The sequence below is a fragment of the Hylobates moloch genome, unplaced genomic scaffold, assembly GCF_009828535.3.
Source record: "Hylobates moloch isolate HMO894 unplaced genomic scaffold, HMol_V3 SCAFFOLD_12, whole genome shotgun sequence".
Lineage (NCBI taxonomy): Eukaryota > Metazoa > Chordata > Mammalia > Primates > Hylobatidae > Hylobates > Hylobates moloch.
Window position 1 is genome coordinate 79,749,817 of NW_026652287.1, and position 288,358 is coordinate 80,038,174.

Consider the following 288,358-nt stretch of genomic DNA (forward strand, 5'->3'; position numbering starts at 1 on the left):
GTAACAGCTTAAAAATGCTCAGCAGAGGCCAAGCGCAGTGGCTTATGTTTGTAATCCCAGCACTTTGGGAGGTTTAGGTGGGTGGATCACCTGAGGTCAGAAGTTCAAGATCAGCCTGGCCAACATGGTGCAACCCTGTCTCTACTACAAATACAAAAAATCAGAAGGGTGTGGTGGCACATGCCTGTAATCCCACCTACTTGGGAGGCTGAGGCAAGAGAATCGCTTGAACCCAGGAGGCAGAGGTTGCATTGAGCTGAGATCATGCCATTGCACTCCAGCCTGGGTGACAAGAGTGAGACTCTGTCTCAAAAACAAACAAAAATGCTGAGCAGAGATTTCAGTTGTTGCTCACCATAAGAGAGATAGATTTTGGAGTTTGAAGGCTACAAAGTCAAAAAGGGGCTTAGTAAACACCTCAAGCTTTCAATAGAAACTTGAGAGGAGCCGCACCTTGGAGTAAAGACTTTCCTAGGACAAAGGATTTATTCTAAAACTAAGGATAAAATTGAAATAGATATATCTTAAAATTATAAAAACCAAGCTTACACAAGTTCAAAGTCATTAGCCAAAAACTTGGCTGCCTGCTAGAATGAAAATCAGCATTCTTCAGAGGAAGATAATGTTTTATCCACAATATCTAGTATAAAAAAATTAAATGTAATGAAACAGAAAAATGAGACTCAAGATCAAGAGAAAGAGTAGTCAACACAAATAAATCCTGACATGACCTACATTAGCAAGAATTTTAAAGCAGTTATAAATCTTTTCAAAGACTTAAAGGAAAATGTAGCCATAGTGAGTGAACAGGTGAAGGAATCTCAGGAGATACATTATACTATTAAAAAAAGAACTAAAATGAAGTTCTAGAACTGAAAAGTATAATATCTGAAATTTAAAAAAATCTCTGCATGGGTCTACCACCAGAGTGAAGGTGGCAAAAGGGTCAGTGAATGTGAAATCAACAGAAAATGTCTAATCTGAAGAACAGAAAAGAACAGGATGAAGAAAAAATGAACAAAGCTTTAGTGAGCATTTGGGCAATATTAAGTGTTCGAATTAGATGCGCATGCAGTTGAAGTCTAAGGAGAGGAGAGAAATAATGTAATGGAGAAGAAGGAAAATTTGAAAAAAGTAATGACTGAGATTTTCTCAAATTTGGTGAAAATGTCAACTGAAAATCCAAAAATCTCAGCTTTTGCCTAGCAGCAAAAAGACAAAGAAAACCACACTATGTGCTACCAAAAATAAAGAGATGGTCTTAAAACAATGAAAGGAAAAAATTACATATAGGAAAACAATTAATTATAACTGAATTCTCATCAAAAACAATGGAGACCAGAAGACAGTGGTATGACAAGTTTAAAAGGCCGAATACAAAAAGGGATACAAAAAGATGTCGAAGGCAAATGACATGGTATGACAATTTGGATCTACAGGAGCAAAAGGTAAATAGAAAAGACCATCTATATTAGTTTCTTGTTGCTGCTGCAACAAATTACTACAAAGTTAGTGGCTTAAAACAAGACAAATTCATCCTATGACTCTGGAGGTCAGAATTCTGAAATGGGTCTTACTTGGGCTAAAATTAAGGGGTTAGCAGAGCAGTGTTACTTCTGGAGGCTTTAGGGTGAAATAAATGTCCTTGCTTTTTCCAACTTTTAGAGGCCACCTGCATTCCTTGCTCATAGTTCCATTTCTCTATCTTCAAAGCCACCAATGGCTTTGAAGTCAAGCCCTTTTCATGTTACCATTTCTATTGGTCCTCTGCTGCATCCTTCTTTTCATTTTAAGGATCCTTATGATTACATTGAGACCTTCTGGGTAATTCAGAATGTCCTCCCTATCCTAACAGCAGTTGATTAGCAAGTGTAATTCTATCTGCTACCTTAATTTCCCTTTACCATAGGACCTAACATATTGAGAAATTCTAGAGATTAGGACCCGGACTTCTTATTGCATGGGGAGGGCATAATTCTGCCTACTACACCAACTTTTTTTCCTCTTAATTTCTTAAGTATAACTGTTATTGCACAAATCATAACATAGTATTTTGGCATTAATAAATAAGTATATATAAAATGTATGATAGCAATAACACAAGGGGTGAAGGGTGGTAAATAGGATAAACTGCTGTAAGTTTACATGAAGTGGTATCATACTAACTTGTAGTAGACTATATTAGGGATGCATACTATCATCCCTAGAGCAAAGTTTCTTAAATAGAGTTCTATGGAATCTAGGTTTCTGCAAGATGTTGCTAGTTTTGAATTACCACTTGAATTACCTTCTCTAATCTTCTATTTCATGCCACACACTGACTTACATTAGTGAACAAGCTCTGTCAGTGAAATAGCAAATAGGAAGTTTTCCTTCTAAAAAAGGAATTTTATTTGATAAGATTTACTTGCACCCTGGCCACTCCACTGTTGTTATAAATGTTGAAAACATAAATTATGTAGGCTAGAAGTAAATTGCATTGTGAAAATTTTGGCATTTTTTTGTGATTTACACACTTAGTTATCATACCCTTTTGTTATGTATTTTATTAGAGTTTATGCTTTATAAAAATGCCTGATGATCTAGTATGGTGACTTTTGAAGAAGAGGTGTGATAAGGATGAGAAATATTTTAGGCCAACACTTATTTAAAATTCTAATATGTTAGTAATGAATAATTATAATCTTCAGAGTCATTTCATTACACAAGTGCAACAAAGGACATAAAGTCTGTCTTTACAATAATGTTCTTTATCAGTAGGTTTTACATGAACTAGGAATCCAAGTTTTCCTATTCCATTGTGTATCACTGGCATTCGCCAATTTCTAAATGTAACAGTAGTTCCACCAAAAATGAAAAGACACTTAAAAATTACTACCATTTGACGACCAGAGATGCTGATTACTTTATATGGCAAGTTCAACCTCAAAACATAATGAAACTTTTACTTTTTAAAAAAAGTCACATTCTATGAAAAGTCTCAGCAAGTTATTTAATAAGAGAACTTATTGCTCAGAAAAGGAAAAGTCACACATTTGGTGAGAACATAATAATGCATCATTCAAAACTGTAGTGAGTTAAATGCTAGAACAAGATGCAGCATAAGAAATTGAAAAGTTCCATTCTCAAATAGTACAATAAGTTGACATATTGATAACATGTCTCATGATGGTAAAGAAATGTTCTATAATAAATTGAAAATTAATAACTTCTCTATCAAGGTTTATGAGGCAACAGATGTCATTAATATATGTCATACTGTACCATTTGTAAGATTTGTAATTAATGGTAAAATATTAAACTTTTTTTTCTGCTGCAAAGAGCTGCCTGCAATAAGCAAAGCCCAAGATACATTTAATGTTTTGTCCTCATAACTGGAAACAAATGGCCAGTCTTAAAGAAACTATTGGTATCTGTACTAATGATGCCCCATCAGTGGTTGGCTGTAGCCTCTTGTTAAAACAAAACAAAAAACAAAAAACACACACACACAAAAAGGAAAGAAAATCCTGTTTTTGATGTCACAGTACTCTGTTTTCTTCACAGATAGATGCTAGTGTCAAAAACTCTTAGAGATGAACGCGGTGGCTCATGCCTGTAATCCCAGCACATTGGGAGGCTGAGGCAGGCAGATCACGAGGTCAGGAGATCAAGACCATCCTGGACAACATGATGAAACCCCGTCTCTACTAAAAATACAAAAATTAGCCAGCTGTAGTGGTGCGTGCCTGCAGTTTCAGCTACTTGGGAGCTGAGGCAGGAGAATTGTTTGAATCTGGGAGGCGGAGGTTGCAGTGGGCCGAGCTCGCACCGCTGCACTCCAGCCTGGCGACAGAGCAAGACTCCATCTCAAAAAAAAAAAAAAAAAAAGAAATTTGAAAATTCAGATGATGCTACCAAAAAATGGTTAACTGTGTTAAACAAAGATCAAGTCACTCAAGAATGTTTTTTAAAACTGCATGAAAATCTGGAAAATCAGTGAGTAAATCACTTGCTACATACAGAAATCTAGGGGCTTAGTAGAGGAAGAGTTCTCAATAGAGTGCTTGAACTTAAAACCTTGCAGGAGGTTTTTTTGTTTGTTTGTTTTTGAGGCAGGGTCTCACTCTGTCACCCAGTCTGGCATGAAGTGGCACAATCTCAGCTCACTGCAACCTCCACTTCCCAGGCTTAAGCATTCCTCCAGCCTCAGCCTCCTGAATAGCTGGGACTACACGCATGAGCCACCAAGCCCAGCAAATTTTTTTTTTTTTTTTTTTTTTTAGAGATGGGGTTTAGTCATGTTGCCCAGGCAGGTCTTGAACTCCTGAGCTCAAAGGGATCAGCCTGACTCAGCCTCCCAAAGTACTGGGATTACAGACATGAGCCACTGTACCCGGCCGCAGAAGTACTTTTAAGAAAATAAAGTGCCAGAGTTTGCTCAGTGCTTTGAAATGCAGAATAGCTGCAGAAATGAACCTGCTTAGCAAACATCTTTTATCGCATGAAACAGTTGACCAAATCTCTACAAGACCTTGTAGAAAAGGTTTTTATTTCAATTGACAAAATTCTTAGACTTTCAAGGGAATTGAATCTTTGGGAAAATCATGTTGGAGAAGGAAATTTTGAAATGTTTCCACTACTGCTTGATTATGTAAGTGAGGTGAGATATCACTAAGTAGGCTTTTTATTGAAACCACCTGGAAGAACTTCAGTATACAGCTAAACAGTATTCTCCCTCCCTTCTAATACAGGAGGAGGGTCCCTTTAAGATCTGCTCAGGTTGAGAACTTTGAGCTGCAGTCTGATTGTACACTTAAGATGAGAGCTACTGATATGCCTCTAGACAACTTCTGGCTTTCTATTTAAAAGAGAGAGAGAGAGAGAGAGAGAATGTCCTGTCATTCATACAAAAATAATGAATATCTGGCCAGGCGCAGTGGCTTGCACCTGTAATCACAGCACTTTAGGAGGCTGAGGTGGGTGGATCACCTGAGGTCAGGAGTTCAAGACCAGCCTGAGCAACATGGTGAAACCCCATCTCTACTAAAAATACAAAAAAATTAGCCAGGCATGGTGACATGTGCCTGTAGTCCCGGCTACTTAGGAGGCTGAGACAGGACAATCGTTTGAACCCAGGAGGCAGAGGTTGCAGTGAGCCGAGATTGCACCACTGCACTCTAGCCTGGGCGACAGTGTGAGACTCCGTCTCAAAAAACAGAAAGAAAAATAATGAATATCTTGCTAGAGTTTTCATTTCCTTGTATGTGTGAATAGGCTTTTTTACTTCAGGTGAAAATGAAGTCTGTGTACTTACCCTAACCTATACCCAGAATTGAGCACCCATTAAAGCACATTATAACCAATATAGGCATAGTCTAACAATGATATGCTTTCAATTCTTCCCTTCAATCTTCTGTGCTATTGTTGTTATACAGTTACATTTAAATATGTTATACTCTCAGTATACTGTTCCTGTTTTTTATTTAGCCATTTATTTTAAGAGCTATTAAGTATGCAAAAAGTCCTTTATATTTACCTATATCTTAAGCATTTCCACAAAGCTTCTCTTCTTTGCATAGTTTCAAATTAGTTTGATCTCCTATTCCTTCTGCCTAACTTCTTTTAACATTTTTTTGTAGCATAAATCTGCTGCTATTGAATTTCCCATTTTTCTCTTAAAAAACATTTGTCATTCATTTTTCAAAAATACTTTCCTGGCTGGGCACGGTGGCTCATGCCTGTAATCCCAGCACTTTGGGAGGCCGAGGCGGGTGGATCACCTGAGGTCAGGAATTCGAGACCAGCCTGGCCAACATGGCTAAACCCCATCTCTACTAAAAATACAAAAATTAGCCAGGTGTGGTGATGGGTGCCTGTAATCCCAGCTACTCAGGAGGCTGAGGCAGGAGAATCACTTGAACCTGGGAGGCGGAGGTTGCAGTGAGCTGAGAACGTGCCACTGCACTCCAGCCTGGGTGACGGGGCGGGACTCTGTCTCAAAAAAAAAAAAATTTTTGCTGTGTATATTATTCAGAGCCAATAGTTCTTTTTTCTTTAAAGATGCCATCCCACAGTTCTTTGGCTTGCATAGTTTCTGAAGAGGAGTCTGCTATATTCTTACCATCTTTTTCTGTATGTAATGTCTTCTTTTTTTTCTCCACTGATTATCTACAAGATTTTATCTGTATCTTTGGTTTTCAGCAGTTTGAACATGGTGAATCTAGTTTTTTGTTTTTAAATTCTTCTTGGCATTTTCTGAGCTTTTTGAAACTCTTTCATCATTTTTGAAAAATTCTCAACAATTGTCTCTTTCTAGGATTAAAATTACACATTAGACCATATGATATTGTTCAACAGCTCTTGAATCCTATGTTTTCTTTTGCTTTTGCCACTTATTTTTCTTTTTGATCATTTCATTGACCTATCTTTAACTTCACTGTTTCTTTCCTTGATTGTGTCAAATGATGCATGGATGTGTCTGTATAAGTCACTTTTTATATCTGTTACCATGATTTTAAATTCTACCACTTGACTATCTTTTACCTTCTATCTCTCTGCCGATTTTCCTTATCTGTCCATGCATGTTCTCCCTCTGTTCCATTAAAGGCTAACAATTTAATCATAATTATTTAAAATTTCATATCTGATAGTTCCAACATCAATGTCATCTCCAAATCTGGTTCTGTTGATTGCTTTGTCTCTTGAAAATGGGTTTAAACTTTTTTTGTTTTTTTTTTTGTATCTTGTACTTTTAAATTTCTTGCTGCACAGAGTAGGTAGAACAGTAGAAATTGAGATAAATAGTAGTAAATACTATTTATTACTGGAAATGACATTTCTCCTGTTGGCTTCTAGAGGGTTGAGTCAGTATAGTCAGGAATTGAGCTGGGTTTATCTTTTGCTGTTGCTATGTTTATGTTCCATGTACCACCAGTTTTAGATTTCACTAGATATACCTTGTGCATAGGGTGGGATTTGGTTCCCAGAGGCTTTTTCCTCAATGTCCTGCTTCTTCCTTAACTTTATACCTTCTCTATAAATGTGTGCCTCAGAGTTCTCCATGTTCTTGCCTCTTCCCCAAAAGCAGACTTCAGTTGCTTGTTACCTGGTGCTTGTTAGTTGGCACTTGCTAGAGGGTAGGATGGGGAGAGAGAGGGCAGGATAACTTTCTGTGGTCCTTCTCCAGCCTCAGTCTTAGTCAGACCCTATATCTCTGGGTCTAGGAGTGGAGTTTTCTCAGTGATTGTATCCCTCACCCAAAGGCAGGAAACCTCTCTTGGACTGGATCCAGAATAGTTTCTTTCCCCTCCTCCAGAGTTGCAGGGTTTTGTTCTTGGTATTTCTCCCAGATAAAATGGTATGTCACCTGTGCTCTGGGGGAGATAAGTTTACTGCCCTTACCCTAACAACATAAGTATTTTGTTTCTTAGGGGAGAAGGGTCTGGGTGGAGCTTTGTGTGTTTACCACAGAACTGGCCCTTCTCCTCTCCAGGCCTATACTACAAAAGGAGGCTTCTTATGAAATCCCACCCTGACTCCTGTCTTTCTCATCTGTATCCAGTGAAGTTGGTGAAAACAAACCAGCAAAAAGATGCAAACCATCTTTGGGTCTATGGCTCTCAAGGGTTCCATGATTTCATGCTAGAACAAACTCAGCCTTTAGCAATTTGTTAAATATTTTAGCTTCTTACCTGCTTGTATGGTGGGCTTGCCTTCCTCTTATGCTCTGCCACAGGTAAATCAATGCTTTCATCTTCTCTCCTCTTGAAGGTGCCTATTTTTCCTTAGAATGTCAGGCTATTTTGGTGCCTTACCTCAGTTCTTGAGTGGGGGTGGTTCAAGACAAATTATGATTTTGTACATTATTTTTTCTTGTTGTTAGCAAAATTAAAAATTATTTCCAGCTTTCTAGATCTTAGGCAGAAGCTATAAGCATTCCTAAGGATTTGAAATGTCATGTTTATCATATTCTAAATTCTCATATGTATTTGGATTCATTTCTCAACTTTTTATTCTATTTCATTAATCTGTCAATCTATGCATGTACCAGTTACATGAATTGTAGCTTTATTGTAAACAATGATGAGGGACATTTCATCCATCCTCATTATTGTTATTTTTCAAAAATTTCTTAGATATTCTTGCTAAGTTAATTTTTAAATATAAAATGTAACATAATTTTCACTTTAGAGCACTGAACTTAAAATAGCCTATGATTAGGACAGCACTCTACAGCTATAGCTCTAAAAGAGACCCTATTTCTAATTCTTTTAACAATTTAATAATGTTTTTCTCTTATTAAATCAAACTTATTCACTATAACAAAATAAAAAATAATAGATAGTTAAATAAAAAGAGTAAAATTACCTGCAACTCCACCATCCAACTATACCACTGTAGCTTTGGACTACAAAGTTCTTGTAACCTTGTTACAGAACTTTTACTACATAAGCAGACACATGTTAACACCTATTACGTATAAATGGTTTCACACAGCATTATAATCTGCTTTTAAACTTAAAATTAAAAAAATTTAAATATTATTAAAATTATATATTAGTATATTATCAAAATATTTAATATTAAATATTCTTATTAACAATATTTTACAAATAGATACCCTTCTAGAACAGTGATTTTCAAATGTGCTGCTGGGAACTCTTAAGGATTTAGAGCTCTAGATTTCTAGAACTGTAGAAAACTTTTCATGGGCTATTCTGTATGAGGTTGGAGAATAGAGATTGCCAAGCTGAACTTAACTCTGGCCCACTATTCTCTCTTCTAGTAGAACATTTACTTGTCTCTTTTAGTTCTTAGGATTCTACATAAGTTTTAATTTTAAAAAGGGCTCTGAAAAGAAAAACAAGTTTAAAAATCGCCATTTTGCACCATCAATTTACTATGAACTACTTCAGGCATACAAAAAATAGAGTATAATATAAAACTTGAACATATATCACTAACCTCAAGAAATGGACATAATATTATTGAAGCTTTCTGGATGCCTCTTTTTCATTCTTCAGAAGCAAGCAATCACTATCCTTTGTTTTATCGTTCTCCTACAAGTTCTTTTATGTTTTTGCTACGTATGTTTCTATAAGTAAAATATGATATTATTTTGGGCCAGGAGTGGTGGCTCATGCCTGTAATCCCAGCACTTTGGGAGGCCCAGGCAGGCGGATTACCCAAGGTCAGGAGTTCGAGACCAGCCTGGCCAACAGGGTGAAACCCCGTGTCTACTAAAAACATACAAAAAATTAGCCAGGCATGGTGGCAGGCACATGTAATCCCAGCTACTCAGGAGGCTGAGGCAGGAAAATCACTTGAACCCAGGAGGCAGAGGTTGCAGTGAGCCGAGATCCTGCCACTGCACTCCAGCCTGGGCAACAGAGCAAGACTCCATCTCAAAAAAAAAAAAAAAAAAAAAAAAAAAACCCCAACAACAAAAAAACCCAGATTCCTTTCCAAAGAAGCGGGGGCAGTTTATATGCACATTAAGAATATATGAAGCCAGGCGCGGTGGCTCACACCTGTAATCCCAACACTTGGAGTGGCCGAGGCAGGTGGATCATGAGGTCAGGAGATCGAGACCATCCTGGCTAACACAGTGAAACCCCGTCTCTATTAAAAATACAAAAAAATAGCCAGGCATGGTGGCGGGCGCCTGTGGTCCCAGCTACTTGGGGGGCTGAGGCAGGAGAATGTCGTGAACCCGGGAGGCAGAGCTTGCAGTGAGCCGAGGTCGCACCACTGCACTCCAGCCTGGGCGACAGAGTGAAACTCCATCTCCTAAAAAAAAAAAAAAAAAGAATATATGAAAGTTCCAGTTGCTTCACAGCCTCACAGTTATATCCTTTTTGGAAATTCCGTTTTTTTTAAATTATACTTTAAGTTCTAGGTTGCATGTGCACAACGTGCAGGTTTGTTACATATGTATATATGTGCTATGTTGGTGTGCTGCACCCATTAACTCGTCATTTACATTAAGTATATCTCCTAATGCTATCCCTCCCCACTCTCCCCACCCCACAACAGGCCCCAGTATGTGATGTTCCCCACCCTGTGTCCAAGTGTTCTCATTGTTCAATTCCCACCTATGAGTGAGAACATGCGGTGTTTGGTTTTCTGTCCTTGTGATAGTTTGCTCAGAATGATGGTTTCCAGCTTCATCCTTGTCCCTAAAAAGGACATGAACTCATCCTTTTTATGGCTGCATAGTATTCCATTGTGTATATGTGCCACATTTTCTTAATCCAGTCTATCACTGATGGAGATTTGGTTTGGTTCCAAGTCTTTGCTATTGTGAGTAGTGCCACAATAAACATACGTGTGCATGTGTCTTTATCGCAGCATGATTTATAGTCCTTTGGGTATATACCCAGTAATGGGATGGCTGGGACAAATGGTATTTCTAGTTCTATATCCTTGAGGAATCGCCACACTGACTTCCACAATGGTTGAACTAGTTTACAGTCCCACCAACAGTGTAAAAGTGTTCCTATTTGTCCACATCCTCTCCAGCACCTGTTGTTTCCTGACTTTTTAATAATCGCCATTCTAACTGGTGTGAGATGGTATCTCATTGTGGTTTTGATTTGCATTTCTCTGACAGCCAGTGATGAAGAGTATTTTTTCACGTGTCTGTTGGCTGCATAAATGTCTTCTTCTGAGAAGTGTCTGTTCATATCCTTTGCCCACTTTTTGATGGAGTTGTTTGATTTTTTCTTGTAAATTTAAGTTCTTTGTAGATTCTGGATATTAGCCTTTTATCAGATGGGTAGATTGCAAAAATTTTCTCCCATTCTGTAGGTTGCCTGTTCACTCTGATGGTAGTTTCTTTTGCTGTGCAGAAGCTCTTTAGTTTAATTAGATGCCATTTGTCAATTTTGGCTTTTGTTGCCATTGCTTTTGGTGTTTTAGACATGAAGTCCTTGCCCATGCCTATGTCCTGAATGGTATTGCCTAGGTTTTTTTCTAGGGTTTTTATGGTTTTAGGTCTAACATTTAAGTCTTTAATCCATCTTGAATTAATTTTTGTATAAGGTGTAAGGAAGGGATCCAGTTTCAGCTTTCTACATATGGCTAGCCAGTTTTCCCAGCACCATTTATTAAATAGGGAATCCTTTCCCCATTTCTTGTTTTTGTCAGGTTTGTCAAAGATCAGATGGTTGTGGATGTGTGGTATTATTTCTGAGGGCTCCGTTCTGTTTTTTTGTTGTTGTTTTTGTTGTTGTTGAGATGGAGTTTCACTCTTGTCGCCGAGGCTGGAGTGCAGTGGGGTAATCTTGGCTCACTGTAACCTCCGCCTCCCAGGTTCAAGCGATTCTCCTGTCTCAGCCTCCCAAAGTAGCTGGGATTACAGGCATGTGCCACCATGCCTAGCTAATTTTTGTATTTTTAGTAGAGATGGTGTTTCACCATGTTGGCCAAGCTGGTCATGAACTCATGACCTCAGGTGATCCACCCATCTCGGCCTCCCAGAGTGCTGGGATTACAGACATGAGCCACCGTGCTCAGCCAATATTAGCATATTTATAGCTCATATTTTAGGACTAATCTTGGAACTAATCAGTACTATGTATTTCAAATATCTTCTCCCATTATGTGACTTGTTTCATTTTTGTGTATGTTTCTTATGCAGAAAATTTTTAAAGTTGAATATAATATACTGTATCAGTATTTTCCTTTATGGCCATCTTTGTGTTTTACTTAAATTTTTTTTACCTTACCATTAGATCAAAAAGATAGCCTCCCACATTCTATTAAAATGTTAAGGTTTTGCTTTTATTTGGGCTTGTAATTTGCCTGAAATTTATGTTGTGTGTGGTGAGATAGAGATCCAATTTGTTATTTTATTTAGATAACCAACCGTTCCAACCATTCTTTCTCTAATCATTTATGTTACATCTGCTACTTATTAAGTTCTCATAAGTCTGAGTCTATTTTGGAGTTCTGTATGTATTGTTTATTTTTCTGTTATTGAGTTCAACATTGTTTAAAATACTATGATTTTATAATGTCTTTATAGTTTTTAGGGTAAAACTTCACTTTATCCTTAGTCGTCAAAATTGTCTTGGCTATTTTTGGCACTTAGCTCACTCATATAAACTCAAATTCTTCATTTCTAAGCAATAATGTTGTCCCTAAATCATTTAATTTTCCATTTTTGTAAGTATATAGAAATGCAATTGATTTTTGAAATTGACCTGAGACCTTGATGAATTCAGTCTTAGTTCTAGTAGTTGTTTTGTGGATTCCTTAGGGTTTTTTGTGCAAACGATATGTCATCTGAAAATACAGTTATACTTTTTCCTTTCAGATATTTATTTTTTGTTTTTCTTAATACACTAGCTAGGACTGCCAATACCATGCTGAATGGAATGAGTAAGGGACTAAGAGGGGACCATCCATTACTTGTTTCTGATCTCAGGAAGAAAGCAATTAATATTTCACCATTATGTTGGGTGTAGGTTTTTAATGGAGGACCATTATCAGATTGAGAAAGTTTTTTATATTTCTAGTTTGCTGAGAGTTTTACATTACAAATGGGTATTATATCTGTTAAATGCTTTTTCTGGGCCTATTGAAATGCTCATATTTTATTTCCTTTACTATGTTAATATGAATTACATTGATTATCAAATGTTAAATCAACCTCTCAATTCTAGTATAAACCACATTTAATTATGGTGATTTATCCTTTTTATATATTGGTTAATAGTGTTGAAGACTTTTGCATTTATGTTATTGAGGGATATTGGTTTGTAATTTTCTTGTAATGTCTCCATTAGGTCTTGGTATCAGGCTAATGCTGACCTTACAAAATGAACTGGAAAGTTCTGCCTCCTCCTTAATTTTTTGAAGAGTTTGCATGTAAAATGTTTTATTTCTTCCTTAATTTTGGGTAGAATTCAATATAGAAACCATCTGGACCTTTAGTTTTCTGTGAATCACAGCTATTTTAAAGTTTGTTTCTGATAAAACAGTTGTACTGTCAACTTGGACAAGCTGCAACTACATTTCTTTTTTTTTTTTTTTTTTTTTTTTTGAGACGCAATCTCGCTCTGTCACCCAGGCTGGAGTACAGTGGCATGATCTCAGCTCACTGCAAGCTCCACCTCCCGGGTTCACACCATTCTCCTGCCTCAGCCTCCTGAGTAGCTGGGACTACAGGCGCCCGCCACCACACCCGGCTAATTTTTTGTATTTTTTTTTTTTTAAGTAGAGACGGGGTTTCACCATGTTAGCCAGGATGGTCTTGATCTCCTGACCTCGTGATCCACCCACCTTGGCCTCCCAATTTGCTGGGATTACAGGCTTGAGCCACCGCACCTGGGCCAAGCTGCAACTATATTTCAAAGAATCTCATTCCCTGTTTAGTTTTGGATTAGTTGGCCAAAATCAAAATATGCATGAGATTTGGAAGGTAGAGTGAAATAGTAGCTAATATACTCTGATGGTCTTTGTGGTGAGAAGTGGTGAGATACAACTGCAGAGGTGCTGGTGGGTTCCAATTTGTCCTTGTTCTTCCCTGCTCCATGTCCAACTTTTATTTCTAACTGCAGACCCTGTTGACCAATTATGACCCAAGACTCACTACCAAATGAAGTGACAATATCTTTAAACAACTCATCCAGCTTTCTTTTGCAGGCTCACTTCAGCAACTGGATATGCCTGGCTTCTCAATTTCCCTGACAAGCTCCAATTTGGCCAGCTATACCTGTGCTTCAGAAGGGCTGGTTCATGACTTTTCTCTTATCCACCAACTCACCCTTTCAGATCCTTACTTCTTCAGTTTCTTCCACAATTGTGTCAAATCTTGTTGCTATAAATTCCTTATTTCATAATACTCACACTGGTTCTGCTTCCCTGATTGAACTTTAATAGAGATAACTTAAAAATTAAAATTTTCTATGGGTCTGTTTTAATTATCCTTTTTCCTGTTTTTACAGTTAGTTGGTTTTATCTCCTTGAATGCCTTGTCATTTTTTGATTGAATGCTGGACACTGTGTATCAAAATTATAATAATTTTAGGCCCTGGATGATGTTATCTTCTTCCAAAATGATGGACTTTAACATCCGACAGTGAGTTAGGGTAAGAACACATCATCTTAATCTTGTTCAGGATTGAGCAATTTCAGACTTTGTGATGGCTTATTTTGGGTTTATGCTTTTCTTTTAGGGAATAGCCCTTCAAGGATCCCCACTTAAAAAAAAAAGCTGGTATTTAATGCAGTTCCTCCCATTTGGCAGGCAGGCCATGAACTAAATATTTTGAATCCCCTACCCTGTGTGAGTGATAATATAGCTGCTCAGTTTTTCAGTCTCTTGGCCACTAGTTATAAATTGTCTTTGGGGAAAAGTGGTGCTGAATGTGTGGTTCACTTTTTTTGTGCTCCTCTTCTTTTTAGGATCCTGGTCCCGCAAGGCCTTGCTGCAAAACATTGGAAAAAATTATCTACATTAAACCCAGTTATTTCCCTCTCATTCTCATCTAAACAGGATTTCACCCCATCACTGTAGTTAAATTGCTTATATCGCAATATCCAGTTGACAGTTCTCAGTGCTTATCTGGTAACAGCAATCATTGCTTCCTAGAAACATTTTCTTCACTCTCTAGGGCCTCAGTCTCCTTATTTTATTCCTATTTCATTGGCTAACCTTCATTATTTTTTGTTGGGTTCCTCTCTTCCTGATCTCTTAACATTAGACGACCCAGGCCCCAATCCTGGGACTTTTTTTTTTTTTTTTTTGAGATGGGGTCTCACTCTGTCGCCAGGCTGGAGTGCAGTGGCGCGATCTCGGCTCACTGCAACCTCCACCTCCCAGGTTCAAGCGATTCTCCTGCCTCAGCCTTAGCTGGGACTACAGGTGCGCACCACCACACCCAGCTAATTTTTGTATTTTTAGTAAAGACAGGGTTTCACCATGTTGGCCAGGATGGTCTCGATCTCTTGACCCCGTGATCCACCCACCTTGGCCTCCCAAAGTGCTGGGATTACAGGCGTGAGCCACCGTGCCCAGCCCTTTACTCTCATTCAGTCTCATGAATTTCCCTATCATGCATATGCTCAGGCTCCAGATTTCTATCTCCGGCTTCTCTCTTCTGAACTCAACATCTTGACTTGGATGTTTAACAAATATGCACACCGATAAGCATCTCAAACTTAACATGTCCAAAACATAACTTCACACTTTCTACCACAAACTTGTTCTACTGTCTTCTAAGCTAATTGCAATTCCATTCTAGTTACCAGGGCTATACTCCTGAACTCTCCTACTTCAAATCCAATCGTGTGGGCTCTACCTGCAAAATAGATTTAGAATGCTACCACTTCTCAGCACCTTTACTGTTATCTCCCTGGGCCAAGACACTATTATCTCCCATATGGATTACAGTAATAGTCTCCTAAGTAGTCTAAGGGAGATTCCTTAAAAACCTAAGTCAGATTATATTATTTTCTCAAATCCTTCAAATGGCTTCCAGTCTCAGATTAAAAACTTCAAGTACTTACGATGGTTTATAAGACCATACATAATCTTGCCTCCAAGTATTCCTCTGGCCTCATCTCTCATACACTTGTCCTTGTTTACTTGGCTTCAGCTACATTGGCTTTCTTGCTATTTCTTAAAAATGCTTCTGCCCCCTGCCTTTGGGCGTGCTGTTCCAAACAGACATACTTGGAATGCTTTTTCCCAGAAATCTTGATGGATCACACTACCATTTCCTTCAGTCATATCAGTGATGCTTTCCTTAACCTATTTAAAACCAAAACCCTCCTCCCTAATATGCCTTTCCCCAACATTCTTTAGGCTTTTTCTTATCCCTCCTTTTTCTCCAAGGACTTGTAATTCTATAATTATTTTGTTTTTCTGCCTACATCCAATAGCATATAAGCTTCATTATGGTGGAGTTTTGTCAATTTTGTTCACTGCTTTATCCCTTGCACCTAGAATAGCACCTGACACATAGTAGCACTCAATATTTGAATAACTCATCAATTTTCAATGGATTCTGATTAAATTTACAAGTCAATTCTAAACAAGTGGTGACACTTCAAGGTTTAAACTTCAGTGATCAGGTTCCTCTTAGGTGCTATTCCTGTCATTGATTTTTTGCTTGCTTTTTGTCCTTCTTCTGGTTATAGCCCCCTTCTTTTTTGGGGGGGACTGTACATCCTTTATATCTTCTGGTAATGCTGCTAACCATAAAACTTTACTTCTCCCTTGCTTAGAGTGGTAAATAGAGATCCAGGACTGATCAATCAGTACTCCATCTCCATGGAAAAACAGATTAGTTCAAGGGATGAAAATGGCTCATTTCCTGGGATTTCATATATTAGGTGTTGGGGTAAGAAATTACTTCTTTCCTCTGCAGTTGTTAGTCATTCATAATCATAAGTTTTCTCCATTTTAGTAGGACAGATGAGGTCACTGCACAGAAGAGAGGTGACACCCAATGGATTCTGTCTTGTCTAAGGACAGCTAGACCTCTGAACTTCCTGGTAACTTGAGCCAATATATTTTATCTATCCTCCCACCCCTAAATTTCTAGGCAATTTGAGTTTCTTCACTTGTAACGTGATAAGCACTGAATAATATACTCCTCATTTTAATAGTATAACCTTATCTCCCCCCCAAACAAAAATCTCTTGTTCGGTTTCTTCTGCAGGGATTCCCTAAAAAAGATTTTTGAAGTGAATCTGCTCAACTTAAAATGAATTCATCTGATTAGGAACTTCTCCAATCCAGTTTTAGAGATTAAGGTCTTCCCTAGCATTTTTCAGATGGTGGGAGTGGTATCAGCAGTACATTCCAATATAGCTAGAGATTTTTTACCCCACTGATAATTCTTTTCACTCCTCATTAAAAGCCTTGAGAATTTTTTTTTTTTCAACCCTTAGTTCTACTTCAGCCCAGGTGATCTAGATTTGAAACCTATAGGCAAGTAGTTCTCAAACTTTAGCTTGCATCATAATCCCTTGGCAAGGTTGCTGAAAAAGACTGTTGGGGCCAGGTACAGAGGCTTATGCCTGTAATCCCAGCACTTTGGGAGGGAGTCCTCAAGCAAGAGGACTGCTTGAGCCCAGGAGTTCGAGACCAGTCTAGGCAACATAGGGAGACCCTGTCTCTACAAAAAATAAAAAATTAGCTGGGTGTGATGATGTACGCCTGGTAGTCCCAGCTACTCGGGAGGTTGAGACCTGGGTGGAGGATCCCTTGAGCCCAGGAGGCCAAGGCTGCAGTGAGCCATGTTCACACCATTGCACACTACTTCAGCCTGGTAGAGGAAGACTCCATCTCAAAAACAAACAAACAAACAAAAAACAGTTGTGCTTCATCCTCAGTTTTTGATTCTGTAGGTTTGGGGTGTGGTCTGATAATTTGTATTTCTAACAAATTCCCAGATGATGCTGATACTATTGGTCCCAAGATGACATTTTGAGAATTACTGATAGATTCATATGTTAATAATAAAGTAGTTATTTTCCTTTAATCCAAGTACTCAAGTAACTAGCAGTCCTGGCATATTTAGCTGCATAAGTCATGCAGAAAATGGATGCATATTTTAGAAGTAGTAGAGGGGCTACATCATGCTGTGCCATGGTAATGATGCATTTTATAGAATGCAGAAAGCTTGGGCCTCAAAGATAAGCAGCAGATGTATTGGTTTTCCTAAGAATTTAACCTTGCAAGAGAGCTAGATTGTAGGACGTTTGCCTCCCCACTTGGAATTTTTGGCTTTCTCTCTCTCTAAAAGCAGAGAAGAGATGTAGGAGATTGGCTACTCTTCTGATCAAATGTTAAGGGACTATCATTCAGCTACTTGTCTCATATGAAAAAATCTTTTTCTAATTTGATTTCCCAATACACTAGATTAGATTTGTTTGGAGGTGTATTTTTCCTCTGCCAGGGAATATGTAGTATGATTGAACACATGATCTTTTATTTTTTAACTATTACTCGTGTTACCCAAGGTTTGATATCTATATGATCTCTTTTTTAACTACTAACATAGAATATCTACATTTTAAGTTCTCACAAGTGATTTTACTAATGAACTGTATTTCCATTCAGAAAAAAAGACAATTGATAGTGCAGGTTTCTAAATACAGTTTCTGGACCAACAATATCAACATCATCAGAGAACTTGGTGGAAATGCAAATTCATGGGCCCCACTCCAGACACTCAATACTGACTTAGAAACAGGAGCAACCAAAATTGTGTCTGAACACGCTTGCCAGCTGATTGAAGTTTGAAAACCACTGTTGTAGAGGAATAATTAAGCTAAACACTCCTAGGACAAGAAAGATGGTGAATATTACACACTGGGATGATATTACTATGATCCCTGTTGGAACGATAGCACATTTATGGAAGCACACCTCAATATTCTAGCTGAGACAATGCAGAGACAAATGAGAACAGTGTACGTTAAGTGTACAGACCAATAGTAAAATCCATGAGAAAAATCATTTTCTGAGAACTGCTCTAAAAATGTTTATTTTGCCCAATGAGCTGATATGATTTTTTAATATAACAATGACATTTATAATGATCAATTTTCCTATTCCTAGCTTGGTTGCTTGGAGACTTTGAAAATGTTTTATATTTAAATGAATGTTTCCTCTAGGTGATTTAGCTTAGTCTTCTAGTATAATTATCCTTATTAACAACTTATATAATTCTTTTATTAAAAAAATTTACAGTTATACAGTATTTGTGGGTTTAAGAATTACAAATTCTTCTTGGGAAAAGGATATATAGATTAAGGTTTTTGAGGGAGCAAGTCTAGCATATGGTCAATAAATATCTAAATGAAGTCCTGAATTGAGCTCTCCTGTTGCCTCTCTGACCTTCTCTCCTATTACTCTACTTCTTGCTCACTCCAATATAACCATATTAACCTTGCTGTTTCTCTAACATATGAGAATATCTGCACCTCAAGGCCTTTGCTTTTGTTCCTCTGCATGGAAATGCTGGTCTCCTAGACATCTGCGTAATTTTTGCCCAACGTTTCTTGCAGTTTTGGCTCAGATACTACATTCTCAGTGAGGCCTTCTCTAATTAGTTCTCCCTTCACTCCTGAATTCTTTTCCTGGCCTAGTTTTGGCGCGATCTCAGCTCACTGCAACCTCTGCCTCCCGGGTTCAAGCGATTCTCCTGCCTCAGCCTCTTGAGTAGCTGGGACTACAAGCACGCACCACCACGCCCAGCTAATTTTTGTATTTTTAGTAGAGACAGGGTTTCACCATGTTGGCCAGATGGTCTCGATCTCTTGACCTCGTGATCCGCCCGCTGGCCTCCCAAAGTGCTGAGATTACAGGCATGAGCCACCGCGCCCAGCCCGTTTTTCTCTAGTTAGCTATTATCTTGTAAGGTAACATGTAATGGATTATTTTCAATCTTTCTGCTATTTGAAAGTAGCCTCCACAAGGCAAGGATTTTATTTTTGCCTGTTTTGCTTTTGGATGTATGCCCATCACCTACAGCAGTGCTTGGCATTTAAGTGCTAACAGGAGCTTGTGAGTGACTGAGACAAAGTATGCAAGAATCTGAATGTTTATATTTAATAGCTTTAAAAAGCTTTTTTAAAAATCAAGATGCTAGCCTAGATTTTTTCTTCCACAACATGTACCACAACTATTCAGATTTACTCTTTCCTCCAAAACATTTAGTAAACACCTACTACGTGCCAGGCTCTGTGCTAAGTGTTGAGAACAAAGATGAATGAGATTCTGATGTTTCCTGGGGCTCATAGTAAAATAAAGGAAATGACTTTAAAAAAAAAACCACAAATACAAGATATGTGTATGCGTTTGTACCAGAAAATACTAAAATTTAGGTCCTTTCCCCTCTGGCTTTTCTACTACTAGTCTCAGTAAAGCAAATACTAGACACTAGAGGGACAGTAAAGCACAAAGAATGAGATACGCAGGACTAAAGCTTCAGACAAAAGAACAAATCACAGATTATAACATTCTTAGGCAGAATAGCATTATGTAACAAGGTTAGTCTGACCTGAAGACTGACAAATGGCCCAGATGACCTCAGGATATTTTGAGAAGCATAACGTAAACTTTAAGTATCCACAATTAGTGATAATCCTGACATTCCAACAAATAAAATTATAATTATTTTCTTAACAATTATTAGCTATTATCAAGTATTGATTAAAACATTTTCTAGCCCACACCACCTGTCTTTTCTATGGCAAACACATTTTGCATATGACACCTATAAACATCCTGCCACTTTTCCCTAGCTTTCCTTCTCTGGTAACAGCAACTAGGGTTCATAAAGCAGATTCATGAGTAGCAGGTCAGTGTCCATGCAGTCCTTTAGGACAGATGTGGCGGCATAGTTACAGAGGTTTACTTTGTTCTTTCCAATGGTACAAGGAAGTCCTCTGAAATCCACCTCTTAAACCTTTCTCCCTTACTGGTCTGAGTAAAAAATTAGGTGTTTATGGTAACCAAGTAAATTATTCCAAAATTTTGCTATAAGGTATTTTAAGAAGAAACAATAACATTACGTTTTTAAAAACAAGATGCTTTGGATATATGTAATTGACTTTTATCAAATGAAGCTGAGATTTATTATCTAGATGTGATTGATCCAAAGGACCATGTCAAAGGTTTACAGATCACTGTCCCCGTAGGGTTTGCAAAGGTATTTGATGGATTTTACCAAATTTAAATTCAAATTTTGCTAAAATGCTTTTTTAGAAATCATAAAAATAATGTTTAGATATAGGCAAAATTTGGGCAATATTGAATACTAATGCACTAACTTGTACTGCGAGGTTATCTTTGTGTGGGGCTTCTACTCGGTACCTGTATTTGTTTTTTCACTGTTGAGGAAATTAATAGCACACTCACTCACATAAACTAGTATACTACTAGAGCATGTGTATAGTATATATATATTATAAAAGTTTAAGTCAGATGCATCTGCTCAGCAATGCTGTGGTCACAATCTAAGAATTGTGCAGTAACAAGTGAAGGAGTCAAGCTGCTGTCATAAAACTGTTTTATAGAGGCCCATTTTGGCTACTGTTTTGGGAGGTGGGGAAGTTCGTATCTATGAGTTTATATAAATAACGATTTTTATGTTTTACATATTTGGTATGTAACTGGAAAAGTCTGTTAAAACTGTAGCACTAATAACGTTGCTTATCTTACTAGGGAATAAAAAAAGGAATTAAACTCTGAGCACCAATTTTTTAAAAATCTATTTTTGAAGAATGCAAAGGAAATTTTTCATGCAGGCATGTTAAATCTTTTATAAACTTATAATGGACTACTGGCCATTATTAGAATTTGCACCAGAAAATCAACTAACTGCTTGAGCATTATAGCATTCCTCTGTCTAAAACAAAAACAAAAACCAATTATAGGGCAAAGTGGTATTAACTAAGAAGCCCTAAGAAAGGAAGAATTTAGCAGGTGTGGGGGTGAGGATGTGAGATTAGAGAATGAGGAGAAAACAAAAAAAATCAAGAGCCCAGGCACGGTGGCTCATGCCTGTAATCCCAACACTTTGGGAGGCCCAGGCGGGCGGATCACAAGGTCAGGAAATCGAGACCATCCTGGCTAACACGGTGAAACCCCGTCTTTACTAAAAATACAAAAAATTAGCTGGATGTGGTGGTGGGCACCTGTAGTCCCAGCTACTCGGGAGGCTGAGGCAGGAGAATGGCGTGAACCTGGGAGGTGGAGCTTGCAGTGAGCCAAGATCACTGGACTCCAGCCTGGGCGACAGAGTGAGACTCTGTCTCAAAAAAGAAAAAAAAAAAAAAAATCAAGAAATGCCATCCTCAAAGATAATCAAATATTTCAAGCCTAAATATATAGACTCAAGAAACTTATACAATTACATGAAAATAAACTATGCAACTAACTGGTATATGAAACAGAAGTCCTGGATTCAGAGTTGGGAAAAACCACCACCACAAAGTATCAGTTAAGAGTTTTGTGTTGCACCAGGCTTTGGATGCTGAACCAATAAAGAATCCATAAACCTCAGCTTTCTCACCTGTAAAATGGAGCACTTTAAGGATCAAATGAGATATCCAATTGAAACAGACCTGTAAGAAAAACTGAGAGTGAGAAAGGGGGGAGAAAACAAATCTCTTCTTTTCCACTATCACTCTTCCAGACCTACAACCATCAAGTACATGTTCTATTAGTTATATATTGTTGAGGACAGAATCTGCTAATATCCTTCATTTCTTCAAACTTTTCCCCTTTTCCTTCAGCTTTTTAAAAATGAAAATGCAGTTGGTTTATGAGACCCAGACATTTACTGGAATTTAAGCAGGGACGTGTTGGGATAGCTTGGCTCAAAAGATCTTATTTCTAATAACCTTTAGACAACTTTTAATAATAAAACTTTGAAGTTACAGTAATAAGGCAGAATCCACTATTTGTTACCTTATTATAGAAATAAATCTCACACTTCTGACTCCTGTATTTTTATTTTAAATTTAGTACTTTTGTAATCTGGTTATTTTATAGGCAAGGAACAGCAATATAATATTCTCCACATCACTTACCTAAGAGAAGGAACACTCGTTTGTATGACAATTAACGCCAGAGAACCTTTCCAAAATCAAAGTCAAGAAATGGATTTAGTTAAAGAGATTAATAAAATATGAAAATAATCAATATTTCACTCTAAACCCAATACTTTGAGAGTTCTCATGTACATTATCCCTGCTGAACATCATATTCAGATACAGAGACCACACACATACAGTGTAAACATGGAACATCAAAGCAGACTTCATCAGCCAGCTTTCATCTTTGCAAACAAAGGTTATCATTAGCAAGATAGAGCTAATGAATAGTTAATAATTTTTAGTGGAGTTTGCTCTGTGTTCTGCTTATAATGTCAAAGTGAAGGACAATCTACAAAGCCATTTATCATGGCCTATGGGAAATGTGTTGGGATTGGGAGTCATGACTGTCTCAGATTAGCCAGGGAAGATTAAATAGTAATATATTTTTAAGCAAAAGAATAAAGTTAGCCTAATGGATTAGAAAATATCTACTTTACTTTTTTATATGAATACTCCTCTAGAGTTCTATAGTAGCTTTTATTTGGCTTTCAAGTATTTGCATGTAAAATGCTTGTTTTTTTTTTTTTTTTATGGAGGACAAATAACAGTAAAACCTACCATTCTGAGCATGAGTAGGTGAAGTACTGGAAATAGAAATAATAGAATTCAATCCTTGTTATATTAGTCAATATTAATTTAGTCAATTGTATTAATTTAGGCGTACTACCAGTCCTCTATCAAAGTTCCAAAATCAAAAGTGCCTTTTTTGTTTTTGTTTTTTTGAGACGGAGTCTCACTCTGTAGCCCAGGCTAAAGTGCAGTGGCACGATCTTGGCTCACTGCAACCTCTGCCTCCCTGGTTCAAGTGATTCTCCTGTCTCAGCCTCCTGAGTAGCTGGGACTACAGGCGAGTGCCATCATACCTGGCTAATTTTTTATTTTTAGTAGAAACGGGGTTTTGCCATGTTGGCCAGGCTGGTCTCAAACTCCTGACCTCAGGTGATCCTCCTGCCTGGGCCTCCCAACCATGCCTGGCTAAAAGTGCCTCTTATTTATAGATGTGTTAGCAGGTTGAACCTTGGACAAATCTAAATTGGAAAATGACCTAATACTAAAGTAAATTGTATGTTTCAATGGAATATTACCTTTATATGTATCACTAAACCTATGTTTGCAGATAAGAAAAAGCACAGGTTTACTTTAAAAAAAAAAAAAAAGTGTTTATGGAAGCAAAATCTTGTGCTACAAAGCAACTACCCTGAAACTCACTGTTATTATTTTTTACCCACTTATTATCATAAAAAAACTAGTTCTCAGATTCTGCATACAGACAGCTTTATGTAAAATATATAAACATTTGTCCAAATTGGTACACAGATTGCATAAATACGGCAATTAAGATTGCATTTACAGATGTGCATGTACAATGCTGTGCAAATTATCACAATATTACAATTTCAGAAATTATTCAAATTGGTATCCAAGTAAAGCAATTAGTGAAAAAATACCCATGCAGAATTTAAATATCTCAGAACAAAATTTAAAATGTCTTCATTAAAAGTTCACACATTTAAAATAGTTTTATTCATTTTATTTGTATATGTCAAAATACATTTTTATTTCCAAAATAGTGGGTTTTGCAACTAGTTTCATGCAGAAACAAGGTCTGCTCAATACTACCAATAAAATCAATATAGCACAGTAGCTGTTCAGTTTTAGATACAAAGAATAAATAACCTAAATACAAAACACTAAAATATTAGAAACATGTATTTAATCATTCTTCACAGGCATCCAAACTTCACAAATATAAACCATAGCATGCCTAACTGTTGTGCAACCAGAACATGTTGCAGTCACTCAAACTGATCAGTTATCTGTATATTTTACCTCCACATAAGACCATGGAAATTCTCAATATTCAGACCTACCATTCATACAGTTCAAATATAACCAAAAATAAAACTCCCACAACTATCCTTGTACCTTTAAAATCAAGAATCCTGAGCTTGGTAGTAAGAGCATAACCTTATATCTTCATAAAACCAATCAAGAGAGAGAGAGGACTTAAAATCCTGCTTACCAAAACACCCTTCCCCAACCCCAAAGTAATCTAAAATAGGCAGTAGAACACAATGACCTTTTAAAATGATGGGGTACAAATTCACATTTAATATAGTATACAATACAATCAATAATACAATCAGCTACTATAAGCTTTACAATGTACAATTTATTCAAATGGCTGAACTGTTCAGTGGTTAAGGAGACAGTTATGTGCCAGAAAGATGTAGTATTTTTTGCATGGTTTAATGAAAATATAAAAGCTATTTGTCCAAATAAAAGCCATCTTCACTATGTACTTGGTTTTGCGCTTTTTTTTTTCCTTAAAAAAAAGGCCACTGAAATGTATAAAATGGTCTGAACATGATGGTGGTATCAAAGTCGATGCCTCTTCACATGGCAATAACAGTGCATTTAACATTAACTCACGTTAATTCTGCAAATGATTTCATAGCATTACTTTGGCTAGCACAACAGTTTTAGACAGCACTCAGATAAATATAGGTATATGAAATGTAAAGCAATGATCTTATGCAACTTTAATTATGGTTGAGTACTATCAAATGAAAACTGAAAATAAAAGCACTTTACAGTAGGAAACTTTTGTAAAGATAGGGCTCCACATAATGTGTAACTTTTAAAGTCTTTATATCACATTGTTAGCAAATTTTGTTTTTTAACACTATCATGGAGTAGCCTACTCTGCATTAGCAGACATTTGAAATAAGAAATAGTCAAGCATGCCATGTGGTGGTCTAAAAATCAAAACAATACACTTATTTGTATATACAGCATCACTCAGTACCTGCTAAAATGAATGTGAAGATTACAGAATCTAACATCTTATACTACAATAAAAAAAAGTGACCAATGAAGCAGAAAATAGGAATTAAAAGATCTAATCTCAAATGACTTTAAAGCATTCATATAAGAAATAAATGCATATTGCACAAACAGTGAAAGCATATGTTCCACCAAGCAATTCAGTTCCAGGTGGGAGACAACACGGCATTAGCCTAATACATGACAATAATCACAGAAGAGCACGTGTTCTTTTCTGTAATGAAAAAGCTGTGAAAACATAGAAGACTCTGCCACATGAAGAGTTTAGAAGGAAAAAATACAAACCCAAACTTAGATGAAAAGCCAAAAAATTTAAATATCGAAAAACTGGAAACTGTGGCACATCAAAAAATGTTGAGTAACTGTCTTCTGTGAGAGCTGAAAGTTTTTGTTGACACAAAAGTATTTATGTACAACTAAGGCTTACTGGTTAAATATCTGAGGCATATCTGGCCTTGAACACTTTCCTTATATGCTGGAGCTGTAAACAAGTTTTCTCAGTCATTAAAAAAAAATCTTCTCAGCAGCTGCATTAACATGAAACAATGGTCTTGATTAAAAAAAAAAAAAAAAACCAACAACAAAAACACCCCAGAAAATTAAACAAAATGAAACAAAAATTCTAGATAAGAGGGCATTTGGCAGGATATCCGAAAATGACAGTCTCCAAGGATTCTTCCCAGACTTCCAGCGACTGCCAATTCTGGTCCACTGGGTTACTAATATGTGCAATTCCATTACTTGCTGCTTTTTTTTTTTTCTTTTTTTTATTTGGAAAGTTTGCTTATAACTCTGATCAAGGCCCCATTTTCATCCTTTAGCCTCTGGTTGTCTGCTTTTAGGTCTGGTAACATCTATAAAGAGAAAAATTGAAGATCAAGTTTTACCTTCAACAGAAAGATAAAACATTATTCTTAATGTTATATTTTCACCACAAAACACATGATCATCAAGCTTTGTCAGTTATATATATTTCTAGTATCTAAAACATGTATCAGGAAGAAGGGAAAAAACCACACCTGGATTTGTAAAGCTAATTAATTTCATAAATGCTGGAATGAAAGGTTTATTCTCTCCAAATTTTCCATTGAAATTTACTAAAGGATTTTATGACTCACAAGCACACCACATTCCAGCAGCCAAGACAATGAAGCCTGTTTTTGTTAGGATAGGCTCTTAAAAGAGGTTCCTGTCAGCACCTAAACCAAAGACTTTTGCTTTATGTATGTCAGACCTAAAATCGTAATACTTAATGTTGTTCCACAAGAAAGCCAAACTACCTAGGAAAACATTGAGGAAGTTAGACTTGTTCTAAATTATTAAAATTCCTTAAAGGATTCACCTATAATACCTCAGTTTAAGATGCCTAAACAGTGTCCGATCCCAGATAGATGCTTATTAAATGGTAACAAGCAATTACTATTATTAGAATAGTGTATCATGTTTAAGCTAAAGTAGCAAGTCTGTATCTATGATCCAACTATTACAAAAATAACCAATTTTGATGCAAATAGCCTCATATCTTCAAACAATGCATCTCAATTTTCTGTTGATTTACAGACAAATTGATGAAGGGGGTGAAAATATTACAAGTTAACCGAATATTCTACTAAGGATGATTAGAACTGTATGTTCTTTGCCAGTTTCACTAGGAAATGAAATAGCTCATATTTTTGGTCCTTAAACCATACTTTCCAAAATAGTCCTCTTTCCTCAGTTTTCAAAATGTATTAGATTATCTAACTTGATAAAAGTAAAACTTCTATTTGCAAAACTACCTTAAGCAAAATCTTTAGGAAGATTTAATTTTACGTGGAACCAATATATTCTTATCTGTGTTCAGAATCTTTAAGATATAAAAAAAATAGTAATCTTAAGTTTATTCATTTGAACATTTGTAATAGAAAACTGAATGATTATAAACTAATGTGGTTCTGACTTCAAATGACATTATTTTGAAAAACAGATAATGTATGCTTAATCTTCGGCTTCAAAATATATGTAAAATGTTATATACTGTTTGTTTTCTCTCTAGTATAGAACTGTAAATAACAGTCATATTTTAAGTCCTAAAATATCTGTATAGCTAAAAAATGTGCAAAAGCTTTACAAAAGTACAGATAGGTCTTTAACTTAAATTCCAAAATCATCCCTAATTTTACTGTAGCTCATCAATTGCCATATACAATTAGTGACAATTTCTAACATTCTAAGAAGCCATGCATAATTAGTTATATGATATGCTCCAGACACAATGGCATTAATTTGTAAAAGTGAGCTCTTACAAAACACGCCTACTAATATAAAAACACCTGCCTGGCTCTACCAAGAAGAAATGATGAAACTAAAAATTATAGGTTCACAGACTGCAGTTGCCTATAGAACCCTGAGCGCTTGGCTACCACTCTTGTCAAGGCCCTATTCTCAGTCAGCAGTCGCTCATTTAACTCCCTCAGAGATTGAATTTGCTTTATTTGGTGCAGGTTCTGCAGGAATCAGAACATAAAGAAATAAGAATAAAAAATAAGAAAATGGAAAAGAGTATAATAAGAATATAGAGAATCACAGGTAATAATTTTTTAAAAATATTACGTCTTAAAAGAATAAGATTCAGAAAGGTAAACACTGTATTCCTAAAATTCTATTTCAAACTAAATAATACATAAGCAAACAAAATACAAAAGATTTGTCTCCAATCTTCAAAGCCATTCAATAATAATGGTCTAATAATAAACCAAACAATTTAATAATGAAACATCTAAATCTTGAACTTCTAATTCTATGGGTACAATATACTATGCATTGGTTCATTAATTCACAATGTGATAAAGATTTTATGAAGGACAGTGTGGTAAGAGGTAATCAATTAACTATGCTACTTTTCTTGTGAAGGCATTCAAAACATAATTATTTCTATAGGTAGTATGGAGTTTGATAAAATACAGCTCTGCCTGTTCACTCCCCTAATGTCCTTTACTTTCAAAGGAGAACATTTTATAGTAACCCCCTCTACTACTACTTACTTGCCAAAAAACATGAAAGTATACAGAAACATAAAGAATAAATAATAAATCCTACATCCTATTATTATTGTCTAACTTCTTCTATACCTGAACAGCAAAAGTGCTACACAAATTGATTATCAAAATAATTCGGGTTTTATTTTTTATTTTATTTTTGCTCCTTCTTTTCATAGGTGTTAAGATTTGGGTTTTAGACCCTCTTCTTGCTCACTGAAACCTGGATTCAGGAAGAAGAGAAGCACCAGATATAGACGGTTCACAAATTGGGTAATCAGCTTTGAGAACAATTAATGTAAACCATATCTATAATAGTATTTTAAACATTAATACATAAACAGCACTCTCTCTCATAAATAACATAGTTTACTTACTTTGAGCTCTTCTTCCATTTCAGATATTCTTCTTTCTAGAGCTCTTCGTTCCTAGATCGATTTAAGGTACCAACGTTATATAATTATTATATTCTTAAGTCTTCTTCTATACTGTGAAATAGTGATACTTCAGAATTAAAGGTCCAATCAGGAGCAGTGTAGAAAAGATGTGATGCCAGTGATATGTAAAGAGCTTTCCAAAATTTGACAAAAATAAAGATCTTTATCCTTAAGAGTACAAGCTCTTAATTTAAAGCTTTGACTTTCTGGGAAGATGCTATATAACATGTTCAAACTACTTTTTCAGTTCATGTAAAACTTAGAGTTAATCAATACTCAAGACTGAAGACTGTACAGAAAAGAAAAACAAAACTCACACAAAGATGCAATCATATTATAGTGACAGAAGCAGAAAAGCAAGAAGCAAACATGCCTAAAACGTGTACTTTGCAATTTCAGAGGAATGTAAGAGAAGCTCATTTCCTCCACTCACAATGTGTACTAGCTATTGTTTATCCAACTGACTTTATAGCTTTGTATTTAGGTTGACATTATGTGTAGCATTAATGCGGTGAATGTAACAGAGAAGCAACTGCAGCATTTATTTTAAACTTGTTTCAAAGAGTGACAGGCAAAGCCAACACACAACACATTATTGCAGTGTACTGTTTTATTCTCCCTTAAATGATAAGCATTCTGGGGTGTTATGCAAAAAGCAAGCAGCAGTAATTGATGAGCTGTAAAACTGGTTAGGTCATACCGCCCAGAAGATACTGACTCTTGCCGGTCACCTTTCAGATACAAACCATTTAAATTTAGTTTAATCACACTGAAACTATTTCCAAGACATTCTTTCCCAGATTAATAACAAATGCTGGTATTTAGTCAAGCAGTACATTTACTGTAAATGTTAATGTTTTTAGGGTATGTGATTTTAAAAAGTAGACAGAATCCTACTGATCGTCTTTTAAGTACCATGTTATTCTAACATCGGCATGCCTAAACATTATTGTATAGACAAAAACATTATTTTCAATCATAGATCTTCTACTAAATAATACAGTCATGACAAACTCATACAAATCATCACACTTCTCAAAATACTAGCACATGAAGTGTCATATTTGATCTTTACCACTTTGCAAAATATCAGAAATAGAATATTTCTTCTGAGAGGTAATCTCCCTATGAGCCTCAATTTTATTAGGTGTCTTCAAGATTTTAACTTAGTGGTAAAGTAAGACAAGAAAACTACACCCAACTGCCTGATTCTATTAGCTCAATGAAATTGACATCTGTAAAATGGTATGAAATTTCCTCTGTTTGACAAACATATTAACATTAAAAAATAATTGGCCAGGCACAATGGCTCAAGCCTGTAATCCCAGCACTTTGGGAGGCCTAGGTGGAAGGATGGCATACACCTAAGAGTTCAAGACCGGCCTGGGCAACAAAGTGAGACCTTGTCTCCAAAAAGAAATTTAAAAAATAGCTAGGTGTGGAGGCATGCACCTGTAGTGCCAGCTATTCTGGAGGCTGATGTGGGAGGATTGCTTGAACCCAGGAATTGGAGGATGCAGTGATCCGTGATTGTGCCACTGTACTCCAGCCTGGGTGACAGGGCAATATCCTGTCTCTTTAAAAAAACAAACAGACAAACAAAAAAAAACACAAGGAAAAAAATATGGTTGAGAGAAAATGCATGTAAAGTGTTTAATTTTGTGCCTGCTTGATATACAGAGAATGATGAATAAATGTTAGCAGTTACTATTAATACCATGATTATAGAGAGTGGATTAGCTACTTTGTAATTTATCTGCATTTGACAAGCAGAAAAAGGAGGTCAGGTGAGCTTGTCAGAGTATGAATGTGTCTGCACCATGTGTATGTTAGCTGATATTTTGATACTTATTTTTTTTTCTATCTCTGCATGACAGATTACAGATAATTTAATATTTTCTTCTTTTGCTGAAGTTTCTGTAATAAACATGTATTACTTTCATAAGAAAAATTAAATATTTAAAATTGTGATTGTATTTGCAAAATAAATATTACTTTAAGTACAGTTTGTTATCCATGCCTTTCATCTCAACCGTTAGTGTAACAGAGAACTGATTTTATTATTTCTGCCTATCCTGGAGATAAAATTCAGTAACGGTTAAATATTCTAACAGGATATAATAACATTAAATTTATTAAAACAATATTTTAGCAATTATTATGTCCATTTTGAAAACATGACTCAGAACACTAATTTTTAAAACTTGCAGAAAGCATAATAAAATGGTAGCTATTGCAAGGTGCAACTAGCAAATGACCCAGACATTAAAAGACTTTTTATATTCTTTTTTTTTCAACCATTTCTTTTTTTGGTGAAAAAGGCAAATTGGTTATTTTAAAATAGAATGGAAGAAAAATGTTTTTATATCAATAGCTCCTAAGTATTTACTCTTTGATCATAGCTACCAGCATGTCATTTCTTCTCTGGTCGAAACCCTACCAAGTCTAGCTACTGCTCAGCTACACTGCAAACAATCTTTGGGCACTTTTCCTTTAACTTCTGGATCATTTATACATTCTCAACTGATCAGGCTAAACTTGTACAGTTATTCCTATGACTACTCCTAGACCTTTGAGCAACAATAAGTGAAGAGAAATACAAGTGAATGTATTAATCAATAAAAACTTGCAGAAAGACATCAAGTGGCATAAGGATTTTCTTGTAATCATTTTTTTTGTTTAAAATATCCTACTTAAGTTAAATATTTAAACTCAAAATTTTAAAAAATTATTAAATTAACTTTAAAAAGAATTTGAAAATTTGATGTTCCAGATTTAAAAACTTAAGTAATTTTAGGTTTATAAAGAATTAAAATAAATGTATTTATGATTAAAACGTTTTAGGTACAGACCATAAGAGATAAACGGCATTTCAAAAATATCAAATTCACTATCAAAATGTGTATAGTACATTTCAGAATCAAGGCAAGATAGTTTTTTTAAATTCATTAAAAGAATTATGTGGTAAGTTAAATTTTATTTAACAAGGTCATTTCATACCTAGAGAAACCCCATAGAATTCTATAAAGAAGTTGCTGTAAAATACATTGACTCAATAAATATTTAAACTAATTAAAACTGTCATCCATAATAACAAAACAAAAACGAAAAACCTACCACTGTTTACCTAAAACAAGAAAGAAAAAAAATTATTTAATAAGTGGGACACTTACCCTTTTTTCCATTTCCAACAGTGACCTATCAGCAAATCTTTCTTGTCTCTGCAACAAAGTAAGAAATTATAAGAGATAAGTGCAAAAAACATTGAGGGGCGACCACAGTAATTCTCTTTTAATGGGTATTAAATCACAATATTCAAGTGGAGTAAAACACAGGTTCGTGAGTAAAGCAAAGAGAAAACAGGATTTGTATTAAAATAATAAAGAGTGAAATGAATGTTTAGAAATAGAATGGTAACCAGAGCTCTCATTTTATGTCCTCTATCACTTTTCCCCAGGAACTTTCGTAGTTTAGTTGGGCGTGAGGGTGAGTGAGTGAGTATGTAGAAGAAAAACAAAACTGTAGCTTTCCTTCTGAAGCCGAAATTCTTTCCTTTCCTACACCATCAGGAGTGGCTAATCAGAATGGTCAGATTCCAGGACCTTGATTGAAATATATTCATTAGCAGGTTGAATGACTCTGTATCCATGCGGCCAGACCAGTAAACTGGCCTTTTTATCTTCTCCCACAGCTATCTTGGTCTTGGCTCACACTGTAGGTTTCTTTTCCAATCATCCATGCTCCACAATTGGTTCACATCCACTTTCACTTATAAGAAATTCTAGCTGTACAGCTTTCTTCTGCTGGTGAGCTCAGGCCTTTCATTTTTTCCACTTCCTTTACTATCTGACCAGCTCAAAGTTGATAAAATCCTGAGATTTAAGCTTGGCTTTAAGGGATGGAAAAGCACCTTGGGTTTTAGCCACATGTTGTATCCTGTACTGGAGAGCTCTGGACATTGAGCACTGGCACAGTTTAAGAACAAAAAGAAAAAGAAAAAAACAGTGGCATCTTAGATTTTATTTACATTGATCGCTGTGCAAACATCTCCCTTGGAATTCCTGGTCAATTTGGAAAATGAATTCCTCAAAAGCCAACTTGCTGAATAACCAATTTTACTAATTTACCAAAAATGGTTTTTGACCACTTTAACAAAAATGCTTTATGAGTACTAACCACAAAATATGCTTTAAAAACATATTGATTAAACACAATTTCACTGTTCAATGTGGTAATTTTAAAAATATTTCTTTACATAATTTTCTTTTATGCCAACCCTTTCAGTATTCATGTTTTAGTATCTCTAGGACTTGTAACCAAGTCACTTTTTGATCCCTCTTTCACAATTTTTACAGTTATGGTGTATAACATTTAAAGAACTAATCATGGCTAGGTTTTCTTTCTTCTTCTCTTATTTTAAATGGCTTCAAGCTTTTGTGCTTACTCTTTCTGGAAACATAAAAGTCAATATTCCAGTTGGTTCTTGTGAGAAATTCAGTTCAGAGTTTCAAATATGAGGCTGGGTGTAGTGGCTCACACCTGTAATTCTAACACTTTGTGAGGCTGAGATGGGCGGATCACTTGAGCCCAGGAGTTCAAGACCAGCCTGGGCAACACGGTGAAACTCCATCTCTACAAAAAAAAAAAAAAAAGAAAGAAAAAAGAAAAAAAGAAAAAAAAGAAAAATTAAACAGGTGTGGTGGCACTGCCTGTAGTCCTAACTATCTGGGAGGCTAAGGTGAGATGATTGCTTGAGCCAGGGATATTGAGGCTGCAGTGAGCCCTGATGCACCACTGCACTCCAGCCTGAGTTACACAGTGAGATGCTGTATCCATTAAAAAAAATAATAATTCAAATATGAGACTGTTTAGTTAATTCTCATTTATTTTTGGTTTTGAATTTAAACATTTAATTGCTAGAAATATAAAACAAAGGCTGATACACCACTTGAGGATTTAAAAATAAATCATAGAAACTCTTTACAAGACCAAAAAAATTTTAAGTAACATTCAAAAGCACCTGAAAAAAATCAAATAGCCAAAATAATAACAACACATGTAAACTAACAAAACTTAGGAAAATAGCATTTCATTGGAGATTTTTTCACATGGGAACATTTTAGCAATTATATGTGGTTTGCCAATTTCATTGATTAGAAAACATCAACATCAGTTTAGATAGTATTTTTACTTAGTTAACTTTCTTGTTAAACAATCCAGTTAAAGCTGTTAAACTCACAATGACTAAATCTGGTGAAAATGGTCATTTGGCAAAATGGTATTCAGCAAACTGGTTCTGGTAAGTTGGCATATTTTTTCCCTTCATTGGAGATATGGGAAGGAGGGTACCTGGGCTAGGGCAAGAGTCAAGGATTCCAGAGTCTCTTGGCTAAATACTATCAAACAGACCTAAACTTCAAGATTAATTTCATGCAACTATCAAAACTGCCACTGCTATTTGTGGCAAATATCTGATGCAAATATTTGTATATTTGTGAACAGTTATGAAGTCAATGCCCCCCCCCCCAAAAAAAAGGTGCAAAAGTTCACAGTAGATTCGGGATAAATACCTGAAAGTTGAACCCCAAAAGTTACTTTAATGCTTATCGGTTTTACTTTTATGAATTATACTTCTCATTATTAACTCAGCATACTGGACGCGATACTCAAGAGTACCTGCCAAGGCAGAAGCTGTGATATTTTTTAATCCTACTTCTCTTGCCAGGTAACAGAAATTGGTACCCGACCCACAGGCAACTTTCTGTCCAGTGACCTATGAAATGGTCACTAACAAAACAGGCTGTTCCTGGGTAGTAACAGGCTAATTCTATCAATTCCCCTCTCTTGCAGGGTTTCACAGAGAGACATACAGGAAGAATTACATGACAATGAAGTAGGCAGCAAAGCAGAACACAGAGAAGGCATTAAGTAGTGGAGACACATATGAGGTGAGTCACCATGACAGAACACTATAGTAGGGAGCGGTGGATATTTATTTATCTATTTATTTGAGATGGAGTCTTGCTCTGTCACCCAGGCTGGAGTGCAGTGGCATGATCTTGGCTCACTGCAACCTCCACCTCCCGGGTTCAAGCAATTCTCCTGCCTCAGCCTCCTGAGTAGCTGGGACTACAGGCGCCCACCACCACACCCAGCTATTTTTTCTGTATTTTTAGTAGAGATGAGGTTTCACTATGTTGGCCAGGCTGGTCTCAAGCTCCTGACCTCAGGTGATCTGCCCAACTTGGACTCCCAAAGTGCTGGAATTACAGGCGTGAGCCACCGCGCCCGGCTGCAGTGGACATCTTTACTTAGAACATTATAATGAAATCCCTAGATCTGAAGCTATGCTCAGAGAACTCATTATATTTTTATGTATGCAGGCTCACTAAGCTACTAATACAACCTGAAGGATGATGACAAGTTCACTGATTAAAAAACATCAACTTCAGTTTAGGTATTTTTACTTAGTTAACTTTTCTGCTGAACATTCCAGTTTACCATGAAGCCTAAATATAAGTCAGTAGTTTTAATGTGTATGACACTGTTAAGTTTTTATGACATCTCACTATGAAACGTATTCATGTTCTGTTTCACTTTTCTGTTTATCTTTACAAAAACCTCCACTAACATGAAGGAATCTGAGGAGTGGTGAGGTTAGGCTGAACCCTGGAAGTTTGGCACAGTATCTACTGTGTACAGACAATCGCTTTACAACACAACAATGGTTAAAAAAAGGATCTGCTAACAAGTTTAAGTTCAACAAACAGAATGAACTTTTTTGGTTTTTGTTTTGTTGGTTTTTTTTAGAATTAATTTTTAAAAATTAAGAAAAAGATGAGTGTAAAGACTGACCAAAAAAAGTACGTAGTCCCATTCACAGATCTGGATATGCTGTTTTTAGATCCATGCTTTCAGCTGGATTCTAAGAGTTGTGCTGCAGAAATATGTTTATGCTAGAAAGTCCCAGGTTAAAATTGAACACATTTGTTTTCTTAAAAATTACAGGATGCCTTAGAGCCTTTAGCATATAAATAGACCCTGTAAAGTCTCTAACATGTAAAATATGTAGTATTTCCCTAGTTTCTTTGATCACAAAGCTTTTTTTGTTTTTTGAAAGGAGGGAAATGAGGAGAGGATGTACCTATTCCTGTCTCCCAGAACTAATGTTCCATGGAAATGGAAAAGTGGCTTGTGAAACAATTGCTAGATCATATGTACAAGGTTGTGAGTTTTGCTTGGCTATCCCAATTTTATTGTCAAAATTTATCTTCTCTAGACTGCTGCATAGAAGGAACTTACAAAAGGAGTTATGATTAAAATTATCTTCTTCCAGCACTCTAATATAAAATAACCTTTACTTGAATAAACAGAAAATATTTGTAATAAACTAAACAGAAAATATTTGTAATAAATAAAAACTATTATAAAAATTTTTATATGACTATAAGATGATTCTGTATAGATGCTTTTAATGTTTTAATGACTTGCTACATTTGGTATTCTGGAAATAAACATTTAAAACCTTGACATATCACAACATTGGTATTAAAAGGCTTTTTATATGTTGACTTTTGACTATAAGACTATTTTTTAAATTTACTCCAGAAAAAGTAAATAATCCATAAACAGCATTATCTTCTATTATCAATTATCAAACTTCTATTTAGAGTATTAGAAAAAATTTTAATACCATTTTTAGATGGGATAAATCACAACCATTACCTTGAGAGTAACAAAAAGAAAAGGGTACAAACCTGGGTGGCCTTTTCCAACTGTAATTTAAGATCTGTTAGTTCCATATTTGTATCATGTAGCTGTGCCTTCAGCTTTTCATTTTCAGCTAGAATTTGTTCATAAAGCTATAAAAATTAGGGTAAAAGAACAAATTACTTTTTCTGCTCTCCTATTACTTTAAAATTTCTCATTGATTACTCTGCAATTTAAAACAGCTTAATGTAGCATATGAGCTATAAAGGATACATTTAAAAAATCCTTCATGGTTGCAAAGCACAGACTGTTGGTTATGCAAGTGTGTTTGTCCCATATAAAGTCTTAAAATTAGTTCCAGCATTCAAAAATCAAGACTTGACAGAAAAATCAGACTTTTCAGGTTACCTTAAAAAAGATTCAGTTATCTGATAAAGAGGGACCACATACCTGCACAGCAACTGCAGCTAGGGCTAAGGAGTCACTGTGATCTTTATTTGGAGTCCATGAGATTTTCTGCCCATCACTCTCTCTTGAATTCCCAAAAATGAGATGGAGTACCAGCTGTATTTATCATTATACTTCTACATTGCTTATAGTAAAGTTAAAAGGCAAATGACGTATTTCCTGAAATATTTCAAATCCAGGATAAAATCCAAGACCTTCCCCTTTTCTAATGCTTTTCGTCTTTCTTAACACTGCTTCTTCCTTACACCTGCTTTACTACTTCCACCATAATTTTGGCTATGATCATCTCTTACCTAAACTATTCTAATTCCCTGATCGCCCTCCAATCTGTTTTATATATAGGAGCTAAAATTAACTTTTCAAAATGAAAATCTCGTAATTTTCATAGGCCAACCATTCCATTTCCACCCACAAATTAAAAACTCTTGAATGGCTTCCCAATGTTCTTAGCATACGAAAAATCTTACAATGGCCTATAAGGCACTGCATGATCTGGTCTCAGCCTACACAACTTCTGCCTCAAATGAATATTTCTTCCACTCTACTAGCCATAATTAAAATTTAATTATTCCAATGCATCATGTATTCTCCCCCCACCAGGTCTATGTGCTTGTAGTTCCACTCTATTTGGAGTAATTTTCTCACCCATTTTTGCCCGTTAACCATTAGTAATCCTTCCGTTTTTGGCTGAAACCACACTTCCTTTGGAAATCAATCCACTTTCTTTTTTTTTGAGGCAGTTTTCCTCTTGTTGCCCAGGCTGGAGTGCAATGGCATGATCTCAGTTCACTGCAACTTCTGCCTCCTGGGTTCAAGTGATTCTCCTGCCTCAGCCTCCCGAGTAGCTGGGGTTATAGGCATGCGCCACCACACCTGGGGTAATTTTGTGTTTTTAGTAGAGACAGGGTTTTTCATGTTGGTCAGGCTGGTCTCAAACTCCTGACCTCAGGTGATGGCCTGCCGCAGCCTCCCAAAGTGCTGAGATTACAGGCGTGAGCCACTGCGCCCAGCCAAGGAAATCAATCTACTTTCTTGTTATATACTTTTATAAAATTGCTTTACTACTTAAGGTTAACTGTCTCCATTATTTATTATACAGTCATTAGTATGACTGTGTAATAAGGTCTCTCTCCCCCACTCCATGGAAGATGCCCACGAGAGCAAGATAGTATCTTCATCTCCATTTGCCCATGAGTAGAATCTCTCTACTTAGCATAGTTCAGTTCTTTATTGAATAAATGATGAATCTTATTCATAATGTAAAGTGATTCTTTCCCTCAGCCGTTCCCCTAACTTGGCTTTTAAAGAAGTGTGTAATTCAAATAGCTGCCAGATAACTGGGGACATGTACAAATGCCATAAGCTTTCTCCTTCTCCAACAGACTTTATGTTTACCATAAGCACAAAATAAGAAGATACAGTTTCCGGGATTTATTTATTAATTACTTCAATCCTTAATAGCACTTGAGCTGCCCCAAGTTTTTCAGTTACCTATGAAAAACTATCAATATATTCTCTTAGGAAAAGCCATCTTCTCTGTTTGGCTGCTTCCTAGTAACAAAGAAACAAAGTGTATATACATTTGTGTGCACCCATTTACTGAATGCTCCTTTCCAGCTCAGTCATAGCAATGACTTGAGATACTTCAATGTAAAATCATCTTGGATGATTTTCTCTTCCCTTTAATAAACAAACAGCTATTTACATTCTATTTAACCATCACTTGCTGAAAACTGAAAATGAAAATAAGTTATTTCAAAATACTCATTTCATCATGAGTTTTTAAAATATTTGAATGAGTATCTCAACATAAAAGATAACTTATTTTTTATTAAATATAACTGAATAACCCAAGTACCTTTTTAAAGTCAGTTGAGTCGTCCTTTTCTAGCCTGCTGCTGTAAGGTTTTCTTTCTTCTAAGTAACTGTATGATCCAGAGCGACCCAGCAAGGAATCGTATCGATCACCAGCTGATGTAGAACTGGTTTCATATCTTCAAAAGATTAATTTAAATAAAAAACCTTGTTATAGGCTTTTACAATTATAATAACATACATCCTAGTACACATATAACTTGACAGTTCAAAAGAGTAGGTCACAGTCTCCCTCTATTATCTGATTAATTTTTGTGATATATAATAAGTAGGAAGTTATTTTATTTTTTGAGATAGGGTCTCACTCTGCTGCCCAGGTTGGAGTGCAGTGGCATGATCTCAGCTCACTGCAGACTTGACTTCTCGGGCTCAAGTGATTCTTCTACCTCAGCCTCCTGGGTTGCTGGGACTACAGGCATATGCCACCATGCCTAATTCTGTACTTTTGGTAGGGATGGGGTTTCACCATGTTGCCCAGGCTGGTCTTGAACTCCTGGGCTCAAGCAGTTCACATGCCGCAGCCTCCCAAAGTGCTGGGAGACTACAGGAATGAGCCACTGCACCTAGCCTATTTTTTAATACTACTAATTTCCATTAATTGAGGAAGAGAGTCAAAATTTCCATGTTTAAAAGCCAAAACTGGTTTCACATAATGATTAATATTTTAAATTGTACATCTCCTCCCACATTTTAGTATTTCCAAAACCAGAAAACAGCTTACAATTGATGATGCATTATAGTTTAATTGGTAGCACCTTTCCTTTTTTTCAGTAGTAGGCAACACAATGGTGTTTTAAAATGAGTAATGTCTTAGATTTGATGAAATAAAGTATATCCAAAGTGACAGGTAATGGGTTTGTCCTAAGCAGGAAAAACATATCTTATTGGTAAAGGAGAATTCTGTTATTATCTGGTTCTGAAATTCAGGTTACCTTTTCTGATAGATGCCATTGGCTCTGCATTTCAATTCAATAGAATCATCAGTAGACAGAAATTTATTATTGGTCTTACAGGGCTGTGGTTAACAATGATAAGAGAAATGGAATGGAGATCAAAATCAAGGATATAGTGGAGGTTCTCTGAAAAGATGGATAATTTTGAATTAGGTGACACTTTCTTTTTTTTAAAGACACAGGGTCTCACTGTGTCCAGTGAGGAGTGCAGGCTGGAGTGCAGTGGCACAACCATAGCTCACTATAACCTTGAACTCCTGGGAGCTCAAGTGATCCTTCTGACTCAGCCTCCCCAGCAGCTAGGAATAGAGGAGCATGCAGTCATGCCTGGATAATTAAGAAAATTTTTTTTTTGGGTAGAGATGGAGTCTTGATGTTGTCCATGCTGGTCTTCAACTCCTGGACTCAAGTGATGCTCCTGCCTCAGCCTCCCCAAGTGCTAGGATTACAGGGTTGAGCTAGATGACACTTTTTTTAAAGTGTCTTCATTGGTTCTCTTTTGTCTAAAGCAGGGCTACAAAAGAAGATTCTGAATACTTAATCAAATACATTTCTGGCCAAGTGTGGGTTTTATCAGTCCCTGATGTTAATAATGAGATAGTTGAACTAACTTAAGAAACTTTGGAATACCTTTGTTGTAGAGATTTCGGAAAAAAATCTTACTTGCTCTGACTAGTGATCTTGAAGTAAAGCCTTTAACAAAGAAAGCTAGTAACAATGATAAGGCCATCAAAATTTCTGTTATTTTTTTATTATCAAATAATTCTATAAACTTACAAAATCCATAAATTCCTAGCAACACATTTTTAACAAAGATAAAAATAAGAAAAAATGTCAGTTAAAAAATAAATAAAACATACCTAGAAATGGAATCCGTCTGTAAAGAAAGAGAAAAACATAGGCATACTAAATTTTTATGCTTTCATTGAACTATTAACCTATGATTATAAGTAAATTTAATGTAGTATCAATAGCATTTTCACACTATTAAACTAACATCTATTTTCTACATATGCTTTAATTTTACTGAGGTTTTTATGAAGAGGTTCTAGAATACAGAGTCACTGTATATTTTCACAGGCATATCATCATGCAATTACATGTGGCAATTTATGGATATCTCCTCTGACTTCCTACAATAACTACTTACAATATTTTTAATTAAAATAAAAAAAGACTAAGAAACATATCTATTACATATACCCACTGAGCAGGAGGAGGTAATATATTTACATTAAGAAATGTCAAGTTTACTATAATATCTCAAAGCAGTCATTTTACTCATTTTTGTTTCTGAGGCAACAAGAAGCAAATGAATGAACACCTAAGGTTCTTTATGCATAACAGTATATACATATTTTGTTTAAAATTTACTTTCTCGAAATCTAGCTATATACCTTTAAGATCAGCAATTAGGTGATAGGAAATTTAATTTTCTCAAGCAAGTGGTATGCTACACTGAAGTTCCAGAAAGTCTTATCTAAATCATGAAATGATTAGTAAGATAAAACAGTCTTACTGGGGGCCAAAGTAGTCTTTTTCAGTAGTCAAATTTAGCCTTTTCTTTTTCTATTGAAATACTCACTGATTCTATAATTTATTCAGAACGGTTTGTTAAACTTCTTAATTTAAATATTAGTGATTTCCCATTATATTTATCTTTGGAGATACTGTAAAATTACTAGGTCACTTTTGGGATTGTTTAAAGTCTATTTTGGACTAAAAATGTTTTACTAAAGTCTATGTAAATGTCCTCTGCAAAACCAATTTTAACTTTGCTCCTTACATTGTTTTTTAAGGTAATGTTTTATTTTATTGATTTATTCTTTGGTTTAACAACCACTAACCAACAATTTTAAAGAATAAATTTCAATTTTCAAGATAATCGAATTCAGTAAAATGGCCATTCATGAACTAAAATGTCTACATATCAAACAAAAATAATACATCTCACCTTATAGTCTGCACTTATATTCACTGATTTAAATTTTAAAAATAAAAAGTCTAGTCACAGAAATCACTCAAATTCCGTTTGTCTTTAAAAATCATGGTGTTATCACTGATTACTATTACTGTTTTTGAGACGAGGTGTCGCTCTGTTTCCCAGGCTGGAGTGCAGTGATATGATCACAGCTCACTACAGCCTCGACCTCCTGGCCCAAGTGATCCTTCTGCCTCAGCCTCCTAGTTAGCTGGCACTACAGGCATGCACCATCAAATCTGACTAATTTCTTAAATTTACTGTGGAGACAGTGTCTCCCTATGTTGCCCAGGTTGGTCTTGAACTCCTGGGCTTAAGCAGTCCTCCCACCTCAGCCTCCCAGAGTGTTGGGATTATAGGTGTGAGCCACCATGCCTGGCCTAGCATTATTTAAAAACTTTTAAGAATTGTGGTAAAAACCACATAATATAAAATTTACCATGGAAACCATTTTTTAGAGTACATAGTTCAGTATTTTTAACTATATTCATATTGTTGTGCAAAAGATCTCTAGAACTTTTTCATCTTGCAAAAATAAAACTCTATATACACTGAACAAATTCCTTTGTCCTCCTCTTCCTAGCTCTGGCAACAAAGGTTCTACTTTCTGTTTCTATGATACCCAAATAAAATAAGTGGAATCACAGTTCTTGTTTTTTTGTAACTTGCTTATTTCATTTAGCATAATGCCCTTGTTCCGCAAATTTTAAGATTAATTTTCCAAAGTAAAAATATCTTTTTAAAGATAAAAAAGATTAAAACATATAGAAAGATATTCAGAAATATCTTTCTGGCTATGGTATTGAAAAGTTCATATAATGGTATACAAAGTTCCTGTGTAATTCCTCATATCTCCATTCTCTAGATAACCACTGTTACCTAACCAACCTTTTCTGGACACATAATATCTATGTGAATACAGAAAATATTGATCTATGCACATAACATTGCACCTTATTTATCTACATCCATTCATTCTTCCTTTTTCTCATGGTGTAGCAGTTACTAGGTTTAGGTGAGATGACACATGGCCCATGTTGGTAGCAAAATGGCTGCAACAGTTCAGTGATAGGCCCTGTCTATCTTAAGCCAACTATAATCCCATCCCTATGAGGTACATCAGCCTGAGGATGAAGCTGACACAAAGGACTGCAGAATATAACTGGAGTACAATACATTCTCTTTGTTTAATCCAGTTTGACTTAGGTTTCATATTGTTATTTGTATTTGTTATATTTATTTATATGTTCATTACTTATAACTAAAAGAACTCTAAACAATCTGAAGTAAAAACTACTTACATCGAAAATAAAAAAACTTTTCTTAGAAACAATGTTCCTCTTCATCTTAATGTATCTCATATATAATTTTAACAGTAAAACTTAAAATACAATATACATCAATATGCTTCAAAATTACAATTTTAAAAGCCAGACAATCTCCCTTCCACTCCAGCCTGGTGGGGGTTGGAGTCTGCATGATAAGGCAATGAGAGGTGTCAGATGGGGATGGTTTACTAATTTCCTCCCCTCTTGTTTAATAAAGAAGGGACATAGGTAAATTGGAGAGTTCTGATAACTGATAAGCAAAATATTTAGGTAACAGTTAAAGCTTTAGGCCTGCAAATAATTTAACCTCAGAACCAATGCACTCCTCAATGTCTGGCCACCTAAAGATAAAATAAAATTTTGGGGTCAAAATAGGCAAACTTGGCCCTAAAATAATGTTCACAGTCACCTAGCACAGGTAGCCAACTTTTGTTCACTTCACATTGCTGTAGATCCTTGCTGATTAAAAAGAAATGTAATAGCTCTATTAAGGAACTTCAACTCAAAATGAAGAAAATAATATTAATATGACCAGAATGCTATTTCAGGCTAGACAGTGCCAGGTTGAGACTCGTGTTGTTCAGCTCTATCCTCATATGAACAGAAATATTTTAAATATTTTTTAGCTTTCTACACAGCCAAACAATCAGGAAGGGGGTGGGGAGAACTTTCAACCCTTGCTGGCTATGCAGCCTTGTCATTCAAACTTGCTTTAGGTCCTTCATCAGTACTGAGAGGAAAAAAATGTCTTTTAGATTCTCAACATAAAAATCTGTTGGAGACTCTAAATTTCTAAATATATGTAAAAGAAAGTTAAAAGATGCCTATCTTCTCTAGAACATAACTTGAAATAAAATCTACAGAAATAAAATCTGAGCCTACTACTTCTGGATTTCCACTACTTCTGATTATCCTTTAGATATTTTCCCTTGGCCAAGGGTACTATTTCTTTTTTTGCTTTTTCTTTTAACTCTGAAGGTTAAATGACATACAATAAATTACATCCACTTAGAGTGTACAATTTGGTGAGTTTTGGCAGTTCTGTATATCCATAAAACCACAGCTAGGATCAAGACCCAGAACATTTTCATCACCTTCAAAACATTATTTTGTGACCCTTCCCAGTCCTTTTAATCCTGATCCCCAGGCAAACACTGATAATGCATACCCAGCATGTAGGGAGAGTATGCAATAACTGCTTTGCATGAATAAATATAATAAAACACAATTTAAAAGTAATTACTAAAAAATATGAATACTCTTCAATACAAAAAGTAATGGTATTTACCTGAGTTTCTTTCTTATTGGATCCCTCTTCTGCATCTGATTGTTGTTCTTGTTCATTTTCATCACTCTAAAAATAGATTGCCAATTTATATTTTAGGAAATTTTACTAATAATTTCAAAAATTATTTTTTAAAATTATTTTTGGGAGTTCTTCTCTCTCAGAATATACATTGAGACATTTGTAGATAAAATGAGATGTCTCGGATTTTCTTCTAAATAATATGGGAGTTGGGGTATGGGGTGGGAATTTAGCTGAAAAAATGAATACTTGGGGTAGGGCTCATTATACAATTATGTTACTTCTATAAAGTATATGTTTAACTTTTCTATATTAAAAATCAAAAGAAAAATAGAAAACCATTTTCGATTTCCCCATCTGTTCTTCCCTTCTTTGTCATTTATGTATGATTTTCCCTTTTTAAACTTTTTAAAATAGACATATGCACTCTTGATTCATCAAGTTGAATATATATTTTGTCCACAGCATGGACAATGCAAAGATATTAAAACTCTTCAACTCCATTTAATACTTTCCCATATTTTTGTGCTATTGTTTTCATATGCCTTAGCTCTTTATATATTTTAAACTGCATATGACGTTGTTTCATGTAATTAGGTAATTAGTAATTACGTAAAATTAAAATGGACTAAAACACTGCAATTAAAAAAAAGTTCAGAAAAAGTTGACCTGAATATGTTGTTTATTTAAAAAAACACAAATAAATTGAAAATAACAGAAAAGATATATTATGCAAAGATAATCAAAAGAAAGCTTTTCAAAAAAGCAGAATTTAAGGTCAGATATAATATTAGAGATAAAGAGGAACATATAGTGAGAGATGGGTCAGTTTAACAGGAAGACATGATTCCATGTTCTTTCAGTGAAAGAACAGATAGAAATTTTCTTTAAAACAATATTTTTAGGGCTGAGCGCGGTGGCTCACGCTTGTAATCCCAGCACTTTGGGAGGCCGAGGCGGGCGGATCACGAGGTCAGGAGATCAAGACCACGGTGAAACCCCGTCTCTACTAAAAATACAAAAAATTAGCTGGGCATGGTGGCGGGCGCCTGTAGTCCCAGCTACTCGGAGAGGCTGAGGCAGGAGAATGGCGTGAACCCGGGAGGCGGAGCTTGCAGTGAGCCGAGATTGCGCCACTGCACTCCAGCCTGGGCGACAGAGCAAGACTCCGTCTCAAAAAAATATATATATATTTTTATAACAATAGAAGTAAATGTACTGCTACATACAATAACATAGATATATCTTATAAACATAACACTGAGTTATAAAATTTATAGTTCTAGTCATATGCTCTTCAAAAACAGGTATAGTTAACTACGGTGTTAGAAATCAGGATACTAGCTGACTTTGAAAATGAAGATGATAGGGATTGAGAGGGAGAACATGGCCGCAATCTACACTGCTGTTTTTATTCATGATTCTGAGTAGTGATTACATAGATATGCTACTATTGTGCTAATCCATTAAGCTATATATGTATGAATTATGTTTCTAAACATGCCATACTTCAATAAAAGGTTTATTTTTTAGAAAATGGAAACAAAATCAATGAATAGCAATGTCAGGCCTACAATCAAGGACCAGGAAAACACTAATTTTTACAAGACTGTTGTAATTTGATAAGCAAAGCACTGTCTCTATTTAGCATGCCTTGAGATGGAAGTAATCTGTAATGTAGATCTTATAATGATATTTATGAAAATGAAATTAAATAGGCTCCTTAGAAATTCTTAAAAGATGTTTTTATAAGTACAGAAGCAGTTTACCTATTATAAAATAATCAATATATGCACTCTTGAGCTTCAGACACTATTATTTCTATTCCGTAATTAGGTCAGAACCACTCCTTTTAAGTAGTACCAACAATCTAAGTAGTTAACTATCCTTAAAAATAATTTTTCTTATTTAACAACTCAACTCAGAAAACAGTGATAATTTAAGGTATATAAAATCTAAGGCATATAAGAAATTATTAGTATGTATTTTTGGACACATTAAGAATACTATCAAGAATACTATCAAATAATGTATTTTAATAGGTTCTCACATCTTGTGTCCAAAATGAAACTCCTGTAGATCTTCTTTTCTCTCTTGGTCGTCGTCGTTCTCTGATTGATTTAGGTTGTGATTTATCTTCTCCTTCTTTCTCCTCTTCTCTTTTTTCTCCCTCTGTTAAGGATTGCAGTGAATGACAATATAGCAATATATCTTGACAATATTTTGCAAGGTAATTATAAAAACAATGGGTAAAATGGGCCAGGGGACTATCTACGGGGATGGAAGGTAGGCATCTGCTACAACTTAGCTCCAGCCAATTATTGGTATGTGAGAATTCAGATCCAGTGTTGCCAGATCTGCCAACTTTTCAAGAAATGGCAAAAATCTGAAGTTTGAAGTGAGTATCTCTAATTTTAAATGTTGGTTCAACATTTTTACAAACACGATGCAGGCCTCACACATAGCAGTTTAAAGAACTGAAATATCTCAATGATCAACATGAGAAAATATATAGCTGGAAATTGGGAAGAAACTTTATTTTCTGGTGTTTATTCTACATTACTACTGATATTATCATGACTAATACCGTAAGATTCAGTCTTTAAAACATGAAATGCCTATATTTAGTACTTATATCTGATTTAAAGTAGGAATTACTCAGAATTTAAATAGAAAGCTTATATAAAATAGGAAATGGTAATAATGAGTATCAATATGCCAATATATAGTTGAGAAAGAAATGTATTTTTTAATAAGCATAAAAATGTGTTTTAGTGAGAGCATTACATGTATTTAGTAATTTTAGTTTACAACAATTTCACAAAAAACATTTAAATGATATGATCTACACAGTAGGCAAGAAATAGCTTTAAAGCATCTGAGAAGTGCTACACTAGTCAACTGCTTCTAGAAATAGTCACCCACCAGTTCAATATTAACTTTTCTTTGTAGGTGGACATGAAGATTTTTGTGAAGTATTAGGTTATAAAAATATTAGTATCAACTGCAGGCCATATTATTTTCTATTTCTGTTTTCTACTTTTCTCATTCTCAACCTTCATATTCTTTCTGTTTAGGTTCAGTGAATCACAAGTTAGGATGCTGTTCCTTTTCTGTTGAATTATTATTTAGGAAACCCTAATCCAAAGGATTATATGAAGAAAGCAAAGTGTTTTCAAAATTTGGTATTCTTACCTCTTTCATTTTCTTTTGTTATTCCTCTGGAGTAAGCAGAAGTTATGCCTACAAGACTATTTGGCCTATTTAGTTGACTTGAAGCATAGAGTGAACCGCTCATAGTAGAAAGTGAAGAGGATGGAGTGGTTGAACTTGAAGTTGATACTGGCCTATAACGCTGGTAAGTCTGTGAAACATTAAGATCAAAACCCATTTGAAACATTAAACACAATTAAAAACATATAAAATACTTAAAAATTCATTTCAGAGAAAAGGTAGTGTACTAATCACACCAAAGTAACTCAAATTTCCAGCTAAAATCCTTTACAGTATTTTGTATATGGTTTGTTGGTTTATAAATCTCTTGTATGTTCAGGATCATAAAGACCATTCATACCATTTGACTTAAATGTGTTTTTGATATATTGTTACCTCATCATATGTTCTGGAGTACTTTTGTTTATATTCGTCTTCTCTAGATGTTTCTGACTCCTTCTTTTCTTCTTGTTTCTCTTTATCTTGTTTTTCTTTTTCCTCTTTTTCTTTTTCTTCATTTTCTTGTTCTCTGGTTCGGGTAGAACGACTTCTTCCTATTGTTTTCTCAGCTTCTTGAAGATCAGTTAATGTCACTCCCTGCACACACAAAAAGATCAATATAATTATGAGATGCATTAAAGCTTGTTTCAAGGAATATTTTAGAAATAGATATATTACATACAAATGCATTAAAAGTCAAATATGCATGTTTAAAATTGGTTTGCAAATGGAAACAGCAAGTTACATTCATTCTATGAAGAATCATCATTAGCAAGCACGATAGGTACTGGATACTCTATGCATATAAATGTTCCCCACAAGTTCAAAGTAGAGAAGAATAGCCAATATATGTACTGTTTGTATATTATAAATATTTATGTTTATACATATGTCTGTGTGTGTATATATATATGTGTATATGTATCTATATACACATGCATGATGATTGTTAAGGCTTAAAAGAGATTTTGATAAATTTTTCAAGATTTGGCCTTGAAGAACAGGTTAGATTTCAAGAAGTGAAAAGTATAAAGACAGAAAAAGTATATTAAGGCCCTAGCAAATAGTTCAGCTTGAAAGCTAAGTAATGGTAAGGACAGACAGCTGAATCTGGACTGTGGAGCTTCTTAACTGTGGAAAAGCAGAAAGACACAAAAGTATACATCATATACAGCATAATTAGAATGACAAAACAGAGATAAGGAGATCACCAGCCTGAATGACATTTTTTTCATACTTGCACATTAGTTGTTTATACCTAATATAAGAGCCTATTCTCTGCCCCCCACTTCCAAATATTCATAGAACTTTTAAATAGTTATTAGACATCATATATGATTAATTTATTCTAACCAAATACTCTGTGCCAGACACTGTATTAGGAATAAGGATTTTAAAAATACTCAAAAAGACACAAAGGCATATGTTAATTAGATGAAATACAATAGTAACAGTGTAACCATACAAAAGGCTATAAGCAACCTTTACCTTTTAAGGATTTACTCACACTAGAATTACTAGAATAACTACAGCAACTTTTATCTTTTAAGGATTTACTCACACTATATACTGACATCAATATTTTCACAACAAAATGAAAAAGAGAAAGGTAACTTGTTTTATGTCTGTGTGTATATTTTATATGCTACTTATGTAAGTTTTATATATTAATTACATTAACTATACCTGTGTTGATCTTCTAGATTGTCTTGCTTGTCTAGATCTTGCTTTTCTTTGGGATTCAGACTCTTCATCCCTAACAGGAGTGAGGTATGATCTACAGTAGTAAATTGAAAAATCGTTAGTTGTAAATGCAATATCTGTTAATGTAAATATCTATCAATGTATATGAATAAAACATACAGGTTTAATATCTTAGTAAGTTTTAAGGAAAAGTCTTCAGAAAATGGTCTTTGAAATTCAATAATGCAATCTGATAATTTCTTTTCAGATTGGAACTAGTTATATTTTAACAATTATATTTTCACATCACATTTTAACTTCCTAACTACATTTTTAAAAATAATGTAATTTAATTTTAAGATGGAACCACATTTTTAAAAAGGATTTAGAGAACTGAAGATTAAAAATTTTAGCTCTATTGAAAAAAATAGAAGGATTTCATTTAGCCCAATTAGGGAGAATGGATAAGGAGTAAATTTTTTGTTTGTCTGTTTTTAACTGAGGAAGGTCCTCTTCTCCAGCCTGAAAACATCCCCCAACAGTGATAATGTAAGCATCTTATTAAATGACCTACTAAAAGGGGCTTTAAATTCTTCTCTACCTACAGTATTTTCAAATATTGGAAGACAGGTATCAAATTCCTTTCTAAATCTTTTTTTTTTTTTTTTTTTGAGACAAAGTCTCGCTCTGTAGCCCAGGCTGGAGTGCAGTGGTGTGATCTCAGCTCACCATAACCTCTGCCTCCCAGGTTCAAGTGATTCTCTCACCTCAGCCTCCTGAGTAGCTGGGACTACCTGCGCATACCACCATGCCCGACTAATTTTTTTATTTTTAGTGGAGACGGGGTTTCAACCATGTTGGCCAGGTTGGTCTCGAACCCTGACCTTAAGTGATCTGCCTGCCTCGGCCTCACAGAGTGTTGGGATAAAAGGCGTGGGCCACCGCACCCGGTCTCCCTGCATTCTTGTCAGTGTGCTTTTACTAATGACACGTCAGACAACATATTATTGTTCATACTTTTGAGTGCTCTAAAAAATTCCAGTGTTTTTTTATATATAAACAGCTTCTAAATCAGCATGTTACTCCTGAGTAACTGATTTTCTGATATAAAGAACAGGACTTGGCATTTATCTTCACTAAATTTCTTCTTATAAATTTAAGCCTATGTTTCCTCTTGTCACGAGGTATGCACCTTTTCAATAGCATGTAATCTGTGTCAAAAGTTAAGTAAGGCTCGGTGTGGTGGGTCATGCCTGTAATTCCAGCACATTGGAAGGCTGAAGCAGGCTGACTGCTTGAGCCCAGGAATTCGAGCCCAGCCTGGGAAACACGAGGAAACCTGTCGCTACAAAAAAATAGAAAAATTAGCCAGGCATGTGGTACATTGCCTGTAGTTACTCAGGAGGCTGAGATGAGAGGATCACCTGAGCCTAGAGATCAAGGCTGCAGTGAGCTGAGATTGTACCACCCCGCAGCCTGGGTGACAGAGTTAAGACTCAAAAAAAAAAAAGGTAAATAATTAAAGAGTAAAACAAGCAAAGATATGACAGAGCCTTGCAACACAACATAAAGACTTTCCTCTGATAATCAATATTTCTTGGGAAGTTCAATCATTAACGCTTCATTGAATTACACCACCTAGCTCACATTTCTCAGAGAACACTTACAGAAGTAGAGTACAGTTGACTGCTGAACAACACAAGTTTGAACTGTGCAGGTCCACTTATATGAAAGTTACACCAAGTGTGCCTCTGCCTCCTTCCACCTCCACCACCTCTGAGATAGTAAGACCAATCCCTCCTCTTCCTCTTCAATGTGAGGACAAAGAGAATTCTGATCTTAATGATGACCCACTTCCACTTAATGAGTAGTAAATATATTTTTCTTCCTTATGATTATCTTAATAACATTCTTTTCTCTAGCTAGCTTTATAGTAAGAATACAGTATATAATATATGTAACACACAATATATGTGCTAAACAACTGCTTATGTTATTGGTAAGGCTTGCAGTCAATGGTAGGCTATTAATTTAGACTTGGGGAACTCAAAAGTTATACGCAAATTTTTGACTAAACAGGGAGTTAGCACCCCTAACCCTTGCATTGTTCAAGGGTCAACTGCATCTCTATCTTCTATGCTGTTTAAATTTATTAAGTTTATTCCATGTATCCCCCTCTCAAAACCCCAGGCAATGATCTAGTGAGTTTTCTTTTTTCAAATGCTATTTTTTTTTTTTTTTTGAGACGGAGTCTCGCTCTGTCGCCTAGGCTAGAGTGCAGTGGCGCGATCTCGGCTCACTGCAAGCTCTGCCTCCTGGGTTCACGCCATTCTCCTGCCTCAGCCTCCCGAGTAGTTGGGACTACAGGTGCCTGCCACCACACCTGGCTAATTTTTTGTATTTTTAGTAGAGACGGGGTTTCACCCTGTTAGCCAGGATGGTCTCGATCTCCTGACCTCGTGATCCGCCCACCTCAGCCTCCCAAAGTGCTGGGATTACAGGCATGAGCCACCGCGCCCGGCTCAAATGCTACTTTTAAAAAAGGCTCTTTCTTGGCTGGGCACGGTGGCTCATGCCTGTAATCTCAGTAGTTTGGGAGGCCGAGGCAGGTGGATCACCTGAGGTCAGGAGTTTGAGACCAGCCTGACCAACATGGAGAAACCCCATCTCTCTTAAAAATACAAAATTAGCCGGGCGTGGTGGCGCATGCCTGTAATCCTAGCTACTCAGGAGGCTGAGGCAGGAGAACTGCTTGAACCCGGGAGGTGGAGGTTGCAGTGAGCTGAGATTGCGCCATTGCACTCCAGCCTGGGCAACTAGAGCAAAACTCTGTCTCAAAAAAAAAAAAAAAGGCTCTTTCTTTTGTTAGCTTTAACATTCTTCTCAATTTGTAATTCATTTTTTTAGCCTAACACTATTCATACAATCATAACAAACCTCTGAATTTACTGTGAGTTTTATGCCTTTTCTCTGTGTCCTTTAAAGCTCTCAGTTCAGCGGGTATAGCACATCTTCAAACATCCTTAGAATCATCTACCATTTTTTCAAAACTGTTTTAAGAGAGCCCTCATTCCTTTTATATATATAAGGAAATCATATTTCTTTCTACAACCCTGAAGTTTTTGGAATCTGTTTCTCTAAAACTAGAATATATGACACTATTGTCAGCATTCACCTCCTTAGATAATTAACCCTAAGATGACCAGGTAATTTCTCACGCAAGATCTTAGTTGCCTCAATTTCATCAATTAACTCTTACTTATTGCTTAAAATTAGTTCAGAAAACTGGTTCTTCTTGCTGTTTCTACATAATTACATTTGTAGCTAAGTCAAGAAATTCACAAGAGGGAGTTTTACTTGAATGGGACATCCAACATACTTATATTAAGATGAAAATTCCATCACTATTATACTTTGACTTTAATTTTATTTAGATATAACAAATACTATGTTTTTATAACTATTATAGTGAGTTTCCTGGGACAAGTAATTCAAAAGGAATAAGAGAATAACTAATAATCTTATTAAAATTTAAGAAACATTAATTCTGGGATAAAAGAGGGGCTTGTTATAGAAAATGATTGCATAAATGAGGGAAATGCTACACATTCTAACCTTCTCTAGGAAAATCACAACAACATATTGAAAGGTCTGTGATACAATGAGAGATGTAACCTGTATTAACTTGGCTTAACTCAGTACTTCCTAAGACCATTTAAATAGAGAATCCTCCACCCCTGACCCATTTTGTGGCATATCCAGTAAATACAGAAAAGTGCTCCTAAGAATATCAGCCTGGAAAATGTCCAATGGCTATTTTTTCCATTCATTCATTTAATTTATGTACCTACTGGCTCTATGCAAGTTATTACTTTTTGGACTTCTACCAAAGGAAGAGAAGAAAAAATAAAAGGAGATGAAACCTAAATGTGATAGTTAATCTGGTTAAAGCTTATAGCAGGCTGGGAACAGTAGCTCATGCCTGTATTCCAGCACGTTGGGAGGTCAAGGTGGGAGGATTGCTTGAGGCCAGGAGTTTGAGACCAGCCTAGGCAACATGGCAAGACTCCATCTCTACAAAAATTTAAAAAATTAGCTGGGTGTCATGGCACACCTGTAGTCCCAGCTACTCAGGAGGCTGAGGTGAGAGGATCACTTGAGCCCAGGAGGTCATGGCTGCAGAAGCTATCATCACACCACCACATTATAGCCTGGGTGACAGAGATCCTGTCTTGGAAAAAAGAAGTTCATGGCAAGACAGATAGGGTGCATGCCATCACTTTAGCATTTCATGAGCTGCTCTGAAACTAAATATGAACGTGAACTACTGTCAAATTTGACTACAGTCAAATGTTTCATATTTAGTGTCTAACAGAGAAACTTGCATTGACACTTGGCTCTTTTTTAGTACCATGGCAAATAGTACTATCAACCGTTACACTCTCTCCCAATGAGCCCGGATTCCTTTTCAACAGTTTCAAATTGCCACGGAAGTCAATAAATCTATCATATCTGGTTTCACATATGAAGGTTAGGGGGATAAAAGTTACTAACTAAAAGACATAAAATCTGCACCTGCAGATAATTTTAATTTTCCATATGACATTCATCCCAAATTAGCATAAAAATAAAGCTTATCAATTTGTAATATAAACACATTTCCTTTATTTGATAATTACCATCTAATATTCAGTTCCTTTCTCCTCCTTTGGGGTACCTATCTAGAGCAGACCTCTAAGAATACGATGTAGAGAAGAAAAATAATTTGTATTATTTTATGTACTTTTAATTGCAAAGAGCTGATCATTAAAAGATGGTAGAATATACCCACCTAACCCCATTGTTGCCTTTATCATTGCTGTATCACACTGACCTACTGCATCTCTTTCTTAGAACTATACAGGGTATATAATTTTATTCCTTAGATGCTTACCATTTTCTGAGCAACCCAAAGGGTATACCTGTGTTGACTTTTTTTGTTTTAGCCACAGTATATTCTCAAATCACCATTTATACATTTTTTAGGCAAATTTTAAATCATACACATTTCAGAACCATTGACAAAATTTAAATAAAAGACAAAGAGAAGAGGCCAACAATGTATTCAAGATTGCAAACAATTATTTCACATGAACAAAACACAAACATTAATATCACTGCAAACATCATTGAAACAAGGTAAGACAAACAAAAAACCTCTATAATATAGACCAGAAAAAATGTCGCCAGACACATTTTTTTCTTATGCAATTAGAATCTGTTGTGTTTAAAAATATATCCAAGCATTTAATTTTCAATCTTCAGTGTCTTCCATTAAAACTAATTAGGACTAATTCTAAAAGTCAAAACTCAGTTCTCTTTAACAGAATAAACAATCTGTGGGTTAAGAATCATAATTTGTTCTGAAACAACTGATGATTCTGGGGAGACATTTATTAGGTTTTGTCACTGGAGAAATTTTCAAAAGCACTGAATCTCTATGCTAGAGATAGAAAAGATTCTAGAAGTTAAAAATAATATAAATCAAACACCTGATTTAACAGGAGAGTTTCTGACTCAAAGATAATTCTAACCTTAAGAATCAAGGCAGAGTAAGGAGTAAGAAACCAAGAACTTCTGATCCTTCTTCCTTTCAATAATCCCTCTCAACCCCACCACCAAAAAAAGCAAAACCCTCAAACTTATTTAAGTTTGATTAAATGATGGATACTAATTTCTGTTGGCTCTGTGGTCTTACTGAGAAGCACTACAACAACCTAAAACTGACTCAAGTTTATAGGAAAAAAGGGAAGATAATTAAAATATAGTATGACCTATACTGGTACTCAAATCACAAAACACTAACCACTTGCAGTGGCATTATAAAAGTACCACTAAATTTCACCATAGAAATAGAAACAAAACCTAAATATAGGCAAAAACTAAAGATGCAATAATAGAAGAAAAAGTTAACACTAACTTACTACTTTTCATATATTCAAACACAAATATTACTGTGAGGCCATTACTACTACAGGCCAGGCACTTCACTAGGCAACAGAGAAAAAGAACTCTGTATGTAACTACTACGTGACAGAAATAAAACAAAGTTAATCTGGTCAGTATTTTAGTAAAAAAAAAAAAATTAGTTACATAGTTAATTTAATTTTGCAAGAATAAAATATAAAAATAAAGCTGACATTTGGTTTCCTAAGGTTTTATTTTTTTTTAAGAGGGAAAAAAAAAGCTAGGGATTATGCATAATATAGCAGAAAGAACTGAACTTCTTTTCCTGCAATCTTGGGGCTAGCCTCAGCCCTCACACCAATAAACCATACAAAAGTAAAATAGTCACATATTATCTCTGGGTCTCAGTTTCCTTCGGTAAAGCAAGGAAATCCCAAAAGATAGTTAGTAAGCTCCTTTGTACATCTATGATTCCATGCCAATAGGCGGCAACAGAAAGAAGTGAGCAATCTTTTAAAAATATTTAAGCACACAAAATAGATTCAGACTCTTTGAAAAAATCTAAATAATAAGTGCTTTCTATGTATCAGAGATAAAACTAAATGAATGTATTCAACATACTCAAAATTATTTGGCTAACACTTATGCATAGAAGTCTTTCCTTACCAAGAGAAGAAATTCTCCAAATCAACAGGAACAAAACAGTTCAACATCCTTCAAATTTCTTAATAATGGGAGGAAACAATGAGAAGAATGATAAAACCTGTTTTGTCATGTTTCATCTAATTTTCCCTAAGTGTGTGGTGTTTTCAGTTCTTCATCAAAAAAAATTCTTTGAAATAAAACCACCTTAGAAACTAAAATGTTTAAGAAAACAACTGTCTTGGTCACTGACTTTAAACAAAAAAACATTAATTCTGTCACAGGTGAGTCACAAAGCCTAAATATAAATAATTGCTAGTTATATCAATTTACATAGTTCTGAGCTGACAGGGTATTTCATTTATTAGTCTACTGGAGAGATGGGCATCAACCTCACAAGAGCTTTTTTAAAACAAAAAACAACTTTGATCACTGGGCAAGATATATCAGCAGTACTGTTATGACCTTTACACACCTGCGTCTCTCCCTGACCTCTGTTGTGGAGGAGACAGTGCCAGCAGTAGTTGTAGTCAGGGTTGTGGTAGAAGCTGCAGCATTTACAACAGTTGGAGCAACAGGAATGGTCACTGCCGTAGGAATACTGTCCTTTTCTTTTTCAGTACTATCCTCAGCCCACAAACGATTTGAGGTACTATAGCATCATAAGCAGCAACACAAAAAAGAGAAAAGGAAAACAGCTAAACAATGAAAGCACTTTCTAGCAGCTGAAAACACATGACTACAGGGATGGATTTTTTTAAAACGCAAGGTGAGACATCCTTAAATTATGAACCAAAAAGCTCACCCAGAGTTGTCAAAGAGAGAAATTTACATTTTAAGCAGTCTAATTCAAGGAAAGTTCATAGTTCAGGAACTTAAAATTTCCCCCAGACATGCATAATTGCCTCATTTTGGAACCAATTTTTGTCTGCAAATAAATTTAACAAGATAAATGAAAAAATCCAGAGCCCCACAATCTTCTAAACAAAAACGCATGCACATACGTAAGCACACAGTAGACCTGAGCACAAAATGTATCTGTGACTTACCTGCTTTGTGTGCCTGCTGAGGAAGAACCCGTTGTAATCTTTGTAGTAGTGCTTGTGCTGGAAAGCAGGCTTTTCTGAAGCCCAGCTGCAGAGGTAACTGTTGGTGTTGATGTGGTGCTTGGAACACTAGAACTAATCAAATCATCTTGTCTTCTACCAAAGGAGCAACTAAACAAAAGAGTCATATCTATATAGGATGTGTTTGTATGTGTATTCTATAGTTAATGTCTATACATTATACAAATTACAAGGCTAGAAAAAAAATTTAAAAACTGTGTTCCTAAATACACCACCAGCTCCAGCACCAAGAGTTGCATCTACAACTTGCTAGAGTTTAGACGATTTCACTAATTCGGTAGTGTATCATTTTAGTGCCTCCTCCCAACTTTCTCAACAAGACAAAGATGATCTGATATTTCACATTTTTGAAACTATTCCACACCATATGGTCATGCCAGGCTGAGCCTGAAAAACACACTTTGGTTTTGTATTACCCAGGGAAAACAAGACATTGACATTTTTTTGAAGAAAATTATTTCAGCAATGGGTCAGATACCTCGGAAGTAACCAATGCCTACATGATACTTGTTCACATCTTATTCTTCTTTTTGGTTGCTTTTAGTAAAGAAATTGTTTATAGGGCTTTTTTTCCTCTTCAATATGATATTACCAACATTCCAATTGAAGGCATTTCCATAGCTCTGAGTTGCAGGGCAAGGCAAATCTTTCCAGATCAACAATGACAACTAGATCCATTAAGACACCGGCCTGTTTAAGTTGTTCTAGTCAAGGAGTTCCTTCTAAAGGAGTTCCTTTTAAATATGTAACGATCTAAAAAAATTTCATAATATTTGAAGCTTAATTATATAATAGGCATAAGAACAAATTATCACCTATCTTTAAATATATATCCTGTGTTTAGAGTAAGTTTTAAACAACAAAAACTCATATGTAATAAAAACATATTTGTTTAAAATGATGTTAAACTGAGGGCTCCAAACAAATTGCCTCATATTTTTATAAATGAATACACAGAAACCACTTAAGAATAATATTATTACCTTTTATGATAAGTTGATCCTTCATTAATTGAGCTATTTTTTTTAAGATCATCTTCCCATTTTCTCCTTGTATATGAACTACTTGTTCGCAAACTTGAAGAATCTCTGTTAAAAGAACACCCTTCAGATTCTGGTAGATAATTTTAAAATAGGATTAAGAAAGCTGTACATTAGTAAATATTAGTATAAGCTGAAACTAGAAAGAACCTTTGGGAGGACACTTGGGAATACTTATCAAGAAGATAAAGTAATTTCAGTACTAAGATTATACCCTAAGGTGTAATTTTTCCCCTAAGTATGGGGGAAAATTCAGATATTTATAGAAATATGCTTTTGGATCACAAAATATAAAGTAGGGGAGACGCTTAACCGCAGAAGATCTACTTTATAGTATGTTATGTGCCGATAAAAAAACAATGCTTATTAAAAATATATATTAACATATAAGACTGCTTATGAGATCTTAGGGGAAAAAAATAAAAAATTAGATATTATAACATGATTACAAGTATATTAAAAAGTTATTGGCCGGGCGCAGTGGCTCACACCTGTAACCCAGCACTTTGAGATGCTGAGGCGGGTGGGTCACGAGGTCAGAAGTTCAAGACCAGCCTGGCCAAGATGGTGAAACCCCGTCTCTACTAAAAATAAAAAAATTAGCCGGGCATGGTGGCAGGTGCCTGTAATCCCAGCTACTCGAGAGGCTGAGGCAGAGAACTACTTGAACCCAAGAGGTGGGGGTTGCAGTGAGCCGAGATTGCGCCACTGCACTCCAGCATGGGTGACAGAGCGAGACGCTGTCTCAAAAAAAAAAAAAATCAAATTCTATAAGCTGAAAAACAGGAAGAAACAAACGAAAATATTTAAACAATATTTAAACAAAAATATTTAAAACAAACTAAAATGATTAAGTAAGGGCTTTCCTTCCCTTCTTCTTTCCCCTTTCCTAAATGTTCCAAATATTTAGAGAACTCGTAGTAGTTCGTGACCTTATCTCCTCCCACTTTCCCCTTACTCTGTTCCAGCCACATATTCTTTGCTATTATTTCATGAACGTACCAAGCCTGCACCTCCTCAGGACTATGTACCTGGTATTTACTCCTTCAGGAATATCCTCCATCTCTTCTCACAATACATATCCGCACATAATTACAATGCTCATGTATTAACTCTAATGCTAGATAATAAAGATTTTATAGTGAATGCATAAAGCAAATCAAAATAAACTCACCTGTTTTCTTTCTCTTCAATGTCAGATGTACTGGCTAGTCGTCTTGGTATTGTAGGTGCAACATATGCAAGCCTAGTTCCTTTACTATCCTTCTCCTACACAACAGGGAAAAAAATAAGTAAAAATTAATTTGTGTACTAACTATAGGCAATGCTAAAAGTATTAAGAAAAGGTTATTCAATAATGTATAATTACATAGCTATCATAGTTTACAGTATTTCAACAATTCCTAGCTAAACTCTAAAATTAATGTCAATCAATAATCAGCCTGTTGAAATTAGTTTTTTTCCCCTTTTAGCCCAGAATCAGATAATATTTTCCTAAGAAAGGAAAAAAATTTCTCCAGATTTTAATGACTTTTTCTAAAACTTCCATAACAGATTAAAGTAATACTGTGTCATAAGCTGAAATATCTTTATTTCTTCCAGAGAAATAAACTTTCAAATACGGTTCACTGAGAGGTCTCAAGCATTTATATTATACAAGCTATTTAGAACCTTGATAATCAATGCTCTCAAATACATCAAAATAGTCAAAACAAATATTATTTAAATTATATTTATCCAAATATGGCTAACAGTGTGTAGTGACAATGACACTCTGATACATTCCTAGTAAGCTGGCATAAAATACCTGGAAACCAACTGCACAATAAATTGATAAAAAAGCAAAAATATTAGAATTACTTGATGAGAAATTTCATCTGAATTTCTGATACAAGGAAACATTTCTAAGTAGAGAAAGAAAACTGTATAGGCAAAAAACAGTCCAAGCACTGAATATGCTGTAGAAATACTGGTATTGAATAAACGTGGTACATCCTATATAATGCAGTATTAATACCACCTCTCAAAATAGAGTTATTAAATTTACTCATTAAGACAAAGTTGCTTGTAATATGGTAGATGAAAAATCTGGCATTTTTTTTCAGATACTGAATAAATGTAACTTATGATTATACTAACATTCTAGAATAAATGTGTTCCTATGTTTTTTAAACTTCAGAAAGCTTCTTGAATCATAATAAACAAAATAAGCCTGCTCCTTAATACAGTTCTATTATAAATTCTCAAGTAAGATAATAGATTCCTTTAACGGAGTATAGTCCCATAATTTATGTTTTAGGCAAATACATCTGATCTTTCCAGTATTTATAATTCTGTATAAATTACATTTGTCTTACATAATTCATTAAGGTTAATTAACTTGATACCTAGATCTAAAGATAACTAGCAGAAAATCTACCAGATTTAATGTTCCTGGAAAAGAAACCATAAGAGTTTTCATAGAAACCAGACTGTGAAATAGATTACCTTTTCTTTATTATCCAAAGAGGAGGAAAGTCTGGGACTTGAAGCTGAACGTGTAACACCTGCAGTATCTTTTTCTTTCTGACCCTCTTTAGATGCTGTGATTTCAGCAAGTGCACCATAGCTGCCCGTCTTTCTAAGTCCTAACCTCCAAGTTGCAGGAGACTCATCTTTCCTCTCTTCTTCTTTGGGAGAAATTTTTGTAGCTGTGGTTGGAAACTGTGTTTATTTTGTTTTTTAGGAAAAGAAAAAAGAATTTTTAAAGCTGATCAGTCAAATTGGAAACAATAATGTTACAGATAATATATTTAAAATTATGGTTTACAGTTTCAGGATAAAACACTTACTAAATAGGTTAATGTCTTAGTAAAAAATGTAAATATCTAAAAATTTTAAAGAAATAGACTACCTTCCTAGGGGTTAGACTTGAGAAAACACACTACACACTTTATATCACACAGAAAAATTATGATGCAAATACAGAAAACAGAAATGAGCACACCATAAGGACTTAAAACCATGCATCTTTGGAACCAATTTATATTAAACTTGTTATGTTGTAACCTAATATAAATTCTTGCACATAGAAATGCCTCACCATAGATTTTTCACCCTTACTGGGCACAAGAACAATGCCAGTTTTGCGCAAGCCCTGCCTCCATGATGCAGGATCTACTGATTCCACCACAGGCATGATAGGAGCAATGAAATCATACTAAAGCCAATTAAAATAAGACAGGTAAAGAGATAAAGATTGAAAGCATGAAAACAGAAAAGGGAAGTTATGAACAAAAAATATTTTCTTCATTTTAAAATAATTTTATAATAAATTAAACCCCAGTAATTGGGTAATGATCCAATCTTTAAAAGTCACTGGGAACAAGTTCTAGTTTTAGCATGAGATAATCTGAAAAAAATCTAATAAACTTCTAAAGCAATTAAAGGCATATAGATAATATAGCATGTGACTGAACAAACTACTGCACATGAATTTTGTTTTTAATCCATGTATACACTCTGGTTAAAAAATTTTATGTCCAATATAATCAACAAACACTAGTAACTGATATTTTTCCAATTATAATACTTTTTTTAACATCACAGCCTTAAATTTACTGATTTCCCCACCAAACATTAACTATTTCAACTATAATAAAAACTAATTTTACGTACAAATATTTATGCTGTTTTAAGGGCTTTCCAACAACCCTAAAAATGCAACCTCTGTTATCTTTAGATTACTTCATCAACTTCACTTCTAGAATTTCTATACTCAACCACAGTTAACTATATAGATTGGTGAATATAGCAACTAACTAGTTGCCACAAGCATAGGGTATTAATAATTTTTTAAAAATAATTTCTTTCATATCTATTGCCAACATTTGCTATAATAAGCAGGTTAACAGGGCTTGTTAAAGCTCCCATGATGATGCTTGAGGGCCACTTCATGGACAAAACTGTTATAAAGATATACCTCTGGTACTTCCAGTAATGAATTGCTATCAATAGGGTCTAAGCATTCCTCAGTTCCTAAAATGTGCACCAAAGTGCTCCAGAGTGTCACAACAAAATCACGGGGTCTCTGTAGAATATTTTAGTTTTGAGAGAAGCACAGTGACATCTCACAGACACTGCACAAACTGCCATTTTGATCACACTTGCATCGAACTACTTAATGAGACAAACAGGCAATTCCTTTCGCCAGTGGCACTGTGAAAAAAACCTACCAAACACTAGGGGTTCCAATGACCAAGAAAGTTTGCGAACTCTAATATTCTGTGCAATATGATAGGTACTGAGACAGCTGCTTATTGATTGGTGAGTTTATAGGGCTACACTGTAAATGCTAGGCTTTGTGGAACACAGATAATATTAATACGCAAATGATTGAGTGTGGCTGTAACCAATAAAACTTTAGGGACAATGACTTTTTTTAAATTTTTTTCTCCAACCAGTTTGCTATACAAAAACAGGTAATAGGCCAGGTTTGCCTCACCAACCATAGTTTGCCAACGCCCACATTAGGTCTCCCACCTCCTCAAAAAACAGAAACAAAAACAAACAAAAAACCTGGAAACAAACGTTTTTCCCCCATTATAAAACAGCCAGAGATCAGATAACATTTATTGTTATAACTGAAGCTAACATTTAACAAATATTTACTAGTGTGTGACCCTCAGCTAAGTGCTTCACATGGGTTATCCTGTTTCAACCTTATAATTACCCAATGAAATACTACTATTACTGTTATTTTAGAGTTGAGAAAAATGAGGCAGTACTATCAATTTTGAAATGGGCATTTGTTACACTGTAATGGCTGATATACCTCCACTCTGCCCAACATGAATTTGGATTTAAGTACTGCTTTATATGTCTAAAGGCAACTTTAAATTTTACTTGATACATAAATAAACCCTTCCTGAAATACTTAACTATACCTCCTCCTCCATTAAACTCTCTTCTTTGGCTTTTTTTAACTGGACGCTATCTTGACCTTTGTCTTTTTACTCTGACCATTCCTTTTCTTGACTGACTGACTGTGTGTGTGTGTGTGTGTGTGTGTGTGTGTGTACAACTTTCCTTGTGCTAGCCCTTCCAGAGCCTGCTCTTGGATCTCTCATATTCTCTTTCTACTTTCTTCTCCTGGGGGATTAGGAGGAGGGTCTTTACTTCCTCAGGCTAAATATTAATTGTGGTCGGCTTATTCTCAAATGTGTTATTCTCCAGTCCAGTCTCCTAAATTTCCAGTCCTAATTTTACTTGTAGAGTGGACAATCTAGAACTATAACTGAAAACTTGAAACTCAGTATGTTTAAAATAAAACACCTTTACTTCCAAACCATCTCTTCTTCAGTTCCCTAATTCTGTTAATGGCACTAAGGTTATCTCTTCAATCTCCTATGTTTCAAACTTCACAATTATGTTAGACCTTCTCTGTCATTTTCCTCCATCCATAAATTAGAGGTCAAGTCTCTAAATCTCCTCTCCTTTATAAGCCCAGAGTCACTTCTCTAGTTCATATTCTTAACATTGTGGGCAACTTCAATGACTTTCTAATAAACCTTTTCTCAATAAGCCTCTCATCTTCAAATCTGTACAGTGCTGTCAGAATAATATTCTATAAAGAATAATTCTCTCATGGCATTGTTCAAACATCTTCCATGACTCTCTACTACTTATCAAATAAATTATAAAAGTGTTACCCTACAGTTGAAGACATCCTGCAATATGCCTCTACTTTTCCTGTTTACTTTGTATATATGCACCCTATAAATCAATCAAATGGAACAATTCATTTTTCCTGCAAAAGTATTCTATATTATCCCCACTTGCTCATATTGTTTTTCTTCTCTCCCTTTCAACAAGTTTTATAAGCCCTTCTTCTCTCAGGTGGAGTACTGCCTACTTTAAGATTTATCTAAAATGTCCTGATTCTATTACCTTAAGTCAATTATAATTTCTTCTCCTTTTAAATCATGCTACATCTGTACATTTCGATTGGAATACTTTATATACCCACAGCACATAGCAGTCTTTTGTTAAATTATTAGCTATTACATTGAATTCAATTAACCAGAACACTTAATTCCATAAAAATTCTGAATTTTTACCATCAAGTAAAGAAAATGCCATTTACATTTTATTGGAATGTACACCCATATAGAAGAATAGACAATCTGCTTTAGAGATTCCCAACAATATTTATTTTGACTAGAGAGGCTTATATAAACTTATTGTTAGTTAACAATTTTAAGCACAAAATCAAACTGATGGTTTTATAGATAACATCTCCACAAATCATCAGCTTGATATTGCTAAAGAAACAGTTCTTTAATTTCAGTGGAAGGGTTAAGGAATTAAGGAAAGATCATTTAAAGTAAACACATCTATCTTTCACCATAGTTGCCCCAAGTTATTAAAAGAAATTAAGTGTGTAAAACTGTTTCGTGTGCTTCCATTTTTGTGATCTATCTTGCCATGAACACAAGTGCACACACACATAGTGTAGGAAGCTGGAGAACTTGATAACTTTGTCTAAATATTAGAAGTGGAGTCATGACTGGGAACCTAAAAACAGATAATTGCAAAACCTTTTAAGATGCAATTAGAAATTGATCTGTTTAAGGGAATTTGTATGTTAGGTCACTAAAGTTACAGATAAACTTGAAAAAAATTTTTAAAATACTAATATGCTAAATTAAAGTAGATACAGGAGTATAAGAATCACTGAATATAACAGGTTTTAAAAGTCATACAATATTGATAAGAAGACTCCCTCTTCGGCTGGGCACGGTGGCTCACACATGTAATCCCAGCACCTTGGGAGGCCGAGGCAGGTGGATCACAAGGTCAGGAGATCGAGACCATCCTGGCTAACACAGTGAAACCCCATCTCTACTAAAAATATAAAAAATTAGCCAGGCGTGGTGGTGGGTGCCTGTAGTCCCAGCTACTCGGGAGGCTGAGGCAGGAGAATGGTGTGAACTCGGGAGGCGGAGCTTGCAGTGAGCCGAGATGGTGCTACTGCACTCCAGCCTGGGCAACAGAGCAAGACTCCATCTCAAAAAAAAAAAAAAAAAAGACGACTCCCTCATCATTAAAAAAAAATATTTCAGGCCAGGCACGGTGGCTCATGCCTGTAATCCTAGCACTTTGGGAGGCCGAGACGGGTGAATCACCTGAGGTCAGGAGTTTGAGACCAACCTGGCCAACATGATGAAACCCCGTCTCTATTGAAAATACAAAAATTAGCTAGGTGTGGTGGCAGGTGTCTGTAATTCAGCTACTCAGGAGGCTGGGGCAGGAGAATCGCTTGAATCCGGGAGGTGGAGGAGTGAGCCGAGATTGCGCCACTGCACTCCAACCTGGGTGACAAGAGTGAAACTGTCTCCAAAAAAAAAAAAAAAAAAAAATGCAAAATTTTTACACATGATTATTTTGAATAAAATTTGGTTACAAAACTTTAAGAACAAAGAAACGATATAATCTTCAAAGTAAGTTATGGTGCTTGAAACTGAGAATAAAATAGTTTCTAAATATACAAATTTAGAAGATGTTATTATATTAGCTTAATTACAGAATCAAGAGTGATTTTGAATAAGAACTTTTACAGCAAAGAGATTACTGGCCCACTATACTAACAGAGGTTATAAAGTATTTCTTTTCAGTTAGGGCATTAGGTATAAATTGAGAACTAAATTGCCATAAATGTTGGCTATATGTGAGAAAAAGAAAATTGAACACAGGAAGTTTACCGTAATCATTTGACTATAGTAGGAAAGGGATTACTTAGCCAAATACCCACAACATAGAGCCAGTGCTGGGTGCAGTGGCTCATGCCTGTAACCCCAGTACTTTGGGTGGGCGGATCACAAGATCAGGAGTTCGAGAATACCCTGGCTAACATGGTGAAAACCAATCTCTACTAAAAATATAATTAGCCAGGTGTGGTGGAGGTGCCTGTGATCCCTGCTACTCAGTAGGCTGAGACAGGAGACTCGCTTAAACCTGGGAGGCAGATGTTGCAATGAGCCAAGATTGTGCCATTGCACTGCAGCCTGGGTGACAGAGCAAGATTCTGTCTCAAAAAGAAAAAAAAAAGATAGCCAGTTTCTTGCCTAGGTATTCCAGGGAGATGGAATTTCTGATAACCTTATAGTCTAAACAGATCAAAAGATGCAGGCATGAATTTAGTATTCACTGAAGAAGTACATGGGGGTTGTTCTAGAAGTAAAATATACTTTAAAGCAGTTTATAGTGACGCTAGTTATAGGATGATTAACAGTCTTCAAAATTTTGCAGACATACTGCTTTTAGAGAATTTCTTATTAAAGCATACATAATTATTATATGAACATGAGTTCTAACTGAATTCAAGAAGCCCTCAGTTTTGGAATATATAAGGTAAGATAAGTCATTCATACAGTTTCTCAATATTCAAACTATGTACCAATGAAACCAACACATTTCTACCACTAATAATTTACATTACTGCCTTGCTTGGGAAGTTTGACAGAAGGATTATTACTAAACAGCAGGGATTTTTTTTTTTTATTCTGTAGTTTATGATTTCAGAAAGATCTATATTTTGACCACCTAAAGCCAAATCCAAATATTGGCAAGACTAACAACACAACAGAAATGCTGTGAGGATTTAAAAACCAATCAGTTCTTAAACTCATGCAAATAATGTCAAACGAGCAACAAAATAAGTTCAAAGGCAACTAAACACAATTTACAATCCAAGTGGACCCCTGATTTTAAAAAACAAACAGACTCAAAGGACAAATGGGAAAATCTGGGTATGTATATTAGTTATTAGTGACATAAATAATAGTATTATACCAAAGTTAAATTTCCTAAGTGTGATTATTTTGAGAATGAAGGATAATAGCCTTGTACTAGGAGATACATACTGACATATTTAGGCATGAAGTGTTATGATTACTGCAATCAATTTTTCAAGGGTTTGGTTAAAAAAAAAAAGATGTGTGGACAGAGAGGGAAATGATTTTAAAAAGATTAAAAAAAGGATGGGTGAAGAGAAATTTTTGAAAAGAGACTAGTAGGTAAAACATAAACAAACAAAAACTCTTAATCGTTAATTTGGGTTAAAAGAAAGATAGGTTCCAGAGAAGCAGGAAAATGTGAAGTCTTAAAAAGATCAACACACTAACTGGGAAACACTGCTTTGGTGGAGAGAAGAGACAAGAGGGATGGAGAACAGAAAGAGACAAGAGAAAGAAATGAAACTAACATTTTGAAAACACATTCAGTTTACTGGCCAGGCTATCTCAACCAATCCTTACAATATTAACTGTATTTCTCTTTATTTTATTTTGTTATACAAAAGGAAGATAGTAAGTAACTTGCTGAAGGTCATAACAACTAATAAGGTAGAGTCAGGAGCTCATCTCTGGTTTATCTGACCTCAGAGATCATGCTCCTACTGGCATACCGAAGTTGCCTGCCTAGTGCTTTGTACTATGAGTTTAAAAAATTTAGATTCTAGTTCTCTCATTGACTTGTGGTAGTAGGTTTTGCAACTTACCCTGTGTGAAGTTATCAACATGCACACCTCTACTTAATAGAGATAAAGGATATAAAACCTGAGCTTCTCAAAATAAAAGTTCAATAGAAAAAAAAACTAATACAATCATTGATTTTAATTACAAAAATTTTTATCTTTCTGCCATTTATTAACTATCAACTGTATGTAATATTTGTTAACTACCAACTATAATATCAACAGTAATATCAATTGCAAAAAGGATAAAAAAACATGATTCAGAAGAAATCTCATTCAACTTAGAAACATAAATACATATTTATATTCTGAAATCTTACATATTTTTGGAAGAGACTATAAAAATTTAGAATTACTTTAATGAGTTAGTCCAAGTGGTATATAAATAGAATACACGTATTTTGAGCAAATACAATTTTGGCTTACCTTTTTAACAGGTGATGTAGGTGTTGCTTGACCTGATGACACAGAAGGTGTTGTAACAGCTACAGGAGCTGCTTGTGTACTAGAAGTGTTGGCATTAGTTACAGAAGCCAGGGGTTTTGTCTTATCTATTAAAGACAAACAATTAAGAGTCAAGATTCCATATAAATTTGTTCTCAATGGCTGGGAAAAAATCATTTTATATTCCATTTTTGTTTAAGGTTTTGTTAACTAAAAGTCTTTCCCCACTGTGATTCCTTTATGCAAGTCAGTTTTTCAGGGAGCTTCTAGATTTGTCTCTATATATATGCTGAAATAAATAGTTAAGATAATAAAGATATACAACAAAACTTCTGACAATAAAACGCACAAATAGAATCTGACTTCTGTACTTTTAAACAAGGAAATCTAGAAGTGCTTTTGTCAATAATTACCTTACATTCCTGTCAAACAGTACAGTTAAATGTCCCAAAGAGCATGTCTTTCCACTCCTAAAAAGTCTAAAGTTAAATGGGCACAATATCATCTTCTTGGAAAATAATCCACCTAACTGTATAGAGAATCAATCAACAAATAGTAAGTGTCCCCATTCTTCAAGTAGTGCCCTAGGTACTAGGGATATATCAGCCAATGAAAAGACAAAATACCTTCACTTACAGTCTAGTAGGAGATATAAATAATAAATAAGATAAACCCCATGTACCACCATCCAACTTATTTATTTACTTTGAGACAGGGTCTTGTTCTGTTGCCCAGGTTGGGGTACAGTGGCATGATCTTGGCTCACTGAAGCCTGTTACCTAGGCTCAAGCGATCTTCCCACCTCAGCCTCTTGAGTAGCTGGGAACTATAGGTGTGCGCTACCACACCTACTAATTTTTGTATTTTTTGTAAAGACAGGGCTTCCTCATGTTGCCCAGACTGGTCCTGAACTCGTGAGCTTAAGCAATCCTCCAGACTTGGACTCCCAAACTGCTGAGATTACTAGCATGATCCACAGCACCCAGCCCCACCATCCAACTTATTTTATAAATGTTATTAATATTGCTATAGTCTTTCTATCCATTTGATTTCAACAAAGAACAAAAAAATCCTAGAAGAAAGAACCCTAAAAGCAAAAAAATGGACTTCTCTTTCTCATTTTCTCAACTACCTTTCACATTTGTAAATTGTTTGAAAGGTAACTAAAACTTATGGTTGCACCTCATTTTTATCTGCTTTATGAGAAGAGAAAGAACACTGAAGAAAAACTGTTTTGGCAAATAATTTATTTTACAAAATCCAGCAAAATAGTTATTTTACGTCAAATAGTTTCCCAAGGAAATAACCTTACAAAAAGTAGAAAGAACAAATGGTTTACAAATTGTCAAATTAAGCTGTAGCTCTACCGGGAAATGGCTGCTTTCTCAAGCTTTCCAAATAAAGTATGATAAAGCCTAGCTGATATTAAAAGAGTGAGAGGAAAGGAACCACACAGCGTTTACATGGATTAATTCTTGAGACAGTCAAATTTTCCTGGCACAACTGACCACTAGCAACAGGAAGAACAAAATTATCATAGTACAATGCTTCAGAGGAACATTTAAGGTTAGCTCAGTGAGAAACTGAGAGCAATTAGTACGTTTCAGTTCCAAACTGGGAACAAATACAATGCAATTTGATGGTAATTAGTTATATTTAATAGAATACTAGAGTTTTAAGAACGATCCAGGTCATATAGCCCTATTTTTCTCATTTTATAGTCAAGGAAATTCAACCAAAAGATAGCAGAAGATTTGCTGGTTAGTGGTAAAACTGGCCTAAGGTCTCTTGTTTGTTTTAAATACTTCCTTGGTGTCTAACATTGAACAGTGACTTGTATACAAACAAGGGCTAATGAAGAAAAAATTTAGTGAACAAAAACCTAGAAATCTTTGAAAGAGATGCCTGGACTTCTAGTTCTTGAATTATACTACATAAGTAGTAAAGACTTAAAATACAAGTTAGGAGGTCTGGGTGCAAGTCTTGACGCTCTTGTGCACAAAGTTTAATTTGTAATGATATACTTGACTACAGACTGAGAGCTAAGTAATGTCTCCCAGGGAGATTAACTGCATAAAAATAACTTTAGGCTATAGGTTGAGCACAGTGGCTCATGCCTGTAATCCCAGCACTTTGGGAGGCTGAGGTGGGAGAACTGCTTGAGGACAGGAGTTCAAGACTAGCCTCAGCAAAATAGTTAACCCTACAAAAAACAAAAATAAAATTAGGTGTGCATGGTGACATGTGCCTGTTGTCCCAGCTACTGGAGAAGCTGAGGAGAATCACTTGAACCCAGGAGTTTGAGAATAAGGTAAATGTTCATCAGAATGGAAACAGACATATTTAATATAACATATAAAATAGCTAAAAAAAAATGCAGATAAAGTTATAGAAATAGATTTATGGACAAATATAAAAAACAACTTTTGAGTGAAAAAAAACAAGATGTATAATAATTCCTACCATATTAAAAAAAACAAAACAATATTATAACTGTTATATGTTACATATGAATACACATATGTAAGAGTATAAAAATGAACTAGAAGATTACAGGAAAAAACTCATGATAGTGATTGCCTTTGAAGGAAGGAAAGGGAAGCAGACTAGGGTGGGTGACTAAAAAAGACATCTATAATGTTTTAACTTTATTTTAAAAATTGAAGTAAATATGATTAAATGTCACAGTAGTTAAAGTCTTAAGTCTAGGTTGTTGGAATATGAATGTTTGTTTATTATATTATACTTTTCTGTATCTTTAAAATTTCTCAAAACAAAGCAAACTCCCCCACACCCTCACAGGAAAGAGTTTTTTACTCCATTCCTACTTTACTATTTCTTAGGGAAAATTTGGGATGCTGTTGGGACCGGCATCCTGGACGTTTGGACCTCAGAAGGAACAGGAGCATTTCTGAATTGCTGAGAACCCACTCACAACCTATCTGTACCTAAGGAGTCTTAGAAGCCTCTGCAACTTCTTTAAATATAGGTCCGCAAAATGCAGAGGTGAACAACAGCCTCCAGATAATTAAATAATAATAAATTCACAACTATATGTAAGTTCTAGCATTCACTGAAAGATAATTTAGTAGCGTGGCAGGTATCTAAACAAGTAGCAAATCAGTCTGAAAAATTTAAAAATTACGTCTGATCTTGTCTTATTTTACACTCCCACAAAATTCAACGAAAATGCATTTATCTTTTAACTTTACCTGTTTCAGCTTCTGATTCCGAGTCATCTTCCTCATCTTCTTCACTAGAGCAGCTAGACTCATCCTTCTTTCCTTCTTCTTCTTCATCGACCTTTTCTTGTTCCAGAGATTCAATACGGGATGCGTTTTTCTCTGGTTCAATAATCAACGTCTCTTTGCTGTTAAAGGAAAACAGTGTTCAAATGATTAGAAACACAAAAGGTTAAAATATATTCATTCTTCCCAGATCCACAATAATCATGCCTGTGGCCACTATGCCAGCTCATTCACAAAAGTAACAAATGTACTTCAATATTTTACTCACTTTTTAAAGGTCTTCTGTGACTGATTATTGTCCATATTTGCTGTTGATTCAATTAGTGGAGATTTCTTGTCCCGTTTTTCACTATGGAGCTTTATACAAAGTTATGCAAAGGAAAATAAGAAAACTATTAAAATACTATTACTAAGATGCAGAGTTTAAAATAATAACAAAGTAGTTTTTCAGACATTAAATAAGACAAAACAAAGAAATAAATAAATTAAGTTTTACCTGAAAAGGAAAGAGCTTGAATAAAGAATGAAATAGACTAGACAATTAAAAAGCTCCATGCAGGACTAAGATGGATTTTTTACATCCCTCCAACTTTACTGAAAAAGTTGAGATAACCACTTAGGCTGGCTGAGGATATTTTACTTAAAAAACTGTTTCTGGCTGGGCACAGTGGCTCACGCCTGTAATCCTAGCACTTTGGGAGGCCGAGGCGGGAGGATTGCGTGAGCTCAGGAGTTCAAGACCAGCCTGGGCAACACGGTGAAACCCCATCTCTACTAAAACACAAAAAATTAGCCGGGCATGGTGGCGTGTACCTGTAGTCCGAGCTATTCAGGAGGCTGAGGCAGGAGAATTGCTCAGACCCAGGAGGTGGAGGTTGCAGTGAGTTGAGGTCACGCCACTGTACTCTACCCTGGGACAGAGTGAGACTCCATCTCCAAAAAAAAAACAAAACAAACAAAAAAAAAACCAACAAAAAAAACTGTTTTCTAGTGACATAACTCCTTGCTTATCTAGGATCTGCTATTGGATATATGAGATTTTATAGATTCCATCTTTTAAGTAAAACCCTCTAATGAAATTATAAAAACATGTTATTCTTGAGGACATATGTAAGGATGCATTTTGAGAAGGGGAGGAAATAAAAATGGGGATAAGCAACACAAAAGGCTAAATATCACCACCCTTTATTCTCTTTCACTATCATTTAGTGAAACTTAAGGATAACTTAAAACCAAAAAGTACAAAACATCACAAGAATACTTTTGTAATTGTCTCAAATTCAAAGTTATTGAGATAAGTAATATAGGCAATTATTAGACAGTCATCAAACATACCAGATTTTGTTTCTTTTGCAACTCTTCTAAATATCCTAAAATGTCTTCATCTGCTACATCAAAGGCTGTTTGGCCCTACGTAGGAAACAAGGGGGGATGGATGGTGATGGTCAAAAGTCAATAAATCATAAAATGCCTTCAGTAATTCTGTATAATTTTATATAAAGAAGTTGGATAACATTTTTTACAGTGGTTATAAATGATACAATAACTACGGTAAAAACATACAACTCTAAGGCAATGTATGTGAAATTTATGTGAGACAGAAGCTGAGAATATTTCCCCTTATTTTTTTGGTAACAGCTTTATTGAGATATAATTCATATATCATACAAATAACTCATTTAAAGTGTACAATTCAGTGGTTTTATGGATATTCAGAGTTGTACAACTATCAAAATAATCAATTTCAAATGTTTTTATCACCCTAAGAAGTAGGAACATACCCTTTAGTAGTCACTGTCTGCATCCAGCCCAAGGCAACCACTAATCTACTTTCTGTCTCTATAAATCTGCCTATGCTAGACATTTCATATAAATGGAATCATACAATATATGGTTCTTTGTGACTGGCTTTCACTCTACATGTTTTCAAGGTTCATCTATGTTATAGCATGTATCACTTCATTTCTTTTGATGAATAATATTCCATTGCATGATATATACAGTTTGCTAATCTAGTCATCAGGTGGACATCTGCATTTTTTTTTTTTTTTTTTTTTTTGCCGATGATGAATAATGCTATGAGCATTCATATACAACTTTTTGTGCGGACACCTGTTTTCATTTTCTTCAACATACAGTTAAGGGCGAAATTACTGGGTAATTTAACCTTTTGAGGCCTTTTTCTTTTTGATGACTTCCTAAAACTAAATTAAATTCTTGGTAGAGTAATAAAATTAAAAATATATATATATTTAAGCTGTTTAACATTCAGCCAGCCACAGGTATGGCTTAATTTTTAAAATTAGTCCAGATGAACATGTGTCAATCCATTTTAATTCACTATGAAAGAGAAAATTTCAAAGAGCTGTTGACTAAACATAGTAAGAATGTTTCCTGCTGCCTGCATTAGTCCTTATAATAGCCCTACTGTACAAGTTTCCAGGATGCTCACAAGTTCATTATTTAGAATATAGTCTTCTTTGTATGTTATCTAGTATATAATCCTTTCACAGAAAAAAAATGTTTCTAGCAACAAAAAATATAATTCTGAAAGAAAGTTAAAATTTCTTAATAGTATTCCTATATCCACAACAAGATCAGAATGGATAAGAAATAATAGCTTCTAAAATCACATTAATTTTTCCGTTTAGAAACAACAACCCTCGTTTCTATACCAATATCAGGATGTAAACATCTATTCAGAAAGGAGCTAATTTCCAAACACTATAAAACAAACTATAAGCTAGCCAATATCTGAGCTAGTTTTCCCATTGTCTGTTAATAAAATAAAAAGCCATTGTCTATGAAAGACACCGTTTTTTTTTTTTTTTTTTTTTAGATAGGATCTCGCTCTGTCACCAAGGTTGGAGTGCACCGGCATGATCGTGGCTCACTGCAGCCTCAACCTCCTGGGGCTCAGGTGATCCTCCCACTTCAGCCTCCTGAGTAGCTGGGACTACAGGTGCACACCTCCATGCCTGACTAGTTTTTGTATTTTTCTGTAGAGATGGAGTTTCACCATGTTGCCCAGGCTGGTTTTGAACTCCAGGGCTCAGGCCCACCTCCACCTCCCAAAGTGCTGGGATTATAGGTATGAGCCACTGTGCCCAGCCCTATGAAGTATATATCTTCAAAGTATATAAAATACTGCTTTTTCAAAATAGGTGAGTATGTATATAAATTTACAAGATTCAAAAATACTTATCATACTTGCCTTTTCTTGCTAGAAAGTCTTTCCAGTAGGAATTTAAGAGACAATCTATCCTTTCCCACTCAGTCCAAGATAAAAAGTTTTAGTTTTAATAAACTTTCCTCCCATTTCAATCTTGGGAAATAGAAGCCAAGATTTAAATTCCTGAAGAATAAATAGTTCTGAAATCAAATAACTGGCTCAAAACTTAAGGTGCCCTTTAAATTAGAAATACATATTAATTCTAGTTTTGCTATATCATATGCTTTATATAACTGATGTTATAAAATGATAATAATGCTATACATTTAACGTAAAGTGTGTTTAAGATTGTTATGTGGAAATAATTCAGTGACTTCTTTTTAAATATCATTTTAAGCATTATCAACCCTTCTCATGAATGAACTACTCCACCTTGAAAATGTTTGAACTGTAATTAAATTTTTGTAGCAGTTAAATGCAATGGAGTCACTTTAATAATCAAGGAACTCTCCCCTTTAAGCATAAGAAATTGGATCACCCTACTAACCTATATTTTCACTTTCTCCCTTGATAAATGAATCTACTTTGCAAACAGCAGCTGATACAGAATCAAACTAGAGTAAAATATGGGCTATTAGAATTTCTAATTTCAAAAAAAGCACACTCATCAATTTAACTCAGCAACTTAAACATGCTCTTTAAACAATCTGCAGCACAATTATAAAGCTAACGGTCGTGAAGTTATAAACATTATTTGGTTCTTAACTACTATAAGGCTACTATGCTTCACTGATAAAACACATTATAGTATATAAGCAGTGTCACTTAAAGCAACCAGGCAACAAATGAGGACACAATGCTGAGGTATGAGAACATAAGAACTCTATCAAGAGAACTATCTTAAAAATAACTGCTTAAAAGAAAAATCAGTCCAATACATCTACTGAGTCACAAACACACTAGAGACATTATAAGTCTAACTTCATAGCTTCTTCATTTTTCTTTATTCACTTATTCTAACCAAATTTTTTTTTAGGTACAACCTCTTCATCTTCACAACAACGAATAATGTAGCTGGGACAAGTATTAGAATGATTCTCACTGTACAGATGAAGAAACTCAGTCTGAGTGCATGGTATTTGCCCAAGGTCATACAGGTCATTAAGAGAAAGTGGGAATACAATTTACGTCTCTACTAGTGTGTCATTCTGTCTTTATCAAAAATAAAAATAAATTCAGATGGCATTAGGGTAAAAAAAATTCTTGTGTCCATTAATAGCAGAAATAGCTTTGTTATTCATTTAAATCTTTATAATGACAGTTATATTAATCTAAAAACTTGTCTGCTAACCACTGTATTAATTCGGTAACAGAAATTCCAACCAGAAAAGCATTCTAGTCAATATTTAAAGAAGAACAATATTTAGATACATTCTAGTAAAGCGATTATTTTAATAAAGAAAGCAAATAAAAACCTTTATATTTAAGGTCTGTATCACATAATTTATAATAATGAATTAAAATGACAGTAAATATGTATTACAGTTTGCAAATAAAGAAATGAGACTGAAATCTCAAAATATTTTTAGACCATTTCTCCCACTTCCATGTAGAGTTTCAGATTTTCCATATATTTGTTACACTTACTATATTATACATTATTTTCCCAAATCATGTTTTCTATTACTAAATAATTCATCTAAACTCTGGTAGTACCTTAAGTGCACATCTTTAATATCATTTTTAAAACAATTTAGTAATAATCTTCAATCTGTAAGTACTAAGGAAGGTATCAAATGACAATGTCAATTCACATAGGCAGGCTTACATAATTAAAGTAATTTATTTTGATTGAACATGATGTATGACATTTTTAAATGTAGACAATAAAAAGTCTAATTCATACATGCAGTTATGAAATTAAAATTTTAAAAATCAAGGTCTTAAAATAGAACTTCTCAAATGAAAAAAGGGCTTGTATTTGGATATATTTATGACACAAAGTCCTTTAGAATGCTGTAGACATTATGTAGCTCCTCACTATAAAAAGCAGTCTTTAAAATCTTGATTTTTTAAAAAAAATAATATTTTGATTAAAATTTATATTTTTATAGCTTAATAGTATCTTGAAAAATAAAAGATGAAGAAACTAAAACGAAAAGAAGTTATAGAGGAACTTAGCAGAATAAAAAGAAAAAACAATTATCAGGGCTTTAGGAAAATATACTTGACTTCTCTGATCATGTTCCTGAACCCAAAAAACTTAATTTCACAGGGTCGTTAAAAGAATTGCATTAGGTAATATGTGTAAAAAAGGTTGAAAACCTTTAAATTCTATGTAAATATGCGGCACAACTGTTTCGGTTTTTTTTTTTTTTTTTGAGCAGGGTCTCCTTCTGTTGCCCACTGCTGTGCAGTGGCACATCCATGACTCACTGCAGCCTTGAACTCCTGGACTCAAGCGATCCTTCTACCTCAGCCTCCCACGTAGCTGGGATTACAGGCACACACCACAAGGCCTGGCTCACAATTCTTTTAAGATCACATAACGATCTACTGAAATATCGAATGACAGATAAGAGAATAAATAAAATTTAGAGTGACATGAGGAGCTGCTACTATAGTAATGTTTTAAAAAAGGATATAAGGCAAAATAATTTTACATGCACTCCTTCTCTGATAGCAAAATTATGATAAATTGTATGGCACAGGAATTAGACAACTGTTGGCCAGATGCAAATAAAATAATTTTTCTCATACATACTATATATTGTGTATGTTTCACTAGAATACTGATTCAGTAGGGGAAACACACCATGTTTAAACTTGTAAGTGAAATAATCCTTTTTGGAAACCATTTCAATTAATAAGCTTCTCTCACCTAGTTCTTATCTGGAGGCTACTGCTACTAAATGAACCAATTATCTGCACTGCCCATATGAATGGACACGTGGTAAAAGGCTCTCCCACTGTTTGAGAGAGAAGAATGCAGACCAGAGTTCAGAGGCTAATAGATATCCGCTAATCTTTTCAGAAAAAAATTTCTGAAGGGGAATTTCTACATTGAAAGAGAGGTAACACGACTTGTGAAGCTAAAATTAGCTGGCTTTTACTTAAATAGTATCAAAATTTATTTGTCTTCTAATGCTGATTACAAAACAACTATTATGATGAAAAACAACAGAGAAAGTAAATTATTGAAAGTTTTAACTAAAAATTCAACCCAAAAAGATTTTTGTATTTGTATATAAGTGCAAACCAATCATTCCCCCAAATTTTTTCTTTCCTTAAGACTTTTACCAATTCCTATGATTTTCATGCCTGCACATTTCTTATATAAAATATATTTTTAAATCAGTTAATGAAAATAAGATATTTAGAACTCTACTCCAAAAACAGCAAAAGAATTAGATAGCCCTATTTCGAATAAAGATGAGATTTTATGAATCTCTGCTACATAACCTATGATATTATCCTATAAAATGCAATATACAAGGAACATTCTATGGAAAGGTAATTAAACTCACTAGCAGAGACATGTTTTGAGTTCTCCATGATATTTATTATCTACCAACACAGAGCAGGAAGAGACTAGCAGGAATACTGGTGACTGGCTATTGACTGATAGTGTATCTAAAAAGGAGTAGAAGAGAGAAGTCTAGTTTAACAAGAAACTTGATAACTTGAATCTTTTCATGATTTTGTGAAAAACGCTTGTATGACATTTTCTCCCTCCCTCCTTCTACATAATTGTGGTATTAAGTATATCATTTACCTCACTCAACTGAACTATTTTCTCATCTACAAAACTAGAAGACTAGATGATGTTGCATCTCAATGATCCCCTTTGGCATAAAACTTTATAGTTATATTCACTGTCATCACCTGCTGTAAGACCTCATTATTCATGTCACTTAAAGAATTCTATAAGCAAACTAAAAGACCATCAGCTAAACAATTAGAAACACACTTCTACATGTGTTCCAACTCAAAGGGGTGGCAGAAAACATTCACATAGGAATTCAACATTTTCTTAGCTTCTGAATTCCTAAGAACATAGTATCAATGCAAGTATCCAAATCTACTCTACATGTATGGCAATCTGATTACTGAAAGAGTAATACTTCTTTCTTTGCAGTACAAGGCCAGAACTACCTCATACAGTAGCTGAAAAGACTTAAACCATTAATTATTAAGTCAGTTGGCTGAAAAAATGTTTTACACAGTTGATAAAAATACAATTATATAATGTAATCCTTATAACCTTTTGAGACTATATTTCTAAATATACTTTCTAAAACTATTATTTCTAAAAGTTAAAGTATTAAAATACATTTAAAAGGCCTACCACTTTGTTGACCATCTCCATATCACACAGATTGTCCACTAAAATTCGACATGCTTCTTCTTTACCCCAATGAGCTGCAGCATGAAGAGGTGTCCAGCCATCATAGTCTTTAATATTAACATCATAGCCTGCCTGTATTAAAAGTCTAAAGAAATTGCAGTGAATTAGATAATCATTAAAATCTAGAAATAAACGATCATGATCAAAAGCTATCTACCATGCAATTTAACTACAATTTTCAATTAATTTATTTTCAGAATTCACATCCTTCCCCCTCAATGAATTAACTGTGGCAAATACAAAGTAGTTCTCAGAAAAAACTCGGAAAAAGAGGATCTTGAGTCATTGCCATAATAATGCAGTTTTAATTAATTCCTAATGACTCTAAGTCTTATGGTTTGGTGTGACACTGATTAATTCTTGTTAATATGACTTGTAAGTGAAATTTTCACAGAACAGCCCATAATTTTTCAATGTAAAATCGAAAAGTGATGAATCACTTTGTATGTAAAACTGATTTATTGCGGGAACTATCATCTTCAGGTTTCCATATAATATACAATCTCGGGCTAAATGTGTTCTAAGAATATACTGGAATCAAAGAAACTTGTTTTGTAATGTTTCTGTTGCCTTGAAATTAAGGAGTTGAAAATTTTCAAAGGAAAATGACAATCTTTAAGAACAAAACAAAGTAAAAAACATATTCTAAGGAGTTGGATCTATTTTTCTGAGCAGTAGAAAGCAGATACTCCAATCATCAACAAACTAAAACAGAAACACATTTTAATACAATGCAAAGGGTTGCATAAATTATGTTAGTATGCCCTTCTAACTACACATTGACAACAACCTTTATTTTATTTAGACATTAAGCTCACAGAGAGCAAGGATGGGTCTATAAATTGCACATAGCATAGCCCCACACAAACAGGTGAACGAACACTAAATACAACTCATGAAATCTAGTTAACCTTTACCTTACTTTCCAAGATGTTGAGCTTGAGAAGGACCTTCTTTTTACCTACAGGAGGTGGTAGTGACAGCTAATGTATAATCCCCCTTTATTTATTTCAGAACAAATCTGGTGTTTCCTAACAATAATACAGCTGTTTCTAATCCCGCCTCCATAACGGAACCATCTGAAGGGCTTGTTTTTTAAAAATAGATTCCCCAGCTCACCCCAGTACTACTCAATCAGCATATGGGGAGATGGGCCCTGCTGATCTATATTCTTAATAAGTCCCCCACCCATATGATTTTCATATCATTGCCTGTCACCTGCCTGCAGACCAACATTTAAGAGCCATTATCTAAAGAAAAGCTGAAAGATATAAGTCCAAAGAAATATCTCCACTGACATATATTATCAGAAACCTTATTAATAGAGGCAGAAACAATACTGGAATATAAGAGAAAAATGCTGTTCCCCATTAGGAAATATGAACTATAATAATGTTAAATATGCTGAGCAACATTTTTAAGTACTTAGAAGTCTGTGTGGAGAGAAAAAAGAGGTAAATTTTTTCAACATAAAGACAGTATTTATATTCAAGGAGCTTTTACTGGAAGTGAAACAACAACCAACTCTCAAGGATAGGTTCTGTGAATAGACATGCAATGGGAGTACAAAACTGAAAAGCATCAAAATCAAATTGAAAGGAGTTGTGTGTGTTTGGGAGGGAGAGAAAATGTGAAGAAGGTTACATTTGAAACAGATCTTTTCTACTGATTTTTATTTCATATATGTTTTAATTAACTTTCATAAGTAATATGTTCACAAAGTTAAAAAAAAAAAAAGAATGAAAGGATACATAGGGACATCACTCTCTCACTGCTGACCTTTAGCCAACTAGTTTGCCCTTCCTCAAAATAACCATACTATTAATTTTTATTGGATCCTTACACAACGATTTCATGCATATATAAGCAAATACAATTTTAATTTTTTTTACAATAAATACAAATGATACATACTTGGATCCTTGACTTTGACATTTCATAATATATCCTAGTGTTCTTTCTATAACAGTATGTAAGGAGATTTCTCATTCTTGTTTTAATTGTTGCAGAATATGCCAGTGAAAGCGTATACCGTAATTTATTAAACCATTCTCTTATTCCTATTATAAACAATGCTGCTAGCATGTATCTTACTTCCTATGTGAGTGGGAGTATCTGTAAAAAACCAAATTCCTAGAGGTAGAATCAGGGAACTAAAGAATAACTGTTACTTTGATTGAATTTGCTCAATTGTCATTTCTACTAATAAGAGTGCCTTTTCCTACACCCTGCCAACAGGACGTCAAATGTTTTGATCTTTGCCACTTGACAGATGTAAAAGTGTAACTCATTGTAGCTTTATTTGCACTTAATTATGAATGAAGTTGAGCATTTTTTTTTCACATGCTTAAGGGCCTTTAACTGATTCAAAGGATTGAGCAGAATTTGCCTCAAAGTTGAAGAGATGGTGCATAAAAGCATCTAGACAGAAACAAGGGAAGGCATTAAGACATCATGACAGAACTTCAATAGATATATATAACTGGCACAATTCATGCTTTAGGGGCAATGGTGGTAGCTTAGCTTAAAAGGGAAGACAGTGGCCAGATAATGAAGAATCTATGTGCTAAGTTGAGGAGTTTAAAATTTATCCTGATCCCCACTAAGAACTAATAAAGGATTTTGGGAGCTTGGATAACCTAATTACAAAGATCATTTGGAAGCCATCCAGAAACCTATTTTGCAATATAACCCAGTACTCATATACATGTTTACAGAAACAAGTGCTTTAAGAAACAATTCTTACCTTTATGTAATACTCTTTAATACCTTCTATTCTCAAAAAAAAAAAAAAAATGCTGTTTGCAACTCACAAAAGTTTTGGATTAGAGAGAAACAGGTGGACAAGCAAACTAATAAAAAGGCAACACTGCCATATTATTCTTAGGAAAAAGGTCTAAATTATTGAGGTTGAATAGAGATTGAAAAGAGGAGGCTGGGCGGTGATGGCTCACGTCTATAATCCCAACACTTTGGGAGGCTGAGGCAGGCAGATCACTTGAGCCCAGGAGTTCAAGACCAGCCTGGGAAACATGGTAGAACCCTGTCTCTACAAAAAATATGAAAATTAAGTGGGCGTAGTGGCACATGCTTGTAGTCCCAGCTACTAGAGAGGCTGAGGTGGGAGGACTGCCTGAGCCCCTGTCACCCAAGAGGAGGAAACTTGGGAAAGGTGACTCATATATTCTTTACTGCTTTTACTAATGAGTGGGAATAAGAAAGATTGATATTAGAAGCTCAAGTGAATTAGAAGCAATATATTAATAAAAGGTGCAGTAGATTTTGCTAACTGCTGGTCTTCCTTTCACATACATACAAGAATAATTTTATATATTGAATAATACACAGAATAATTTTCTTCATATAGTTGCCAACGTTTGCATTGCAGAAGTAAAAATATTATTGCAACATAAAGAAGCTTTGTTCCAAGCAAATTTGCTAAACAATATACAGCCCTGTAGAGTCAAAGTTGCTTATGGCTTAATATTTTATAGTGTGCTAATAGTACTAAGTTCCAGTGTTCATGTAGTAAAAAACAAAATTGTATTTAAGATAAGTTACATGTAAATAAATATTCTGCAGGAATCAAGCTCTCAAAATTGATAGTATGTTCACAGGACATTGTTCTTAGACTCACGAACCAGTTATCAATCTGGAACCTCAAAATGACTCTCTGTAGTGATTTATTAGGCCAAAAGGTAACAGAGAATAGGTAACTGACACTTAAATTCAACTTACTGGAAAATCACAACTGATTAAAAAATAGTAATAATTAGAGAGTTGAAAGAATTTTAGAACAAAAGCAATCATATTCAAAGTAGTTTTTCTTCCTGAAAACAGGCATTAAAGAACTCTTTTATGTTGCTTCAAAATAACGTTTGCAGGTATTTTAAGAAAAGGAACAATGAATAAAGAAGACAAACTAAAATAGAAAAACAACTCTATAAAAAACAATACTTACTTTAAAACTTCCGTATAGCCTTTCGCAGCTGCAACGTGAAGTGCTGTACCTCCAGATTTTGCATGCCGGACATCATTTATATGACCACTATTTAGCCACTGCCTGGCATCTCTAAGCATGATCCGTTCTTCTTCCTTTCGAGCTGCTTCTATATCAACCCCTGATAAAATAAAAATAATTGTTTTTATTTTTGCTTAAAAATTGTTCTATGTTGGGAAATAAAATTATCCAAAACATGTCAAGTCTAAATAAAATTAAAAATGAAAGTATGTCTTTTTAAAATGGGCTGCTTATAACAAGTTGGTTAAACTAAAAAATGTGGGGATAATGTAGACATTGTATTAACTTTCTCTACTTATTACTTGGTTTTTGCTCCACAATACTATTTTGATCTTATTTTTCCTTTCTGATTATTCTTCTTGTTTTTTAAAAATTTGAACATTTCCTAAGGTATAAGCACCCTTTGGGCTAAATTTTTTTTTAACAATTATAATGAATAAGTCTCAAATTTCTATCTACTGTTTTGATCTGTTCTATGAAATCTAGCCTAGCAGGTACAAATGTTTACTGAACGCTTCACCTTGGAGGTCCTGTCTTCATCTAAAATATATCATACCTTAAAATAGATTATTTCTCTAGCAAACTCCCTTCATTTCCTTTTCCATCATAGTACATTCTTCATACCATTAAAGTTATTTTCACAATTTTAGTAAGTTCTATAAATGTTCATTCATTTAAAAGCACTTACTCTAAGCACTACCCTAGGTTGAGGTGATAAAAGTGGAAAGAGGCCAGGAGAGGTGGCTCACACCTATAATCCCAGCTACTTGGGAGGCTGACGTGGAAGGATCACTTGATCCAGGAGGTCAAGGCTGCAGCGAGCCATGATCATGCCACTGCATTCCAGCCTGGGTGAGAGCAAAACCCTGTCTCAAAAAACAAACAAAAAAAGGGAAGAATACAAAAATGAACAGGATCCTCTAATTCCTACCTTCAAAGAGCTCAACACCTTGGAAAAAAAATTAAAGAAAGATACTCTTGAAATTCCGGAATGATTTCATGTGGTCTTATGGCTTTGACTACTTGCTATTTAATAAACAGCACACACCACAATGCATTTACAATCTGCCTTACTCCACAAGTCTATGAGCCTTTTTATCTTTTATCCCCACTGTCTGGTAGAACACCTGATACAAAGCAAAGGGAGATCAGAGCCAGGTGCGTTGGCTCACACTTGTAATCCCAGCACTCTGAGAGGGTGAGATGGGCAGATCATTTGAGGTCAGCAGTTCAAGACCAGCCTGGCCAACATGGTGAAACCCCGTCTCTACTAAAAATACAAAAAAAAAAAAAAAATTAGCCGGGCATAGTGGCAGGTGCCTGTAGTCTCAGCTACTTGGGAGGCTGAGTCAGGAGAACTACTTAAGTCCAGGAGATGGAGGATGCAGTGAGCCAAGATCACGCCACTGCACTCCAGCCTGGGCAACGGAGTGAGACTTTGCCTCAAAGAAAAGGGAAAAAAAAAAAAAAGCGAAGTACAGGAAGATCAGTAAATGTTCACTAAATGAACAATGAATGAACAAATATAAAACAAGAACACACACACACACACACACACACACACATACTTCCTCAGCTAAGATTCTCCTATAATCCATATCCATGTATACAACTGTTTGGTCAAGATTTTTCATTCATCCATCCATACATTTAATATATACTGAGCACCTACTATTTTGCCAGGTATATCATTAGATGCTACAGGTATAGATGTGAACTTATTATATGGCAGAAGATGATTCATTTGTGAAGAAAAAGCAAGGAAAGGAAACAGAAAGGGTAATGAGAAGGGGTGTTATTTTATATAGGTTGGTAAAAAATAGTTTCTTTGATGACATTACAACAAGAAATAAAGTGAGTGATAGCCATACTACTGGGAGAACATTCCAGGCAGAGGGAAGTACCAGTAGGCTCTAAAGTGGGAGCCTGCTAGGAATGTTCTGTTTAGAAGGACAGGGTCTCTACAGAGTAGTAAGGACAATGAGCGTGGTGACACGATCTGACTTAAGAGGATCACTTAGGATGAAAAATTGAGTAGATATTGAGATACCCACTTGGAGGCTACTGCAATAATCTAGGCAAGCAATTATGGTAACTTGAACAAGGGTGGTAGCAGTGAAGACAGTAAAGTGGTTGAATTCTGGGTTTTTCAAGGCTTACCAAGAGAATTTGCTGTTAGTTTAGATACAGAAGAAAAAGAGAGGTCGAGAATCAATCAGAGGTTTTCAGTCTGAGCAACTGAAAAAATTAAAGCTTCAATTTCGGAAATGTGAAGTTTAAGATGCCTAACAAATATCTACTCAGAGATATCAAGTAATCAGTTGGATATCTAAGCCTGTAGGAGAGAGAACTAGGGAAATAATAAAATAATATGCCATGGGCATCTCAAACTCAATGCTAAAATCTTAACCAAATTTTTCCCCAACCATTCTATTTGCTGCCTGTTTTGTTTTCCTACACTAAGTGCCCTCACTTACCTAGCAACCTGAAAGTCATCTGAATTTCTCCCTTTACCTTACTCTTACCCCATCTGTGATTGTTAATTGTGTCAACTTAACTAGACTGAGAGATGCCTAGATGGCTGGTGAAGCACTGTCTCTGGGTGCAGTTGAGGATGTTTCCAGAGGAGACTGACACGGGAGTCAGTGGCCTGGGAGAGGAAGACCCATCCTCAATGTACACAGGCAAAATCCAATCACCTGGGAGAAACGGGCTGAAAAAGGAGGATTTGCTCTTTCTGCTTGCTCTCTCCCTTCAGGAGGAGGATACCTTTTTTCCTCCTGCTTTTGGATATCAGACTACAGGTTCTTCAACTTTTGGACTCTGGGACTTGCACCAGTGGCTCCTTGAGGGGCTGTCAGGCCTGACAGGGACTGCGGTGTCAGTTTCCCAGCTTCTAGGGCTTTGAACTTGGACAGAGACACGCTACTGGCTTTCAGCCAGCCAGATAACCAGCTTCTCTGGTTCTTCATTTTGCAGGTGACCTATTGTGGGACTTTGCAGTGATTCTGTGTCAGTTGCTCCTAATAAATCCCCTTCCATATATCCTACAGGTTCTGTCTCTATGGAGAAGCCTGACTAATACACCATCCTATTAGTTACCAGATTTGGAGTTGCCACTTCTAGACTGTCTTCTAAATGGCCCCTATCACTATCCTAGTTCATAGCTTATGTCTCACACTTTGACTACTACTACCAGCCCTTAACTCATTCAGTCTTTAGTCCCTTCTAATTCATCCCTCAATCGACTGCTGGACTCGAAAAAATAAAATGTGATGTCATTTCTTTATATAAAATTTGTCAATGACTGCTTCTGTAAGACAAAGCTCAAGCTCTTTAGTATACAAGACAAAGCCTTTTATGACTTGGTCTCAGTGCATTTTTAACTTCATCTATAGTCTTTCTCTCTTACCATCATCTAGTGTTCTAACCATCTAGACCTCCACATAGGTCCCCAAGTACATCATGGTCTGTGCTGTCGTGCCAGCTACTATCTTCTACCTGAACTGTGTCTTTATTTTGCCTGCTTATTAGCACATTATCATTTTTTCCAAGACAACTAAACTGCTCATTACTCAACTGAAGCTCAGCTTTTAAAAAGCAGGCAATAATTCAGAAATATTTTTAAAACTCCAAGATTACACATGTATAGAAAAAGTCATCTTCAAACTAGAGATTATAATATCCCATTACTGCATTTGAAGGAAACTTGCAATAAGATTTTCCAAATAGAACTTATGAAAACAATAAATTGTATAAACTATATATGTAATGAACACAAACTATAATTTGTATAAAAATCAAATGCCACCATTTCTACAGTAAATCAGTTTTACATGTATCAAAAATTTCCTACCAAAAGATAATCAGCCCATTTTATTTAAGATATGCCTAACGTTAATAACCTTTCTATTAAGTGATTTATCTTAGATTTGCTTTTTTAATGTTATTCTCTTACTGTCTTTTAAAACAGGTAGATTTTCATTATTTTTATCCCTCCTTTCATTACAATCTTAAACATTCTGATTTTTATTGCCTTTTACTATTGTTTCCTTTGAACTTCAAGTTAAAAAAAAAACCTACTTCTTTTGTATTTATCTAATTTCATGCTATCTTTATCTAATGACAAAGCAATTACCCTCTTTAGCTTCCAAATCGTGCTCACATCTGATTCATATATAAAAACAATCCAAGTGTAAAGTTAACGTGAAGGGCAATTCCTTATGCTTAAGAAAATTAAATTAGAAAAGAAAAACCTTTCTTTTGTTCTTAAATTTTAAAAATACTACCGATTAGAGTATGTAGACCGTGCTTAGCTCATCGAAAACTTGAGGAAAAAAAGTCTAATTGTACTATGTATTAGGAGACTTGCTTTCTAATTTCAGTGCTTTGACTAACTACCAGTGATCCTGAGAAAGCCATAGCTTCTTTGGATATTAGTAAGATAGGTTAAGAAAACAGATACCGAACCGAGACTGGCTGGATTTGAATCTCTGATCCACCACTTACTAGCTGTACTACCTCAGGGTAGACAATCTATGCTATGCTCTGGTTTCATTTGTAAGATGGGAGTGATGACAGTATCTATCCTATATGGTTGTTCTGAAAACTAAATTAATTAATACATATAAAGTGTTTAGATCAGGGATAAACACTAAGGTGTTAATTATCACTATCAGTTTGAAAAGTCTATGATTCTGCTTCTCTTTTCTTGATTTCTGTTTTAAATGAAAAAAAATCTAATAATGCATTTAACTGGTCCTTAACCCACCTACTATACCTGCAAGGTTTTTAAACAATGAAAATAGTACATAATAAAACTAAATTGGATATAATAAAGTGATTAGACTAACATCTGTCACTATGATTTAAGAGCAGTAAATATTAGATTAAAATATAACCAAATCTCTTAGATTAAAATAAATAAAATTAGATTGGAATTTAGTCAGCAACAGATTCAAAAATTAATTTGTCCCTAGATAAAGAAAATAATTACAGCTACTGTTCAATTATTACTACTTTCAAAGGCAATTTACTTAAGCATAACTAGTTACTGATCAAATGTACTAGAATAAGAAAAGCCAAAAGAATGATTAAAAAACTTAAAAATATTAAACAATAATTTTCATACCTAGATAATTTGAGAAATGTTACCACTACTAATGATATGGTTTGGCTGTGTTCTCACCCAAATCTCATCTTGAATTGTAGTTCCCATAATCCCTACATGTGGTGGGAAGGACCCAGTGGGAGGCAACTAAATCATGGGGACAGTTACCCCCATGCTACTGTTCTTGTGATAGTGACTGAGTTCTCACAAGATCTTATGGTTTAGGGGCTTTTTCCTCTTTGTTCGGCACGTCTCTCTCCAGCCGCCATGTGAAGAAGGACGTGTTTGCTTCTCCTTCCACTATGATTGTGCTTCCCCTTCCACTACGATTGTAAGTTTCCTGAGGACCCCCAGCCATGTGGAACTGTGAGTCAAACCTCTTTCCTTTATAAATTACCCACTCTCAGGTACTTTTTCATAGCAGCATGAGAATGGACTAATACAGTAATTTGGTATCGGGTAGTGGGGCGCAGTTGTAAAGACACCCAAAAAATGTGGAAGCAATTTTGAAACTGGGTAACAGGCAGAGACTGGAACAATTTAGAGGGCTCAGAGGAAGATAGGAAGATGTAGGAAAGTTTCGAACTTCCTAGAGACTTATTGAATGGCTTTGACCAAAATGCTGATAGTGATATGGACAATGAAGTCCAGGCTGAGTTGGTCTCAGATGGAGATGAGAAACTTGTTGGGAACTGAAGCAAAGGTCACTCTTGTTATGCTTTGGCAAAGAGACTAGGGGCATTCTGCCCCCTGCCCTAGAGATCTGTGGAACTCTGAACTTGAGGGAGGTAATTTAGGGTATCTGATGAAAGAAATTTAAGAAGCAAAGTGTTCAAAAGGAAGCAGAGCATAAAAGTATGAAAAATTTGCAGCCTGATAATGTGAAAGAAAACCCAATTTTCTGGGGAGAAATTCAAGCTGGCTGCAGAAATCTGCATAAGTAACGAGTAACCAAATGTTAATCGCCAAGACAAAGGGGAAAAGGTCCCCAGGGCATGTCAAAACTTTCAAGGCAGCCCTTCCCATCACAGGCCTGGAGGCCTGGGAGGGAAAAATGGTTTCATGGGCCGGGTCCAGGGCCCCCTTGCTGTGTGCAGCCTTGGGACTTGGTGCTCTGTGTCCCAGCTACTCCAGCCCTGGCTAAAGGGGGTCAAAGTACAGCTCAGGCCATCGCTTCAGAGGATGCAAGCCCCAAGCCTTTGTGGCTTCCATGTGGTGTTGGGACTGTGGGTGTGCAGAAGTCAAGAACTGAGGTTTGGGAACCTCTGCCTAGATTTCAGAGGATGTATGGAAAGGCCTGGATGTCCAGACAGAAGTCTGCTGCAGAGGTGGAGCCCTCATGGAGAACTTCAGCTAGGGCAGTGTGGAAGGGAAATGTGAGGTCAGAGACTCCACACAGAGTCCCCACTGGGGTACTGCCTAGTGCAGCCATGAGAAGAGGGCCACCATCTTCCAGAGCCCAGAATGATAGATCCACTGACAGCTTGCACTGTGTGCCTAGAAAAGCCAGAGACACTCAACACTGGCCCATGAAAGAAGCCAGGAGTGAGGCTGTACCCTGCAAAGCTGTCCTGCAAAGGGGCGGAGCTGTCCAAGGCTGTGGGAGCCCACCTCTTGCATCAGCATGACCTGGATGTGAGAAATGAAGTCAAAGAAGATCATTTTGGAACTTTAATATTTAATAACAGCCCTATTGGATTTCAGACTTGCATGGGGCTTATAGCCTCTTTGTTTTGGCCAATTTCTCCCATCTGGAACAGGTATATTTACCCAATGCCTGTACCCCCACTGTGTCTAGGAAGTAATTAACTTGCTTTCGATTTTACAGCTCACAGGCAGAAGGGACTTACCTTGTCTCAGATGAGACTTTGGACTTGGACTTTTGGGTTAATGTTGGAATGAGTTAAGACTCTGGGGGACTGTTGGGAAGGTATGATTGTGTTTTGAAATGTGAGGATGTGAGATTTGGAAGGGGCCAGGAGTGGGATGATATGACTTGGCTGTGTTCCCACCCAAATCTCCTCGTGAATTGTAGTTCCCACAATCCCCACAAGTCGTGGGAGGGACTCCGTGTGAGGTAACTGAATCATGGGGGCAGTTACCCCCAGTGCTGCTGTTCTTGTGATAGTGAGTTCCCACGAGATCTGATGGTTTTAAAAGGGACTTTGCTTGGCACTTCTCTCTCCTGCCACCGTGTGAAGGATGTGTTTGCTTTCCCATCTGTCATGACTGCATGATTGTAAGTTTCCTGATGTGTTTGCTTTCTCTTCTGTCATGACTGAGGCCTCCCCAGCCCTATGGAACTATAAGTCAATTAAACCTCTTTCCTTTACAAATTACCCAGTCTTGGGTATTTCTTCATAGCATCATGAGAATGGACTAATACAACTAGAGATATATTTAGGGTGCTTTTTTATAATTATTAAAATCTGTTAGAGATGCCCCTATACTTTTGTTTCTTTGGAATTAAGATATGCTGTATAAATTTATGCATTCCCATTATATGTATCAAATGAACATCATGAAGTATTTTCTAGGAGACATTTTAAATAAAATGCAGTATGGTACAGTGGTACAGAATGTGAGCTCAAGATATCTGTCATACTGTTTAGGACAGACCTATAGCACTACCACTTCCTACCTGTACTATCTTGGGTAAATCACTAAGCCTCAATTTTCTCATCTGGAAATGGGGCAACAGTAGTATAAACCTCACAGAATTGCTATGAGGATGAAATGAAGAAATGCATGTGAAGCTCCTGGCTCAACGCCTGGCATATAATAAGCATTTAATAACAGTTAGCTATTGTCATTACTACTATTATCAGTGTTAGCACTTAGCTTTTCATCTCCAGGGTCATCTCATCTACTAGTTCCCAGAATTCCCCCTCCTTATGGTTCTCCTAGATTTACTTTTCACATCTTTACATATCCTAAGTTCTAACAATGCACCAACCACTGTCATCTAGATGTCCTTTAGTACTACAAACCCAATATATACTCATGTAGTCCCTCAGTCTGTTTCTGTCTCATTTCACACTTTCCTACATGAACTCATCTAATCATCACTTCTTCAACTGGAAACTTTAGTGAGTTAGCCTTAATTCTTCCTTCATATCTGCATTCAATTCTTTACCAAACTGTTCTAATTTTACTTCAACATTTCCTCAAGACAGCCTTGTTCTTCATTTCAAATGCAACAGGTTTTGGCTCTTATCATCTTTCACCTGGACTAATTTGAGAATCTTCTTCAAAGAATGCGTGTCACCATATATCCTACATTCTATTTCATCCTCCAAGTTGCCATCAGCTTTATACTAAAAACCAAATCCAATCAAATTAATTTATTGCTTGGAGATATTTGTTGCATCTATCCAATGCCTACAAAAATAGATATCCTTCACTATCTGGCTCTGACCTATCTTTTCGGGCCTCATCTCCTACAAATCCCGCCCTGACTTTGCATCTCAATTCCAGTCCAAAGGAATGTGTCTGTCTTCCAGTCCACATATGCTATGTATGTCTCCAAATCCTTTTTTTTTTAAGTGATTTTAAAAAAAAAGAGAGAGAGAGAGACAAGGTCTCACTCTGTTGTCCAGGCTGGAGTGCAGTGATGCAATCGTAGCTCACAGTAAACTTGTACTCCTGGCCTCAAGCAAGCCTCTCATCTCAGCCCCCCAAAGCAATGGAATTATAGGCATGAGCCACTGTGCTTGGCCTTCCAACAACTTCTTTTCTTTGCACGTTTTGATACCCCACCTTTTCTGTCCACCAGTTCCCTTCTTTGCCAAGCCAACTCCCTCTAAATGTCATCACTCTGAAACCTTTCCTCACCACAGCTTTTTCTATTCTCACAACATTCTGTTCCTATATATTTTAATACATAGCACACTGTATTGTGAAGCTCTCTTCGTTTGACACTTCTGCTAGACTGTGAAATCCTTAAGAAGGATTGTCTTGCTTTTTTTATTGTTAACACCCAGCACATAGAACATTTGCTGGCACATTAATCAGTACTAAATGAATCATTAAAACTAAAATCAGCCCTGCTTATAGTTATGCTAACAATTTCCCTTATACAGAAGGAAACAAAACGCAAGAAATTTTCAGTACAACTCCATGCCTTTTCTAGTTTATAACAATTGCTAATATCAGATAAAAAATAGGAGCCTTAAACTTTTACTTTAAAGAGTTACCATTGTTTGACAGGAAACTGTTATCTGAGCTATCTGAGCACTCATCACAGCAAAATGGGCAGGGAAGTTCTTCTTGCTAGGTTGTGATGCTTTATACCTAATTCTTTAGTTTACTCAACTCTAGAAGATCCCATGACTCTAAAACACTTGTCTAGAACATGGCTGTTGAAAGCTCTTCTATGTGCTTATTCAGGCTCCAGTTTATAACCACTTTTATACTGCATTTCTTGTTTTTCTTAGGCTCTAGTTATCTTCAATCACTTTTTATAACACCTCAATTCTATTTTAGGTATTTATTTTCTCAGTTTTCATGCTTAAGATAGTTTTTTTTAAAACAAACCCACAGTTGGCTAGATGCGGTCGCTCATGCCTGTAATATCAGAACTTTGGGAGACCAAGATAGGTGGACCGCTTGAGTTCAGGAGTTCAAGATCAGCCTGACCAACACAGTAAAACCCCATCTCTACTTAAATACAAAAATTAGCCAGGTGAGGTGGCATGCGCCTACAGTCCCAGCTCCTCAAGAGGCTAAGGTGGGAGGATCACTTGGGTCTGGGAGGTTGAGGCTGTAGTGAGCCATGATTGTGTCACTGCACTCCAGTCTGTCTCAAAACAAACAAAAACAAAACAAAACAAACCCGCAGTCATTAGGAGTTTTCCTAATCCCAAGGAATAAAAATCTCCTTTCATGGAATTTATTTACCTTCTATTCCTTTCTAATCCTTAGTTTCTATTTTCTGATGAAGCACATTTCAGCAGGAGTCAGCCCTCTACATCAATATTTTATACCATTCCTCTATCATTTGACCTCAGTAAAACACAGCTCTAATAATACCTGTTTGGTCACTGCCTAATGGACTATAACAAAAATCACATGTGGCATTTTGTGTGTGTGTGTGTGTGTGTGTGTGTGTGTGTGTGTGTGTGAGTCCTGCCCAAAGGTACTGCAGAAGTAATCCACATATATACATTAATTTTTAATTGTAGTAAAATAAACATAAAAATAAAATTTACCATCTTAACTTTTTTTTGTTTTCAGAAAGGGTCTCACTCTGTCATGCAGGCTGGAGCACAGTGATGTCATCAGATCACTGCAGCCTGGAACACCCAGGCTAAAGCGATCCTCCCCCCTTAGCTGGGATTACAGGTCTTAACTATTTTTAAGTGTATAGTTCTTAAGTACATTCACATTGTTGTGTAACACATCTACAGAGCTTTTTTCATCTTGCAAAAGAAAAACTCTGCCATTAAACAACTCCCTTTTCTCTCCTCCTTCCAGACCCTGGCAGCCATCATTCTATTTTCTCTATGAATTTGACTATTCTAGGTACCTCATATATGTAGAATCATTTGTTTTTGGTTTTTTTTTTAATCACTGGCTTATGTCACTTACCATAAAGTCCTCCATGCTGTAGCATATGTTTGATTTCCTTCCTTAAGGCTGAATAATATTTCACTGTATATATATTCCACATTTTGTTTATTTATTCATCTATCAATGCACACTTGGTTTGCTTTCATCTTTTGCCTAACATGAATAATCTGTACACCCATGTTTGTACAAATTATTCAATTTCAAAGAGTTGAGTCGTTTTAAATTCTTTTGGGTAGGCTGGGAGTGCTGGCTCATGCCTGTAATCCCAGCACTTTGGGAGGCCCAGGCAGGGGGATCACCTGAGGTCAGGAGGTGGAGACCAGCCTGGCCAACACGGTGAAACCCCATCTCTACTAAAAATGGTGGCAGGCCTGTAATCCTAGTATCGGAGGTGAGGCAAGAGAATCGTTGAACCGAGGCAGAGTTCAGTGAACCATTCCATGATCCGCCTGGTGACAGGCAAGATCTGTCTCAAAAAAAAAAAAAAAAAAAAAAAATATATATATATATATAATGATATTACTCTAGGAGATTGTGGACAGAGTCTCACTCTGTTGCCAAGGCTGGAGTGCAGTGGTGCAATCTCGGCTTACTGCGACCTCCGCCTCTTGGGTTCAAGCAATTCTCCTGCCTCAGCCTCCTGAGTAGCTGGGTTACAGGTGCCCGACACCACGCCCGGCTAATTTTTGTATTTTTAGTAGAGACAGGGTTTCACCATGTTGGTCAGGCTGGTCTCAAACTCCTGACCTTGTGATCCGCCCGCCTTGGCCTCCCAAAGTGCTGGGATTACAGGCATGAGCCACCGTGCCCAGCCTGGATCATATTTTATATATACACACATGTATATACGGGCACACAGCCTTATTAAGATATAATTCACAGCATTTACATAGCATTTAAAGTGTAGAATTCAATGGTTTTTTTAGTAAATGTGAGGAGTGGTGTAACCATCATCACAATCAACTTTAGAATACTCATCACTCTTGAGTAATGAAACTCTGTGCCCATTAGCAATCACTCTTATCTATAAATGAACACCTTCCAAATTTACATATCCATTTTGTAACTGCAGACTCGCATATTCAACAGTTTGGATATCTAACATGCAAAACAAATTTAACATGCCTGAAAAAGCCCTAATATTTCCCTATAAAACCTACTCTTCTTACAATCTTCACATCTCAAACAGGAACTTCATCTATACATTTGTTCAAACCAAAAACCTTAGAATCTTCTTTTTTTCACACCTTCTAGCTAATGAATGACTCAATAATCCTCTTGGCCAAACCTTCAAAATATATCCATAATCCAATCTCTTCTCATCACTTCATCTACTACCAGTCAAAAATAAATCACTTTATTTTGTCTGGATTATGGCAATTATTTCCTAACCCTTCTCCTACTTCTGTCCTTGTCTTCCTACAATCTATTTTCAACACAAGAGCCAGAGAGATCCTTTCTAAAAGTATATCAAATCATGTCAATCCTCTGCCTCAATCCCTCCATTGGCTTCCTATTTCACTCAGGTTAAAAGCCAAAGTCTTCCCAATGGCTCACAAGGCCTTGTGTGATATGACCTCCTGCTACTTCTGTGACCTCATCTCCTTTCTGCCTCTTCCTCTGCTCTGCCTCTCGCTGCTTCTCTGCATATACAGGACACCCTCCCATTCTTGTATTCATTGCTCCCCTTGTCTGGAATGCTCTTTCCCCAGATCAACATGACTCATTCCCTCATTGTATTCACATCTCAGCTTAAATGACCCCCTATCAGTGAGCCTTCTTGACCACACTATTTAACTTTGCAATGTGCCACTTACCCTGTGCACTTTCTATCCCCTTTGCCTGCTTTATTTTGCTCCAAAACTTTTACTTACACATAATTTTATGCCTGATCCTGCTGCTTCTAACATTTCTTTTAACTTTAAAAATACTTACAGAGTGGAGAATATTTTAGAAAACAGAATCATACTGTACTATTGTTTTGCAAGCTGAATTCATTTTTTTCATTAAATTATGATTGTCCTTCGATGTCAACAAATATTTTTGCTGGAAAAGTATCATATTCTTTCTAAAACATTTTTTCCATTTAGGTTGCTTTTTATTTTACCTTGCCGATTAACTTCATTTTGAAGTAGCTCTTCCATTGCCTCCTCCTCCGCAATATCTAAAGGTGTATCTCCTTCACTGTTGACAGCCCCTACATGTGCCCCTTGACCAATCAAAAACCTGTAAAACCAAAGGGAAAATAGTTAAGCAAAAGCTATTATCATCGAAATAAAACTAAATGCATAACCAATGAAGAAAGTTCTTATATAAAGCAGAAATAAAGGACAGTATACACATTATTTAAATTTTAAAAAACTATCAGGCCAGGTGCAGTGGCTCATGCCTGTAATCCCAGCACTTTGGGAGGCCAAGGCGGGCAGATCACGAGGTCAGATCAAGACCATCCTAACAAGGTGAAACCCTGTCTCTACTAAAAATACAAAAAATTAGCCAGGCGTGGTGGTGGGCGCCTGTAGTCCCAGCTACTCAGGAGGCTGAGGCAGGAGAATGGTGAGAACCCGGGAGGTGGAGCTTGCAGTGAGTTGAGATCAAGCCAAAAAAAAAAAAAAAAAAACAAAGAACAAAACTATCTAGAGCATGTTTCTTTTTTAAATTTATATTTCCTAATTTTTCTATAATGTACACGTTGCTTTACCAATACAAAAATTTTAATTTTTAATAATTAGAAAGTATTTCATAAAAATGCTAATTTTTAATAATAATTAGAAAGTCTCATAGGATCCACCTCCACTGAGACTTCTCATTATCTCCATATGGACTGGTTTCCTTACTGGTCTCTGTGCTCCCAATCTCATCCCACAAGCAAGAGTTCTTAAGCTGGGGTTCATGGGTAAAATTCAGAAGGTTCATAAAAAATTCAATTGACACAGATACATTAAATTATTGCTTATCATTATTTTAAAATTAGAGTAGTTATTAAACCCACCACTAGGTCTTTTTATTTAATATTTTACTAAAGAAGCAGACAGATAATTATACTACAAATATATTTTTTAAATATTTTGATAAGTGCATTCCAATATAAGTGGCTTCTGTGTACTCTGTATTTATTTTAAGCATCCAAAACACAATTCTAAGAAAGTATCTATAGGCTTCATCAAACCTGCCAAAGGTATTCAGATACAAAACGGTTATTCATCTCTTTAATCATGTCAACAGCACATCTCCCAGAGTCATCTACTGAACGATGTAACTAACCATCTATTACCCAAGTCAATTTCTTTTTTCTCTCTTTTTGTTTTTTTTGAGACAGTGTCACTTTGTCACCCAGGCTAGAGTGCAGTGGCGTGATCTCTGCTCACTGCAAGCTCCGCCTCCCAGGTTCATGCCATTCTCCCGCCTCAGCCTCCTGAGTAGCTGGGACTACAGGCGCCCGCCACTGCGCCTGGCTTTTTTTTTTTTTTTTTTTTTTATTCTTAGTAGAGACGAGGTTTCACCGTGGTCTCAATCTCCTGACCTCGTGATCCGCCTGCCTCGGCCTCCCAAAGTGCTGGGATTACAGGAGTGAGCCACCACGCCCGGCCTACCCAAGTCAATTTCTAACTTAAAAAATGTTTGGATGGCTCTACCATGCTAGGAGAAAAGATAACGTACAGCCCTCGGTGATCTGGCCTTGTCTTCTTTTTCAGCCTCCTTCTTCTTCTGGCATCACACTTTAGGTGCCAACAATTTAGAACTACTTGTAGTTCTAGATTAAACCATTTTCTTTGGGTATCCCTGGTTTTATTTTTCCATATATAAAGAATGGGTCTTTTTCTTTATGTTCCTAACCAATTTAGCTCCTTCATATTTAGACTACATAAAAATATTCTAATTATAAAATAATTTTTTTTTAAAAGTACACGTTCACAGAGGGAAAAAAGAACTTCTTTATTCCTCTCCTACTATTATGTTCCCTCCCCCCAGAGATAAAAATACCATCAACAGTAGGGCAAAAATCTTTCCAGTACCTCTGCCATAAATTTATATGTGTGTAAACATATATACACCATCACTTTTGGGGTTCTTTTTGTAAAGCACAAATTAATGAGATTATTCTAAATGAAGTATAATGTAACTCTTCCCTTCTAACACCTGAAAAATATTCCGTAGTATGTCTGGTTCATACCTTCATTTAATACTATTCTCTTAATAGATGTGCACTTAAATAGACAGTTGAAATTAACAATTTTTTAAAAATTTTCCCAACATCATGAAGATAAAATATGTTGTCATTGCTTTAATTTATATTTCCTGATTACACATGAGACTGAAAATATTTAGATATATTTACTGGCATTTGTATTTCTCCTTTTGTGAACTGCCTATGTACATTCTTTGCTGGTATTTCAAACGTATTCATTAATTCAACCAATATTTATGGAGTGTCTAGTATGCATCTGGCACTATATTACATACCAGGAATACAAAGGTAAACAAAAAGAAACACAGAACTTCCCTTCAAAAAGTTTATAGTCTAGTAAGACAGTCAGATTAAATGTAAAGCTGTGGTAGGTCCTGAAACAGAATTAGGTGGTGTCTAGGATTAATAGGAAAAATGGATTTAGTGAAGTCAGAAAAGGATTCTCTGATGATTATGTAGGTGCTAACAGAAGAGAACAGAAGGGCAATGTGCTGTAGGTGAGAAAGAACAAAATAAAGTCCTGTGATAGGAAGTATGTATAGCTAGATGGAGGCCCAGTTCATTTTCCTTAGAATAAACGAAATAATTGATCAATCTCTATATCTTTTACACACACACACACCCCCTCCCTCTAACAGTGGTTACCTCTAAGAGATAGAGGAAGAGAGATTTGTATTGGTTGTTTTGTGTGTTAACCAAGTTTTCTGTCATAAGTTTGTTCTGGACATGTGTATCTCATCATAAAAATGGCTACTGTATCATTTTGTAGTTTCATGTTTTATATTTAAAAATATGTTGTAAAAGTTTTATCATCTTTATGAAAATTCTACAAACAGAAGTTAGACTTGAGGTAATTTTTTCTGTTTTCTTAGTTTTGAAAATGTATATAAAACTAAAAAAAATTTCCTCATATACTACAAATAAATAAATGAGTCTAAAGCAGAAAGGTAAGATATAGTGGAGTCTTGCTGTGCTATGCTCTGAGAGAGTATATAATTATTCTCCTAGGCAAAATTCCAAACAATTAGGAATATTTACATAAAAATACATCTATTCTGCTTGGGTATCACAAATCATTCAAAGGACACAAAGATTGAGAATAAAAGGAATATCTCAGACTAGCTGCAGCTTGAAGTACAGGAAGCAGAGTTTCAAGGAAATACCAGGTCAAAGCCAAATACAGACAATACAGAATTTATATAAACAGGAAGGATGTTAAGAGAAACTAACAGAGTAAAGTACCAAAACTGCTGGCAGGAAGCAGGGCCCAAAGCAATCCTTGAGCCAAAAGATTAGGTATGTGTGTATGTACGTATGTATGTATGTATTTATGCATGCAAACACACAATTCACAAACTTCTCCTGCACTCTAGAACTATTACTTGCAAATGTAAATGTTACAAAGGCACATTTGAAAAAACAATAATAAATAATAATAAACAAAATCTCACGGATTGATTAATCCTATGGTGGATTAATTCTTAGCTACCATAAATAGTCTCCAAAAGCAATTCAAAGGTTGGATGGGTGAAAAAAGCAGAAACTTTTATGCTCTGCAGACTTCGGGTTCAGTTCCCACCTCTGCCTGTTGACACCTGTATGACATTCAAAGATATAGTTGAGTATAATACATTGTAGTTATATATTATTTAGTTATAAGTTATATATATATATATATATAACTTAAACAACTAAAATCTAATTTATAAAATTTTACAGGGCAATGTGGTTTAAATGAGCTAAAAATAAAGTACTATCTGTTGTCATATGCAAAATTATCACATTTAGAAAGCAATGTTTCACTCTGGTAGGCCAAGGTGGGCAGATCACCTGAGGTCAGAAGTTCGAGACCAGCCTGGCCAGCATAGCAAAACCCCAACTCTACCAAAAAAATACAAAAAAATTAGCTGGGTGTGGTGGTGCATGCCTGTAATCCCAGCTACTTGGAGGCTAAGACAGGAGAATCACTTGAACCCAGAAGGTAGAAGTTGTAGTGAGCTGAGATTGTGCCATTGCATTCCAGCCTGGGTGACAGGGCTAGACTCCATTTCAAAGGTGGGGAAAAAAAAAGAAAGAAAGCAATGTTTAAGATAATGTGAAACAAACTACAGGCTATCTGGAATGAGAATTTCACTTTGAAAGACCCTGGAGATACTGAAAACAGACATCTAGATTTCCTTCAGAACAAAAGCTGGGGTATTAGAAGCTACTTGTGTGGCTGTTAATTAGGAAAAATATGCCATACTTATTCTAAGATTCCTTGGAAGAAAAAAAAAAAAAAAAACAGATTTTTCACATAGGCGTTCCAAACTGAAAGTTAGAAGATTGGGCTACTTTTCAAATGCACAACCCTATTGAGTGCTTCAGGGTAAAGAAAATCAGGCCTATATTTTCTTAACAATAGTTAACAATTTCCTTAAGCAATTCAAAGGTAGTCAACATAAGAGATGCCACCTAGTACAGGATGAAATTCTTTTTTTATCTTTATTTTTGAAGAGACAGTCTCATTCTGTTGCCCAGGCTGGAGTGCAGTAGTGCAATCATAGTTCATTGTAACCTTGAACTCTTAGGCTCAAGCCATCCTAACTGCCTCAGCCTCCCTAGTTGCTAGGAATACAGGAACATACTACGACACCCAGCTAAATTAAAAAAAAAAAAATTTAGGGATGGGGTCTCCCTATGTTGCCCAGGCTGTTCCCAAACTCCTGGCATTATGCAATCCTCCTACCTTGGCCTCTCAAAGTGCTGGGATTACAGGTGTGGGCCACCGGGCCCAGCCATGAAATTCTTAACAGATTGTAGAAACGAACAACAGTAATCTGACAGATTTAATTGAGATTTATAATACTCTAGAAACTCTGATTTGATAATTTTAGATAGATAAATGAGTAAGCTTCCAAATCAAGACATGATCCAAAAGGATTTTTACAAAATTATTTATGTGCTAACTGGAAAATCTAACAAAAGGTGTAAAGTTAACAAAGCTATTGGTTGCAATGTGAATACGGTATATTAGATAAACGGTAAGATTCTGGGTTAACTGACTTTGGAAGACAAATTTTGATAGTCTCCACTATCTTCTGAGTTTTGTCAAAAACCAAACCACAGAAGCAAATATTTAAGAAAAGGAAACAGCTCATTTAAAAATTTTGATCTTTTAAGAAAAAATTTAAGGAAAACTTTGTCTTTAAATTAGAAGCTAATGAGAACTTAGTGAAGAGAGACAAAGAAAGCAATTATCAGCAAGAGATAAATATATTTAGTGTCCAAATTTAATGTATATTTTCTTATTCAGTTGATATGGTTTGGCTCTATGTCCCCACCCAAATCTGATACTGAATTGCAATTCTCAGTGTCGCAGGTGGGGCCTGGTGGGAGGTGATTGGATCATGAGGGTGGTTTCTAATGGTTTAGCACCATCCTCTTAGTGCTGTCTTTGTGCTGATAGAGTTCTCACGAGATATGGCTGTTTGAAGTGTGTAGCACCTCCCTCTTTGCTGTCTTTCTCTCTTCTTGCTGGCCATATGAAGATGTGCACACTTCCCCTTTGCCTTCTGCCATAATTCTAAGTTTCCTGAGGCTTCCCCTGCCATGCTTCCTGTACAGCCTGTGGAACTGTGAGTCAATTATATCTCTTTTCTTCATAAATTACCCAGTCTCAGGTAGTTCTTCATAGCAGTGTGAGACTGGACTAATACATTATTGTAGAAAAAGTAGTATCAAAAAGTTATTTTAACCAATATACAAAGTTTTAAAAATCAGAAGGTCAACAAAATAGCACTGTAATAGTTATGCTTCTTGAAAATCTGAATAAATTACTCAAAGCCATCCTAGGAGAAATTATGAAAACTAAACTATCTAAACTATTCAAAGATTAAGCAGAACATTATACTATTCAGAAATAAATGCTATTTTCATTAGCAAGTCTCTGAGCAACAAAATGCAAAATAGTAAATAATCTTATGATTATTTCTCATTAGTAGAAATGCACCTTCCCATTTTCTTTTGAAAGTTCTATATCCCAATGAAAGATACTATGTAACATTATGAATACAAACAAAAGTTCTGACCTCAGACCTTTGAAAGTTTTCTTAAAAATAACAGTTCTTTTCTATCAGTACTTAACAAATGTGACATGTGGTCTCCATGATTTCTGATGAGAAATCTGCTGTCATTCAAACTATTTATCCCCCCTCTGGTATAGTTTCTAATTTCTTTCAAGATTTTTTAATCTTCAATTTTCAAAAGTCTGCATATGGCATATCTTGGTGTGGACTGCTTTGGTTTACCCTGTTAGGAGTTTGCTAGGTTTCTTAAGCCTGCAGGTTTATGTCTTTTGCCAAATTTGGGAAAAGTTTTCAATGATCATTTCTTTTAATACTTTTCCAGCCATGCCCTCTTTCTCCACTTCTTCCGAGAGATCTGATGGCATAGATGTTTGCTCTTTAGTTACAGTCCCTGAGGCTCTGTTCATTTTTAGCCTATTTTCTCTCTGCTGTTCAGATTTGGCAGTTTCTATTGTTCTATCAGTTTACTGATTCATTCTTCTATTTCCTCCATTCTGCTAGTGAGCCTATCATCCATTGAAGTTTTTAATTTAGTTACTGGATTTTTCAGCTCTAAAATTTCTATTTGGTTCCTCTATTTATTTCTTTGCTAAGACTTTCTATTTTTTCATTTGTTTCAGGCATGCTCATTCATAATTGCTTGTTGAGGCATTTTAAGATAGCTGGCTTTATAATCTTTGTCAGATAATTTTAATATCTGTTATCCTGGTGTTCACCTCTATGAATTGTCTTTTTTCACTCAATTTGAGGTCTTCTGGGTTCCTAGTATGACAATTTTTTTGTTTGTTTGTTTGAGACAGGGTCTCACTCTGTTGCCCAGGTTGGAGTGCAGTGGCATGATCACAGCTCACTACAGCCATGACCTCCCCAGCTCAAGTGATCCTCCCACCTAAGCCTTCCGAGTAGCTGGCATTACAGGTATGTGCCATCACGCCTGCCTAATTTTTTTTTTTTTTTTTTTGGTAGAGATGAGGCTTTGCCATGTTGCGCAGGCTGGTCTCAAACTCCTAGACTCAGGCGATCCACGCACCTTGGCCTCCCAAAGTGCTAGGATTATAGTTGTGAGCCACCACACTCAGCCAGACAATTTTAATTAAAATCTGCACACTTTGGGTATTATAAGACTCTAGATCTTACTTAAATTTTCCGTGTTAGTTGGCTTTGTTTGATCTTGCTCCAGCAGATGAAGATGGGGAGGTGCCATCTCATTTCAGCAAGTTGGGGGTAGATGTTCAGGTTCCCCACTTGTCCTCCATTTACACTACAGATGGGGCAGCTTCTTGATTCCCCTGGGCTGGGTGGGAATCCTGACTCTCCACTCTGCCTCCACTGACATGTCTCTGGCTGAGAAGCTACTGCTCCCATGTAGCCTCTACTAATACCCCTGGGTGCTGGGGGTTGGGGTGCGTAGGTAGAGAAAGGCTTTTTTAGTGCTTAGAAGTGGTGGAAGTATTCATTCTCCAATAGGACTCCTCTGATGCCACTTAGCAGGGAAGGATAGAAGCTCCTCTTTACTCCCAAATAATCGTAGAAGTTTTGGCTTCCCACATGGTCTCCAGTAACACTACAAGTTGAGGAAAGGCTAGTTAACCATTCTACGGGAATTAAAGTCCCAACTCTGTACCTGGCCTAATCTGACACAATTCTAGTGGAGGAGGTGTTAGGGTGCCTCATAACAGCTTGGTGAGGATGGAAATCTAGGATCCCTACTTGGCCTTTGCAGGTATGAGTGTGACCAAGGTTTTTTTCCGTGGTGTTTGGTTGAAGTAGAATGGTTATTCTCAAAAAGTTTTCTGTCTTGCTAGGGTGTCCCTCTACTAGTATTTAAAAGATTGGGCTTTTGCTGGTGCTTTCTTTGTCTGTGGCCATCGCACTTCTGGGTTATCAGCTTCTTCAGCTCTAATTATGGAATATATAAGGCTAAAAGAAAAGGCAGGGAACTACTGCTGTGTCATTATTTGGGTCCTGAGATCCCTAGCTCCTCTGCCTTATTCTCTCCACCTTGCAGTGTCTTCTTGTGTTTTACATATAATATTCAGAGTTTTTAGTTGTACTCAGCATACAGTATAATTAATTTTACCAGTAACAAAGACCAGGCTAACACTTATGAGAGAAATTAATCTATTTGTGATACGTAGCACCCAGATTGTCATTTATAAAAGACAAATTCACAATTAGGGGAAGTATTTACATTTTCTTCATAAAGTAACTCTTAAACATAGGAAACGCTCAAGACAGAATCTTTCTCTTAGTTTTTCCCTAGAGAATTGATTCTAAACCTTTTCAATCATGTATTAACCTTGAAAACCACGTATTTATTAAAAACACTTACATGCCTTAGCATCTTACTTTATTACTGCAACTTCCAATTCTCAGAGGCAAAAGTACTACTTATTGTTTAACAATTCTAAGATGCACATTTCCTACACATTTTAATGTCACTGAAATCTTCTACAATCAATGAATCTTAAAATCAATGACGTTGTATAATTGATGTTGGCCAGGTGGCAGACATGACTGGGTTGTCATTATCATCCACATGTGACACCAGTCACAGCTATTTATATTGTTTTCACTTCAGTTGAGTTATGTGTGTTGTTGGAATCGTATTTGTTGACCTTAACTATTATACAAAATTTCTTCTGGATGTTGTCTGAAAACTTTATGTTGATACTTTATGGTAAGATCAATAAAGTGCCAAAATCAAAGCTTGCAGAATGCCTATCAGTGATGCAGAAGAAAATCCCAAGCAAGCAATGTTATATACTCTAAGCAGCACAGAGAATGACACTGTGTGTGTGTGGCTGGCGGGGGGGGGGCGGGGGAAACTTATGGGATAAAAATAAATACTGCACCATAATTTTATTTAATTTTTAAAATCGGTATTTATGATGTTACAACGATGGCACCTTAGATCTGCTGAAATCCAATATGTGCATTATAAATATATTCAAAATATTTCTGGCTTCCTACTGTACTTTTTCCATTGATAGCTCAAATTAGACCAATCTAAATTAATATTCTACTACACTGTCTCCCTCTTCTTCAGCTTCCCCTAATTCTGCTCTTTAGATCCCTTAATAAGTTTAATGGTATAATTTTCCCAATGACAAAGGCTAGAAAGAGAGGCAGAATAGTGTAGTGTCTAAAATGCACAATTGAAAAGTTAAGACTGTGTAGGTTCAAACCCTAGCTCTGACACATATTTTGTGTGATTTCTCTCTATGACTCAGTCTCTTCATCTATAATTTTATTTTATTTATTTTTTTTATTTTAGAGATGGGGTCTCATTCTGTAGCTCAGGCTAAAGTGAACAGGTGCAATCATAGTTTACTGCAGCCTCAAACTCCTGGGCTCAAACGATCCTCCCACCTCAGCCTCCCAAGTAAGTAGGCCTACTGGCATGCACCCCCAGGCCCAGCTGATTTTTTTGTTGTTGTTGGTAGAGATGGGGTAGTTATGTTGCTGAAGCTGGTCTACAACTCTTGGCCTCAAGCAATCCTCCCACCTAGGCCTCTCAAGGTGTTGGGATTATAGGTGTTGGCCATTGTGCCCAGCCAAATAACAATTATTATTATTATTATTATTATTTTGAGATGGACTCTTGCTCTGTCGCCCAGGCTAGAGTGCAGTGGCGCAATCTCTGCTCACTGTAAGCTCCGCCTCCCGGGTTCACGCCATTCTCCTGCTTCAGCCTCCCGAGTAGCTGGGACTATAGGCACCCACCACCACGCCCGGCTAATTTTTTGTATTTTTAGTAGAGACGGGGTTTCACCGTGTTAGCCAGGATGGCCTCGATCTCCTGACCTCTTGATCCACCAGCCTCGGCCTCCCAAAGTGCTGGGATTACATGTGTGAGCCACCGCGCCTGGCCCCCAAATAACAATTATTAATACAGGTCTATTATCTCTCGCCTAAACCCAAATTTCAAAATTGTTCATATTTTTTTTCACTCTAAGAGGTCTGAGAAAAACAAACAGAAAGAAAATTCCATGTCTTTGTTACTGTGAATAGTGCTGCGATGAACATATATGTGCATGTATCTTTATGGTACAAATTTATTTTCCTTTGGGTATATAACCAATAATGGGATTGCTGGGTCAAATGGTAATTGTTTTAAGGTTTTGAGAAATCACCAAATTGCTTTCCACAATGGCTGATCTAACTTACATTTCCACCAGCAGAAGAAAAGTAAAAGTTTTTCATATTTTAGAAAGATAATATTATGGATTATGTAACACTCCCACCAGGTCTGGGGCAGCACTCCATAACCAAACACAAAAATATTTCTGGAAAAAAAAAACAAAAAAAAAAAACGCATTTACAGTTAAGTGAGATAAAGACTACAAATAGCCTCCCATCAGTGCAGGTCATGATCTGTTGCCAAGTGTGCCTATAACAAACTTAAAATTTATGTTTTCATTTTTTGCAGTTTTGGAGGTTTATGCATAAGGACCTGTGGGTAGTAGTACATTTTTATGTGACTGTTAGGATGACTGAAATTATGTTATTTAAAGGACTTAGAACGGTAAAAAAAAAAAAAAAAACAAAAAAACACACAGTAAGCACTTGGTAAATGTTAGCTATTTATCATCATTAGCACCACCTTTGATTTTTCTTCCTACCTCAGTACTTAGATCCAGTAAATCACACCAAGACTTATCAATTCTATTCTCCAAATTTCTTTCAGATCTGCTATACTTCCAATCTCACTGCCACTGCCCTAGTTTTCTTGCCCAACCTCTCTAATTTGTCAAGAATCTTCCAAAGAAAACAGTCTGAAGGGTCATCACTTCCCTAAAACTGCATCACCATCAAAGGACAAACTCAGCCTGGCATACAAATCCTTTACGTTGTAACCCCAGCTCACTTTCCCAGTCTTATCTGCTACCCTCTCCATATTCCACTAATGCCTTCTCTCCAAGAAATTATGGCTCCAATAAGGCCCTTTTGTTTAATGCAATCAGAACCAGTATTTGCTTGGTTAACCAAAAAGGCTGACTGAAATAGGTAATCATAAAATATAACACATACGCATAAATAATGCATTTATTTAATCATACAAGACATAAAAGCATATTTATTTATCCATCCTTTAGTGAAGACTAGTCTATTTCTATGTCTTCATGACTATAAATCCATGCTGTCTTTCTTGCATAAATGATATCCGTGATGTGTTATCTAAGACTTCAAACTGTCTTTAGAGTGAACCAAAAACTTGAAGTCAACAACAAAGCAATTTGAGTACACAATCCTTTTAGTTTTTTTTTTTTCTTTCAGTCTTTGAGTTGTCTCACCCCCATCTAATTAAACAGCAACCATCCTTTTAGGGCCATTGAGTCTTTCCAAAGTATTCAACTTTGTTATCTTAGCAACAATATTTCTGGTTTTGCATATGACAGGCATTAATAGGTAGAAAACACATACAAATAACTTTCGATAGGTCTGCAATTCAACGCTGGAAACAGAACTGTGAGCTTGGTAGAAGTGGCCTATTAGCTGCAATGTTTAGGCATATGGATATCAGTCAATAAGTTTTAACAAAGAAATGGTAAGTATAAATACAGTGGTAGCCAGTTAAAAGAACTTTATCGTATATTATTTCTCATTCGTGAATGACATGACTTTCCTCAGGCAGCTCAACTCGCAGAAGCAAAACTTATGCTCATCATTTAAAATAAACGAATGTTACCTCCTCCAGAATCTTTCTTTAATTGGCCTAGACAGAATTAAGCACTTCTTCCTCAGAGTTCCTTATATACTGGTCCATTTAGTCTACCAAGTACTGTATACGTGAAGTATACAAGTGACTTCATGTGTATCGATCTATAAGCCTGAAGATGAGAATCTATGTTGCAGTCATTTTCAAATCTCACAGTGCCCAATGCTACTATCAGTTATGATATAAAGGAAAAAATATCATCAGAATTTAAGTCTCAAGAATGAGAGTTCAGTTCTGACTGTGAAATAGGAGTAACAGTGAACATTCCCATAAATTTCCATGAAAAACCGAGTAAGAATGTATATGGGAACATCTATAGCTTTTAGCAAATGTATCTCATTATCATTATACAAGGATATAAATACCCCAAATAAAATTTTAGTATTTTCCTAAGATCTTAATTTCTCCAAGACTTCTAATCAAAATACATGATATGCTTTGTAATAATAAAGTATTCTTGACAAGAAATATATAATAAAATTGAAATTCACGGATTTGCCAACTTTCCTATGGCCCACATAACAACATATGAATGAAAATATGGCAAATTACTACTTCATTCTCCTCTGCTCCTCTTCTAGATAAGTTTGCCCTAAAACCAAGAGACAAAATGATAGTTTCCTTTGTTAAATAATCCAGGAAACCCAAGAGCTTACCTGTTTTTCACTGAAAAGTGGTAACCAAAAATTGTATTATAAACAATAACAAATAATTCAGCTAATATTTACTGAATAGAAATACTTGCCACATATTGTGTCAAGTGTCTTATACACATGATCTCACTTAATCTTCACAATCTTACGAATTACGTACAAGTATTAATATTTCCATTTTATGGATGAAGAAATGGAGGCTTAGGGAAGCTGGTAATTCATTCAAAGTTGATGAGAATTACTTAACAGAATTAAGATTTAAACAGAGTTGCCTAACTCCTGAGCCTGAGCTCTTAACTCCTATACTATAATATTTCTTGCTGTGGGGAGGTAACGTTTATTTTCTTAGATTTGGCAAGAATTTCTGAAATTCCTGAAATTTCTGTTTTCAAAGCACCAAAAATAACAGCATTATTGAATTCCAGACAGAGGAACCAGCAAATAGATGGAAAGGCCGTGAGGCAAGATGCCTAGTCTGTTTAAAGGCTCAACCAAGGGACAGTGTAGGTTTAGCACAAAGCCTAGAAAAGAGTGGAGGATGGAGTCAGAGAGGTGACAAGTCACCAAAACATACTTCTGTAGGCCACCAGAACTCTGGCTTCTACCCTGAATGCAGCATAAACCCACCGATAGGCTTTCAATAAAACTGTCATGTTACCCAACGCAAAATAATTTAAAACGATCATTACAGCTACTGTGAAAAAAATAGATGTGGGAAAGATGACAGTTATGCCTACAAGGAGGCAACTGCAATAATTCCAGTGAAAAACAACAGTGGGAGGCCAAGGCGGGCAGATCACAAGGTCAGGAGATTGAGACCATCCTGGCTAACACGGTGAAATCCTGCCTCAACTAAAAATACAAAAAACATCAGCTGGGCATGATGGCACATGCCTGTAGTCCCAGCTACTTGGGAGGCAGAGGCAGGAGAATGGCATGAACCCGGCAGGTGGAGCCTGCGGTGAGCCGAGATCGTGCCACTGCACTCCAGCCTGGGCGACAGGGTGAGATTCTGTCTTGAAAAAAAAAGAAAAAGAAAAAAAGAAAAACAACAGTGCTCAGGATCAAAGAGAGATGGAGAAAGGTAATGAGAAATAGATATTGGATATATTTTAAAGCTGAGCCAACAGAAATCTTAGGATTCTGTTGGATGTTTATAAAATAAAGGCTATAATGCAGAAGAAAAGCCAAGCCATAAGTAAGTCGCCACACATATTTCAAAGTTACATCCTTAAATAGCTAATTATTTAATGATCAAGTGACAAAGCTAATGAATTTTTTTCCATGCTGAAAACGTCACTGGGCCAGGCCTCATGGTTGATTCCTATAATCCCAACACTCAAGGAGGCCAAAGCAGAAGGATTACTTGAGGTCAGGAGTTTGAGACCACCCTGGAAAACACAGCGAGACTCTGTCTCTACAAAAATAAAAAATAAAAATAAAAAAATTAGCTAGAAGCAGTGGTGCAAGTCTACAGTCCTAGCTACCCCTGCTGAGGCAGGAGGATTGCTTAAGCCCAGGAAGTCCAGGCTGCAGTACGTTATGATCACCCCACTGCACTCCAGCCTGGGCGACGGAGCAAGATGCTGTCTCAAACAAACCAACAAAATTCTATGAGTATTTTATAATAAGATATGAAATCTCCAACAGCAAGGTCTTTAAAATTACTCTAAACAAGAAGAAAAATGTGTTAAGTGCACCAATTAGTAGTCTACTCCATGAACTGTGAAGCCATATAATGCTAGGCTAATATAGGGCTAATTTCCCTCTTACACTGGAAAACTGAACACTAAAGCTATTCAAGATAAAAGTGTGCCTTAAGTATTTGTAGTGGAAGCCTAAAAAACAAATGTGGTGACAAAATTAAATAACAGAAAAGATTATATCCAAATAATTACACCAGAAACCAAAATGTTAATTAATCATTAGATTTTCTTATTCATATACAAAATATTTTACAGATAAACATAAAATTCCTATAACTTACAAGAATACAAAAAAAGGGACAACTCCAAGACTAAAATTACAGTCATTCAATTAACCAACATTCATTGGTCAATTAAGAGGGACACACCAAATAAATGATAAACTATAATGAATACTACACAGTGGAGTACTACAACTGAAAAGAACAATGACGAGTATCTCCATACTCCACTAGATAGTGATCTCCAGAATAGACTGTTAAGTCAAAAAAGCAAAGTGGAGAAATACGTGTGTGATATTCTATCATTTATTACAAAAGATGGGGGGGTTTAATACTTTAATAAAAATAATAATTTTATTAGCAAACTAGAAGATAGTTTTTTAAACTTTTTTTATAGGGTATGGGATGAAATAGGGTGGTAGAGCAGGTATTGCCATTGGAACTAGTATTTTACATAAATTATAAAACAAAATTAAAATTTTTAAAAGTAAACTCAAGTGAATTCAACACATAGTAACCTGATGGTATATCCCAAGTTGAATATATTAAGGACAAAAAGATATGCCAATAAAACAAAACCCTCAAAAACAAAACTTTGAATGATTTCAGTAATCATACTGGTGGTGGTGGTGGTGGCATTATTATACTCAGTGTAATGTATGTGTAATACATGATGAGGCAAATTAGTAATTATGCGTTACTTTAATCCTGTGCTTCCCAGCAATGTATGAGAGGAAAATCAGTGACACGGGTTAGAAGTTAAAGAAAAAAACACTTTGGTGCTGATTTCGACCTGGAAACAATGATCAACCCAATAGCAATGAGCACTCTCAGTAGCCATCCTAAGGAACAGGGTTTCTTGGAGAAATGAGGACTCCAGGCCTTGGGCAGGAATATAAAAGATTAGTCTGGAAAATCTTGCAATACCAGAGAGTAAGGAAACTTTTAAAGACCACTTTATTTGGTCATGTCCCAAGGTCTTAGGAAGCCAACTTCAAGAGCCTCTCAATGATCAAAGATGGTTCAATTTGCCAACTGATAAGGATAATAGCTACAATGGACTGAAACACATCAATATGTTCAAATGGGAGTCACTTCCAAGATGTCCAAATAGGAACAGTTCCAGTCTGCAGCTCCCAGCAAGATCGACGCAGAAGACGGGTGATTTCTGCATTTCCAACTGAGGTACCTGCTTCATCTCACTGGGACTGGTTGGACAGTGGGTGCAGCCCACAGACAGCGAGCTGAAGCAGGGCGGGGTGTCTCCTCACCCAGGAAGCACAAGGGGTCGTGGGATTTCCCTTTCCTAGCCAAGGGAAGCCGTGAGTGACCGTACCTGGAGGAGCAGTATACTCCTGCCCAAATACTGCACTTTTCCCATGGTTTTTGCAACCGGCAGACCAAAAGATCCCCCCACCGTGCTTGGCTCGGCAGGTCTCATGCCCTTGCTCGCTGCTAGCACAGCAGTCTGAGATCAATCTGCAATGCGGGAGCTTGGCGGGGGGAATGGGCATCTGCCATTGCTGAGGCTTGAGTAGGTGGTTCTAGGCTCACAATGTAAACAAAGCGGCACGGAAGCTAGAACTGGGCAGAGCTCAGCAAGGCCTACTGACTCTCTAGAATCCATTCTGGGGGCAGGGCATATTGGAACAAAAGGCAGCAGACAGCTTCTCCAGACTTAAACGTCCCTGCCTAACAGCTCTGAAGAGAGCAGTGGTTCTCCCAGCATAGCATTCAATCTCCGATAATGGACAGACTGCCTCCTCAACAGGGTCCCTGACCCCTGTGTAGCCTGGCTGGGAGACACCTCCCAGTAGAAGTCAACAGACACCTCATACAGGGGGGTGCCCTTCTGGGACAAAGCTTCCAGAGGAAGGATCAGGCAGCAATATTTGCTGTTCTGCAGCCTCCACTGGTGGATGCCCAGGCAAACAAGGTCTGGAGTGGACCTCCAGCAAACTCCAACAGACCTGCATCTGAGGGGCCTGTTAGAAGGAAAACTAACAAACAAAAAGGAATAGCATCAACATCAACAAAAAGGACATCCACACCAAAACCCCATCTATAGGTCACCAACGTTAAAGACCAAAGGTAGATAAAACCACAAAGATGGGGGAAAACCAGAGCAGAAAGGCTGAAAATTCCAAAAACCACAGCACCTCTACTCCTCCAAAGGAACACAACTCACCAGCAAGGGAACAAAACTGGGCAGAGAATGAGTTCGACAAGTTGACGGAAGTCGGCTTCAGAAGCTCGGTAATAACAAACTTCTCCGAGCTAAAAGAGCATGTTCTAACCCATAGCAAGAAAGCTAAAAACCTTGAAGAAAGGTTAGACAAATGACTAGCTAGAATAACCAGTGTAGAGAAGAGCTAAATAACCTGATGGAGCTGAAAACCACAGTACGAGAACTTCGTGAAGCATGCACAAGCTTTAATAGCCAATTCGATCAAGCAGAAGAAAGGATATCAGTGATGGAAGATCAAATTAATGAAATAAAGGAAGAAGAGAAGTTTAGAGAAAAAACAGTAAAAAGAAACGAATAAAGCCTCCAAGAAATATGGGACTATGTGAAAAAACAAAATCAACGTTTGATTGGTATACCTGAAAGTGACGGGGAGAATGGAACCAAGTTGGAAAACACTCTTCAGGATATTATCCAGGAGAACTTCCCCAATCTAGCAAGGCAGGCCAACATTCAAATTCAGGAAATACAGAAAACACCACAAAGATACTCCTCGAGAAGAGCAACTCCAAGACACACAATTGTCAGATTCACCAAGGTTGAAGTGAAGGAAAAAATGTTAAGGGCAGCCAGAGAGAAAGGCTGGATTACCCACAAAGGGAGGCCCATCAGACTAACAGCAGATCTCTTGGCAGAAACCCTACAAGCCAGAAGAGAGTGGGGGCCAATATTCAACATTCTTAAAGAAAAGAATTTTCAACCCAGAATTTCATATCCAGCCAAACTAAGCTTCATAAGTGAAGGAGAAACAAAATCCTTTACAGACAAGCAAATGCTGAGAGATTTTGTCACCACCAGGCCTGCCTTACAAGAGCTCCTGAAGGAAGCACTAAACATGGAAAGGAACAACTGGTAGCAGCCACTGCAAAAACATGCCAAACCGTAAAGACCATCAACACTATGAAGAAACTGCATCAATTAATGGGCAAAATAACCAGCTGGCATCATGACAGGATTGAACTAACACCTAACAATATTAACCTTAAATGTAAATGGGCTAAATGCCCCAATTAAAGGACACAGACTGGCAAATTGGATAAAGACTCAAGACCTATCAGTGTGCTGTATTCAGGAGACCCATCTCACATGCAAAGACACACATAGGCTCAAAATAGAGGGATGGAGGAAGATCTACCAAGCAAATTGAAAGCAAAAAAAAAAAAAAAGAGCAGGGGTTGCAATCCTGGTCTCTGATAAAACAGACTTTAAACCAACAAAGATCAAAAGAGACAAAGAAGGTGATTACATAATGGTAAGGGGATCAGTTCAACAAGAAGAGCTAACTATCTTAAATATATATGCACCCAATACTGGAGCACCCAGATACATAAAGCAAGTTCTTAGAGACCAACAAAGAGACTTAGACTTCCACATAATAATGGTGGGAGACTTTAACACTCCACTGTCAATATTAAATGGATCAACGAGACAGAAAATTAACAAGGATATCCAGGACTTGAACTCAGCTCTGGACCAAGAAGACCTAATAGACATCTACAGAACTCTCCACCCCAAATCAACAGAATATACATTCTTCTCAGCACCACACGGCCCTTATTCTAAAACTGACCACATAACTGGAAGTAAAACACTTCTCAGCAAATGTAAAAGAACAGAAATCACAACAAACTGTCTCTCTGATCACAGTGCAATCAAATTAGAACTCAGGATTAAGAAACTCACTCAAAACCACACAACTACACGGAAACTGAACAACCTGCTCCTGAGTAACTACTGGGTAAATAACGAAATGAAGGCAGAAATAAAGATGTTCTTTGAAACCAATGAGAACAAAGACACAACATACCAGAATCTCTAGGACACATTTAAAGCAGTGTATAGAGGGAAATTTATAGCACTAAATGCCCACAAGAGAAAGCAGGAGTGATCTAAAACTGACACCCTAACATCACAATTAAAAGAACTAGAGAAACAAGAGCAAACAAATTCAAAAGCTAGCAGAAGACAAGAAATAACTAAGACCAGAGCAGAACTGAAGAAGACAGAGACAGAAAAAAAACCCTTCAAAAAAATCAATGGCTTTTCGAAAAGATCAACAAAATAGACAGCTAGCAAGACTAATAAAGTAAAGAGAGAAGAATCCAATAGACACAATAAAAAAATGATGAAGTGGTCATCACCACCAATCCCATAGAAATACAAACTACCATCAGAGAATACTATAAACACTTGTATGCAAATAAACTAGAAAATCTAGAAGAAATAGATAAATTCCTCGACACATACACCCTCCCAAGATTAAACTGGGAAGAAGTTCAATCTCTGAACAGGACAATCACAGGTTCTGAAATTGAGGCAATAATAGCCTACCAACCAAAAAAAGTCCAGGAACAGATAGATTCACAGCCGAATTCTACCACAGGTACAAAGAGGAGCTGGTACCATTCCTTCTGAAACTATTCTGATCAACACAAAAAGAGGCAATCCTCCCTAACTCATTTTATGAGGCCAGCATCATCCTGATACCAAAGCCTGGCAGAGACACAACAAAAAAAGAGAATTTCAGGCCAACATTCCTAATGAACATCGATGTGAAAATCCTCAATAAAATCCTGGCAAACCGAATCCAGTAGCACATCAAAAAGCTTATCCAACACGATCAAGTCGGCTTCAGCCCTGGGACGCAAGGCTGGTTCAACATACGCAAATCAATAAACGTAATCCATCACATAAACAGAACGACAAAAACCACATGATTATCTCAATAGATGCAGAAAAGGCCTTCGATAAAATTCAACAGCCTTTCATGCCAAAAACTCTCAATAAACTAGGTATCGATGGGATGTATCTCAAAATAATAAAAGCTATTTATGACAAATCCACAGCCAATATCATATTGAATGGGCAAAAACTGGAAGCATTCCATTTGAAAACCGGCACAAGACAAGGATCCCCTCTCTCATCACTCCTTTTCAACATAGTATTGGAAGTTCTGGCCAGGGCAATCAGGCAAGAGAAAGCAATAAAACGTATTCAAATAGGAAGAGAGGAAGTCAAATTGTCACTGTTTACAGATAATAAGATTGTATATCTACAAAACCCCAACGTCTCAGCCCAGAATCTCCTTAACTTGATAAGCAACTTCAGCAAATTCTCAGGATACAAAATCAATGTACAAAAATCACAAGCATCCCTATACACCAAAACAGACAAACAGGAGCCAGATCATGAGTGAACTCCCATTCACAGTTGCTACTAAGAGAATAAAATACCTAGGAATACAACTTATAAGGGATGTGAAGGACCTCTTCAAGGAGAACTACAAACCACTGCTCAAGGAAATAAGAGAGGACACAAACAAATGGAAAAACATTCCATGCTCACGGACAGAAAGAATCAATATCGTGAAAATGGCCTTACTACCCAAAGTAATTTATAGATTCAATGCTATCCCCATCAAGCTACCACTGACTTTCTTCACAGAATTGGAAAAAATTACTTTAAACTTCATATGGAACCAAAAAAGAGCCAGCATAGCCAAGACAATCCTGGGCAAGAAGAACAAAGCTGGAAGCATCACACTACCTGACTTCAAACTTTACTAGAAGGCTACAGTAACCAAAACAGCATGGTACTGGTACCAAAACAGATATACAGACCAGTGGAACAGAACAGAGGCCTCAGAAATAACACCACACATCCGTCAACATCTGATCTTTGACAAACCTGACACACACAAGCAATGGGGAAAAAGATTCCCTATTTAATAAATGGTGTTGGGAAAACTGGCTAGCCTTATGCAGAAAACTGAAACTAGACCCCTTCTTTACAACTTATACAAAAATCAACTCAAGATGGATCAAAGACTTAAACTAAGACCTAAAACCATTAAAATTCTAGAAGAAAACCTGGGTAATACCATTCAGGACATAGGCATGGGCAAAGACTTCATGACTAAAACACCAAAAGCAATGGCAACAAAAGCCAAAATTGACAAATGGGAACTAATTAAACTAAAGATATTCTGCACAGCAAAAGAAATTATCATCAGAGTAAACAGACAACCTACAGAATCAGAGAAAATTTTTGCAATCTATCCATCTGACAAAGGGCTAATACCCAGAATCTACAAAGAACTTAAACAAATTTAAACAAAAAAGTAAACAACCCCATCAAAAAATGGGCAAAGGATATGAACAGACACTTCTCAAAAGAAGACATTTATGCAGCCAACAGACCTATGAAAAAATGCTCATCATCACTGGTCATTAGAGAAATGCAAATCAAAACCACAATGAGACACCATCTCACGCCAGTTAGAATGGCGATCACTAAAAAGTTAGGAAACAACAGATGCTGGAGAGGTTGTGGAAAAATAGGAATGCTTTTACACTGTTGGTGAGAGTATAAATTAGTTCAACCATTATGGAAGACAGTGTGGCGATTCCTCAAGGATCTGGAACCAGAAATATCATTAGACCCAGCAATCTCATTACTGGGTAGATACCCAAAGGATTATAAATCATCCTGCAATAAAGACACAGGTACACATGTTTATTGCAGCACTATTCACAATAGAAAAGACTTGCAACCAACCAAAATGCCCATCAATGATAGACTGGATTAAGAAAATGTGGCACATATACACCATGGAATATTGTGCAGCCATAAAAAAGGATGAGTTCACGTCCTTTCAGGGACATGGATGAAGCTGGAAACCATCATTCTCGGCAAACTATCGCAAGATGAAAAAACCAAACACCGCGTGTTCTCACTCATAAGTGGGAGTTGAACAATAAGAACACATGGACACAGGGATGGGAACATCACACACCAGGGCCTGTGGGGGGTGGGGTGTCAGGGGAAGGGTAACACTAGGAGAAATACCTAATGTAGGTGACTGGTTGATGGGTGCGGCACACCATCATGGCATCTGTATTCCTATGTAACAAAACTGTACGTTCTGCACATGTAACCCAGAACTTAAAGTATAATACAAATAAAATAAAATAGAAAATATATTCAAATGCATGAGCTTCTAGTATTATTTAAACTAGAAAAAAAAAATTAGTCCTTACTGAAGGTAGATAGCAAGGAAATTCATTATTTAAAAAGCCAGTACATAAGGAGAAATAATAAAGAATATATTCGGTCTCCCCTATAAAAATTGTACTGAGGTAATATGGTTTGGCTGTGTCCTTACCCAAATCTCATCTTGAATTGTAGTTTCCATAATCCCCACGTGTTGTAGGAGGAACCCAGAGGGAGGTAACTGAATCATGGGGGTGGTTACCCCTATGCTTCTGTTCTTGTGACAGTGAGTGAGTTCTCATGAGAGTTGATGATTTTATAAGGGGCCTTTCCCCCTTTGCTTGGCACTTCTTCCTGCCGCCATGTGAAGAAGAATGTGTTTGCTTCCCCTTCCACCATGACTGTAAGTTTCCTGAGGCCTCCCCAGCCCTGTGGAACTGTGAGTCAATTAAACCTTGTTCCTTTATAAATTACCCAGTCTTGGGCAGTTTTTTACAACAGCGTGAGAATGGACTAATACAAAGGGTAACCAAATAGTAGACATGAGAAAGTTTCTTTTACAAAAATATTCCAACTAATAAATAAAAAAGAATGACAATTAAAATGTTACCATTGTATAGTTCCTATGTGTTCATCTAATTATTTCTTCAGTCAGAGAACTTGGTTATCAATGCTTTGCACATAGTAATTCAATTATAATTTATGCCACAGATGTATAACGAATTGATAATTCAAGATTGGAACAATAAATTGCATACATGGGTTCTTGGGCTCTAAAATCGTTTGCCTTTTCTAGTATGTCCAAAGTTATACTGTTCCATTTTATTTTTGATCCATAGCCAATGACATTAACACTGTAATTTTTAAGGAAGAGTATGCCTTGATGTGATAGTGGAAAGTTTATACTGCTTATATTAGTTTGCTAGGACTACCATAATAAAATGCCACATACTGGGCGGCTTAAACAATAGAAATATTATTTTCTCACAGTTCTGGTGCCTAGAAGTCCAAGATCAATGTGTTAGCAGCTTTGGTTTCTTCATAGGCCTCTCTCCTTGGTTGGTAGATGGCTGTCTTCTTGTTTCTTCACATGGTTTCTTTCCTCTCTATGAGAGGGGCCCTGGTGTCTGTCTTCTTGTTTCTTCACATGGTTTCTTTCCTGTCTATGAGAGGGGCCCTGGTGTCTCTTTTTGTGTCCAAATGTCTTCCTCTTATAAGAAAACCAGCCAGACTGGATGAGAAACAACTCCATCAGCCTCATTTTAACTTAATCATCCCTTTAAAGGCCCCTTCTCCAAATAGAGTCACATTCTGAAGTACTGGAGGTTAGGGTTTCAACTAAGAATTTTGGGTGACACTATTCTGCCCATAATACTGATTCAGCATCCCAAAGGAAAAGAATGATGTTAATGCATACATTTTAGTATCTGACCTGATATATACAGTAGGGGCTTAAATACTAACTACATAATTTTTAAAACATGTTAATCAAAGTAATAATATTCTTAAGAATTAAAAACTCAAGGCAGTGAGTATTTATTAAAACAATGCATATGCTGAGCATAAAATCAGGCTCCACAAACTTACCTCATTTATTTGTCCTCCATTGCATTCTGGAGAAAGGACATTACTAAACAATCTCTATTTTTAGTTTACCCTAGGACTTCTACCTTGTTAAGAATAAGCAAAGGTTGAGGGTAATTATTTTGGTGAAAAGGTGAGATAATTGAGCCAGTGTATGAAGAGCCATCATTCATCTACCTATTCACTTGGCTTCTATTACGCTACAGACCAAATGCAAAATTGTTAAATGCCTAGAAATGAAACTGTAATCTGACATTCTTTGTTCTACTATTTCCAAAAGAGGTTAAAAATTTAGAACTCAATGTATCCTAATCATCCTCAAATCCTCAGAGTAAACTAATCTAGTCTTCACTGTACATATCAATAGGCATGAATTACTACTATTCTGTGCATAAATGCAGTTAGTAAAGAAGCATATAAACAAACAACTGATGTGTTAGAGATGATGATGAATTTGCCAAGAACATCAGAAACACTTCCTGGAAGAAATGACCCTTATACAAACTGCATCTTGAGAGTTTGGTAGAAGCTGTTCAAGTAATGCAACAGCAGGCAAATAAATTATTATGAAGACAGACACACTGATGTAAACCAGTAGGGAATGTTGGGGAACTAAAAGTAGTCCAGTATTGACAGAGTGAAAAATGTGAAGTGGAATGCAATATGAGAAAAAAGACATAGGAAGAAACTAGATCTTTCCAATTTTATAAATAATCTTAAGTTACTGAGACTAAGTAGATTGGTCAAGCACGCAAAGCTAGTGAATGGCAGAACTAGGATTTGCAACAAATTTAACTCCAAAATACTTCAGTTACCACAGTGACCATATGCCCCAGTTTCCTATCCCCTGGTTTATAACTATTGTGTCCATTATTATTAAGTGCTTTCTTTCATGCCTATAAAACATTGATCTGTGGACTATCTTCACCCTATCAATTAGGCCACCAGACTATTATTTTTCTATACCCAAGAAAACTAGGGTTTCATTAATTTCACTTAATCATTAGTGAAATTAACCGCTGAAAGAGGTGTTTTTAATGTACTTCTTTTTTTTTATTATTATTATACTTTAGGTTTTAGGGTACATGTGCACAATGTGCAGGTTTGTTACATATGTATCCATGTGCCATGTTGGTTTGCTGCACCCATTAACTTGTCATTTAGCATTAGGTATATCTCCTAATGCTGTCCCTCCCCCCTCCCCACACCCCACAACAGTCCCCGGAGCGTGATGTTCCCCTTCCTGTGTCCATGAGTTCTCACTGTTCAGTTCCTACCTATGAGTGAGAACATGCGGTGTTTGGTTTTTTGTCCTTGCGATAGTTTACTGAGAATGATGGTTTCCAGTTTCATCCATGTCCCTACAAAGGACATGAACTCATCATTTTTTATGGCTGCATAGTATTCCATGGTGTATATGTGCCACATTTTCTTAATCCAGTCTATCGTTGTTGGACATTTGGGTTGGTTCCAACTCTTTGCTATTGTGAATAGTGCCGCAATAAACATATGTGTGCATGTGTCTTTATAGCAGCATGATTTATAGTCCTTTGGGTATATACCCAGTAATGGGACGGCTGGGTCAAATGGTATTTCTAGTTCTAGATCCCTGAGGAATCGCCACACTGACTTCCACAATGGTTGAACTAGTTTACAGTCCCACCAACAGTGTAAAAGTGTTCCTATTTCTCCACATCCTCTCCAGCACCTGTTGTTTCCTGACTTTTTAATGATGGCCATTCTAACTGGTGTGAGATGGTATCTCACTGTGGTTTTGATTTGCATTTCTCTGATGGCCAGTGATGATGAGCATTTTTTCGTATGTTTTTTGGCTGCATAAATGTCTTCTTTTGAGAAGTGTCTGTTCATGTCCTTCACCCACTTTTTGATGGGGTTGTTTTTTTCTTGTAAATTTGTTTGAGTTCATTGTAGATTCTGGGTATTAGCCCTTTGTCAGATGAGTAGGTTGCAAAAATTTTCTCCCATTCTGTAGGTTGTATTTTTTTCTTTTTTTGAAACAGGGTTTCACTCGTCACCCAGGCTTAAGTGCAATGGTGCTATCTCAGCTCACTGCAACCTCTGCCTCCCAGGCTCAAGCAATTCTCTTGCCTTAGCCTCCAGAGTAGTTGGGACACATCATTGTGCCTGGCTAATTTTTTTGTATGTTTTGCAGATATAGGGTTTTGTCATGTTGCCCAGGCTGGTCTCGAACTCCTGAGCTCAAGTGAGGCCTCCCAAAGTGCTGGGATTACAGGCATGAGCCACCATGCCCAACCTGCTAAAAGAGATTATGCTGAGTAACTGGGCATTTGGAAGGATTTTGGGCTATCATCACCTTAACAAATTATCCAGTACATGCTAGAGTTAAACTGCCTTTTATAAAAACAGTCATTATTTTAAAAAAGAATCTTGTGGCAGAAAGAATAAAAAGGAAAACTTATTCTTCTAATTTTAATCTGGTTCAAGGAAACTCCATAGTTTATAGCACAGTCATAAATTCAAACTAAAGTAATTAGATTAGCAACTATAGTCAACCTTGGCCAAAAAAGGTCACTTTTGTTTGCACAAGTCCTGTAAAGCATATATTCCATATCCCACCCTCCAAAAACTGAAGTCACCCTACTGATAACACTAGCAACTGCAACAAACAGCTTACCTCATACTTCTTATATACCAGCATGTAAAAGCTGAATATGCCAAGATATTTACTTTTCCTAGCTACAACATGGACAAATGACCAGGACCAGGCCAAAAGAAGTCCCACTGTAGGATATCTTCAGCAACTGGAGGGCTCTCTGGGAAAGGTTTTCCTCTTTGATGTACACAGAATACAGAGAGGATATTTTCTACTTGCAATCCATTTTTTTAATTTGCTTTTGGATGTGGATATGTAAAACACAATTCTAGAGTTGTGGCAATCATCTTGTAACCAAGAGGGGAGAAGGCTAAGAATAAAGTCCATTTTTGGGAAATTCAGAAGAAAAAACTGAAAGATCCCAGGTCCTTGCTGACATCACTGAGTGGCTTAATAAACCTAAATGTCCTTCCTCTAAATGATATTTTATCCTGTATAACAAGTACCATTATTCTTTGGGTCATTTTAAATTGGGTTTTCTATTACTTGCAGCTAAAAGCATTCCAACTGACACAATAGGTCTGTGACCTAATCAAGTCTATGCAAAGAAATTATTCAAGACAATTAATATTGTCTTTTCAAACTCAGAAACATGAATACAAAAAGGAAACATAAGAATTAAACATCTGAAGAAAGAGGTTGAGTTTTCATTTTCCCAGTGTAGACACAAAAGGTAATGGTCAAAAGTTAATATGTACTACTTCCTATGAGCCAGGTCCTACGTTTGATGAATTACTGCAGTTAATCCTCACAACAAACCTAGGAAATACTACTTTATAGAGGAGAAAACCAAAGCCTAGAAAAGTTAAACAACTTGTCAAGGTTATACTCCTTGATAGTGATTGAGGCAGCATTCATATTCTATATCAATTAACTCCAGAGCCTAATCATTAAGTATAGTTAAAGATAAATGCACAATTATCTGTTTTTTTTTTCCTATGAAGAGATCTAAGTCTTCCGTTGAGCAGGAAAAGTCCAAAAAGGAAGTAAAGAACTTGAGCATCATGATTGTTAGGTTTGAACAACCACTGCTGTTTTGCAACGGGAAAAAGACTTCCTCAGTTTATATACAAAGAAATCATGGCAAAGAAAGAGGAAAAACATTATGGAAAGATGTCATATAATTAGTGGCAGAGTCAGTAATAAAATTCAGGTAATTCAGACCTTATTGTTCCCAGGCCGGAGCACTTTCCATCTCACCATACAGTTTCTGCCTTGAAATTGAGATATTGTATCTCCAGCACAAGTGGGGAAAAAAAGCAAAATGTATAGAGATAAAACTATGAAGGCTTACTAAGATATTTACAGAGTAGAATTCCCATATTCAATATTTATTCATTGATAAGCTTTCATATATAAGCAGAGAGACAACAAAACCGTTTACTGTGTGGATAGATAGTAGTAAGAAAAATAATTTAATGAAAAAATTATTTTTCAAGATATCTATACTTCCATTGTTAAATACTTTAAAAAAATCAGAGGTTCTTAGTATGTATCCACACATTAAAGGTAGTAGAGAATACAATGACTATTTCTCATTGAATTTTCTAAAAAATGTATTTTTTAAAAAAGACAATCTTCAGAAAAACTAAGTAAACAGGCTCACTGAAGAACTATGTATCATATTCTCCCTATAGCAATGTAAGCCAGTTGCCAAATTTATGATTATAAAGGAATGAGTTAGACTGCTAAGTATTGACCCTCAATCATTTGACAATGCTCTAGCTCTAGCTGTACTCAAAAGAAAAAACATGGAGACAGAGAATGTGTACAATTACTAATGTTAATACAAAGTACCAAAGGCCAAAGAGGGCGGGGAGACAGAAAGAAGATCTGATTCTGAAAATATATGGATTCCCAATAACCACTTATTTTCTTTCTTGGAAAGAATAACTTTCATGAATTAAAGTAATATAAGAGTTCACTCATTTATCTTTATCATTTCAATAAACACTCAGGTCTGTCAAACAGTATCAGAATAAAATTAAAACACAGAACTGGCTTACTCTGCAATATCAAGATATCCACAGGAAGCTGCTGCATGTAGTGGTATCCAGCCTTCATTATCAGGTTGATTAATATTTGCTCCATTTTCTACCAGAAACTTCACCATATCAACATTGTCATCAATGCAAGCCTAAAAACAAAACAGAAAGCCAGATTGGAAAAAATACGAATTAACACTCCAAATAATACATCGATAGAATAAAATTCCTACTTTGTAGCTTTTATAATATAAATATTCTCTGTAAATAAATCTGCTGCTATCTTGACTATAATCCATCAAACACACTAATGACACTAAATTGTAAGGGTCCTTGCTTAGGTACACATATAACAGTAGTGTATGTGCCTAGACTCTTTATGGCAACCCAATTTGAATAACAAGTACCTATTGAAATGAAGACATTATAACTAAGTACTAATAATAATCTCTACAGCAGTGGTTCCCAAAAATGTTGTCTGCTGGGGGAAGGGGGAGTAGATTCTTTCAGGGAGTTGATTAGGGTAAAACTGTTTTCAAGATAAAACTAAGATGTCATTTCCCTTTTTTACTTTGTTGACATGTACACTTGACGGTATAAAAGTACCAGCTGTAAAACTGCATGCGCTTTAGCACAAATAACGGCAGTGGCCAAAAAAAAACCCGCCTCTATTAACAGTCACTGTTTTGACCACTTTGTACTCATAATTAAAAAAAAAAAAAATTGCCAAGCACAGTGGCTCATGCTTGTAATCCCATCTACTTGGGAGGCTGAGGCAGGAGGATCCCTTGAGCTTCAGTTCAAGGCTGCAATGAGCTATGATCACACCACTGCACTCCAACCTGGGCAACAGAGTGAGACCCTATCTCCAAAAAAAGTGGTGGTTGGGGGGCAGCAATTTTTACTCATACATGTCTTTGACAAAGCAGTACGCATTAAATCTTGGCCCTTGTATACAGGTCTTTTTTATATTCTCTGGAACAAGATGGGAAGTGTATGTTAAAGCACCTCTTCCAAGTATGATGGTTGTCTTGATGAAAAGCACTTGTGACATTGAGATGCAAGCTGACTTAGCCACTTTCCCATGCAACATTATGTCTACTTAAATGACAAACTACAGTTAGTCTAACTTTGATTTGTGGTAGATCTTTTCTTGCAAATGAACAAAATGAGCCTGTCACTTCAAGAAAAGCAATTAACGCCACGCGCGGTGGCTCACGCCTGTAATCCCAGCACTTTGGGAGGCCGAGGCGGGCAGATCACCTGAGGTCAGGAGTTCAAGACCATCCTGGCCAACATGGTGAAACCCCATCTCTACTAAAAGTACAAAAATTAGCCAGGTGTGGTGGAGCACGCCTAGTCCCAGCTACTTGGGAGGCCGAGGCAGGAGAACTGCCTGAACCCAGGAGGTAGAGGTTGCAGTGAGCCAAGATCATGCCATTGCCCTCCAGCATGGGCAACAGAGCAAGACTCCGTCTCCCAAAAAAAAAAAAAAAAGAAAAGCAATTAACAGTATATTTGTTGCCAATGATAAACTTTCAAGAAAAAATGAATTAGTTATTTTAATTTAAAAATGTCATTTGGTAACAGGGGTAAATCATTGTTATTTTTAAATGAATTAATAGCATTTTAAATTCCTGGTTTTAAACTCTTAAGACTACAAATATTAATACATATAACCTACAGAAACAAAAGCTCATGGAATCTTCAATAATTCTTAAGAGTATCAAGAAAATAAAAAAAGTGTATCAATAAAATAAAAAAAAAGTTGAGAACTATAGTCCTAAAATAAATAAGAAGGAACTTTTATCAAATGCTTGCTTTGTGCCAGGTAGTATGAGAGGTGATTTACATACATTATTCTCACAAAAACCCACTCCAAGGTACTCATTGTTCCCCACAACTGTTCCTAAAATCACTGTGTTCCAGCCACAATAGGGACCTTACTATTCCTTGACCAGGTACCTCAGAGCCTTTGTTCTTGCAGTTCTCACTGTCAGGAATGCTCTGCCCCCAGATCTAAGCATGCTGATTCCTTCTCATCAAACAAATCTCAATGCAGATGTTTCTTCTTCAGGAAGGCCCTCCTGGACATCCTTTTAAAGTAATTCCTAGTACTCTATCACATTATCAATAATATCAATAGCCACAATTTTCTTATTTATACCTATGTTCTACCCCTACTAGAATGTAAACTCCATAATTTTCAGATTAGGGATATATCTGTACATGAATATAAGTACTTTATACCTGTCCTATGAGACAGGCGGTATTCATAAACACACTCCATTTACCCTGGGGAGGCTTTCTGGAATTGGCACTATTCATAATCATCATCATATTGTCCCTCCTGCGATGCAATCCCCATGTATTACCAGGACCCCTGCCCAAGAATGTAAAGTCTGTGCCATGTTCTTGACTTGGGGGATTGGGAAGGTGGGATGAAATCCACTCAAGGAGCCTTTAACTTGGTGAAAGGTTTTTTCCCTCCTAATTCACACAAAGCCATTATTTGCCCAGAGGGCAAGTGACCTTTTTTTTCTAATGTGGGTAAAACTCAGTAAATGAACTAATTAGCTCCTATTTCCTATCTATGATAAACAACTAATACACAACTAGGAGTATGTGGGCTGATGACTATTATCTCTGTACTCTAAAAGTGTTTCTAATAAACTGATCAGTAGACATATTAATTTACACTGTCATCTTTGGTTTATTGCCAAAAGATCTTTGTTGGAAAATTCATGTGCTACTCATTTAAATGTATAAAAATCCCAAGTTTATTAAGAATCCGGAAGGATATTTTAAGTAGCTGTTGAAAGTAATAAATATTGATGTGTCATTTAAAAAGTGGTTCTAATACATTTTGCTATACATAGACCATTACCTTTATCTACCCATCCCCTTAAAAGAGGCTTAAACACCAAGACAGTACTTAACCACCAAAGGAAGTTCCTGTTTGTTCATATTTGGGGAAAAAAACTATTTTTCAGGACTGAAAACACATCAACAACAACAAAAAAGGATATTAATGTCAAACTATAACTCATGGAGAAAACGAAAGAGCTTCTTAAATGCCACTTCAACCTAAGAAAGAGCAGTTTGGGGCTGGCTGATGAGATATAATGGATCAGCATTATACATAAGCAATGAATAAATAAGGTATGACTGTATCCACATTTCATAAATGAAGTCTTTGCTCAACTCTCACCTTTTTGGTATCGCCTTTCTTGGACAGCATACTAAAATTACAACCCCTTCCCTACCATTTTATATCCTGGGTATCTACTTTATTTTTCTCCATACCATTTATTATAACATACTATATATACTTTGCTTATTTACCATCTCTTTACCCCACTCCCAGCATAAGCGTTTACTGAGAGCAGGAATTCTGCTGCATCCTCAATACCATGCACAGTTCTTGACATGCAGAATTTGGCTGCTTCCACAATACCTTAGTTCTTGGGCTCAATAAATGAATTAATGAATGTAGGAGGAAGCTAAGATTCAAAGAGATTAAGTAGCTTGAATAAGTCACACAGACAGGAAATGATAGGGCTGGGAATCTCACAGAGATGCTCAGGTTCCAGAAACTAAGCTTTTTCCACACTTAACACACTGCTTTCCACAGATGTTCCTAGTTTATCAACACATTTCTCACCTGCAACAGGATATCACGCATTCTAAGGGCTAAGTATTACTTGTATAAATGAAATAAATTTTCCTTAACTACCACAGAAACAAAAGAAATGCTTTTAGCAGCATTTCCCTAAGGAAGAAAATGACAAAGTTTCTATCAAGAAAAGCACTATACAGTGTACCTAAAAAGTTTTAAAGCGGGAGGCTGAGGCAGGTGAATCATGAGATCAGGAGATCAAGACCATCCTGAGAAACACGGTGAAACCCTGTCTCTACTAAAAATACAAAAAACTAGTCAGGCATGGTAGCACACACCTGTAGTCCCAGCTACTCGGGAGACTGAGACAGGAGAACCGCTTGACCCCGGGAGGTGGAGGCTGCAGTGAGCCAAGATCGTGCCACTGCACTTCAGCCTGGGCGACATAGCAAGACTTCATCTCAGAAAAAAAAAAAGTGTAAAAGCATTGAGAGGGAATCACAGCTTTTGGTTTTAGGTTCTAGTTCTGGCTCTGCCACAAATTTTGTGGCTGTGAACAAGTAATTTAATCTTTTTGGACGTTGGTGTCTTCATATTTCAAGTGGAGGGAAGAAGTGTGAGGGGGTATTTATCTTAAAAATTCCCTATCATATTTAAAATTATTATGTATCTTCCCTCTAGAACAAGTTATAAGCAAGCTGACAGCAGTTTTCCAAAGTGCCTAGAACATATCTTACATATAAGAGATGATACAAGAATACATAGGCAATGTTGATATAGATATTGCTCAAGAAAAGAACTATTTTTCATAGAGCAGTGGTTAAAAGAGGTTTGAGAATCACAGCTATTTAATGACGAAGAAACATAAAAAGTGGATTGTATTAGAAAGTAGTTTATAGAATGCTGAGATAAGAGACTGACTTACTGTGACTTGCATAATCATTCACTTTCCTTGAGAAATCATACTGATTAAATTCTTTCTTTTCAGACAGAGTCTTGCTCTGTTGCCCAGGCTGGAGTGCAGTAGCGCGATCTCGGCTCAATGCAACCTCCGCCTTCCGGGTTCCACCGATCCTCTTGCATCAGCCTCCTGGGTAGCTGGAACTACAGGTGTGTGCCACCATGCCCAGCTAATTCTTGTATTTTTAGTAGAAATGGGGTTTCAACATGCTGACCTGGCTGGTCTCAAACTCCTGACCGCAAGTGATCCACTCAACTTGGCTTCCCAAAGTGCTGGGATCACAGGTGTGAGCCACCACACCTAGCTGATACTCATTAAATTCTATTCACCTTTCTTCCTCAATCTCTTTTAAATCCCATAGGCTCCAAAACTGTATCCTGATTTTTATCCTCAGTATAAAAATATAAAACCCTACTTGATAATTATATGTAATACAAATATGATTATTCTTTTAAACTGAAAAATATCAACAAGTAAATAAGAAATGATTCTTTATAAAAGAATATGGGGAAATGCCCAAAATATATTAAGAGGGTTTTTTTTTTTTTTTTTTTTTAAGCCTACAACACTACAAAATTACACATCTTTGTTGGGGTGTTTTTTACAAATGGATATACATATGTGAAACTTCACCAAATTGTATACTTAAGAGTCATATACTTTACCAATGTAAATTATGCCTCAAGTTAAAAAGTTAAAAAAAAAAAGGCTACCATTTGAGACTACTATGTATCACTTAAAATATGTATTCCTTTAACTTCTATGCCTTGCCTCCTCAAGCTCCACATACCAAATGCAGCTGGTATTCCTAGTAGTCTCCCATCCAAGTACTAACCAGATCCAACCCTGCTTAGCTTCCTAGATGAGACGAGACCAGGTGTTTTCAAGGTGGTATAGCAAGTTAAAAAGGATGCAAATATGGAAATGGAAAAGGATAAAAGAATATAGGAGAAAACACACAATGTATTTTTTTAATGCCTAATATGATTTAAAGTTTTATATTAGTCCATTCTTATGCTGCTAATAAAGACATACCAGAGACTGAGTAATTTATAGAGGAAAGAGGTTTAATTGACACAGTTCCACACAGCTGGGGTGGCCTCACGAAACTTACCATCATGGTGGAAGGAGAAGCAAACACCTCCTCCTTCACATGGCAGCGGCAAGGAGAAGCGCCGAGCAAAACAGGAAAAGTCCCTTATAAAACCATCAGATCTTGTGAGAACTCACTCACTATCATGAGAACAGCAGCATGGGGGTAACTGCCCCCATGATTCATTCAATTACCTCCCACTGGGTCCCTCCCATAATACATGGGGATTATGGGAACTACAATTCAAGATGAGAGTTGGGTGGGAACACAGCCAAAACATACCAACTTTACTAAAAAAAAAATTCACTCAAGACTAAAAGAATACATCCTGAAGGTTAAAAATAATGGTTGTGAGACCCACTTTTATTTTCTTCCTTAATTTTTCCTTTCTTTTCAAAATGTCTACAATGAATAGACAGTGTTTCAAGAAAAAAATTCAAGAAGTTATTTCTTAAATAAAAAGCATTAAATGGTAATGTGGAAAAACAACCAAGGCTGGGTGTGGCAGCTCATGCCTATAACCCCAACACTTTGGGAGGCTGAGGTAGGAGGATCACTTGAGGTCAGGAGTTCAAGACCAGCCTGGCCAACATGGCAAAACCCTGTCTCTACTAAAAATACAAAAATTAGCCAGGCACGGTGGCACATGCTACTTGAGAGGCTGAAGCATGAGAATTGCTTGAACCTGGGAGGCGGAGGTTGCAGTGAGCCAAGATCACGCTACTGAGCTCCAAGCCTGAGCAACAGAGCAAGACTGTCTCAAAAAAAAGAAAACAACCGAATTGCTGGTGAAAGTATGAAATTCACACAACCACTTCAGAAAACTATCTAATAGCACCTACTAAAGTTATGTGGAATGGATAAATATACAGGGTGGGGTGAGGTGTAGGAAGGGAGATCCTATTCACATAACAGAATCCTATAAATTGAAAAAAAAAAAAAAGAACATTGAACAAAAAGAACAAAATACTGCTATCTTCAACAACATGAATGAAATACATAAATGAGTAAAGAAGGCAGGTACAAAAGGATACATACTGCAGGTTTCCTGATAAAATAAGATCTGGTGATAAGACTCAGAACCAGGGTTAAATCTGTGGGAGAATGACAGGAGGGGCATAAGGGGGCTTTCTGGACAGTTGGAAATGTCCCTATCTTTGTTGAGGTGATTTTTACATAGAGATATACATATGTGAAATTTCACTGAATTGTCTACTTAAGAGTTGTATACTTTACCACTGTAAATTATACTTCAAGTTAAAAAGTTAAAAAAAAAAAAAAGCAGGCTACCATTTGAGACTACTATGTATCACTTAAAATACGTATTCCTTTAACTTCTATGTCTTGCCTCCTCAAGCTCCACATACCAAATGCAATCCGTCTTTTAACTGATAACCTCTAAATACTCTGAAAACATTTCTTCCCCAAGAATTCTAGCATATTCTCTGTTTATGGCTAAATATCACTAATTCCTTTAGCTACTCTTCATATTATATATACTAAAAAGTATATATGCCAAGATCGTATGAAAAAGATCACATTAAAATATACTTGGATAGTCCATAAATAACAATGATCACATAAGGGCCATAATAGCAGTGGGTAGAAAGTACTAAAATATCACTGAGAACATAAAGAGATCTTTTTGTGACTAAGAGGGTCCATATGGGTCCCTACATATTTGAGAATAGTTTTGAAGATTCTGTAAGAGTTCAAGTACCAAATCAACTGGCAGGAACCTCACTGAGCAAAGACACTGCTGATTTTAAAAGTTCATGGAATAAACAAAAAGTAAGTCAACCAGTGGTAGACAGTATCTGTAAGTTATAAAACAGGATAAGGCTAAGTGGTAAAAGATCTGAATATAATGCAAAGACTGTAGTTGTACTGCAGATGATTTTCAACCTCTTTTTACTTCAACACACGAACAGAATCTGCTATGTTCCCATCAGTAATGGTGGCTCAAGTAAGCAGCAGGAGAAACTAGAAAAAAACACTTTAGAATTTCAAGATGATGCTTGAAAAAGCTATTTAGAGTTTTTAGGAAGAGGGGTGACATGATCAGATCAGTATTTCAGAAAGATCATAGAAGCAATAAGAAGAGGAAAGAGCCTGAACTAAACAACAGCAGATATCGGCATACCTAGTTTTACTGTGCCTCGTGGATACTGCATTTTTTTGTTTGTTTGTTTACAATTTGAAGGTGTGTGGCAACCCCGTGTCAGGCAAGTGTATTGGTGCTACTTTTCTAAACACGTGCTTACTTCATGTCTGTGTCACATTTTGGTAATTCTCACAATATTTTAAATTTTTTCATTATTACTAGATCTGTTATGGTGATTCATGATCAGTGATCTCTGATGTTACTATTGTTTTGGGGCGCCATGAACCATATTCATAGAAGACGGTGAACTTAATTGATAAATGTTATATATGTGCTTTGACCACTCCACAAACCGGCAGTTCCCATCTCTCTCCCTTTCCTGAGGCCTCCCTATTTCCTTAGAAATAACAATATTAAAATTAGACCAATGAATAACCCTACAATCACCTCTAAGTACTCAAGTGAAAGGAAGAGTCATGTGTCTCTCATTTTAAATCAAAAGCTAGAAATGATTAAGCTTGGTGAGAAAGGTACGCTGAAAGCCAAGGTAAGCCAAAAGCTAGGCCTCTCGTGCCAAACAGCCAAGTTGTTAATGCAAAGGAAAAGTTCTTGAAGGAAATTAAAAGTGCTACTCTGGTGAACACACAAATGGTAAGAAAGCAAAGCAGCCTTACTGCGGACATGGAGAAAGTGTTAGTAACCTGGACAGGTCAAACTAGCTGCAACATTCCCTTAAGTCAAAGCCTAATCCAGAGTAAGGCCCCAACTCTCCTGAATTCTACGAAGCCCAAGAGAGGTGAGGAAGCTGGAGAAGAAAAGTCTGAAGCTAACAGGAAGTTGATTCATGAGGTTTAAGGTAAGAAGCCATCTCCATATCATACAAGTGCAAGGGGAAGCAGCAAGTGCTAATGGAGAAACTGCATCTGGAAGATGCAGCTAAAATCACTGATGAAGGTGGCTACAACTAAACAATAGCGTTTCACTGCAGACAAGGCAGCCTTCTACTGGAAGAAGATGACATGTAGCACTTTTATAGCTTGAAAGGAGAAATCAATGCCTGGCTTCAAAGTTTCCACGGACAGGTTGAATCTCTTTTCAGGGGCTAATGCAGCTGGTGACCTTAAGTTTGAAGCCAGTGCTCATTACCCATTCCAAAAATCCTAGGTCCCTTAAGAATTAGACTAAATCTACTCTGCCAGTGCTCTATAAATGGAACAACAAAGCCTGGATGGCAGCACATCTGTTTATAGCATGGTTTACTAAGTATTTTAAGCTCACTATTGAGACCTATTACTCAGAAAAAAAAGATTCCTTTCAAAATATTGCTGCTAACAACAATGAACCTGGTCACCCAAGGGGTCTGATGGGAGATGTACAGGATTAATGTTGTTTTCATGCCTGCTAATAAAACATCCATTCTGCAGCTCAAGGAGTAATCTCCACTTTTATGTCTTATTTAAAAAATACATTTTGTAATGCTATAGTTGCCACAGATAGTGATTCCTCTGATGGATCTGGGCAAAGTAAATTGAAACTTTTTGGAAAGAATTCACTATTCTACATGCTATTAAGAACATTGGTGATTCAGGGAAGGAGGTCAAAATATCAACATCAATGGGAGTCTGAAAGTTGATTCCAACCCTCATGGATGACTTTGAGGGATTCAAGACTTCAGTGAAGGAAGTAACTGCAGATGTGGTATAAACGGCAAGAGAACAAGAATTAGAAGTGGAGCCTGAGGATGTGACTGAATTGCTGCAATCTCATGATAAAACTTGAATAGATAAGGAGTTATTTCTCAATGACAAGCAAAGCAAGTGGTTTCTTGAGAGGGAATCTACTCCTGGTGAAGACGCTGTGAACATTGTTGAAATAGCAATAAAAGGTTTAGAAAATGACATAAACTTGGTTGATACAGTGGCAGGGTCTGAGAGGATCGACTCCAATTCTGAAAGAAGTTCTACTGGGGGTAAAATGCTATCAAATAGCATTACATACTACAGAGAGATCTTTCATGAGAGGAAGAGTCAGTTGATGAGGCAAACTTGTCTTATTTTATGAAATTGTCACAGCTACTCCAACCTTCAGCAACCACCGCCCTGATTAATCAGCAGCCAACATCAAGTCAAGACCCTCCACCAGGCCAGGTGCGGTGGCTCACGCCTGTAATCCTGGCACTTTGAGAGGCCAAGGCGGGCGGATCATGAGGTCAGGAGTATGGGACCAGCCTGACCAACATGGTGAAACCCTGTCTCTACTAAAAATACAAAAATTAGTTGAGTATGGTGGCACGCACCTATAATCCCAGCTACTCGGGAGGTGGAGGCAGGAGAACTGCTTGAATCTGGGAGGTGGAGTTTATAGTGAGCCGAGATTGTGCCACGGCACTCCAGTCTCGGTGACAGAGCAAGACTCCATCAAAACAAAAACAAAAACAAACAAAAAAAAACCCTCCACCAGCAAAAAGACTATGACTGGCTGAAGGCTCATATAATCACTAGCATTTGTTTTTAGCAATAAAGCATTTTTAAATTAAGGTACGTACTACAGCATTATGACTTTTAAAAGATATAATGCTACATTATATTTAATAGACTGGTGTAGCATAAACACAACTTTTATATGCACTGAGAAACCAAAAAAATTTGTGTGACTCGCTTTTTTGTGGTAGTCTGGAACCAAACCCACAATATCTCCAAGGTATGCCTGTACTCATGAAACTGTATAAAGGAAGCTTAGGAGGAAATATGCAAGGTTTAATGAAAGACACGAAGAGTGAAGATGCAGGAAGAAGCCATTCATGAAGATAAACACCACAGATTCAAGGAGCAGATTGGGAATAGAAAGATGACGATTTTATTTGTTTTGGATATGCTGAATTTATAGGTGTCTGTACATCTATCTAACCATATAGATTTGGAGCTGTGAAAATAAATGTGGGAAGAAAATGTCAATTTGGGAATTATCTGCATTGAGGTAATAAAACAATGGGACTTGAAATCATTCAGGGAAAGAGTGTAGAGAAGTGATTTTGAAAACAGTAAGGAAAGGGGTAAGATTAAATTATGATTAGGATATTCTGCTTGGAAAACAAACATCTGTGATACCTTAGTCAGTAGACAGCTAGAAATAGAAAGTTCAAGACACCATCTAGTACAGAAGACAAATACAAAAATAGATGATTATATCAAAAGGAATATGGTAAGACAATTTCAGATTATGTCCATTGGTTTTTATGAGAGCTGAGAAAAGGAGAATTAGGAAGGAATGGTGGTCGTCAGGGAATATTTCCTGGAGGTGACTCATATACTTGAGTTTAACGTAAGAACAAGTGAAAAACAGGTCTGGTATATAAAGATGCAAAGCCAAATACGGTGAGGTAAGCAAGATCCAGAATAGGGTCTTATCTGCCATCTGTTGAGCAATCCTTTGACACTTAAGGTAAAAGACTTTCATGACAAATTGGTAATTTTTAAAGTTTCTCCATTTGAAGAAGGTGATTACACTGGCTCTTTGAAAGACATTAACACACAGAAATAGCTGTTCTCCAATAAATGAAACACTGCTAATTTTGATTTTAAATGTATATACTTTTAAGTCGACATAAGAAACACCAACAAAATATCAATACCAAAAGCAATTAATGTTAAATCTGCTTGTTCTTTTGTTTATAAATGTTTTTGAAATATTTTAATATAAATTAAATGCTAAAAGCATTGCCACAAAATATACATCATGTATCAATCTCAAGTTAGTGGTGTAAATTGTTCAAACTGTTGTCCTCAACATTTATAAAGTACATACAAGAAACTGGCAAAGCATGCCCATAAACATATTGTTGCTAAGAGAATCAAAAGCTAACACATGTAGCACATTAAGAAAAGCAAGACTTGCTGACTTAAATTTCTGACTAAATTTGGTCAGTTTATTGAACCATGTAAGGAAAGAAGCAGAACGGCTCAAATACACTTTCAAAATCTTATCTGACATGGTTTACCTTCAAGTTTTTCTTGAATGTGAATGCAGAAAAATTACCAATAATAAATGGCTGTGTGAAGACACTTTTGTCATTTAATTCTAGGTACAGGCAGCTTCATCAACTTGAGTTGTAAACTAATTCAAGTACATAAAACTTTTGTTTTTATTGTTCCACACATGTTCATAAGGAAAAAATTGAGAAGCCTGCTAACAAAGAGTTAACAAGGTGTTTATACAATGCTCAAAGCAGACAGAGTCCATGACTTCAAGACAGATCTTCAGACATGTGTAGCTTGAAAAAACATTAAATTTCATTCCTAAAATAGAACAACTATGTTTAAACAAACATAATTAAACTGAGTAAACTTGCCATCACAAAACAAGTAGCATTTGAAATAAATTCTAACATTGTTATATTCCTTTTCTTGAAAGTATTTTTGTTAAAAGTACAAACTCTAGAGTCGGACTGTCTGAAATTAATCCAGTTCTGCCATTTACTGGTTGGGTGTTCTTGGGTAAACTCCCATCTTGTGTGCCACAGTCTCCTCCTGAAAATGAGGATAATAATAGAACCCACTGCCTCAAAAGTTTACTATGAAAAATACATAAATATATACGGCGCATAAAGTAGTACCTGTCAAAAAGTTAAACACTATTGTTTATATAGTCCATGCTAATTCTTCCCCATTTAAATTATTTTCTCCTTTTTATATTATTATTCTAGAATGCATTTTTATCCCACTATGAATTATGAAACAGTTAAATGGCAAAGAATTGTCAAATATTCCTTTTAGTGCCACTTTTGGTAAGAGTCCTACCTGCCAAAAGTTTCTAAGAGGATGGTTAAGTTTTAAAAGATGCCCTAAGAAAATCTTAGGGATTACAAACATCCTTCAAACAAACTTTTCTGCAAACTCATTCATGAGTTTATATACGATTCAGAAGAGCAAAGCAAAAGAAAAGAGTTGCATAAATGTAATTATAACAATTTAGGTGAAAATGAAATTACAGTCAATAACCCGAAATGCTTGCAATTTGTGCCTAATCATTAGGAACAGCTAATTATTGATAGGTAATAGGCAAATTAGTTTGAATTACTTTGAATACAGAAGTTCTCTTAGCCAATTTCCTCTTCACAGAAACAATTCCTTTTTGTTTGTTTGTTTGTTTGTTTTTTGTTAGAGATAGTGTCTCACTATGTTGCCCAGGCTGGTCTAGAACTCCTGGCCTCAAGCAATCCTCTTGCTTTGGCCTCCCAAAGTGCTGGCATTACAGGTGTGAGCCACCACATTCAGCCAAACAGAAACAATTCTTTATGACTCTTAGGACAAGCTCAACTGGTACAAGCAGAAATTTGTGTATATACTAGAAAATATTTCATGCCCCAAGCATTCAGGGCGACATAAACGTCAGTATGTTTAAAGAGGAACTGAACTGGATACTGTCCAAGCAATGTTTTTGTTCTATTTTAAAGAAAACTGAAGCGAGACATTCCAAAGGAGGAATTATGGGTGTGGTTTACACAAGAAAGACAAAGAAAAACTCCAAGCAGTACTCCTATACTAAATAATAAAAAAGAAAATCCTAGCTCTTGCATTAAAATACTGGCAAATGAAAAGCAAGTACAATTTTAGGAGGCCATCCATATTTAGTTATGAAAACAAAGAGTCCAGCATTGCATTTAAATTGACCTTTTCTCACCTTTCTACTATCTCAGGTGTGAAAATCTAGATGTAAAAACAGAAATCTATCCACATAATAATTAAATATTCAAATGAGATTCAAATGACAAGATGACTAGAACAAGAAATCCAAAACATACACAATGGCTAGACCATAGGGAACTCTTCATTTGGAAAAACAAAAGTTGAGGCTTATATATAGTATCTTAGAGTAATTATAGAAGAACAGTGTCTGACAAAGAGAGATCACAATATATATTTGTTGACTGAATGAACTAGACATAGCAAATACAGGATATAAAAAATCTGACAAAAACAATTCAAGACAAAAACCCACAAAAGTTTCTGAAGAAAAAGTAATTTAATTACTGTATAAATATTCATTCAACAAATACTATATATTTGAATGAGAATGCCAAAAACTAGAACCACAAATATCCAAAGATTAAAATATGCTCTTTATCTATTCTTGTTACATAACTCTGTTATTTCCTTCACTGACAAAAATCTATAAAGTAGTACATTGAACCTAGATTTTTAGAAGCCAACACTTTCATTTGGGGACTTAGTAAGGGAACAGCATTTCTTCTGGAGTTTAGTCATTAGGGATACAAAATAAATTGAACTTCAGGGTCATTCTTTCATGAATAATTTTTACTGATTGCCTACCACATACAACGTAATGCAGTAAGTCATGCATTTTGGTAGATACAAAGACCAACACTAGAGGGCATATTTTCCTTGCTTCCTTTGTGCACAATGCCTAGCATACAGCAAATACATAATACATACATAGTGAACCAAAATACTAACTTCTTAATAAGGAGTAGGCATTTATGACCTACTGTGTGTATGTATACATAAAACTGTATTAAGTACTGTGTAAGGCATGCTGACTTTATTAGTATTTTATGTATTTCTACTCTTCTCCTGGCTAGATTATAGTTCCTTAAGAATAGAAACTGCCTTACATATTCCATAATTCCTAACAGTGCTATTTCAATAAATTTTTGTTGATGAACTAAAATAAACAATCTTGTCCACAGGATGCCCAATTAAGAAAAAAAGATAAGCAAGGAAGTAGAAAAATGCTACGAAATTTAACAGTGATACAGCAAAATAAAGGAAAACTCAGTATGTGAATGGAAATAAGTTAAAGAAAACTTTTTGGAGAAAATAAATGTTATGCAGGTCTCATTACTGTCCGAGCTCTGGAGATAGGGTGGAAGGCAGATACAGAGAAAGGTTTCCTTGCTGAATTCTATCGTTTATCAGATGCGGTTCACAAACTGAGCTAGAGGGGTTTAATCAATAAATACACTCAATAAATATACTAATGTGAAAATTTTAGTTTCAGGGAAACAAAAGCTTCTACTTACTATTTACTTAAAAAACAAGTTACAAAAGAATACTCATAAAATGACACAATTCTTGCTGTTGCAATGTCTAATGAAAAGTGTGGAAGAATACACACCAAAGCGTTAATTAACACTTTAAGTCATTAACATCTTAAAGTCACTGAGTTATTTCCCAAAAACATCTCTATAGTAAGGATATAAAATTGTTAGTCTTCCAAAACAAAACATTAACATAGTTAATACACATAGTTGTTAACTAACTGTTTCTTGATGAAACAGTGTTCAGCAAAACAACTGGGCCATAAAGAGAACAGATTAATAATTCAACAATTATTTACTGAGTGTCTGCTACAGCTAGACACTATGCTGGCTGGTAGGAATACAATGTTGAAGTATACAGACCAGATATCTGAATTCACACAGCTTAGAGTCCAGCACAAGACAGGTAACTAAACACACAAGAACAAAAAGAGCTATGATAAACACTATGAATTTAACTACTTAACCAGTATTTGGGGGAGAGGGGAAATCAAAATCTCTGAAGGTGGTGCCCAGAAATTTCCTCTTTAAAGAAGTTGCCCATCTAACTTGTAAAATACATTAGATTGTGAACCACTGATACTCACAGTAACCAAAGCTAGAGGAATAAATAACAAGGCACAAGCAGCATGTGTAAAAAGTGATCAGAGAAAGCTGTGTCAGAACCCAGAGGGCATGAGTATTTAAGAAAGGGGAAACAACAGAGGGTTGAGAAGCAGTAACTTGAAGAGGCAGGAGGGAAAGAAATAAAGTGCAGTTACATAGAAGCAAGGGGAAAATGGAAAATAGAATTATAAGGAGTTAAGTTCTTCCTAGTAAAAATGGCAGAGTGAAGCCACATTTTACAGAATCCATGTCCTAAATAAACACTAACCCTTACTTACATAGCACTTTTATACGTGCCAGGGAACTGTTCCAGGTAGTTTACCTATACTAATTCATTTAATCTTCACAACAACCCAGTATGTAAGAACTATTACTACCATTTAACAGATAATAACTGGCAAAATTCAAGATTTTAACCCAGCAGTCTGGCTTCAGCATCTGTACCCCTAACCAACAGGCTACACAACTAAACAGCAGCAGCAAAAGGTAAAATAACACCCCAAAACAATTTGGTCCTATCAAAATTTCAAAGGCACATATCCCTTGATACTGCAATTTCATTCTAGGAATTTATTCTGCAGATACAATCACACATGTGCAAAATGACATGTACAGAATTGTTTGCTAAGTTCTGGTAAGTGTAAAACTGGAAACAATTTAAATGTCCATCAATAAAGAACTAACTTATGGACGAATATGAAACAAATTCCTGGATATTTTGCAAAGTGAAAAGAACAAATGTAAAACATGAGTAGTCTCTGACCAATGTGTTATATTTTGTGTGTGTATTTGTTCACATATGGATTATCTCTAAAAAGATACAGAATAAACACTATGGCAATTGTGACAGAACATGTCCAGTTCAACTGAAGGCCCTGTAAGGTAGTAGGAAATAGAGCCCTAGTAAATGAATGTCACAGCAAGGAATGGCCTACATAGTAACATGCAGAAGAGGAAGCTGATGGGCTCTCCCTTTGCTTCTTTCTCCACCAACCTAGTGATAGAAAAGACAACAAAATCTAGGCTCTGAGCTGCTCCCCACTGGGTTCCTCACGCCAAGTGAGCCACAATGACCACCAACACATGAGGTAGGAAGACACTGACTGGGAAATAATATCTCCCATATCCCTGTATCTTTATCTGGTTTACAACATTTGTACTGTTCACTTGCTATTTCGATACAATTCTGTACTGGGTCTAAACTTTTCTTGCCAATCCCTGAATACAAATCAGCCCTCTGTAGTCTAAACTAACTCAGCAACTATGAACAACACATACTACAGGAAGAAAAAATAAAAAAGAAATGATGGGGGGGGGGGGTTAATGTGCCTTGGTCTGTTTGAGCTGCTACTATTTTTAAAATATCATAAACTGGGGGACTCATAAGCAGCAAACATTTATTTCATAATTTTGGAGTCAGAAGTCCAAGATCAAGGCACTGGCAGATTCCACGTCCAGTGAAGGTCTGCTTCCTGACTCATATATGTATCCTCACATGGTGGAAGGGCAAGTAGCTCCCTTGGGCCTCTTTTATAAGAGCACTAATTTCAATTTAAAAGGATTCTGCCCTCATGACCTAACCACCTCCCAAAGGTCCCATCTTCTAATACCATCACCTTGGGGTAAGGAATCCAAGATACGAATTTTTAGGCATGACAGAAATATTCAAACCATAGCAGTACATAAGCATGTAAAACTTCAGATAGAGACAGCAGTGTGGATGAGGACATAACTTGAAAAACCAAAGGAAATGCCCTACATTTTGAGGCTGCTTAATAACATTGAATAAAATAAGAGATCAAAGGTGGATGATAAATCTTATTTAACAATAAAATCCAGTCAAAAGAACAAAATAAACTCAGAATTCAAAACAGGATGGTTGAAAAACTCATACAAAGTCAATTAGAAAGGATTTAAACATCATACACTCTAATAAGGTAGAAATAGTAACATGGCTAACAAAATGAGATGAAGATTAAAATGGATGAGTGCTGACTTCCTCATCTTCCCCAGTAAGCAACCAATTGAGTACGTCTAAAATTGAAATGTAGTTAAAAATTATCCTACGCAAAAATATCCACTGAAATGTTTTCAGGCTTATCTTCTAAATCTTAAAGAAATCCTTAAGAAAATACTCTCTCTAGTTGTAAAGGAAAATTTACCCAAATTTGAATCGTTACTTCAGTCTTCTAACATTTTTTAATTAAAATAAGCATATGTAATATGCATCCTTTGTTAAAAAACAAAAGTGTATCAAAGGATTTGTATAAAGAGATTCTGAAAAGATGCTTTCTAATTAAACAATGGTTTGTTATGGACAATCAACATTCATTGAACAACTTACTTTTTAACATAAAGCACGGAGGCCTAGCTCAAAACCTTTTTAAAAGAGAGCCAAACCTTGCCTGCAATAAACTCATAGGCCATCAGACATAAGCATACACATAGATAAATTTCTAATATTAACTCTCTAATCTCAAATTCTCCTTACTCCAGTATACATGGGTAACTTCAGAAACCTCAAGAATACACACACACACACACACACACACTCTGTCTCTCTCTCTCTCTTTCTCTCTCTCTCTGAGAAAAAGGGGAAAGGTTTTGGAAGGGGAATTTTTTTTGTCATGCCATGACATGGAAAGAAAAAAAAAGTTGGAGGGTGGGGGGGGGGGGGGAACTATATTCCTGAATCCTATTCAGAAAGAAAGAGCAAAGATATGTCTAAGAGAGACTGAGAACCTAGTAATTGTTCAGCTATATTCAGATATGTTTTTAAAAAAATAAATAATGAAGTTAAGAATATATAATTCTAGGTCCTGGGGATGATGAAGGATTGAAAAAATCTTATATGGTTATCTTAACTAAATAATATTTTCCATTTTAGACAACCAAGTTACTCGCATTTCTGGGATCACTGATAAGGGGAGTTGAGGAAACAGGAGTTAATACTTCGAAGTCACAAAATAAGAGGGGCACTGAACATTTAGATGGAGGGCAGAGGGGAAAGAAGCAAAGATAAAATTGATTCAAGTATCTTGTTGAATAGTGAGAAACGGAGATAACAAGCAGCTCTTAAGGCATAATAAATAGGAACCAACTGCTAAGTACATGGCAATATAAATTGAAGAATGTAAAATACCACAAATATTATATTAGTTTGCTTATAGTAGGTAGCCTCTAAGGTGGCAATGATCACTACCTCATGGTAGTCACACACTTGTGTAATTGCTTCCCCTAGACTGGGTGACTTGTTTCTTACAAACTTAATGAGACAGAAGTAATAAGATGTCACTTCTGAGATTACGTTATAAAAAGACCATGGCTTCCATCTTGGCATGCACCCTCCTCTCTTGCTCTCTCCTGGATCACTCACAACCTGGGATAAGCCAAATGTCATGCTGGAAGGCAGCCATGTTGAGAGACACATGTGGCAAGGAAGCAAGGCCTGCTAATAACTTAAGTGAACTTGGAAGCAGATCCCCACCCTACCCTACCCAAGCCTTCAGAGGAGATGGCAGTCCCAGCCAATAGCTCGAGGAAAATATCATGAGAAACCTTTAGTCAGAAGCACCCAGCTAAGTCATATCCATTCCTGACCCACAGAAAGTGTGAGCTAATGTTTGGTATTTTAAGTTTGGGGGTAATCTACTATGTAGTGATAACTAATGGCCATACTATTGGATTTTGATGAAGGTATAAAGTATTCTTACCAGTCTTCACTGCTTAAGCTTATGTGTATCCAAACATTATGTTCCCTTCTGCAACTTAAAATATCTGTCTTTTCTCCTGTATTTTCACCCTTCTTAAATGTCATCAAGTAAGAATTACCTAAACTTAGTCCTCTCTCTCCACTTCCACAAATTCAAAGCTCTAATAACACTAGACCACCCTCCATTTCCTAAACATGTCCAATCTGAAATTATAACTTAAGAACCAATAAATAATAATTGTCTGATGTGGCAGTACTCATGATTAACAAGTAAAAACTGTACAAAACAACAGTCTAACCAGAGTTATTCTAATAAATAATAAAAATTATTATTCCTTTAATATTTACTTTTGAGGAGACAGGGCAAATAGCAATAATTTTTTTAAAAAAGAAATGTCAACTTTTATACATTTGCATTGAGGGAAATATAAATTTTCTATTGCATAATTCATTCATTCAATCGTTTTCTTCAATGCTAGTACTTTTATATTTAAAATTTTAACACCTCTTCAAAGCAGATCACTATCCTGTCAAAAGGGGAAGTAATAGGGCAGAAATAAGAACACCTAAATTTTTAATCTGCCTCCTGAAACAACTGTCAGTATGGAGCCCTTCTGAGAGTAAAGTTATTTTTAAAAAAAATTATCACAGTATTTCCCAAACTGTTTCCATGAAACTACTGAACGAAAAATGTTAATAAATGCTCTTTGAGGTCAGGCGCGGTGGCTCATCCCTATAATCCCAGTACTTTGGAAGGCCAAGGCGGGCGGATCACTTGAGGTTAAGAGTTCGAGACCAGCCTGACCAACGTGGTGAAACCCCGTCTCTACTAAAAATACAAAAATTAGCTAGGAGTGGTGGCGAGTGCCTGTAATTCCAGCTATTCAGGAGGCTGAAGAAGGAGAACTGCTTGAACCTGGGAGGTGGGGTTGCCACGAGCCAAGATTGCGCCACTGTACTCCCAGCCTGGGCGACAAGGGCAAGATTCCGTCTCAAAAAAAAAAAAAAAAAAAAGTAATTAACTACAATAATTTAGGACTTTTGACTTCTCTGAAGGAAAATAAGGGGTGCCCTGAGTAATGGATGACACACTGTTAGACCCTACAGATTTCTCCTCAATGTAGTCTTTTACACCTTAAGCGTTTATTTCTAATGTCTTCTCCAGCCTATGTTAATGTAGCTAAGGTTAAATAACTGCCTCCCACCATTTTCTGTGATATTATAACATACCTGTCCTAACATACTTTAAAAATTGTATAATTATCTACTCATATGTACTATCTTTACATTCATCCCTTTTCTCCCCCTTCTGCCTCCACTATACTATGGGCTCTCAAAAGCAAGAACCCATCTTAGTTGTTACTGTATGTACAGTATCTAGAACACATTAGACAGTAATCAAATGCTGAAGGAAAGAAACCTTGTCTACAAGGATGATTTAGCTTCATTAGTAGGACTAGGAAATAGTTTGCCAGTACTTTGTCACCTGTAAATCACTGTGATCAAAGAAATTTTTCTGTATCATAGCTGACTTACTACAGAATGGATACATTATAAAAACCTTTTCCAATTTTCTTTTGTTAAACAGGCAAATAACACTTTCCTTTTTCCTACATGAAAAATGTGTAATTGATACTAAAAATTTTCTACAAACTATTAAACCATCTTGGAGTTAAATGTATAAATAAGGGATACTCATGACCACTCAGAAAAATCATATCCTTCAAGGCAAAAAGATAACTGTACTTAGAGCTAAATAAGAACATACCAGAGTAGAAGTAAGTTATCCTAGCATCGCTTTGTCACTTATCATTGCTGCTCCTGAATGTTCACCTCATTATCATCTGTGCCCTCTATTCAGATAGCAGGAGTTCCATGGCAGAAAGAGGCCAAGGAAGTAATAATTTTGCTTTCACCTTCCCTAGTATCTACCATCAATGAAACCTACACTTCCTAGTTACACCACATGAAGATCTAACCCCTCTCTACCCTTATAGTGACATAAAATAATGAGACTGCTTTTAAGTTTCCTTTAAAAAATTACATAACCAATAGCATATAATGTTCTGTTAAAATAACAGCACTGTAGCATAAAACTACTGCCACAAAAGGAATTCCTCCCTCTAGTAAGACAGACTACCAATGCACAGAAGGTTCTTAGTAATTTAACTACTGTGGTAATAAAGGCAGGCAAAAAGACAGAACTGAAGACAGAGTAAAAGCCAGCTAGTTAGTTTTTTTTCATTTCTTTCTTTTTTGGAGTGGTGCCTTGCATTTCACTAGAAATCTAAAAGCTAAGTCTTGACCATATAAGGCTTTGGGATTCCCATGGATGGAAAGATGAAGGAAAAAGTCAAATCTAATAATCTTACAATACACACACACAGGTACTAAGCTGTCACCCGAGAATTCATATTTTTAAATTCTAGTTTCACTTAAACATACTGTCATAGATCCCAAAAATGTTTCTATAAAATATTATGATCAAATTCACAAAAGGGAGTATGCATAAATCGTTGACACTGCCTTAAAAAAAGTCTTTTATTGGAAATCTTCCTAAAATCTATCACACACTCCTTTGTCATTTTAAACAAATACAAAAATGTAATTTAACTTTTTTCTATTAACTCATTATTGCATCAGTTATTACACTCTGCTGTTACACAACAATGTCCTTATAACCAATAGTTTTATGCAGCTAAAATACCTAATACGCTGTTTGGGAATTATGTTTGCTTTTAACAAGTTGTCTGCCTTTTGTCTTGCTTTCAGCTGTCTCCTCTTAAAACTATCTGACAACTTTTTATCTTCCATACTAATTTGCAGCTCTTAATTTGCCAAGATTTTTTTTAAAGAGCCTAAAATAAGAGTACAAAAAAATCATGTGAGGACTTCTCCTTAGTAAAATAAAAGTCCTTATGCTTACGTGTGTGGATTCTACAACTTCTGTGTCAGTTCTATGAGTAATGATTATTTCCCAGATATTTTTAAGTCATAAAGTTTCCAATACGGGGGGAAAAGTTTATTAGAGAAATTATGCCCTGTAAAATGTAGAGGACTAGCCCATAAGCCAGTAATGTCGAAACTGACTACTGCTGAGAAAAAGAAAGCTAACATTATTGGCAATGTTTTCTTCACGTGGAGATAATTAAAAAGAGCAATCACATGAAGCAACTCCTGCAGATAATTTCAGGGCTCCTGGGAAAAAAAACAGGAGCAACTCTAAGAAAATGTAGAAAGATTATATGCTAATACTTTATCTTTGTATTATTTACATTTTATTTACAACTCTGCCTACTCATGACTTCAAAATTAAAATATACTAGTAAATCAGTGTATGATGTAATTTTTAAGTACTACAGAACCAAAAAAGGGGAGGGAAATAGAAGCAGCTCAGCTTACAAAATAGCAATGTATAAAGCTCAATGGAATAGTTATGTCTGATCCAAATGGAACACTATTTTCTGATACAGCTATTTCATGTTAAGAGAACAGACTGTATACATAAGACATAAAGGTATACCCCAAGCCTCTATTTTATTATAATAATAAACTTCCTCTTCCAGGGAATAGCTTTCAGAAAACCACAGTTTGACTTCAATGCCCTTCACCAGCACTGCTACACTGTTCAGATTTTGTCAACAATTACTATCATCTGTAAGGTACTATATGCTGGGAATACAAAAAAAAGAATCATGACGAATACCGAGCCTTATTAAATATATGATTTTAACAGACTCAATGTGAAAACAAAATAATACAGCAAACGCTGTATTTTGTAGGAGCTCAGAGATTAGGGAGTAGCCTAAGTAGGAGCAAGGCTTCTAGGAGAAACCTGATCTATGTCATTAAGGATAAAGAAATGGTGAAGGTTAAAACAATTTTTTTTTTTTTAAAAGAGGAGTAGTATATCAGATGGAGAACATTTAATATTGCTGAAGGGTCATAAAGTACAAGAAAGAATGGTAGGTGATTAGAGAGAATTAAGGAGAGAGAAGAAGAAGGGGTTGTGACTGGCCTTACAAACCACACTAGGAGGACCTAAATTTATTCTGGTACAACAGAGTTTTTCAAATATGAGTAACACAAGACCTTTCTAAAACGACATCCCTAATATTGACTAGAATTATTTTTGTTACAAAGTTACTTAAATAGCTAATAACATAAACCTAGGCCTTTATATATGTTTCAAGTGCATATCTAAACCAAAATAAATTTAATTAATTAATTTATTTATTTTTGAGACAGGGTCTCACTTTTGTCACCCAGGCTGGAGTGCAGTGGCTCGAACATAGCTCACTGCAGCCTCAACTTCCCAGGCTCAGGTGATTCTTCCACATCAGCCTCCCAAGCAGCTGCGACCACAGACGTGCCACCTTTCCCAGCTGATTTTTGTATTTTTTTGTAGAGACAGGTGTTTGCCACATTGCCCAGGCTGGTCTCAAACTCCTGGGCTTAAGTGATGCTCTTGTCTCAGCCTCCCAAAGTGCTGGGATTAAGGCGTAAGCCACTGAGGCCAGCGCAAAATATATTTAGACATTTTCTTGCCATTTTCTCTTTAGTTCGTAAAGGGGTGAGTGATGCCATTTCACTGGGAATTGGCCCCCACTTATTGCAAAGATGATTTAAATCCATCTTGATCTTTCCTCATTTGTGTATGACAATAAACCTATTCTATCTGGCACCAACTCACAGCATAAATGCAATTGTATGCAACTGAAATTAAGAAGGAGTGTATCAGTTCTAAAACAGTAATTTATCTTGTTCATCTATCTAGCTATCCATGCTTATATAGTTTAGATTATCCTCACAGCAAAAATTCAAAAATTAAAACAATCTTGTTGAGGTGGAGATGAAGAGAATAAGTTTCAAGAAGGCTTTCTAAAGACTTTCCAAGAACGATCCAGCAATCCCATTGCTGGGTCTATACCCCAAAGAAAACAAATTGTTCTACCAAAAAGACACAAGTACTTGCATGTCCATTGCTGCGCTATGTGCAACAGCAAAAACATGGAATCAACCTAGGTGCCCATTAATGATGGACTGGATGAAGAAAATGTGGTATGAAACATACACACCATGGAATTTTAGAGAGCCATAAAAAAATAACGAAATCATGTCTTCTGCAAGAACATGGATGCAAGATGCAGGTGAAGGCCATTATCCTAATTGAATTAACGCAGGAACAGAAAACCAAATACCGTATGTTCTAACTTGTAAGCGTGAGCTAAATATTGGGCACTGTATTCATGGACATAAAGATGGTAACAACAGTGGGGAGTGGGGGAGGCAACAAGGGAGAGTGGGAAGAGTTGAAAAACTGTTGGGTACTTTGCTCAGTACCTGGGTAATAGATATATCACATAATATACCCAGGTAACAAACCTGCACATGTACCCTCTAAATCTAAAATAAAAGTTGAAAAAGAGAAAAAATAAAATCAGGTTACCAAAAAGCAAAACAAAGCAAAAGAAAAAAAACAACAAGCCTCCTAAGTTCTAGGTTTATGTGATCAAGTGGAGGATGATGCCAATACTTCCAAATGTTTCACTGTGAAGACCTTAGAACACTGAAATTCAGCAGAGAAGAACGTGGTACCATATTCTGCATCTCCTCCACCCTTTTTAAACTGAATCTTCTTTTGTCCTCACTGTGAATTCCTGACTCTTGACTCATTTCAACTCTTCCAGTCTACCACCATTCACAGGCTTTACTTGCCTCCTCTTTACTTCAACTACACATTCACTGCACCTCAGGATTCTTGGTAACCCTTGCCAATCTCTAGGACTGGGTAATACCATTAATTTGCTCTGTTCTCCCACACAGATGCTGTCAAACAATGCTAGGAGAATTTAGAAACTATGTGGATTTGGTCCTCAATGACTTCACACTAAACTCAGTGTAATACTCTACCAGCAGATATTTTTTAAATGTCTACTGCCAGAATTCCTAACACATTCTATTTATCACCTCAAATCTCTGACAGTTGCCTTAAGATCTCATTGGTATCAAATCCCACTGATCCACAATCCCACTTATAATAAATATCCAGTAGCTGGCCAGGCACAGTGGCTCACACCTGTAATCCTAGCACTTTGGGAGGCAGAGGTGGGCAGACTGCCCGAGCTCAGGAGTTCGAGACCAGCCTGGGCAACATGGTGAAACCCTGTCTCTACTAAAATACAGAAAGAAAAAATTAGCCAGGTGTGGCGGTGTACACCTGTAGTCCCAGCTACTTGGGAGGCTGAGGCAGGAGAACTGCTTGAACCCGGGACGCAGAGGTTGCAGTGAGCCGAGATGGTGCCACGGCACTCCAGCCTGATGACAGAGTGAGACTCCACCTCAAAAAACAAATATCCACTAGCTATACCCTTACACTACCAAGAAAATTGAAATGGTCAATGGCTATTATCTAAAGATTTCATTCTTTCCACATAAGTTTTTACAGTTTCACACTCCTCATCTTCCTTCCCCTTTGGTGCAAAGGAAGAAATAGTCTACCACTCACAAAATGAATTTCTAATGATTTCTTACACAAATGCCTTCTACTTTTCCATCTTCATGTTGCAGTATTTTGCCCTGTACTTTAGCCAAACAAAACTAATCACTAGTCCAATTCTTAACCTGGTATTTCTCCTATTGCTACTCCCTCCTCCTATAATGCCTTTCCGACATCTCTCCCTATACCAACTCACACCCTCCCTCAACCAAAACAAATCTCTTCCATCCCTCTACATCCTAAGATCTACTTAAATAAAAACATTTTTAAAATTTCCTTATGCTACCTTCCATATATATATACTATTATATACTATTCCTCTTTTTCTTCACATTTGATTGTATGAAAATGTTCAAACATACAGCAAAGTTGAAAGAATTTTACAGTGAACACCTATATCATCACCATCTAGATTCTACTATTAACATGCTACTACTTGCTCAGCACACTTATCTATCCACAGTCATTTATTTACACATTAATACAGCTACTTTGAAAGTACCAAAAAAGTAAAACTGTAGAGTACATGTCTCCCTAAATAATTCAGCATGTTTGTCATTAAGTAGAGTTCAATATATTTCATTTTCTTTTGATGCAAAATTTAGATACAATGAAATGCAGAGATCTTAAATATATATATATATACACACACACACACACACACACACACACACACATATTCACTGTGTCTTACCAATGCATAAACCAGTACACACAACCTAACCTGTATCAAGATTCAGAACATACCATTACTACAGAAAGTTTTCCCATGTCCCTTTCTGGTCTATCTCTCCCATTCAGAGTCAACTACTGTTCTGGGTTTTTTTTTCCATCACAATAAATAAGACGAGTGGCCATTCTAAAACTTCATGTAAATGGAATCTTAGAACATATCTTTATTCTGTGAAAGGCTTCTTTTAGCAAAATGTTTATGAGATTCATTCATGTTGTGGTTATCAAGTAGTTCATTCCCTTTTATTGCTGCATAAATATTCCCTTATATATCTATACCATACATCATCCACTCCACCACTGATAAATACCTAGGCTATTTCTATTTTTTGACTACTAAGAATGAGTTGCTAAGTTGCTATGAATAAGACTTCTTAGAATATATGTTTTCTTTTTCTCTTGGGTAAACATAAGGAGTGGAATTTCTCAGCAGGTATATGCTGACTTTTATAAGAAAATATCAAACATCTTTACAAAGCAATTGTACCAATTTACATCACCAACAATGAGAGTTCCAATTGTGCCACATCATCGCAGGCATTTCATGATGCTCACATGAAAGTTTTCATTTTGGCCTTTCTGATTAGTGTAACATCTCCCCTTTTCGAATACAATAGGCATTGTGTTGTACCATTCATGTTATTTTGCATATTATTCATGTATTTGTCTTGTCTCTATTAAACTATATGCTTCCTGAAGTTATGAACTGTGTATTAGCCATCCTTTCCACCCTGCAATATTTACAGCAGAATGCTCTGCACCTGCTAGAACAATAAATACAACTTTCATTCAATTGTTTAATAAAACTTCTTTGCCTTTCCTGTTTGGATAAGCCAGGGCAAAAAAATTCAAAACGCAGATCTGTGAAATAAGATAATGAAGAGTTAGTAATGGCCCTCCAATTTTATCCTAGTCCTCCACTAAAATACAAAACATCCTTAAAACAATTTATTATGCTGCCTGTCCTATAAGGATGTCACATCTACACGCGCGCATATAGAAACATACAGAGGCAGCAAATAAGCTCCATGTAAACCCTACCAGTGCAAGGATTTTTGTCTGCTTTGTGAATTCATTGATGGATTCTAGGGTTCACCACATAATAGGCACACAAATATTTGCTGAATAAATACACAGAAAATACACATTTCCATAAATGTGCCTTTGAAACAAATGGCAGGGAACTTAAATCATGAATAAACTTTTCAAGGCTATAACTTTAACATCCTTAAACCTAATACCCATGAACATATATCCTTCGGATATACATTTCAGTTTCTGTCCAGGATTTTAAAGTATTTCCCAAGGTGTATCTTCACACCATCAGAATGGTAATTCTCTGTAATTACATGACTTTGGGGTGTATACACAATGAATTTTAAGAGAAGGAGAAGGCTCCTAAATAGTCACCCCAGATGTACCAAAATCAATGCAGCAATCAATGACATCATAAACCATAGTATAGAAGGATTGTCCATCTATTAAAAATCTCAGTTTAACTATTCATCTGGGTATCTATGCACCAAATAAATCAGGAGGAGAATTTCCAAGTGTCCATTCTCTTCAAGGCCCGAAGATGAAGTCCTTGAAACAGGTTACTGTGAAGAGAATCCTTCATACCATTAAACATTTCCTGAATATCTAGCAATCAATGTTCTACGTACTATGTTAGGTGAGAAGGCTATAAAGACAAAATCAAGAAACTTCTATTTTGGGTGGAAGGAACAGTTAAGTAAATAAACAATTACAGAACCGTTACAGAAATATGTAAGAATGTAAGAACACACAATAGAGAGCTCTAACCAATTAGGATAAGCTTTTTGGCAGAAGTAACTGTTTGAGATGCCTGATTACATGAGCCAGCAAAGTAAGGATCAATTCCAAAGGAAAATTTTAGTAGTAATCACGCTCAAACACCAGCTTTCTCCAGACCAGCTGATCCCTTTCAGGAGGGCTCCTTTGATTACTGAAGGGCAGCTGAAGGACATTTGGGTTGTTGACATGACAGCTGAAGGGCATCTGAGTTGTTTTTGGTTCTTGGTTATTATAAATAAAGCCACTATAAAAATGTACATACAACTTTTTGTGTGAACATGTTTTCATTTCTCTGGAGGTAAAAAAGTAAGCTTACTGCAACTTAACTTGGTCCTTGTTTGTGAATGGTGTCATTACACACAAAAAAAGTATGTAACATGTGCGCAGCTTCCTTAAAGGTAAACATTACCATGCAATAATCATAACCGTTATTAACTGAATATGCACCCCAAAAAGATAATGAAGGAAGCAAAAGCAAAGCAAAAATTAGATTAAGATCCAAAGAGAAGTTACTCAATATTTTAACTTAATTGCTCAACAATTATTTACTGAGAACTCACTATGCGCCAGGCACTAGGATAATGCTTGGGTTCACTGCTAGACAAATAAACAAACAAATAAATACATAATTACACCCTACGAGAAGAGGCAATGAAAGAACAGGGTCCTAATAGGAAAAGACAGGTTTCTGGAGAATAAGACATGGAGTCAGGGAAAACTTTCCCTGTTTCCCTGTTACAAAACTTAAAGAACGAATAGGAGTTAAGAGAAGGTGAGGATAAGGGATGGAAAGACTGTTCCAGGCAAAGGGAAAATATAAGAGCTGGAGATATGAATGGGCTCAGGATATTTAAGGGTCTGAAGGGAAGTGTAGCTAGAATACAGATGAACAAGAGAAGAGACTACAAAAGTTAGCAGATCCTGATAAGTCTTGTTAAAGATACGAGATCTTATTCCCTAACAGCTTGGTTCAACTTAGAGTGTCAACTACTTCATATATCTCCAATTATTTTGAGAGATGTAGAATTCCAAAGCAGATTTCAGTATCAAATCTATAATAAGTGTTTCTAACAAACAACACCATTTCCTCTAAGCCTCAAGTGTTACTAATAATATCAGTACCGATGCTTAACCTGAAAATATGACATTTCTTCTTAAGCCCTTTCATTAGTACTGCATTTTATATATTATTTTATACATACAGTATTTCATCTAATCCCCACAATAAATTGGTCCAATTTTTCTAGCAATTTTATGCTAGAGTCTTGAAATCTTTCACACCTCAAATTGAAAAAAAGTGATATTTTTATTTTAAAATTAAATGAGATTCAGTTCAACAAACATTTACCTGATAGACAAGTTACCAGTTTTCAAAGAGATTTTTTAAATGGATATTGGCCTTTCAAACTTCAAAAAATTTTTTTTCATTTTAATTTTTACAGGAACCTAGATGTATATATTAAACTCACTCCTTTTTAAAAGAAATTTCCTACTTCCATGCTGTTTACCTCATAAAGTCATTTTTAACTAATTCTACCAAAAATAACAATCAAGGAGAAACCTACATTTTTATATTACAGGTTGAGCATCACTAATCTAAATCCCCAAAATACTCCCAAATCCAAAAATTTTTGAGCACCAACATGATGCCACAAGCGGAAAATTCCACACCTGACCTTATGTGACAGATCAAAGTTAAAATGTAGGTATACAACTTATAATTTATACAGGATCCCCCTTTCTTTAGATGCAATTATCATTCCCGTGCATGCCCCAATTCCCCCATGCAGGCATACCCACAAAAGGTTAAAAAAAAAAAAAAATCAACTACACACTGTCCACATGAGTGACTGAAATAGCGACATCTTTGCTTTCTGATGGTTCAAGGTACACAAACTTTGTTTCATGCACAAAATTATTAAAAACATCATATAGGCCGGGCATGGTGGCTCATGCCTGTAATCCCAACATTTTGGGAGGCCAAGGCGGGTGGATCACAAAGTCAAGAGTTCGAGCCCAGTCTGGCCAACATTGTGAAACCCCATCTCTACTAAAAATACAAAAATTAGCCAGGTGTGGTGGCGTGTGCCTGTAATCCCAGCTACTCGGGAGGCTGAGGCAGGAGAATTGCTTGAACCTGGGAGGCAGAGGTTGCAGTGAGCTGAGATCACGCCACTGCACTCCAGCCTAGACGACAGAGCAAGACTCCATCTCAAAAAAAAAAAAAAAATCATATAAAATTACCTTCAGGCTATGTGTATAAGGTACACACGAAGCATAAATTAATTTCTTATTTAGACCTGGGACCCATCCCCAAGATACCTCATTAAATACATGCAAATATTCCAAAATTAGAAAAAAGGTGAAATCTGAAACTCTTCTGGTCCCAAGTATCTTGGATGAGGGAAACTCAATCTGTATTCTATATAGCACAATCTGGATCTTGATACTGTAAGTCCATGTCTTGCTTTCTAGTTTCATGCACAAATGCTATCTTTTATCTATTTTGCTTATTACTATTAATTCTTTGAGAAAATAAAGGTAAATATAAATACAATCATGAATTCACAGCTCTTCAAAAAAAGAAATAAATGTAAAACCACATTATACAACTATTACTGTCTAGCTGACCCATTTTTCCCCCTACTCAATAACTCTACCTCTCCCTCCCAACACATTAGATATTTTCCTTGAAAATCTGCCTGTTGACATCATCTACAATCAAGAAAGTTTACTTTTATGTAAGAGTGTATCCCTTTTTCACCTGAGGTCAGGAGTTCGAGACCAGCCTGGCCAACATGGTGAAATCTCGTTTCTACTAAAAATACAAAAATTAGCCAGGCATGGTGATGTGCACCTGTAATCCCAGCTACTTGGGAGGCTGAAGCAGGAGAATCGCTTGAACCCAGGAGGTGGAGGTTGTGGTGAGCCAAGATTGCACCACTGCACTCCAGCCTGGGCAACAGAGTAAGACTCAGTCTCCAAAAAAAAAAAAAAAAAAAAGGAGTGTACCCCTTTTTTCTCCCAATTCTGCTTGACCGGAATAAAATGATGGCACTTATATGTGGTGCTTAATTAAACAGAAAAAAATGTTCTAAATGACTAGTCATTTCAGATCCATTCATTTTGTATCCCCGAACAGACTGGAAACTCAAAGGCAGATATTTTCTGTATGTGCCGCACTACCTAACAAAAAATTTTGAATGGAGTGGTTACTCAAATATTACCTCCCTTTTCCCTATAGTGGGAAAGGCTATGCTAGGTACTTTCACATATCCCTCTCATTTCATCCTCATGACGAAAACCTTGCTGCAGAATATTATTATCATTTAACAAGCTCTGAAGAGGAAAAGACTCTTACATAAAGAGTAGAAAGTAGCTCATTACAGTGGTACAAGTTCCCTCTGCATTTTTTACTTGCTCTCTATTTCTTTGATACCTATAACACCCTACAATATAATGTTTTAGTAAGCAATTGGCTGCTTAATATACGTGAAAGTATCTGCAGATTTCACTTGCTCCATATTCAACTCTGAAAGGCAACAGCAATAGGTGACTGCTTACAAGGGCCAAAAGGTGATCTATTCTCAGTGAAGGTGTGTGTGGTGTAGAAGTAAAGTGGAGACCAAGAGGGGAAAAGAACTGTTGTTCAATTATTCAAAACACACTAAAGCATGTTCAACTCGGAAGAGAATACCAAAACCACACAAAGGTAAATTTAAATATAAATACAAAAACATTTCTAAAACCTAAAATAGTGAAATTCATGTCTGAAAATCTATTTTAACACGTTATATTGTAATTCAATTCACGCATGGCTTGGTTAATCTTTCTTCCAGCTGCTATGTTACTAAAATACCTTTCTTCACTAATTCTATTCATGTTTTACTATAGCTATTATTTTCCTTCTTAGTATACCTAACAGCCTTCAAACAACTTTGTAAAGTCTATTCTGCAAAATTCTGTGTAAACATTCTAACAAAATAAAATTGAAACGCCCATTAAACGTAAAAATAGCACTACTAGAGCTTAACAACAAATTAATTAAATTAAATCTAATAAAATCAGAGCATGAACCACATAAAGAAAAGTTGTTCAAATATCCTATTCTAGAATGTTTTGTTTTGCCCCCCCCACCCCCTTTTTTGAAGGAGAGGCATCCAAATCTGTTTCCCTGTCATTTCTGGCAATCATTTTACACTCTTATGCCATTCACATTTCACAAAAGAGTAAACAAACTCAAAGGGGTTAATAAAAACAGCAAACTAGTAAGTGGCACAGAAGGATTTAAACCTAAGACATAGAACCAGTGTTCTTTTCAGTTGCCTTCCTGCTGAAGGCAGGATGCTGCAGATACTTTCTAATTTAAGGCTACTTATATATATAGCCTTAAATTTGAGTCATTTATTTGGTATCATAACTATCTTTCCAATTAGGCATATTTTTATTTGTACATTTGATAGTCTTTGCTTCACTCTTAACCCATGTATGTATTTTTAATTATGATTTTGAATCAAGCATCTCCTGTAGAAGAAATCATTGAACTGTGGAACAAACTGACACGTATTTTTAAATTTTAATTTTAAAATTAAAATTTATATAATCCACCTGTAATACATTAAATGTGGAAAACTGTCCATATCTGTAATAAACTGAAAGCAGTAAATGATTGTGTACAGTGCAGGTGAGGACAGAGTAAAACAGACTCACATTCTTAGTGGTCAAACTGGTGTGAAACTTTGAAAACAATTTGGTAATGCTTATAATGAGTGGATTAATACATTCCTTCATTTTCACCCGAAGAGTCAGTTTGGAGATGCTCAGCTAAGGAAATCATCCTACTTTCACTGAAAAAAATCTTATGCATCAAAATATTCATCAAAATATTAGCACCAAAGCAAGCATACAATAAATATTTACTATTTGAATGAATAAACAAATGAATGAATGAGTGAACTGCAAATAATAAAAACCTAGAAACAGAATTGGAATGGTTAATAAAATTATAAACATCCAAATTAATATTAATGATAAAAACTTTAGAAATCAGCTATATGATAAGTGGGATTAAAAAAACTGTATAGTACAATCACAAGAATGTTTTTAACCCACAAATATACAAAATACATTTAGAATACATACAAAGTGTACAAAAATACACACAAACACATAAAAATTAGGCAAAAGGAGTATACCAATACATTAACATTGAGTAAAGGGCTGATAGTAATTTTTTCTCTTATTTCTTATTTTCTAAATGTTCTACACGGCAGATATATTACCATTAATATTTTTTAAAAAGCTAAAACACATCAATATTATCAATATTTAGCCAATATCAGGAAAAAAGGCGGCTTGCTTTAAATTGCTTATTGTATACAAAGTGCTGGTTTATTTATCCATTTATTTACTTATTTATTTATTTATTTATTTATTTTTGAGACAGAGTCCCACTCTGTCATCCAGGCTGGACAGGCTGGAGCGCAGTGGCACGATCTCGGCTCACTGCAGCCTCCGCCTCCCAGGTTCAGGCAATTCTCCTGCTTCAGCTTCCCAAGTAGCTGGGACTACAGGCGCCCACCACCACGCCCAGCTAATTTTTTGTATTTCTAGTAGAGAAAGGATTTCGCCATGTTGACCAGGCTGGTCTCGAACTCCTGACCTCAGGTGATTTGCCTGCCTCGGCCTCCCGAGGCGGGCAAAATACAGTGCCAGGATTACAGGTGTGATCCACCGCATCCGGCCTACAAATTGCCTATTGTACTGATTCCACATAAATTATCTCAGTAAATCTGTTTATATCCATGCATAAATTTTTTAATGTACTTCATTAATATATAAATACAGATTATAATAACTCTATCTCCCATCACTCAAAAGGTCTCTTAGGTATATTAGTATGAGAGAGAGGCAAGTGGGAAAGGTACAGCTGTCATCTACAAGAAAGTCCCTGTGAAAAAGATTATAAGAAAATTAAAATGTCTTTTAATATATTTTCCAATCACCCTAAGATTATTAAGAACAGGCAGACCCTGTCCTTCTTTTAGCTCTACTAAAACTCATCTGCTCATGATTTCAATTTACAATAAACATATTTTAGCTTTCAAAGACAACTAGAAAGATACAACGGAATTCTGGAACTTCTTTAAAAATTGGGGGGGAAAAACTTCTGAGTGTCCAAAGAGATTTAGCCTATACTATCATCAAGGTTAAAACATAGAAAAGTTAAACAAAATAAAAATTAAAGATCAAGTGGTATATTTTCTTGGTAGGGAACGAAAATTAAGAAATTGATACACAGAGCAAGTGCCTACAAAGATGAAAGTTCACTCTACTATTGCCTACTTTCACTATGGGCTTAACCTAACTTTATTACTGTTTATAAAAATAACTCTGTTCAGGCATGGTGGCTCACGCCTGTAATCCCAGTGCTTTGGGAGGCCAAGGCAGGAGGATCACTTGAGGCCAGCAGTTCAAGACCTGCCTGGGCAACACAGCAAGACTCTTATCTCTACAAAAAATTTAAAAATTAGCCGAGGTGGTAGTGTGTGCCAGTAGTCCCACCTACTCAGAAGGCTGAGGCAGGAGGGTTGCTTGAGCCAAGGTGTTCAAGATTATATTGAATTATGATCCTGCCGCTGTACTCCAGGCTGGGAGACAAAGCAAGACCTAGCCTCTATATATTAATCTATGTATCTATCTTTCTTTAAAAATTGGAAGACTGCTATACTGTATTCTGTGGTATATAATAGTGGTTCATAGTACTTTTAATGCAGTGACTTCCATTATTAGCCTAAGGAACAATCAGATGGCTTGCTACATACACTAAATTTCTGAAGAATAGATTTCTTCATAAGAATGGGTATCTGGGGTTGAAAACTTTTAGTTAGCATACTAACAATTGATCTTTCCCATATAAAGCTTTCTTTAAACAATGTTAACTCTTACAGCGTCTTGCACAGTAATTAAAGAGTAGAATCCTTTCTGAAAATTCACTTCTATTTAAAACAGGGTGAGGACCCAAAGCATTGTATTTAATTATTTCAGATCTTCAAAGAACACACTGTAGTAGTGGAAGCATCTATGATAACTACCATACCTAAACTAGACTCTAGCTTTACTTTTATTCCAAAATAGGAAGAGAGCAGTTAATAATAGAAGACCCAAATGCCTTTGAATTTTTTGCTGAAACTAGGAACTGCTTTTCTTGTAGTCTTTTCATTTTTTATCTCCCTGTCATCCACAGTCCTTTAAAACACAGAAGTTCTAAACTTGGAATCAGATTATCCAACAAAAACAAACAAGATTTCAGTAATGGAAGAAATGACTTAATATGAAAGCAGAAGCTAGGAGAAAAGCAGGTATATAATCTCATATAGTTAAATTGAAAATGAAACAGAAGCACTTAATAAGGCTTTTACACAATGTCTTCTGATATAGGAACATTTTAAAGAAGTTAATGGAAATATAAAATACTAACAGAAGACCTGTGACCAGCTAGTTTGGTGTTAGATTTTAGTCATTACATGTTAACAGTGTTCAGATAAAGGTATTCAAAATCAAAGGCTGATTAAATAACCATATGCCAATAGGATCCTCAATTTCTTGTTATTATAAACAGGGAGCCCTGGAGCAACAGAACACATTAGCTGGCAAGAGTAAGACCTTGGTGTACCCTGGATGCATCCAAGAAGTTTCTGGAACACCCCATTGGGGTAGCTTTAGGAGATAACTGACCTACCAGATTTGTTCTGGCCTATTAATTGTCCTATAATTAAGACCTAGGGATTCTTAAGGATACCATGAGGATGGAACCTGGTGATTCAAGTAGTCCAGAGGCACTATGGTATAGTGTTTGTGAGAACAGTGTTCAGTCAAACTTCTCAAGTTCAACTCCCAGCTCTGTAATTTATAAGCTTTGTTGTGATCTTGCAGTCACATCTGTACCTCATTTTCTTCACAGGTCTAATGGAATAATAAAATGAATAATACCTCAAATGATTAATGTGATAATGTAACCGCCTAAGGCATGTCTGTTATATCCTTAAATACTATTATGTAAGTGTTTACTATTTACTATTCCAACCAAATAGGTCCCTCTGAAGTCTCAAAGACGTTAATTCCCAAATAGGTCCTTCTGAAGACTCAGATATTAATTCCCACAACTGTTACTAGAATCTGTTACAGTATGAACTTAAAAGTTCTGCACCGCAGCTGGGCATGGTGGCTCATGCCTGTAATCCCAGCACTTTGGGAGGCCAAGGTGAGCGGATCTCGAGGTCAAGAGATGGAGACCATCCTGACCAACAAATACAGTGAAACCCCGTCTCTACTAAAAATACAAAAATTAGCTGGGTGTGTTGGTGGGCGCCTGTAGTCCTAGCTACTCAGGAGGCTGAGGCAGGAGAATCGTTGAACCCGGGAGGTGGAGGTTGCAGTGAGCTGAGATCACGCCACTGTACTCCAGCCTGGTGACAGAGCTCCGTCTTAACAACAAAAAAATCTGCATCCCAACTACAGCCTCTGCTTAATGTCATATTGGTTTGTTGTTGTTGTTGTTGTTGACGATGTTTTGAGACGGAGTCTCACCCTGTCACCCAGGCACCATATCCAGCTAATTTTTGTATTTTTGTAGAGACAGAGTTTCACCACGTTGGCTACGCTTTTTTAACTCCTGACCTCAGGTGATCCGCCTGCCTTAGCCTCCCAAAGTGCTGGGATTACAGGCCTGAGCCACCCCACCCAGTCTGTCATATTATTTTTATAATAAAAAAGGGGAAGAATCATTTTGTAAACTGACAACAAATAACATTTATCATTTAGATGGGGATAAAGAAGAAAGCAGTTTACTGGGTGAGAAAAGAGCCAATCTGAATTAGTCTAAAAGACCTAATTCAAACATAATGGGATGGGATAACTACGACATCTAATTAAAACCAGGCACAGTGGCTCACGCCTGTAATCCCAGCACTTTAGGAGGATGAGGCAGGAGGATCACCTGAGGTCAGGACTTCGAAACCAGCCTGGCCAACATGGAGAAACCTTGACTCCACTAAAAATACAAAAATTAGCTGGGCTTGTTGCTAGGCGCTTGTAATCCCAGCTACTCGGGAGGCTGAGGCACAAGAATTGCTTGAACCTAGGAGGCGGAGGTTGCAGTGAGCTGACATGGCGCCACTGCCCGGGCAACAGAGCATGACTCCATCAAATAAATAAATAAATAAATAAATAAATAGAACCTTAAAAAGTATACTTCAAAGTATAATCCCCATGACTTTATTCTAAAAAAAAAAAAAACAAAAAAACAAAAAAAAAAACTTTTCCAATCTTATAAGAGCTATATTAAATTAAAATGTTCTAAATCTAGTTTATTCTACTATGATTTCACTCCTTAAAGTTAACGCATTATTAGAACATGCATGTATATATATATACAAACACACATAAACACATCTAATTTCAAAGCCTAGTCATAACATAAAGATGAATACTAACAGTTCAAATCATTTAGTAATTTACTAGTTTAGTGTGAAGTATATGTAGCTATTAAAATACAGAATATAGCTAGTGGCTAGAAAGTTAGTATTAGTGATTTAAAAAGGGAAAGTAGAAAGTAAAAAGCCCTAAATTCTTGATTTCTAACACAAATCACTTGAAACTTCAGCACAGAATTCTGAAGATTAATATAAATTACTGACCAAAAAACTCCCATAACTTCTTCGGTAAACAGAACACTTACAGCATCAAATAAAATCAGAGAATGGAAGGGATATTTTTATCTCTAAGGTGAACTACTGAAATGGCTTGCTAGCAGCCATGTCCTAACCTATTTACCCCTACTACCAAATTAATCTTTCTGCAGTAGCCCTTAGTTCATTTAATCTACTGTTAGAAATTCACAATTTATGAATTAAGTCTACACCTCCAGGCTTGCTACAATCCATCCTCCCACTCTTTTTTCACACAGCTTTTTTCCATTTCCTAAAACCAACAACCCTCCAGGCGCAACACCCTGAGATTCCATTTCTATCACTCGGCTTCAGCTCCTTCCTCAGCCTCTCTCCTCTTCAGTGCATTTTATCCTAAGCGAACTAACACAGGAACAACAAACCAAATACTGCATGTTCTCACGAGTGGAAGCTAAACAACAAAAACACATGGACACAAAGAGGGCAACAAGAGACACTGGGGCCTACCTGAGGGTGGAGGGTGGGAGAAGGGAGAAGATCAGAAAAAATACCTATCGAGTACTAGCTTATTACCTGGATGACAAAATAATCTGAACACCAAACCCCCATGACACGCAGTTTAACTATATAACAAACCTGCTCATGTACCCTGAAACCTGAAATAAAAGGGTTTTTTTTAAAGACTATTAAAAATTCTAGCAAAATCTGTTTTACCTTGTTTAATGGAGCATCTCCCAAACATATCATAATTTTTTTTTACTTAGCATGCCTTTTAACATCTTGTAAAGCACCAGCTTTCGACTGAAAAACCATCTGAGAAAGAGCTCTTGACTCTACTCCTGTATTAGCCTCTGGAACTGGCCTCCAGGCACAACTCTCCTCTCCATCTCCCATTCCCCCCACCCAATCTGTTCTACAGCCAGCAGCTGTCTCTTAAAAATGCAAATCTGATTAGCACTAAAGCAATTAAAACACTTTAATGCATTTCTAGGGGTCTAGTGTGAAAATGAGCTTATCAAGGTCTCCTGGATCCTGCTAGATCTGACCTCAACCTACCTCTATACTGTTTGCTGTACCATTCTTCTCACCCACTGTGCTCCAGTCACACTGGCCTTCTAGTTCCTCAAAGGGCTCTGCTCTGACCAGAACCTATTTCTCCACCTTTCACCAAGACTCTATCTCTCCACCCTCAACCATCAACTCTTTACCAAGTTACAACTACTGGTCTTTCAGTTCTCACTTCGATCATGACTTTCACAGAGACTCCATCCAAACTCTCAAAACCTTCTGTTCTTGTATAACACTTTATACTTTTCCTTCAAAATACTTAATACAACTTCCATTGATAAATTTAATGAGAAGAGGGTCTTGTTTTGCCAATCTCTGTATTCCCTAGCTCCCAGTATTATGACTGGCACACAAAAGGCAGGCAAACATTTTTTAAATTAATGAAAACACTGCCAGGCATGGTGACTCACACTGGTAATCCCCGCACTTTGGAAGGCCAAGGCAGGAGGATTGCTTGAGCCCAGTTCAGGACCAGCCTGGGCAACACAGCGAGACCCCCAACTACAAAAAGAAAAAAAAATTAGCTAGGCATGATGGCATGCACCTGTAGTCCCAACTACTCAGGTGGCTGAGGTGGGAGGATTGCTTGAGCTCAGGAGGTCAAGGCTGCAGTGAGCCATGATTGTGCCATTGCACTCTAGCCTGGGTGACAGAGGAAAGCCTGATTTAAAAAAAAAAAAAAAAGAAAGAAAAAAGAAATAAAATGAATGAATCTCTGATAACATAATTATCACCTAATCATAATAAGAGAATCCCTACTAACTATAAACATTTTTATAACCAATCACTTTAACAAAAACCTTCAGCAATCTCCTGTGGAATTTTAGCTTTAAAATGTGTATTTATCCATAGAGCATGTTTCCATTGCTACTGCATATGTACAACCAAGAAAGAGATAAACAAATTTTAAATATATTTGAATATATTTGAAACCTCACATACTTCTTACACTACCAGTGTATGAGAATTCTAGTTTCTCCACATCCCTTCCCAGCATTTGATATTATCAATCTTTTGTAATTTTAGCCATTCCAGTGGATATGTGCTGATATCTACTGTGCTCTTAATTTGCATTTCTCTGGTGAATGAGATTGAATAACTTTTTGTATGTTTATTACCAATGGAATATTTTCTTTTGTGATGCATCTGTGTATTTTTGTTGTTTAAAACACACATGTGTACACACCCATGCACACACAATCTTTTCCTTTATGGGTAATAATCTTTTTGTGTCCTGTTTAAAAATCTTTTCCCTACCTGAAAGTTATGAAGATAGTCTCATAGTTACCTTCTAGAGTATCTATTACTTTTGTATTTCACATTTAGATCTACAATCCACCTGGAATTTATTTTTGTGTATGGTATAAGGTACAGGGAGAGATCAAGATGAACTTTTCCCCCATATAGACAGGTTGACAAGACTCTCTTCTCCCCACTTTTCTGAAATGCCACCTTTATCATAAACCAAGTGTCCATATCTGTCTGGATCTTTTTCCAGACTCTATTCTGATCCATTAGTTTGTTGTCTAATTTTGCACTAACACCACGGTGTCTTAATTACTGTGGCTTTATAAGTCTTAATGTCCATCAGAGTCGGTCAGTCCTCTCACTTTCTTGTTCCTAAAGACTGACTTGGCTGTGCCTGGTCTTTTTCATTTTTATATCAATTTGCCATTTTTCACACATGCACACACAAACACACAATGCACACATATCTGGGATTTTGTTTGGACTTGTATTGAATCTGTGATTGGTTTCAGAAGAACATCTTTACAATATTCACAGTCTTTCAAGCCATGAACATAGTATATCCCCTCAATTACTTAGCTCAGTGTTTCTCTTGGCCCCTTACAGAAGTCTACAAGGTTAATGCTCTCATTCTCTTACAAGCATATAGTGGAGTTTTCCAGGAGCTTGTATGTGACATCACAATAGGCTAGATGCAGAAGTGGATATGAGAATCCAGCTGTCTTAATTAAGACATTTTTAAAAATTTCCAAAAATGTAAAATGATGCCACTCTTTGTTTTGTAAAATACATCTATTTTTCATAAGCATAATATTTATGTTGGAATGTAATGGGTTATTATTTTAAAATAAATATTTAAAAGTTTTTTCAACTTTATTTTGTAATTTGGTAAATACAGACAGCCAACATAAACAAAAACCTCTTTTTTTAGCATTAAAATAAGACAAAAAATTAAAAATAGTATTTTATTGCAGTAATGTGCATTCACATGAAGTTTTAAGAAATAATACCAAGATATCCCTTTGTCTAGTTTCTAATGGTAAAACTTTGCAAAACTATAATATAATACAATCAGAATATTAACATTGATATAATATACCAATATTCATATTTACCCAGTTTTTATTTATTTGGATAGTGTGTCCTTGATTTTTAATATTATAAAGGGGGTCCTAAAACCAAAAAGTCTGATAACTGCTGATTTAAAATTTCTTTAACATTTGTTTGTACTTTTTTATTTGTACAGACTGTACAACTACAGGTTGGTCTAACACTGTGGGTAAGTATGCGGCTTTGAAAATTGATTCCTTTTTGTTTTTCAAGGGGCTCATAAGAAAATAATTGAATTGATGGAGTTCTGGAAATTTTAGGGCATTTTAAGACTCCAAGTACCATACTGTGAAGTATGTGTGCCTGCTTTTGTGTGAGAATGTATGCATGTTTATGTATAAATTTGTTAACAATTCTAGAAAAAAAAAATTGGAACACAGGTATGTTTTTCTCTGTAGAACTAACTTTGTTATATGAAGCCATTCCCTTGGCAGGTCATTGGTAAGATCTGCTGAACAGCAAACAAATCTAAAAACCTAGACACATTCTACAGATGTGATCTTACAATGCAGAAGAACAGATTTTTTTTTAAATCTAGGCTTAACACTATTTTTGCTTTACATTAAATTGGTATATTTTAAAATTATTATACTGTTGTCAGACACCAGGCTTGCTGAACTTCCAGTGACTTATTTCTCATATGTCTGTCAAAAACGATCTCTACCAACCTACACTCATCCATTTTTAATGTGGAATTTTAAATTAATACCCATTATCTTTTCATCTTATTATTTAAAACTCATTATTTTATGCTTTTTGAAGTTCTCTCTCAGCTCCCACAGCTTTATCTGCTTAAATGTTACACAGGATAGGGTCAAGATTAAGAATACAAGGACCACTATGTTAGTCTCCCCTTTGGGTTGACACTGAGTGATCAATCAGCAGGCTGACATGTATACAGTAGTTCACCCAGCAGTTAGCCTAATCCTGATAATATTCATGCCAAATTTTTGTCATGTTAACCGTAAAGATATAACAAGAGTCTTTCCATGTGCTTTACAAAAAAAATCAAGCTATACTGTTTGCAACATTTCCCCCAGTTATGTTTCTAAATCTTGACCAAAAAGGAAGTAAAGATAAGTCAATATAACTTGTTTTCAGAAAACTCAAATTGGCATCTAGTGTTCAACACAGTCTCTTCCAGAACTATCTATTTAATAGTAGATATTAGAATTTTACCAGTGTAGAGTAGAAGACCATTTTAAACAAACGTACCTATAAACAACAAATGTGTATGTAAATTAAAAGCCATTCCATCAGTTGCCTTCCATCCTCCTATTCTTGTTCTGGTTTATAAATTTTAAAAGTCCTCTTTTCACTGCCTTCAAAAATATTTTCACAAAATTCACGTAACTATGGGCTTCAACATTCCTAATTCTAAGAGACTTGGGGCTGTTTTTTCAATTCATTCTTAGACGGATATTCATCGACAAATGCTTTACACATTCATAAAGAATGGGGCAAAAGAGCATACTGTATAAAACTGCTTTTCTAATTCTTCACATCTCCTATTGGAATTGTTTAAAATTCTAAAATCCAAATTTTATCTTTTAAAACCCCTTTGTCCTTCAAAAATGACTTGCCTTTTTGGTAATTATACTTAGGTTTTCTCTGAACTTTCTGTAGTCCACTTGTAAAAAGCTACAAAATACATCTAACCATATCCAGAATTCCATTATTTGCTTAAAATACTCTCTTCCCAAGGTGTTCATCACATCGTCAAGCAGTCATTCCTCATGAAATAAAAGGTTCAGAGAAAAGGCAAGTTTAACACAGAAATACATACTGAACCATCAACACCAGCTTCTTTGAGTGGCCAAACACTAGCAAACTAAAATTCATTAGTTATATTGATGTTTCTATATTTAATCCATAAAATATTACTGGGAATAGCCATTTAGGCATTTTTCTCCAATTGAGATTTTTCTTTTTTTTTCTGCTTGTTGTAAAAGATCCAAAAGTGACATAATTGAAAATCTGTATTTCCCTCTCAGAAACAACCATTGTTAACAGTTGAGGTATTTTACTAGATATTTTCCCTATGCAAATAACCCCCCAAAGGGCTCATATCATACATACTGTCTTGCAATTAACATTTTTTACATTTGAGTATTTTTAAAGTGAGAAAAACTTATATAGTATTCCCAAATATAAAGACTGGCTGTAAATGTCAAGGATGGGTTGAAAAGGGAAAAAGATGCCATGTTATACAGAGTTAAAGAGTTTAGGCCGGGCGCGGTGGCTCATGCCTGTAATCCCAGCACTTTGGGAGGCCGAGGCGGGTGGATCACGAGGTCACAAGATCGAGACCAGCCTGACCAACATGGTGAAACCCCGTCTCTACTAAAAATAGAAAAAATAGCTGGGCGTGGTGGCACATGCCTGTAATCCCAGCTACTCGGGAGGCTGAGGCAGGAGAATTGCTGGAACCTGGGAAGCGGAGGTTGCAGTGAGCCGAGATCACGCCACTGCACTCCAGCCTGGTGACAGAGCAAGACTCCATCTCAAAAAAAAAAAAAAAAAAGAGTTTAACATATAACAATGATTTCCTATTTCATTTAAGCTGAAACAAATCTGCTGATGCTTACTCAAAGTCAAAACAACCCAACCTTTCTGTACACTATTACTTTCCTCATTAACTGCAACTTTTAAAAATATTAAAACATGCAAAAAAAACCCTCAATCAAATACTCAAAGCAAGTCCTGTAATATTTTGAGCAAAAAAGAAAAAACATTAAATCTATTAGGCATAAAACGTGTATAAAGGTGTTAAGTTTCTTAGTTGTAACTAATATTTTACCGTTATTTTCCCTGAAAAATACCATTTAGTAAATTTAGAAACTGAGAGAAGTTAGAGATTGTTAAAATTCTTTCACTATACAATTAGAAAAACCCAACATGCTCTGAGAAAGTGTACTCTCACCTATTTTAACCTGTGACTTTATTTTCATAGCGTACTATTTCAGTCAATAAAAGACTTGTAGATTGTTACTACTACCACTCCTTTATTCCTCTCCAACAGTTCTGCGATCCACTCCTCCCCATACAACTCTGCCACATACATAATATCATAAAAGTATATTTGGCTTTACTTAGAAGTTCTTTACTAATTCTTCTGAACTGAAAAGTACAGAAAAACAAAATTTTGCATATTATTTTTAGGCAGTTCACTGAAACCTTGAAAAAAAAAACATAACCACGAATCTGTATCCTGCATTTTTCTGTATGTTCATAAATTGTTTTCTACTTGGTTTTCACATTTCCAGGGAATCAGAGGCACGTAAGAGAACAGACTAAATCCAAGGAAAAAATACACTCCAAGCATGATCTCCATGTATTAATTATAGTTAGGCCACCCCTCCTCCAGGTGTGCACAACATCCTGTATAGATAGCCTTCAGCGTACACTTTACACTTGATTTTCATTTCTTGTTTACTTGACTGTCCCCTCCAGTATCATTCTGCAATATCAATACTCTGCTGCTGACCTATACAGTAAGCACACAATATTTACTGCATGCTGTGAAAAGCACCTTCATCACCTAGTTGTCCAAACCAGAAAACAGGTGCATGCACATCTTTAAATAATCCCTCAAGCCAATCCACCTCCAATTCCTACCAAGTCTATTTCGTAAATATATTTTAAGTCCATCTACTATTTTCCAACCCTCCTGCCAGTAGGCTAGTTCATCTCATAGTCATCTCTCTCAGACTACTCAACTTCCTCAAATGTCTCTCTACCTTCAGCTCTGTCCTCTCTTTTCAGTGCCTTGTCCACACTGCAGCCAAAAGTGATTTTTCTTAAAAAAGAAAAATTGGTTGTCCATTTAACCTGATTAAAATCCTTCAACTGGCCAGGCACAGTGGCTCACGACTGTAATCCCAGCACTTTGAGAGACCGAGGCAGGCAGATTACTTGAGGTCAGGAGTTCGAGACCAGCCTGGCCAACATGGCGAAACTCCGTCTCTACTAAAAATACAAAAATTAGCTAGGCATGGTGGCATGTGCCTGTAATCCCAGCTACTCAGGAGGCTGAGGTGGGAGAATCACTTGAACCCGGGAGGCAGAGGTGGCAGTGAGCTGAGATCATGCCACTGCACTCCAGACAGAGCAAGGCTCAGTCTAAGAAAAAAAAAAAAAAAAATCCTTCAGCACTTCTGTTCACTTCCAGGTCTTTACACATGCTATTTTCCCTCTCTCTGAAATAGTTTCCCATAATCCTCCCTCCCTAACAACCTTGACTAACTTACTCATCACTGAGCAGCTCAAACATCAACTTTATCCAGAAAGTCTTCTCAGCCAGGCACGGTGGCTCACACCTGTAATCCCAGCACTTTGGGAGGCCGAGGCGGGCGGATCACGAGGTCAGGAGTTCGAGACCAGCCTGACCAACATGGTGAAACCCCATCTTTACTAAAAATACAAAAATTAGCCAGGCATGGTGGCACATGCCTGTAATCTCAGCTACTTAGGAGGCTGAGGCAAGAGAATCGCTTGAACCCAGGAGGTGGAAGTTGCAGTGAGCTGAAATCACGCCACTGCACTCCGTCTCAAAAGAAAAAAATTCTTCTCCCCTCCCCCAATCTAGGTGAAATATGCCTTCATAAGCTTCCATACTGTATTATTACCATTACATATCATTAAACATAACTGATATAAATTTATAATTGCCTGTGTGTTATCTATACACTCCAGTAGACTACAAGCTGTGTTGGGGCAGGGGCAATGTCTGGCTATTCTGTTCACCATCATAATTATAGTGACTAATAGCAAGCCTAGGCTGAGGCTGGGGGACTGACAGAAGATAATCACTCTGGCTCTGTCAGTGCCTCAATTTTTAGTAGTAAACACCGATAAATATATACGTTCACTTTTTTAAATGTTTGAGATATCATTCACATACCATAACCCATTTAAAGTGTATAAATAAACAGATTCACAGAGTTGTGAAACCGTCAGCACAATTTTACAACATTTTTGTCACCCTAAAAAGTTGTACCCATTAGCAGTTATTCACCAACTCCCCTCAACACCTCTAGTTTCTGGTAACCATTTATCTGCCTTCTTGCTTCATACACAGATTTGCCTATTCTGGACATTTCATATAAAAGGAATCAAACACCATGTGGTCTTTTGTGACTGGCTTCTTTCACTTAGCATGTTTAAGATTCATTTTGGTAACAATTATCAGCACCCCCTTTTTGCTACTGACTAATATTCCACTGATTCCAGGGACAAAACATACCACTTTATTCATCAGCTGATAAGACATTTGTGTTTTCATCTTTGGCTATCATCAATAATGCTGCCATGAACATTACTATACACATTTCTGTATGGACACATTTAATTCTCTTGAGTATATACCTAAGAGTAGAACTGCTGGGTCATATGGTAACTCTGTTTAACCTTTTGAGAAAATGCCAGACTGTTTTGAAAGTGGCTGTACCATCTTACTACTACCACCAGCAGTGCATGAGGGTTCCAATTTCTCCGTATCTGCTGTGACTTAAATATCCCTCCCAAAACTCATGCTGAAACTTGATCCCCAATGTGGCATTGTTGAGAGCTGGGTACTTTGGGAGGTAACTGCATCAGGAGGGCTCTTCTCTCATAAATGGATTAATCCACTCATGGATTAAAGGGTTAATGAATTAATGGGTTATCATGGGAGTGGAACTTGTGGCTTTCTAAGAAGAGGAAGAGAGACCTTGAGCACGTTATCACACTCGGCCCCCTCACCATGTGATACCCTGTGCTGCCTTGGGACTCTCTACAGAGTCCCCAACAGGCAAGAAGGCTCTCACCAGTTGACCCTACAACCTTGGACTTCTTAGCCTCCATAGCTGTAATAAGTAAGTCTTTTTAAATAATCCAGTTTCTGGTATTCCGTTATAAGCAACAGAAAACAGGACTAATATAACATCCTAGTCACTACTTGTTATCTCTTTTTTATTATAGCCATCCTAGTAGGTGTGAACTAGTATCTCATTGTGGTTTTGATTTGCATTTCCCAAATGGCTAATTTCATTTTACTGTCAACTCTATGAGGGTACTGTTGGTATATTTTTGCTCAAAAATGTGTCTCCTCAGCACTTAATAGTGTCTGGCACAGAAGAGACCTTTAATATATGTTAAATGAATATATAAAAGAGGATTTTTTTTTTAGGTGTGTGCATGGCAGAGGAGATGGACTGTATGCAAGTGAGGAGAAAACAGAAAAAGACCCTGAGATTCTAGCTTAGTAAATGGAAGACTGATATAAAAAATAAGATATGGATCATGTAAGAAGGAGGACAGATCATATAAAAAGAAAGTTGAAACTACATAAATAACACAAAAAAGAAAAATAGACATATGAGAACCTTGGCAACATTCATCTTCAAGAAAGAAACTGACAAAAAGGTACACTGAACAGGGGCATTCAGAAGACAAACCAGTAGTGAATAGGGTCATAAAAGGCTCAAGACATCTGCTGATAAGTTATCTATAACTTACAAAGCTTTCTCAGGGATGTCTTCCATTGACACTCTGGGTTAAGCCCGCCTAATAAAGCCTTTAATTTCACCATGTATCTCTACTCTACCACTTATTTACATTGTAATCATCGGCTCATGCTGCCACCTCAACTAGATTGTATACTACATGTAGCCAGGGACCATTGTTTTTAGAGATTAGTACTGTGCTGGACATATGATAAATGGTGATCTATGTTTCTTGCATGAATGAGTTATTCACTAATTTAAATGAATAACAGCATCATATAAATGAATACAGATATTGTTTAATATTTTAATAACTTCAAAATTTTCAAACATTAGAACTAAAACTTACATAAAGAAAAAAGGAAGAACACTTTTTATCTTGTCTTCCCCAATTGCTTCTCTGAGTGAAATACAACTAATTTTATTCTCACAAACACACACACACAGAGTAATAAAGCAATAAAATAATTTTCCTCAGCTGGGCATGGTAGCACATGGCTGTAATCCAAGAACTTTGGGATGCCAAGGCAGGAGGATTGCTTGAGCCCAAGAGTTTGAAACCAGCCTGGGAAACACAGCAAAATCTTGTCTCTACTACTAATAATAATGATTTTAAAAGTTAGCCCGTTGTGGTGGGCACATGCCTGTAGTCTCAGCTACTCAAAAGGCTGAGGTGGGAGAATCACTTAAGGCCGGGCAGTCGAAGCTGCAGTGAGCTGTGTTCACACCACTGCACTCCCAGCCTGGGTAACAGAGCAAGACCCCATCTCAAAATAAACAAACAAAAAAAAACAATAAATAAAACAAAAATCTGCCTATGGGTGACATATAGGGGATAATATTATCGCATGAATTTAACAGGTGTGTCAACATGAGTACTTTCATGGTTAGTTTTCCATTTTCAATATACTAGAAACTTTATTAAAAATGTCTTTTGCAGACTTAGAACCCAAATCTCCATCAATGATGAACTGGATAAAGAAAATGTAGCACATATACACCATGGAATACAGCCATAAAAAAGAATGAGTTCATGTCCTTTGCAGGGACATGGATGAAGCTGGAAGCCATCATTCTCAGCAAACTAATACAGGAACAGAAAACCAAACACCTCAGGTTCTCACTCATAAGTGGGAGTTGAACAATGAGAACACATGGACACAGGGAGGACCATCACACACTGGGGCCTGTCGGGGGCTCGGGGGCAAGGGTAGGGAGAGCATTAGGACAAATACCTAATGCATGCGGGGCTTAAAACCTAGATATGAGTCGATAAGTGCAGCAAACTACCATAGCACACATATACCCATGTAACAAACCTGCACGTTCTGCACATGTATACCAGAACTTAAAGTAAAAATTTTTTAAAAAGTATTTTGTATAAACAATCATTTAAATGGCATGTTATTTTGAGCAAAACATAAGATTGCAGGTAAGATTTCTAAGAAACAATCCTAAGGAATACAATGTGATGAGCGAGTAAAGACGTACATGGTATAGGCCAGGTGGGATGGCTCACACCTGTAATCCTAGCACTTTGGGAGCCCGAGGTGGGTGGATCACCTGAGGTCAGGAGTTCAAGACCAGCCTGGCCAACATGGTGAAACCCTATCTTTACTGAACTACAAAAATTAGCCAGGCATGATGGCGGGTGCCTGTAATCCCAGCTACTCGGGAGGCTGAGATGGAGTGCAGTCAGCTGAGATCGCACCACTGCACTCCAGCCTGAGCTGCTGAGGGAGACTTCGTCTCAAAAAAAAAAAAAAAAGATGTACATAATATTCACCATACAATAAAAAGTGGAAAATATACTAAATGTTCATCAGGAAAAGACTAGGAAAATAAATTCCAAGATGTATATGCACACGCACACACAATGGAATACTATATACTCATTAAAAGGGAAAATGTATATGAATATTCATTAACACAGAAATGTTTCTTAAAATATATAATGTTTCAAAACCGGTTATAAACCAGAAAATTAGGTATGATCCCATTTATAGAAAATTACATACCTGTATAGAGATATTTAAAAGGATGTTCAACTTTTAAATGGAGCAAATCCAGTCCCGAAATTTTGGATAACATTTAATTTTTTACATTTATCTTTAGTGTTTTAATTAAATAATTATTCTTAAACTTTTACAACTATTTCTATTTGGGATAAAATTCACATACAACATTAAATATACAAAAGTAAGCCATGTTTAAAAATAAAAAGGAGAGGCCAGGCACGGTGGCTCACGCCTGTAATCCCAGCACTTTGGGAGGCTGAGGCGAGTGGATCACCTGAGGTCGGGAGTTTGAGACCAGTCTGGCCAACACTGTGAAACCCCGTCTCTACTAAAAATAAAAAAAATTAGCTGGGCGTGGTGGTGGACGCCTGTAATCCCAGCTACTCGGGAGGCTGAGGCAGAAGAATCACTTGAACCTGGGAGGCGGCGTTTGCAGTGAGACGAGATTGTGCCATTGCACTCTAGCCTGGGAGACAGAGCAAGACTCTGTTTCAAAAAATAAAATAAAATTTAAAAAAAGGAGATGGGGACAACCTATATAAAAGCAAGACACTGAAGACTTAATAATTACTTATTAAATTTTCATGTATATCAAAAAATAATGGAAAACACTGAGAAGATAAAAAATATAAAGGCATTTTAACTGTAAAAAATGATGGTTCAAAGAGTTAAACAGCAACAGGCATTTTAAAAGAAAAAAATCTTGAATATGCTACAGAGTTCTTAAGTAGATTCCATGTACTTGGAAGGAATACAGAAATTGCTGAATATGTCATCTGTCCAAACCTTTTAAGAAAAACTGTAGAAATTAAAATATCTTTGAGAAAAACAATAGCTCTTAATGAATTAGTGTCATGATCTAGAGACAGCAGCATCACAATCTTTTTTTAAAATGTGAGACCTGGTCTCACTCTGTCGTTCAGGCTAGAATGCAGTGGCGTGATCACAGCTCACTGCAACCCCAACCTCCTGGGCTCAGGCAATCCTCCTGCCTCAGCCTCCCGAGTAGCTGGGACCACAGATGCGTGTCACCATGCTCAGCTAATTTTTAAATTTTTTGTAGAGACAAGGTCTCACTTTGTTGCCCAAGCCAGCTCAAGCGATCCTCCCACCTCGGCCTCCCAAAGTGCTGGGATTACAGGCATGAGCTACTGTGCCAGGCAGCACCAAAATCTTTTTTGCAGAAAACGCAAACATGCACAAAAAAGACTATGTTCACAAGCTATAACATTGACTTGTTTCATCAAAATCTAGAACACAAATGAACAGTACTTTAGGTTTACAAATTCTGAAGCATACTCAAATCCAGACAATGTAAAGAGTTAACTTAAATCCAAGGTGACATTTATGATCATATTCCAGTTAAGAATAAGCTTTTTAGAAAGTATCATGTAATCACAGATATTTATTAACCATGATTACTACATGATCCACCTTTATTCACTAGATACATCTTCGAATGATATCATTTTCAAAATTTAAAAACTCTCCTGAAAGAAAAAAAAACTCTCAACACTGAGGATATTTTAAAAAAATGTTCTGGAGCTGAAACTCCTATAGAAAAGCTCTAGAAGTGTTCCACGCAAGAATATAAATACTCAAATAAGTTTATAACTATCTAAAACAATTTTGAAGGCTAATAAAATATATATAATTTGGGATGTTTATTACAAGTAAAGGTTGAGTGCATAAGTGTACGTGTGTGTGTGTGTGTGTGTGTGTGTGTGTGTATAACAGTCCATGAAAATATACTTTCCCACATGGTTATTAATCTTTAGGAGGGTGCCAAGTGACATCTCACAAAATGTATTCTCTTCTGCACTATGCAGTATTCAAGAAAATGACACGAACTTTGTACAATCTTATGATTTTAGTGTTAGAGGTCATGTTAAACTAAGAAAATAGTAATTTCAGCTCAAATGTGAGTTAAATCATCAAGTTAAAGTAAAGCGTTTTATTAAGTGAAGCTCTCTCTGCAGAATATCTCACTCAATATACATAACATTTAAATAGACTATTAAAAAAGTGACAGCTGAGGAATGCTTTCACTTCTTTCCATGGTTTCTACTGAATGTCATTTCAGAAATGCCTATGTAACACATGACAATGTGGAACGTCTCCTCCCATGAAAGAGCATTTGAGTTGAGCAGCAAGCACACTTGGGGCAGTAACACAGAACTCAAGCGTGTCTTTTTATGGTTAGCCAGCATAACAATGCAAAGATAAACAACCAAAACACTAATAAGGTCAGAAAATACTGACATAGAGGGAGCCATAGTAAAAATGTTATTTGGAAAAAAAAAGTATGAGTAAAATAACTAGAAAATATGCATTATTTCTAATATTACCATACTAGAGATTTCTTTTCTCTTTCTTTTCTTTTTTCTTTATTGGTAGAGACACGGTCTCCCTATATTGCCCAGGCTGGTCTTGAACTTCTGGGATCAAGTCTCTTGCCTTGGCTTCTCAAAGTGCTGGGATTACAGGTGTGAGCCACTGCATCCAGCCTAGAGATTACTTTTCTAAATGAACACTCAAGGATTTGTTTAAAGAATTTTTAAACTAAGTTACATAAACTGAAGCATCTATTGATAATCAGTAATAGATCTCATTTCAAAAATAAATCTAACACCCCAATAATTTTTTTAAGACAGAATCTCGCTCTGTCACCCAGGCTGGAGTGAAGTGGCATGATCTCAGTTCACTCCAACCTCTGCCTCTTGGGTTCAGGCAATTCTCGTGCCTCAGCCTCCCGAGTAGCTGGGATTACAGGCATGCACCACCACGCCTGGCTAATTTTTATTTTGTATTTTTAGTAGAGATGGGGTTTTGCCATGTTGGCCAGGTTGATCTCAAATTCCTGAGCTCTGGTGATCCGCCTGCCTAGGCCTCCCAAAGTGCTAGGACTACAGGCATGAGCCACCATACCCAGCCACCTAGTTTTGATGGTAATAATGGCTACCTTTACATTGTAAGTATTATAAAAGTAAGTGGTTGATATAAGCTTTTTTATTAGGACATTTTAAAAGTTTGTCAGTGTGTTATATTTACCCAATTATTTAATATTCTATGAATTCTGCTCTTCAAAATATTAGTTTACATTGTGTCCAATTTTTTTAAATCATTAAACATTTATTGTGTACCTACTAAAACAAAATGCAGATACAAAAGGAGATTTAAAGAAAAAAGAATCAAAGTCCCTACCCTAAGCGTACCTAAGGGACTTCTTCCCCTGCCCCAGTATGCATGGTATTAAGTTTCCTACAATTTGTCTCTAAAAAGAATCAAATATGTACATGTATGTATGTATAAAAAATTTGCTGTAAATGCCAGCTACTCAGAGAGGCTGAGGCAGGAGAATGGCGTGATCCCAGGAGGCGGAGCTTGGAGTGAGCCGAGATTGCGCCACTGCACTCCAGCCTGGGCGACAGAGCGAGACTCCGTCTCAAGAAAAAAAAAAAAATTTACTGTAAATGATTAAAAAAAACTAAAACAGGCTGAGTGCAGTGGTTTACGCCTGTAATCCCAGCACTTTGGGAGGCTCAGGTGGGAGGATCACTTAGGCCCAGAAGTTTCAGACTAGCTTGGGCAACACAGGGAGACCCTGTCAAAGAAAAAAAAAAATTAGCTGGAAGTGGTGGCACATGCCTGTATTCCCAGCTGATCAGGAGGCTGAGGTGGGAGGATCCCTTGAGCCCAGGAAGGCTACAGTGAACTATATTCATGCCACTGCACTCCAGCCATGGTGACAGAGTCTGTCACCGTCTCAAAACACACATACACACATCACACCCACACACACACCCAACAACTGAAACAATATAAATCGCTATTAGGGTAGAGAAAAATAAAGGTAGTTAAAAATTAAATTCTATGTCCTGAAAAAAGGAGTGTTTCTTGTTGCTGCTGATGTATTCTGCACATAATGGTAAGGCAAAAATAATCTTGGCACTTCCTAAAATGTAGGACAATTTCGAATTCTGAGATTAATTTAGATACAGTACTATTTCACTTCAATTACCATAGAAAGGTCTTAAAAGTATGGGCTAGCTAAAACAAAAGTGGATGAAGAAAAAAATTATATGTGTGTTTCACTTGACTTTCAGCTAATTTACAGAGAAACCTCCAACTACTAAACACCACCATAATGATGAAAAGATTTAAGAATATTTTCTTTTTCAGACTTCAAAGAAGATACCTGGCATAGGGTAAAGTTTGAGCTTTGGCATCAAACAGACCTGCATAAGAATTCCAGCTCTGCCATTTATTTTCTTGTTAACCTTGAGCAAGTGAAAAAGCATGTTGTGAAAATTAAACTATTGTTTGGAAAAGCATTGCTCCTCAATAAAACACTGATTAAGTCATGCCTACTACCTATCTGACTCCAACTGAGAATAAACTTGTAATTGTTGGAGTTCTTCAATCTTTCAAAGAGGTATACCAAAATGCCAATACCTCATCATCTTTTCAACCTTACTGTGGAGCCCCACAAACTTTCAAAAGAAGGGTGGAGTAAAAGATGGCAATTTTTTGCAGGCAGAGGCAATGAAAATAGCAACTTCATATAGTGTCAAGAAGTAACACGTTATGATAGTAACAAAACAATGTTTTATGCCTCCCCCTATTAAAAGGTTTTTAAATAGTTTTCTTTTAAAAATCATCTAATAAGATTTTTAAAATACTTTTCTTATGTGAACTGTAATTTTTAAATGTGGTAATAACAAATGGATGATGAAAAACATTTCCTCTATTCCATCCAGTGTTTCTACCTGGCTACACTAGAAAATGCTCAGTCACAGCTTGCAATCATACTGTAGCTGAGGCACATGAAAGATGGTCTTGGTTATGACACCTCAAAGTCAGACCACAAAAGTGTTGCCAGGAAGCACAGAGGCAGCAACTACAGAAAAAGCATTATACCAGCAGCAGTGTGGGCACTGGTGCCCTACCAGCACACCCCATACATGGCTAGGGTTGCCCACTTATTTGTAGGAAGTGAGGGGCCAGTTTGGGGTTGGGAGGGTTTTATTTGTTTGTTTAGGTAGGTTTTTAAAAATGGATTTAGGATGATTTCAATAAAAACTTTTGAAAGGCATGAGCATAAAGTGTTATAGCTTTTCTAAAAAGAAAACTATGTAGAGAAATATTTTACACTGCACATTCTTTTAGACAAAAATTTTAATGCTCTTTAAAAGTTATCCAAGAGGTCTTCCAAGATCTTAACATTCTCCATCAAAAAAAGGGTAAACAGTTACAAACTATAAACTCTTAATTCAGATTTTACATAGTAATCAAACTATTTGCTAACAAGCAACTCAAAATTAATTGCTTCCAGTCTCTTTTACACTTCACATCTTAAGACTACACAAAAGTATTCCTTTTGCTGACGAGAGGATCACATATTTTACAAAGATGCTTAAAATGGCTCCCTTAGAAGTAGATCGAATTTGTATTTTAAGATCAAAAGGATTTCATATTAAACCTATCTGTATGTCTGTATTGGAAAGTAAAAGAAAAACTTTTAAAATTGTAATAGCATAGAACATGGAACTAATCCTACTTTGTATTCCTCTAGAAGTGGTACCCAACCTTGGCATCAGGAACCAGTTTCGTGAATGACAATTTTTCCACAGATGGGGGTTGGGGAGTGGGGCCAGATGTAACTGTTCTACCTCACATCATCACCAGGCATTAGATGCTCATAAAGAGCACACAACCTAAATACCTCACAAGCGCAAGTTCACAATAGGGTCCGCGCTCCTATGGGAATCTAATGTCGCCGCTGATCTGACAAGAGGCGGATTTCAGGCAGTAATGCTAGCTTGCCAGTGTGTCGCTCACCTCCTGCTGTATGGCCTTGTTCCTTACAGGTCATGGACCGACCTGTCCACGGCCTAGCGTTTGTGAACGCCCGCTCTAGAGGATCTAGCTCAGACTCTTACAAAGTGAGTAATTAATTAATGACTCAACTGGATATAATATTTTTCTACCACTTAACCAATATCTAGACTGCTTTAGAATTTAATAGAAAGAAGGTCGATATTAAGAATTTTTTAGGCCGGCCACAGTGGCTCACACCTGTAATCCCAGCACTTTGGGAGGCCAAGGTAGGCGGATCACTTGAGGTCAGGAGTTCAAAATGAGCCTGGCCAACATGGTGAAACCTCATCTCTACTAAAAATACAGTAACAATTAGCCAGGCATGGTGCCACGCACCCGTAATCCCAGCTACTAGGGAGGCTGTGGCAGGAGAATCACTTAAACCTGGGAGGCGGAGTTTGCAGTGAACCAAGATTACGCCACTGCACTCCAGCCTGGGTGACAGAATGAGACTCCATCTCAAAAAAAAAAAAAAAAAAAAAGATTTGTTAAAAATCTCAAGATATTAAAATATCTTGAAATCTACAACAAAGTTTTTAATTTGTTTCATAATCACACAAATTCCATTATGTGCAAGAACAATATGCTAAGTATCTGATGTGAAGGTTTCAAAAATGTATCTCACAACATACAAATAACTTAAAACTTCCTATTGATGATTTGAGGTAAAAAAATAAAATTCAATAAACCTTTAGTGAGCATCTACTATGTGCTAGGCTCTGGAAATACAAAAATTGTGGAAGATTAGGTCCTCAGAGGCTACACTATTCAGTAAAAAGTGTTTTTATTGCAGGAGAGGCAGAATATAAGGTACAGTGAACACCCCAGAAAAGAGAATGTGAATCTTGAACAATGACTAGAATTTTAATTGGCAAACAAGGGAGAGAAGATAAAAACCATGGCTAAAGGCATGGAAATAAAAAATGTAAAGATCTAGTTCAAATGTAAGCAAGTTAACCAACTTCTATAAAGGATACAACACAATGGAGATATATCAACCATAAGCTAAATGATAAAATGTACTATATCCAAATTTACAGAGAGGAGTAACACCATCAGAATGATACTGTTCAAAGATTAATATGACAGCAATATGCATGCTAGATTAAATCAGGGAGAGAATAGAGGCAGGAAAAACAATTAAGCTATTACTATACTCTAGGGATAAAAATAAGGCTAGGTGCGGTGGCTCACGCCTGTAATCCCAGCACTTTGGGAGGCTGAGGCAGGTGGATCACCTGAGGTCAGGAGTTCAAGACCAGTCTGATCAACATAGAGAAACCGCATCTCTACTAAAAATACAAAATTAGCTGGGCATCGTGGCACACACCTGTAATCCCAGCTACTCGGAAAGCTGAGCCAGGAGAATCACTTGAACCCGGGAGGTGGAGGTCTCGGTGAGCCAAGACAGCGCCACTGCACTCCAGCCTCGGCAACAAGAGCGAAACTCCATCTCAAAAAAAAAATAATAAAATAAAATAATAAAGGTATGAACTAGGTTGCCAGTAAAGAGTGGCAAAGAAAAGAACTGATGCCAAGGTAACTGTAAAGAAAAGACTGAGCTAGAAGATAGACTGGATTATGCATAGACAAGGGGAATGAGTAAACAATAACTAAAATATTTAACTTGATTCTAAAGATTAATACATCATTAACAGAAACAGGAACATCAATGAGAAGACTAGGCTTGATAAGGAAAGATAGACCTGTTTTAGGTGAATTTAAAGAAGTTCCTGACGATGTAAAATTGTCTTATAACTAAATTAATAATACTTTTAAAATAATTAGTTAAAAAGGATGCTGGTAAAGTCTAAAAGATAAGTATCTCTAATGTTAACGGATAAACGTAAAATTATAATACTGAATTGCAATTATGAAAATCTGTATTTGAACAATAAGAAATCCTTTGAAGAAATCACAAAGGTTAACGTGAATACAGTAGTTGCCATTCTATGGCAAAGGGGATGAACTTGTACTTACTGTATTACTACTTAAAAGGCATTATTAAATATAAAATTACAATACATTTAATATTTCATTTTAAATCAATACATAACCCAAAAAAATGGAAATGAGGCTTGGAGCTTTGCAGAAATGAGGGAACCGTAAACTGACTTGGAAGTCACTGGCACAGAGGAAAAAGAAAAGATTTTAAAGTTAAAATCAACAGGCTAAACTCAAAACTGCTGGAGAAAAATCTCAGCCCTGTATCTTATGCACAGCAGTATCAGTAAGAATCAGCAATAATGGCATTCTATATATAACCTTATTAATCTCCTTAAATCTTTATGAAGTATGCTAAACTAGAGATATAATCACATACTGTAAAACTCTACCAGGTAGCTATAAAATCAGAAGCTGATTATTGCCCCATTGGTAATAATGAAATTCTACTCTAGACCTCGGTTCTAGAAAAACCAGAAATTTATATCTATGGTTAACTTTGTGCTGTTTTGTAGCTTTGGGGGTCAGGTCCCAGGTGGAGTGGATGGGTGAGAAAGGCTATTCTGGAGACTAAGATAGGAAATTTGACAAGAAACGCTTTTTCTTCTATATAGAAGACTTATTTCTATACAAAAAGAACAGCTGAAGACTGGATATCTTTTATAACTTCTAATGAGGGAGCACATTCAACAAATAAAAGCAAAATATTCGATTTTTAAAAGTATATTTGTGGGTTGTGATGTTCCTAAAACTTTTCTCTTGACAATGAAATTTAGAACACTTGATCAAAACCAAAAAGTAAATGAATATTCAAAAAACAATAAACAATTAACCCGGTTATACATTTTAGGTATTCTACGATTTTTTGAGAGGTTAAAGTTTTAAAGAACTATTCAAGAACTATTAAATCAGTGATTTTAGTTTTTATAATTAAGTATGGAAAACAAGCTAAGTTCAAGAGATTTCTTAAAAGCTTAAAATTTTGTGTGTGTGGTTTTTAATTTTGTTTATTGTCTTTCACTAACTGTTGTCCTAAATTTGCCCAAAGTGAACTCCCTGTTTTCATAGTAGCAATGGGAAAAAAGTACAAGAGTTGATAAATAAGAAATGAGAGTGAAGAAAACACAACAAAAATTTTAATGCTTGATATTTTAAAGACTGGCTTCACTGATTTAAGGAATTTGCAGATAAGGAAAAATGTTATGGAAAAGGGGAGGCGGTTGGAGATTATCGGGTCAAACTCACACAGTGACAAAAAGTGACAGAAAGATATTATGAAAATGGTGTAAATTTAGAAACTTCTGTTTGTCAACTAAAACAAAATACCCAATAAAGATATATCTACACAACACCAAACTGACCACTGAATTCAGTTAATCAGGAAGACAATGGTAAGTCTGATAATTCTTGTAACATGGGAATATTGAGAGGAGAAAAAAAGATCTTAAGAAGGCAGTTAAATGTATTTTCTCTTCCTCCCTAAACCAATATTACAATAATGTAAATATCAAAACTTTTTGTCTTCCTCTAGGCCAATACAATTGGGTTCCTCCACGACAATAGTAACTTTAAATTTCTATCTGACAATTTGAATAAAACATACTGATGCGATCCATTATCCAATTATCCTGACCTCCTACAGTAATAATCGTCTTTCAAATCTGTTTCACACTAAAACGTGTAAAGTACACTTGAAAGAAATTTGAAGATTCATCTTATATGATTACATTATCATTTTTAATGCCAAAAGTTTCCTTCATTCTCAACACCATGGTTTTAAAATCTTAACAGTTATGATATGCCTTAAATAAACTTCACCCAAATAAAAACTTTGCTATGCATTAGAGAATCTAAATTAATGAAATTGAGAAAGAGCTAGATACCCCGCTATATTTTTACTGGGTGCCACATTTTTAATTCCATATTTGTCCTGCAATTTGTCAATCATTTCAATGTATCTAGTCAACTTTGTAAACAAAGGCTATACCAAATCTGATATGATAATTCCATTATATAAAATTTAAAATGGTCATCACTCCCTTAAACAGTAAGCAGTACAAGGAAAAATGTCACTACACACGTCTTTTAAAAAGGCATCATGTTAATATTCATGAAATATAAAGCCTTGTTTCAACCAAGGCAACTTTGAGATAGCTTACAATTCTTTTCATTGTAAGGGGAAGCTATTGCTGCAAAGTCATTTTCTATTACAGTTATTCCAAGTTGCCCGCTAAGAAAGTAGAAAAAGCCTATGCCTTGTCACCTATTACCATCACTTAAAAATTGCTTTTTATGCAAACCTCTAAGTGGTTGTGTTGCTTTTGGCCTGTTAAAGGCAAGGCAACATTATCTCTGGATTGCCAATAGTTTCTCCTTATTTGGCTAACACTGAGAGATCCCAATCAGACTACTATAAAACTTTAACATGCACAAAGCATCCATTTTGAGAAAAGTTTGTGACCAGCTTTCTTTTTTCCCACCCCCAAAAGAAAAACCAGAGCTTGGAAACCGGCTTTGAAAACAGTGTCCCCTATTTATTCTTCTCTTTCTAACACCAGTGCACACCCCAGGACCTGGGGCTCAAGGATCTCTGACACTGCGGCAAACTTCGAGTATCAGACTCAACACGTTCCGGTCCGGAGGTGGGCAAGCCCTTTAGAGGGCTTCCTTACTCTGCCCACTTCCATCCCCTTCCTTTCGGCCGGTGCAGATCAGCTAATTACACCCGGTTTTCCCCTCCCCAGTGACCAAGAGTAATAAATGAGAAAACAGGAAATCGTTAGCTCAGGGCACACGGCTTAGGGCTCTAGATTACTATTATTATCATCATCATTTGTAATCAAGTCCTAAAAAGTGCAACAAATCCAATGCCCACCTACAAGTCAAAGATGTTCATCTGCCTAAGCGTTCCTAATGCCCCTTGTTAGTTTTCTTCCTTCAGCATCCAACCCTCCGAATATATCACTGACACGGGGGCCCAGGCACAACCCCACTACACCCCTCCTTGTCTCGACCCCAAATCCCAGACTCATGCACCAATGGCCCTGGGGCCCCAAGACGACCACAGTTCCTTTTCCCCTATGCCCCGGAAATCACCCGGTTCCCAACTCCACCAGCAACTGTTCTGAAGGGGGGCCTCAAGCCCAGCGCCCTCCCCTCCAGCAGCTCTCCCTCCCGCCCTCTCGGGAAACCGCCCCCTCACCCCGCAGCAGGGAGTCTCCCGCCGCCCCCAGCCTCAAGAGGTGGAGAACTGAGGGCAGGCCCCGGCAGGAGGCCGACGAGAACCCTCAGGGTCAGGAGAGCCGGCGGCGGGGCGCACAGACCTGGTGCAGGGCAGTGAGTCCGTCCACATTGGCGTAATTGATGTCGGCGCCGCGGTGCAGCAGCTTGAGGACCTCGTCCGTGTCGCCGCTGGAGCAAGCAGCCAGGAAGACGGCGCCATCGTCGAACTTCACCTTGGTCTTCTGGCGCTTCACCACCGGAGGCTCGAGGTCCGTCTCGGAGCCGATCCAGCGCTTCAGCTGCTCGTTCCGCTTCTGCTTCGCGTCCGCCATCTTCATCCCCTCTCCTGCCGCCGGGTCTTCTTATCGCGAGGGGGGGAAGGGGGAGGCGGAGAGGGAAGAGAGGGGAGGCAGGGGGTGTGTGAATGTTTCTATGAGTGCGGGTCAGAGGAGGGCTGGGAACCGGGAGGAGACGCTCGAGACTTCCAGTATCCCACAGAGCACTGGGGCGGCGCGCCTGGCCGAGCGGACCTCCCTTCCTACCACAGAAGCCCTCCCGCCCCCTGCACGGCCACCCGTCATCGGCGGCCAATCTAACGTAACTTCGCGAGATCCGGACTGGGAGGTGCCCTTCGACCAGTGCGCATGCGCCCTGGGCCTGCGCCCGCCCCAGGAAGAGCGCTCCCGCGAACTTTGGCGGGGGTGGCTGGGCCACCGGAGGGAAGCGGGTGTGGCCCAGGCAGCGGGGGCTGGGACAGACCTGGAAAGGAGGAAGCGGGGAAGGAAGGTTGTCCTGTCGGGCTGGGGGCTCCCGGGAATCCGGAGGCCAGCAGTGGAACCGCAAGGCTCTACAGGGCAGAGCTGCCTCCCGGGTTGTCTCAGCTACGCCGAGTCGTTGGCTCAGGGCGGAGGATTTTCCTATTGGCTGCGTTATTTGAATGGAATGGAGGATAGGTCGTGAAGTAGGTGCTGGTGGTTGCTCTTTCTAAGGAACTCAGATGAACTTGGGCATGTCAGAATTAATAACCTTTTAAAAGTGGGGTCTGTGTAGCCGAGGGTTTAATGGTAAGTTCTTGAAGTGACCACCTATTGACAAGGGTTGACCTGCGGTAATTGCGGTGGCTTCCTGCCAACCCCCACTTTAGAAATGTTTTTCCTCCTCTCTTTGCTTGTTTTGTTTTGCTTTCGCTCACGCTTGGGTTCTCTTCCTTCTTCCTTCAGTGCTTTAAGCCTGTCTCGTACTACCCATGAGCTTAGCTCAGCCTGATTACTGGTCCTTACCTTTTAAGGGATTTCTGGTTACAGCTCCATCTCTTTCTAAGGTGGGGTGAAGACCTAGCTGCGTCTAGCACTTAAACGGAACGTTAATGAAGGCAATTAATTCAACCACTATTTATTGAATACCTACTGTGAGCCAGTAACTGTACTAGGCACTGAAGATACAATGAAAAATATGACATTTATTTGAACCACCTCCTGAGTTCACTCGCCCAAACAAGACTGTAATTTATCATCGTCATAAAAAAAAGACTTTAACTTTGCCTTGTATGACTACACGCGCACACACATAGGATTTGTAATACTGATGTCTTATGAGCCATCTATCTACAATCTCCACTAATTGATTTTACTGAACACTACATTGTTACCATCCACTACTATTTTTAGAGCATTTAGAAAAGCCAAGATAAAAACCACAAAACCTTACCATGGAAGTTTAGGGATCATGTAGGCTGAGTCCCTCAAGAACTAGTTAATTTACTTAATTTTACCCAGAAGTAGGATTAGAATTCACTCAGCAAATACTATGCACCTGTTCTGGGTCAGGCATTGTTCCAGGTGCTGGAGATAGAGCAGTGAACAAATAAGCTTTTCTTACTCTCAGCATGATGCCTTTTCCAGTGGACTACTTCACAGGCTGTCTTATTGAGAAATACAATAATTGAGTAAAACATGATTAGGAAACTGCCTGCCTGTGAGACAATTTTCTGAACCACAATTATTAGGATAGCGATAGAATCCAGGTTAGGATAAAAATATTTCGTCTGAAAACATTGTACAAATAGAAAATTAATGTAATATTCATAAGTGTACCACTGTATGTTCCTTACATACATTAAAGATAACATCAGACCTTTGAATACTCATGGTGTTAGGTGCTGTAAAACATTGTTAGCACTAAAATACAAAATCCCTATCCACAGAATACAGCTGTCAGAATAAAAGAAAGGAACTTGAGGATTGCCTTGTCAGCTCCTGTCTCTACCTAGGCAAACTGACAGCATATACTGTTTTCCAAGAACGTTGTGGCCTATTTGGTAGCTCTTAAAAGTGCCCTTGGACTATAGATGGGAATCTCAAGATTTCATTCAGGCAAAAGGAATTTAGTGGGAAGTATGCTATTCCTGATTCAAGCACTTATTTCAGGATGCAAAATTAATAATAATTTATTAATAAAACATAATTAAGTTCATTCAGTTCCCAGAAGCTGTCAGGAAAAAAACAACCAACCAACGAGGGGTGTTATCATGTGCAAATTTCACTGAATTTAGTTTTTCTTCTTTTGTGGCTCTAAGGGTCAAGACGCTCTGTGTTAATATTGAAAGTACTCTGAAACTGCCACCTACTTTGTCTTTAGGGAGGATTTTTTTTTTAATTGTTGTTAATGAATTAATGGTACTGAAGACCTTGGGTTAATTCCAGAACAAGCAAAATTTTTTTATTGACACACACAGTCCCAGCACAGTGGCTCACACCTGTAATCCTACCACTTTGAGAGGCTGAGGCGAACTCTGCCCAGGAGTTCGAGGCTGCGGTGAGCTATCTGCACTACAGCCTGAGCGACAGAACTAGACCCTATGTTTACAAAAAAAAAAAGACACACACACACACACACACACACACACACACACACATGCTTTTATTACATATTTGTCTAAGCAGAACAAATGGAAAAAATGCAAATATTTTCACTTCCTAATGGCTTCTAAACAGATTGGGATGTGAGGATACATTTTAGCTCCTTTAAAGCAAATTAAGCCTTAAAATAGCAGTACAAATAAAACTATACTTACTAATTTGCATATATATAAAAATATATTTTTGGCTGCACCAAATCAATCATATTGGACGTTTTTGTTTTTGAGACAGGGTCTCACTCTATCGCTCAGGCTGCAGTGCAGAGGCATGATCTCAGCCTTCCAAGTAGCTGAGACTACAGGTGCATGCACCACCAGGCTTAGCTAATTTATTTTTTAAGTTTTGTAAAGATGGGGTCTACCTATGTTGTCCAGGCTGGTCTCAAACTCCTGGGCTCAGGTGATCCTCTGCCTCGGCTTCTTAAAGTGTTGGGATTACAGGCCTGAGCCACTGCACCTGGCTGGGGGTTTTATTTACTACATGCACAAGATTGTCAGAATGAGATCTGTGTGTATCTTTTTCAAAGTTTAATCACACTACAGACATTCCTTACCATTAATTTGCTTGCTAATTATGATCAACTTAAACAATTTAAATTATAAACATATTTGAAATGCTGACATGCACAACTTAGATTTGTTTCTGTTATTATAATCTCTGTTAAAAATGTACATAAGATTAATAAATACGTTGATATATTTATGTTCTCCTTATCCCTAATTTAAACCTGAGATACTAATTTACATTTATACACTTGAGAATAGAACAGTCAACAAGGACCATGTTTCTATCTCCTGTATTGTACACCTGGGCCAAACTCTCTTCCATTGCATAATAATTTCTTTCCAGTGTTTTATTTAAGAACCTGAAGAAACGGCTGGGTGCAGTGGCTCATGCCTGTAATCCCAGGACTTTGGGAGGTCAATGTGGGCGGATCACCTGAGGTGAGTAGTTCGAGACCAGCCTGGCCAACATGGCAAAACCCCCGTCTCTACTAAAAATACAAAAATTAGCTGGGCGTGGTGGCATGTGCCTGTAATCCCAGCTACTCGGGAGGCGGAACCCGAGAATACAGGAGAATTACTTGAACCAGAAGGCGGAGGTTGCAGTGAGCCAAGATTGCACCACTGCATTCCAGCCTGGGTGACAGAGCAAGACTCTGTCTCAAAAGGAAAAAAAAAAAAAGAACTTGAAGAAAAGTTTACAATCTGTTCACATCATAATTTATTTAGTCCTACCCAGGGAGTTGACCAGAACCAACATGGAACCACCCGAACTTGCTTCAGACTCCATTGCTAGATCAATCCTGATTTCTAGATCATAGCATCTAATCTTTGCCTTGCCTCTGGATTACAAGGTGAGTTTCTAATTTACTTTAGGGTAAATTTTCTGCCACATTTGACTTCATTTCAAGAAACTAACCCTATCACAGTACTAGTAGTGGCTAATATGCTCATAAAGCTTCTTTGGTCCCCCAAAACTAGGACTCAGATGAGTGTCTGGCAACAATCCAAAGTGCAGTTATACTGCTAAAGAGATAACTCACCTCCATTGCACATGACTCCCAACCTGTATCATGTGACAGAACATCACATGCCCCTTTCATGTGAATTAATTTAATGTTTCCCAAACTTTATCAATTTTGTTGCCAAATTCAAGAACCACAAATACTAGTATTTGCTTAATGTTTTCTTTAACCTTTTTAAGACAAGTTTATTTTAAAGTAACATTATGTTGCTTTGGTAAGTGAAAAACATTTCCACTTGACATAAAGAAGACTGTTAAAGCAAATACAATGAAAACAAAATATTAGTTAGGTTGTCTGTCAAGGGTCTGAGCCCAAGCCGTGCTCTCAGTTTGTTAAAAAAGGGATATTGGTAAGGGTTGGACATGTGAGCATCAACCTAAGATTTTTCAGTTTAGCATAATCGGAAAGATTAAAAGGTAGTGAAAAAAGAATATTGTGCTAAGTGCTTCACTGTTGTTTTAATGTTACGTCTACCTTATAACATTACCTCATGTACCACCCGTCTACATGTCCTACACTTTAGGAAACTGACTGACTTTAATTAGTATGTGTAATAATAATTATGACTAATTAATTGAAAGTTACAGGATAGGCCTTAGTGGCACACCCAGCTCCAGGTATCAAGGCAAGGCATTGGCAGGAAGGCCAATTTGTATGAAAATATCTGTGTGCTGAAGGAATTTCAGAAATAAGGGTCATTCTCCATGGCACTGAAATTACAAGAATAAATTACAAGATCTGTATCTGGAAGGCAAGTTTAGGTGCAAGAGTTCTATCTTGGATCACTAGTATTTAGTTGAGGGATCCATTCAATTGTCCTTCAAATCAAATCCTAGGAAAAGCTTTAAAATTCCTTCACAGACCAGAGTGCAAAAACAAAGTATTCATGAGAACCAAAACATGCTGACCGTGCTCAATTTTGACAGGTGGGAATATCAGCTTCATGTGGTTGTCTTAAAGATTAAATGAATAATGTATGTGAGAGAGAAAAAAATTTGAGATTTTGTTTGTGTTCTTGTATTTGCCTTTTCCTTCCCTTATTTAAGCTGATAGCAACTCTGCTTCCTTGCCTCAGGGCAGGTTTGTGGCAAGGAAGAAAGCAGAAGTTGCTTTCAAAACGTTTTCCCTCCTAACTTGAAATGTCCACACACCAATTTCTATTTAATAAGAATTTAGGGCTAGTGATCTGATTGGAATTAGTATATGAGGTTGCTAGAAACTTATTTAAGTTCTATTTGCATAGCATTATAAATCAATAAAAATAGCACTGTTTTCTAAATTTGCCTTTATTTTCACTTTACAAAAATTTTCACCGTAATTCCATGGAATGTTATTTTTATTTAGGGTGGAACCAAGCAGAGGGGTTCACCCATGCCATCCTTGGGTGCTTCCATGGGAAAGAAGGATTTCACTGAGAATAGTAAGTGACACCAAGGCTCAAAAGAATGAGAGAGAAGTCTGTTGGTCTCTTGAACAGCAGGGATTTGCTCACAGATCTCTGGAAGTAGCCAGAATGTGACAGGATCTCAGAATAAATGGCTGCTTCATGGAGGCTGGAACGTAAGCCTGTGACTCCCACTAGCCAAACATAGCTGTGCCACAAACATGGCTGAAATGTAGCAGTTTGGTGGATCTGAGGTCAGTCATTGAAAATGTATTGATTGGCACCTATTCTTTGTCAATCATTATTCTGGGTTCTGGGGTCACAGGAGTGAATGAAACAAATGAAGTACCTGCCATCAATGAGCTTACATTCTAGTAAAGAGGGACAGAAAATGAATACATTTTAAATGAATAAATTCAAATACCGCTAAATGTAGTGAAGAAAAAAATTGGGCTAAAGAGAGCGAAAAACAATTTCTGAAGTTACTAGCAGTAAAGGGTGGGGGAAGAGAAGAGACGGATTTAACCAGGAAAGATCTGAGCTGAGGGTGTATCCAGGTTTTCTGGAACCTGATATTATTACAGTTTAGAGATTCTTCTTTAAGAAAAAGGATTTAAAATTACAAATGATTAACTTCAGGGCTTTGGAAGGGGTCCACTCAAGTGAACAGAAAATTATATGCTCCTTATAAAATATATGATTTAAAACTACAACAGTAGCTGGCCATGGTGACTCATGCCTGTAATCCCAGCACTTTGGGAGGCTGAGGCAGGTGGATCACGAAGTAAAGAGATCGAGACCAACCTGGCCAACATAGTGAAACCCGGTCTCTACTAAAAATACAAAAATTAGCTGGGCGTGGTGGCGCATGCCTGGTGTCCCAGCTACTTGGGAGGCTGAGGCAGGACAATCGCTTGAACCTGGGAGGCGGAGGTTGCATGCCATCCTTGGGTGCTTCCATGTCGGAGCTTCCATGTAGGAGCCGAGATTGTGCCACTGCACTCCAGCCTGGCAACAGAGTGAGACTGTTTCAAAAAAAAAAAAAACTATAACAGTAATTGTAACAGTAATATAAACACTCAATTTGTTTCCTCAGCTAGAGCTATAACCAAGGATTCTAGAAAATGTGTGTCAAAACCCAGCTCTCAGTTTTGTTAGCTATCACTTAACATCAATTTAAATCATTCATTTATTCACCATTCATTAAGCCGGTATTTATGAGTACACTATTGGTACTCCGTATGTACTAGTGCTAAAACTATAATAATGTAAACACTCATTCCTTGCAATCAACAATATATATTGGCCAAAGATTCAATTCCATGATCAAGCATAGCAGCATTAATAGTAGAGCAACCTCCATTATGTGCCTAAGCATTACCTAAATTTTAGCCTGAGTTTAACCAGGCATTTTAGATCAGCTATCACTTTACTAGAAAGATGGGAGATAGAAGAACATGTTAAATGATACCACACATACTTAATCAGACAAACCCGAAATGTAGAGTAATCTCTAGGGCACTGGCCTGGTCTCTTTTAAAAAGTCAGTGTTGACCAGGCGCGGTGGCTCACGCTTGTAATCCCAGCACTTTGGGAGGCCGAGGCGGGTGAATCACGAGGTCAGGAGATCAAGATCACGGTGAAACCCCGTCTCTACTAAAAAATATAAAAAATTAGCCAGGCGTGGTGGCGGGCGCCTGTAGTCCCAGCTACTCAGAGAGGCTGAGGCAGGAGAATGGCGTGAACCCGGGAGGCGGAACTTGCAGTGAGCCGAGATTGCGCCACTGAACTCCAGCCTGGGTGACAGAGCGAGACTCTGTCTCAAAAAAAATAAGTGTTGACCAGGCGCGGTGGCTCACACTTGTAATCCCAGCACTTTGGGAGGCCGAGGCGGGCGGATCATGAGGTCAGGGGATCGAGACCACAGTGAAAGTCAGTGTTATAAAAAATTTTAAATAAAAATGTTCTAGATTAAAAGATACTGAAAACCATAATGACTAATTAAGCTTGTAAATTTTGATTAGGTTCTGGTTTGGAAAAAAGTTATATGTAATTGATTATTGGAAAAATTGAATATGGATTGTGTTTTAGATGATATTAAGGAATTTTTGTTATTTCTGTTCTAAGATGTAATAATAATGTGATTATGTAGGAATATATCCTTAATTTAAGGAGATGAGTATGTTAAATATGATGTTGACAACTTCCTTTCAAATGATTTCATGAAATAAAAAATAAATAAATACAAATGCATGTAAGTAGATAATGCAAGTTTAGCAAGATTTTAATTTCTGAATTTAGGTAACAGGTATCCAAGTGTCTTTTACTGTTTTTTCAACTTTGCTGTTTGATATTTTTTACAATAAAATATTGAGGGAGAAAAAGAATGGATTGTGGGGAGACTGTGTTGCGATTCTCTAATAGAGTCAATGCCATTACTCCAGAGATATTTGGACATGTGAGTGAGGTGTTTTTGATTATCAAAATGATTGTGGAACACTACTGTGGTTTAGTGAGGAAGCGAGTAATAACTAAATAACTTGCAATGTGTGGGAATTTTCCAAACAACAACTAAGTACCCTTCCCAAAATGCTAATAACTCCCCTGTTGAGAAATACTAAAATTAAACCAATAAATAGCTCATACAAAAAATATTTCATTGACCTTATATACAACTCTAATGTTTGTTCTCTAATTCACAAAAAAAGTACTCCTGATAAAGAGTCATCTATATTCATGGCTTCCATATCCATGTTTTATTTCTTTTTTTTTTTATTATACTTTTAAGTTCTAGGGTACACGTGCACAACGTGCAGGTTTGTTATGTAGGTATACATGTGCCATGTTGGTTTGCTGTACCCATCAACTCATCATTTACATTAGGTATTTCTCCTAATGCTATCCTTCCCCCAGTCCCCCACCCCCCAACAGGCCCCAGTATGTGATGTTCCCTGCCCTGTGTCCAAGTGTTCTTATTGTTCAGTTCCCACCTATGAGTGAGAACATGTGGTGTTTGGTTTTCTGTCCTTGTGATAGTTTGCTGAGAATGATGGTTTCCAGCTTCATCCATGTCCCTGCATCCTTTTTTATGGCTGCATAGTATTCTATGGTGTGTATGTGCCACATTTTCTTAATCCAGTCTATCATTGATGGACATTTAGGTTGGTTCCAAGTTTTTGCTATTGTGAATAGTGCCACAATAAACATACATGTGCATGTGTCTTTATAGTAGCATGATTTATAATCCTTTGGGTGTATACCCAGTAATGGGATCGCTGGGTCAAATGCTATTTCTAGTTCTAGATCCTTGAGGAATCACCACACTGTCTTCCACAGTGGCTGAACTAATTTACACTCCCACCAACAGTGTAAAAGTGTTCCTATTCTCTACATCCTCTCCAGCATCTGTTGTTTCCTGACTTTTTTTTTTTTTTTTTTTTTTTTTTTTTTTTTTTTTTTTTTTTTTGAGATGGAGTCTCACTCTGTCGCCCAGGCTAGAGTGCAATGGCGCCATCTCTGCTCACTGCAAACTCCACCTCCCGGGTTCATGTCATTCTCCTGCCTCAGCCTCCCAAGTGGCTGGGACTACGGGTGCCAGCCATCACGCCTGGCTAATTTTTTTTTTTGTATTTTTAGTAGAGACAGGGTTTCACTGTGTTAGCCAGGATGGTCTTGATCTCCTGACCTCATGATCCACCTGCCTCGGCCTCCCAAAGCGCTGGGATTACAGGCATGAGCCACCACGTCCGGCCTGTTTCCTGACTTTTTAATTATCGCCATTCTAACTGGCGTGAGATGGTATCTCATTGTGGTTTTGATTTGCATTTCTGTAATGACCAGTGATGATGAGCATTTTTTCTTGTGTCTGTTGGCTGCATGAATGTCTTCTTTTGAGAAGTGTCTGTTCATATCCTTTTCCCTCTTTTTGATGGGGTTGTTTTTTTCTTGTAAATTTGTTTAAGTTCTTTGTAGATTCTGGATATTAGCCCTTTGTCAGATGAGTAGATTGCAAAAATTTTCTCCCATTTTGTAGGTTGCCTGTTCACTCTGATGGCAGTTTCTTTTGCTGGGCAGAAGCTCTTTCGTTTAATTAGATCCCATTTGTCTATTTTTGCTTTTGTTACCATTGCTTTTGCTATTTTAGTCATGAAGTCCTTGCCCATACCTATGTCCTGCATGGTATTGCCTAAGTTTTCTTCTAGGGTTTTTATGGTTTTAGGTCTAACAGTTAAGTCTTTACTCCATCTTGAATTAATTTTTGTGTAAGTTGGAAGGAAGGGATCCAGTTTCAGCTTTCTACATATATCCACGTTTTCTATTCATTCCTCAGTCCACTCAAGTTTGGTTCAACAACCACCTTCCTTAAAACCAGTTTTATCAGGATTAGCACTGATACCTTTACTAAATCCAAAGGGTGTTTTACATTATTTGACCACAGTGAATATTTCCTCCCTCTGGAAATTTTCTCCTTGTCTTCCGTGATACTACTTTCTTCTGGGTTTTCCTAACTCTAATTTTTTCAGACTCCTATTATAAGCCCCCTTTTTCTCTGCCTACATCTTATTTCACAGGATTTCATCTTTAGCTCTCTTTTCTATTTAATTTTTCTCAGATCCCCACCTCAAGGCAAAATATTGCACCTAAGTCCCATACCTATTTACATGACTGCCTACTGACATGAAATCTTCAAGCCTAACACACATGAAATGGAACTTAATATCCCCCCACATACACTTGCTTCTCTTATAGTCTTTATTTCAATTAATGACTAGGATCTACTTAATGCTTTAGGGACCTACCCAAGAGACATGGATTCCAAATGGCAAGGGAGGAGAGTGGTAGGGAAAGAGATGGCTTCCAGGAGGAGGTGACACTTAAGCTAGGCGACTAATCAAGGGAGAATTGAATGAGGTGTTTGGAAGTGATGCAGTGTGAGTTAGGGAAGACGCTCCATGTGCAGAAACAGAAGCAAACGCACAAAGGAAAATAATGCTACACTTTTTTTCTGAAAGTGGAGAGCAACTCAGAATTGATGAAGTATACTTTTTTTTTTTTTTTGCAGAAAGAATAGGTAAGAGATATAGTTGGTAAAGTAGGCAGAAAATAGATCATGAAGAATCTTTTATGCCATTCTAAGAAGTCTGGATCTTATCCTATCAGGTCAGAGTTCACAGGTTGATTGTTCACAGACTACACAAGTGGCTTGTTTGGCTTATGCCGTGCTTTAAAACGTGTTGAATTATTTGTTGACATTTAAAAGCTAAACCATTTCTCATAAAATCTGGATTTCCAGTCTCTTTTGAAGAACTGGAAGTCTGGCCACATTTTCCCACATTTGACAGGCTCTAATGTCACCACTCTGCAATAGTCCCCATCTGATCTACTTTGTTCCGTTGTCACTTCTGCTACCTGCCTGGCCCCTGAGAGCTTTGGCAGTTGCTACTTCGGCTTCAGATGATGAGAAATTATTGAAGCAAGAGAGTAATACCAGATATTTGGGTCAGAAAGATCATTCTGGAAGAAAAATAGAGGACAGGCGCTGAGGCATAGGGAAGAGTGCCCTAAAGAAATGAATGCAAATTCTGGAGTAACAGTGGATGTGTTTACAGCAGGAGAACAAACACATCATTTTGCCTTAGACACCATTTATCCTCCAAAACCACTGGATAGCTCAGAGGAGACAAGACTCATGCAGTACTGAGGTGACAGCTGAAGATGGCCTCAGCTAGAGCAATGACAGTACAGATGGAAAGGAGGGGCCAGGAATCAATAAAGCTTAATGATTGATTGTATGTGGCATGTAAAAACTGGAAGGAATGTAAAATAATTTCCAAGTGAATGATAAGAGAACAAGGTGCTAAAAATCCTCACTTATCACACTAATAAAAAAATTCTTCTGTATTGAACAAATTTGCTTTCATAGTGATGAGCTTACTAGATCTATTTTCACATATGCCTAGTAACTATAAATTAGTCAATTATACATCATTTCTAAGTAAAACTCTAGGAAAGATAATTAAATGCAAAATGAATGGAAATTTTAAGAACTTAACAATCACTAGGAACAACTAAAGGTTTTTTGAGAAATGAGCCATGCTAAATTAGGCTCGCTTATCATTTTGTTGCTTGTGTGTTTGTTTTGTTAAGAATGCTAGGCTAAGTCAGGATCACGTAGTGGTAGAGTCTGAGAGAGTAGGCACAATTAATAAAACTTCTCTAAGCTGCTTTGTCTTGATAGGTACATGGTAGTCATTGCATTTCTTAACCTGAACACATTATTTCTCATACTATATCAGCTTTCCATTTTTCTTTTTTCTTTCTTTTTTTTTTTCTGAGACGGAGTTTTGCTCTTGTTGCCCAGGCTGGAGTGCAGTGGCGCGATCTTGGCTCACCGCAACCTCCACCTCCCAGGTTTAAGCGATTCTCCTGCCTCAGCCTCCTGAGTAGCTGGGATTACAGGCATGCACCACCATGCCTGGCTGATTTTGTATTTTTAGTAGAGACGACGTTTCACCACGTTGGCCAGGCTGGTCTCAAACTCCTGACCTCGTGATCTGCCCGCCTTGGCCTCCCAAAGTGCTGGAATTACAGGCGTGAGCCACTGCGCCTGGCCAGCTTTCCATTTTTGAAATGATTCTCCACATTATCCTAGTTTCTCTTTTTCAGTTTTACTTTCCATTTTTAATTTTTTCATTTGGTTTTCAGTCACTGAGTGACAGTGTTTTCTTCTACCTATTGAACTTTAGATATTTCTAGTTTTCCCAAACTATATGACTTTTATTTAAATCCCAATATTATTACACCTATTGTATATATCTTTACCTCTCAGACTCATAATCTCTCTCACTTCTCATACGCACACATGAGTACACACATGCTATATGTATATATATATTCTATAGTATATTATATGTAAACTAATTATTTTACTTGCTTTCATTTTTCATTATTTTCAAATTCATCCTTTTGAGTTTTATCCATATGTCTTATTTTTATTATTATAGATAAAATTCTATAACTATTACATTCTTTTCATATGTTTTTTGTACCCTATGATGTAGTTACTCCAGTAATTACAGTTACTCCAGTAATTACATAACATACATATATACATATAATGTACATAATAGACGTATAAAAATAAAGAAGCTTGTATATGTTTCATTCACACCTATGTTGGTAAAGGAAGATATGAAAAACATACTGAGAGGAATAAGGGTTAGGTCTGCCACATGCATATAGATTTGTAAGACATGAACGAGTTGAAATTATAAACGAGAATGACTTTATTTTTAATTACGTCCAAGTAGGCAAACCGCCAAGATCTTTCTGTCTGAGAAAGTAATTAATTTTCACTTTTCTTTAGCATAGGTTAAAGAAAAATTTTAGAGTGGATAAGAAAGCCGTTCCTCTGTTCATTTTCATAAAAATCATTGCAATATCTAATCTCCCAGGAATAGGAAATGTTTATATGGTATTAGATTAGTTGAGATCTGAAGTGAAAGCTTGAAAACCTGTCTCAGTAACATTATTCTTGTACTTTTATAGCTATTCTTGTGTTTTTTACTGTGACACCCTGTCTGGTTTCCTTTATCTCCAGATTCCTATTACAGATCAACCCTGTTTACTTCATTTCTAGAGGTAAAAGTTGACATAGTGTGGTTTTCTCAATTGTAAAGGTTTCTGGTATGCTATCGGCTTAATTCTGAAAGCAAGACAAATACAAGAAGAAAAGAGGAAACAACTAATATTTTGGCACGATGAAGCTGTTTTAGATATTGATTATGGTGATGTTTATATAAGAGTATACATTTGTCAAAGCTCACAGAACTATACATGAAAAAAGCTGAAGCTTACTGTGGGTAAATTATGTTTCACTAAAAAGAGAGACAGAACCTAAGACTGTCAGTCACAGCCAGGAAAAACTCCTATGCCATATTCAAATGTCAGATTCATATTCAGATGAAAAATTTCCTGTTAATATAGTAAATATTACTGATGTGATCTTCTATATAAATCAATTTTAGCTTATCTACTTTCATCTTCAAAACTTTGAAAGAAAATAGGTTCTCAAAAGCCATTTTATACGTTAATCATTGGTTTTTCAGAAGTTTACATTTAAATATAAGTTAACAGTACTAAATTGGTTAACTAAGTAAGTGTGGTTGATGGCCAGCCTCCAGGATGGCCCACAGTGCATCTTGCCTCGGGGTGTTCACACCCCTGTGTAGAGCACTTCCACAGTGAAAGGGGGCGATATATGTAAGGAACAGGATATTGAGGAAATGACAGTGTGACTTCTCAGCCTAGGCCATAAAAGCATTAAAAGTTTCTGCTTTGCTCTCTCAGGGTAACATACTCATTGTGGAGGAAGCCTACTGCCTTGTTGAAATGATACTCAAGCAGCCCTATGGAGATGTCCACAGAGCAAGGAACTGTTCCTGTGAGGAAGCCATCTTAGAAGGGCATCCTCAAGCCTAAGTAAAGCCGTCACGTGACTGATGTCTTTTTTTTTTTTTTTTGAGACGGAGTCTCACTCTGTACCCAGGCGGGAGTGCCGTAGCAGGACCTCGGCTCACTGCAACCTCCGCCTCCCGGGTTCAAGCGATTCTCCTGCCTCAGCCTCCCGAGTAGCTGGGATTGGCTAATTTTTGTATTTTTTTAGTAGAGACAGGGCTTCACCGTGTTGGTCAGGTTGGTCTTGAGCTCCTGACCTCAGGTGATCCGCCCGCCTCGGCCTCCTAAAGTGCTGGGATTACAGGCGTGAGCCACCGCTCTCGGCAGATTGATGTGTTAAATGCTACCTTATGATAGACCTAGAGCTATGCCACCCTCAAATTCCTGACCCATAGACAATGTGAAATAATAAATGCTATTGTTGTTTTAAGCTGCTAAGTTTGGGGAATATTTTTGTTATACTGCAATAGACAATAAATGCACTAATATTTTATTTTTCTGAAACATATTCAAACTCATATATTCTAGGACCACCTACACTGACACAGAATACTATTTGCTGGAATTTTAAGCTCAATGATATTAATTAATAAAGTGAGGATATTGAAATATGTAGACAACACATTGAGTCTAACTTCTAATACAAACAAGATTGTGAAGAAGTGATAGTTGGGGATTTTTTTTTTTTTTTTTTTTTGGTCAGAGCCTGTTTATTTGCAAGGAGGTGAAACCTAATCAGAGTAGTTTAAGTAAAAACAGGCTATATTGCAAGGATAAAACCTCGCAGAAGAGAAAAAGCTGAGTTCTTGGAAATTGGAAAGTTGTCAAGTGGTACTCTCTCCTCCCTCCTTCACTCCCCTTTTCCCTCATTATTTTCTCTCTTCTGTTCCTGTGCTTCTGTTTCTCTGCCTCCTTCTCCTTGCGTCTCTTTTCTCTTTCTGTGTCTCTCATTCTCTCCATGTCTTTTCCTCTCCTCCCTGCTTTAATTTTCTCTACTCCTCTTTTCTTGTTCTCCTCTATTTATCCCTCCTTTCCTCCTTCCCTCTGTCCTCCTTCCTCTCTACAGCATTCCAACTTTCTTTGCCCTCTCTTCATCCCTCATCCCGTTGTCTCCTCTTCCCTCTTTTTTGCCTTTCCTTCTTTCTTCCCTTCTTTTCCTCTCCCCTTCCCTCTGCCTTTTTTATATGTCTCCCTTTCTTTTTCTATTTCTCCATAATCTCTTACCATTTTTACTATGTGTGCTTTTTTTTTTTTTTTTTAACCCTTCTCTTCTGAAGGATGCCTACTTTTTCCCCCTAACTTCTCTCTTGGGCCGTTATCAACTCTGGCCCCAGTTCTAAGTGGCCTTTAACAGGTTCAGGCCTACCATGTTTATAGGAGAAATTGCAAAGTGGCTATCCATAGCCGAATGTGGCTTACAAATGTGTTTTGCTTGATCCAGTCTCTGATTCTCCTAGGTTTAATTGTTGGTCATAAATTTAAAATATAAAAGAAGTATAGGTTGGCTCAAACAAAACAGTTTTCTACACTTCAATAGTCCAGAACATATCTTTGCATATTACAGAGTAGTCTCAAAGTGGATATTCATTGCAATGAATTATGAAGAAAATATAAAACTTTATTCAGGTATTTCAGAAGTCAGAAGCATTCTTTATAAATATTTTAATAAAATACTTTTTAAAGATGCTTAAAATATAAGCTCTAGACAAGTAGAAAATTTGGATATGAGGAAAATCACATTTCAGGGAATTTTAATGAAAAGTTAATTAAATAAAAATAAAGCTGAATTGTTAACTTTCTTTTTTTCTTTTTTTTTTTTTTGAGGCGGAGTCCTGTTCTATCGCCCAGACTGGAGTGCAGTGGCACGATTTCAGCTCACTGCAATGTCTGCCTCCTGGGTTCAAGCGATTCTCCTGCCTCAGCCTCCCAAGCAGCTGGGATTACAGGTGCCCACCATCATGTCCGACTAATTTTTGTATTTTTGTTTTTTTTTTAGTAGAGATGGGTTTTTGCCATGTTGGTGGGGCTGGCCTCAAACTCCTGACCTTAAGTGATCCGCCTGCCTCAGCCCCCCAAAGTGCTGGGATTACAGGCATGAGCCACTGCATCCGGCTGAATTGTTAACTTTCTTTCATTGTTTTAGAAGAAACATAACATAAATATAAGATGCCCAAACATAAATATAAGATGCCCTAGCTTTTGATGCAGTAGAATCCAACAGATCCTAAGACACTAACACCTTTAAAATTTGAGTTTTAAATGATACAAAAAGTATTGGAGGTCAGCATCAACATCATCCTATACTAACAAGCATGAAACTGTTTCAATAAGTAGCTAAAAGACAAACTTCCTTCTGTCCATGGACATAAATTAGCAAGTTCTTTTTTTGTAGAGGGGTGGGGGCAGGATCTCACTCTGTCGCCCAGGCTGGAGTGCAGTGGCACAATCTCTGCTCACTGTAGCCTCAGCCTCCTGGACTCAAGTTATCCTCCCAACTCACTCCCTCCCCTACCAAGTAGCTGGGACTACAGGCGTGCACCACCACACCCAGCTATAAATTAGCAATTCTTATATTCCTAACTAGTTACTTGTAAGAATGAATAGTATGGATTTGTTTTCATTCTCCAGCTAGTTCTAATATCCTTTAAGGCAGACTCGAATTTCTTCTGTCCTCCTGTATTGTGAAGCATCATATTTTTCACATTATGCATGCTCAACAAATGCTTATGATTAATAAACTGGCTGATACTGTAGTTTGCAAGTGGGACCCTATCAAACGTAATTCTTTCCAAATGTGCTGCATACATGTAAATTGCAACCATTTCTTTGGGCAAGAATCATAAATTAAGCTCCCCCAAATATCCAGCTGAGTAATTTTTAATAGTTTTTTTAAAATTATAAAGCTAATTCATTATCTTTGCAAAATTATCAGGAAATAAAAAATATAAAGAAGAAGATAATGTCACTTGTAATATCATTACCTGGAGATTTACTAATTTTTTCATACACAGAGTATCTTCTAGATTTTTTTCTTTGAAAACACTTCTAAATACATGCAGTTAATTTTTTTAATTTTTCATCTTTACTTGGATATAATTGACAAATATAAATTGTACATATTGAAGGCTTATAACTTGATGTTTTGATATATGTATTCATTGTGAAAATATCATCCCAATCAAATTAGTTAACATAACCATCACCTCATGTGGTTACCTTTTTTTGTGTGGTGAGAGCACTACCCTCTCAGCACATTTCAGTTATACAATATGGATTTGTTAACTGTAGTTACCATGCTGTACATTAGATCTCCAGAATTTATTCATCTTCTATAACTGAAACTTTGTATTCTTTGACCAGTATCTCTCCATTTTCCTCACCTTCCATACCCTGGCAACCACTGTTCTACTCTCTGCTTCTGTAAGTTTCACTATTTTAGATTCTACATATAAGAATGATCATGCAGTATTTGTCTTTCTGTGTTAGCTTATGTCATCCAGCATAATGTTCTCCATGTTCATCCATGTTGTCCCAAATGAGAGGATTTCCTTCCTTTCTAATACTTAGTAATGTTCCATTCTATACATATCACATTTTCCTTATTCATTCATCTTTGAATAGACACTTAGGTTGTTTCCATCTTAGGTATTGTGAATAATGCTACAATGAGCATACAAGTGCAAATATCTCTTTGAGTTACTAATCTTTGTTTATTTTGGATATGCTTTGGTTTGAAATGTCCCCCAAAATTCATGTGTTGAAATGTAATCCCCATTATTGTGGTATTAAGAAGTGTGACCTTTGGGAGGTGATTAATTCATGAGGGCTTTGACCCTAGTGAATGGGATTGGTATCCTTACAAAAGGGTTGCAGGTTGAAGGGAGTACTCTCTTGCTCTTCTGTCCCTTCTGCTACGTGAGGGCATAGCAATCCTCCTCGCAGGAGGATGTAGCAACAAGGCACCATCCTGGAAGCAGAGAACAATCCTCACCAAACACCAATCTTGCCAATGCCTTGATCTTAGATTTCCCAGCTTCCAGAACCATGAGAAATAAATTTCTACTGTTAATAAAATACTCAGCCTGTGGTATTTTCTTATTCAAATGGATTAAGACAGAATGTATACCCAGAAGTAAGACTGTAGGATCATACGGTAGTCCTATTTTTAAATTTTTGAGGACCCTCCATTCTATTTTCCATAATGGCTGTACCAATTTCTCTTCTCATCAACTGTGTACAAAGGTTCCCTTTTTTCTACATCCTCATCAACACTTGTTATATTTTGTCTTTTTGATACTAGCTGTCCTAACGGGTATGTGGTGTTATCTCACTGTGGTTTTGATTTGCATTTATCTGATGATTAGTGATGTTGAACGTTTTTTCATATGCTTGTTGGACATACGTATATCTTCTTTTGAGAAACATGTATTCAGGTCTTAGTTCATTTTTCAATCACATTACTTGATTTTTTGATATTGAGTTTTTTTAGTTCCTTATATATTTTGCTTTTAACAATTTTTTTTAAAATTAAAAAAAATTTTAAATAGAGACAGGGTCTCACTTTGTTGGCCAGATTTGTCTCAAACTCCTGGGCTCAAGTGATCTTCCCACCTCAGCCTTACAAAGTCCTAGGATTACAGGTCTGAGCCACTGTGTCCAGCTGAGTTTCTTATATATTTTGGATATTGTACCCTTATCAGATATTTAGTTTGCAAATATTTTATTATTGCTATTGAAAATGGAATTATTTTCTTAATTTCCTTTTAGATAGTTCCTTATTTGTGTATAAAAATGCCACTAATTTTTGTATGTTAATTTTATATCCCACAACTTATTTAAATTTGTTCTAACAGTTTTTTGTTTAGTCTTTAACGTTTTCTACATATATGATACTGTCATCTGCAAACAGTGATAATTTTTCTTCTGCCTTTCTTATTTGGATGTATTTTCTTTTTCTTTCTTCCTTTCTTTCTTTCCTTTTTTCTTTTTTTTTTTTTTGGTCTAATTGCTCTGGCTATGACTAGTATATGTTGACTAGAATTAGTAAGAATGGGCATTCTTTCCTTGTACTGGATCTTAGAGGGAAAGCTTCCAGTTTTTCCCCCATTGATTATGATGTTTGCTGTGGGCTTTTCATATATGATCTTTATTGTGTTGACAATAAAGTACCTTCTATACCTATTTTATTGAGTTTATTTTTTATTATGAATGGATGTTGAAATTTGTCACATGCTTTTTCTATATTTATCGAGATGATCATGTGGCTTTTATGTTTCCTTCTGCTAATGTGGTATACCATACCAATTGTTATTTGCAAACCAAACATCTGAACCATCCTTGCATCTCAGGGAGAAATCCCACTTGATCATGGTGTATAATCCTTTCAATTGCTGTGGAATTTGGTTTGCTAGTATTTTATTGAGGATTTTTGCATCTGTGTTCATTGGGGATATTGACCTATTGTTTTCTTTTCTTGGAGTCTTTGCTATCATGGTTATCCTGGTTTTGGTAGTATGTTGATGCTGGTGTAACAATTCCTGTTTTCTTTTGGTTACCATTTGCATGAGATATCTTTCTGCATCCTTTCACCTTCAGCCTGTGTGTCCTTAAATCTAAAGTGAGTCTTTTGTGGACATCATGTAGTTAGGTCTTGTTTTTATTTTTGTTTTTAAATCCACTTAGCCAATCCATGTCTTTTGTTTGAGGAGTTTAGCCCATTGGCCTTTAAAGTAATTTTTGATAGGCAAGAATTTACTCTCGCCATTTTGTTAATTGTTTTCTGCCTATTTTGTAGTTATCGTTTTCCTCTCTTCTCTTGTTGCCTTTCTTCTGTTGTGGTTTGGTAACGTTTTTGTGGTGGTATGCTTTGATTCTTTTCTCCTTATTTTTTGTCTATCTAGTGTACATTTTTTCATGGTTACTATGGAGTTTACATTAAACCTTTTCTAGATATAGAAATATGTTTTAGGCTGATAACCACTTAACTTCAATCACATACATACATACTGCATATTTTATTTCCCCTCCACACACTTCATGTAATTTATGTCAGATTTTGCCTCTTTCTACATTGTGTTTTCATTACAAATTTTTGTGGTTATAGTTATTCTGACTAGTATTGTATTCTAATTTATATATCAGTGTTAACAGTAATTTTATTGCCACAGTTACAGTATTATAATATATGTTTGTGTTATGTTTACCTTTATAGTGAGATTTATACTTTCATATGCTTTCATGCTGTTGTTTAATGTCTTTTTATTTCAACTTGAAGAACTTCCTTTAGCACTTTTTGTAAGGCAGGCCTAGTGGTGACAAATTCCCTTAGTTTTTATTTGTCTGGAAAAGTCTTTATCTTTCCTTCATTATTAAAAAACAATTTTGGCAGATAAATTCTTCTTGGTTGGCAGGTTTTTTTGTTTGTTTGTTTCAGCACTTTTAACATATAATCCCACTCTTTCCCGATCTGTAATGTTTCTGCTGAGAACTTTACTGATCTGTAATGTTTCTACTGAGAAGTCTTATTTGGGTTTTTTTCTATTTCATAAGTCACTTTTCTCTTGCTGCTTTAAGAATTCTTTTTTGTTTTTGTCTTTGGCCTTTGACAATTTAGTTATAATGTCTCATGGTCGACCTCATTGGCTTCAATCTATTTGGGGATCTTTGGGCTTCATGAATCAGGATGTTCATTCCACTCTCTAGGTTTGGGAAGTTTTTAGCCATTATTTCTTTAAATAGGCTTTCTCTCTCTTTCTGTTCTCCTTCTGATAAGGCCATAATGTGTATATTGGTTCACTTGATGGTGTCCCCTATTAGTTCTATACTTTTTCCATTATTTTTCCTTTTGTTCTTCTAACTAGATATGTTCAAATTAGTCCTTGAGTTCATGGACTTTTTCTTGTACATGACTGAATCTGTTGTTAAACTTTTTATTGAGCTTTCATTCTTTTTGCTCCAGGATTTCTATTAGGTTCTTTTATATAGTTTCTATTTTCTTTGCTGTACTTCTTATTTTTGTTCATATATTGTTTCCCCCAATTCATTTAGTTGTTTATCTGTGTTCTTTTGTAGCTCATTGAGCTTCTTTAAGAAAATTATTTTGAATTCTTTGTCAAAGAGTTAATAAATCTCCATTTCTTTAGGGTCAGTTACTGGAGCTTATTAGTTTACTTTGCTGGTATCATGTTTGCTTGATTCTTCATGATCTGTGTAGCCTTGAGTTGGTGCCTGTGAATTTGAAGAAGTAAATGCCTTTTCCAGTCTTTACAGGCTAGCTTGGCAGACCTCCTTCTACTGTGGCCTTGAAGTGATGGGACTGGCTCCTGGGATCGTGGTTTATTGAGGGTAGAGTTGTGTCATGTCATTGCTGCTGAGTCTGCAGTTAGGTCTGCCATTGGTGAGCCTGATACTGGGGACATAGGCAGGTGTCGATCCTGAGGAATGGGACTACCTCTGTAACCATGGTCAAGCAGGGCTGGAACCAGGTCATGAGGCCACTTCTGGTCTGCAGTTGGACCCACAGATTGCAAGACTCTACCAGAGTCACAGAGGGTTGTGGCTCCTGCTGCGTCCTTGGGTGAGCTCCTGTTGGGTTCTGGATGGGTTGCTGAGTGGGCAGGACTGCTCTGGGACTGCAGTACAGCAGAGTTGGATCTAGGTCACAGGGCTCCTTCACAGTCTAGTTAGGTCCGTGCTTGGCTGGCCTTTTACCAGGGGCACAGATGAGTGTGGCTCCTCCCTTGATGGTCCCTTGGTGGAAGGGGCTAGTGGCAGGACTGTGGAAAAGTGGGGCTGGAGCCAAGCCCACAGGGATACAGAGCTACTTCTTGTCTGCAGCCAGGACCATGGTCACTGAGCCTGCCATTGGGATGTGAGCCTGTTTTCTCAAAACAACCCTCTTGGTCTTGGGTTCCACCAATGCTTTGCAACCTTCTACTAGGATCCCAAAGTTCTCTCAAAGGCACTTTTGTCCATGGATGACTGCCAAATTATTATTTCTCTTGGTGTGGAGGGCGGGCATAAGCTGGGGTCTCCTGTCATCTTGCTCTTTATCGCTTGGCATACATTTTTAAAATACAAAAATGGGATCACTTTATACATACAGTTTTATAACTGTCTTTTCCATTTAGCCATATATTAGGGACACCTTTCCATGTCAATGAATACAGGTCTATATATTCATATAATATAAATATCATTCCATGTACTATATTTTATTTAATCAATCCTTTTTTGTTGATTTTAAGGCATTTACATGTTTTCTATTATAAACAATGTATAGTTGAACATCATTTACCTTTCTTTAGAAAAAAATTTCCAAAACAGAATTGCACAACAGAAGTTGAAGCTCCAAGCATGAGATCAATAAATACTTGTTGAATAATCAACTATATGACTAATAATGGGGACACAATTATTGTTTAACTCGTTTGAAATGGTTAATCTTTTAGACATATGAAGATATATTATAAAAGTGTGTATATACACTTTTGCATATAGTAGCTGGGACTATAGGCACACACCACTCTGCCTGGCTAATTTTTCTGTTTTTTGTAGAGACAGAGTTTCGCCATGTGCCCAGCTGGTCTCAAACTCTTGAGCTCAAATGATTCGCCTGCCTTGGCCACCCAAAGTACTGGAATTACAGGCATTAGTCACTATACCTGGTCTATAAAAGTATATTTTTGAAGTCTTTCTAATAGCTTCACTGACAAATATTTTGAGATGCTTATTCGGAGAGAACATTTGTGTTCTAAAGTTTGGGAGAGACCCAATACGCTGTTAATCCCAGCACTTTGGGAGGCCTAGGCTGGCAGATCACTTGAGCTCAGTTCAAGACCAGCCTGGGCAACATGGTGAAACCCTGTCTCTACCAAAAATACAAAAACTTAGCTGGGCATGGTGGCACACATCTGTGATCCTAGTTACTTAGGAGGCTGAGGAGGGAAGATTGCTTGAGCTCAGGGTGCGGAGGTTGCAGTGAGCCGAGATTCTGCCACTGCATTCCTGCCTGAGTGACAGAGTGAGACGCCGTTTCAAAAAAAAATATATATATATATATATATACACACTGTTAACTATCAAATATTAATAGCAATATTTACTGTGGGGAAATAACAAACCACAGTTGTTCTTGTGGTTGATATTAGCAGCAGTGTCATACCATTAATAGTGTCCCTTACCAATGATTTAAATATTTTAAAAATACAGATAATAATCTCAGAGTTGTTGAGAGGGTTAAGTGAGATAATCCAAGGTGCTTGTCAATGGTAAGCAGGTAAAAAATATTTGTGTTATTTCCTAGCATTCCTAATGATGCCCTACTCCTAGCAGGTACTCATTAATGCTGTGGAGATACTGGAGTGTTTAATCGTGACATATTAACAATGACCATTAGACTTTATTTCATATTCAGATAGAGTTTTGTATACTTTTGAGTGTAATCAAATGACTACATACAGCTACACTAATTTTATTGCTTGTTAAAAGGAAGACAATCATTGAAAAGTATGAATTACAGGTTTTTTAAAAAGTAAAGATAGTTGTATTTCTTTCTTTTTTTTTTTTTTTTTTGGATGGAGTCTCGCTCAGTCGCCCAGGCTGGAGTGCAATGGTGCGATCTCGGCTCACTGCAACCTCCGCCTCCTGGGTTCACACCATTCTCCTGCCTCAGCCTCCCGAGTAGCTGGGACTACAGGCTCCGGCCACCACGCCCGGCTAATTTTTTGTATTTTTAGTAGAGACGAGGTTTCACCGTGTTAGCCAGGACGGTCTCGATCTCCTGACCTCATGATCCACCCGCCTCTGCCTCCCAAAGTGCTGGGATTACAGGCGTGAGCCACCGCGCCCGGCCGATAGTTGTATTTCTTTTAAATTCATCTAATAACTATAAATAATCTAAATTCAATAAATTATTTGGGGGAATATATTTTGTCATATAAGTAACACATTTTTTTTTTTTTTTGAGACAAAGTCTCGCTCTGTCGCCAGGCTGGAGTGCAGTTGCGTGATCTCTGTTCACTGCAACCTCCACCTCCCAGGTTCAAGTCATTTTCCTGCCTCAGCCTCTCGAGTAGCTGGGACTACAGGCGCCTGCCACCACGCCCAGCTAATTTTTTGTATTTTTAGTAGAGACCGGGTTTCACCGCATTAGCCAGGATGGTCTCAATCTCCTGATGTCGTGATCCACCTGCCTCGGCCTCCCAAAGTGCTGGGATTACAGGCATGAGCCACTGTGCCCAGCCTACTACTGTTTTTTTTTTTTTTTAAACTTACCAGTTGCAAGTAAGTTATCGTGTGCAACTAAAACTTTTTGAGATATCTGCACAACCTGCACAAATAATTTAAAATCCTTTTTTGGCCAGGTGTGATGTCTCACGCCTGTAATCTCAGCATTTTGGGAGGCTGATGTGGGAGGATTGCTTGAGCTCAGGAGTTCAAGACAAGCCTGGGCAGCATAGTGAGACCCCTGTCTTTCCAAAAAAATTTTCTTTTAATTAATGGAGCATTTTAGCACATGTCTGCAGTCCCAGCTACTTGGGAGGCTGAGGTGGGAGGATCCCTTGATCCTGGGAGTTTGAGGTTACAGTGAGCCCAGATTACACCACTGAACTCTAGACTGGGTGACAGAGTAAGACCCTGTCTCAAAAAACAAAACAAAACAGAAAACTCAAAGAAACCCCTTTTCCCTCTGAAATCTTATTCTCTTAGAGAATCTTTTACTCACAATTAAAGGCAAAATTTGTCAACCCAGATTCTTTAAAGTATAGTCGACTTAATGTGATTTTCTCACTGTGTATGTTTTTGTATAAGCTGGATAAAAGAAAAATGGGAAAAAAACTATCTTTTCCTTGAGACCATTTAAATTTTAATTTTAAACCTCACATGGAAAGCAATGTTCAGTTTGAAGTGAAACATTGTAAAGCAATGTATTAGGGATCCTGGGGCAAGTTCAATCTAATTCAACTAATAAATATTGAGTGCATATTATGAGTTCAACACTGTGTTGGGAATACAAAGACTAATTTAATTTGGATGTTAATGCTGGGAGAGAATTTAGGAATAATTTAATACAAACCTTTCAATAGACAGAGGAGGAAATTAAAGGTTCTGAGAGATGAAGTCACTTTCTCACAGTTAGTAGATAAGTAGTAGAGCCAAGATTAGAACACTTCCAATTTGGTATTCCTTGCGTTGCCTCACACTCACGCTCCAAGGTTTTACAAAAGATACAGTTTTTACATTGGCTAGAACTCATGTGGCTGGGCTATCCCAACAAAGCAGGTCGGGAAAATTTCCATGATAGTCAGCATCTCAAAATAGCAGCTAGTCACTGCAGCTTTGTTCCCAACTCTGCAAGAATGAAAGAAATTCTAATTATACAACTGGCACTGGACAAATAGTCCCTCTCAACAAACATTTGAGAGCTAACTATGTGCCTGGTTCTGTGTTATACCTTAGGAATATAAAGTAGACCCCAAACAATCCTTGTCTTTAAAAAACTAATAGTGTATTGAAGGAAATAAACCTATGAAGAGATAACTTCAGTAACATTACATAGCCAAAACCAATGCCTAGAAAAATGCATTTCAATTTTGTTTTCTTTTTTTCATCATTTTTGGTTAAAATTTTGTTAGAGTGTTTTGGGCCAGAACACAAATACCCAGATCTTTCTTCAACACCCCTCCAAGAAGTTCCTGTGGCAGAAATGTGCAAAAGAAACAATGGCAAAGCAAAGTTAGCACTTGACTCCAAACCTCAATGCAGAGAAATAGGATAGTTATAGGGGAGCAGCCATTACTTTGGTCTAGTTGGGTTTAAATGACCTGGCCAAAGCACCATGTTACATTCAAACCCAGATTTTAGATCTTATTCTGGTTGCATGGAACAAAAATATGTATGTGAGAGAGGGTGAGCTAGCTGATTCAGCCTCTGCCATTGTGGGTCAGCTCCACTCTTAGTGCTCTGATGGCCTGAAAGAGAGAATCACAGAAATTCTGCTGCTGATATTTTACACTTGGAAATCCCACCACTAGCAAATGTGGCCTCATCAGTGACTTTAAATGCAATAAGCGCCTCTTCTCTACTTTGACAGTTTAGTGCGCTTCCATAAGACATTTCTTCCCTAGAGTATTCTGCTTTGTTTTGTTTCCTTTTTTTTTTTTTTTTTTTGAGATGGAGTGTCGCTCTGTTGCCCAGGCTGGAGTGCAGTGGCGCCATCTCGGCTCACTGCAAGCTCCGCCTCCCAGGTTCACGGCATTCTCCTGCCTCAGCCTCCTGAGTAGCTAGGACTACAGGCTCCGGCCACCACACCTGGCTAATTTTTTGTATTTTTAGTAGAGACGGGGTTTCACCGTGTTAGCCGGGACGGTCTCTATCTCCTGACCTCGTGATCCACCCGCCTAGGCCTCCCAAAGTGCTGGGATTACAGGCGTGAGCCACTGCGCCCGGCCTTGTTTCCTTTTTTTAGTGCCAGATAATTTCCTTGAAAACTTCACTTAAATTTTATTTAAAAAAACATTCTTTTCTTTTTTTTTTTCGAGACTGAGTCTCGCTCTGTTGCCCAGACTGGAGTGCAGTGGCACGATCTCTGCTTACTGCAACCTCTGCCTCCCAGGTTGAAGCAATTCTCCTGCCTCAGCCTCCCAAGTAACTGGGATTACAGGTGGTATGCATCACTACTCCCAGCTAATGTTTGTATTTTTAGTAGAGAAGGGGTTTCACCGTGTTGGCCAGGCTGGTCCCGAACTCCTGACCTCAAGTGATCCACCTGCCTCAGCCTCCCAACGTGCTGGGATTACAGGCATGAGCCACTGCACCCGGCCAAAACCGTTATTTTCTAATGACATCAAATTTGGATCAGTCCTTTTCATTACATCCTATCAGCTATTATACCCAAGCTAAACATTAGTGGCCATCCTGTGAGGTGCAGATAAAAACAATGTATACTTTTAGTTTGCTTTCCTTGAGTTAATAGAAGAGTTGAATATTTTAACAGAGGAGCTGATCATTCACATAGAGCTTTAAGTGTTTTTAGATGAGCCATGAGAAGTAAAGCAAACATTTTGAATGATTACAGCTCTACAATTCTAGTGTGAAATGATTTTTATTTTTTAAACTTGTTTGCCCAGTTAACTTTGGCATTACACAAGAAATGGACAATCTGACAGAATCTGATGATTATCTCATGAGGAAGTACAGCTACATACATTAGAAAGCAACAACATGGCAACTTTCTTCTTAAGAGCTTTTCTTTTAATCTTACCTCTCCATAAATATGATCTGAGCAATCTATAACTCTAGATATTTGCTTTTTAAAGCTTATTGCTTTTAATGACATTGGGCTCATAAATTTTTGCATGTTAAACATCAATGGATCCCCCAAAACACGTTTTTATTCTCCCATAATAACATGCATTTAATGAGCTTGTTTATCAGATACCAATCTGCAGGAAAATTAGTCATTTTATTTATGTACTCAATTCAATCCAACATACATCAATTGCATGCCTACTATGTGCCAGACCCTATGCCAGGTGCTGGAAGTACAAAGATGTGTAAAACACAGTTCTTGATTTCTGAGAATTCAGTGTGTAAGGGTAAATAAACTAGATATCTATAATAAAAGATTGAAAAATGCTATAACAGCAGTAGGTGTATAGTGCTGAAGGAGACAGTGCATAGAGGAATAATTATTCCTGGGTAAAAGGGAGAATGGGGCTGGAAAAAAAGCAACTGTTGGGATTGGCGCCGCTACAATATGACATCCAAATTTCAGCTGCACCCGTGATGATTTTGAGATTCTGATTTGATGTGCTGGTCTAGCTGCTGCTTCTCTCCCATTCACTGACGATTCCAAAATTCATAATTCTTCATATAGCTCAATGCTTTTTTTTATTATTATTTCTTCCGGTACCCCTTGTCCTCTTCCTCTTTAGCAAACCACCTTTCTTCCTTGTTCATAGAGCAAATTGTTTCTCTCATATGAACAACCTCAATTTACTGCTCTCCTTCCCCATTGCATCCTCCCACCCCCAGTGTTTTCTATGAAGATATTCTGGCCACAAGCTTAAAGTTTAGACACATCTTCCTGTGCTCTGGATTACATGAATTCTTGCTCCTTGGAAGAATTTACTGTGTCAATGATTTTCTCCTTTTTTGTATTTTCATCCTTTCCCTTTGGCTTCTTCTTTGCAGTCAGATGTCCTCAAATGTCTCCCATCTTTAAAAAGTAACACAAAACCTCCACCTCATTTCTTACTTTATTTTTATTTATTTTTGTATATATTTTTTTCAGATGGAGTTTTGCTCTTGTTGCCCAGGCTGGAGTGCGATGGCACAATCTCAGCTCACTGCAATCTCCACCTCCTAGGTATAAGTGATTCTCTTGCCTCAGCCTCCCAAGTAGCTGGGATCACAGGCATGCACCACCACATCTGGCTAATTTAGTATTTTTACTAGAGATGGGGTTTCACCATGTTGGCCAGGCTGGTCTCGAACTCCTGACCTCAGGTGATCTGCCCACCTCAACCTCCCAAAGTGCTGGGATTACAGCCGTGAGGCACTGCACCCGGCCATTTCTTTCTTTATTTCTTTCTTTTTGAGATGAAGTCTTGCTTTTGTCCCCCAGGCTGGAGTGCAGTGGCGTGATCTCGGCTCACTGCAACCTCCGCCTCCCAGGTTCAAGCTATTCTCCTGCCTCAGCCTCCCAAGTAGCTGGGATTACAGGCACCTGCCACCATGCCTGGCTAATTTTTGTATTTTTAGTAGAGACAGGTTTTCACCATATTGGCCAAGCAGGTCTTGAACTTCTGACCTCAGGTGCTGCGAGGTCACGGCCTCCCAAAGTGCTGGGATTACAGGCGTGAGCCACCGTGCCTGGCCATTTCTTACTTTAACAACCCTGTCTTTCTCCTCTCTATCAACCTCCTTGACAGAAGAATTTAACTACCATTTATTTCAATGCTGACTACTATTTGGATACTTCTTCCATACTTCACTGAAACTTCTTTGACAAAGTTCATCAATGCTTTCTTGTCAAATTCAGTGGTCTCTCTTCAGTACTACTCTTACTTATCTTCTCTGTATCATTTTATATAATTAAATATGCCTTTCTTCTTGAAATTATCTTTAACTTTCAGTACACAGCTCTTTCTAGATTTTCCTTTTACTTTTCTATTTTATCTCCTTTGTTGTTTTCTTTTGACTTCCATTTACATCTCAAGGAGTGATTATTGGCTCAAATAGTGAAGACAGATAGTATTTTAATACCCCCCAAAACACATGGACTACACATGGGAGCAGTGTCGCCAAAAGAGAGAGGAAATGATGCTAGGTCAATTCATCCATCTTATATCTCCACATCTATTTAATTTTTTCTTTTGTCTGCTTAGCACCATGGGGTGGTATTAAGCTCACTCCATAACTCTAGAATTGGGCAGATGGTTTCAGTTTGTCCAATCAGAGTTTTCCACTTCCTAGTTATAGTAATTGGACTAAGGATGAGCAATAAGACTAATTTCTGAGTCTTTTATTACAGCTACAGGGAAAGAAGGTAGCACAGTTCTGCTGTACCTGAAGTTTGGGTAATGTATATGTAGTGTTGCCAGGTGTCAGTGTAAGGAATAAGCCTGCTTGACTGAAGAGCAGAGTCAGAAAATAGAGAGAAACTAAATTCTTACAATATCATTTGAGCACCTGGAAAGATCCAGCTGTCCTAGGAGCCAATTATTAAACTGGTCTTTACAGTCACTTAAGATCACAAATGGTTATCATTATGATGATGATGATTCTCATCATCATTATTGCTTAAACTTGTTTTAGTGTCTTTGTATTTACAAACTTGGAATCACAAAGGAAAAAAAAGGTCCTATCTAATAAGACTTTCCTGACTTCTAGGCCCTTGCTACTGTGTGGTCCCAGAACCAGCAAGATTGTATTGCCTGGGGTTGCATCAGAACACAGAGTCCCAGATTCTACCTGGATGTAATGAATCAGAATAAGCATTTTAATAAGATTCTCCAGGTGATTACTTGTACAATGAAGTTTGAGGACTACTGTTCTTGGATTTGACTGAGTTTTTCTCTCTCTTTGTTTTTGGTTCTCTATGACAGTCATTTTCAGCTGGGCAGGGAGAATGTATCCCAGAGATAGCAGACGAGAATCTTCCTGACCAATTGACAATCACTGCTTCACATGTCCTGCTTCATGTTTTTGCATCCACTTCTGTGGTTTTTGCTACCACCTATAGAAGATTGACTTCCAAATGATGCCTACTAGAAATGTGAACCTGGATGTTCCACAGTGTCTGAAATGCAATTTCTAAATCTCAGTTCTCTCACCCTCCCTCCCTTTCCTCCTAAATTTTATTCTTAGTAAATGACACCTATTTCTCTGGTTTTAATTTCCTTGCCTCTCTTTTCCCCTCCACTGCAATAAGCTCTCTGGCACTGAAAGTTGAACTGATGTGATCACCAATGAGCTCCCTATTGACAAGTCAATCGTATTTTATTAAACTTCTCTGGGTATTGACAATTCTATGCTTCTTGAAGCTGTTTCCTTCCTGGTCTTTCTTGTTATGATCCACTTTTTGTTTTCTTGCTATGTTTTTTACATGACCTTTTCATTTTCCTTTGTTTATTTTTCTTATATGACCTGCCCCTTCACGTTGGTTTGCCTAGAACTATGATAACAGCTCTTTCTTATTCTACAGTCTCTGGGCAATTTTATCAAATCTGTGGTTTTTATAATATATTTAGCAAATGTTTCTTGAACATCTACCAAATATCAGTGCCTAGAACCAAACCTAACATATACTGGTGGTGTCTTTTTTTGAATAAATGCATGCATGAATGAATATTCCAGCCATTATTTGTGGTAGATGCTGGAGATACATATGTCAATAAGATTGGGTTTCTTCCTACCCTCAAGCCAGCCACAGTGGCTTCACATCTGTTACTCCAAATTATGTGGAGTCACATCTGTTACTCCAAATTATGGCTTACTCGAGCTCCAGACCCACATATTCAACACTTTTTTGTATTCTCATCATCTTGTCCTCCATGTACCTCAAGTTTAACATGTTCAATGTTGTACTTCCTTACTGTTATATTCATTCATGTTATTTTACCTGACAGCATCATGTGTCTGATGGCCCAAGCCAGAAATCTGAGGTTCTAACTAATCGCTAACAGCTATCTGCACAATCCTCTTAATATCTGTCATTCCTTTTTCTCCACCACCTTTGCTATTGTTTTAGGACCCTTATTCATTATCTCGTGCTTGAATTATTACAAATGCCAGCCTGGAAGTAACTACTTTAAATTCTTTCAGTTAATTCTTTGGGTATCAAGCTTTATATCTTAATAACACATTTATTTGCTACTTTCTGACTTTTTCTGATTTAGGCTTTATTTATTGATTTGCCACTTTTAAAGATAAAAATTTAGCCCTGTTTTTATCTTCCCCATATTTACTATACACAGGAATTCCTTCTGAGCACTCAGTCTAACAATATAATTATACTTTTATTTTTATTAGATCGATAGTGTCTACACTATTATGACAATGAAAATGCTAATAACCAACTGAGCTGTAGTTAGTACCTATTATTGTATTTCTTTTTCTGTACATTTTTCCCTGAGGATAATTTTTATGATTGTTTTGATTCCTTAGTTGTCTACTAAATTGAACAATATGAAATTGATAGTTTTATAGGACAAAATTATTGAAAATTGGCATTATGTGGTTCAAACTGGCATGTTCTTTTTATTAATTAACACCGAATTCTCTCCTAGTTACCCACATATCTCAATATTTTTAGATGAAGTGTTCTATCACTTTCAATTTATTGATACCTTCTGATGAATCAAGTGTTTTTTTGATTTTCATCTTCCTTAAGAAGACTCCTGGAGCCTTCTGACTTGCTCCAATCTGAACTGGTTGCCAGCAGGGGCACAGCTGTCATCCTGGGATTCTTTCTTATGTGTTAGCATCCTAGAGATCTGTTTCTTATATCCTATGGCTTCTTATTTTTCAATTTATTCCTCATTTTGAAGGATCACATTTTCTGATAGCTTCCTGAGAAAGAGTGAACTAAAGGTAAAGTTTTGAGAACTTGCCTATTTAAAACATCTTTATTCATCCTTCACAATTTGTGGCATGGTATATCATTCTACGTTAAAAGTAATTTTTGTTAGAATTTTGAAGGCACTGCCGCAATGTCTTTTAGCTTTCAGTTTGCTAAGAGGTCCAAAGCCATTCTGCTACTTGATTATTTCTTTCTGATCAGATATTTTCCTCCAGAACCTTTTCTTTTTCTTAGTATTCTAAAATGTGATGATGTTATGTCATGGTGGATATCCAATAAGTGTCCTGTTGGATTGAGTACTCCGTGAATACTTTCAATCTTACTGGCCTGGCTTGGGTCACATGCCTACTCCCAAACAGTTTGTGGTAAACGGGAGAATGCTGTACTCTGGCCAGTTCTAGGTAATTTGTCCATCCCTGGAACTGATAATTGGATGGAGGTACATAGACTGACAATACAAGAAGGGAAATTCCGAGTGCTGTTATGAAAAGAAACACAAAAGATTGAGGAGACAAACCTAGAGGCGTGCACTGTATAATGTAAACAAACTATTTATGTGTAGCTTGATGGAAATCTGATTTGTAATCAGGATGCTGAGTTTTGAATGACTGAATTTGCTGTTGTCCAAATGATCTAAATGATATTCAGTGATTCACAGTCACCATTCCAAGCATGCAATTTATAATAAAGAGAGAAGTAGTATCTTATGTTTTATGGAAGGCTTAACTTTCATTCTTTTTTAGAAATTATGTGAAAATGTCTGATTAAATGGATTCTATAGATGCAACCATAAATATATTTATTTCTCAAAAGCCTGAACATACGTGCCCATTTATGTAGTGCTAGTTGATGAAGTAGCCAGGAGCCAAATCATTTGTTTGAAAGAAATGGGACCATGTTCCCAGAATAGACCAGTAGCATGTTTACCACTGTCTCTTTCTATTCCCTGTCCTGGCAAGGCCCCGGTACAATGGCAGGTTTGAAGCTCTGGATCTGGTTGAGTCACCCAGTGCATCTTAGAATAAAATTGCCTCTAGGGTTTTTATGGTTTTAGGTTTTACATGTAAGTATTTAATCCATCTTGAGTTAATTTTTGTATAAGGTGTAAGGAAGGGGTCCAGTTTCAGTTTTCTGCATATGGCTAGCCAGTTTTCCTGCACCACTTATTAGATAGGGAACCCTTTCCGCATTGCTTGTTTTTGTCAGGTTTGTCGAAGATCAGGTGGTTGTAGAAAACCTAGGCAATGCCATTCAGGACATAGGCATGGGCAAAGACTTCATGACTAAAACACCATAAGGAATTGCAACAAAAGCCAAAATTGACAAATGGGATCCAATTAAACTAAAGAACTTCTGTACAGCAAAAGAAACTATCATCAGAGTGAACAGGCAACCTAGAGAATGGGAGAAAATTTTTGCAATCTATCCATCTGACAAAGGTCTAATATCCATAATCTACAAGGAACTTAAACAAATTTACAAGAAAAAAGGAAACAACCCCATCAAAAAATGGGCAAAGTATATGAACAGACATTTCTCAAAAGAAGACATTTATGCGGCCAACAAACATGAAAAAAAGCTCATCATCACTGGTCATTAGAGAAATGTAAATCAAAACAACAATGAGATCCATCTCATGCCAGTTAGAATGGCGATCATTAAAAAGTCAGGAAACAACAGAGGCTGGAGATAATGTGGAGAAATAGGAAAACTTTTACACTGTTGGTGGGAGTGTAAATTAGTTCAACCATTGTGGAAGACAATGTGGCAATTCCTCAAGGATCTAGAACCAGAAATACCAATTGACCCAGCAATCTCATTACTCGGTGTATATCTAAAGGATTATAAATCATCTTACAATAAAGACAGAGGCACACATATGTTTATTGCAGCACTATTCACAATAGAAAAGACTTGGAACCAACCCAAATGTCCATCAATGATAAATTGGATAAAGAAAATGTGGCACAGATACAACATGGAATACTATGTAGCCATAAAAAGAATGAGTTCGTGTCCTTTGCAGGGACATGGATGAAGCTGGAAATCATCATTCTCAGCAAACTAACACAGGAACAGAAAACCAAACACCACATGTTCTCACTCATAAGTGGGAGTTCAATAATGAGGACACACGGACACAGGGCGGGGAACATCACACAATGCGGCCTGTTGGGGGGTGGGGGATAAGAGGAGGGAGAGCATTAGGACAAATACCTAACACATGCAGGGGTTTAAACCTAGATGACAGGTTGATGGGTGCAGCAAACCACCACGGCACATGTATAGCTATGTAACAAACCTGCACATTCTGCACATGTATGGCAGAACTTGAAGTATAATAATAATAATAATAATAGAATTACCTCTCTATCTCAACAGGGAATGAAACTCATATTTGAAAGATACAGGACATGTTCTGAGAATAATAAACTTCACAGCCCATCAATAATCTTTATTAGAAAGGCTGAGGTAAAAATAATTACTAAATTTGCACATAAATCCTCCATGAATATAAAGAAATTACATGATAAGGATTTATTACCTCTATTCTATAGGCACATTTAGTTTTGCTTAGATAGTGTATAAGTCAAAGAGGAAAGCCTGCTGATTATAACTATAAAAAGCATTTATTAAAACTTTCTGTAGACAGACACTTATGATATGGTTCAGCTGTGTCCCCACCCAAAACTCACCTTGAATTGTAATAATCCCCACATGTCAAGGGTGGGTCCAGATGGAGATAATTAAATCATGGGGGCAGTTTCCCCCATACTGTTCTCATGGTGGTGAATAAGTCTCATGAGATCTGATGGTTTTATAAATGGGAGTTCCACTGCACAAGCTCTCTCGCCTGCTGCCTTGTAAGATGTGACTTTGCTCATCATTTGCCTTCTGCCATGATTGTGAGGCCTCCCCAGCCATGTGGAACTGTGAGTCAATTAAACCGCTTTTCTTTATAAATTACCCAGTCTCAGGTATGTCTTTATTAGCAGTGTGAGAACAAACTAATACAACTTAAAACAACAGTAAACATGTATAAATGACATAAATTAGTAAACATTAAGGGTAAGCAAAAATAAAGTGTTTTTCCTGTAGGGTTGCCAGCTGTAACATAGGACACCCCCATTCAATGTAAATTTCAGGCAAAAATAAACTTTTTAGTGTAAATATTTCTCAAGTATTTCATGGGACATACTTATACTAAAAAGACTTGTTATTTATCTGAAATTCCAATTTAACTAGATGCACTGTATTTTTATATGCTATATCTGGCAACTCAGCTATCATATCATAGTGATTTAATTTCATATAGAAACAAAAAAGATTATCAGAAGTTTTATGTTTGTGGAAGTTGAGACTGGAAGGAATTTGCTACAAAATTTCCAATAGGTTAGGCAATATTTCCCTTAAATGAATCAAATTCAATTTGAGCAACGTTTATAAAAGAGAAGATGAGAATCCACTTTTTTTTTTTTTTTGACAGTGTCTCGCTCTGTCTCCCAGGCTGGAGTGCAGTGGCGTGATCTCGGCTTACTGCAACCACCACTTCCTGGGTTCAAGCAATTCCCCTGCCTCAGCCTTCTGAATAAGTGGGATTACAGGCAGGCACCATCATGCCCAGCTAATTTTTTTTTTTTTTTTTGTATTTTTAGTAGAGACAGGGTTTCGCCATGTTGGCCAGGCTGATCTCAAACTCCTGACCTCAAATGATCCACCCACCTTGGCCTCCCAAAGTGTTGGGATTACAGGCATGAGCCACTGTGTGAGGCCTCCCAAATTTTTATGTGAAATTTCCTCATCTTTGTGTTCAAACTTAACTAAACTTAAAATGCAATTGTCCCTCAGGGGAATTGGTTCTAGGACCCCAGCAGATACCCAAATCTTCGGATGCTCAAGTCTCTTATATAAAATGGTGTAGTGTTTGCATATAATCTATGCACATCCTCCCATATACTTTACATAATCTCCAGTTACTTATAATAGCTAATACAATGTAAATGTTATATAAATAGTTTTTGTACACTGTATTGGTTTTTAATTTCTATTTTTTAATTGTTATAATGTTATTTTTGTTTTTTCTGAATATTTTTGATCATTGATTTGAATCTACAGATATGAAAGGCTGACTATATTGGTTAAATAAAACAAACGTAAAATGACTGAACAAACAAACACACACATTATTTCGGCCACAGATTTGCTCCTGAGCAAATTTTGTTCCCAGTTTGTCACTTCTGCTTTAAATATATTTTATTTTATTTTATAAGCTAAAAAGAGTAATTTTAAAAATCAAAACAAAAAAAATCATTGAGCAACACTTATTACATAATACCAGACCCAAATAAGCATATGTCTAGACCAAGAGACTAAATTGTAGCAGTATATGACTAATACGTTAAATGTAAAAATTGAGTAGCCATTACTTAAAGAAAACAATTGTTCCTTTCCTATAGAGTAGTGTTTCTCAAACTTTTTGATCAGTTTATCTTAAGAAGTTAATTTTATGTCACATTTAGTTATTCTTACAAATGTGTGTATTTATAGATACAAATATTTGCATGAAATAATACAAGCCTTTACTACCTATGGTGCACTCTGATACTTTTTATTCTATTCTATGTCATGTTGTTTACAACAGGCTAAGTTGATTTCACAGCCCACTAATGGGGTCATGTCCAAGTTAAAAATCTTTGCTGTAGAAAACAACTTTTTCTCCATAAGAGAAAAAGATCTTTGGCTCAAGATCATAATTGCATTATAACCCTTAGCATTCTGAGTGATGTAAAGTGTAAAATCTATCAAGTACTGCATATCCAGTTCCTATTCTGAAAACTCTGGTAGTAAGAGAAACAGCAACATTTAAATACAATCTATTTGTTTCCTTTGCTGATTAAACTTGCCTCCTTCAGGAGATTAGGGCAGGACAACTCCTTTTAGTAACTCATTGAGGGCAAGAGGAGAATATAGTTTTTTAAATTCTCCCGTAATGCCCAGCTCAAGGTAGTGGCTCAATTAAAACTTGCTGCTTTGATTAAACCAATATACTATGGCTATCAAAATATGGGTTATTGGTTACCAACTCTAGCTGATTATTGGAATTTTCTGGAAAACCTAAAAAAATACAGAATCTTATTCAGAAAAATGATAATTTTATTTATCCTTTGATCCAGCAATCCTCCTTCTAGGAATCAACTCCGGGGAATGGTTGAATAAACTATGATGTCGCCGAATTTTAAATTATTATGCAGTTATTTAAAAAATGAGGAAGATTTCCATGATACATGGCTCAGTAAAAAAAAAATCAAGGTGCATATGTTCTGTTTACTTTTGCACAAAGAAACACAGGAAGTGTAACAAGGAACTAAAAAAAGAAAAGGAGTGATTTTTGAAATGGGGTGAAGGGGAAAGGGAATTATGTGAGATTTAGAAATCAGGCCAGGCACAGTGGCTCAGGCTTGTAATCCCAGCACTTTGGGAGGCCGAGGTGGGCAGATTGCCTAAGCTCGAGAGTTTGAGACCACCCTGGGCAACATGGTGAAACCCTGTCTCTACTAAAATATAAAAAATCAGCTGGGTGTGGTGGCGGGTGCCTGTAGTCCCAGCTACCCTGCAGGTGGAGGCAGAAGAATTGCTTGAACCCAGAAGGTAGAAGTTGCAGTAAGTCGAGATCATGCCACTGCACTCCAGCCTGGGCGACAGAGGGAGACTCTGTCTCCAAAAAAAGAAAGAAATCAATGTATGCTTTTTTATATAGTTTTGGTTTTGAATCATGTAAATATTTGACATATTAAATAACACAAGATTAATTTCAAACTAAGAATCTCTAAAACTGAAAAGATAAGTAAGTCTTACTATATGTCAAATTGCAAACATAACCACACAGAGAGAAAAAAATATATTTCCAGGGAATGTAATACTCTGTGCAATGTAATACCCTACTGAGATACAATGAAATATAATCTAAGGAGTAAAAAAACTTAAAGAAAGAAAAGGCCGGGCGTGGTGGCTCACTCCTGTAATCCCAGCACTTTGGGAGGCCGAGGCGAGTGGATCACCTGAGGTCGGGTGTTCGAGACCAGCCTGACTAACACGGAGAAACCCCATCTCTACTAAAAATACAAAATTAGCCGGGCATGGTGGTGCATGCCTGTAATCCCAGCTACTCAGGAGACTGAGGCAGTAGAATCGCTTGAACCTGGGAGGTGGAGGTTGCGGTGAGCCGAGATCACGCTGTTGCACTCCAGCCTGGGCAACAAGAGTGAAACTCTGTCTCAAAACAAACAAACAAAAAAAGAAACAAAGAAGAAAAAACATCTCTCTGAGTTTTATTGTTAGTATAATATTGCTGTTATAATTTTTAAACCATTATTGCATATTTTTGGGAAAAATACATAAATATTTAAGGAGACAAGATTTTCAGTGTAAGAAAAGGATAACACATAAGTATGAAATCAAATAACTTACAAAAAAAATCATGTAATGTTGAATTTGAATTGGAAATATCTCTGAAGGAACTAGGTTCCCTTAAAGAAATGGCTAATTCAAAGTCTGAGGCAGTTAGGTAAAAATAGAGCCTGCAGTGCCGGGGGCCAGAAAGCAAGGAAGTCTTCAAACAAAGGAACTAGCTTGAAGCAGCTTCCATTGACCAAATTTGGAACAAATTAAGCATCTCTAAAGAATAACTAAATGATTATAAAACATTGAGTAAATAAAAATCCATGAGTTCTGGGGACAGAGAGAGAGAGAGGGAGGGAGAGAGAGAGAGAGAACTCATTTGCTATAAGTGGAGGAGATATTTATATCAGCATCTTATTCTGGAAATAGGTAAGAAATTATTTACCATGTCATTTTTTGAAAGAACTGTTGAAACCAGTTAATGTGTGAAACCTCTTTTTTACAAAAGAATGTCAGCTTTTTAATATTGAAGAAATAATAGAATTAGAAAAATCATCATTTTGGAACCTCCAATGAAATATCGATTCAGGCAAAAAAGCCGAAATCATTAGGTGAGAAGCTGATGGGGAGGAGGATACTCACATAGTGTGTCCAAGTGTCACCTCACATTACCTGTTAATTGCAAAGGGGGAAAAAACCTTGCCTTTACAGTGGAGATACTGATCACGTAATATAGTGAGCAAACCTAGTGTTACTGACAGACAAGTTGAAACTATGTGACTCCCGGTGTGATCATTCAATTATAGCATCAGTGTGAAGTATCTGTGAAGTATCCCCAAAATGCTTAATCTAAATCTAATCAAGCTCTTAGACCCAATTCCCAGTTTACAGGAAAAAGAAGAACAAAAAAGAACCAGCTAAATGACACTAGGAGGAAACTGTTCAAATTGCTAAAAAGTAGCTTTTTTTTTTTTTTGTACGTAGCTAGCAAAGAGTTTAATCAATGAAGCCTGCAGGATCTTTTAGCTTTGAAGGTAGACACACGGGTGTTGCTTCCCTCAGCTTTTACTGTGAGCCTTATTCTTTCATAAAGAATATGCTGCTGCTGCTGCTGCTGCCTCTGCTGCTACTGCTGGTCTGGCCATTATGTCCAACTGTAAAGGAATATTCTTATACAGAAAAGCGATTCCAATTTCAACATAAAAAAGCAATTTAAACTTGAGAAACACTGAGCTGCACCTAGAACTGATGTCCTTTTCTAAATAGAAGAAGAAATTGTTCTTGTCTAAATACGGGCATTTTGATTGCTTGATTCCACTGATCCCTATTAGCTGCTTGCTGCATTAAATTCTCATTGGATGTGCACTTGCCTTCTTTGTCATGGAAGTAATTTAATCTCTAACATTGATTTTTTAAAATGTTCTTTGGACTTCTAACTGGATCACTTCTCATTGATGCTGTTACATTGCTATGGCATTTTGAACTTAGCAAATGACATTAAAAATCACCTTTCTTAAATTACGTTTAAGCTTAGGCGAAATAGCAGAGAAGCATATGCTTTGTTCCTTTCCTACAAAATGAAGAGAGCTTAAACTAAGGGCTCTCTTTGGTTTGGAGGAGAGAAAGTCAGGGAGATGGCAGAGCAGCTGTGTCTTGTTTTTGAGAGAGGAGAAAATTCAGGCTCATACTTTTAGAGCTGCCAGGCAGCAAAGCTTCTGTGCAAAACTGCCCTGTTTTTGCCACTGGCAACTCCACCCTTGTTGTTCCCAGAAACACCCTCCAGTTTCCCTTCCTTTAAATTATCATTTTCCTCTCCCACTAGTTAGCAGAATCATTACTGTTAAATAATAACCAAGGAGATTTTCTTATACAGTTTGAAGAAACCAATTAATTTTATAGTCTTGCTACATTCATGTTAAATCTTAGGTAGCATTTCTATATTTTATATGTGGGTAGAAGAACTAGGCTAAAGGTAGAGAAGCATGTTTACTTCACTGCATATGTGAATAGAGCACCTTATAGTCTTAACAAGAATTCACCATTTTGGTCTAAGCTAGTAGTCCTCAGTGTGTAGTTCCTGGATTTACAGTAACAGCATCATCTGGGGACTAGTTCAATGTGCAAATTTTTGGGCATCAACCAACTTTCTGAATCAGAAACTTGGGTTGGAGACCGGAAATTTGTTTTGAAAATCCTCTAGGTGATTTATTTTGCACACTAAAATTTTGGAACTACCTCTATGCCATGAGATTCCCTATATTCCTTTATTAAGTCAGCAAACATGTTTAAACGTGTTCTTCATATTATGATCCATAAAGAAATAATATAAAAATCTCTATCCTTAGAGTGGTAATATGGTATGTAGGGAGAACAGAGTTTACACACAAAGCCGTAACAGGCACTTCTGATCATCTGTTTTCTCTACTTCTGGGTTTTCCTAGGTTAGGGTCTGTACATAAGAGTGGATGAACCATACTAACCAATGGTGAGGAGGCAAAATTCACATATGTATTTGTAGAAAAGAACAGCTCTGGATGCGGTTGAAGACACCAAGTTTCAGACTCTGAGAATATAAAAAGAAGACTGTTTTCTATTTTATATTGAGAAAGAATGGCTAATCAAGAGCATTAAAAAATGGCGGGAGAGATGATAGGCGAGCTGGGATAATCTAGCTTGAAAGGAAAATTAAATTATACACTGTCTACGTAAACAGCATTATCTTAGCCTGTTGACTCAGCTGGTTAGAGTTCTAAGTCACAGATTCAATTCCCTCCTGAGAATGGATGAACTATTTTCATTCTCTGACTACAATCTACATCCCGCTTCACAATCTAAGACATCAAATACTGGTGGAATGAGGGATGGGTAAAGGATTGTGGATCATTACACATTCATTCCCAAAGAGGGATGAATGACTGAAAGCTACTGAAGGTGGATGGTAGCACCATCTTTGTAGGAGATAGTAGATAATAAACGGTAAATTACTCAAATTATTTCCCAAAGCTTTCATTGGTATAAAGATTTTTTTCTTTTTTAAGGTAAATTTACCTTTTTGAAGAAAGAACATAATTTCTCAAGGAAAGTTCGTAAGGTATAATTTGTATGACTATGATAATTTTTATGTTATATAACTAGTAAAATGTTTCATTTGGCAAAAATATTTATATCAGCATATAAGCATGTAGCTCTCCTATGCACATTAAATCTTGATGATATTAAAAATTAGAGGTTAATCTCTTGCATCCTTATAAGGAGACAAAAATTAAAATGCCTCACTCTTAAATACAGTAGGCTGAATCCACTAACATTAGCTATGGATGCCTCAAAGTTTCCATGCAAAATCTTGTTCCTAACTAAGCCGTAGGGAATTTCTTCAAGGTAAAACTTGAGCATAATATCTGTTCTCAGCAGATTGTTTTACACAGTTTTTGAGTGCCAAGTTATCATAAAAGATGAACATAGAGTAGAATACTCATATGCCCAGTTTTTCCCTATGTGTAATATTTGAATAAATAGGAAAAGTTTATAGTGGATGTAATGATAGTACTGAATGCCAGTGAAAAAAGAGAAAGTTTTCTTTATATTTCCCTATCATTTAACACCAGGAAACCTTCCTACATGCTTCAAGGGAAAACCCAAAAGATTGCTTTTTTAAAAAACATCACTTTTAAAGAAATAAAAGGTAGGATATCTATACACACATAAATGCATTCATAAATTAATAGCTGGGTACCTCGATCTTGGGCTGTATTCATGGAAATATGCCATGCTTTGTATATGAGCGTAATGCCATTTGTTAGCTATCATTAAGTCTGTTTTTCTAATATAGGGATAAATAACTGTATGGAAATTTGAACTTACAAAAATATATTTTTAAAAAGCAGTTGATAATACATTGATTATTTAAACTTGATTTTCTAGTATAAAAACAACCAATAAAAAGGATTTTATTTTCTTTTTGTTTAAGGGGTCATACAGCACTTCAAATGTTCATTTTAAAAGCATTAAGCAAAATACTTTGGTTAAAATATCAATATCCTCCATAATAGTAGGGGAAAATAAAATTTTAATTAAACAATTCACCAGATAATTAAATTACACTCTCTGTGAAAACCAGGGATTAAAACCTGAAATGTCTTTAGGAGTCAGGCGGGTAATATAAATGATGAAGCAGGCTGTACGTTGCATGGAGACAATTCTTGAATTGAAGCGTTTACATTTAGCCTAGAGGAAGTAGCAGGACTCAGCTCAGTCCATATAGTTATGCAAGTACAATATTTTTAGATCTTTTGATTGTCAAAAGAAACTCCAAATCTAGACTTTTTTTTTTTCTTTTGAGACAGTCTCGCTCTGTCTGCCAGGCTGGAATGTAGTGGTGCGATCTCTGCTCACTGCAACCTCCGCCTCCCAGGTTCAAGCAATTCTCCTGCCTCAGCCACCCCAGTAGCTGGGACTACAGGTGCCTGCCACTATACCCGGCTCATTTTTGTATTTTTAGTAGAGACAGGGTTTCACCATATTGGCCAAGCTGGTCTCGAACTCCTGACCTCAAGTGATCTGCCTGCCTGAGCCTCCCAAAATGTTTGGATTACAGGCATGAGCCACCACGCCTGGCCCAAATCTAGATCTTTTAAAAATACAACCTTTAAGTTATTTAATTCTGGGAATTAAGTAATTTTTTAAAAACATTGTATTTTTCAAACAAAATATACCTGCTTAATATGATTTGTTCTGTGATCTGTCAGCTTGTGACCCTTCATTTTAACCCCAAATTGCAGTATTCTCATCTGTCTTTCTCTGGCATATAAAATGCTGAATGCCAGATGTAGATAATCTCAAGCTATTGTAAAATGTAAGTGAGGAAATAACCAGGCTGGGTGTTACACATGTGGGGAGGATTGCTTGAGCCCAGGAATTCAAGGCCAGCCTGGGCAACATAATGAGACCCCTTTTCTATAAAAAGAAGAGAGGAAAAGACTGACTATCATTGAATACTTGTTAAATATTTATTTGGAAAATTAATACAATATGCATTTTGGGGGAAGTTAAGGCCTCACCAGTATCAGCATGCACACCCATTGGCACATGAACTTGTTTCCACAGAATGAGTAAAATAGGAATGTTAATTTTATTGACCCAACACCACTGACTCATTGGAAAAAAAAATGCCAGAGAGAGAGACCTCTTTCTCTCTCTCTGTCACACACACACACACACACACACACACGCACACGTGAACACTGTGTGACATCAGTAGGAGTCACTGTACAATAGCATATCTGAAAGGCCAAGGTCCATATCTTTACAGATTAAGCTCTAATATATCTTCACAGATTAAGCTCTAATATATCTTCAACTTCATGCTGGGTGTCTAGTGAAGTATGTGTAAACATCAAATAGAGTTTCCAGGACTTATTAGAGCATACTGTTTGAAAGTGACAGAGGTCTTGTCTTTATAATTCTTATCGTCATTGAACTTCTAACACATGCAGACACAATATGGATCATTAACAGAAATGGTCAGTTCTTGCTGTGAATGAATGAGCTTGTTTTTATGAATTAAAGAGATGCATATTGAGAAAAAGATAAGGAATCGTGGGGTTTTATTGTATTGATGGTTTAGAATTATCATCTCAGGTGCATATTAAATGTGTTAGAGGGTGTGCATTTTTAAAGTAAGCGTTTAAATTTTAAGTATAACATACATATGGAAAAGTGCATACATCATTAAACAGATTAATAAAGTTTTACAAGGTAAACACATTTTGTATTTACTTTAGAGAAAGTAAACACAAAATAATACACAAGGCTGTATATTATTTTCAAAGAACCAAGCTTGAAATTTTTTGAAATGACTTCATAATGCATTTTGCATATTTGGTTATTGCTGAAATATACCTCTCAAAACAACATTACCTCTAACTTGTGCAGTTTTATTTCTTCCACTCCCCTTTTTTTTGTTCCTGACTACCATTTGGTTAAATTTTGGATCATTTATTTCTGTAAAGCATTCATCTCCTAGAGTCTTTTCATCACACAACACCAAGGCTATATCTTGAGCAAATTCCCCTTCCTTCCCTTCCTTCTTTCCTTCCTTCCTTCCTTCCTTCCTTCCTTCCTTCCTTCCTTCCTTCCTTCCTTCCTTCCTCCCTCCCTCCTTCCCTCCTTCCCTCCCTCCTTCCCTTCCCTTCCTCCTTTCCTCCCTTCATCCCTTTCTCCCTTTCTCTCTTTCTTTTTTTCTTTCTTTCTTCCTCTTTTTTGAGACAAGGTTTTGCTCTGTTACTCAGGCTGGACTGCAGTGACGTGATCATAGGTCACAGCAGCCTGAATTTCCTGGGCTCAAGCGATCCTCCCACTTTAGCCCCTCAGGTCGCTGGGACTATAGTTGTGCACCACCATGCCCAGCTAATTAAAAAAAATTTTTTTTTTGTAGAGACAGAAGTCTCCCCACATTACCAAGACTGGTCTCAAACTCCTGGCCTCAAGCAATCCTCCTGCCTTGGCTTCCCAAAGTGCTGGTGTTACAGGTGTGAGCCACCCCACCTGACCCATTAGTATTGCATCTAAGTTATTCACTGGAGTTACAAGATAAACATTCTCTAATTTGATATTTACTTTTTGAAAAGAAGGACAAAAATATTACTTAGAAAGGGATTTTAGTCACAGTATCTAAAAATGTATAAATAATGCCATTACCTTTTAAAAACGATAACATTTCTGTATTTTATTTATTTATTTGTATTTATTTATTTATTCATTTTGAGATTGAGTTTCTCTCTTGTTGCCCAGGCTGGACTGCAATGGCACAATCTTGGCTCACTGCAACCTCTGCCTCCTGAGCTCAAGCGATTCTCCTGCCTCAGCCTCCTGAGTAGTTAAGACTACAGGTGTGCGCCACCAACCACTATGCCCAGCTAATTTTTTTGTACTTTTAGTAGAGACAGGGTTTCACCATTTGGCCAGGCTAGACTCAAATTCCTGATCTCAGGTGATCTGTCCTCCTCGGCCTCCCAAAGTGCTGGGATTATAGGTGTGAGCCACCATGCTCAGCCTTAATTTATGTATTTTCAAGTTAACTTTCTTGCAAAGAAGAGGAAGAAGGCAGCACATTCAGAAAAATTTATTATTAAAATTAGAGCCTATCATTAGATTCATCTGAGCAATTTTACTATAAAGCATATACCTATAAACATATTATGTAATATCTCCTGTTTGAATAAAGCAGGTCACATATCACAATCAAAACAATGATAAACATATGTTGTAACCTAGTAACATGATTTAAAATTTCACTATCTTACATAATCAAAGTATCATTTAAGTAGGTGAGCCAAAATGATTACATGTACCTAAGACTATTAATGAAAAAATTCAGAAGAAAGTTTATTGTCTGCTTATGATGAGAATGCTACTATGTCTACTTGAACATACTTACATGAAGTTAGACTGTGATGGTAGTGTTTTAAATTGACACCCAAAGATTCTCTGGCTCTTCTTCAGAGTGATGGTGCAAAGTAGGCTATCGATAATTATAATTGAGGGAGACAGCCCAAACTTGGAATGTTTTCTTTGATCTTCACAAATAATAATATACATATTACAGAACCACAGGCCATTGCATCAGTAAATTACTAATGAAAGTGTATCCGCTGGGCGCGGTGGCTCAGGCTGGGTGCCATGGCTCACACCTGTAATCTCAGCACTTTGGGAGGCCGAGGTGGGTGGATCACCTGAGGTCAGGAGTTCGAGACTGGCCTGGCCAACATGGTGAAACCCCATCTCTACCAAATATACAAAAATTAGCGTGGTGGCGGGTGCCTGTAATCCCAGCTACTTGGGAGGCTGAGGCAAAAGAATCACTTGAACCGTACAGGCAGAGGTTGCAGTGAGCTGAGATCATGCCATTGAACTCCAGCCTGGGTGACAAGAGTGAGACTCTCTCAAAAAAAAAAAAAAAAAGAAAGTGTATCATGTACTCTCAGTAAAAGATTCCAGTAAAGTAGAATTTTCTCTGCTTTATTCAAATTTATTTATATACTTTATTCTAATTTATCTATATCATTTATTCTTATTCTTTTTTTTTGAGACAGGGTCTCACTCTGTCACCCAAGGCTGGAGTACAGTGGCACAATCTTGGCTCACTGCAACCTCTGCCTCCCAGGCTCAAGCGATCCTCCTTCCCCAGCCTCCCGAGCAGCTGGCACCACAGGCATGTACCACCACACCAGGCTAATTTAATTTATTCTAATTTGTGAAATTCTGAATTTATTTCTAATTCAGATCTACTGTACTATAAGAACCTAGACAAAATTCTTCATGCAATGCTCCCAGAGCAAGGCACTGATAATGATGTTTTGTGTATGGTTATATGACTAGTAGAGAGTTGAAAGTATTTATGTGTATAAACACTGGATGATTTGGTCCACTCAATAGACATTGTGTTAGGTACAAAGGATTCAAAGATGAATTTTCACCTTTGGGAAAGTCAGTAATAATTAGTGGGACAGACACATAAACCCATAATTGCAATATGATATTGCAAATGTAAAGTAGGAAGCAGGCACAGAATACTGTAGAAACACAGAAGAATTATGTAGACTATGGTTTTCATGAGTGTGCATCTCCAAGTAGGGAATCCAGTTTGGAGAAAATGTAAGTACAAAAGATAATGAGGGCCTGAATCAGGGCAACAGTCTGAGGGAAGGGGATGGAGTCGAGCAATACATAGGAGGTTTAAGAGGCAGGATTTAATGATTGATTAGATGAAAGGAGAAATAGAGATAGAAAGAGAAAGAGATGACGAACAGAGAGAAAGGGGTGATGAACAGGCTTAGATGAAGGTGCTATTAATTGAGATTGACAAGACAAGAGAAAAACCAGGTTTGGAGGAAATATGGAATTGATTGGGGCAAGGAGCTAAAGTTGGGGTACTTGTGGCATATCTTTGTACACATGTCAGACACACAGTTTAAGACTCTGAAGTTTGATTAAAGATAAAGTGCTAGTACTGGAGGAGATATTGAAGACCTAGGATGTAAAAGAATAATAAATCGGTCTTCATGGTGACACTCTGAACCTTATCGTTATCCTGATCATTCTCCATCTAGCATCTTAAATACTCTTACATCCCCTAATTCCTCTCTGAATGCTACCACATCCTCGACTTCACGAAAACCAACCGTGTTCTTATTCAAGGAAGCATTTGAGAGCTTAATATCAAATCAGCCTTGAGGCTGGTGCCACTTTAACATTATCTGAGATATTGCCCCTTTTCTTAGTGTTAGCAACAGTTCTTAATCCTCTTGGCTCATGACTGTATCATACTTCCCAGTCCATACTCCAAGTCATTCAGCATTGCCTTACTCCCATAAATGCTCCCAGGGACTGGAACCATATCTAGACCTCATGTCTGGTTCCTTGCTGCAAGACTGCCTGACTCAGGGTAGCACCCTCATGCTTGGGCCTGCTGCTTCTTTGTAGTGAACTTTTATTGTTTATGGATCCCAATGTTCACTCACACTCCTTCTAGGAAAGAACTTCAACAGATTTCCAAGTGGTGAATTTCTCTCTTCCCCCACGGTATAGTTGGTTACTGTAAAGCTGACCCCAAGTCACTCTCCAAGAGTCTTCAGACAGTTAGTGCTTGACATGAGCTTAACTCCAGTGATTCCTCTTCCCTAATTCGTGTGTGTGGACGATTTCTCACTTTTTCTGCTGGATGTGGCTGAGAAAGCATTTAGCCCTGGGAGGTGCTGGTGATCTGAGAATGAAGTCATTCAAAGGAAAAAATGAAGAGACTATGTCCTGATAATCTGGACCCTCCTTTGAGCTGCTTCTAACCCCAGATCTAAACCTGGGCTACTCAGTTATGTTGTTTTTAGCATGAAAGAATTTGTGTTGGATTTTATTATCCTTCAACTGAAAAAAATCAGTTTTCTTTTCCTTCCTTCCTTCCTTCCTTGCTTCCTTCCTTCCTTCCTCTCTGTTTTCTTCTTTCTTTCTGTCTTCCTTCCTTTCTCTCTCTTTCTTTCTTCCTTCCTTTCTCTCTTTCTTTCTCTTCCTCTTTCTTTCTTTCTTTCTTTCTTTCTTTCTTTCTTTCTTTCTTTCTTTCTTTCTTTCTTCTTTCTTTCTTTCTTTTCTTTCTTCCTCCCTCTCTCTCTCTTTTTTTTTTTTTTTTTGATACAAGATCTTGCTCTGTCACCCAGGCTGGAGTATAGTGGCACAATCACAGCTCACTGCAGCCTTGACCTCCTGGGCTCAAGTGATCCGCCCACCTTAGCCTCCCAAGTACCTGGGACTACAGGTATCAGCCACCACCCCCAGCTAATTGAAAAAAAAATTTTTTTCTTTTGTAGATACAGGGTCTCCCTATGTTGTCCAGACTGGTCTCGAGCTCCTGGGCTCAAGTGATCCTCCTGCCTCAGCCTCCCAAAGCATGGAGATTACAGGCATGAGCCATCATGTCTGGTCTGTTTTGATTTTTAAAAGAAATTTATTGGCTCGCATGATTGAAAAATAGAGTAGTAAATCCCCAGGTATGGTGGCAGCCAGTGTGGAAAGCCTGTTCTCTCTAAAGAAGCTGGAAGTAGGAAAAGGAGGGCTGGGTTGGGGGTTGGAGATGGCAACAGCAGGGTCCTGAATGCCTGGACTGGCTGAGAGGGGCTAGGCTGTTTGCTCACAGGATCTGAAACCAGAAGTAACTACTAGAAGCAACATTGCGGGAACTGCCACACTCAGGTCTGGTCCACGCTGAGTCACTAGGGTGAAGAAAGGGAGTCTGGATTCAAAGCCAAATAAAATGGAGAAGGGGCACTTGAAGAGAGGAGAGTTTCCAGTTAAGTGGTGGTGAGCAATGCTTGGAAATATTCCACCAGCTTAGAGTAGGGAATCTTCTTATTTCATTATTGTGGCTGTGGGCAAAAGAGCACTAAATCACTTAACGGAAAGACAGAAGGGCAGATTCTTGGACTTTTAGTCATCTCATCTTTAGGATTTGATTTGTATCCTGCTTGACACTGCTTACCTCTATATCCAGTCATCACCTGGCTTTTCTTTCTGCTTAGATCCATTCATTTAATCAATGAATATTTGCTGTCTGTTAAGCATTGTGTTAGGTGCTAGAGATGTAGCAGTGAACAAAACAGAATTGCTGCCCTCATAAGCTTATATTCTATATATTCAGAGACAGAGATAAATGAACAAATAGAAATAACCATGGGAATAATGGTAAGTGCTATGAAGACAAATAGAGCAAGATCTGAATTAGGTCATGCAGAAACCTATGGGACAAGCTTTGCAGGCAGAGGGAACAGCATGTGCCACAGGAGCATGCTGGATCTGTTTGAAACCTGCAAGGAGGGCAGTGCATGAAAAGAGAGGCTGGCAGGAGAGGAAGTCATAGGGATAGACAGAGGCCTGAGAATGTAGGAGCTTACGGGCCATAACAAAGACTCTGGATTTAGATGGTACTTGCTACTCTGATCCAGTTCTAAAATGCCAGCTCTTTGTGTTCAAGGTTCAGAGGGTTAAGAAAGAATGAATCAGAGACAGGACTTTGAGAGCTCAGGGAGTGGATTAAACAGATGAGATAACAATGCTAAGGCTCTGGCCAAACTCACATCCCACAGTGCAACCACACCCTGCTTAGATTTCATTTCTGTCTTTAAACTGGAGTTTGAGCAGAATGGGAATGGAGGTTCAAACTGCCTCTTTGTGAGAATTCTCTTCTGATCTCTTTCCACTGTGTGCCTGGGCAGGGAAAATGGAAGATCGGCACAAGTGAGTGTGAGATCAGAAGAGAATTATGCAGCTGATACTCTAGTTAAAAGGAATTCTAGCATTCACCCCTACTCCAAAGTTATCAGTGGCTATTTCTGCCAATGCAAAGGTTGACACTGCAATGCTATACTGATTTGCTCTTCATTTTAACAGAAAGCATTTCTATAACTTAAAGATATAAAGTCAAACAGAAGACCCTACATATTGTGATCTCTTAACTTGTCCTGATAAGTTGATCTTTTGGAAAGCATTGAATAATTTACCCTGCTTAGAAAAATATTCACTATTTGCTTTAAATGGTAGGCTTAAGAGTGATTTTTCTTTCTTCCATATTTTCTTTGTTGAATGGTAATTCATTGTACGGCAGAAAAAAGAAAATTCGTTTAAGTGAAAAAGACATTTGTAAATATTTTGTATCAAAAACATCTATATTAGAAATGGATGCAAGCGAATGACTATACTCAGGTTTGGGGTTGGCAGAACAGAAGAATAGAATAGAATAGAATAGAATAGAATAGAATAGAATAGAATAGAATAGAATAGAATAGAATAGAATAGAATAGAATAGAATAGAATAGAATAGAATAGAATAGATAGAATAGAATAGAATAGAATAGAATAGAATTTTGAGAACTTAGATATTCTTTTAAATTATCCTGACTCTTTTAACATGAGAAAATTAAGTTTGAAGAAGTTTGGCTTAAGTTTATCTTTCAAACTTTGCATGAAAATTTAGGTAATCTGTTCTATTTGTTAAGTAATCTGTTCTATCTGTTTTAACTTTTAGTTAAAACTCATTATTCTCAAGTTGTTCTCATTTAAAACATATCAAGGTACAAGTTTTCATTTTGTAAATCAATCTGACCCCTTAAACAAAGTGAAATCCGATACTAATTTTCAAATGGCCATGCTTATTCAACTATTTTCTGAACAAGATGCCCTGTTAGACATGGGGAAAGACAATAAAAAGTTAGTCTTACTGTCAAAGGTAGTCATTTTATTGTGATTATATTTTTTGTAGATGTACAAAAATCTGGAGGATGGTATCTCCCATGGGGTTGGTTATAGTATTTTGGGGAGAATTAGCTAGTCATTTATTTCATAAATACAGGTCTATATCTATGTCTACGTTTACGTCTTACCTATATTTTAACTCTAATTCACATAAAGAAATGTATTTAATATTGAGACTGCACATACACACACACTTAAAACAAAAGTTTCTTTCTTTTCTTCTTTGTTTTTCAATTCTATTTTATTCTTTTCTGTTTAATTAAACTTCTGGTCCCAATCCACTGAAATGATTTTATAACCCACTTTTGGGTCTCAACTCACTCACAGTTAGAAAAGAAAGTATGATTTTGAAAAAAAATTCTTTTGGATTGAGAACTAAAATTTAAGCTATTAGCTAATGATGAAATCCATAATGGCTGTAAAGGGAAGGTGGGGATTATTTTGGGATCATAGTTCTAGGCTTTGGTGGTTGCTATCATGGAATGAGTTTATTCTCTACTCCTGGACCTGATGGCCAACGGCCATAAGTTTGACCATAAATATGTCTTTTTTCTTGGTGCCATTGATTATCTTAACTGGCCTTGCAGTACTAGCAAAAATAGGTCACAAGTTCTTGAACCACTCGCGCTATACTATGAGCCATAAATATTTGCTTATAGCTTTATATTTTAGGTTTCATTAGGCAGACAGAGAGTGAAATTGAGAGCAAAGTTCATTACTGAATTTATACTTGAGATTCAATCATCAATCCAAAGTTCACTTAGAACTTTCAATGAAACTGTGAAGGCTTTAATCCTGTCCAATACATTGAAGTCCACATAAATCCCATATAAGTTAATTATTTTGAATAGATCTGTAGCTTAAATATCTCAGAACACATACTATCCTTTTTTTACTCTGTATCCCTCAGGCAACAGCAACGTGTTGAAACTCATTGTAGGGGATAGCTTTTGTTCTTGCCAACTGAATATCCATGAAGTCTATCCATGACGTAACTTTCCTCTTGAGTACCATCCACCTCTTCCCCTTCTCAGTCTTGCAGTGTAAGTCATGAGGGTAGGGACCAATTCTCAGAACTGTTTGCTGGATTTTTGCAGTACACCCACCCCCACCCCCCGCTGCCTCCCTACCTGACACCCACTGTCATTGCACGTGAATCCTAAGGCATCCTCAACCTCACTCCAGCCTTCGGGGCCAATATTGAAAAGAGGCGAGAGTCGTCTAAAGAATTCTATGATGCGGCATCATGATTTTTGTTCCTAAATTGGTTTCTGACTTTGTGCCTCAGTTCTAGTGATGCGTTATCCACCTTGATAGCTAGGTCCTGTCACTATATGTAACTTATCTATTCTCTGAAAACCTGACATTTTGCTTTACTCTTATTTGGTACTAGAGATTTAGATTATGACTGCATCAATTGTCTGTCTTCGCTGGTACTACTGACCTGATTTACTGGCTCTCTTTATTTTTCTGTAAACTCTTGGGAAACTGGTCTATAGTCACTAGGCATCTAATGATTAAGAGTGTTCCAGGCTAGGTGCAGTGGCTTATGCCTGTAATCCCAGCACTTTGGGAAGTCAAGGTGGGAGAATCGCTTGAGGCCAGGAGTTTGAGACCAGCCTAGGCAACAGCAAGACCCCATCTGTGACTTATTTCCTTGTAAAGAGCACCCGAGCAACTACTTTCCTATGCTACCCCAAATTGTCTGTTGCAATGTTCCAGATACTGACTATTGCCAACTCACTGGGACATCTCTGTCGATGAGTTGAATCTGAATGTCTGCCCCACTTCTGTAGATGAGTCTCTTACTAGAGGCTAACCCTTACTCCCTCTTTTTTTCCTGCTGCTGACTGGAACATAGCTGGTAGAGTCTCAAGACATGTAAGACTAACTTTTTATTGTCTTTCCCCATGTCTAACGGGGCATCCTGTTCAGAAAATAGTTGAATAAGCATGGCCATTTGAAAATTAGTATCAGATTTCACTTTGTTTGAGGGGTCAGATTGATTTACAAAATGAAAACTTGTACCTTGATATGTTTTAAATGAGAAAAACTTGAGAATAATGAGTCTACTTCTTCAAAATTTATTATGAAATAAAATCTCAAAAGTTCAAGTTCAGAATGATGTATATTTAAATGCAACATCCAACTTGTTTCATTTTGGTGCTAACAACTTTTGAGTATGTTCCATGAAACCTCAAACAGCTTTTAAACTGTGTCTTTAATTTTGCTATTAAACTATTTCAGAGACTACAAAGAAAGAAGGAAAGACAGAAAGAGATAAAGAAAAGGAAGGAAAGAAAGAAGGAAGGAAGAATGAATGAAAGAAAAAAGGAAACACAGAGAAAAAAAGAAAACAGAAAGAAAAAAAAGAAAAGAAACCAATTGGGTTCCTTTATAGTCCCCTGATGGGTCTATTAGTCTCTGGGATCCTAACTCTATTATAAACACAATATTTGGGAATTTATTTTGAAAGAACTAGAAATTGGGTTTAACTAACAATATTACGTGTCAAGTTTCAGTTGCCAAAATCATTCTGTCCATAGAGAAAAAAAAAATATTGTTTTGCTTCCTAAGGAAATGCATTGAAGTTGGAGTATGATGACTGAAAGTACATTGTATTGGAAAGTTAAATGCAAGTTTACCAAATGCACTTGGCATTGAAAATTTTTCTAAATGTTCTTTGTGGATTTGGATATACAACATTGGCACCCCCCCCCCACCTCTTTTATTTCTTTTATCTTCTTTTTTCTTCCTTCCTTCCTTCCTTCCTTCCTTCCTTCCTTCCTTCCTTCCTTCCTTCCTTTCTTTTTTCTCATTTTTCTTTCTTTTTTTCTTCAGATAAGCTTATCAGCCTTGCATAGGGATGTTTTCTGTGTCTGGGTCCTAAAGTTGCAAAATAGATTTAGCTGTGAGGGAGTCAATGCAGAAGGAAAACAGTAAGATAGAATGCAGAACAAAATACTGCTATAATTGCTTTAAATGCAGCATCACGAGCTATTTGCATTTTTGCCAATTTGCTTAATTAAGCAACAGAATATTAAAAGTAGCTTTCAAGGGCCTCTCTGTCTCAGCCCAAAGGCAGACATGCAAACAAATAATTAGGATATAATGTAATGGCAAATCATAGTGGAATGAGAGACAAATTGTCTCCTGGATAAGTGAGTCATGAAGGCTTCAACAGTATAAGTGATGTTTGAACTATGTCTCAAAGGGTGATAAGAATGTGCTGGATGGAGAGGAAAAGAAAGGCATTGTAGGGCAGTGAATAGCTAGAGCAAAGGCACTGAGCTGTGAAAGTGCAGGGCATGTTGAGGGAAACAGTGAATGACCTGGTGTGGTTCTAGAAATATACTATGTTGGGAAACATATACTATGTTGAGAAAAGGATTCTTGGCATGACATGGCTAGAAAGATAGATTGGAATCAAATGATGAAGAACCTTATATGTAGATCATATGATTTTGGACTTGATCTCAGGGTCCTCTGAAGTTTTTTTTTTTAATTCACCATAAGTTTAATATTAAGAATACATATTTTTTTGTCATAGTGAAATAGGCCTTTTGGAGAAGGGCCATCTGGGAGTAATTGATTTCTCTGCTGAACTCGGCCATTATTTATACTTTTTCTGAGGTTTCTAACATGATAATATTTCCTTCCATTTATCTACCACCATTCCAATATTGCCCACTAGTTGTGATCTCCACACATTCATCAAAGATTCATAAAGGGATCAGATCACCACAGTATTCCTTTGGCATGTCTGACACAACTTAATTTTAATGACAACTTCTTGTCCATAATTTTTTCTCTCCAGGAGGGTGAGCTTTGCTCGTGCTATCTACTCACCAGGCTCAGAGCTGCCTTGAAATAGAATTTGCAGCCTCCCTCATGTGCCTGTGGTATCATCAAAGGTTTTTAAGCAGAGGAAGCTGCCACTTTCTGGGTCATTACCACCTCTCCCTCATGCTCTCTAACCCCACCTAAGCAGTATATTATATGAACTTTTTATCTCCCACTACTATTCTTCCCAAACTCTCACAGCTTCATTAATACCCAGCCAATTGCCAACATCCTCTTTCTTCAAGCAACTGGTGATTAGCATTGCTTCCCAGAATGTATTTGATCCTTAGAACATCCATAGTTTTAAAAAATCTTACTAACCAGGCAGTTAACATCCTTCTCATGGTCATCCATGGCTTGGTGGCCTTGGACATATGACCTCCATGTCAATTCAAGCAAGATCTGCACCCCATTAGAGATTAGACTAACTTTTAACAAATATTTATCGAATACCCATTATGTGAGGGATGTCATAGGCATTGAAAGACAATGATGAATAAAACAAATGAGATATCTGCCCTCAGGAGTTTATGGCCTGTAACAGGTGGTGGCAAACTACACCCCATGGGTCAAATCTGGCCCACCATCTGTTTTTGACTATAAAGTTTTATTGAAACACAGCCATATTCATTCTTTTGTGTATTACCTATGGCTGCTTTTACGCTACAAAGTCAGGGTTATAGAGTTGCAACAGAGGCTATGTGACCTGAAAATCTCAAAACATTTACTATTTCACCATTTACAGAGAGAGTTTGCTAATCCTTGGCCTAAACCATGCTTCTTGAACAATCTGTAATGAAAGATTAGTTAAAAATTTTAAAAAATATTGTAGACATGTTTTCTAGCTTTTTATAAAAATGAGTTTTTAGAAAAACAAACAAAAAAATCAAACATACGAAATACAAGCTCAGAATACTATGTCAAATTGTTATAAAAGTTTCTAAATTCTTAATCTTAGTTTCTGTATTTATCTCCTGGATCATGAGTAATAGTTTGCAGACAAACACCTGTGAGCTTTGAGATCGCACTGTGAGTAGTGCTAGCTTAGAAGTTAAGACAGAAATCAAGCAAATAATAACACTAATAATTATCCTAGATCAAATTTTACTAATAGCTATGATCAAAAATCATAAAGTGATATGAAGCTGAATTTTAGGGGAGACCAAGACAGGGTTTTCTGAAGGGATGAACTTTGAGCTGAGATTATAGAGTGAATGTGAATTAACCAGACACAGAGTGTGTCTTTGCTGGAGTCTGATGATGTTAAAAGAATATCCATGGCAATGGAAATACATGTGCAAAAGCCCTAGGTGGGAATGAGGCAGGAGAATAGGGTCTAGAGGCAGGGAACCTAAGGCTGTTTCTTGCCGACTTCCTAGAACTAAAAAGAAAGGAAAACCCTAACTTTCCATGCGCAAGTAACAAAAGGACCAGAGGCTACTCCCTTTGCAAACCCCCCATCTTTTCTGCGTGGCAGATGGGAAATTGGCTGTGGGCAACAAATCATGCTGATTGTGGGTCCAGTCTTCGTTTGCAACTTTGTAACTTCACTCCAGCCTCTGAATAGTTGCTGTCCACAACCAATCAGACCGACTGGTGGGTGAAGTCTTCGTTTGCATAGAGGTATAACTTTGTAACTTCACTCTAGCCTCTGGTTGCAAAAAGCAATGTTTGCACAGGAGTGTGAACTTTATAATTTCACTTCAGCCTCTGGTTGGCTGCTTTCTGCAACCAATCAGACTGATTGCGGGCTACCACTTCATTTACATGAAGTGAGTATGAAGTGGCCAATGGGAAACTTCTAGTGGGTATTTGGACCCAAGAAGATTCTGTATCCTGGCCCTTGAGCAGCTGTTGGGGCCCCTCCCACACTGTGGAGTGTACTTTCATTTTCAATACATCTCTGCTTTTGTTCTTTTGTTGCTTCATTCTTTCTTTGCTTTGCTGGGCGTTTTGTCCAGTTCTTTGTTCAAAACGCCAAGAACTTGGAAAACTTGCAGTCAAGACCCTCTACTGATGACAGGCAGAAACTTACTATGTGTCTGTAACTATGTTAAACACTTTATGTATATTTCTCCTTTAATACCCTCTTCAGTCTATAAGGTCATTATCATCATCTCAGTCATGCTTTTCATCATAAATTAAGCAATTCATTAACATGCCCTTTTTATCATCTATTTTATATATGAGGAAACTGAGGAGTAGAGATGTGAAATAACTTATTCAAAGTCACTTAGGTGGCTAGTGAGGCATAGAGTTGGAATTGGTTTCCAGGGGTATTTGATATCACAGTCTGTGCTTTTATCTATTGTGCTATGCAAGTATCATTTTTAATCATAATAACCCATGATTTCAACCCTGGAGGCATTTGCCTCTAGTTTCCAGCAATCCTAAAGAACTATCTTAATTTTAGTGTCTTCCTTGGCAAAGCTAGAACATATAATTAGCTTTATCAAATTTCCAACAATTTCCACATAAGTGGAGAACCAGGCTAGTCAATGAAGACTAGAATTAGGTACCACAGCCTTTGGTAGTACCTAGCAGAAGAGGTATATGGCTTGTATCAGAATTAGGTTTATCTGTGAGTAATAGAAACCCTAAATGACACTTGCTTCAAGACTCTAACTTGTTTATTATGTAAACCTCCCCAGACAGAGAGCTTATCCAGAGCTGTATTCCAGGAAGTCACCAAGGCCCGTATCTTGTGTTCTGACATCTGTAGCAAGCCATCTCATAATCCAAGATGACTGTTTGGACACTGTATTCATTTCTCAGGGCTGCTGTAATAAAGTACTACGGACCAGGTGCAGTGGCTCACACATGTAATCATATCACAGCACTTTGGGATGCCAAGGCGGGAGGATCACCTGAACCCAGGAGTTTGAGACTAGCCTGGGCAACCTAAGGTGACTCCTATCTCTACAAAAAGATATTTTTAGGCCAGGAGTGGCGGCTCATGCCTGTAATCCCAGCACTTTGGGACACCGAGATGGGAGAATTGCTTGAGGTAAAGAGTTTGAGACCCACCTGGTCAACATAGTGAGACCCCATCTCTATTTTTTTTTTTAAATATATAAACATAAATATATATTTATATATACTGTATGATTATATAATATATAGTATTATGTATTAAATGATATATATACTACATATGATATATATTATATATGTTAAATATGTATATCTTTAATTAGCCAGGCGTGATGGTGCACACTTGTAGTCCCAGCTACTCAGGATGCTGAGGTGGGAGGATCAGTTGAGCCTGGGAGACTGAGGCTGCAGTGAGCTATGATCACGCCACTATACTCCAGCCAGAGTGACGCTCTGACTCTAAATAAATAAAGTGCTACAAACTAGGTGGTTTAAAATAACAGAAATTTATTATCGTAGCTCTGGAGGCTGAAAGTTCAATGGTAATGTGTCCGGAATTGGTGGGTTCTTGGTCTCACTGACTTAAAGAATGAAGCCACGGACCCTCGCGGTGAGTGTTACGGTTTTTAAAGGCGGCCTGTCTGGAGTTTGTTCCTTCTGATGTTCAGGTATGTTCGGAGTTTCTTCCTGCTGGTTGGTTTGTGGTCTCGCTGGCTCCGGAGTGAAGCTGCAGACCTTGGCAGTGAGCATTACAGCTCTTAACGCGGCACCTCTGCAGTTGTCCGCTCCTCCCAGTGGGTTCATGGCCTCGCTTGCTTCAGGAGTGAAGCTGAAGCTGCAGACCTTCACAGTGAGTGTTACCGCTCATAAAGGCAGTGTAGACCCAAAGAGAAAGCAGCAGCAAGATTTATCGCAAAGAGTGAAAGAACAAAGTTTCCACAGCCCCGAAGGGGACCCCAGGGTTGCCACTGCTGGTTCGGGCAGTCTGCTTTTATTCTCTTATCTGGCCCCTCCCCCCCCACATCCTGCTGATTGGTCCATTTTACAGAGAGCCGATTGGTCTGTTTTACAGAGAGCTGATTTGTCCGTTTTGACAGGGTGCTGATTGGTGTATTTACAATCCCCTAGCTAGACATAAAGGTTCTACAAGTCTCCACTAGACTCAGGAACCCAGCTGGCTTCACCCAGTGGATCCCCAGGACCACAGGTGGAGCTGCCTGCCAGTCCCGGGCCGTCCGCCCGCACTCCTTAGCCCTTGGGCGGTCGATGGCACCGGGTGTCGTGGAGCAGGGGGCGGCGCTTGTCGGTGAGGCTCAGGCCGCGCAGGAGCCAAGGGCGGGGCGGGGCGCGGCGCGGCGCGGCGCGACGAGACGAGACTCGACTCAGGCATGGCGGGCCGCAGGTACTGACTCCTGCCCTGCCGGGAGGCAGCTGACGCCAGGCGAGAAATTGAGCGCAGCGCCGGTGGGCCAGCACTGCTGGGGGAGCCGGCGCACCTTCTGCAGCTGCTGGCGCGGGTGCTAAGCCCCTCACTGCCTGGGGCACGCAGGGCCAGTCGGCCGCTCCGAGTGCGGGCCCGCCAAGCCCACGCCCACCCGGAACTCTAGCTGGCCCGCAAGCCCCGCCACAGTCCGGTTCCCGCCCAGGTTCCCGTCCGTGCCTCTCCCTCCACACCTGCCCGCAAGCAAGCTGAGGGAGCCGGCGCCGGCTCCGGCCTCGGCCAGCCCAGAGAAGGGCCCCCATGGTGCAGCGGCGGGCTGAAGGGCTCCTCAAGCGCGGCCAGAATGGGCGCCAAGGCCGAGGAGGTACGAGGAGGTACGGAGAGCGAGCGAGGGCTGCCAGCACGCAGTCACCTCTCAGTAAGGCCTTGGCATCACCAAGGTTTCTCTGAAGAATGTGGGAGATGCTATTTGTTTGCCTCTTCTAGCTTATGCTCTTTGCTGGCATTCCTTGATTTCCTTGGCTGGCAGATCCATTGCTTTTATTTCTGGCTCTGTCATCACATGACGTTGTTCTTTCTGTGTGTCTCTACATCATCTGTCGTCTGTGCCTGTCTTTGTGTCTTCACATGGCATTCTCCCTGTCTGTGTGTTTCAGTTTTCCTCTTCTTATATTTCTTCTTCTGGAAATACAATGACCTCTTCTTAACTTGGTTAAACCTATAAAGACCTATTTACAAATAAGGTCACATTCACAGGTACTGGGGATTATGATTTCAGCTTTTTTTGGGGGGGAGGAGGAGGTTGTAACAATTTAACCCATAACAGGTTCCAAAATCATGTTTACATTCCAACTTTCATAAATAGGAGATCATGCCTCTTTCCCTTAAGATGTACAGAAAAATTTTGCTTATACTGGTCCTGCATAGGTGCAAATGAGTTGGTCAGCTTTGTGCCCAGCTAAATCAGAGGTTCTGGTACTGAGGAAGAAGGAATGCATCCGTATTGAAGGACAGCAACCAGTACCTGCCATACGGTCTACAATTACCCTTCACACCTGCTACACTTAGTCATTTCTTGATCTATTGGATTGCAATGTTTGACACTCCCACGGAAAGCTACTTCATCACACACATCACCTGTTTTAGGCTGGAACAGAGATATAGGCCTTCCTGGAAATTTTTAACAAGCCACTACCATGGTGTAGTGGGGAAATATAATTGGAATCGGATTGTAGTTGTGTAACTTACTGATGTGATCTTGAGCTATTCAGTAAGCTCTAAGTCTCAATTTCCTCATCTGTAGATTGGGGATAATCATTTCTGCCTCATATAATTGCTATATGGCTTCCGTGGGATAGTATTTGAAAGTTCTTGGCACAAATCAGATACATTATAACTGTTTGTTAGGTACGAATCTAGGAAGGAGAAGCAGGAGGAAAAGAAAAAAGGTAGGAGGTGGGGGAGAAAAATGGCTTTGTGGACATAACAGTCTCATTTAAAGAGAAGCTTGAGAAAAATGGATATTTCCTTCAGTGTCCTTTTAAGCAAGTCATGGTTCTTTTGAGAGAACAATGATCTACTTACTTTCAGTAGTTCTTTTGATATGATATATAACCACTTCATGCTATACTGAATTATTATTTGAGGAGTAATTCTCAGCCTTGTCAGAAAGAAATATCACTGAACAGATAATATCACAAGCCCCTAAGAAGTGACAGCTATTGTGATTGCAGTAACTTAGAAGAGTCCAAATGATTTTTTGGGCATTATATAGGTAAAACATACAACGTTTCTGGCAGACATTTTTTATTTTATTTTATTTTTAAGTTCCGGGGTACATGTGCAGGGTATGAAGGTTTGTTACATAGGTAAATGTGTGCCATGGTGGTTTGCTGCACCTATCAACCCATCACCTAGGTATTAAGCCCAGCATGGATTAGCTCTTTTTCCTTATGCTCTCCTTCCCCTTCTCCACCCTCCCCCAGCTAGCCCCTGTGTGTGTTGTTCCCCTCCCTGTGTGCATGTGTTCTCATTGTTAAGCTCCCACTTGTAAGTGACAACAAGCGGTGTTTGGTTTTCTGTTCTTGTGTTAGTTTGATGAGGATGATCGTTTCCAGCTTCATCTGTGTCCCTGCAAAGGATATGATCTCATTCCTTTTATGGCTGTATAGTATTCTGTGGTGTATATGTACCACATTTTCTTTATCCAATCTACCATTGATGGGCATTTGGGTTGATTCCCCATCTTTGCTATTGTGAATAGTGCTGCAGTGAACATACGTGTGCATATATCTTTAAAATAGAATGATTTATATTCCTTTGGGTATATACTCAGTAATGAGATTCCTGGGTCAAATGGTATTTCCAGTTCTAAATCTTTGAGGAATTGCCACGCTGTCTTTCACAATGGTTGAACTAATTTACATTCCTACCAACAGTGTAAAAACTTTCCCAATCTTCCACAAGCTCGCATTTGTCGAGCATTTGTTGTTTCTTGACTTTTTAATAATTGGCATTCTGACTTGTGTGAGATGGTATCTCATTGTGGTTTTGATTTGCATTTCTCTAATAAGGAATGTTGAGCTTTTTTTCACGTTTGTTGGCCATATGTATATCTTCTTTTGAAAATTGTCTGTTCATGTCATTTGCCTATTTTTTAATGGGGTTGCTTGTTTTCTTCTTGTAAATTTGCTTAAGTTCCTTGTAGATTCTGGATATTAGACCTTTGTCTGGCAGACATTGTAGTGAATAGAGTCAGCTATTTTTCCCACAATATACAATCCCTCTCCCTTTCCATGTAGTCAGTCAAATTTTTAGCTGGGACACATGGCCACCTACCAAATGACATTTCTCAGTCTTCCTTGCAGGTAGGTGTGGCTATATGATCAAACATTTGCAAATGGATATGAACATAAGTAATGTATGCAACTTCTGGTCATTTTTTGTTTGTTTGTTTGTTTGTTTTGAGATGGAGTCTTGCTCTGTCTCCTAGGCTGGAGTGCAATGGTGAGATCTCGGCTTGCTGCAACCCCCACCCCCCAGGTTCAAGCGATTCTCCTGCCTCAGCCTCCTGAGTAGCTGGGATTACAGGTGCGCACCACCATGCCTGGCTAATATTTGTATTTTTAGTACAGATGGGGTTTCACCATGTTGGCCAGGCTATCTTGAACTCCTGACACCAGGTGATCCACCCACCTCAGCCTCCCAAAGTGCTAGCATTATAGGCGTGAGCCACCACACCTGGCCCTGGTCATGTCTTTTAAAAGGGAGAGATACATCCTTCCATTTATCTTTTCTCTTTCCTGTTACCTGGGATGTGGATATGATGTTGAACATTTTTTGACATGGGCAACTACTTAGGACAGCAGAACAACAAGGTGACAGAAGCCTGAGCCCCAATATCAAGGAGCTGCTCTTCCAGCCACGTTTTGCTTAACTTGGATTGTTACATGAAAATAAACTATTTTGCTTAAACCACTGTTATTTTGGGGTTTTATTATAGCAAATAAACCTGTATCCTAACAATGACAGGTTTTGGTAACCTGAAAGTGGGCACTGGCTGAGTGGTAGGCAGTGAGTACAAGAACACAGTTAATATCATCTGGAAGGCTGTCCACATTTATTATACTGTGGAAAAATATTTGGAAGGCTGTCATCCACAATAACTTGGAAAGCAGACCAAATGCTCGTGGAAGCCATAGCTCTAAAAGAAAAGGATAAAAAAAAATTCAAGATGTTGGAATGTATTGACTGCTTCTTTACTTCTTTCAGTAAAGTTTTCAAAACAGATATGGATTGAGTCCAGTTGCAAACAAAGATGAAAGAGAATACAACTTTCCTAAGAGAAGACTAATCATTGAGCAATTTAGGGTCCCCGGAAGGTTGAAAGAACCAATTGCTTCTGCAATACAAATGAAAGTAATGACAAGGGGTGGCTATGACGAATAGATGTGGCAGGAAGATAGTTTCAGTTCCTCTTTACTACCAGCTCCCTCCCCAGCAAGTCCAAATAAAAATAATAATGTTTTCAAACAGATTCTCATAAGTGTTCAATTAGGCATCTTTTACAATTTTTAATTTTTCTACTGGAACTAACAATGTAAGTAAAAGGAATGTTCTTACTATTCAAATAGAGCCTTAAGTAAATTTAGCCAATCCAAAGATCTTCAAACCAAAATATGCATATTCTTTGGTTATAAGAAGAATTCCCAGGGGAGCACTTGGACACATACAACTTTAACTTTCATGTTTATTATTTCAAAAATCGAACTACCTGAGAATTTACCCATGGTCAAGAGCCACTGTACTTCTTTATTGTCTTCCCTTTCACAATTGCCCTTGTCCCACTAAACTTCGAAAGGTCTGCTACCTCTCTCCTGTCTCCAATCTTATAATACTGTAAATGTACAATACTTTATATTGCCAATGGTTTATGGCTAATACATATAATAACCAGATGATTTTTAATGAAACAGACCATTGAGATCATAGAGAACAACCTATTTACATAATTTCAATTTATATACATAGTTTTATTGTAAAGAAATGTGATGAAGGTGATCAAAGCACGAAAATATATTAACGTACAATTCTGTGAGGGAGTGAAAAGGAAACATGAATTCAAGGAGCAAAAGGGACTATTAAAGAGAAACTTACTGACATTTAGAAAAATGAATGACGGTAGTGTTAAATCACCGTATTATTTACATTCTTTAAGTAATATAATATTTTATTTTTAAAATGTCAATATATACAATATGTTGGAATTGCCTCTTTTGCTACTAGTGGTTAGACTTATGAGAACATTTTTATATTTTAAAATGAGGGACTTCATAGTATCTAAATGTTCTTTAATTGTATATTCCAAGAAAAAATGTTTTAAGACCACATTTCTTTCTTTTTCTTTTTTCTTTTTTTTGAGACGGAGTCTCGCTCTGTTGCCCAAGCTGGAGTGCAGTGGTGCAATCTCTGCTCACTGCAACCTCCACCTCCTGGGTTCAAGTGATTATCCTGCCTCAGCCTCCCCAATAGCTGGAACTACAGGCACATGCCACCACGCCCGGCTAATTTCTATTCCCCATTACACCTAAATTACTCCCCGTAAGTCCCTTGTAGATGTGGAATTATGGCCCCTTGGTTTGCTCCTGAGCAAATAATCCTTTGTTTAGAACTGTGGATGACTCCTGGATGGTTGTATATTATCTAGGGAGCCAGATGAGATCAGTAGAAGTTTTGTCTGCATGAAATATAGAGGAGGTTAAGCTTCAGACTTGGGCATAATAGATGGGCCTTTCAGTTTAAGTATAAACAGTAACAGTAGGTTATTTGAGGTGAAGAAACATACATGGAAATGGTAACAATGTGCGCCTTTCTTCTTTTTATGAGGCTTTCCTTTTCTTTCAGAAAAGTTGAAAATATAACTTTCTCAGTCCTTCCATATTTGATACTGTCACTTGGAGATAATCTTGCTGAAACAGTGTTACTCTACATGTTTTTCTTGTATCCAAAGCAAATACTAGTTTCCAGACCTTTGTGTTTTTCAAATAGGACTGTTAGAGTTCTCAATTATGAACTGCATTCATTCTGCTATAGCTAGAAGGCTTGGCAAGTGTTTTATAACAGAACATTGTATACCTTATTAGGTTTGTTCCTTTTTTTTTTAACAATGGAGATTTGGAAGAACAAGTCAATGGAATGTTTTATTAACACTTTAGCTTGATTTTCTAATAAGGAAAAAAATGATTAGACCTGTATTAGCACACTGATCAATTCTTAAAATATATGAAGATAAGGATTGTCATATTAATAAAACTTTAATTTCTCTTTAGCAGAAGAAATTTCCTCTCTGCTATAGTTTGTACTTACTGTTCCTATTAAAGCCAACTATAAAAGACTAACAAAGCATGTTATAATTTGTCTTCTAACTGGAATATATTGATTTTTTATGTTTTACCGATTTTCCCCATTGAAATAAGAGAAATAAGTCTTGCATTTATTTTACCTGTGAAGTTGAATATTCAGTAGGGACTCTTATCTTGCCATATTTCTCTGGGAACTGCTCATTCTACAGCAGGAATGTCTCCCTCTCCTAATAGTTTTATTTCTATGAAAAGACCCACTTCCAAAGTACTAAGTTGACTGGACCCAGGATTGGAGCTCTCCTCTCCTTCTCAACCTAAGCTGAGCCAATCTGACTCTCTTTCAGGAATCTAGCAGCAGGGCTGAGAGACTGGAATTTGTTCTCTACCTGTGATTGAGCCTTTTGCTTATTATCTTGAAGCTGAGGACATAGCTTGCCTTTGCAAAAGAAAAGATGTCTGATCCCTAACATTAATCGAACCAGGAGCAAGAGTACAAATGGTGGCTGTCATAACTGTGTTTAAATATTTGAAAGTCCATAAATTAAGAAAAGAAACCACAAAATAAGTTTGTTTGTTTTTTTGTTTTTTTGTTTTTTTGTTTTTGAGACGGGGTCTCACTCACTCTGTCGCCCAGGCTGAAGTGCAGTGGCATGATCTTGGTTCACTGCAACCTCTGCCCCCTGGGTTCAAGTGATTCTCATGCCTCAGCCTCCTGAGTAGCTGGGACTACAGGCACCTGCTACCATGCCCAGCTAACTTTTGTATTTTTTGTGGAGACAGGGTTTCACCATGTTGGTCAGGCTGGTCTTGAATGCCTTACCTCAGGTGATCCACCCCCTTGACCTTCCAAAGTGCTGGGATTACAGGCATGAACCACCACACCCAACTCAAAATAAGATCTTTTCTATCTTTATATCTTGACAAATAGATTTTATAACTATGTAGGAGGTGAGGTTTGAACATTTGAAACTCTGTGACCCCTTGGAATTTTACAATGGAAAGTGACTTTTGAGGGAGAGATGCCACGTGGTCTTTTCCCTTTTCCATCAAGTACCACTAAGGGCCACACATTGCATGTACATGGACACCTCAGGATCCTGTCCAAGCACCATCCACAATCCCCCCATACAGTTGCCCCTTGACTATGCTTTGGGACCAGAGGGGCACACTGACGGAACAGTCTGCTCTTGGGAAGACAGACCCAGGGAAGAGGCTAGTGCAGGCCTTGGGAATAAACTCAGGTATTTTCTTCCTGAAAATTCTGGGGCCTCAAGTGCCCACATAATGTTGTAGAAGGGACTATGTAGACTCTGGAAGGGCACAATTTCATAAATGCATCAACTCCTTGACTCATGGGAAGGGCACAGATAAGGACAGGAAAGATTGGGGCCCTCTAAAGGCCCTCTTTCATAGCTCTGCTGTTTTTCTGCTCATTTTTTTTAAAGACACCATGGCATTCTTATATAACATTTCTCCATTTATCTTAAGCTAGTTTGATGTGGTTTATATTAGTTGTAATAAATGAAACCAAGCAAAATCAGGATGCCCAACTAGGAGACTTTGAATTGCTGATCCAATTAGAATTTTATTACCTGAATTTATATATTTATGATGCTTTTAGTGTACAGAGTGATTTCACATTCACTTTATAATTCCCACAGTACCCTATGAGGTAAAAATCTCTTCCCCTTTTGCAGATATAGAAATGGAAGCTCAACTAACTTGTTCAACCTGCCAAACAAGATTCCTTATGGATCTATTTCTTTGCAGACATTGATGTGCCTAAAGAAAGCAATCAGTAGGTGCTAACAGTAAAGCAAAGTGCGTGTTAATAGGAAAGCATCTCTTCTCACAAAAACTATTAAGAAAAGAGAAAAAAATAGGCAAAAATATCATTTTTGAAAAATAGACAAAAACATCATGCAAATGGTAGTCAGGTGTGGTGGCCCAAGTCTGCAATTCCAGCACTTTGGGAGGCCAAAGTGGGCAGTTCCCTTGAACCCAGGAGTTCGAGACTAGTCTGGACAACATAATGAAACCCCATCTTTACAAAAAATACAAAAATTAGCCAGGCATAGTGGTGCACACCTGTATTCCCAGCTACTCTGGAAGCTGAGGTGGGAGTATCACCTAAGCCCAGAGAGGTTAAGGCTGCAATGAGCTGTGATTGCGCCACTGCACTGCACTCCAGCCTAAGTGACAGAGCAACACCCTGTCTCAAAAAAAATGCAAATGGGAAGAATTAGAGACTTCAGTTGGTAGGGTCTTTTCATTTGGTGGCCTGCACCAGGTGCTAAGCCAAAAGTATACTTTCTAAGTGTGGGTGTGCAAGATGTAAAGCCAAGAAGGACTTTTTCCAGAGTCAATGGGAATTTGAGATGGGGAGGGGAAGCAGGTATTAAATCTCTATCTGAGGTATGCAGGGATTCTACAGGTAGCTGGTTCTATCTCTGGTTACAGAATGAAAACAAAGGTGTGGAATGTGGGCAGGGCACTCTTCTCTAGTTTTGGCAATCTGCCTCCCTGAAAATGGAGTTGGGGCAGATGCATAGAGCATAAGTCTACTGGTAGTTAATAGCACCTTTGAGCAGCCCAAGGAATGGTGGTTGTATGTATGTATGTATGTATGTATGTGTGCATATGTGTGTCCTTCAAGCCAACTAATACACTGCAATTATTATGGTGTATTTGTTCATTTTCACACTGCTATAAAGATACTATCTGAGACTGGGTAATTTATAAACAAAAGAGGTTAAATTGACTCACAGTTCCACATGGGTGGGGAGGCCTCAGGAAACTTACAATAATGGCGCAAGGTGAAGGGGAAACAAGTACCTTCATCACAAGGTGAGAGGAGAGAAAGAGAGAGCTCAAGGGAAACTGCCACTTTTAAACCATCAGATCTCATGAGAACTCCCTCACTATCACAAGAATAGTATGATGGAAACCACCTCCATGATCTAATCACCTCCCACCAGGTCTCTTCTTCAAAACATGGGGATTACAATTCAAATTTGAGATGAGATTTGGGTGGGGACACAGAGCCAAACCATATCATTCCACCCCTCTCAACTCCCAAATCTCATGTCCTTTTCACATTTCAAAACCAATCATGTGGCTGGGCGCGATGGCTCAAGCCTGTAATCCCAGCACTTTGGGAGGTCGAGGCGGGCAGATCACGAGGTCAGGAGATTGAGACCATCCTGGATAACATGGTGAAACCCTGTGTCTACTAAAAAATACAAAAAAAAAATTAGTCGGGTGTGGTAGTGGGTGCCTGTAGTCCCAGCTACTTGGGAGGCTGAGGTAGGAGAATGGCGAGAACCCGGGAGGTGGAGCTTGCAGTGAGCCAAGATCGCACCACTGCACTCCAGCCTGGGTGACAGCGTGAGAGTCCGTTTCAAGAAAAAAAAAAAATCATGCAATCATGCATGACTTTGGAAAAGTCATAACTCATTTCAGCATTAACTTAAAAGTCCAAATCTGGTCAGGCACGGTGGCTCACGCCTGTAATCCCAGCATGTTGGGAGGCCGAGGCGGGCGGATCACAAGGTCAGGAGATGGAGACCATCCTGGCTAACACGGTGAAATCCTGTCTCTACTAAAAATACAAAAAATTAGCCAGGCATGGTAGCGGGCGCCTGTAGTCCCAGCTACTCGGGAGGCTGAGGCAGGAGAATGGCGTGAACCTGGGAGGTGGAGCTTGCAGCAAGCAGAGATCACGCCACTGCACTCCAGCCTGGGCAACAGAGCAAGACTCTGTAAAAAAAAAAAAAAAAAAAGTCCAAATCCAAAGTCTCATCTGAGACAAGGCAAGTCTCTTCTCCCTATGAGCCTGTAAACTCAAAAACAAGTTAGTTACTTCCAAGATACAATGGGGGCACAGGAATTGGGTAAATGTTCCCATTCCAAATAAGGAGAAATGTGCCAAAACAAGGGGGCCACAGACCCTATGCAAGTCCAAAACCCAGCAGGGCAGTCATTAAATCTTAAAGCTTTAAAATGATCTCCTTTGACTCAATGTCTCACATCCAGAGCATGCTGATGCAAGGGGTGGGCTCCGAGGGCCTTGTGCAGCTCCGCGCCTGTGGCTTTGCAGGGTACAGCCCCTGTGGCTAATTTTACAGGCTGGCATTGAGTGCCTGCAACTTTTCCAAGTGCACAGTGCAAGCTATCAGTGGATATTCTGGGGTCTGGAGGATGGTGGCCCTCTTTTCACAGCTCCACTAGGCAGTGCCCCAGTGGGGACCCTGTGTGAGGGCTCCAACCCCACATTTCCCTTCTGCAGTGCCCTAGCAGAGGTTCTCCATGAGGGTTCCACCCTTGCAGCAGACTTCTGCCTGAACATCCAGGAGTTTTTATACCTCCTCTGAAACCTAGGCGGAAGCTCCCAAAGCTCACCTCTTGCCTTTTGCACACCCACAGGCCCAACACCATGTGTAAGCCACAGAGGCTTGGGGCTTGCACCCTCTGAAGCAATGGCCCTAGCTGTACCCTAGCCCTTTTTAGCCATGGCTGGAGCTGGCATGGCTGGGATGCAGGGCACCAAGTCCCAAAGCTTCATAGAGCAGTAGGGCGGGTCTGACCCATGAAGCCATGTTTCCCACCCTAGGCCTCCAGGCCTGTGATGAGAAGGGCTGCTATGAAGGTCTCTGACATGCCTTAGAGACATTTTCCCCATTGTCTTGGCTATTAACATTCAGCTCCTTGTTACTTATGTAAATTTCTGCAGCCGGCTTGAATTCCTCCTCAGAAAATGGGTTTTTCTATTATATCACATGGACAGGCTTCAAATTTTCCAAACCTTTATGCTCTGCTTCCCTTTTAAATGTAAGTTTCAATTTCAAACCATCTCTTTATGAGCACATATAACTGTACACTTTCAGGAAAAACCAGGTCACATCTTGAATGCTTTGCTGTTTAGAAATTTCTTCTGCCATACCCTAAAATCATCTCTTTCAAGTTCAAAGTTCCACAGATCTCTAGGGCAGGGGCAAAATGCCTTGTCTCTTTGCTAAAGCATAGCAGGTGTGACCTTTGCTCCGGTTCCCAATAAGTTCCTCATCTCCATCTAAGACCACCTCAGCCTGGACTTAATTGCCCATATCAGCAGTTTGGTCAAAACCATTCAACAAATCTCTAGAAAGTTCCAACTTTCCCACAATTTCCTGTCTTCTTCGGAGCCCTCCAAACTGTTCCAACCTCTGCCTGTTACCCAGTTCCAAAGTTGTTTCCACATTTTTAGGTATCTTTATAGTAGTACACACTTCTGGTACTAGTTCTTTTTTAGCCCATTTTCACACTGTTATAAAGAACTATCTGAGACTGGGTAATTTACGAAAAAAAGAGGTTTAATTGAGTCACAGTTCTACATGGCTAGGGAGGCCTCAGGAAACTTACAATCATGGCAGAAAGCAAAGGAGAAGCAAGCACCTTCTTCACAAGGTGGCAGGCGAGAAAGGGGTAGGGGAGCTGCTACACACTTTTAAACCACCAAATCTCATGAGAACTCACTTGCTATCATGAGAACAGCATGGGGGAAACTGCCTCCGTGATCCAGTCACCTCCCACCAGGCCCCTCCCTTGACATGTGAGGATTACAATTAGAGATGATATTTGGGTGGGGGCACAGAACCAAACTGTATCAGAAGGCCATCAATGGAGGGCTCTTATGCACAAATGCCTGATAACAAGAACTATCAAAAAAACTGCAAAAATCATGATCTTGCACAAAGGTCATTGCAACTGTACACACAAAAAATATTTCTGTGAGGACATCTGCCCAGTCACTGTCTATCCAACTTTGAACTGGCATCATCCTTGTTAATCTTTGTAACCAAGGATAATTGTCCCAAAACGATTATGTAATCTTCATCATTCTTTTAAGAAACCTTTGTCTTCTTTTATCCTCTGAATATGCACGTCAGTATATTATCCATTGTATTCCCATTGCAATGCCTTTTCCCAAATAAACATAATTTTCTTTTAGAGTCTCTCTCTCTCTCTGTTTATGATTTAGGTTGACAAGGGTTTGCAAATGGAAATTTTCTAATTTTATCATTTCATTTGCATTTATTAGCTGGTATGTTTGATGACTAGAATGACCTTTCTCATATATCAAGGATATTTGGTTACCCTGAAATACAGTTTATACAAGAAAGGAAGGACAAGGGCTTAATTATTTTTATTTTACTATTAATTTACAGGGTATTTATTGCCCTAGCAACTTTCTGTGGTATTTAATGAGTTTTGTTTGGAGCTCCATCTGCCACCCTTTTTAAACTGATTAACTCATTATTAATTCTTCTATGTTCCTGTGTTTTACTAAATTGCATCTTTATTTTTTTGATAATTAAATTGTCTCATCTTTGGTTAGTGGGACTTCTTCAAGCATGCTCTGTGTCCCTGGGACATGGTCTGATTACCCTTTGATAATGTTTTTGCTTTCTGGCATGTCATGATATCCCATATCCATATTGTACTTTTCCTGCCTCAGATGTGGGACCAACCACTTTTGGAAGGTGTTCTGGTTCTTTTTGGTGGAAAATAATAATAGTCTAGAGGCCAAGTACTAGGATGATATTGCTTCTAAGACTTTTTTATGAAGAGAAATAGGAAAAATGTATTTTTACAATAAAAAAATTATTACATGAAGTTGTCATATAATTTTACATAGTCAATTTTACTTTCTATAGAAAGGCTGCTTTTGAACTTCTCATCTAGTGGTGGCAAGCATTAAAAAATTTATTTTATCAGAATAATAATAAAATTGTCATAACTGATTTCATTTAAAGCAAAATGTGGTACATGTCTCCTGCACTCAGTAATATGAGTGCACAAACATCTCTTTACTAAAAAACACAAAATAAATTATTTCTAGGGATGGAGAAAGACAGTAGTCAGCTATTACATATATTCCCAACTGAAGCTGATAACTGATGAATACAGTGATTTTTCTTAAACATCAGCTAGCCCTTTTTTCATTATGTTCAAGTGACTTCTTGGAAGTTATTGGGGAAGAGTGTTGTTTTCCCATCATACTTCTTTAATTGTGATAAAGCATATTTTCAGAATTGAAAAGGCCACCTTCCATACCCTCTTCACTCATACACCCATTCTGTCCATGGCAAATTTTTTGTTTTCTTTAGAAATTACAGTGATTGCAAATTCTGCTGTGGATAACAAAGAAGCCACACCAGCAATATCAGTCAGAGCTGTTCTTACAATCATAATTGGCTTAATTGTTCTTATTTATTTATTTATTTTGAGATGAGTCTCACTCTGTTGCCCAGGCTAGAGTGCAGTGACGCAATCCCGGTTCACTGCAACCTCTACCTCCTGGAGCTCAAGTGATGCTTTTGCCTCAGCCTCCAAAGTAGCTGGGATTACAGGCACCAACAACCACACCTGGATGTCAATGATTCTTTTTTTTTTTTAACCATATTCATAGAATCCTCAACCACAGCATTATAATGGACTTCTGCGAAACTTCGCACATTTTCTTAATTATTAATTACATTTCAACACTTGCATTCATAGCAACATTCATTGTAATAATTATGCATTTCTATTAATTATTTCTATATGAATTTTTAAATTTTCATCAGTCAGAGTTAGCGAATCCTAATCTGGAATGCACCAAAACAAAACTCTCAGTTCTCGGGAACTGCACACAGCCAAACCCAGCATCCAGCCAGATCAGGCCAGCCTCTCTTTTCTACTAGGTGTGAAACAGGAGGAGTTAGCTGCATTTAAAAAGGTTAGTCCTTCCTTCTGTTCTGCTCTTTAAGAGTAGTTTTCACAGCATTTAGGAATCTGTAACTGTCTTTTAAAAAATTCTTCTATGTTGCTTGTCCCACCAAACTTCAGTGCAGTTACTCCACCTGAAAGTTTGCCAGACATTCTAGGATGTCTTTCTTTTTATTTTTATTAGTACTAATATCTAACTCTTTAATTCTGACATGTCCTACAATATAAGTTGCAGATTTCACCAGTGTGTCACTTTGACATTGCCTTCTATGCAGGCTGTGAGGACATATTCCAGTTTAACAGGTTGTTTTCAGAATTTCTCACCCATGTCCCATTCCATGCAGGGTTCTTTCCTTTTGGGGAAGCCTATTTTAGCAATTTCAATATTCCATGGATCTCAGTACACTTCAGAATTTCAATTTCTCTTCTCCACATTCACTACATATCTGCTAGTCCTGTGTGGCTCTCTGGCATGAGGTGTTTGGGCCAAATTACTTATATTTTAGGTTCTTGAGAAAGACTTGTTATGTATGCAAACTGCAGGCTTCCCCACCCGACCCCGCCTCCAATACATTACTTGATCTCAACGATTTCGAGATTCTGCAAGGTTTTCTTTTTTTTTTTTTTTCTCATTTTCATATATTTGGTAGAATTCACTAGTAAAGCTGAGGCTTTCTTTGTGGGATGCTTTATTGAAATGAATTTAATTTCTTCAATAGATATAAGATTATTCAGATTTATTATTTCATCTTCTGTCGGTATTGTTAAGATGTATTTTAAAAGAGATTTGTTCATCTCATTTATTCAATTTGTTGGCATAAAATTGCTCATAATATTTCTTATTATTCTTCTAATATCTATAGAATTTGTAGTGATATACTTGTTTTATTTTCTAATATTTATAATTTGTGTCATTTTTCTGTAATGCCTGATGAGTCTAACTATGAGTTTATCAATTTGTCAGTCTTTACAAATAATTCATTTCAGGCTTTATTAATTTTCTCTATTGTTTTCTATTTAATTGATCTCATCTCTTTCTTATTTTCTTCTTTTACTTTTTTGACTTTTAACTTTTGCACTTCTTTTCATAGTTTGCTAAGGTGATTTTATACTTTATTTTTTAATATTAGAATTTAAAGCTGTAAATTTTCCTCTAAGTATAAATTTTGATATATTTTCCTTGATGTTCAGCTTAAAATTCTACTTTTGAGATGTATTATAATTGTCATTATTTTTGAGATGTTTTCTAATTTCCCTTATGATTTCTCCTTTGACACATAAGTTATTTAAATGTATGCTATTTAATTTCTAAATATTGTAGGTATTTTAAATATTTTATTGTAATTTATCAAATGATAAATTACTTCCATTATGATCAGAGAACAAACTCAGGTCAGGATTTCAATCCCTTATGTTTATTTGATATTTATTAATACTTGTTTTAAGAGCCCACAATATGCTCTATCTTAGTCAATATTCCATGTGCTCTTGAAAAGACTGTGTTTTCTGCTCTTTCTGGGTGTAGTGTTCTATAAATATCTTTACGTCATGTAGGTTAATACTGTTTTTCAATTCTACATTTTTGCTGAGTTCATGTAATTGTTGTATCAATTGCTGAGAGAGGCTTGTTAAAATCTCAAATTATGGTTTGTTTATATTTCCACTCAATTTTGTCAATTTTTGTATCATGAATTTTGAAACTCTGTTATTAGGTCCACATACATTTATGATTATAATGTATTACTGACAAATTGAGCTTTTAATAATTATAATCTCTTTCTGGTAATGGTCTTTGTCTTGAAGTCTATTCAAACAGATATTAATATGGCCTTTTAGTTTTCTTATGCTTACTAGATACATGGCATATCTTTTTCTATCCAATTCCTTTCATCCTGGGTATATAGATTTCAGGTTGTCTTTTGTAGGCAGCATATAGCTGGATGTTGCTTTTTAATTCATTCTAACAATCTCTTCCTTCTTTTATAGTCTTCATTTCGATTTCTTCTTGTCTTAATTTGCAGGTAGGAATGTCAGTACAGATGCTTCTTGACTTATGATGGGGTTACATCTCAATAAACCCATTGTAAGTTGAAAATGCATTTAATACACCTGAACTACTGAGCATAATAGCTTGCCTAGCCTACCTTAAACATGCTCAGAACACTTAATTAGCCTACAGTTTGACAAAAATCACCTATCACAAAACCTGTTTTATAATAATGTGTTGAATAGCTCGTGTATTTTATTGAATACTGTAATGAAAATGAAAAATAGAATGGTGTGGTACTTGAAGTATGGTTTCTGTGGAATAAATATTACTTTCACACCGTCATAAGGTCAAAAAAACTGTAAGTCAAACATTGCAAGAAGAGGACTATCTGTATTATATTGAATACTAGCAGTGACAGCACTATTCCTTGTCTGGATCCTAAAAAACATATATAAATTTTCACTATTAATTGAAATGTTTGTTTTAGTTATTTTGTAGATAGCCTTTGTGTCTTTGTCAGAGTAATGAGGTTCTATTCCTGGTGTTCTTAGCATTTTCTGCACATGTGTTAAATTTATCAAATGCTTTACATATTTTATTTTTATTTTTAATTTGCATAAATTTAAGGAGTACAAGTGCAATTTTGTTACACGGACAAATAGTGAAGTGGTGAAGTCTGAGCTTTTAGTGTATCCATAACCTGCATAATGTGTATAGTATCCATTGAGTAATTTCTCATCATCCACCTCCCTCCCAGCACCTTACACTCTTGAGCCTCCAATATCTATCTATCATTCCACACTTTATGTCTGTGTGTACACGTTATTTAGCTTCCACTTACAACTGTGAATATGTGGTATTTTTCTGTTTCTGAGTTGTTTCACTTAAAATAATGGTCTCCAGTTCCATTCATGTTGTTGCAAAAGACATGATTTTATTCTTTTTTTAAAAATGGCTGAATAGTATTGCATAGTGTATATGCATACACCATATTTTCTTTTTCCAATCCTCCATTGATGGACATTTAGCTTGATTCTGTATCTTTGTTTCCATATCTTTGAGATGATCATATGGTTTTTGTCCTTAATTCTATTTAAGTGATGGATTACATTTATTGATTTGTATGTATTAAACCATCCTTGCATCCCTACTTGATCATGGTGCATTATCTTATCGATTGAAGCAGGGTCTTGGTCTGTCACACAAGCTGGAATGCAGTGGCACAATCTTGGCTCACTACAACTTCCATCTCCTAAGCTTAAATGATCTTCCCACCTCCACCTTCCGAGTAGCTGGGACTACAGGCATGCACCACCACACCTGGCTAATTTTTCTATTTTTTATAGAGATGGGGTTTCACTATGTGGCCCAGACTGATCTCAAACTCCTGGACTCAAGGGATCCCCTGCCTTGGCCTCCCAAAGTGCTGGGATTACAGGCGTGAGCCACCACACTTGGCCATATAATATTTTTAATGTGGTGTCAGATTCAGTTTACTAGTATTTTGTTGAGGATTTTTGCCTCTGCATTTATCAGGGATATTGGTCTGTAGTTTTCCTTTTTTAATTGTGTCTTTGTCTGATTTTGGTATCAGGGCGATACTGGTTTTGTAGAATATGTTAGGATAAATTTCTTCCTTTTGAGTTTTTGAAATAGTTACAGAAGGATTAGTCCCAGTTCTTCTTTGTACTTTTGGTACAATTTGGCTGTGAATCTTGTCCTGAGCTTTTTGTTGTCATTGTTAGAAGACTATTTATTTATTTACTTACTTAGTTTGAGAGAGGGTCTCTGTCTGTTGCCCAGGCTAGAGTGCAGTGGCACAATCATGGCTTACTACAGCCTTGACCTCCTGGGCTCAAGCGATCCTCCTTCCTCAGCCCCCCAAGTAGCTCAGACTATAGGGGCATGTCAGCATGCCTGGCTAATTTTTGTATTTTTTGTAGAGATGGAGTTTCACCATGCTGCCCAGTCTAGTCTTGAATGTCTGAGTTAAAGCAGTCTGCCCACCTTGGCCTCCAAAGCTCTGGGATTATAGGTGTAAGCCACTGTGCCTGGTCGGGAGACTTTTTAAAATTGCAGATTCAATCTTACAACTCATTATTGGTCTGTTTAGAATTCATATTTCTTCCTAGTTCAATCTTGGGAGGTTGTACATTTCTAGACATTTATCTATTTGCTCTAAGTTTTCTAGTTTGTGAGCATATAGTTGTTTGTAATAGTCTCTGATGATCTTTTGTATTTCTGTGGTATCAATTATAATGTTTCCTTTTCTATTTCTGATTGTTTTTATTTGAATCTTCTCTGTTTTTGCTTAGTCTAGCTAGCAATTATCAATTTTGTTTCTCTTTTCAGAAACAAACTTTTCATTTTGTTGATACTTTGTTTTTGTTTTTGGTTTTGGAGTATCTGTTTGATTTAGTTTTGCTCTGATCTTTGTTTTTTCCTTCTGCTAGCTTTGGGTTTGGTTTGTTCTTGTTTTTCTACTTCCCTGAGGTGAGACATTAGGTTGTTAATTTGTGATCTTTCTAATTTTTGATGTAGGCATTTAATGCTGTAAACTTCTCTGTTAGCACTGTTTTTATTGTATCCCAGAGGTTTTGGTATGTTGTGTTTCTATTTTCATTCATTTGAACAAATTTTTAAATTTCTGTTTTAATTTCGTCATTGACCCATAAGTGTTTAGGGGCATGCTGTTTAATTTCCATGTTTTTGTATAATTTCTGAGGTTCTCCTGGGTACTGATTTTTAGGTTTATTCCACTGTGATCTGAGAAGATATTTGATGTGATTTTGATTTTAAAAAATTTTTCGAGACTTGTTTTGTGGCCTAACGTATGGCCTGTTCTGGCAAATATTCTATGTGCTGATGAGTAGAAGGTATATTCTGCAGTTGTTGGTAGAATGTTCTATATGTGTCTGCTAAGTTCATTTAGTGTAAAGTCCAATTTAAGTCCAATGTTTCTTTGTTGATTTTCTGTCTCAATGATCCATCTGGTGCTGTGAGTTGGATGGTGAGATTTCCCCTTATTATTGTATTGCTGTCTATTTCTTTCTTTAGGTCTAGTAATATTTGTTTTATGAATCTGGGTGCTCCACTTGTTGGGTACATATATATTTAGGGTTGTTATATCCTCTTGTTGAATTGACCCTTTTGTCATTATATAAAATACATTTTTTGTCTGTTTTTTACTGTTTTTGATTTAAAGTCTGTTTCGTTGTTGTTGTTGTTAATGTAAGTATAATTATTCCTGCTTGCTTTTGGTTTCTGTTGCATGGAATATCTTTTTCCAACCCTTTAATTCAGTCTAAATGTGTTTACTAATAAGGTGAGTTTCTTGTAAGCAGCATATAGTTGGATCATGTTTCTTTTTTATCCATTCTGCCAATGTGTATCTTTTAAGTGGAATATTTAATTCATTTATGTTCAAGGTTAATATTGTTATGTGAAGTTCTGTTTTTGACATATTGTTAGTTGTTATCTACTTGTTTTATAAATCACTTGTTTCTATCTTTTTCTCTGTCTGTCCTTGTGGTTTGGTGGAATTCTGGTTTGTTGACATTTGATTCCTATCTATTTCTCCACTGTGTAATTGTTTTATATGACAGTGAGTTTTATACTTTTGTGTGTTTTTATGATGGTGAATACAGACCTTTCATTTCCATGTTTAGGATTCTTTTGAGAATTTCTTGTAGGGCTGGTTTAGTGGTGACAAATTTATTCATCATTTGCTTGTCTGGGAAAGACTTTATTTCTCCTTCATTTAACCTTGCTGGATATAAAATTTGTGATTGGCAGTTTTCTTCTTTCAGCAATTTGAAAATTCCTTCCCATTCTCTTCTGGCTTGTAAGATTTCTGCTGAGAAGTCCATTGTTAGTCTGATGGGTTCCTTTTATAGGTGATGACACTTTTGTTGATTTTAGAATTCTTTTTTTTCATCTTGACTTTCTTAGATTCCTTCTTCTGCCTGGTCTAGTCTGTTCTTGAAGTTTTCAAAGGTATTTTGTAATTCCTTATATGATTTTTTTTTATTTCTAGAACTTCTCTTCAGTTTCTTTTTAAAGATAATATATATCATTGATAAATCTTTGGTTTATGTCCTGAATTGATTTTCTGATTTCTTTCTATTGGTTTTCAAGCTTTTAAAAAATTCACTATTTTGAGTTTTTTAATCTGGCAGTTTGAGGATTTCTTTTTTGTTAGGATCCATTGCTAGAGAATTACTATGTTCCTTGGGTTGGAGGGGGGCAGTGTCATAATACCTTGCTTTTTCGTGCTTTCCATATTATTATTTTGCTTTCAGCATGACTGGAGAAATAGTAGCTTCTTGTTTTTGAATTTACTTTCTTTGGGGCAAGACTTTTTTTTTTGTCTTAAGGGTATGAGTATAAAGTAAGTTCGCTAGGACCATTTGACTTTGCCTCTGGGTGTGCTCAGTGTGAAGACTCTGTATGACTTCCTTGGTTATAAACAGTCTTGGTGTTTTCTCAAACATCAGTTGTAGTAGTGGTATACTGGATGAGTGAGCAGGCTCGTGACCTCCTGAGTGGCCAGGGTTTATGGGCAATAGTGGTAGCATAGGTTGCAAGAGCATCATTTTATTCTTGGTCATTGTGTACATGTATCAGCAGATATTGTAATGAGCTATGTGGCCAGTAGATGATGCTTTCAGGTAAGAGCCTGCTGCAGTGGTGGCAATAGGGTTTATTCTTGACCTCTGTTAACATGTGTAGTTCTCAGGTGTCTCAGGTGATGGGTTGGGCTGTGGGATGCTCAATGGTGTGGGTCCTGTGCTCTGTCTTGGGAGATTGGGCAAAGCTAGGTGGAACTGGAACAGGGCCTGAACTTGGGCTCCCCAATATTGGGCATAAGCACTAGCCCTGACAGGGTTAGGGGGCAGTCCTCAGTGGCCTGGAGAAATGCTTGGGTGAGGAGCATAGTGGCTGTTGCTGTGCTGAGGTCTCAGTATGGGGAAGAAAGAGTGGCCCTAGTGCCATAGCCTAGCAAGTGAAGTGGGACCTTCTCTCCTCTTATGCCCCAGACCCAGCAAGGCAACTCCCTCATCCCCACTGTGGCAGCAAGTTGGGACACTAACTTAGTCACTGAGGTTTGCTTCCAGTCAGCGAAGCTTCCCTAGGCTGTAAAACTCACAGCTCAGTCAAAACCGTGTTGACCAACCAACTCTCCTCCTGCTTCTTTCCTGTGAAGGATAGGAGCCTGGTTCCAGTGCCAGCAGCTGGTGCACATACTACACTAATTTCTCAGTTCTGGCTGCGGGAGCCAGTTCCCTGCTAAAGCCCCAGATCTCCAATCCCCAGCTCGAGTGTCTCTAATGCCAAGATGGTTACCACTGCTTCTAGCTTGCAGGATCCTGCACAACGTGTTAGGAGCTAAGATCAAGAATGGCATCGTTCAATTGGTGCCTAGGTCTGGGAACGTGTGTGGGACACTTCCTGGAGACATTCCTTCTCACAGTCTCCTAGCTGCCCCCAAGTTAGATCCAGGGTTTGGGAGTGTCCAGATGTTCTCCTGTGACCTGGATTGCACAATTCCTCACTAAGAAGATGGATCACGGAGAGACACTCACTCATGCTCTCCTGTATTAGGGATTCACTTATGGTTTTCAGCTGGACCAGGCCATGTAGGGTACCTGCCTACTTTCTCTTTCCCACTTTCTTTCTCTTTTCTGTTGAACTCTCATGTTCTTTCTTGGATAAAACGTCAAAGCATGAATCTCTATACACTATCTTGCTTCTTCCAAGTGGGTGAAGTGTGCTGGAAAAGCCTCTATTCTGCCATCTTGGAAGAGAATGCAAAGCAACAAAACAAAACAAACAAACAAACAAAAAACAACCCTTTTTTAAAGAAGTCTACTAATTTTTAAAAACTAATCTGCCAAAATTATCATTTTTTTCAGCATTCTTTTCCAGCCTGCCTGTTCTTGTAGTTTCTCATCCTAACTCTTACTGAGCTTCTGTGCTACTTTGATGTTATTATCTCCCTGTTGATTCTAGGCTGGCTTTGTTTCACTGTTGCAAAGAGAGGAGCAATGACATCCTAGGGTAGTGTTGTGAAAATAAGTGGGCATCATTACCAAGTTATTTGCCAGCCTTCCCCTGTTACTGCTTTTCAGTCTTCTTCTACATTAGGTTTCCATTTTACTCTCAATATCCTTCACCCAGTTATACCAGGCTTTGACCTCAACTTCTCTCCCTAAGAGCTTCTCAACCTTTTGGTGCAAAGTTCTGGGATTCCTTAATTTCTGTGTCATTTCTGTGACATCGTCAGAGTTTGGTTTTAGAGGTGGTAGCTTTGTTAATTTGCCATCTTTTCTGGAAAAAATAATAGATTATTTATAAAATAGAAATTCTATTTATCTTGTACTATAATTAAGATGTTCTAATAGTTATCAGTGCTATCAAATTTTTTTTTGCTTTTTTCTGGGTACATGGTAGGATTGTATTTCCCTACACTTCCGCTGAAATTCAGTGTAGCCATGTGACTTGCTTTGCACAATGAACAGCGAATAGAGGTCTATGTGTCACTTCCTCTGGAAGCGCATAGAGCCAGTGCATAATTTACCATTTTTTCTTTTACTGTCGGCCATGGCAGTTAAACATATTCTAACTGAAAGACTGGCAAACTTCTGTAAAGAACCAGAAAATAAATATTTTAGGCTTTGCATGCCCTATGGTCTCAGTTGCAACTACTCAACTCTGCCATTGCAGTGCAAAAATAGCCATAGGCAATACATTAATAAATGAGCATGGCCATGTTCCAATAATACTTCATTTGAGACACTGAAATTTGAATTTCATATAATTTTCACGTGCCACAAAATATTATTATTATTTTTTTAAAAAGGTAGTTTTAGCTCTTGGGTCATATAAAATTAGGCAGCAGGCCAGATTTAGTCCACAGGCCATAGTGTGTCAACCCCTTTCTAGATAGACAGTACTTGAAAACTGATTCCAAGAGGGAGGATAACCTAGAGCAAAGCTCCCTACTTACCCACAAAGAATATTTGGTGTGTGACAAAAAGGGGAAACTTGTTATTTTAGGTCACTAATTAAAAAAAATTACAGCAAAACCTAGCTCAATCTAATATGCTAATTTTGTTTTTAAATGATACTACAGCAATGAATAACTAGAAGACAAAGGTTAAGGGAAAGGAAAAGAGAAAGAGATGCCTGAGAAAAAAACAAGGGGAGTTTGAACTGAAAGTTAAAGAGCTCATTAAAATTTTGACAGATCCCAACAACAATAGACTGGATTAAGAAAATGTGGCACATATACACCATGGAATACTATGCAGCCATAAAAAATGATGGTTCGTGTCCTTTGTAGGGACATGGATGAAACTGGAAAACATCATTCTCAGTAAACTATCGCAAGGACAAAAAACCAAACACCGCATGTTCTCACTCATAGGTGGGAATTGAACAATGAGAACTCATGGACACAGGAAGGGGAACATCACATTCCGGGTACTGTTGTGGGGTGGGGGGTGGGGGGGGCGGGGACAGCATTAGGAGATATACCTAATGCTAAATGACGAGCTAATGGGTGCAGGAAATCAACATGGCACATGGATACATATGTAACAAACCTGCACATTGTGCACATGTACCCTAAAACCTAAAGTATAATTAAAAAAAAAAAAAATTTTTTGACAGATCATCCATCTTTTCATCTGAACTCCGTATCTGTAAATCCTGATCATCTGCCCATTTACACAATTAATAATGTATCTTTTACTCTTTCTGGGATGCTGAAATGTTGATCACTTCAAATAATTAAAAAAAATTAAGTCATGGAAGTATTTTAAAGGAGATCTGAAAACTGCGTCAGAAAGTCAGGAAGGCCAAAATAAGGAGCTCTGTTAAGAGACATTCCATCAACAAAAATATCTCTTCTCTTTTCTGCCATGGCAACTCCAAAATAGTAAAGAATATGTAATATGCAGTATCCTTATTTGAACCAGGATGCTGAGAATCGTGCAGGCAATAAATGTCTATTTTGGTGGCAAGCAGGAGCATATTATGAAAAGAGATTGTTCTGATTCCTTAGCTTTTGTTGAGCTTTTCCAATTGTGAATGGCAGAATTCCAGAGACACTCAGTGTATCCACTTTCCAACTTATAATTGTATACTCACCTTGTGTATCTTTGTAATAATCGTTGGAGTCCTGATTGTAGCATGGTTGGTTGTGTTAAATTATCTTTTTCTTTGGACATGCCAGAGCAGGACAGAGAAGAAGATATTTGTGGTGATACAGGTTGCACTTGTCAGAGCCTCCTGCCCTAGAAATGTTGGTGGGGAAACAGTCCTTATTTGATCATTTTTGGGGAAGGAAATTAAAATAAGTTTTGTGCAGAGGCTCTAACTCCCTCAGGGCAGCTGAGTGGGAGAGAGAGAGTCTCTTTGGAAAATCCACAGTTTATTCTTCCAAAACAATGTAGCCTCTAAGAAGTCAGAAACATTTGGAGAAAGTACAGAAATGAAAAGCATTATTGTGTGAAGTTCAAACTCTCAAGAAAAAAAAAGGTGTTTTATAAAAAGTTCAGACTTTACTTTTTGCGTTGGAAATCCTGTGGACTACAATGATAGGATTTGTTTAAAATATTGCACTTAAATATTTAAATGTAGCAGGCCCTATGTGTTTGGTTTCTTTGTTTAACTGATGCATAGTTTCCCAACTATGTAGTGACTGGTGTAAAGTGTGAGGCTGTTCTATATTTATGTGGTTCAGCTTTCCAGAATATTTGGATACTGGCCTTAAATATGTACAGTATTGTTCCCTTGCAGCAGTTTTGTCAATGCCCAAATATATTAATATTATATCCCCAAAGTCCTCTCTCTGACAGATGGCTAACAAGGAGAAAAGCTAATTAAATTTATTAAGTCATTTATGAAAAATATAGGGGCTTCCGAGAATTACAAAGCAAAGTTTCCATTCACTATGTGGGAAGTCAGATGCCTGGTAAATCTTTTATCTATTTGTGTTTTAAACAACTTTGCCTTCAGTATATGGATTTTGTGTGTAATGTCAGTATATAATCTGAAGGAATTACAATAATTTAATAGCATGAAACACAGCACGGGGCAGTAAGAATTTTAAAAGTAATGATTTAGCTGATTTTCTTTCAGAAGCATTGAGAAAAAAATTTCTGAAGGAGAAAAAAGTGAAATATTACTCTCCGGTGAATGGTTTCACACAGAAATGAATCTGTTGTCTAACAAAGATTTGGTTTTACTGGTGCCCTGTGGCACCAATACATTGTTCTAAAGTGTAGAGAGGTGAATGTGGATGCCACGGTCTGGTCCTGACCTCCTAAATACATGGAATCTCTCCCTGAGGCAGACCATTATTGGAGTGAAGTCAGCAACAAGAATTTGGCTTTGAAGAAATCATGAATTGACAAGCAAGCAGAGAATCTGAAAGGATACATTTTCTACCAATGAAACTTTAATAATCCCCAGAAAGACTGTACACATTTTAAAATAAGTAGTTTTTATTCCTAGGAATTGGATCCCAGGGCAAAACTGAATGAAAGGATATAAAATTAGCTTGAGAAACAAAAGAAGTCTAAGGAGAGTTTATATTATAAAGTGCATACTGGATTCTGTAACATAAAATGATCAAAGTAAACATGATTTTAAATAATACAGACGTTCCCAAGATACAAAGCATTCTGTGGTTCTAAGAGTTCTTAGGAGGCTGCACAGACTCTTACAGTTTAGATAACATGATATAATGTTTCTGTGTATTCTATAGGAAATCATTAATCTAAACAATTCTGTACAGCTTCCTAAAATACTTTATCAACCCTAGAAGAATCTGTTTCTTAAAAGACTATGTTTTTTCGTGATTATTGCTCTTAGTCTAATTTTAGGAAAGACAAGTATTTATAGGCTAAACTGTGTTCCTCCCAAATTCATATGTTGAAGCCTTAAGCCCTAGTACCTTAGAATTTTACTGTATTTGAAGATAAGGCCTTTGAAGAGGTGATTAAGTTAAAATGAGGCTTCTAGGGTGGGTCCTAATTCAATCTGATTGGTGTCCTTATAAGAAGAGGAAATTTGGAACACAAGGAAACACTAGGAATGTGTGTGCACAGAGAAAAATCCATGTGAGGAAATGGGAGAAGGCGGCCATCTGCAAGCCAAGGAGAGAGCCCTCAGAAGAAAACAAACCTGCTGACACCTTAATCTTGGACTTCTTGACTCCAGAACTCTGAGAAAATAAATTGTTTAAGCCACCTAGCCTGTAGTATTTTGTTATAGAAGCTCTACCAAACTAACATAAGACACAATAATGCTTTACCTTTTCCCAGAGCCAGGAGATCTCTATTGGGAAGGAAATGAACTGTCATAGGGGAAATCTATGCACTTTTAGTTAGGCTTTTTGCTTTGTTTTACCTGGATAGAAATCCCAGTATGGTTTTCATTGAGAATGTTAGGATGAAGAGGTCAGGAAGCCAGATTTTTCAGACCACTGATATAGAAAAAACTTTCACTGCTTTACCGCAATCCCAAGAGAAACCAATCAATACTTTTGATCTTAAATATGTGAGTCTTTCTGATAATCTGGTGTCAAAAAATGTCCACCTATCCTATACTAGCTTTAATATTAAGAAGATGTCCTGATGAAAAAAATAGGAGGAAATTGGCTTTAACTGCAAAACATTAAAAATATTTGTATATTTTGACATCATGGAGGGGTAGCCATTATTTGCATTTTAAAGGTTTAGAAAGGAAAATATACAGATGTTAAAGTTTTCTTTGGTTACATAAGTCAAAATCTTTAGCAAGATGAAGACTTTTTGTTTTTTTTAAGATTTATTTTTGTGGACGTGTGGCAGGAGAAAGCCCGATTAAGGCAGCATTCTGGAGAGGGTGATCTCATCTTACTACACATAAGATAGAATCAGAATGTGGAGTATGCCTAGAGCAGGCTTGGGGGGTTAGGATGACCTTGCTAAAGGCTGTGGGGGAAGACTGGATTATCAAAAGCCAGAAAATTACCTATAGTTGGAATTACATTCAAACACACACACCAAATTCATGTTCCTAATCCACACATCAGAAGTCTAGAAGTCGATGGGGTCGTCCTTCAGTAAGACAAGATGACACATCAGGCAAGCAGTGATGAAACCCAGGAGTTGGGTGGAAAGAACAATGTCCCAAAGTAATCACAGTTCACAAACGCAGGAATTGAAGAGCTAAGTTATAGCACAATCAGTTCACAAACATGTACATGTAAGAAACATAAACTTGTATATGACATTTCTATGATTGAAATTAATATCCATTTTTGAGCACCTGTTGCACCAAGCGATGAAATGTGCTCTTAGTCAATTCAGGATTTCACCATCCCTTTTTCCAAGCTTATGGCCAATTTCAAGCACCTTTTATATACTGTCAAGTGAGTGGTGTGAAGGAGATCTGAGGTTTTTACATCTGGCCTCGGTTATTTTGACCAATTCATCCAGAAGTGTACTGAGATGGACATTATCTATCTGGTTCTTGTTTATCAATCCTTGCAAGTTGCTGCTGAACTACATCTTGGTCTCTGGAGAAGGAGAAATGTTTTGTTGCTAGCCTCCCCCATTAAGGGCTATAGGGTCTCTATGAGCTGTCTTACCTTCTCTTTGCATATATTTACCCTGCAGCCAATGTGACTCCACAGATCCTGGACTTCACTGAGCCCCAGAAGCTTAGACCTTATTTTCACGATTATTATCTGAGAAAGGGAACTCCACCACCCTCATTCTCCATTTCTCCCACTCTCCTTCCATTTCTCCTTCATTTTGGGTAATGTCAGGGTATATGACTCCTCTAGAGGCCCAGAGTTCAAGTCCTTTTCTTGCATTTTCTGAGTCTCTTTCCCCCAGCCATTGCTAATTCTCAGATATGATTTCCATTGAGAGCCATAAACACTGCCCAGCTAATAATAGGAGCTCCTAAAGATATTGTTAGTAGCATTTATTAATGCCTTGAGTTATTTTCCTCCACCCCAGCTTTATTAAGGTATGATTGTCAGATAAAAATTGTATTATATAGTGTTATAAAATGACTACCACAAATTAATTCATATATATATTACCTTACATAGTTACCTTCCCCCGTGCAGAACACTTAATATCTATATACTCTAAGCAAATTTCAAGTATATAATACATTAACTATAGTCACTATGCTGTACATTAGGTCTCCAGAACCTATTCATTTTATGACTGCCTCGTCTACTCTCTGTTTCCGTGAGTTCAACTTTGTTTTTAGATTCCATATATAAATGAGATCATACAGTATTTGTTGTTCTGTGTCTGGCTTATTTCATTTAGCAAAATGTCCGTAATTTCATCCAGGTTCACTCATGTTGTTGTAAATGGCAGAATTTTCTTCTTTTTAAAAGCTGAAAAGTATTCTACATATTATCTGAATGTATATAATATATATGATGCAACATTTTATTGATCTATTCTTAGTCATCCATTGATAGACACTTAGGTTGTTTCCATATCTTGGCTACTGTGAAAAATGCTGCAATGAACGAAAATCAGAGTGCAGATACCTCTCTGAGATTATTTTACTTCCTTTGAATACGTACCAGGAAGTGGGATGGCTGGATCATATGGTAGTTCTATTTTTAATTTTTTGAGGACCTCTGCATGTTTTCATCAATGGCTGTACCAATTTATAGTCCCACCAATAGTGTACATGTCCTCTTTGTCCACATCACCTCTATCATTTATCTTTTGTTTTTATGATAACCACCAAGGTGTGAGGTGTTGTCTCATTGTAGTTTTGATTTGCATTTTCCTGATGATTGGTGATGTTGAGTACTGTTTTTGTGACAGTGTCATACTTTTATGGTTGTTATAACTTTAAGATATAACTTGAAATCAGAAATATGATGCCTCCAGCTGTGTTTTCTTGCTCGAGATTTTTTTTAGCTAGTCAGAATCTTTTGTGGTTTTATACAAATTGTAGGATTATATTTTCTATTTCTGTGGAAAATGCTGTTGGAATTTTGATAGGAATTACAGTGAATCCGTAGATTGCTTTGGGTTGTATGAACATTTTGACAATATTAATTATTTCAATTCAAGAACATGGGATATCTTTCCATTTATTTGTGTCTTTTCACATTTCTTTCATGTTTTATAGGTGTTGGTGTGCAGCTTTTTCATATCCTTGGTTAAGTTTATCCCAAGTATTTTATTCTTTTTGATGTTCTTGTGAATGAGATTGTTTTCTTAATTTCTTTTTTGGATAGTTTGTTGTTAGTGTTTAGAAATGCTACTGATTTTTGTATGTTGATTTTGTATCTTGCAACTTTACTGAATTTGTTTATTAGTTCTAACAGTTTTCTAGTGGAGTCTTTAGGTTTTTCTGTTAGAACTAATAAACAATTTCAGCAAAGTTGCGGGATGTCATCTGTAAATAGACCATTTTACTTCTGCCTTTCTCCTGTGACTGACTTTTATTTCTTTTTCTTGCCCAATTGCTCTGGCTAGGACTTGCAGTACTATGTAGTGGAAGTGGTGAGCGTGAGTATCCTGGTCTTGTTCCTAACATTAAAGGGAAACTTTTAGTTTTTCACTGTTGAGCGTTTTGTTAACTGTGAACTTTTCATATATGGCCTTTGTTATCTTGTGGTACATTCCTTTTGTACTGTCTTAGTCCTTTTGAGCTGCTATCACAAAATATGAACTAGGTAGCTTATCAGCAATGAACATTTAGTTTTCACAGCTTTGGAGGTTGGAAAGTTCAAGATAAAGGCACTGGCATATTTGGTATATGGTGAGGATTTGCTTTCTGGCTCATAGGTGGCAACTTCTCACTGTATCTTCACATAGCAGAAAGGGTGAGTATCTCTCTGGGTCTCTTTTATAAGGGCACTAATTCCATTCATGAAGGCTATGTCGTAGTGATTTAACTACCTCCCAAAGGCCCCACCTCCTAATACCATCATTTTGAGGGTTAGGATTTCAATATATGAATTTGGGGAAAACATAGTTATTCATACCATAGCATATACTTAATTTATTGAGGGTTTTATCATGAAATAATTTTGTCAAACACTTTTTATGCATCTATTGAGATGGTCATATTATTTTTATCCTTCATTTCATTAATGTGAGTTAATCACATTTATTGATTTGTGTGTGTTGAATCATCCTTGCATCCGAGGGATAAATCCAACTTGGTCATGGTGTATTGTCCTTTCAATGTGCTGTTGAATTTGGTCTGCTAATATGTTGTTGAGGATTTTTGCACCTGTGTTTATCAGGGATATTGGTCTGTAATTTTCTTTTCCTGTAGTGACCTTATCTGTTTTTAGTATCAGGGTAATGGTGGCCTTATGAAATGAATTTGGAAGTATGCTCTGTTCTTTAATTTTTTGAAGAGTTTGAGAAGGATTGTTGTTAGTTCTTCTTTAAATATTTGGTAGAATTAAACTATGAAGCCAGCTTTTCTTTGATAGGAGACTTTTTATTGCTAATTCAATTTTCTTCCTAATTATTTTTCTGTTCAGATTTTCTATTTCCTCATAATTCAGTCTTGGTCGGTTGTATGTTCTTGGTTGGTTGTATGTGTCCAGAAATGTATCCATTTCTTCTAGGTTATTCGGTTTGTTGGCATTCTCGTTCATAGTGTTTTCTTATGATTCTTTGTATTTCTGTGTTTCTGTGGTATCAGTTGTAATGTCTTCTCCTTCACTTCTGATTTTATGTATTTGAGTCTCTTACTTCTTTTTATCTTAGTCAGTCTAGATAATTTTGATTTTATCTTTTTAAAAAAACAACTTAGTTTCGTTGACATTTTCTATTTTTTTTTTTAGTTTCTATGTCATTTATTTATGTTCTGAATTTTCTTATTCATTTCCTTTTGCTAACTTTGTTCTTTTTCTAGTATTTTGTGGTGTAAAATTGGGTTATTTATTTGAGATTTTTCTTTTTTCTTAATATTGGACATTATCACTATAAAATTACCTATTAGAACTGCTTTTGCTGCCTCCATAAATTTTGTATTTTGTGTTTCCATTTTCATTTGTATCAAAGTATTTTTATTTACCTTTTAATTTCTTCGTTGACCCATGGGTTGTTCCAGAGCACATTGTTTAATTTCCACATAAAGGTAGAGTATTCCTAATCCAAAAACCCAAAATATGAAGTGCTCAAAAATCTGAAACTTTTTGAGCACCAACATGAGGCTCAAAGGAAACTCATTGGAGCATTTTGTGTTCAATTTTCAGATTAGGGATGTTTAGTTGGTAAGTATAATGCAAATATCACAAAATCTGAAAAAATCTGAGATCTGAAACACTTTTAGTCCCAAGCATTTTTGGATAAAGGGTACTCAACCTCTATTTGTGGATTTTCTAACTTTCTTCCTGTTATTGAGTTCTAGTTTCATACCATTGTGTTCAGAAAAGATACTTGATAGGATTTCAGTATTTTTAAGTGTATTAAGACTTGTTTTATGGCCTAATATAGAATTTAACCTAAAGAATATTTTGTTTGTACTTGAGAAGAATGTGTATTATGGCGCTGTTAGATAAAATATTCTGTATATGTCTCTTAGGTCTATTTAGTCTTAAGTATAGTTTAAGTCTAATGTTTCCTTATTAATTTTCTGTCTCCATAATTCATCCATTGTTGAAAGTTGGATGTTGAAGTACCCTATTACTGTTGTATTGCTCTCTATTTCTCCCTTCAGATCTGTTAATATTTGCTTTATATATTTAGAGGCTCTGTAGTCAGGTGCTTATATATTTACAATTGTAATATCCTTTCATGAATTGATCTTTTTATTATTATATAATGACCTTCTTTTTTGCTTTTTACAATTTTGATTTTGTCTGATGTAAGAATAGCTACCCCTGCACTTTTTTGCTTTCCATTTGCGTGAAATATCTTCTTTCATCCCTTCCTTTTCAGCCTATGTGTATTCTTAAAGGTAAAGTGAGTTTCTTGTAGGCAGCATATAACTGGATCTTTTTTAATCCACTCAATCACTTCATCTTTTGAAGAATTTAATCAATTTATATTTAAAGTAATGATTGATACATAAAGCCTTACTTTTAACATTTTGCTAATTATTTTCTGGCTGTTTTGGAGTTCCTTTGTTCCTTCCTTCCTCTCTTCCTGTCTTCGTTTGTGATTTGATGTTTTGTTTTGTTTTGTTTTTGTAGCGGCATGTTTTGATTTCTTTCTTTTTGTCTTTTGTGTATTTACTATAGGTTTCTGCTTTACGGTTACCACAAGGCTTACATAAAACGTCTTACAGTTATAAAAGTTTATTTTAAGCTAGCAATTTAACTTTGACTGCATACATAAACTCTACACTGTAGCTTTCTCTCCTCATTTTATGTTTTTGATGTCACAATTTATATTTTTAATATTTCCTATTAATTACAAAATATTATAGCTACATTTTTAATACTTTTGTCTTTTAAGCATATTAGAGTTACAAGTCATTTCTATATCACCATTACAGTATTAAAGAGTATTCTGAATTTGACTATGCATTCACCTTTGTCGGTGAGTTTTATACTTTCATAAATTTTCATGTTACTAACTAGCATCTTTTCATTTCAGCTTGAAGAACTTCCTTTAGCATTTTTTCTGTAATGCAAATCCAATGGTGTTAAACTCCCTCAGCTTTTGCCTTCCTGGAAAAGTCTTTACCTTTCCCTTATTTCTGAAGGACAGCTTTGCCAGGTAAACTATTTTTGGTTGGCTATTTATTTTTATTTTCAGCACTCTGAATACATTGTTCAACTTTCTTCTGGCTTGCAAGGTTTCAACTGAGAAATCCACTGACAGTCTTGTGGGTGTTCTCTTGTATGTGATGATTCAGGTTTTTTTTTTTCCTGGCTTTGATAATTTTCTATTTGTCTGATTTTTGACAGTTTGATTATAATGTGTCTTGGTGAAGTCCTCTTTTTGTTGAACTTATTTGGGAACTTTTCAGCTTCATGTACCTGCATGTCCATTTCTCTCCTTTTCTGTCTCTGTTCTCCTTTTTATACTCCTATAATGTACGTTAATAGTTCTCTCAATTATGTCCCACAAAATCCCATAGGCTTTTGCCTTATCTTTTCATTTTTTTTTCCTTTTTCTACTTTGACTGTATAATTTCAACTGACCTGTCTGAGTTCATAGGTTCTCTCTTCTGCTTAATAACACCCATTGTTCATGCATTCTATTGCATTTTTCATTCAATTCATTGTATAATTCAGCTTCAGATTTCTATTGGTTCTTTTTCCGTGTGTGGTTTATATATCTTCCTTGAACTTACTATTTTGTTCAGATGTTATTTTTCTGATATTGTTGTTGCCTACCTGTGTTCTCTAGGAGCTCATTGAGCTTCCTTAAGACAAGTGTATTGACTTTTTTCCAGGCAATTTTTAGATTTCCATTTCCTCAGTGTCAATTGCTAAAGCTTTATCAGTTTCATTTGATGGTGTCATATTTGCCTGATTCTTAATGATTAATGTAGTCTTGCATTAATCTTTATGCATTTGAAGGAACCAATACCCCTTCCTGTTTTTATAGATTGGTTTCAGTAATTAAAGACTTTCTCCTCCCTGGTCCTCAGACTGATGGGATTGCCTCTAGGATTTCAGTTGATTGTGGCGGGAGCCACATTACATGGCTGTAGCAGGGTCTACAGTTGGGTCCATTGTTGGTACGCCTGTTACTAGATGTGGGAACAGGGTGGTTCCTGCCAAATAGCCAAGGGACAGAACTATCTCTGGTACCATCACTGAGTTAGAGCCAGCTGGGTTATGAGGCTACTTTGAGTCTTCGGTTTAGTCTGTAGGTAATGAGCCAGTTACTAGGGATATGGATGTATGTGGCTTTCACTGGGTCCTTGTGCAGATGTTTGGGTGGGCAGGACTGCTTATGTGACTATAGTAAAGTGGGACTGGAGCCAGGTTACAGGACTACTTCAAGGCCTGCAGTCAAGACTGAGGTCAATGGGACTGCTACTGGGGGATCAGATGGGCATGTCTCCTGCCAGTTCTGCGGTTGAGCAGAACTGCCCCAGGACCATAGCAGAGTGGGGCTGAAACAGGGTTCACACCTGGCACTGAGGTAATTGTACCTCCTGCCAGGGCATTGATGAGCATTGCTGGGTTCCTGGGTGGGCAGAACTGAGAGGAAGGCTGGAGCCAGGTCACAGGGCTGCTTCAGGATCTCCAGTCAGGTCCATGGCTCATGGGCTTTTTATGTGGCTCCTTCTTGGTCTCTGTGTGAGCAAGAATGATTCTGGACTGGTGGTAGGTCACGGTTGCATAAGAGCCACAGGGCCATTTTGGGATACGCAGTTGAGTACACAGCTAGTGGGCCTGTTACTGGGGACATGGAGAGACAGGTTTCCTCCTCTTTTCCTTGGCAGATGGTGCTGATTGCAGGAGCATGTCCAAGTAGGACTAGGGCTGAGGCCAAAGAGGAATGGGGCTATTTCTGAGTTTGTAGTTAGGACCATGGTCAGTGAGCCTAACTTGGGCATGAGTCTGCATTCTCAAAACAGCCTTCCTTGGTCTTGAGCTCTACCAGGGCTATGCAGTCCTCTAGTTGGGTTCCAAAGCTCCCACAAAGGCACTTTTGAACATGAATGGCTGTCAAATTATTGCTACTGTGAGGAGATATCAGTGAGGACCTCTTATTCCACCATCTTGCTGACATTCTTTCCTGAGCTCCTTTTTAGAATTTGCTTTTGAAGTTCTAAATCCCAGGTCTTAGAAACTCAAAAGTCAAAACTATTGACGTTTTTATTCTTTGTCCTAAATTGCCTAAAGTGTTGCCTAAATGGGAGAATGAGTCATATGTGAACCAGAAGTATGGCAAAATAAAATTAAACCAAATAACCAACCCCCCCACCAAAAAAAAAAACTCTCCCAAACACCTAAAATAGGTGTTTATAACAAAACCAGACAAATGAATAGAATTGGAACTTAACTAACTCAAGTCCACAAGCCAAAACTCTGGTTGCCAAAGCCAAGAAAATGATCCCAAACTTGGACAGGTTGTTATGCAGCTATGTATCTATTTTTTAAAATTCATGAGCTTAGAAAGGTTTAAATAGTCATGAATTGAAAATGAAGTATAGTAATCACTGACAATGAGAGATCAGAAATAGGTCTAGAATAATTTTAAAGGCACATTAAAGGTAATGACTTCAAAGACAATAAATTCTTGCCTCTGGTTTATATTCAGGCTCTGTAGTTACAGATGAGAGACAAGGTTTTAGTAGTTAAAGGTAGGGAATGGATAGAAGTTCTGGCTACTAAGTTGATATACAACTGTAAAGTAGGACCTACTGGATCCAGATTTGATATATAGCAACAACTGAAAGAGATTCATTATTTTAAACTCAGATCTTTATAAGAAAAATATAATGGATTAAAAACAGATGCAACTACACTGAAGAACAGATTATGTACGGTTTATATAGACTAAGAGTGGTATAGTACAGTGATTGTGAACATGGACCCTGAAGTCATAGAGCTTGAGCTAGAAACTTGGTTTTATCACTTACTGATCTTTTCACCTTAAGGAAATTGCTTTACCTCTTTGAATTTCTGTTTCTTTATCTGCAAAAACTGGGAATAATAATAGTAGCCACCCAATAGGGTTATTTTCAGGATTCAAAGTTTGAATGAATGAATTTACCTGAAATATTTTAGTAAGTCCTCAATAAAATTTACTTACAGTAATATTATTATCATCATTATTATGTGATAGTCTATGTATTCACAGGATTAACTTCCAACCCTTCCTACTGGAATATTGGCAAAATCCTTATGGAGGTGTCAATAAGTGAAATGTATTGATTTTGCCTCTTTTCCGGCTAGAACCATGGGGTGTGTCGAAGAGAAAAATAAGGTTCCTGCTGTGCCAGAAACCTTTAAGAAAAAGTGTAGGAATTTTGCACAGCTGAAGATCAAGCGCCTGAGAAAGAAGTCTGCCCAAAAGATGCTTTGAAAGGCAAGGAGGAAGCTTATCTATGAAAAAGCGAAGCATTATCACAAGGAATACAGGCAGATGTACAGAATTGAAATTTGAATGGCTCAGATGGTAAGAAAAGCTGGCAGCTTCTATGCACCTGCAGAACCCAAATTGGCATTGGTCATCAGGGTCAGAGGTATCAATGGTGTGGGCCCAAAGGTCCAAAAGGTGTTGCAGCTTCTTCGCCTTCATCAAATCCTCAATGGAACCTTTGTGAAGATCAACAAAGCTTCAGTTAACATGCTGAGGATTGTAGAGCCATATATTGCATGGGGGTACCCAAATCCGAAGTCAGTAAATGAACTAATCTACAAGCGTGATTATGGCAAAATCGATAAGAAGTAAGTTTCTCTGACAGATAACACTTTGATTGCTGGATCTCTTGGTAAATATGGCATTATTTGCATGGTGGATCTGATTAATGAGACCTATAATAACTTCCTGTGTCCCTTCAAATTATCCTCTCCACAACGTGGAATGAAGAAAAAGACCACCCATTTTGTAAAAGGTGGAGATGCTGGCAACAGGGAGGACCAGATCAACAGGCTTATTAGAATGAACTAAGGTGTCTTCCATGATTATTTTTCTAATCTGGTCAGTTAATAAGCAGTACATGCTCTCAGATTAAAAAAAAGAAGTGTATGATTTTTTGTCTTTCCTTTTTAAATGTATTCCACTGATTCTTTGGCATTTGCTGACTCTCCTCTATGTTCTGTGCAAATTCACCTTCCATTCTTGTTTGTGTCTGAGTGGTTACTTTGCATTGTCAGGAGTATCTCCACCTCCTTCCCACCCACAGAGGATTATCAGTATTTCCATCAGAACTTGCTTAGATTCCATCCTTTCAATTGTAATCAGCATCAATTGTACGTTTGCAGCTTTCTTCCCATTTAGGATTGTCAGAATTTGTGCAGTTGCTGAAACTTAGACAGTTGGAGTTTATTCATTCACCAGTATTTATTGAACTCCTCATATGTGCCAGGTGCTAAAGTACAGGGTTCCTGCTCTCATGGAGCTTTCAGAGTAGACAGGCTCTGTAAAATGCCTGTTAACTGTTGTTCTCTCCCCAGGGATGGCTGAGGTGCATTTCTCCTTGCCCAGCCTCCTTGTTCTGCAAGTTCTCTGACATGTTAATGACGTGGGAGAAAGTTTCATACTCTGCTTCAGCATAGAGGTGAGAGCAAAGAGATGCCCATTATCTCCCTTACTGCACAGAACTCATTCACTCCATAATTCTTGTTGTGTTGCAACATTGCCTCTTGGCTCCAGCGGCACTTGTGAAGGATGAAGCCTTCTCGTTTTTGCCATTTCTTGCACATTTGTGTGTGTGTGTGTGTGTGTGTGTGTGTGTGTGTATGAGAGATGCACTAGGAGACTTGGCTTCTCTAAGAGCATTTATATTGATTTATAAAATGAATTATATTGAAATATATGGACTTGATATTGAAATATATGAACTTTGTATACTAGAGAGTTTATTTGTGAACCAGATAAACTGGGGTTACAACTCTGAGTCTTCAGCTTGTTAGCCATGTGTCTTTAATCAGTATTATTCTATAAAGTTCTCAGACTACTATTTTCTCCTCTATAAAAGAGACAAATACCTCTCACTTTGGATGACTGTTATAAGAAAAGAGAAAATGATTGTAAAGTCCCTGGTGTAGTGCCTCAAATTTAGCACTGAAAAAAATGAAAGCTCGTATATTGCCTTATGCAATTGATCCTATTATTTGTGTTCTATGCTATAACTGGATGTGTTTTATGCTATAAAAGTCTATCAATATTTATTGATTATATGCCATAAAATTTCTGGGCATGATTCAGAGATTAAGAGAAAATATCCAGATGGCATTATCTTTTGGGGCAGGGAAATCCACGGAGGAAAAGAGAAAAAAATACGAAGAAGATAAGAGAGTAAGAAAGATCATAGTCAGGGATTTTTTTGGTTGTAAGACATAAAAGTCCCATCAATCTAGCTTAAACCAAGATGAGTTTATTAAAAAGACTCTCAGCTATTAAAAAGGATTTAGGGTCAGAAAATGTATATGTACTTCATGAAAAAATGGAAAGTTGTCAACAATTAGGGAGTATTTGTTCTCTGTTATGTTCTTGTTTTTGCTTTTACTTGTCACATGGCCTCATCTTTCTAATGGTTTCTGAATGTTTGTTACTTTGTTTTCTTCTGTCTGAAGTCTGATTCTTTCTGCTTCCTCATCAGCATGATTACACCCAAATGACCACCCTAGTTCCTGACATGTCAGTATCTTTTTAGCTTTTGCTGACTCTCAGTACTGCGATTCTTAGTTCAAGTTCTCAAGTGAGTGGATCTGATGGGACCAGTAAAAAGGGCACATGTCTACCTGCAATCCAATCAGCTTATAGCCAAGCAGGAAGGAGGTCATGTGATATGAACAACTGGGACTGTAGAGTGAAGAGGCAGCTCTCAGACAAGAGGGCATGAGCTGGGCAGGCACCCTAAAATTTGTTGATGACAAACAAGCCAAATACCTAGGATGGCTTTAATTGAGAGTGTGGCTGCTGAGGAACAGTTTGGAAAAATACCTTATGGCAAAGATCATGTGTGTGTTTGTGTGTGCATGTGTGCAATGGGTAACGGGGGTGGAGAATCGGGCGAGAGAGAACAGAATGTACTTTATAGAAACAAGGCCTAAACAGGAAGGAAACTAATCTTCCAGATACCAAAAATGGATCTAAGAACAGTAGCTTCTCCTAGGGCTGGAAGATGGAAATCGTTTGGACTATCCAGAAAACTGGATCCTGGAGAAGGACAGGATCTATAAGAAAAGCCTTCTGATTCAAGGGGTGTGTGTGTGTGTGTGTGTGTGTGTGTGTGTGAGAGAGAGAGAGAGAGAGGGCTCTTAGTAACAATTTCTTGGTGCAGCTTTAGCTTGCACGTGTACGTAGAGTGGGCTTCCTGTACCTTCAGGAGGCCCAGATCATTCCAGCCCTTCAAACTTTTGTGTAAAGTAAACAATAAAATCAGAGTAAACAATAAAAAAGAGAAAGTTAATAGAAATAAATGACAGAAGAGAGATATTAACTGTTTGGTACATTACACTTAGACTAAATTAAGAGCTGGGAAACTACATCAGATATATTAACCTTTTAAAAACTTCCATCCAGAAATTCCCATCCAGTATGGTCAGTTAGCTGTGTCATTGGGTAGTGTGTTTGTATTGGCCAGAAATGGAACGGGGAGAAAGAGTTACTACCTGAAAAGAATTGGAACAGAATGTTTGGGTCCAGGGATTCCTTTTTTTTTTTTTTCCTGAAAAAAATTGTTTTTACTTTTTTACTCTTGGTTGGTAACAAAGAGTGCACTCAAGCTCTAACAATAAATGAGTTGTGTCGAATCTAGCACATGTTTCCAAGCAGAATTTAAAAATATGTAGAGTTGTAAGAAAGTGTTAGCGATTATTTTTGGGGAATACGATTGAAGTAACTTGAGGAAGGAGTAGGAAGAGGGATGCTACTTTTTATTTTATACTGCTTTGTAGTACCTGACTAAAAAAAAAATTAAAAAGTATATGTTAACTTTATAAGAAAACACAAATATCGTCTAAGTTAAAAATTCACAAAAATACGTAAATACTAATAATACCTAATCTTTCTGGCTTGGTTGGGGAGTTAGGTTTTTGTGTAAATATTTAAAAAAATATCTGAAGCTATTGTAACTATTTTAAGTGAAAATCTCTCTAAGGTACCTACTACTCCCTTGCTTTCTTAGAAAGAAAATGTATTGATGATTCAGGAATATGATGATCAAAGTGTGGAGAAACTCAGAAAAAAGGCTACAAACTTCAGTATCTTGAATTTTATGTAAAAATCTAATCTAAAATAGTAAAACAGCATAATGCACAATTAAGACATCAGTTATTCTTTTAAGAGTACAGTGTGCATGGTTCCAGGATTCTGGAATAAGGATATGGAAACAATGAAAAAATAAAAGTTAAGTAATAATGACCCCATCAAAGCCAAACTGTTCTTAAGTATTTTAATATTGAATTGAGAAAAGGATAATACTGTTTTATTGCTATTATAATCATGGCACTATTTTTTAAAATGACTAGAAACCAAATCCAATCCAATATGTTGCCTAGCAACTATGAGACACAAATACTTTACTTTGTTTCTTAAGCTGACATTAAAACACTACCAAAGATTCCTAAAAATACCTGTCTTAGAGTTCAGTTCTCAGCTAATCTCTTTAGTTCTCAAATATGGTTTTTTCCCCCATTAGAACATCTGACATTAAAATTCCTAATATTCACTTTAGCAAGTATATCAGTAATTCATCAACTTTTTCTTCTTTTTAAATCTTAGACTGTGCCTGCTATTTAAATTACTTGTAATATTAGCACTTTAAAATGAGAAATCAAATGCCTAAAACATAAATAACTTAGCAAGATTTTTCTCTTGGCTTAGAGCATAATTGTAAGAGAGATGGTGTATAGCTGAAAAGTTTTGGTGCTCAGCTGTGTGCTGAAGAAAGTATTTCCAAGTCTTTTACAAGTGAATTCCCACTAACTGGGCCCTCATCCTACAGAAACATGGTTTGTGGGGGAGGAGGAGGGAGTCTGTTTATAGCTCCATCACTCATGCTGTGTCATCAGAGCTGGATTATAAAAAGTTATGTCTTCTAGATCAGAGCCTTGCCTAAATAGGAAGTCTAGAAATCACCTAAACAAAGAGATGGCTATGCAACTCCCTGAAGGGGAGTTAGTTTACACTCCTGCTATGAGAACTATCAGCAAGTCACTGTTTTTTGGAAATGCATTTTAAAAAACATTCAATATTTTAATAATAATGAATTATGTTTAGTCTCATTTATGTGGAGAAAAATGAAGGCAAATCAGGTGCAGAAGATGTAATGTGAATAGAGATATAAGTACTACTTGTTTAAATTCAGAGAAATAATTATGATGCTTGCAAGTATTTACCGAGCATTTATTATGGGCTAAACACTAGGTAACTGCCTTACATTTAATCCTTATAACACCATATAAACTGGTAGCTAGTGCTGCTCATCTTAAATATGAAGAATTAATGGAGAGAAAGTTTAGGTATCTTGCTCAAGGTACACAAGGAAAGCGGCAGAGCTAGTTTCAAACCTGAGCCTATCCTGGTTCCAAAGTTCTTGTTCTTGACCAAGAAAGTGCAGTTAAGTACCCCTTTATTGTTCAGTATCAGCTAAAACCGGCCTATATTAAAAATTTTTATTCTGTTTTGAAGTGTTGTTAAGATTATCAGATAATCAAAAGGTTAACAAACTTACTGGCAACTAGACCATTTGTTTTTGCTTAATTTAATCAAGTTTTAAAAATTCATAATCAACCTGTCTTATAATAGTTTCATCTTATGCATGTGGGCTTTATACCAATTCATCTTATTTTCCTCCTGTGCTTTATATAATTTTATTCTCCTAGAGCTTAGTTCAGAGCCTAAATATAAATGCTCAACAAAAATGTGTTGGATGAGTGAATGCAGTTTACATGTAGATCTTAGTGTGATTAATTTCAGTAGTTGAGCCTTTCAGTATGTATTGACTTTGTCAAGGTCTGGATGAGGTATCCACACTAAGGGCACCATGAATCACAGTAATAGTTAACGCATCTATAGTGCTTCATAAGTGTCAGACTCTGTTTTAAGTGCTTCACATACATTAGCTCATCTAATCCTCTCAATAACCTTAATGAGATAGGCGCTAGCATTTCAATTTTATAGATGAGAAACCTGAGGCAGAGACAGGTTAAGGAATTGGCCAAGATCATATAGATTGTAAATTGCACAGCCAGGATTTGAACCTAGGTTCTCGTGGCTCCAGAGATTTACCATCTATAGCTTACAGCTTTGATAGGGTCAAAAAGAGAAGAATTGAATTGTACCAAGTTGTCTGGGAAGCATCAAGTTGTCTTTCCCTTCCCTTTCCCTTCATCTAACCTCATATCCCATTCCCTGCCTCACCCCAATCCCTTCTCTCACTTCCAAAGCGAAATACACCTAGAGTTACTGTCTTAGTTAGTTTGGGCTGCCGGAACAAGTTATTAGGTTGGTGCAAAGGTCATTATAGTTTTTGTAATAATTAGTTGATGCAAAAGTAATTATGCAATAACTTTTGCACCAACCTAAATACTATAGACTGAGTGACTTATAAACAACAGAAATGTATTTCTCATCATTCTGGAGCTGGAAGTCAGAGATCAGGGTGCCAGCATGTCTGGGTTCTGGTGAGAACCAGCTTGCTGGTTCCAGACTGTTGTATCCTCAAATAGCAGAAAGAGGGCAAAAGAGCTCCCTGGAGTCCTTTCATAAGGGCACTAATACTGGTCGTGAGGCCTCTAACCGCATGACTTAATTACCCTCAAAGGCCTCACCTCCTAATACCATCACACAGGGAGTTAGGACCTTAACATACGAATTTTGGGGGGATATAAACATTTACTCCATTGTAACAACCAAATTAGGTGTTAAATAGACAGGTCACTTTGGACAGTACAAGGCAATGTCAATTGGATGGAACACCAGAACAACAAGCATAAACCCAGATGCCCTGGAAACTGGAATTTAGGATCACCGTATATATGCTTTGGATTTGTTTTGTCCTTTTCTTTAGTGTTTGCAGTTGTATGGAGTAAGCACATTGAAATGGATGAACCAAATTTGATTTTATCAGCCCCTATGCAAGGATATTAAGCTGTGTCTAATATTTACAATTAAAAAAGCTGTAATGTATAACCTTGTGCTTTCATATTCCACACATGTGTGGTAACCTTTGCTAGGTAAAAAGTATGCATATTTATCGCTTTGGTAGACATTGCTAAATCACACTCCAAAAGGGTTTTACCAGTACCTACTCCCTTCAACGTGAGTGAGAGTGCCCATTCCCAATAGACTTGCCAACAGAGTATGCAATAAAAGTTTTAGATCTTTATCTTCCTGATAGGTGAAAAGTGATATTTCAATGTGAAGTTTATTTGCATTTCTCATTTTAATTTCCTTTTCTATAAACTGTCTATTTGTAGTGTTTTCTACTTTTTTTTTTCTATTCAGTGGATGGCTTTACTATTTATTTATTTGAGCCCTTAATATATCCTTTCTGTGATACCTCAAACTCTTGGGCTGAGGTGATCCTCCTACCCCAGCCTGCTGGGTAGCTGGGACTACAGGCATGTGCCACCACACCCAGCTAATTTTTTGTATTTTTTGTAGAGACGGGGCTTCACCATATTGCCCAGGCTGGTCTTGAACTCCTGGGCTCAAGTGATCTGTCTGCCTCAGCCTCCCAAAGCGCTGGGATTACAGGTGTGAGCCACTGTTTCTGGCCATTTTTAGTTTCTTATGGTTATGTTTACTTGTTCTATTATGCTTCTGTATTTTGCGTCACGTGTACAAAGTATCTTAGACTGTTAGATTACACTTTTTAAAAACCCATGATGGTTTCTTCTGTAACTTTTAAATTTTATTTCTTACATTTTTATAATTGATCCATCAAAATTCATTAAGTGTAAAGATGGCACAGATAGAATAAACTTGTTCTTTAGATGACTGCCCAGTTTCCCAACACCGTTTATAAATCTATTTTCTCCTAAAAATTTCTAATGCCATTTTATTGTAGACTAAATACTGTTAGGTATTTACATCTAATTGTCAGCTTCCATAGTGTTCCATTGATTTCTCTGTTTAGTCAAGTGCAGGTACAGATTGTTTCAATTATTATAGCTTTATTATATATTTTAAATACCTAATAAGTCTAGTCTCTCCACTTTATACCTCTTTTCCAGAATTCTTCTGTTTTGTATGTTCATTTTATATAAAAACTTTGGAATAAGCTTGCTCAGTTGAAAAAAAATTCTCTAGTTATTTTAATAATATCAAGTTAATTGTATAAATTATGATGGAGAAAATTGGTATTCTTGTTATAACTGTACCTTCCTATCCAAGAACATGGTATGCCTTTCCACCTTTCTAAGTCTTCTGTGGTTCCCTTTCTCAGTGTTTTAAAAAATGTCTTCCACAGAAAGATAAATACTACATGTTCTCACTTACAAGTGGGAGCTAAATAATGTGTACACATGCAAGTAGAGCGTGGAATGCTAGATGGTGGAGACTCTGGGGTGGGATGAGAGTGGAGTGGATGATGAGAAATGGGTAAAATGCATGTTACTCCAGTGATGGATATGCTAAATGCCCTGACTTCAACACTGTGCAGTATGTCAGTGTAATGAAATTATGCTTTCACTCCATATATTTATATAAATAAAAATAAATCTTTAAAAAATAAATCTTCATATAAATTTTGCAAATTTTGTTACATTTATTCCTTGGAATTTTTGTCGGATTTTTTTCATTATATTTCCTAATGTGTGGATACATAAAATTTTTTTTTAATTGGCTTACAAATACACACACACATATATCCCAAACCCCAAACCATACATAAAATAAGTAAATTCTCT

The 288,358-nt window shown here is 36.9% G+C and overlaps 1 protein-coding gene, 2 long non-coding RNA genes and 1 pseudogene across 8 annotated transcripts; 3 read left to right on the top strand and 1 right to left on the bottom strand.

Moving 5' to 3' along the window:
* Window positions 1-24,700: 24,700 nt before the first annotated feature.
* On the bottom strand, window positions 24,701-185,101 carry PPP1R12A (protein phosphatase 1 regulatory subunit 12A). Of its 3 annotated transcripts, XM_032170823.2 has the most exons (25): window positions 184,632-185,101; window positions 123,690-123,820; window positions 95,777-95,895; window positions 82,929-83,088; window positions 78,908-79,052; window positions 72,723-72,797; window positions 71,656-71,744; window positions 71,352-71,509; window positions 68,122-68,246; window positions 60,669-60,884; window positions 59,356-59,450; window positions 58,125-58,229; window positions 57,064-57,231; window positions 56,490-56,666; window positions 49,430-49,520; window positions 48,140-48,340; window positions 47,726-47,894; window positions 46,581-46,702; window positions 44,513-44,578; window positions 40,776-40,792; window positions 38,946-39,081; window positions 36,667-36,771; window positions 32,083-32,130; window positions 28,850-28,900; window positions 24,701-26,309 (listed from the first exon to the last, which is right to left on the bottom strand). In XM_032170823.2, exons 1-25 carry the CDS (start codon window positions 184,866-184,868, stop codon window positions 26,223-26,225), a joined length of 3,093 nt encoding a protein of 1,030 aa, XP_032026714.1. In that variant the 5' UTR covers window positions 184,869-185,101; the 3' UTR covers window positions 24,701-26,222. The 3 variants fall into 3 exon arrangements, with proteins under 3 accessions (XP_032026714.1, XP_032026715.1, XP_032026716.1); XM_032170824.2 differs by lacking the exon at window positions 57,064-57,231; XM_032170825.2 differs by lacking the exon at window positions 56,490-56,666.
* LOC131380876 (uncharacterized) lies at window positions 28,663-34,891 on the top strand. Its single transcript, XR_009209131.1, has 3 exons — window positions 28,663-28,745; window positions 28,873-28,915; window positions 34,760-34,891. It is a non-coding gene; the product is annotated as an uncharacterized LOC131380876 (long non-coding RNA).
* Window positions 185,102-185,161: 60 nt separating the features above from the next.
* On the top strand, window positions 185,162-238,410 carry LOC131380877 (uncharacterized). 4 transcript variants are annotated; one of them, XR_009209135.1, is made up of 3 exons: window positions 185,162-188,805; window positions 190,321-190,396; window positions 238,344-238,410. It is a non-coding gene; the product is annotated as an uncharacterized LOC131380877 (long non-coding RNA). The 4 variants fall into 4 exon arrangements; XR_009209134.1 differs by lacking the exon at window positions 238,344-238,410 and adding an exon at window positions 231,395-231,513; XR_009209132.1 differs by lacking the exon at window positions 238,344-238,410 and adding an exon at window positions 214,930-215,390.
* Window positions 238,411-279,731: 41,321 nt separating this feature from the next.
* Window positions 279,732-280,445, top strand: LOC116479666 (60S ribosomal protein L7-like; annotated as a pseudogene).
* The last annotated feature ends 7,913 nt before the right edge of the window (window positions 280,446-288,358 follow it).

Bases quoted from the DNA above. Each gene is read 5' to 3' on its own strand.
- PPP1R12A (XM_032170823.2), bottom strand. From the start codon at position 184,868: ATGAAGATGGCGGACGCGAAGCAGAAGCGGAACGAGCAGCTGAAGCGC. The intron at 71,510-71,655 runs GTGAGTAAAATA...TTCCTTTAACAG, and splicing joins TCACAGAAGACCTTTAAAAA to CAAAGAGACGTTGATTATTG. The intron at 49,521-56,489 runs GTGTGTAAAGGT...TTACTACTGTAG, and splicing joins GAGGTCAGGGAGAGACGCAG to ATCATACCTCACTCCTGTTA.